The sequence below is a fragment of the Gobius niger genome, assembly GCF_951799975.1.
Source record: "Gobius niger genome assembly, chromosome: 4".
Taxonomy (NCBI): Eukaryota; Metazoa; Chordata; class Actinopteri; order Gobiiformes; family Gobiidae; genus Gobius; species Gobius niger.
Genome location: NC_136855.1, coordinates 18,144,652 through 18,369,137, shown reverse-complemented (window position 1 = coordinate 18,369,137; position 224,486 = coordinate 18,144,652). Strand labels below are relative to the sequence as shown.

Genomic DNA, 224,486 nt, shown 5'->3' with positions numbered 1-224,486 from the left:
CTGGAACAGTCTTCATGAGGATGTGAGACAGGCCTCAACTCTGACAATGTTCAAATCTAGACGGAAAACAGTTCTTTTTACCGATGCATATGACTGAAAGTATTTTATCTGCACTCTCGCCTTTTACTGTAATTGATTAATTTTATGTTGATGTTTTTATTGATTCTATTTGTTTTCTTGTATTTATGCAACTGTGAAGCACTTTGAATTGCCTTGTGCATGAATTGTGCTCTACAAATAAACTTGCCTTGCCTTGCCTATATTTTTCTTGTTTAAGCCAATAATGAAAGCAATACTGGTAAATTCAAAGGTCGGCTACTTCACTACCAATCTCACAATGACACTTAGAAAAAAGTGTTTTAAATGAATTGTTTAATTGTATTTCATAGCTGCTTCCTCATGTCTCCTGGGTCAACCGTAGGTAGCTTTAATTATTGATGCTGCTCACTGAACTGGACAACACGGAGGAGGAACATACAGATTCGAGAAAGCATCAAAATTTACCCGTTCACCCCGATCTTTGGGAAGTGATGGCTCATAAATCAGATCGGCGGGACCTCCTGGGAGTCTCTCAGTGTACATTACGGTTGAAACCAAGATTTCATTTCCCAAATCCCCCCATTCCATTGATCGGCTGAACTCTTGTCATCACTGTGATGTATGGCCTGGTTCTGGATCTGCCTGCCTGCCTGATTGCATTGATCATATGTGTTTCTCCTAATAAATTGCACACATTGTCTTGAAATTGCATCTCCCTACTTTCGATTGCAATCTCTTTGATGTCAATGCTTTTTGAAGAGCTGACTAGGTCTAACAGATACTAAAATGTCACTGCCGTTGTTCACATGAGACAGAATTGGAAATCCTTCACACGTGTTACTCAGGGGCAAAACCACAATATCCAAGCGCCATTCATCATGCCGTCACAGACAATCAGGGGTAAAGGGATTGAGGATAGATAACACAATTCAGTTTTCTTTTCTTCATTCATGTATCTACTTTTTTTTACATAACAATTGAATTGAACTGTGCATTGAGGATCATAAGCTTGTCCTACAAAATCCTGTTATGCTTCGATTTATGTTCAAATTAGCCTTGGCCAATAAAGTGTGACTGTACAGGTAGACCAGTGAGTGCACTGCCTTAAAATCCCCCATATCCCCATTATAACACTGGTATCTCCCACTACTGTGCATCCTGAGTGACCTTCTCTGAGTGCTGGTGCATTAACAAAAGGAAGGTATATCTTTGGGGGCCTGTTTCCAAAGGCTCTACCTTGAGTGGAGATGACAGGCGGAAGTCTTTCCTGCGGCATGTCCTGAGGCCCAGAGAGACACGCAGCTGATGGCAGGGGGGAGAGCACATTATGGGTCATTACAAGCAATGCAAGCAAATACTACACCTTCAACTTAATGTACAATGAAGTATGCTCGAAGAAGAGGAAGTACTTGGAGCTTAGCAGATGCAGGTAGTGCTCTTGTTTGTTCAAGAACATGTATTTGAGTAACTGGGATAATGTTGTTTTGAAGCAACAGTACTCTGACTTGGATAAAACACTGGGTATCATGAAAATTGATTTCATATTGTGTTTTCTTTCAATTGTCATGTTCTTATCTAAGTAAATATTTTGTCTCCTTTCTCTGGTGCTTATATGTTCTTTGAAAATATCCTACTGTGTGATCTGCTTCATTTAGACTTTTTTTTGTGGTATAACTTAAAATGTGTTTAGGGCAGCCATTCCAAGTCCACACCCTCCTGTTATAACACACCAGAGCCCTTTCAGCTGTAAGAATCCACTGTATTCATTAAAAAATGTTATGTTTTTACATTCAAATTATTTTTAATTTAGCTTTGAGAACAAAGGCTTTGTGATGTGGCAGTGATTTTGGCTTTATTCATAATTCTAAACAAAGAGATTCGATCGAACAACTTGCACCAGATTTAAACAGAGCAACACTTGCTCAGAGGAACCGCTATTGGAGCCAAAAAGATCCTCGTGAGCTCAAAATCATCTATTAGTGTTCACCTGTATTGGTGAATAATACACTTTTGTTGCTACGCCTCTCAGCCTTAAATTGAAATAATGACGTCACTGAACTAGACAAATGTACAGAGTGCTTTTATGTCATTGTGTTTCTGACTGGTTACATCATGAGGTGTGACGCCGATAAACAGCACTGTGTTATTTAGTTCATGTTCAATAATTAAAAAACTGGAACAGCAGGACCTGTGGAGGAATAGAGGGCTGGACTGTGTAGTGGATGTAATGAAATGAAATCACTTTGATTGATTATTTTTATTATTATATGTTACTTCAATTGATGAAAAAATGTATGTGAATGTGGCTATTGGTAGATAGGGCCGTCAATACAAAGTCAGTCATGAAGCATTACTATTATTTTGGTGATCCATTGTCATCATTCAACAGAAAAGTTGTGCTACATGTGTGCAACAATTATATCATTACTTGAACCTGCAACATTTGTTTCTCTGCTGTGAGTTTCTAATGACGCTGAAAGCTCTTTGTGAAGACACTGTTGACGATCACAGTTCATTGCTCTGTGATGGTGGAGTTTGTTTGACTAAACAACTTCCTGATCATGTTGGAGTCTCAAACACTGCCCTCTGTTGGTGCAGCAGGGACTTGAGCTTTCGTGTGACTGCAGTAACTACATTGTGACAGTGTGCCCCTGAGTGACAGGTCAGCCTCATGGGGAGCGGACCCTTAAAGCCTGGCTCTCAGACCCCTGGCTCTTCTCGGCACGAGGCTTTGTGCAGAAATAATGGTTCAGCTGCAGGCAGCTGCCACTGCACATGAGCTACAAACTCTCCCCTCACATGTCAACATGCAAGTGTGTGAGTGTCCTGAGTCAGAACAAGGGCTAAACAAGCACCAGTTTATCATGATATTCTCATGTGGAACACTTTCCACGATATACTTTGAGTATGTTGTGTCACAGTTTGTGCCACTACTTAGGAAATGTAGCTACAAGTCTCTTTCTAACACTATTGTTATATTGTCTATGAGGGTAACATTATTCTGAATAATACAGTTTCTGTGAAATTACACTTCCCTCTCCCGTATCAGTAAACGCAACAATCAAACAGGTTTGATGTTTTTTCTGTTCAATAATTTCTCATTATATTTTTCCGAGATTCAATTGTTTGATTTTTGAAGAGATAATACTGGTATGCAATAGACAGAATTTCATAAAACAATGACAAAATGTCATGTTTTTTTTTCTTTTCTTTTCTTTTTAGTTCTGTAGCAATGCACAAATGTTTGACCAAAGAAAAAAATATGATAAGAGTAAATCAGAGAAATGAGACTGTTACCTTCTTTGCGACTTGCTTGAATCATCTTTATCGGGGGGGGGGGGCTCCAAAAGCTGAAGCTTTTGTTACAATCCAATTAGTGATCTCCCAGCAGCTGACAAAGTAGCTCCGCGCTCCTGGCACTGCCCCTCTGTCCCTCTGTCCAAGCGCCTGCTCTCCTCAGCACATCCTCAGCACAGCAGCAAAGCCCTGAGTGATTCAGTGTCCGCCTCCTCTCCTCGCTGTGGTCCACTGAAACCCCCTCCTCCTCTCTGCCTCCGGTTGGTGATGCTGTCCCCTCCCCTGACTCACACACGCACTCCTATAGTCGCCGCAGAGCTTCAAGGTAAAATCTACAGCATAATTTTTTTTACTTTCTTACTTTTTGCTCCCATGTTCATCAGTGTTTCTTGCCCTCCCCCTAATCTCATCCTCTTGTTCTTTCACCCGTTCAGACATCTCTCACGCTCCTCACTCCTCTGCTCATTTCTTGAGGCTTTCTTCGTTCAAAGCCTCATTTTGTGTCTTTGTACAATCCCTCCTTTGATGCTCTTCTTCACATATGTGTGAACATTTATGAACACAAGGACTACGGTACAAGCTGTGCATACAAGATTGTGACCACAAAAAAAGGGACTTGGATATTATGTGGCTCGTCCATAATAACATGACAATTGTTTTGTCTTCAGACAAAAATCTCTACATGGGTGGAGCAGAACTTTAAAAACATTTTCATAAAAGTGGCTGAAGTAAAAATGGGGGTGACGTGTCTTACCCTGAGACACAACACACTCTTAACTAATGGTGTTTGTGTCTCTCCTAACCAATGTTAAAAAAGGTTTTGACCTGAAAAGTATGATGTATGTGTTTCAATATGTGTTATAGTGAACATGTCATTTATAACTGTGGCTTTTGGGCTCCTCAGCATTGATATGTCATGTTTTGTTTATGTTGTGCATGAAAAATCGACTTGCAACGTAAAAACTGCTCATTACAGATAGTAACAGGAGAAAAACACCTGTGCTAAAAGCATACTGAAGGTGTTGTGGTAGAGGTTTAAGAGCGACTCAGTCAGATCTGGTCTGGTTATGTAATAAAATCCAGGAAATACAGAGCTGTGCGCTTCAGCAGCAATAGGGTTACTGAAAATGTGCGAATTAGCAAAATACTTATTGAGGCGTGTATTCAATGAAGGAACATCGTTACAACATGCACACACACACACACACACACACACACACACACACACCCATACACGTGCACACACACGCGTACAATCTTGCACTACTATCTTAGTAAGGACACTCACAGACATGATGTATTACCCAGACCCTAACCCTGAACCCTAAGCCCCAAGCCCTAACCTTAATCCTAATCTTAGCGATAATCTTAACCCAATCCTAACCCTCAAACAGTCCTTCAAAGAAGTGAGGACCACCCAAAATGTCCTCAATTTCCAAAAATGTCACACACACACACGCACGCACGCACGCACGCACACACACACACACACACACACACATACACACACACACACACACACACACACACACACACACACACTCACACACGCTTTTCGTATAACTTGAAAATGTAAATATTTGGGGAAACAAAACAGAGTTACCTGCACCGGCACACCATTTTAAATGCATTCAATTTCAACAAAAAACAAGGCACAGTAATTCATCTTGCGATGTTCAAAACACAGTGTCATAGCTGTGGGTAACTGAGTCCTGATTCCAAAAATGCGTAAAACATAAATAAATAAATAAAACGAACTACCACATTTTTTAACATTAGTATTCATCCATTGACCTGATACAATCATAAAACGCTGAGGGCAAGAGGAAAGTCTCCAAAAATGTCCCACCTGAATAATTTATGTCATGGTCTGTGGGCAGATGATGTGGAGGCGCGCACAAACACAAATTAAACTGTAAATTTATTCTTCAGCAGTGAAGTATCTAAATGTTACAACCTCTCGGAAACACGATGCACTTCAGCTGGATGCACCAAACTTAATTGTTGGGAAGTTATTTAGAGAAATATTCTAGGACTTCCAACACTCAGTATACAATTCGTATGCTCTACTGTCAAAGTTCATTCACTCCACACTCAGCGTTGGGAAGCTGTTTTTGTAGCCACAGCTGCCCAGGGACACTGACGAAAGTGAGGCTCGCTCAACTTTCACACGAGAACACAACAACATCTCTATCATCTGAACCACTGTTGGTAAACAGCTGTCGGTGAAGTGTATGAAATGTGTGTTTTATGAGTTTTTCACTTCATGAAGTCAATGGAAAAGCCAATGCCAAATCCTTTACAATAACAAACAGAACAAACAACCGTGATGTCCCTGAGACCAATGTGACCCCATTCTACTTTCAGGAGCGCAAACATCACCCTCTGTTGAATAGCTCCATCTCCGCCAAATGCCGATATGTGCAGTGCTTTAATGTCAGGCCATGTCCAGTCCTTTGTGGTGTCCTGTCAGGGCTAAAAGCACAAGAGACACCTCCCGACACTCCCTTTGTAATCATTTCTACAACTATAGACATGTAGCTTCAGATGTGTTGCTCATTTGTTTCAAACAACCCAGACTGTGTCACAAGCACAAATCCACCGAACATGTACGTGGACTAAATCATGGCCTGCATTTACACCTCAAAGCGCTGATGAGGGAAGCCGATGTTAAATAAACAGTGAGATGTAATATCTCCCGCAAGGCTTTGGGAACAAGGTGTACAACCAAAGGACATACAAGTCACGTTGACTTGTCAGACCTAGTCACAGATCTGTGTGGATTTGCTGTTTCCCGGGTCACAGAGCCCAGGGTGGATTGAGTGACTGGTTATTCTTCGGCATGCTTGGCTAAACATTCTTATACCTGACTGCCAAACCAAATACCATAACCTCCGGAAAGAAAAACAGAATATAAATAGGTGCAATGCTGTCATAAAGAGATGCCTTCTTATCTGTGCCCACAAATTGGAGCTTCTTTTTTTTTTGTAAAGATGTCTTTCAGTGCAAAGTTAAATTTACTTTGTGTCATAACATTTGGATTTTCAATCTTACAGAAATCAATATTAAAAGGCTTGCGACAACTTGACTGATTGGTTTGGATGATTTGGCCGATCGTGAGGCAGTACTGATTCATACATTAAAGTTGTGCTCCCGTACTGTTTACTGTCTACAAGAAATACATACCGACTACATCAAATCTGTTTCATCTTCCTCTCTCTTCTTTATCTTTTTCACAAACCAACTCTATGTCCTCTTAATTCTTAATGCATCATTGTCTTCCTCTGGGTCTCCTCCCTGTCAGCTCTTGAAACAACTCAACAACCTTTTACAAATGCGTTCACGTTTTCAGCATCTCACACAACGTGATATTACAAGATAATGAATTCAACACATCCAAAAAGCAGTATTCCTGAAAGATTCTTATAAACATCCTTGACCTTCTTCAAAAGAGAATCTCACACAGCGACGCATTTTTGAGTTGAACAACAAAATTAAAAACTTGAAATAAGCTTTCAAAGGCAGACGTTGCGGGCCATTCTATATTTTAAGATGCATGAAATCTTCTTTTTATGATACCGTGAGCTTAAATTGATTAACTGGCGAAATTACGTCTTCAGACACCTTGAAATATGCTGATCCATTTCTTTGTCAAATTAACTAAATCTCATTAAGTGCATGGACTTGCATGTTATTGCTTTTTTTTGAACCTACAAGCCTTATACTGTGGAGAAGAAGAGATGAATACGTTGATCTTCAAACTGGGAAAATGACAATAAACAAAACCATGCATCAAACGGGTCCTCACTTTAGATGCTTTCTCAGAGATCTCGGAAGCCCAAACATCATTTGTAAGCAATTTGTTCACTCCTTGAAGAATAATTGAGCGTAGCAGTGTGTGATGGTTGCAGTGTAAACATTTTCTGACTAAACGGTGTCCTGTGCTCAGTTATCTCATCAGCACGGTGAATAGTGGAGTTTCAAATGAATGAAGAGGAGGTGCAGAACTGACAGAGAATGATTTACATTTTCAGTTGCCGCAAAGCAAGACGTTGGTAAGTGCTACAGCCTGATAGCTATGGTTACACAGTGCGATGCGATGTGAAAAAGATGTGTCCTTACGCTTGTGCTCTTGTATTGAATGAAAATAAAAGCTCTATGATCAGATTCGTCGGCTTGCTTTATTTGAACACCAACGCATTTTGAGATTGTTCAAGCAACCTGCAGTAACCTCACAAGAGCTCCCACAGTGGGCCCTTATACGCTTCAACTATACCACTAATGAAAGACAGGGAATAAGAGAGCTCCAAGGGCAGACGGTCTGAGGAGCACGGTTTAAGGCACAGGTGAAGCTAGTGTGGGTTGGTCACTGAGACAGGCTAATCAAAGAGGGCCAGGGCTGGAATTTAATGTCAGTGGCAACATGTACAGTAATCAGGGGAAAATATCCTCTTTTCATTGTGAGATTTGTGTGGCAGGAATCAAACCAAGGTCAAGGAACCATTGCAAAGAGGCATGTTTGTATAATATGTATATACTTTCTTTCTAAACTTATGCAATGTGCAACACAAATGTACTTGATTTTGATTCTGTGTGTGAGTGTAGAGTAAAGGGTAGGGGTGTAGGTGTGTGTATGTGTATTGTGATAACTGTATATATTGGGAGGGTTTGACGGGCGATTATGTTTTTCATGTCTTTTTAAATGTCAAGCACTTTGCGATGCACCTGTGTATGAAAATCGCTCTTTAAATAAAGATTGATTTTTTGTATCTTGCACGAGTTTTTATATCTTGCACAAGTTACAACCTTGCGCCTGTGCTTTCGCCGGTAACCTGAGGGCGTTGCTTAGGGAAACCAGTGGGTCGGCAGTAGCCTGGTTTTACCATGCCCTCGTACTCATTGCGTTTTGTACAAGGGTCTGGACCTTCTCAATTGAGCTCCGTTATCAGGTGGGAGGGGTGAACTCCTTTGAAATGATTGGATCTGACTTTCGCTAGCGTTTGGTCGTGACGTATGTAATGCGCCCGAGTGAGTTAAGCGAGCCATCATAACTCTTGGGGACATTCCTTGCACATTCCAAGGCTTCAATTTTAATTTCTGGATATTTGGGAGCCGAGCCAGGACGGATTGAAGAGCTTCCATTTCTTTTGTATCCGCCGCCATTGCCAAACTACAACCCGCAAATCGGCGCAAATGCTTGAGGTCACCGACAACACCCGCCTCCCCCGCTCGCTGGATGGTCGGTAGAAAGTCAACCGATGTAACGCAGCCACTGAGATCAAGCCCAGACGTACAGGGAAGTTATAATTGACCGGAGTTTACAGATGGCTAAGGCCAGGCTAGGTCAGCAGAGGTGTGTACTACAGTACAAGCAGCTTACACTTTCATGTCCATCCAAATCGTGTGGCATGGTTGCTCAATGCGCATGCGCACGGATACAAGCACCTGATATGAGCGGCTGTATTTGCTTCACTAAAAACGTGAGAAAAGACTGTATTTACAACATGTGTCAGTGCCACTGTGCTACGTGAATGAAGAGAGCACATCAGCGGTGGTCGTCGTACTAAGCCACGTGTTTCATTTTTGCATTGCTGCTCCTCCTGTACCGCTCAGTCCAAAACAGAAGGAGCAAACTTTTACCAATTCACTCCTACAAGAATCCTGCAACTGTAGTGCAGTACTGTTCCAATAAGATATAATTTCCTTGCAACAACTGCATAACTCTGCAACTTCTCCGCAGCCGATGTGATGAATTGATGTTTCTGATCAATGAAATCCTTTTCATTCGGTATATTTGCGCATTCGAGCGGTGTCCAGGGCTGCCGCCTCACACTCATCTTGGATCTGACTTTGGGTGAGTGGAGGGACAGCTTTATTTGCTTTATTTCTTTCAGCCTTATTAAACATTGCGCGCCGCATCGCGTATGTCATTAAAGGAACAGGCCACCGTTGTTCCATACTGAGATACCGTATGTTCTTACCTTAGTTTAGACAAGTTGATGTATACCTGTCTGGTCTTTACGCTGCCCTCAGTCACGTAAACAGAGCACAGACAGCATTAGCATTTAGTCTCTCCTCTTCTCATCTATTTTTGTTTAATTTTGTGTGACTATGCTTGGATCGTGTACAGGCTCATGTAAGGTATAAGGTATAGCTATAGGAAAATTGCTCTCATGCAATTTTCTTCGCATGAGGGCTCAATAATATAGTCAGTGGGTTTTCATTGCCAAACCACCTTTATTGCTCAGAGCTTCATGACTGATGCTAATCCTCCATTGAAAATCTACTGCCTTTTTGAGTCTCACAGTGCCGTTTCAAGAGCAGCCATAATGTTTTGAAAGACAGAAAGATCCATAACCCACAGAGATTTCCACCAGATTATAGCATATAGTAAATGGGGTGAGCAGATGCATCCACCATTCAACTTTTTTCAAATTGAGCAAAAACCTGGGACCAAGTGAAGATTCTCCTCTTCTCTTTGGGATTTGAATAATTGATTGCACTGACCGCGCCTGTTACCCTGTGTCAAACTGCCCTTTATAGAGATCTGAAGTGAAAAAAGCATGCCTGATGAACACTGAGAGATGATTTACATCCCGTCGCTCCACTCTGTGCATGTGCCAGCATAATTAAATGGGGGCAATTTGTCACAGGCCTGGGATCAAGACAGACACACTTACATGTTAAAGCGATGGGGGTGGTTGTGTTGCATCGGGAAATGGAAAGGAATCTGCCATGAATGATTTTCTCTATATAGGGAAAAGTCTCCAGTCATGACCGTATAGATTATAGAAGGAGTGCTGGAAGATGAATTGATACTTGCAATTACAAGCTTATCGTTTTGCTTTTTCTTGGAACAAAACTGTTTTATTATCGAGAGTAAAACCAGGCCAGCAAAACGAACAACAAGCGCCTCGATTAAATTAATGTACTCGCGCTTCCAGGTGAGAATGCAGATGAGCTGAGGGGAAATGACAAACTTCAGGTGTATTTTCAGTTCTGAGAGAGGAGCTGGCGCCACATCAGAAACCTGTAAATACTTCAAAACTATGTACTTGTCTGATATTGTCTCTAATAGCTGTCATAAGCCATGCGTCCTCACCAGATATGTGTCAACATTTTCTCTCTTTGTGCATGTCCCCTTCTCTGCTGTTATTGAGCACTTTGAGCCAGTCTCTTTCTTTCTTAAAGGAATAGGCCACCGTTTTTACATACTGAGATATGTTCTTACCTCACTTTAGTCGAGTTAATATATCCCCGTCTGGTCTTTGTCCGTGCGCTCTGTCACGCAAACGGAGCACATACGCAGCCTCTCCCACATGTCACATAGCTCCGAAAAAGCTCATGATAGAAGCTACCAAGCTCTTCCACGTGTTCCCTATTTAAATAAAGTTACGTGAAGTGTTTTCATGCGAAGTATATTTACACAGAAATGTAGCATGTCGATTTTATAAGCAAATAAAAAGGGGGACTATATTGTGAGGCGTAATGATACGAGGAGTAAAACGTCCGCGCAGTAACTCCTAAAGACTTCCCCCGCTCACTTCCGTCAATAACCTTTAGGAGTTACTGCGCGGACGTTTTGCTCCTCGTATCATTACGCCTCACAATATAGTCCCCCTTTTTATTTTCTTATAAAATCGACATGTTACATTTCTGTGTAAATATACTTCGCATGAAAACACTTCACGTAACTTTATTTAAATAGGGAACACGTGGAAGAGCTTGGTTGCTTCTATCATGAGCTTTTTCGGAGCTATGTGACATGTGGGAGAGGCTGCGTATGTGCTCCGTTTGCGTGACAGAGCGCGCGGACAAAGACCAGACGGGGATATATTAACTCGACTAAAGTGAGGTAAGAACATATTTTAGTATGTAAAAACGGTGGCCTATTCCTTTAAATGCTGGAGAAAGTCTTTGTGCAGCAATTCATAAACCTTTTAACTTTTCAGTCTGGCTTTAAAAAATGTCATGGTAACCTTCATGGAGACCAGTGTCCGTGGAACCAGCTGCCGCTAGGCCCAATCCTTAAAGTTCTTCCTTCTGTAATTTTGAATTTATTATTGAAAACTTACAATATATATTTTATGAAAGACATTTTATGTAATTAAAATCATAAATTTTTTCTCTACCTAGCCTTAAGGGAACTTTACATGTTTTCACAGTGTGTTGATCATCTGTGTGTGCACTGTATCATGGGCCAAAACACGGATTGCTTCTGTAACTCTTAAATAAGCACAGATGGGCTTTGGGTATCATCAAAATGCTTCCTAAGGCCCATAATGTTTCCCTTTACCTACCTATAAGATGCTATCAGGACACGACCGGATGAGACAGAATTAAACACAGCCTGGAAGTGCTGAGACTGCAGTCAGTGCATGCAAGAATCTCACCAGCAGTGTTGGGGAGAACACTTTGTGATTACAGAATACTGAATGATCTCCTTAAAATGTATTTTTGTAACGTATTCCGTAAGTTTGTCTGATCAGAGTATAGTATTTTGAATACTAAAAATACTTTCACGTTGATTTGCATTACATTTATGTATAAATATGGTGTATACGGTAATTACAAAAATATCTGTTACGCTTGTTGGAGCACCTTTTATAAACGCATGATGCACATGTGTGTTGTTTGTTTGATCGGTGGCATAAGGAGTTATAAATCTTTGTTTCATTTTAGGAGGAAAAACAGGTCCTCATTTAAAGTTCATCCTAGATGTCAATCAATTCGATTTTTCGGATGAAAATCTTTATTCATAGTGTAGGGCAATGTGTTGAGAACAAAATAACATAAGATTGATAAATGGAAATCAAATTCTCAGCCCCTGGAGGTCTGGATCCAAAATTATAGTCAAAATCAAAGTGACAAATCAGGTCACTGGTTGATCCAAATTCTGTAGAAATTCCTCAAAACGAGTCTGTATCATCCTCAGTAGTGTGTGTGGCCTCCACGTGCCTGAATGCACTCCCTACAACGCCTGGGCATGCTCCTGATGAGACCACGGATGTCCTCCTGAGGGATCTCCTCCCAGACCTGGATTAGAGCATCAGTCAGCTCCTGGACCGTCTCTGGTGCGACGTGGCGTTGATGGATGGACCGAGACATGATGTCCCAGATGTGCTCTATTGGATTTAAGTCTGGGGAACGGGCAGGCCAGTCCAGAACATCAATACCTTCATCATGCAGGACCTGCTGACACATTCTTGCCACATGTGGCCTGGCATTTTCAGGCATCAGAAGGAACCCAGGGCCCACAGCACCAGCATATGGTCTTACAATAGGTCTGAGGATCTCATCCCGGTCCCCAATGCCAGTCAGGGAACCTCTGGCTCGCACATGGAGGGCTGTGCGGCCCTCCAATGAAATGCCTCCCCAGACCTTCACTGACCCACCACCAAACCGGTCATGCTGGATGATGTTGCAGCAGCAGAACGTTCTCCAGGGCGTCTCCAGACTCTGTCACGTCTGTCACATTTGCTCAGGGTGAACCTGCTCTCATCCGTGAAGAGCACAGGGCACCATTGGCCAATCTGCCAATCGCTGTGTTCTCGGGCAAATGCCAATCGGGCTGCACGGTGTTGGGCAGTAAGCACCGGCCCAACTTGTGGACGTCGGGCCCTCATACCACCCTCATGGAGTCGGTTTCTGACGTTGACGTTTCCGTTTGAGTACCAACATGCACATTTGTGGCCCTCTGGAGGTCATTTTGTAGGGCTCGGGCAGTGCTTCTCCTGTTTCTCCGTGCACAAATGAGCAGATAGCGGTCCTGCTGCTGGGTTGTTGACCTCGGTCGCCCCCCCCCAGGTCTCCTGGTGTACTGGCCTGTCTCCTGGTATCTCCTCCAGGCTCTGGACACTGCGCTGGGAGACACAGCAAACCTTCTTGCCACAGCACGAATGGACGTGCCATTTTGGATGAGCATCACTCCCTGAGCAGCTTCTGTGGGTTGTAGATGCTCCTCATGATACCTCTAGTGGTGAGAACATTGGACAAATGCAAAAGTGTTCCAAAAATACGGTACAAAGGATGTAGACAGGGAAATGGTCTGTGGTCACCACCTGCAAAACCATTCCTGTTTTGGAGTGATCTTGCTAATTGCCTCTCATTTCCACCTGTTGTCTGTTTAATTTCCACAACACCAAGTGAAATTGATTCACAATAAGCGTGGCTTCCTAACTGGACAGTCTGATATCCCAGAAATTTGACTGACTTGGAGTTACATTGTGTTTTTTGAGTGTGCCCTAAGTGTTTGTGAGCAGTGTACATGTTTTTAGTTACTCCCCAACACTGCTCAGCCCTAATGCCCTAATGTGTGGATAGGTATATAACTATGCTGAAATACACTATTTTGGAAGCACTTTATTTTACACTACCTTGATACATTGTGCCTAAATAAGTTAATTCAGTACAATGTAATGTGCTCTGTAGCAATGTGTAATGACTTGTACCTATGGGTTTGGGTCTTATGTCTTATTACACTACCTCCAAAATACCAATACACATTATTCCATTGTGTATGTAGCCTGTAGGTACAAGTTATTACACAGTGTTACAGAGCATGTGGAAGGTACACTGTATCAAGAGTAGTGTAAAATAAAATCCCTTTCTCAAAAGCACAAGCACAAGTCTCCCTGCATTCAGGAGTCATTTAAAAGTGTGGCCGAGGGGCAAACAAACATGTGATCATTAGTTAATCATGGTAGTAAGTGCATTACAATTATCAGTGTAATACGAGAGAGTCAATAAGAGTCCGATAACAAGGGTTGGGCAATAGGGGTCAGGGGAATGCGGGTCAGTGCAATAAAGAATGGTGCAATATGGGTCAGTGCAATATCAGGTCTGTCAGGGCATGTGCAATATTGGGGTTTGCGCAATACAGTCGATGCATTTCCACTACTATTTTTTTATATCCTCCTTTGTTGTTTGTTTGTTGTTACCGTTTGTTTTAACAAGATGTGATCACTGCTCTCGTCCCTGTCTCTCTGTACATAGTCTGTATATAGTGTCTCTGTATGTTTTTCATAGTAAACTTAGACCTGCTGGTGCTTCAGATCAGAAAGAAAGTGCTCCTTGTTTAAGTAGAGCCAAAGGGAGACGCCTGGGAAAAGCATTGGCACTTTGAATATTCCACTCCTTAGGATTCAAAGATGACTCTCTCAAAACGCAAGTAATGTAGCATGGTAAAAAGCTCTACATTTGTTGTTTTTGTTTTAATAATTGATATATAGTCTCACTCACCATTTGCCTTTTGTGTAAGTGTCAGTGGTTCTGCAGTTTTATGTCATAGCATTTATGATGTTGAAAAATGTCAAATTTGTGTCCCTGTGGGAGGAAAAAGTGAGTACACCCTTTGGAATTTCTGACATTTGTTTGCTCTTATCTCGTCCCAATGCCGGTAAGAGCATTTGTGTCGGAGCCTCGTGGAGAACAAAAGGCGGAAATGAAGGTACAGAATCACTGAAGAGACACCTACAGTGGTGGCTAATTTCCCTTCATGGTTCAAAACCAAAAACACTTAGGTAGCACTGTGGCTGTGATAAAACCGATTTGCTCTTATAGACCAAGAAGTGCTGCTTGAGAAGGCTTTAACCTTGAAGAACGCATGTTATAAATAATGCAGGGTGTATTTTACCCTATCATGACAAACACATGCTTTTGAAGAGGAAGATTGTGCCAATTTAGTTCTATAGATGTGATAATTATTCACGAGGCAAGCACAAAAAAAGAAGCCCACGTTTGCATTCATGCACTTCAAAATAATATTGATTTAGAAGGGAAAAAAGAGTGGCTCATAATGGCACTTTCTACTTTGATGTAAAGAGCGAAATTTTAATTTATGAATCCAACAAAGAGGACGATATACAGAAGGCAATATAAATTATAGGGCTTCAGGGAGACAATGATATCTTTCATTTCATTCAGTAATTTAGGTTACATCGGTTTATGAGTATTAATTTAAAAAAAAGTAATTTCATTTGCTTTTGAGTTCAGTCACTTGACATCTCAACATCCATGACCAAACGTAGCAGCATGGGGATACAGAGGTTCCACTGTAACAGTATTGTTGCCGAAAGGAAACACTGGCGAGCAGCAACCCTCAGAGAAGGTACGTGTGTGTGTTGCTCTTGACAGTGTGCAAAGCAGTGGGTGAGCTGACAGAGAAATTATTTGTTACAATTATAAAACATTCTCACATTCATTCATGGAGTAATTGTTGAAGACCAGCAGGTGTTTGAAAAAGACCACAAGTGAAATGTGTGTTTCCAATTAAATTGTTTTTCGGAGCAGTGTAAGCAGTCCAAATTTTTTTAAGCAGCAAGAGGGTAGTTAAGAGAAGACAAAATAAAACACATCAACGATACCAAACATGTTTCAAACGATCAGTGAGACACATCCATCCATCCATTTTCTTCCACTTTATCCGGGGCTGGGTCGCGGGGGCAGCAGTCTCAGCAGAGATGCCCAAACTTCCCGATCCACACACACCTCCTCCAGCTGTTCTGGGGGGACCCCGAGGCGACACCAGGCCAGCTCGGAGACATAGTCCCACCACCGTGTCCTGGGCCTTCCACGAGGCCTTGTCCCACTAGGACATGCCTGGAACACCTCCCGCGGGAGGCGACCAGGAGGCATCCGGAACAGATGCCCGAGCCACCTCAGCTGGCTCCTTTCGACGTGAAGGAGCAGCGACTCTACTCCGAGCTCCTCCCGGGTAACTGAGCTCCTCACCCGATCTCGGAGAGTGCGCCCAGCCACCCTGCGAAGGAAACTCATTTCGGCCGCTTGTATTCGCGATCTTGTCCTTTCGGTCATGACCCAAATCTCATGACCACAGGTGAAGGTGGGAACATAGATCGATTGGTAAATCGAGAGCTTTGCCCTCCGACTCAGCTCCCTCTTCACCACGACAGACCGATACAGCGACCGCATCACTGCTGACGCCGCACCGATCCGTCTGTCAATCTCACGCTCCATCCGTCCCTCACTCGTGAACAAGATCCCAAGATACTTGAACTCCTCCACTTGAGGCAAGGACTCCCCACCGACCTGAAGAGGGGAAGCCACCTTTTTCCGGTGGAGAACCATGGCCTCAGATTTGGAGGTGCTGATCCTCATCCCGGCCGCTACACACTCGGCTGCAAACCGCCCCAGTGCGTGCTGAAGGTCCTGGTTCGTTGAAGCCATCAGAACAACATCATCCTTATCATCATCAGTGAGACACAGATCATGCTATTTTTCAATGTTCTCAAACTAACGCACTTGAACGAAGACCTACATATGCACCACCTGCAGTGGAACCAAACCAACAACGTCTCATGGAGAAGTACTAGTGATGTCCTGCTCTTTTATTGGTATCTTTCACCAATAAAAACACCCATGATGAAAGAAATGTTTGGTTATTATTAAACTTTTAACCGTGGCTTTAAGTTGCAGTACCATTTTTGTATATTAGTTTTATATGTGCTTTAAGCTTGTTTTTTTGTAAATGGATCATCTGACTGTGTGAGCCCTTTTTATTTATTTATATGTTTATTTGATAGGGACAGAACAAGAAGCATTGTTACAATAACCGATGCCATGCTCATAGGCCGTATAGCTAAAAGCTAGTTCGCAGACCTGGTCCCTAAGACATAAAATATGTCTTTGATTGGTGGATTGCCCTGGTCCCGGTGGTCTGCTGCCTTCTGCCCAGTGATTGATGTGGCAGCGCAGTGATTGACCAACCCTGTGTGTCCACCTTTAATGGCCACACCTCTTTCAGGACACACCTGTCCACATGTTTGGGGCTGCTGGCCTGTGTGGCCAGTAGGCCATCTTGTCTGTGTTCCTTTGTGTCTGTGAAGGAACACTACTTCGATATCTACTTTTTATAGTAAATTTGTATCTTTTTCTACCATTTAACAATTTGCAAACTTCTTGTCTATTTTGCACTCATCTTGAGAGCTGAATGTAACAAGTGAATTTCTCCATTGTGAGATCAATAAAGGATTATCTTATCTTACCTTATCTTATCTTAGTTAAGTTCATTTAGACTGTGTTTCATTTTGTTTTCTGTGACTTGTTCTGGAGACACCCACTAGTGTTGGCTAACCTTTGTACATATTGTAAATAACTTTGGTTATTTTTTTACCCCTTTGTTAAGTTTACTCTTTTACATTCCTTTTATTAAATTAAAGTTTGTTTATCCATTCTTACAACATCTTGTTTTTTGTTACTTCCCCTTTACCTAGCTGAGCTGGGTTGTTGTAAAACATAATAATTGTGAGCTATACTATTCTAATTAGGTGTAAATCTGTTTTTGGCTCTTTTTTTTTTAAATTGCTGCTTCATTGAAATATGACTAGGACTACAGATGTTTTACATAATTCATAACTACAAAAGGATTAAAACCTGCTATATGTACTACTTTGTTACTGACCACCTCTGGTGGTAATGTGTTTAGAGCATTTTATCAAATAATAAATAGCAAGCCAATTATTATCTCTATCAAATAAAGCTTAGCTTGTTTCGGTTTCCAACCAATATTTACCTTTTGGGCCCCGCTCCAAATGAGTGTGTCACCCCTGCTTTATAATAAGTCCGTATAAACCTATTTCCTGTGTGTGTTATGTTCACCCTAGTGGTGTGTTGGTGCAGAGGTGAGTGAGTTGACCGCCTGTGCGTGTTCACTCGGGAGAGTCCAGCTGCTCGTGCTTGTACACAGAGCAGGAAATGACAGAGCTGGGGAGATTAAATGTCATGCAAATGCCACACTTGTCACACCTTTACAACACCAGCCAAGAGTGCAGTTCAAAGACTCTTCGACAGTGCAGAGACACAAGGCAAAATCGGTCAAACTTCCATGAAGACATGAAGAGGACAGTTGTTAAAGAATAGCCATCTGTCTTATTAATAGTCCTCAATCAATCGTGTCATTTTCACAAATATTTTAAAGAGACTAGACAGAGTTTAAAAATGTTAAATACATGTATCTTCTACCCCCTGCTTGCTCCGGCAATGTCCTAATGTGTAAAATGAGCACAACTGCCACTCAAAAAGCTGTTACTTCGGGCTGGAAGTACCATCATGCACGAGCTTAATATAGAAACTACAGTTACGCGTAAGACCTGAGGTGGCAGTACCGAGTATAAAAATGACAACTTCCATTTAATCCCTTTAAAGTTCCATATATGCTGCTGTCTTTGGATGTGTCGTTGTTAAATTGACAATAACTGTAATGCTAGAAGGTCTGTGGTTGGATTGCCAGGATTAGGCTTGACATCAGCCTGACCTCTGTCCCTTCTCCGGCTGTCTCTGTGCCGAGGTGCTAAGACATTTCTCACTCTGCTCACAAGTGTCACAAGAAGGCAGTGAAAAGCCTCGATAAGACCTGTCTGTTCCAATCTTGGCCTATTTAGTCATGTAAAATATAGGTCAATTATTACAACACTTTGAGAGATACTAATGTTCTGATACTATATAAAATAGGCTGTCAAATGTGCAGACTATACAACAATTCAGAGTGTTTCTCTATTTTTGTTTTTTGATAAATCAACCAATTAAACTGTTTTGTACAGCTCAATATCACAAACGTCATTGCATTACAGGTCTTACCAAATATTCAACAGAAATGACAAATCACCCAATAAACATTTAGATGAAGACAATACAACAAGGTCTGTTTGTACAGTGTTTGCAACATGCTCTGGTGGCAAAAGCAAACAACAGTTACATCAGGTACCTCAGTTAAAGGGACTATACAGAGTTTAAAAATGTAAAAACTAAGTATTTTCCTCCCCCTACATGTTCCAGCCATGTCCTAATGTGTAGAATGAGCTCAGACCTGTTCACCACAACTGCCTCTATAATCCTGCACTGTCACTCAGAAAGGTGTTAATTCGGGTCCGAAGTGCGGTCATGCACGAGCTTAATATAGAAGCTGCAGTTACGCATAAGACCTGAGGCGGCAGTAGTGAGTATAAAATGACGAACTTGCATCTAGCTCCTTTAAAGGGTCATTTACCATGACAGGTGCAAAACAGCGAGTTTAAACTGGAAAATAGCATGGATATTTGTGGGCATGCTGTTTTGCCGCTGTAGGGCCCCAAATCTGAAAAGAGAGAATTCAGCGTGAATAGAAAATGGGTAAATGACTCACATTTGCACACGCTTGTTTTTGCACATGAGCAAACGCTTGGTAAATGACCCCCACAGTTTTTGCTTGTTACTGAAAATAACATGACGCACGTTGCTCCTCTTACAGAGCATGTTCTTCAAAAGGGCTAAAAGACGGGGCGGACGGGCTACAAGCTTCCACAGAGTATGTCAATCAAAGACAAGCTTAAACGTTTTAACTCTACTGAACAAAAACAAGCCTGGTGGGGATAAAAAGATTCCCAGCCCAATGTTGTCACATGGGTCAATGCATTTTTTTTTTTTAGATAAAAAAGGACATCTATGGAACCAGTCTTTTAAGCTGCGTTAGGAAGGTGCAACAACTCTGTTGGAATCTGTTTTACAAAGTGTCTTTTGGTGTTGCCCCTGGCCACCAGGGGGTGGTATTACACCATTGTCAGCTCCTAGCCATAAGGACCAAAAAGAAGCGCTTTCCTGGCCTCCTGGTCCAGACGGACGACATGGTATTGTTTTAAAAAACAGTTACATCAAACTATTTGCCATGATTTAGGCTAATCATTTATGCATTTTCATCACTATTACGTTACATAAAATAGAGCCGTGGTGACACCTTTAGAAAATACAATATAGTTCTTTCCGGGTCGAAAATCTAGGGGATATTGTTTACTGCCAGATTTGGCTGCAGATCCATAAGTAATCCACGACAGGGTAAGTAAATAAAATCTAATCAGATCAATTCATGACTTTGTTTTTAGCTTGGGTGCAATTGTTTTTCAAAAGAAAAAATAAGAGAAAGGTCTGTGTGCAAATGTGAGCCTGTAGTGTAGCTTTATGGATTGCCTGTACTATATTCAAGAAGTCAAATGCTAATCCAAGAGTCATCCCACCCCCATAAGAACAAGAGTGTATGGTACTGAATGACAATCATCTACTCTGAGCTTCAGGGCATCTTCAGAGTGACGTGCACGTTACATGGTGTGAGTGAGAATGGTTTGATATCGCACTTATCAGCTCTGAGCCTGTGTGGATTACAGGCTCATATCGACCCACACTGGGACCTCTTCTGCAGATGTCAGTGTTGAAGGCACTATCTACACGCATGTCATGCTGCAGCTTCACTCTCAAGCGCATCTCACCCGACCACTAGCAGGATATTGATTTCACATAACTATTTAAAGAACAGATTTGGTTGTTTTTTCATTCACAAATGCGGTTTAGGATTGCCAATGCATATTTTTGTATTTTTTATTGATTGTATATGCTCATCCAAACGATATCAATGCATTTCCACTGTCTTCCTTAGTCACAAAAACACTTTAAGTAATGCTGCCACTGGAACACACACCTTTTTTTCTCCCTCAATATCTATCCATACAGATCTTCCTTTGAGTCAACTTGAGCATTGTTCATCAGTAATCAGCTCCCACATGTCATTCATGTGGTCTATGTCAGTCCCTGTACTTATATAGGTGAAGGTGCTGATCGTGTATGGCGTGGAAACATCCTTTCATTTGTCGTCTTTATCAAGGCTGAACAACGGGCACTGACGCAGAGAAGCTTTCGGTACGGTTCTCAGACTGTGGTGTGGAAGCATGTTTTGTCCAGACATCCATGAGGCCAGCATGACCTTTTACACTCACAACAGTAGATATGGCGTCAAGTCATGAAGATAAGGGTCACTTGTGATATAAACTCACTATAATGTCAGAGTGTTTTGCTTTTGATTACAAACAATGAGAAAAGGAACATGTCCATACAACCACGGCAAAGTAAAGTAAAATTAGCCTGCTGGTTTACGAACCACTGAGGGATGTTGTACCCTAATGAGGGTCAACAAATTCAATTCAAAAGATCAACTAAATGATGTAGCTTTAGTGTTTTGTTTTCAGCAACTTGCTAATTATGAACTTGTTTTCTTGAAGACCGGGTTGACAATAAAAGCAGTGAACCTTAGTTAGAAGAACAATTACACATTAACACATTTATGTGGCAAAAAAGGCAGCTACTCTTCAACTTTTACAACAGCTTACACCTTAATGGGACTCAGAAAAAGGAGGAGCAACAAAGAGTAAGAGAGAATCAAGACCGTGACACTGGAACTGACAACTCTGGGGCAAATCTGCTCATTTTTTTTAATTTTTTATTCTAAACCTGTATAAGTTCTTTTGCAATTAAATAAGATTTGAACAAACTTTGGATATAGCGAGAATGGCGTCCAAGGATTTTGCGACTGTGTTTTTTGTTGTTTTGTTCGTAAAATGTTTCATGACCACAGTGCAAGAGGATCCACACCTGACGAGAGCATATCAGCTGATGTCTGAGACGCCGCTCATAGACGGGTGAGTGCCTACAAATATCACGCAAACTCAAGAAAACATTTTGAACTCAATTTGAGTCTACTGTAGGTAATTTTACACATGATCGTACTAGCAGATTCATAAGCATCCTTAAATCCACATCCTATGATTATACACTGGGGGGAAAAGGTCTGATGTGTTTTCTTTTTGACCTCACAGGCATAACGACCTTCCCTGGCAAATGAGGAAGCTATTTAACAACCAGCTCAGCAAAGTGGACCTAAACTTTTTAAATGAGACGCACACCAACATCCCCAAAATACAAGCTGGACGACTGGGAGCACAGGTATTACAATACAATACATGATCTGTGTTAACAGTAATGGCATAGCAACAGGATGGAAATAGCATGGTACCAAAACGTGTAATGATGTGAAAATAATGATGATCACCAGGAAATAGGGCACTATCTATTTTATGATATAATAATATGTCATAAAGACTAACCTTAACCCCATGATCAAGATTGCAAATTACCAGAAAGGGCTGTAAAAGGCATTATCCCATGTCACCCTAGTCCCATGTTTCTTCCATCCGATAACCATGTTGTTTCTTACTTTGCAATCAAGAAAAGTGCAATCAATAATCTTTATGACAAACATGAATAGTATGAGAACGTGTGATGCACTATACTGTAATAAAGAGGTGTTCCACAAGGTTTTGCACTAGCTCCCATAATATTTACACGAAAAGGGCATTGGAAGAGGTGCATGGCAGAGTGGACAATATCTCAGCCATTTGCAACAATTTTACTTACTTAGGTATTTTCTCATCTACTTGGATACTTGGTTGTCTTCTTCTGACTTTAGTGAATGAGAATTAGTGAATGATTGTGATTCCTTTTGCTTTACACCTGCATGTTTTAAGTTATATGAAGAAATAAGTCAAAGTGATACATTCAATTAGATCAATGAGTTAGATTTTTGCTGTTTGTTTTCCAGTTCTGGTCAGCTTATGTACCCTGCGACACTCAGTACAAAGACGCTGTGAGGCAGACTTTTGAGCAGATCGATGTAGTTCACAGGATGTGTCAGAAATACCCTGAGACATTCATGTTTGCCTACAGCAGCCAAGGTGAGGACTTTCTTATCTTTAAGTGTTGTGCAAGATGTAAATACACTGCTAAGTCTTGCTTGGTGTTTCCTGGGGCTGTGCAGACATATTGGATGCGTTCCGGCAGAATAAGACGGCCAGCCTGATCGGGGTGGAGGGCGGTCACTCCATAGACAGCAGCCTGGGCACTCTCCGTACCATGTACCAACTGGGAGTGCGCTACCTCACCCTCACACACTCCTGCAACACGCCATGGTACAGCACTAGTATTGCTTTCATGAAAAATAAATCTTATTCCGGGGATACTGGGAATACTCCGGGTTCTCCAGTTTCACATACCACTAAAAACATGTACAATAGGCCAGGTTGAGTGAGAGGAGGTTTGAGAGTGCGAGAGGGACAACAGGTGGCAACAATCTGGCGTGGCGTTTACATGCATGTGTTCCATGTGTTATCTCTATTTAAACAACTAATGAATGCTTTCCACTCCAGTGCACTTACACACAAAACTATTTCCCTTTAATTTCTCCTCACTTCACTCTGGCGATCTGATTTTCTGTAAACTCTTTACTAGCTAATGGTGCCATGTCAATAACTGAGACTTAATTAATTAAATGAAATCAAATGAATTACATTATATTCATTACGGCGTACAATAGTCTATACCTCTACCTCAGATTTGCATTAAGTAAGAGCAACCAGACTAATCCATCTGGGCCAATGGAAAAACTAGAAATCTACAGATCAAAGCAGATTTGTTACAGCGTACAGAAGCTACAATAACCACTTTAAGAAGGATGCTGTACTATTGATATAAAAATTGTCTCCTAACTTGTGCTTTGTGTGTAAAAAGTTGGATAACATCTGTTACAAAACAAGGTCAGGATGATAAAAAAGCAGACTATGCATCGAAAAACAAGATATGTAACTGCTGGGGTTTTTATTTGTTTCTTGTTCTGAAATTGTTTTGTTTTTTTCAGGGCCGACAATTGGCTTGTTGACACAGGGTCAGAGCCATCTCAACACAATGGTTTGTCCCCATTTGGCAAGGTAATCAAGTTAAAGATTTATCATTTTTATACCTATTGATCAGAGTTCAATTTTAGTATTTCATCAAACTTGAGTGATGACTACCCCCTCATCCCCATCAGTTAGTAATACAGGAGATGAATCGTTTGGGCATGCTGATCGACTTGGCCCATGTGACAGTGAAGGTGATGGAGCAGGTCTTAGAGATGTCCGAGGCTCCTGTCATTTTCAGCCACTCGTCGGCCTACGAAATCTGCAAACACAAGAGGAACGTCCCGGACGACATCCTCCGAAAAGTGGTGAGGAATGCTGAGCTATTAATCTACGTTATGCTGTGCCAAAAAACAAAATCAGTGATGTATTAAGCATATTGTCTGCAATAAAACAGTAAAAACATGACACCACGAACCACTGTAAAGCAACAGAGAGATAAGAAGCATGTGATAAAGAACAAGGAAGCTTTTCCGATGGTTAAAACTGAAGGTCAATACAGCTGTGCAGTTAATAAAACAGATAAATTATCTCTTCCACTGAAATAAGGTGGTTCAGTAAAACATCTCAGTCAATATAAGTACAAGGCAATAACAGTGGAAGAATGACTCAAAATCAATCCTTTAAAAATCACTTAAGTAAATGTAGTGTGACTTAACAAAATTTTTTAAAAGATTTTACTTTGGTGGAAAGAATTTAATACTACAGTGCTGTACATTAGTAGTGAAGTATAATGACTAAAGCTATAGTTTTCTCTCACATTTCCTATTCTCTTTCATTTTCAATTGTTTTGACCATAAACATATAGCTAGTTAATTCATGGTGACATTATGTGAACAACTGAGTGATGAAGTTCACTGAGATGCTACAGTTTCCTCACAAGTATTTACTCTTTTCCAGAAAGAAAAGAAAGGAATTGTGATGGTGAATTTTTACAATGATTATGTCACCTGTAGTCACACCGCCAAGCTCTCAGACGTTGCCAGTAAGCCTATTGTTACAGCTTCAGTCCTGCCGTAAAACTGGTTACACAACAACTTTTGTAACACTCTCTACTTGTTCTCAGATCATTTTGACCACATAAAGAAAATTGGTGGCGCTGAGATTGTTGGTTTTGGAGGAGACTACGACGGCGTTACGAGGTGTGTAAATTGTCCTCGGAGATCAATCAATCAATCAATCAAAAAAAAAAATGGACTCACTTTCCAACTTTAAAATGCATATATATACACTGCTTAAAAGTGGTACTTGGAGATACATCAAACCTTTTCGATCTGAGAAAGGAATGATACAACAAGAACAAGGCTAATTAAGAACCCAGTAGTGAAATATGTGCTTCCAATCCACCGCTCAAGTGAAATGTATAGTAGCAAGTGTAACCTCTCTAACGTGCTGTGCACAAGGGCGGGGCAACGAGCCCCCTGGTCTGCACTATGCTTGTATGTTAAGTTAGCAGAGGGTTTGCCTATGAAAATAGGCAGGTAGGTCTGGCACAAAAATGAGCAAAGTCAGAAGTAGTACAAAATTTATATCTCTTTATTTTACAATTATTAAAAATAGGTTATTTCTTTAAAATGTATTTTCAAGCACCCACACTCAAGAAAGTAAACATGGACTAGTTTAACAGAAATAAGAATAGAATAATAAACAAAACTGCAAATAAACCCAAACCAAAGGCAAAGCAACAAAAATGAAAAGCTAAATCCACATTCACAGCCTAAAGTGCTTGGTTTCAAAGTGCTAATGTTTACGTGGAAAAGTGCATTGCTATGTTAAGGGGCAGGGCTATGGTTAATCTCTAAGGCAACTTTGTTTCGGCGACCCGTCAGTAACCCACCCAGTAACTGACAAACTTCACGGACTCTACAAAAAACTGGAGAGCACAAATCTAAGAGCACCAATTTAGAGCATAAATTGAGCAACAGAGGCCAACTTGTATACACCAGACTATGGCCAAACCGGGGCTTCTGGCGCCTTTACAGGAGAGGCCAGTACCCGTAACCTCATGCGCCACTCAAACCCACGGCCCCGAGACTGAATGCTGCACGGCGTCCACAGCTTTAATGCATTACTAATCAGGGCAAGCGGAAGTAAACACGCACCTTGGATGGTGCGTTCACTGCAGCACCCCAGTTGGACAAACGACTGCCCCATACCTTTACCCACAGTGACCCGCTCACACAAGAGCAAGGCCACCAGTAATAATGTACCTGGATCTATTTATTGAGAACCCATTGAGGACTTTAAGCCGGACCTTGTTACCTCCTACCACTTACTTCAGCACCTATACACAAGGTCAACACCATACCCATGTCTGCAATGATCAGCTTACACTAAATAATCTCTCTGTAACAGCTTCGCCTATCGACTGCTGATTTGTTAGTGCAGCTTTGAAAATACATCATTGAAAAACATGTTTGCTTGCTACACTCTGAGTGCAGTCCGTATATATACCACATTCATTTAAAATGCAGTGGAAGCTATTGTGTTCAACAATTGATAAAGTCCTTGATGAAGAACCTCCATATACACACGGCTACATAGAGAGAGAATATGTTTATTTTGTAAGCAATTTCTCTCATTTCAGTCTTCCATATAATCAAACTGAACAACTTTAATCGTATCATATTCTCCTTCGACATGTTGTCATCATTATAAGCCTCTTTGTAAACTGCTTGTTTCACTACAGTTGCTGTTTTCAGATCCATAATTTCATATTTAAGAAGTAATAAGCAAATAATAAAGTGATTGAGTGCATGGTGCATTACGCTAGAGCAGCTGAGGATCTGACTCTTGTCAAGGACATGCCATCACTGTTTCACTATCGGGGATAAAATCGCTGATGACGCACGACGAATGCATGAGTCAGCCCAAGCATTCTCAACATTTTCTTTCCCACCACAATAGAACGATAATCTACTGAAAGGTAACTCTAATGAACACCCATGTGTGCTTTTCAGGCTGCCAGAGGGCCTGGAGGATGTGTCCAAAGTGCCGAACCTGGTGGCTGAGCTGCTGAGGAGGGGCTGGACAGATGAAGAGGTGAAAGCTGCACTGGGGGGGAACCTGCTCCGAGTGCTGCAGGAGACCGAGAAGGTGAGAGCACGAGTGGAATTTCAAACCAGGTTTCACCAGAATGGGATATTTGCTGCATTGTGTGGCAAGACAGAGGTACAGATAATTTAGTGGTATTAGAGAGTGTAGAATATAGGTTTGAAGGTCTATTGATCGAACCATAAAGCTTACACGGAATTGCACTTGACGCTGCAAACTAAAGTGATCTGAGGTAAGGATGTGATGGAAATTGCACAAAAGCTTTATTGGTCTCTTAACACTGGCAAGACAACACTACTCCATACAGTATTGGGATCGTGTGTTGGGATCAAATTGGTTCACATACTTTAAACTTTTATCCACATTATCTCAATTAAACCACATTATATCTGTTGATTATTATTGTTTGTCATTAAAGGCGGGGTGTTCAGCAAAATTGAGTTTTTAGAGCTTTTTGACATGTCACAATGTTGTTCTCTCATCAAAAACATAGCAGGAATTGAATTCCGAGCCACTTGCACACCTTTGAGTAATCTTTGAATTTTCACCAGTGGCTATTCTCAGCATCTCGGTGACAGCTTCCAAAAAAAAAATCACCTCCCGTTCCTAAAAAGCTCCTCCTGAGGACTTACTTATCGCAAAGTTAATGCACTCATCATACCTTCTCTTTATTGAAACAGATGTGTAGCGAAGGGGAGCAGGAGGCAAGGCCTTGCGGGAAAAGCAGGAAATTATACTACGGGACATTTTGTTTAAAGGGACTCTACAGAGTTTAAAAATGTTAAAAGAATGTATTTTCCTCTCCCTACATGTTCCAGCCATGTCCTAATGTGTAGAATGAGCCCAGACCTGTTCACCACAACTGTCTCTAAAATCATGTACTGTTACTCAAAAAGGTGTTAATTCGGATCCGAAGTGCCGTCATGCACGAGCTTAATATAGAAGGTGCAGTTACACATATGACCTGAGATGGCAGTAGTGAGTATAAGATGGCAAACTTGCATCTAGCCCCTTTAAGCTGTTTTAGATCAATATTGCGTTTTCTAACCAAGTGTAACATAGTGATAAAGATATGTTTGAGATTATTAGCACATAACTGCAAAAAGCATGATAACCCCTTCTTGAATTTCTGTGATCAAATATCAGCCGATGAGCCTAACATTTGCCGTAAACTCCCACTAATATAAAACACAATTTACTCCGTATTTTATTAACACATTGAACTGACATCTTGACAAATGTGTTAGTGTCCTCATACCATTTTTTTTACAATGCTCTCCTCTTGTATTAGGTGCGGGACCGTCACATTAACACCGATCCAATTGATGACCCTATCCCATATGAGCAGGTGGAAAACCCCTGTCGGACGAGCTATGGTTACGATGTCCCAAACCAGGCTGCGGTGCATCCTCTCACAGCAGCCACTCTCCTACTCACTGTCTCTTTGCTTTTTGCACATCAATAACTGTATGAAATGTGTACAGTGAGTTCAATTACAAAATCAGGCACACAATGTTCTGATTTATGATAAAACTCTGCTTAATTCATCATATTCTGTCATTGCTTTTTACTGGAATGTTGTTAAAATAAACATGTAATGTTTTTTTCTCTCTCTGAAGTCACACATTGTTATATTTTTTATTGTACTCTCGTTGCTAAGGAATTTGAGTTTGTATCATAAGGTAATCATAAATGTGTGTGAGGTGTTATGTATGTTTGTGAAATAAAATTCAGATAGATTGGCTTGTGGATGAGTAGAGCACTGTCCCGTGTTCAAGTTAAACTGAGGATTTGGGAGATTTAATTTAACGCTTCATGTATCATTTCAACATCCAGGATCCAAGTGCAATGTCCTAGAAAGACGCCCTCTAATCCACCAGTACCTTTTGAAAATGTTTATGTGCACACAACAATTAAGTGATTACAATTGCAATTACAAAATATTTCACAATAGGCTGGTCCTACCTTTAATCGTCCTTCATGAAAGACGATTGCTGTAAATTAAACTACAGATTTTCTCAAGTCAATTGTCACCAAACCATGCAGAATGTTCATCATTTCTGTATCAATGTCTACAATGAGTCCGTTTAGTTGGACATATCAAGCAGAATACAAAATAAAATTGGGGAAAAGGTGAAACTACTCAAATCAAGCACATTTTTTGTTATTTTGATTCGTCGAGTAAAATAAAATCAGTGTTTTACATTTAAAATAAAAAACAACAACATATTTTTCCCAGTAATATTATATTTATTATGTATATTACAATTATGTGCTAATATAAACTTTTGAGCAAATAATACCTTAGAGAGGTAAAGGAGATGAGAAGGTATGGGGTCCACTGACTTGTTAAACCTACCAAAAGAGCCTACAACGTTGTGGAGAATTCAAGGCGAGGTTGTTTACAGCTCCAATTGCTCTTTGTTGTCCGTCCCAGTAATGGTGGCACAGTCAGTACTTGTGAGGAAGGTTTCAATGTGTATGTTGCATGTTCTGTCTGTGTCTGCATATGTTTCCTCCACAACTATGAGCATGTAGCAACATTCTCCTCTGAAGAAGACTAATTCTAAAATCTCACTCTACTTTCCCTGAGATGAAGAAAATAATAGAATGAAATGTATATGGAGCTGCACATTTATAGAAAAGGAGAGAACATGGCAAAGTAGAGCACCTTTCTAGATTGTTTGATCTGGAAAACGACACCATTACGGCCTGCTTATATAATTTTTTAGGTGTATGAAATGGTTTAAATAAGGCTTAGGTAACACTCATGGAGTCATCCAGTGACAATAAAGCATATTTACTTGGATCACTTGTAAACTCATATCAAAGATTGAATGAGTATTTAGAATGTATTCAACACTCTCAGCAGATACTGTATGTCAACATTGTGGTCAAATATAAGAGGGCTCAGAGGACATCCCTGTCCCCCTGGCAAAAGCTCTCGTTTTCCTCAGTTATGTCAAAAATAGTTTTCTCTAGTGCTCCGGTTTCCCCCATCACTTTAAACATGTACAATAGGTCAGGGTGAATGAGAGTGGGTTTAGCATTTATTTATTATTATTTCTTGCTTATTATTTCCGCTAATTTAGATAATTATTTACGTTGTTGTTTATATGTCATTGTTGCTTTCGTCCATTTACATAAGTGAGTCAAGGTGGGAGGGACCTCAGGCTGCGAGGGCATATGTTTTTTTTTTTTACCAGCGACAGAGAGGCAGCAGAAATGTCTGTGAGCTTGCTATGCTATGTAAATAAACCTCCTCAAACGCATCTTTTGTACGGACATTGATTGATTTTGGTACCTCTTAACCTGCGTAAAGCCTAAGTCATGACGTAGCCTCAGTGGCCCTTTGAGAAGTTGGAATTTTTGTTTTGATGCAAGTTTATGGACAAATAGCCACTACAGTGGGATTAGGGGGGCAAGTAGGGACAATGAAAAGGAAATAGCCCCTGGCAACAATCTGGCGTGGCGTGTTTACATAGGTCTCATGTGTTCATTAACATGCCCCTGTTACAATCTAAACAAACAAGTTGATTCATAGATCAGTGTTTTTCAACCTTTTTTGAGCCAAGGCACATTTTCATTGAAATAATCACGAGGCACACCGCCAGCAGAAAATTTTCTCTGCAAGTGTCTTAACTAGGAACACCATAGTCTCGCTAGCCTCAATACATCACTAAATCTCTTGTCTCAAAGAAATTAACTACCTGATATGGAAGAGTATATTATGGGTACTCTGCCGATCACTAGACAGCATAGACACTCGAAAACGGTACATTATTTGTGGATAATAATGCATTTGTTTAAAAAAAAAAAAACTATGTGAAATTGGATAATTTCCCAAGGCACACCAGACAATTTCTTATGGCACACTGGTGTGACCAAACATAGCTTGTTTCATTTTGGCAATCTACTTATTTAATTATTAACAAAGAATCCTTCAAATACCATTTACAAACTCTACAATAAAAGTGATGAACTTTAGATTATCTCTCAAAAGAATCATTACACATTAACACAAGGACATGACTAAAATGTAGGCTATAAGCTATTATTCAACTTTTATGACTGTGCTGACTCTTAAGTGGGAACGAAAAATGGGAGGAGCAAAAAAACAAACATCTTATGAAAGATTAAATTCCAAAGAGGACAGTCAAAAGAGAACAACTTTTAGCCACATCTTTTGGTAACATTCTACAAAGCTTGGAAAGTCCCTTTAAGGTGTAAAAAATGGCGCCCAAAGACTTTACAAAAGTATTTTTTTTAATTCTGCTTATAAAATGCTTTGCAACCTCGGCACAGGATATATATATGGACAGAGCCCTGCAGCTCATGTCTGAGACGCCGCTGATAGATGGGTGAGTGCAAAGAAATGTTGCTCAAAAAATATTTTGTTCTGCTGCAAGATTTCTGTTACTTGCAATGATCTTTAAACAAACAGTTAAGGCTTTTGCATCAATACACAAATTGTTACTACACTGATACTGTTTTCTTTTTGGCCTTAAAGACATAACGACCTTCCCTGGCAAATGAGGGAACGATTTAACAACCAGCTCAGCAAAGTGGATCTAAACACTTTTAATGGGACGCACACCAACATCCCAAAAATTAAGGATGGACGACTAGGAGCACAGGTAAGTTTTCACATACTGTTTACTTGACAATAAACAGTAAATTTTGCTTTGTGGGTGACTTACGTCCACCAACAAGCACTTTACTGTATGTCTGAGACAGACAAAAAGTGTTCCTACGGAATGGCACATGCCCATTAAGCCTGTGCCTTTTATATTATATTGGGGCATCACCCATTAAAATCAATTAATAAATATAGAAGCTGGCGTGCTGTGCAGCTTTGGGCCAGTAACCCTTTGCTGTAGTTCTGCTATAATAATTCATCTTTCAGTCTTGAATGAATCGTATTTTTAAAAGGTGTTCACTGTTCATTTTCACCACAAAATGTATTTTATATAATGTTAAAGCTCTTCACATTTACATGTTTGAATGTATATCTATATTTAAAAAAAACATGAACGTTATGTTTTCCAGTTCTGGTCAGCCTATGTACCCTGCGACTCTCAGTACAAAGACGCTGTGAGGCAGACTTTTGAGCAGATCGATGTAGTTCACAGGATGTGTCAGAAATACCCTGAGACATTCATGTTTGCCTCCAGCAGCCAAGGTGAGGACTTATTCATCTTTTAGTGATATACAAGACGTACAAAAAAAGTAGTCCTAAGTCTTGCTTGGTGTTTCCTGTGGCTGTGCAGACATATTGGATGCGTTCCGGCAGAAAAAGACGGCCAGCCTGATCGGGGTGGAGGGCGGTCACTCCATAGACAGCAGCCTGGGCACTCTGCGTACCATGTACCAACTGGGAGTGCGCTACCTCACCCTCACACACTCCTGCAACACGCCATGGTACAGCACTAGTATTGCTTTCCTTCGGGATCAGCCACATAACTTTTTCCTGCTATACTGAAGACATTTTCAAGACTTTTCACTTGAGACCAATAGCATTTGGTTAGTGTTGTTGAGGAAGGGCATTCAAGGAGGTCCAGAGCAAGGAAAGATGGCAACATGTACAGCATTCTAAAATATAGAATTTTTTTAAAAGCGTACCATTGTCTCCATAAACTCTATGCAAATATGGTTATGAAATATAAATCTTGAACATCAGATACAACCACTCATTTTAATCATTTTTACATGTTTTTTTTAAGGGCAGACAATTGGCTTGTTGACACAGAATCAGAAACATCGCAACACAATGGTTTGTCCCCATTTGGCAAGGTAATCATGCACAGGATTTGCTGACAAAGTTTATAGTATTTCAAAGTTGTTAGATATTTAGTCAGTATAATCGGATTTAATCATCACAGTTTTCAAAGGATTTTTCAATCTTTTTCTATAGCAAGTGATAAAGGAGTTGAATCGTTTGGGCATGCTGATCGACTTGGCCCATGTGCCAGTGAAGGTGATGGAGCAGGTCTTAGAGATGTCCCAGGCTCCTGTCATCTTCAGCCACTCGTCGGCCTACGAAATCTGCAAACACAAGAGGAACGTCCCGGATGACATCCTCCGAAAAGTGGTGAGGAAAACTAATAATTTTACAGTGATGAAATATGTACAGATACCTTAAAGTAATTCTGCCAACCATTTACAGAACAGAGAAAATAAGTTTTGCCTTGTGCGCATCAATGTTATCTGCAATAAAATAATAGAAGATAACAGGATCCTCCACTGAAAACAACAAACAGCTAAAAAGATAAGATAAGATAAACTTTATTGTCCGTCCCCAAAGGCGACAGGCTCAAAACATGCACACACACTTCCATAAAAGCCCAAGGAACATTTAAAATCAACTTAACATTAATGAACATATGATTCACAAGGTAGACACTTTTCCATGACAAACTTGTGGTTACAACAACAACACTGAGAGCGTTTTCTTTTTACAACCCTTTGGCCAATTGTGATAACCCTGACTGAGAGGCTACTGTTCCTTTTTCTTCCACAGAAAGAAAAGCAGGGAATTGTGATGGTGAACTTTGCCAATGATTATGTCACCTGCAGTTACACCGCCAATGTCGCAGATGTTGCCAGTAAGCTTCTGTTTTAATTATAGTCCTGGTGAAAAACTAAACAAAGCATTTTCCCACCACTTTTCCTTCACTTTTTTTCACTGTTGTTCTCAGATCACTTTGACCACATAAAGAAAATTGGTGGTGCTGACATCGTTGGTTTTGGTGGAGACTATGACGGAGTTCCAAGGTGCGTAAAGGCATCAACTTACACTTAATTCGTAGTTGATTGTTTTAAGAAAGCAGAGCTCAGAAAAGGTTCCATATTTTCTTTCAACATACCAGTGCTGTATAATAGATAAATCGAAGCTCTGTAATCAACTTTGATCACTGAACTGTTAAAACACTCGTTTGGCTTCTGTTCCATGCTGTTGCCATGATGTGACATACGTGTGTAATTTGTGCTCGTCAGGCTGCCAGAGGGCCTGGAGGATGTGTCCAAAGTGCCAAACCTGGTGGCAGAGCTGCTGAGGAGGAATTGGTCAGACGCAGAGGTGAAGGCAGCACTGGGAGGGAACCTGCTCCGAGTGCTGAAGGAGACTGAAAGGGTGAGGGCCAAGTGGTATTGGAGTTGTGTATTGGGAGCGATCCCAATGCTGGACAACTACTAATTTAGAACTGACTAGTTTGTTTGATCCATGAGTAAGTTACATCAAAACTATTGTTCACTGTTTTCAGGTAGTTTCTATGTTTTACAAAATTCTGAGCATCCTATTTTGTATTAGGTGCGGGACAGGCTGATCGGCACCGATCCGGATGATGACCCTATCCCATATGCGCAGGTGGAAAACCCCTGTCGGACGAGCTATGGCTACGATGTCCCAAACCAGGCTGCGCTACATCCTCTCACAGCAGCCACACTCCTGCTCACTGTCTCTTCACAGGTTTTTATAACATTATCACATGAATGAGACGTATGATAATCACTGCCCATTATGGTTTATAGTAAGTAAGTAAGTAAGTGCTTTAATTGTCATTGTACAAGCGTACAATGAAAATGGGGTTCAGGTGTACTATGCACAGTTTGACTGTGACCACAAGGCGACCATTATCAAAGGATACACTTGAAATAGACTAAAGCTTTAGACACATAACACACACTTCAATAATGTTACCAATTACATCCTGATTACTATGAAGACAAGACCAACAGGTTTAAAACATGTTAAACTGGACTAAACTTGAAGAAATCATCGTTACCTCTCGTTCGCCCGATGCTTTTGCTGTTAGCAGTGGATAAACGCCTGAACCAACAACACATTTTTGTTTTTTTATCTCTAAAAATCCAATCTTTGAAAAAATCCTGATGCATTGGTGTAAAATTAACGTTTGACTTTTTGTTTGTCCTTATATTCCACCTCCACATGCATTGAAAATAACATTCAGGTTCCTGATGCTTACGGTATTCAGTTAAGTGTGTCCAAGGCAAATATGTTGTCAACCATTTTTTCATTCATGCAACTATTCAGCCCTGGAAGCGGTCTTTCTGCTCTGAGATATTTGAAGGTTAACTGATATTTAATTATACTTCTTTTGTACAAATGATTGAATAAGCTATAGCAGGGATCCCCAAACAGCAGTTTTGGAGTTAGCAGTAGCTCTCCGAGTCTTTCTAGGGCGCTTGTCAAAGGCTTTCTACATTTCTTCATGCGCTTGGTCACATTGACACATAAGCCAATTTGCAAATCCATTAGGTGGATAAAAGGAACAGGCCACCGTTTTTCCATTCTGAGATATGTTCTCACCTTGGATGAGTTGATACGTACCTGTCTGGTCCTTATGCGAGCCCGTGGAAGAGCGTGGTCGCTTTTAACTTCACCCCCGTTTGGGTCCATAGGAATCTGCTGGGAGAGGCCAAATGCAAACATTTTGGTCTTTTTGTGTGACTGAGCACATGCACAAAAAACATACAGTTACGCATCAACTCGTCTAAGTCCAGGTATATCTCAGTATGGAAAAACGTTGGCCTGTACCTAATTCGCACAAGTGAAATAAGCATAAGGATCTGTCTGATGGTTTAGTCATGCAAAAGTATCATACAAAAAAGCATTTTTGAAAACATACAGATGGAAAAAAATACTCTGAGTTGAAACATTTGAAAATGCATACAGTGTGCAGCAAGTGCAGGGCCAATAACTTTATGTAAATGTATTTCCTGTGCCTGAACTTGTCAAAATATCATTTTTGTATTGATGCAGATGAAAGTTGTACTTCACATTTTGAACCCAGTCATTAAATAAATGAAGAACCAAGACACTCTTCCTGCAAGAAAATGTTTGTTTTTTTAGTTTTTGCTCCCAAAACACCAACACAGGATAAAAAAGTTATTTGAAAATACCAAAACTCTAAACTATTCCACAAAGTACAGTTATGTTACTTTCAAAAGTAACACTTATAAGTAAAAGTAACAGTTATACTCTCTCTTGGAGATCTCCCAAAAAACATTAAAATATACAGAATTTGACAGCAAAAATAAAATCACTAACTTATTTATTTTTTGATCCAGTATGATTGTGTACCAAGGCGGGTACATTCGTTCCAAATTTAAACATATTAAAAGAGCAGCGCCATCTAGTGGTGACCAGAAGTAAAGACGGGGCATCACAAAAGTCATATTTTCTTGTTTTATTAAAAAAGAAAATAAGACAAAAGTTGAAAAAGCAAATCACATTTGTCCAGTTACAAAGCAGGACAGTTTTGTTGCATGTTGAAAGCAACAAAGTCAAGCTTACAGAAATATGAAATTCACAGGCAGATGGCTCTTCAGCACATTGGATATTAATGAGGAATGGGCAGAAGGTATACGGCTGGTTTAAGGCCGTCATGGGGGAACTGCATAGAAAAGAAGCCAAGCTACAGCTACTGTCTTGAGAATCTGTGCAAAAGATATGGACAGAAATTATAACTTAAAATAAAACAATACACAAATCAATCCTAGTTATTCACGTAGGCTGATAAAATAGAATACTAAAAAAAACAAAAAAAAATCAAATCAAATCTGACTGAAGGCATAAACAACAACAAAACACACTCACATGAAAATGAATACGCTGAACAACAACCAATTAACCTACTTGGCTTCCAGTGTTTTCAGAAAGGACGGGCTACCAGCATTAATTTTATCCAGTGTCAAGAGCGTCATACAGCGCCCTCTAGTGCTCAATACGAGTGGCTCCTCTCCGCTCTGTGACACTGCTGAATGAGACTTAATGAAAAGTGCGTGAGCGGCATGTCGCTGCTGTTCACATGATGCACAGCGATCACATGTCTAAAGCAGCAGCTCTGTCATGAAGGTTTTCATTAGTTCCCCAAAAAGAAAGACTGACGACATTGTGCCACATCAGTTGATTAAAATAGGATAGAAAGTGAAGCTATTTTTGTGGTTCAGTAACAAATGTTTATATTGTTATATTATCTTGTGACATAGCAATAAATAACTATTGTGTCTTTTGTCTATTTTAATTTCACATTCATAGTAGTAAAAGTGAATTGCTAGCATGTTCAACCATTGTTTCATAAATTTCAAATGGATCAAAATGCGCCTGAGCAACATTGTAACATTACTTACCAAAATAAAATAAAAACTAACACAGCAATGTGATGATGTAAAAATGAGAAGTTTGAGACACCTGGATCTAAAGTGCGCTGCATCCTCCCAATCAAGACACTTCATGGTCCTCTGAGGTAAAGTATGTCCACAGTAAGAACAAGTCTGTAACATCTGGGTTCGTAGGGCTAGGACACCACCTCTCCCAGTGTCTCATTGTCCTGTTGCTGGCCATCACTGTCCAGCAGTAGAGGGGAGTGACCCGGTACTGCGATCCTATAGGGCAAATTATCTTTAGTCAACATTTTTCTTGTGGCAGAAACGAGACGAGAATAATTGTCGGGGTTGTATTCAGAGAGGGGCGTGCGGGTGCGTAGCAGAGGCAGATTGTCCCGGTCAGGATGGGACAGGAACAGGGGGGGTCTGCGCTGGCTCTCCCCCTCTTTGATCGAGTCCGGGAGAGGCTTGCGCTTGGTTTCGGGTAGGAGCATGATGCAGAGGACGGACAGGACGGCGAAGGAGGCGAAGATGACGTGGTGAAGGAAGTAGCCGCCATTATTTTGCAGCTCCATTAGAGACGAGGCCGCCATCCCGACACAGCCAGCAGCCAGCACCAGGCCCAGGCACCCGCCTCTGAAACACAAGCATACAGTGGGTTCGGAAAGTTGTCCTAAAGTTCAATGTCCGTTTCTTGTTGATTTCCCTCACTATTCTTGTTTTCAATAATCAAGTCCTGTGAATGTTGTTGTGATATTGGGTTAATTTAAAAAAAAAGAACAAGAAAAACGATTAATACGTTTTCCCAACCATTAAAGGGGCTAGATGCAAGTTAGCCATTTTATACTCACCCCTGCCACCTCAGGTTATATATGTAACTGCACCTTTTATATTAAGCTCGTGCATGACGGCACTTCGGACCGAATTAACACATTTTGAGTGACAGTGCAGGATTTTAGAGGCAGTTGTGGTATATGTGTCTGGGCTCATTCTACATATTAGGACATTGTTGAAACATGTAAGGGGAAGAAAATACTTAATTTTTAATTTTTAATTTTTAAACTCCGTATAGTCCCTTTAAGAAATACGATAAATCAAATCAAACAAAATACAATGTTATTATTTTGTCCAGCAGGTCAGACTACAGTAACGGTCTGCTCACTGGCCTTTCTAAATAAACTTTAAAAAGGGACCATACGGAGTGTAAAATGTTAAAATTATGTATTTTCCTCCCCCTACATGTTCCAGCAATGTACTATGGTGTAGAATGAGCCCAGACCTGTTCACCACAACTGCTTCTAAAATCCTGCACTGTCACTCAAAAAGTTGTTACTTCGGGTCCGAAGTGCCGTCACGCACAAGCTTAATATATAAGGTGCAGTTACACGAATGACCTGAGGCGGCAGTAGTGAGTATAAAATGGCCAACTTGCATCTAGCCCCTTTAATACAGCTGCAGTATATCCATAACACTACTGTGCGAGACCAGAACCAGGAAATACGAACATATTAGTCCAGTGCTCTGTCGCTCAGACAATGGAATTTAAAACAGCTCTGCTTGTGTACAAGTCTTTTCATGGTTTAGTAACACAGTACATCTCTGACACGTTAGAGTCATATGAACCATCTCGGGCCCTGAGAACTTCAGGGAGGGTCTCCTGGTGGTTTAGAGTCAATAATAAACAGGGCAGGGCTGCATTGACAGGCTGAAAACAGTTTTTAGCTGTGCCAAATGACACTGAATTATCTGCACTCTTTATTGTTAATGTAAATTAATTAATTAATTAATTATTATATTGATGTTTGATTTGATCTTCCTTCTTGTAATTTTATGCAACTGTGAATTTCCTTGTATAGGAATTGTGCTCCATACAGTATATATTTAGGGAAAAGGTGGAACAGATTGGTAACTTCTAACTTCGCCCCAGTTTGGAGAACGCAAAAACTGGCCTATTCTTTTAAGAAAAATGGGAGAAAAAGCTGTTTTGAGTAATATGAAGGAAAATGAAGAGAAAAATAAGAAGGGGTAGAAAATACGGGGAAAATGGGAGGAGAAAGGGAAAAGAACAAGGGAAGAGAGAGGAAAAAAAAAAAGATCAGTGGTTGAATTTTTTGAGCTCTTTATTTGTAATGTGTGGTTGTTTCCTTTCCTGTTTTAGTTATGAGTGGTTATTTTTACTTTTTTTTACTTTCGTCCAGCTATCAAAGGACTTAAAGCTGGTACTGACAATTAAGTGGTGTATTTGCAAGATGTACCATCTATCTACAAAATAACAATAATAACTAGAAATGCAATGGCTGCGCCATTGCGATTGACTGCGGAATTGCGGGAAGCGAATGCAGAAATTGCATAAACCGTTCAAATTGCACAAATTGCTTAATTTGCATAATCTAATTTGCATAAACTGGTAAAATGCATAAAATGTCATGTTGCATAAACTGTATAAACTGCATAAAGTGGTCAAATGCACGAATGGGTTAATTTGCATAAATTATGTAAATTGCATAAACACTTTAAAATTCATAAATCCTAAATGGCATAAACTCTTAAGTTGCATAAACGCTTTAAAATGCATAAAGTGGTTAATTTGCATAAATTATTAATATTGCATAAACTTTTTATATTCCATAAACTGGTCAAACTGTTGAAATGGCCTCAGTGCTTGATTGGCAGAAGCTGCACAAATGGCTGAAAGTCCTGGAGTCTCCTGATTGGCTGGATTCCCCCATACACACCAATGCAAAAATTTCAAACTCTCGTATACAAAAACTGGAAATCTGCAGAAGGACAATTTTTTCTCAACACCCACAAGTTGCAGAAGCTGAACATGCACAAAGTGCAGAAATTGCATAAAATGCAGAAAAAAGTGCAGAAAAGCATGGATTTGGGGCAGCCCCATTATAAGTCAATGGGAAAAATCTCCGACATTTTGGCTGATTGCGGAAAAACCGTAAGTTGCAGAAGTCCCAAAAGTAATAGCACCCTTCTCCTCAACATGCGGAACATTTTGATGCATAACTTGCATAAATTGCACAAAGCATGAAGGTGCTGAAAGCTCTAGAAAATCGGGAAAAAGATGGAAGAGGAATAATAATAAAGAACATGAAAACCAATAATTGACTGCGGAAGAATTCCGCAGTCAATCAATAATAATTAAAAAAAAAAATCAACTAGAAATGCAATGGCTGTGCCATTGCGATTGACTGCGGAATTGCGGGAAGCGAATGCAGAAATTGCATAAACTGTTCAAATTGCACAAATTGCTTAATTTGCATGATAATCTAATTTGCATAAATTATGTAAATTGCATCTCTTTAAAATTCATAAATCCTAAATGGCATAAACTCATAAGTTGCATAAACTCTTTAAAATGCATTAACTGGTTAAATCCCATAAAGTGGTTGATTTGCATAAATTGTTAATATTGCATAAACTTTTATATTCCATAAACTGGTCAAACTGTTGAAATGGCCTCAGTGCTTGATTGGCAGAAGCTGCACAAATGGCTGAAAGGCCTGGAGTCTCCCCATTGGCTGGATTCGCACATACACACCAATGCAAAAATTTCAAACTCTCGTATAAAAAAACTGGAAAACTGCAGAAGGACAATTTTTTCTCAAAACCCACAAGTTGCAGAAGCTGAACATGCACAAAGTGCAGAAATTGTATAAAATGCAGAAAAAGTGCAGAAAAGCATGGATTTGCGGCAGCCCCATTATAAGTCAGTGGGAAAAATCTCCGACATTTTGGCCGATTGCGGAAAAAACGTAAGTTGCAGAAGTCCCAAAAGTAATAGCACCCTTCTCCTCAACATGCGGAACATTTTGATGCATAACTTGCATAAATTGCACAAAGCATGAAGGTGCTGAAAGCTCTAGAAAATCGGGAAAAAGATGGAAGAGGAATAATAATAAAGAACATGAAAACCAATAATTGACTGCGGAAGAATTCCGCAGTCAATCAATAATAATTTAAAAAAAAAAAAAGGTCTTTGCAAAAATTCCATTTATTATCAATGATCCAGAAAGATCTAGCCTTTATACTGAGAGTAGATCAAAAGAAAGCTAAAAAGCAACAGCTAAATGGAGAGGTTCACTGCCTGACAAAAAAAAAAGTAATCACAAACAATGTCTAATATTTCGTTGGACCGTCATTAGCCTTGATTACAGCACACGTTCACTGTGGAATTGTAAATGTCAATACAAAACTGGTTCAATCCATGTCTTTAAGATGGTAGAAAAATAAAAGGACAATGGAAAGACAGAAAAAAGGAGAGCTTTTCTTTTTGCAGTAAAATTTTTTGATGAATTATTAGATTTCAAAAGTGCATATAATCACCGACAAATAAATGTAGTAATATTACCTGACAACAGTGGGCAGGACCTCACTAGCAAAGAAGGTACTGAGCATCGCCAACGCCTGAGAGAAGATCAGCCCCACCACAGAGAGGACCAGCACCAGCCCTCCACGCAGATCTGAGACAAGACAAAAACTGAGTCAACTGCGCCACAAATTCAGTGTGAGTTAAAAATATGTACAAAATCAAGGAACATATTGAGCGATATATGCTGTATAACAAAACAATTCTTGTCGTCAAAAGTCAACTTAATTAGCTGTGTTCATTTGATGTCCTAATATAAATAAATGCATGAATAAAAAATCTGGACAGGTGAGTTTTCTACAGTTGAATTTGCATTTAACAGTTGCAGATGTTCTGACCTGGTTTAAAGTTGAATTATTAATTAAATCAAACGTTGTATGTTGCAAATATCAAAAAGTTGAAATCTGTGCGTGTTTGACCTTGTAGTGACCAGCGGCTGTATGAGTGGTCAGCATAGCGCCTTTACTTTCCATCACAGTGGTTTCAAAGATGCTCCAGGATCAATTGTTTGGAAGATTTTCTCTGCTGACGGACCCCCTCATCAGAAAACCTACAAAACAATAGATCCTGGAGCGTTGTAGAGACCACTGTGACCAAAACTAAAGGCACCATGCTGACCACTCATACAGCCGCTGGTCACTACAAGGTCAAACACGCACAGATTTCAACTTTTTTTTCACACATTAAAAGTTGCATAATGCACCTTTAAGGTGAAACAATAACTGGCCTAAGGTTCAATAAATACAAAATATTTCCTCTGTATTAATAAAAGGTGGAATTGAATCATACAGAACAATTGTGTCAAATTTCCATGGGAAAGAATCGTAAGCCCAAAATTGATTTGGCAAATTTATTCAGAAACTACTGACAAACTTCTGGGGATTTTGAACAGGCCTAATAGACATAACAGGCCGCTGCCCTCCATCTGAAATGTTAGACCATAAAGTTGACCAAATGTATTTAAAGTAAAGGATACATTTTATTTTACTACAGTGAGGCATATCACTAATAACGGATCCGTTTCTATACATATTTGGTTGACTGAAAGTAACATACATGGAGTAAGAGCCAGCAGCAGAAGTGAGGACAGTCCCGTTATAATGGCTGACAACAGGAGCATGCCTCGCCGCCCAAAGTGATCCACAGACAAACAGATGAAGATACACGCCAGCGCCCCCGTCAGGACACGAATGAAATAGGTGAAGTAGAAGTTGGTGTTGAAGCTGTGGACATTTCTGGTGAAGCAGTACTGGATGCCAGTCCCAATAAACCTGCAAGTAGTAAATACAAATGTCAAATTGTTAAGATTGTGGTGGGTTAAAGTCTAAGATCAAACCATCGTCAGGCGCTACAACTACTTTAAATACATTATCCGTGATATTTTTTTTAATCTAGAGACGCAAGCAGCAATACAGACCCTCGCCCCGGAAACTGTAATATATGTTTATGTAGAATCTGTGCGAGTGCACAATCGCATGTCATTTTCAGCAACCCTGATCACTCAATCTGCGAGTTTTTGTGCACAGGAAGGCGCTCAAAAGGGGGAAAAAATAACAAGAACAAATGATGAGAACAAAAATCCCGTGCAGAGGAGGGTAGTGTTGAGTTACATTTACTCATGTGCTTGAGTAACTTTTAGAAAAAATGTTACTTCTTAAAGTAGGTTTATAATACGGTACTTTTTACTTGAGTTACTATTAAAATTATAATGAAGTATCTGTACTCTTACTTGAGTAAAAATAATCGCTACTTTTTCCACTGAGTATTAAAGCGGCAATTGGTTCATTAAAGTAGATGTAGTTTCTCTAGTGCACCTTATTCTTTAGAATTATTTTGTTTTTCGATATGTTCATGTCATTTTCTTTGTAAATATGACAATTTCAACATTATTTTATGTTCTGTTTCTACTAATAAAATGTTTGATTATTTTATCAGATGGTTTACATGGTTTTGTATTATACATTGTTATTGAATCGAAATCAAGATACGAACATTCAAGATATTAATATCGAACAAGCAACGATATATTGTAATCGTATTGATATCGATTTGATAACATTAAAATAGAAAAAAGCAAGATATAAACAATGTACATTTTCATTAATAAAACTGCACTCTTTATTATAATGCTTTTATTTTTCTGGAAGATGCTTAACCCATAATTATATCGTATCGCATCGATATCGAGATATCTGGCATGAATGTCGAGATATGAAATTTTGTCCTTATCGTTCAGCCCTAATACACAGTAGGCGTGTGTGCGTGATCACCATTATTCATTATCTAAGACTAATGCATTATTATCATGATGACTTATACAGTATATGAACATCAGCATTTTCCTTGCATAAATATACACACAAATGGAAATGGTAAAATGTGAGCAGTAAATAGAAGTGCTTTTCCACCGAATAAAATGATAAATCAACTTACAAAGTGAAGCTGAGGATGAGGCAGTTTTTCCAAATGACACGAGTTTGACGCAGTTCCAACAGCGTGCGGTAGCTTGGCTGGCAATCTTCCCCAAACGCTGAGTCAATGTCTGCAATCAATCAATCAATCAATCAAAATGTATTTGTATAGCATTTTACGACAACAAGTGCTTCACAGAACGATAAAAACGATTTAAAAACACAAAGTTATTGCACCCTAGACATAATTCAGTGTGTTCTAAGTATTAAAAGCTGTGTCTTTAATCTGGACTTAAAAAGTGCCAGATCTGTGAGAACACGCAGACTGAGGGTTCCAATGTTTAGGTGCAGCAACCACGGAGGAACGGTCGCCCCACTGTTTGCACCGGGATGTGGGCACGTCCAGAACCATATGATCGGAGGACCAGAGAGCTCTGCTGGGGCGATGTACGGTCAACGACTCCGTTAAATATAGCGGAGCAAGACCATGAAGAGCTTTGAAAACATTAACATTTTAAAATCAATCTATCATTTTAAAATCAAAAGGCGCAGCTGGAAAAAGCTGGCTTTGACAACAGCATTTATTTGTTGCTGAAAGTTCAGTTCTCGTTCAAAGACAACTTCTAAACAAGCTCAATATAATTTATTAAGTAATTTAAAGCATTGATCAGATAAAGTTGCTAAGGAGTTTAAAGGAGGGTTTGCGTACAAAGCTAGACAAATTCTTCTTGGGGAAAAAAAGGTTTGTTCATAGTGAAAGGTTTGTTATGGGGCGGTAACGATGACTCTTATGGGTGTAAAAAAATGCAGAAATTACTCAGCAAATGACACCCTTGGTGCTCTGTGTACTTCTGATACTTATTCCGCAAAAAAATTGTACACGTTAAAGCCACACTGCGAAACATTTCAGATAATATGTTGCAACATCACATGGGAAAAGTCTGAAATAAACACTGTTACGGTACCAAACATGCTCCTTTTAATCAGTTACACACAATGCTTTTTTGCAATGTGTTTTCAAGAGGATGTAAAACAGTATATTTAAACCTCATGCTTCATTATTACACTCTCTAAAGTGAAACATTTTAGGTTAATTTCTTCTATTTTTGGGTGAATTTCTACGCAGTGTGGCTTTGGTCAACAACAATGAACCTCCAAAACATTTGCATGGATTGTATAAACAGTACTAGAATTTTGGAAAGGACCTGTTCATTGTGGGAGTGGGTTCAGCTTACCTGTCTGTGCCATTTGTCCGGGATAAACCTCTTCATGCAGACATGTGCCGTTCCTGGAGCTAAAGTCCTGCAGGCTTTTCTTGGCGGTCGGGATCTGTAGAGTGGCCAGGAGCCAACGAGGAGACTCGGGGAACACAGACCCAAAGCTGAGGAGGGACAGGTTGTTATCATCCACGCACACAGGGAGAATTTACATGTCATATCAGACAGTAGTAGACAGAGACCGAGCATGTCACATTACAGAGAGATGAGAAGCACTTTTGCATATTAGTCTCCAGCAACGTAATAGATAAAATCACCAACTGGAGCAGGGCTGTTTTGCTCCCAAGTGATTCCTTATTGCAAAACCACAATGGAGTGATTCCTAAAGCCTCAATTCCTTAAGCCTGTTAAGCATAGAAGCAAATAGAAAATAAATACAAACAGAGTCATTCTTATGTCAACTACCTGAGTAAACTTGTTGTGGATGTTCATAGTTTGCTTAAAGTAAGATTTTACTTTCTGCCCAGTAACTACCTGTCGTGTGTTCTGAACATTTAATAATAGATTAAATTTACATTGTACGTACATGGCAGCTCGTAAAGTTTTGAAATATCTTCAATTTAGCCTTTTATCTTTGACCAGAATGACTCACTGCACAACTCCTTCCACTTTAGTGAAACAAATAGATGTTAGCCATTTTTAGTGTTTCAAACTTTTTTGTTTTTATATTGCATCACTTTAACTGAACCAGTGTTTTGAACCATTATAGCAAGAATTAATGACTGGTTTCTTGATTCAATCGTAAGTATACATGGATGCTATAGACATTTTCTGGCCAGACACTATATACACCTATACAGCTATGTAATTCTTGTTTTTGTGCTCTGCTCTTTTAAGTGTAGGGTCCCTGGACGGTGACCTGAGGCGTGTTCGGGCCTGTTGACTCAGGTGTGGCTTTAACAGGTGTTTTCACAAAGTTTTATGTATATTTTACAAATCAAACACAAGAAGACAAATAACAGTCACCAAAGTAACTACAGTTCTACAAGTGTGTGCATTTTAAAAACAAAAAGTTCATAAACACAAAATAAAGGCTCCTTTACATACACTGCGTTCCAAATTATTATGCAAATGGCATTTTTCTAAGATTTTCTAAATTGTCAACTCAAATGAGAGTCAGCATAATTTTCAAGTCTTTACCTGGTAGAGGATCATTTAAATATGGTGGAAAAAATTTCCTAGTGATAACGGAATTTTTTTCCAAAATAAATATAGTAAAAACCTCAAAATCCACTGTTCCAAGTTATTATGCAACTCATCGTTTCAATACATTTTAAAGCTTGTAATTAACTGAAAATGGTCATTTGTTGAATTTGTAGCATTAGGAGGTCATATTTACTGAAATCAAAAGCTATATCAATCAAAAAAATATAAACAGGTCAAGTTATATTTTAACATAGGAGCCCTTGTGTGAAAATTCTTAAATCCATTAAAATTGTAAGTTTTTGGACAGTTTCTGCTTGGATTTCTTTGCAGGATGTTAGAATAGCCTGCCAGAGCTGCTGTTTGGATGAAAACTGCCTCCCACCCTCATAGAAGTGTTTTTTGTTGAGGCTCCAAATGTTCTCAACAGGGTTGAGGTCAGGGGAGGAGGGGGTCCACATCATGAGTTTCTCTCCTTTTATGCCCATAGCAGCCAGTGATGCAGAGGTATTCTTTGCAGCAGGACATGGTGCATGAAGAGGATCTTGCTGGGGAAAGCACGGCTCTTCTTTTTGTAGCATAGAAGACAGTGGTCAGTCAGAAACTCCACATATTTTTCAAAGGTCATTTTCACACCTTCAGGGAGCCTAAAAGGGCCTAAAGGGGCCGACCAGCTCTCTCACCATGATTCTGGCCCAAAACATGACTCCGCCACCTCCTTACTGACGTCACAGCCTTGTTGGGACATTGTGGCCATTCACCAACCATCCACTACTCCATTGAGTTGACCATCCAGGGTTACACGGCCTCATCAGTGAACAAGACTGTTTGAAAACGAGTCCTCATGTATTTCTGAGCCACTGCAGCCGTTTCTGTTCATCATCTTCAATTAACAGTTTAGGGGAGGCCCGGATAGAAGTTTTATGCACAACTGCAGCCTCTGGAGGGTCCTACACCTTGATGTTCGGGAGACTCCAGAGGCACCAGCAGCTTCAAATACCTGTATGCTGCTTTGTAGCATCTGTTCTCTTAATCTGATGTGTTTGTCTGGCAGAAACCGTCCATATTGTGCCTTTATCTGAACAAACCCGAGTGTGCTCTGAATTATCCACAAATCTCTTATCAGTATGATGATTATGCTTAATCTTTCATGAAATATCGAAGGTTTTCATACCTAGATCAAGGCATTCAACTTTTTCACGCTTTTCATCAGCAGAGAGATCCTTTTTCTTTCCCATATTGCTTGAAAATGATGATCTGCTTAATAAAGTGGAACACCCTTTTTCAGTAGTTTTTTCCTTAACTGGGCTTAACCTGAAAACTAATCATCCCAGGTCTCTGAGATTAATGTCAGTGATTCATAGAGCCCTGAGACACGATAACATCCATGAGTTTCATTATTATTGTTTTTTTTTTACCTTTTTGACACAAAAATCCAATTTGCATAATAATTTGGAACGTAGTGTACAGGTGAAACTCGGAAAATTAGAATATCGTTCAAAAGTTTATTTGTTTCTGTAATTCAACTTAAAATGTGAAACAAGTATATGATATAGACTCATTACATGCAAAGTGACATGTCTGAACTAGACAAATTAAACTCTGGAGTGAGGAGTGAGACACCACACTGACTCAAGCCCTTTAGTTTAAATTTGATGCTAGAATCATCTAATAGACTCAGCATTACTATCAGACTCAACAAACAATGTTCTTACAATTCATGTTATTATTATTGTCTCTCGGCGACTGACGACATTGAGACAAGTATCTCCACTCACCACCAGTATCCGAGCAACAGGATGAGCGGCAGCGTGGTCACCGCCTGAAGGATCGGCCAATCACGGCACAGCGCGGCGAGACCCGGCAACAGCAGCTCCGCGAAGACACCAAAGAATCCGCTTACCATCGCCACCATGAGTCGATGAGGAGGATCACACAGCTCCAGCCCTAGAGGAAGGAAAATCACCACAAATCAGTTTCATAACAAACCCAGGCAAAACCAATCTGTTGATCTAATGCATTTTCTATCACGAAACAAACAAGTCTTGAGTTTGTGGGTCACAGCAGAGATAAAAGCTTTCTGATCAGATGCAATAACAATCATTTCTCGGTTTTATCCATGTAGATTATTCATGAGCTGCTGAACAAAAAAGAAATCCGTCTTGTTTGTCCTATCGCCAATCCCATCAGTAGTTTTGATGGGTGACCAAGAGGTAAAATGCCTTCATGTGTGCTGGAGATGTAACCAAGTTCGTTCCACGTTTCCCTCGACTTCTTCCACATCCTGAAAGTTGTGGGAGGAGCATTTCTGGCTTACTTCCTATTACTACTTCCACACTATTGTTCTCCTCCCTCAACACCATCAACAAGTCACTTTTTGTTTACATATTCTGTCCTCTGAATATGTACTCTACCCTAGGGAATTTCAGATGATCCATGATAAAACTTCTATAGCAGTTAACTGCCCAAAACTGCCCACTTCATTGATCTGACAATGGATACAACAGCTCTCACTGCAAAAATGAGTGAGTGAGTGAGTTATTTGTCATTGTACAAACATACAACAAACTAGTGTTCAGGTGTTAGTCCTGAGCCGCTGCGACTGAGCCACGCCGCCACTGTGGGTCAACCTGACCAGCATGTTTTTGGAGATAGAGGAAACTGTAGCACCTGGAGGAAACCTGGCTTCAATCCGAAACCATCAAATTGTAGCCTCTAAGCACTAACACTAGCAACTAACTCCTTAACCTTTCATGGGGTCGACTGTTAGATCTATGCAGTTAGTGAACAAGAGCTTCAGCAGCATTTGAACAATCCGTCCGTCCTTAAACAGGGGAAAGGGAAGTGACATCACCAACAGCTGCTTTTCTTCTTCTTTAAAGTTACTGGTGAAGTGCAGGCCAAACAAAAGTGCATGTCGCCCCCTAGTGTACAGTGTCCAACAACAACATAGTGTCCAAACAAAGACATTTAAGACATTTATTTCCCTTTAGTGTTATTTTATTTCAACAGCTGTTTCATAAAGCTACATTATGCAAATGATACATGTGGCTTAAGTTTCTACTAAATGAAAACAAAAGCATTTAATCTGTTTCCTGAGTTTACTCTTTAACACTGACATGTGACTGAGCTGTGGAGACGACAACATGGATTTTGTCATTTTTATAAAGTTTGGCTTGTGCAAAATCTTACTTTTTAATTATTATTATTTTTATTATTAAATGTGCTCCTGTCAATCAACAGTGGTTGCGCATGAATCACTCGAGGGTGGGGGCGAGGGGGGTGGGGGGTTTGGCGCAGTGGCTTGTGGGATGGCACATAGCTCCTAATCACTGGTTAGTTAGCATCAGAGGTCCCTATGCTAAAGTGGCTATGATAGTTAGCATCAGAGGTCCCTATGCTAAAGTGGCTATGATAGTTAGCATCAGAGGTCCCTATGCTAAAGTGGCTATGATAGTTAGCATCAGAGGTCCCTATGTTAAAGTGGCTATGATAGTTAGCATCAGAGGTCCCTATGCTAAAGTGGCTATGATAGTTAGCATCAAGGCTCCTTTTCCTAACTACTTCCTAACTGACTTACCAATTCGGAAGCAACTTGCCATGGCGGACGCTGACCGCTGATCCGGTTTGGCGTAAGAGCTCTTAGCAATCTGATGGTTTCGGAAGGAGCCCTGGCTTCAGTCCTCCTTTGATCCTCAAACGGTGCAGCGCCTCCTTGGGTCTGTCCCTGTTTCAGAGCGTGGTGTCCTGCACTGGTCAGCTCCACCTCCTCCTTCCTCCTGCAGCTACCTCCACTCCACAACAGTCTTTCCCCATCTTCTGATGATCTTCATGTTCTGTAATGTTTTTTTATTTCCACGTTTCTTTTTCTTATGTATTTTTCTACTGGGCATGTTTGTATTGTCCAGAGTCTTGTTTTTTATGTGTCGGTGAGCCAAAGATGAAATTCTACCTCGGTAGACAATAAAATTCTACACCATTCCATTCTCCTTTGTAATAAAGTTAACTTATACACACTGAATAAAACAATTCATAGGGGGCAAAAATATATAAATAAAAAATGAAGAGAATATAAAATTAATGAAAATATAAAAAATGTTAGCGTTTGCAGTCATAGTGCAGGTGATAGTGATTATCAAAGTGAAAAAATAGAAGCAACGCACACCAGAAGTACTCTCAGAGGTGCAGATGTTGAGGAAAATCTTCATAAAAAAAACAAAACAGCATTGCACACTCAAGTAGCCGATGTCCAATTTTTAATCAGGATGATAACGTTTCCGCATAGCCTTCATCAGATCATTCTTAGAACCACAGTGTGTGATTGTTAAAGTGACACTGATACGGAAGTTATTGCATGTGATTTTGCATATAAGTTATTGTGCATAAATTAGAAAGAAACAGGATAGATTTCTTAGAGACGGATAAACATAATATTTTGAACATTTTAAGTATTAAACTTCAACAAAATAACACAATTACCAACACTGGATGTGAATACTACCTGAATTGTACACAGGCTATAAAAAAAGAAGAAGAAAAAAAATGAAAGCCGCAAGCGGCGTCGTGCGGCCCTCGCCCCTGGCATTCCCCCCCTTGCAATTGCCCCTGCTCGCTGTCGCCCCATGCGAGCCCCCCAATTGCTATGCTCTTTGTGAGCCCTTCTGATCGATCTTGCCCCTGGCGGCCTCCCCCCTTGCGAATTCCCACATTCGCTGTCACCCAAACCTGCTTTAGCCTCTGTCTCACACCCAAACCACTCTCTTACGCCTGCTAACCCATCCCACTCTCGCCTGAGCCTTTGTCACACACCGGCCTCACTCTTGTCCCAAGTAGCTTTGGTGCCGGCCCACTGTTGCCTCAGCCTGAAGGCCCCCTGTCCTCAGCCTGGGCTGCTGTTCCAGATATGAAGCTTGTAACACAAGCCTATAAGTAATGTAAGTCTATCAAAGATAACAAACGGAAACAGGAGAATCAGAAAAAGACGTTGCAAACTTTTCATACTTGTTGTAGGAAGACACGTTGTACTGTAATGTGGAACGAACCAGAGGGGTGTATAAATGGAACACCTCTCTGCAATGGGCTGCACGAGTGAAGAGGGGGAAGGGAATACACAATTGTGTCACATTACTTGGTTCTCATTGTGTACTTTTATCAGGCTCGAAAATATGTGAATCATGTGAAAAAACAAAGAATTGGAAAATTTTCATGGCAGTGTTTGAACTGGCAACCTCCTATACCAGAGACCAGCACACTATCACTGAGCTATAACAACATACTATCGTTGGCCTGATGTGGGCAATTATACTCTAGAATAACGCTCCAAAATTAGGTCCCAGCACCTGAGGAGAGGTCATTTTTGGTCAATTTTCCCCCTCCATTTTCTTGATTGTTTTCGACATAGTCCCTGGTGTTGCCTCAATAGTTGCCCTACTATCCTGCCATGTCTTTAGTTATGCAAATTCTGTAAGCGTTGTTCCCACTTTTGTCATGAGGGTGGGACCATAGGTGCTGAATTATGTCATTTCCAGTAGGTGCCGAGGAAAAAAAAAATAGAAAAAAATAGTAAAGGTCAGAATCGAACCAGCAGCCTCAGGATTATGAACCCAATGCTCTACCTATGACACTATACAGGCACAGTTAAAACACTAGCTGAACAAAGGAATGTCTTATGAAACTCCCCGTGCATTAGAAATGTTAGGACTAGCTACCTCCTTCACCTAAGACGACCTTTTACCACTGAGATATAAGTCCATACAAACATGGGCCTGATGAGGGCAAGGCTTCTCTAAATTTCTGGGCCGAAATTAGGGGACAGCACCCCACTGGAGGAGAGGGAACATTTCCCAATTTTTCATGAGGGCGGGACCATAGGCGGTAAATCATGTTCTTCCCAGAAAGGGCCAAAAAAAAGAAAGAAGGAAAGAAAAAAAAAAAAAAACTTTTGAAGGTCAGAATTGATCCAGGGGCCTCTTGGTTATAAACCCAATGCTCTGCCCATGACACTATACAGGCACAGACAATGTTTTAGTCGAACAAAAAATATCTTATGAAACACACGCACTCATGGTCTTAGGCTGAGACAATGTGTACAGTGGTCCATGTAAAATGAGAAAGCATAAGAAAAGTGTGAAGGCTGTGTTAGGACTAGCTCATTCACTGAAGAAAACCTTGCTACTACTGAGATATAAGTCCATACAAACATGGGCCTGATGAGGGTGAGGGTTCTCTCAATTCTCAGGCCAAAATTAGGTGACAGCACCCCACTGGAGGAGAGGGATCATTTCCCATTTTTCATGAGGGTGGGACCAGAAAGTACCGAGTCCAAAAAAAAAAAAAAAAAAGGTGATGGCTGTGATCGATCCATCAACCTAAAGTATAAGAACCCGGCACTCTACCAATGGCGCTTCACAAGCTTAGTGAATACTACAGCCAATTTAACATTAATGTTATGAAAGACTGCACTTGTGTATTTGCAGAAAATGGAAATTACAGCTTAAGCATGAATATATTTCATTCTTTTTAATGAGGGTAAATTCCTCTAACTGCCCAAAGATTTGATGAGAGGGTGCACCAGCCCAGCAGCACCCTCCATATAAAAAATATTTCGTTGAGAGCGAAATAGTACGAGGAACACACAGAGGGACGGACAGGAAACGGGTAAACTAAACTTCCTGTCACTATAAACTTTAGAAAAAGTTGATTATGGAGTCAAAAACATAAAAATTGAAGCATCTTTCTGTGACAGAGGGGTAGTATAAACATGTACGAGTCTAAAACTGTAGCCGTTGTGAATAAAGGAGGAAATTTGGAAAATTGACGAATTTCAGAGAAAACTCTTAGAGAGGCCACCATGCTGCCTGGCTAAGACCTCTGGCCATTTCCACGGAGGATGGGTGGGACCACTTAGAACCACTTAAAACCCACTTAAGGCCCAAAGGCGCGAGTGTGTGTCCAAGTTGGTGGAGGCTCTCCGTCACTGAATTATTTTTTTCAAATTTGCAGGTGGCGCTGTTGTGCCTTTTTGCACGTCCCACATTGGACACTCACATTTTCGTAAATTTTTCACCAGACCGGATTTTTCGGTGATTTTTAATTGAGTTTTCGCGCACGTTCAGGGGGTGAAAATCCAGTTTTAAGAGGCGGAAAGAAAGAAAGAAAGAAAGAAAGAAAGAAAAATAATCGTTTTTTGCCAAAAAAACCTAAGCCGTTGCCGTTACCACCACATGCTGTACACCGTTGGAAAGCTCTGGCTAAGGCGCACAAAAAAGTTGTGGGTCATTTTTTTCTGGCGTGTACGTGGAGCGCGCGGTTGGCCGCTGAAGCCCCCGGGAGGGCTTTTCTGCAAAAGCAAAAACAATATAGGCGTTTTTCCATTGTAGCTGTTTTTACACATTAGACATTTTCGGAAAGCTCTGGCCGAGTCCTATGCGTCTGTCGTGGTCGGAGGTCGCTGTGGTCCCTGTCGTGTCCGTTGTGCACTCTGTACGCCATCGAAGCGCACCCTGGTGCCCCCCTGCGTTGCAGAAGCAATAGTCCCTATCGCCATGTATGGCGCTCGGGCCTAACAAGGGTTCCCGTTGCTCGAAATACCATATATTATACATTTTCGGAAAGCTCTGACCAAGGCGCATGCAACTGTCAGGGTCATGACTCTCTGGTACGTACCCAGTGAATGAGTGATGACATTAACATGCATTTTATAGGGGGCGCTGTTGGGTCCACTGCCACCAAACCTCATGTCATGTATGCGGGGGTGAAGGGGCAACATGTGTATGAGTTTTGGTAATAATCTGAGCTAGTTTGTGCGAACGGGGGCCATTATTGAGGTCTCAGAAATCGCCAAAATAAAGGTCAACGTTGGGGCTCCACTGGACGAAGACCGCAAAACGTAGCAAAATTCTTTGGATAACTTTTGATCCCCAACATGTGTAGATGAGTTAGAAGCGATCAGAAGCTCATTCGGACAAACGCCCACGGAGGAGTTCGTTCAAATGCGACATCAGCGTGGAGGCAATTTGACTTTTCCTCATTTTTCCACTCAAAATAGGGGACTTCCTGTTTGTCAGGGGGCGGGGTCATAATAATGTTTTTTGCTGGTCACGACCTGGACAATGTCTGTGCCCAAAGGCGCGAGTGTGTGTCCAAGTTGGTGGAGGCTCTCCGTCACTGAATTATTTTTTTCAAATTTGCAGGTGGCGCTGTTGTGCCTTTTTGCACGTCCCACATTGGACACTCACATTTTCGTAAATTTTTCACCAGACCGGATTTTTCGGTGATTTTTAATTGAGTTTTCGCGCACGTTCAGGGGGTGAAAATCCAGTTTTAAGAGGCGGAAAGAAAGAAAGAAAGAAAGAAAGAAAGAAAAATAATCGTTTTTTGCCAAAAAAACCTAAGCCGTTGCCGTTACCACCACATGCTGTACACCGTTGGAAAGCTCTGGCTAAGGCGCACAAAAAAGTTGTGGGTCATTTTTTTCTGGCGTGTACGTGGAGCGCGCGGTTGGCCGCTGAAGCCCCCGGGAAGGCTTTTCTGCAAAAGCAAAAACAATATAGGCGTTTTTCCATTGTAGCTGTTTTTACACATTAGACATTTTCGGAAAGCTCTGGCCGAGTCCTATGCGTCTGTCGTGGTCGGAGGTCGCTGTGGTCCCTGTCGTGTCCGTTGTGCACTCTGTACGCCATCGAAGCGCACCCTGGTGCCCCCCTGCGTTGCAGAAGCAATAGTCCCTATCGCCATGTATGGCGCTCGGGCCTAACAAGGGTTCCCGTTGCTCGAAATACCATATATTATACATTTTCGGAAAGCTCTGACCAAGGCGCATGCAACTGTCAGGGTCATGACTCTCTGGTACGTACCCAGTGAATGAGTGATGACATTAACATGCATTTTATAGGGGGCGCTGTTGGGTCCACTGCCACCAAACCTCATGTCATGTATGCGGGGGTGAAGGGGCAACATGTGTATGAGTTTTGGTAATAATCTGAGCTAGTTTGTGCGAACGGGGGCCATTATTGAGGTCTCAGAAATCGCCAAAATAAAGGTCAACGTTGGGGCTCCACTGGACGAAGACCGCAAAACGTAGCAAAATTCTTTGGATAACTTTTGATCCCCAACATGTGTAGATGAGTTAGAAGCGATCAGAAGCTCATTCGGACAAACGCCCACGGAGGAGTTCGTTCAAATGCGACATCAGCGTGGAGGCAATTTGACTTTTCCTCATTTTTCCACTCAAAATAGGGGACTTCCTGTTTGTCAGGGGGCGGGGTCATAATAATGTTTTTTGCTGGTCACGACCTGGACAATGTCTGTGCCCAAAGGCGCGAGTGTGTGTCCAAGTTGGTGGAGGCTCTCCGTCACTGAATTATTTTTTTCAAATTTGCAGGTGGCGCTGTTGTGCCTTTTTGCACGTCCCACATTGGACACTCACATTTTCGTAAATTTTTCACCAGACCGGATTTTTCGGTGATTTTTAATTGAGTTTTCGCGCACGTTCAGGGGGTGAAAATCCAGTTTTAAGAGGCGGAAAGAAAGAAAGAAAGAAAGAAAGAAAGAAAAATAATCGTTTTTTGCCAAAAAAACCTAAGCCGTTGCCGTTACCACCACATGCTGTACACCGTTGGAAAGCTCTGGCTAAGGCGCACAAAAAAGTTGTGGGTCATTTTTTTCTGGCGTGTACGTGGAGCGCGCGGTTGGCCGCTGAAGCCCCCGGGAAGGCTTTTCTGCAAAAGCAAAAACAATATAGGCGTTTTTCCATTGTAGCTGTTTTTACACATTAGACATTTTCGGAAAGCTCTGGCCGAGTCCTATGCGTCTGTCGTGGTCGGAGGTCGCTGTGGTCCCTGTCGTGTCCGTTGTGCACTCTGTACGCCATCGAAGCGCACCCTGGTGCCCCCCTGCGTTGCAGAAGCAATAGTCCCTATCGCCATGTATGGCGCTCGGGCCTAACAAGGGTTCCCGTTGCTCGAAATACCATATATTATACATTTTCGGAAAGCTCTGACCAAGGCGCATGCAACTGTCAGGGTCATGACTCTCTGGTACGTACCCAGTGAATGAGTGATGACATTAACATGCATTTTATAGGGGGCGCTGTTGGGTCCACTGCCACCAAACCTCATGTCATGTATGCGGGGGTGAAGGGGCAACATGTGTATGAGTTTTGGTAATAATCTGAGCTAGTTTGTGCGAACGGGGGCCATTATTGAGGTCTCAGAAATCGCCAAAATAAAGGTCAACTTTGGGGCTCCACTGGACGAAGACCGCAAAACGTAGCAAAATTCTTTGGATAACTTTTGATCCCCAACATGTGTAGATGAGTTAGAAGCGATCAGAAGCTCATTCGGACAAACGCCCACGGAGGAGTTCGTTCAAATGCGACATCAGCGTGGAGGCAATTTGACTTTTCCTCATTTTTCCACTCAAAATAGGGGACTTCCTGTTTGTCAGGGGGCGGGGTCATAATAATGTTTTTTGCTGGTCACGACCTGGACAATGTCTGTGCCCAAAGGCGCGAGTGTGTGTCCAAGTTGGTGGAGGCTCTCCGTCACTGAATTATTTTTTTCAAATTTGCAGGTGGCGCTGTTGTGCCTTTTTGCACGTCCCACATTGGACACTCACATTTTCGTAAATTTTTCACCAGACCGGATTTTTCGGTGATTTTTAATTGAGTTTTCGCGCACGTTCAGGGGGTGAAAATCCAGTTTTAAGAGGCGGAAAGAAAGAAAGAAAGAAAGAAAGAAAGAAAAATAATCGTTTTTTGCCAAAAAAACCTAAGCCGTTGCCGTTACCACCACATGCTGTACACCGTTGGAAAGCTCTGGCTAAGGCGCACAAAAAAGTTGTGGGTCATTTTTTTCTGGCGTGTACGTGGAGCGCGCGGTTGGCCGCTGAAGCCCCCGGGAAGGCTTTTCTGCAAAAGCAAAAACAATATAGGCGTTTTTCCATTGTAGCTGTTTTTACACATTAGACATTTTCGGAAAGCTCTGGCCGAGTCCTATGCGTCTGTCGTGGTCGGAGGTCGCTGTGGTCCCTGTCGTGTCCGTTGTGCACTCTGTACGCCATCGAAGCGCACCCTGGTGCCCCCCTGCGTTGCAGAAGCAATAGTCCCTATCGCCATGTATGGCGCTCGGGCCTAATGAAATATTTCACAAACTCCACGCCCCTGGTCCAACCCAATCTGCAGCTTCAAGAAAAAACAAACAACAAAAGTCAATCTGGACCTAATCTAGTCCTGACCTCTGAGGAATGTGGAGGGGCAAGTCAAAAAACCAGAGGGTAGCAGTGATCCCCTTGAAAACACCAATACACTATCACTAAATAACATTCCTGCGATGCTTCATGTTGGTTACACAACAACTGCCCTGAGTGAATCTGTGCCGGGCAGAGCCCTCTCCACACAGACATCACACACACAACGTGTAAACTGAGATGGTCAAAGTGAAGGGAGTAAACCTCACAGCTGCTGCTACTGTCAGTCAGAAATGTGGCCATCCCTGCCATTTGTCAGACCACAAAATGACTTGAATTATTCTTTTATTTCATTCATTGTCCTCTTGTTTAATGGTCTAAAAGGTTATTTTAGAAAGACAATGTAGGTATAGCAAAAAAAAAAAAAAGCAAAAATAGCTAAATAGGTATTTAAACAAATATTTTTGTTATACTTATGTCTTTCTAAAATAACTTTTTAGACAATAACTTGTATTATGATTTGGGAACTTGATTGTCCATCTAATTACACATTTCATTTATACGTGTTCTTTTACAAGGGACTATTGACATTTTTTGCCTCATTGTGAACCAGTGGCTCATCAGCATTATTGAATGAATATTAATGAACAATGGCCCCGCACCCGTGACAGAGTGTCTTCTGAGTACTACCTTCATGGAGGAGTATACGGGCCAGGTCCAGCCAGCTGAAGAGTGGCTTCATCTACTAGGCTGTCAGGAAGCTGAACTCTCTCCCTTTCCCACCCTGTCTCCCTCTAATTCTACATACAATCACAAACTGTGGGCCACTTCAGCCCCTTCCGAGCCACAAAACTCTATTGAAACTTCTACTTTAGTGAATTTGTGCACACACGTCCACAAGTGTTCTACTCACCCATCACAAGACAATTACAGTTTTGGCAACAAGACAGCAGTGTGATCCACATTCAGAATCACAAGAGGTTTGGTAACACACTGGCCTTACTTTGAGATGGTTTCCAGAAAATATATTTTAAAAAGTAGTTTAAAAACAAAATGCTTTAACTTGTGCTTGAGTAATATTGATTTTGAAGTAGCAGTAACAGAGTAAATATTTCAGATACTCTAAACATAATACATTTTTGTATTCATAATTTGTTTTACATTATGTTATGCTTTGTCTTTTGAATAGCATCGACTTTACTGCTCAGTTTTCAGTATTTGAGAAGTACTTTTACCAAATACTCATTATTTACTTGAGTGGACTTATTTGAAAGTCCCCTCTACTCTCACTGGAGTACATATTCGGGTTACTCTACCGTCCTCTTCATGTTTCATTCTTTAGTTGAGTGGAAAGTTATTTTTAATCAGCCTAGTTACTCTACAAATGCATGACATGTGCACAGATGCAGTGTCAGTGATGACTAAAGGCGACGGGAAAGTACTTCCAAGAATAAACAGCAGAAGGCTGATGATTAACTTTGCAGTGCCATGGTAAGCTGAGATGGAAAATAGACAACAGATCTCATCAGTCCATAAAACCTTGTAGTACAGCCGTTTAAACCATACTCACTGTTGATGTAGGAGGACACAAAGACGCCGGCGAGCATGCAGCCCTGAGCCAGCCGCAGCAACAGAAAGACCACGGCGCTGCTGGACAGGCACAGGCACACCCCCAACACACTGGACAGACTGAGGGACAACAGGAAGCTCTTCCGCCGACCAAACCTGCAAAACAAAAACAACTGCAACATTCAACTTTCTATAGAACATGAAAATTATTGCACTGAACATGGAACTATCTGTACTACTTACCGCTGCAAACCTAGATTAATTCAGCAGTTTGTGTGTATTGTTTTATACCCAGATATATACCCCTGATTGTGTCGTCTCATGAATTACTGCATACAAAAAGATCTTGATTAAAGTAGGAGCATAGTGCATTGAGCAATTAACCAGTATTAACCAGAAGCCTTTTATTGTAATGTTGAAAACCAGTTTGTTGATAATGAAGGCCTACCTTTTCTGGCGTCAACACATAACCGGTAAAAAAAAAAGAAGTCAAAGTGCTTGATTTATTAGTTAAATATTACTCTAATAAAAGTTAAAGTTGCTCATGCAAACTTTTACGTAGACTGATTAACCACAACTGCTGCTAAAATCCTGCAAATCCTTTGAATATAGAAACTGCAGTTACACATAAGAGCTGAGGTGGCAGGAGCAAGTATAAAAAAAATGACAATTTCCATCCAGCCCCTTTAAGTACTCAAAGCATGACAAAAGTAAGAAACAATTTAAATAGGTGCTAGGACAAATAGCTTTGCACTTTCAAAAACACAAACATCGAAACCAAATTCTCCTTTTGTCGGGCAACAAGATGGGGACAAACCTTCTTTCTTGTCCTGAAACCAAGGCATTGACAATACATCCAACATCGCCACCTATTGATTTGCAGTGTGCATTTTAAGGCTTTTAAAATAAACAAAACACATGGCCAAATTAACTTTTATACTTTAGAGCCCGATATGGAAAAAGTAAAAAAATCCTCAAACTTTACTGAAGTTCAGTACATAAATAAATAAATTACTTCATTACTGACCGACTGCCTGTAGCTCACCTGTCACACAGTGTACCCAGGAAGATGTATCCCAGAATCCACCCCATCATGAAGCAGATGTGTTGCAAAGGGATTTTCCAATAGTCACTGCAAACCAAGTCCCACTGTAGAAACAAATGTTACAAATAAAACATAAATATTATATAGCTCACATCTTCAGCGCTTCCTGTCATTTCGGTGCATGACGCAACACAGCAGACATTGAGTGAGCTGGGAGGAATGTCCCTGTAACCGAGTTAAGATGCCTGCTGAGGCCTTATTACATTAGACTCACTCAAAGTTGAACCAACTCCTTACATAAGGCCATTTCCATTCACGTCGCTACCACACTGTATCTCTACAAGCACTGGGCGTCTTTCAATAGTAGCAATACTGGACTGAACAGAGCGCTTAGGGGTGTTACCAAAACCTTAACCCAAAGGGGGCAACCTGGGGCCCAGTTTGTTTTCAGTTTGCTTTGTCCAGCTAGTAAAAAGTATACAGTATTTATATGGGTATATTCAACAAACAATAGATTATTAATTTTGGTAATGGTCATCTTCAGATACTATAACGTGTGTTGTCTATAGCTCATATGTAGGGCATTAACAGTATTCCAGTACAGATAAGGCATTCAAATATGTCGAAAACCCCCCAAATCAAACCGAAACCATTAAAAAAAAAAAAAACATTTGGCAATTAGAAGTGGGAGATATAATCGTCAACCTGGAGACACTGTTAATTAGTACAAAAATAATGTCTTTGCTTGTGCTGCTCGTCTGTTATTCCTGACCAACACCTAGTCGATGGTGCATGGAAAGAACAATGTAACAATAGAGTCCTAGTGGAGTTGTAAAGTCCGGACAACATGATGACTTTTTTGTCTCAAACATGTCGCTGCAGTGGAAAAAGACAAAATGAAAGAGGAAATGACATCTATAATTTTTCAAAGCTGTGACACTTGGGATAATCTGTTTCTATTGTCCTTACAGCCTCAGTTAACTGTGTAAGTTTCTTTTTAGCATTGATTTTGAGAGTTGTTTAGCCTTATTTTTTTTTAACCTAAATGTATGCCTTGCTGTTTCCTTCTTATATAATTGTCCTTTTATTCTTATTCTTCTCTTTGATTTCATTTGCATGCACCTTGCTATAAGAATAGATAAAAAAAAAAGATTTCCGCCAGTGTGTCTCTTTATTTATACATGAAAAGGAAAGCTGCAAGGCTAGTGATCAAAAGTCTGAGGTGTATAGGACTGCACACATTGTGGACAGGGGTATTGTATTGGCCCACTACTTGTACCGAAAGCCCATAATTTTGTTCTACATCCCGAAATTTTGGGAAGCTCTTTTCCATGCCAAGTGCGTGACCGCTTTGCCCCCATGACCTCAACTTGTTACTTTGACCATCATCTGTAACATCTGTGTAAATACAATGATGAGCTCAACCACATCCAGCCATGTTTTCTCTGGCCCATGTTCAAGGCAGTGAAGCTCACTGATCTATCTACGTAGAACACCAGAGGAAACTGCAGCAGTGACCGGGGTGTGGGGGTCTCTGAAAGGAACAGGACATGGTTCATAATGAAAAAGAAAGTCGGACCCGTTCTTTGAAGACATTGCAGCATGGTAAGTTACCCGTGATAGCGCTGAACGATTTTGGGGGAAATAGCGGATCGTTTTTAACAAGTTTTGCAACTGTGATTAATATTGTAATTTGTGAATTCTTTTGCAGCACATCCGGGTGCATTAATAGCTGAAAGAAACTGAATATCAACTGCTAACTAACACAAGAATCACCTGCATTTCAGAAAAGAAGTTTAATCGAAAGGCTTATGTTGTCTTGTATGACACCGCATGGAGACATAATGTTTTGAATGCAGACTTTGTACATTTCATTTGAGTATAATCTTGCTGTCTTAACCCATAATGTCTCAAAATCATACCTAAATGGAAAGGCACAAAATGTAAAGAAACTCATCAGACTTGCTCAAAAAAGAAAAAAAAGAAAATGCACAGCCGTGTACATGCTTTAGGGGGGGAAAAAAAGTTGTATAGTTTTGAAAAAAATGTTCATTAATGAAAATATGCAAGAACCTGCATTATCCACAGCTGTCACTTGTAGATGAGCAAAGTGAGACTGGGAACATTCTGTGCCAAAGTGAAAATCCCACACACACATAGAGCACACCATTGACAGGAGAACAGCCATCTTCACACGGCTCAGAAAAAGAGCAGAAAGTGGAACAAATCCCATTTAGTGCCACTGCGTTACAGCTAAGCCTGATACTGGTCAGGACGGAGGTGAGGTTGGTGTCAAGCTTTGGAAACAAACTTCACATTTGAGTAACACAGGACATGCAAATTCTGAGCGTGTAGAGTTAACCGGCAAAAGTAAAGGGAATACTTAGGGATCAACATACAGCATCAGAGTATTGTTGTCACATGGTTAGGTTACATTAGATCACAGCATCCCAGAGAGAAGAGCAGGATTCCAAAGTGAATTAGTTAAACATTTCAAGTTTGTAATTGTATATAATGCCATAAATCTAAGCCTGGTAAACCACTGATTACACTAATTTAAACCTTAATTTCTCAAGCATCTCCATCATGCCCCACTAAACTTCACAGCTGGTGCCACTTTTTCTGCTTTTCACACCACATATTACTGCAAAAATATCTGACTTACAAGACCCATCAGGACAAGATCAGATCAGGACTACACAAAGTCTCAAATGGACCTCATGTTGTAAATTAGGCTACGTCAAAACTATGTGTAACTATATTTACGGTGTGAAGTTGTGAGCCCAAAAAACAGTGGAAAAACATACATTTGCCTACTAAATTGAAAGTCTAAAATGGCAGGTGACTCCGAGTTCCACCACTCTGTGAATTGGATGACTTGAATTAGGCCAACCTCACATGCTACTCCTTTACAAAAATAAATACAATAAAACATGCAAATAACCTACTTCAGTGACAAAGTTGCTCTGAAGCCCCGCCGCCTGATAGTACTCCCAGCCGCGGGTGCAGGACACTCTTTCCCGGGGCGCGTTGTCTGAAAAGTCCGATGAGTTTGGGGGGTACTTGAACAGCTCGCAGTGGCTGAAGCCGCCCGCCTCGTCCACCCACGGGATGGTGAGGTTGAGGTAGCCCTGTCTGGAGAAGTTGCTGAGCTGCATGAAGGCGGAGGGCAGCAGCTGCGAGTCAGGCTTGCAGTGGTACTTCTCCGGGATGTGCGTGAAGAACACGTCGGTGAACAAGTTGAGCATGACCGCAAAGTTTGGGAACCAGCTGAAGACGACCACGATGCGGTTGTAGCGTCCGTATCCTCCAGTGAGGGGAAACACCTTTCCTTCGAAGTCCATTTGAGCACACCGGTTCGTGGTGGTGGCGCCAGACGGGGCACCGACTCCTCCACCGCTGCTGGCCATGGCACAGTGTCTTCTGCCGCCTTGAGCAGCAGGGCAGGCGCGGCAGCGGGGGCGGGGGAGGAGCCACACCTGCTCCGGCTGCGGTGACTCAGATGTGGGAAAACCTCAGGGGGGACCCGCGGGGAGCAGCTCTGACACAGCCCCGACGAAGGTTCTCGTGTTTCAGCTTATTTTTGGATATGAGACATGGGGCCACCTGACGAAGGTAGCTTATGTCGACCTACTTTTATGTTTTTACACGAATTATTCAGTTAATTGGCGTTTACCTATATTTGTTTGCAAACTGAGTTGTTTAGACTAATCAGGAAAATCCACAGTTACCATGGAGATCCGCCATCTCTGGAATCGCCCATACATGGTCATTTTTGAAAACAGTTAAATTTTGAAAAAATGTATATTTTCTCTAATTATTCAAAAAACACTGTAACAAATGCTGAAATATGAACAGTTTCTACTAAATAATGATACAAAGACATGGGGAGGAGCAAAGTGGTTCAACAGCCCATAAATACATAAATAACGGAGAATGCTAACTTGATGCTACATGTTAGCATCGGGCTAATGCTAACGGTTAGCTCGCGCTAGCTACAACTGCCGTTTTTTTCCACTTCTACTGAACAATCTGCTGTGAGAAAATATCCACATGGGCCCGATTTACACTTAACTTTATTTGTATGTGATAAATAAGTTGATATTCCACCAGAAAATGGCTAAAAAGAGTGAAAAATTGTGTTTCTCTAAAGATTCTATTTTCCCCCTCGGCGAAGCCACGCCCCCTTCTATGACGAGATGCTGTCTGTATCTTGCAGCTGTTAGCATACATTTCTATAGACAAACATTAGCTAAACACAGTATTAAAAAAAAAAGTCGTGGTACAACTCCAGTAGCTGCTGAGTTACTGCTGGCTACATCTAACTCACTGTAGTGTTTTAATGTCAACAATAACTCCAGTGTTTTAACGTTTAAAATCTCCATTAGTTTATAATTGCTGTTAATCCCATGATTCTTAGCGATATAACATCACATTGTTTTTGTAGGCTCATATCACAATATGATATGGGGGCAGACTCAGTAGGGCAGTAGTTTGCACCAGCTCTGACTGGTGCAAACTGTCATTGTGCCCATGGGCAAGACACTTGACTCACCTTGCCAATGTGGTGTGGCTGTGGGAGTGAGTAGTTGGTTGGTGATCGGAGGGGCACATGGCACAGAAAAAGTATTATCTTAGAGCTTCACTTCCATATAGTAAGTCTGTCCCAGGGCTGCTGTATGTGGCTAAGCTTACCCCCAGCATGGAGCGAATGAATAATCACTAGTAATACTTTGAGAAACTTGTAAAGTGCAATATTAGTGGGCCCCTGCCCTGCCATACAATATTTTCAAAGAAATGTAAGATCATTCGAGTCTGCTGTGAGCTACTTTTCGCTTCAAGTGCCCTACAAAGAATAAGCAGTTTGTTTTGTTTGAGGTGTTCTAACAGCAGTACATTTTGCCTCAGGGCAAAGTTGAGTGACATCATGTGCATGAGGCGGCCGTGACTCAGATACAGGTTTAACAACACAAGCTCAAGCACACAGCTTTGATGTAACTTCTGTACATGTGCTTTCACTCTTGCTGTTTACTGGAAGCAGGCTTTTAAATATAGTAAGATTACGTTCCTGTGGCGCATTATAGATGACCTTACTTCTTTACTTTGGCTTAAATAAACTCTTTTCAACACAAAGTATCAAAATGTGTCAAAGTTAAGAGAAACAGGCCTACTGAATTATACTGTCAAAATACCCATAAAGGTAAATTCATCATGAAATACATCAAGCCTAAGTAAACAAATAGAGGGTTAATTTACTTTCATTTATTGCACAAAACCCAAGAATCATAGGACGACTGGTAATATTTCAAAGTTTTATTAACGAACATAATCTCTGAGGAACAACAGCAGTTCTCGCGCTCTCTGTACATGCAACTGTAGAAAATAACAATTTAGATATTTACTTTTCAGTTTGAGTTTTTTCCCCATCCATCCTCATTTTCTCGCATTTCTCCCGTGTTTTTTTTTTGTGTGGAAGATTTTCCATTTTGATGGGTTTTTTTTGCAGGAAATCAACAACAGCTAGAGGTGAAAGTACTGGATTCGTTACAGCACTGACGATAGCATCAACGACCACCCCTCCCCCGTAACCCGCCCCCTTTAGCTGCTCCGACAATATGTACATAAATAAACTACATTGTACAAATAAAAAAATGTTACATTGGTACATCGTAATCAGCCCGTACTCAGCTGTTATTAACCCCACATTCTACGCAATTTTTCAGACTAGTACAAAGAGGAGGGTGCAAAAACGTCCTGGGAGATTTTATTATTTACAAAGCTATGTACAGTATGTCTCGTTCACGCATTAACAAGAAGGAAAATTTACACAGCGGAGACCAACTTCAGTTCAAAAACATACCACAGGTGTCAGAAAAAAAAACTAAACAAAAAAATTATAATAAATAGGCTATTTCTCATCATTTTAAAGAGTAGTTCGCCATGCTTTGTCTTCTAAAAAAATATAAGGAAAGAAACAAAAAACAGCTACAGTTTGGGTTTCATAAAAAAAAAAAAAAAAAAAATCAAAGAAAACTAGAAAAAAAAAAGGCTTGAAATCGTGATTCTAATATTATGAAAAAATATCACTTAAACACAAGTAAATCTAAGCTAGTGAATGTAAGAGCGTAGAGGTAATATGTTGCTGACTGTATTTTCACCATGGCCTAGTGCTGCTCGTCTGTACATCAGTCTATCAAATATCGTAAAATATGGCCTAAAATATACTGTTTTGACTAGATATCTATGAACAGGATATTGCTTTTGGGGGTTGGGTAAAAAGTAACTTGGGAGCAGCCATCCCCATCACCATTTCAAGCCTTTGTTGGGTTTGAATAAATGAAGTTAAATCAAAGGCAGGGCATAATTACACTGTTAAAATTATGCAAAAATACATGTTATTGTTATGTCTTGTAAACAATAGTGAGGGTGTGGTCGTTCAGGGCATTTAGTAAAATGGGATACATTCAGCTTGATAAGCAATGTGATTGACATGCCACTGGTGTATGTTTTACTACTATACAGGAACAAAATTAACCCCTAAATAAGAATGAACACACAAACACAAGTATTTAGCTAAAAAACAAAACAGTCGTCATCCCCAAAAAACGGTAAATGAAATGAAAAGAAAAAACATGAACAAGGGGGCGGATAAAAGCTAATAGTATGGATGTCTGAGTGATATCTAGCCACCTCAACAGCACGGTAACCACTGACTAGACATACCATACACAGCTGTGCTCACTGACACTTACTGAGTGAATTATGGGAAATATTGCCATCTGAAAACACACAAGCAACTCTCACAAAGACTGGCAGCCAATTTGATGACAGGGCAAAGAAAGTTTTATGTACTAAAAGTCGTACAAATCAACATCGTTTAAGTAAAGACGATAAAACGGATCTATATTGAGCATTACTAGACACTGGCGGAGATTTGTGTTATGTCCTTTTTGGTACATACTGAGAGAAGAAACAAGTCTCTTAACTGCTTGGGCCTGAACAAACCATGGTGAAATACACAACATGAGGAAGTAACTAACTTTAAAAATCGGTGACAACTTTGAAGCTTAAAAGGAGAAGGAAGATTGTGAGCCCATGTAAATAAATTTAAAGATAAAAAACCAAAACAAAAACCAAAAAAACAAACAAACGCCCATCCATGGTAAAGGCCACAGGTCTCTCACATTACGTTTTGGCTGTGATGAACAGAACTACTGGCGCCATCAAGTGAGCAAACGTTGAATTACGAGAATGATCAAGGGGCAGACAAATTAAACATGGAATGACAATTGACAGCTTAAAGAACAGGAATAAGATGAGACCCGTGTCTTGTTAGTTTGAGACAATGACTGATTTAGTAAAATAAAAACAATTAACATGACACTTTGTTGATGAATGACATAACTTTCATCTCACCCATAAATATCTATGACTTTGCCCAACAATGAGTACATTTTTCACTGAAAAAGGCATTTTCTTGGCTCAAAAAATTTCAGATATAATTGTGTAGTAAAGCAATGAATAATAATCCTCTGTCTATTCTTTAAATAAATCCTTGATAACTATTTTGCTACATTAGAGGGACTATGTGGAGGTTGGCTGTGGGTTAGGCCTGTTTTATCAGAATACTGTGTGTGTTCAACTGTGCACTAGAGTCACACACGTTTGGCCCATGGATATGAAGGGGAAAGTGCTGCCCAAAGTGAATTGTACATAAAAAGATAATTTTTATTTCTTTTACGTTTTTTCTTTACACTTAACTGAGTGATATTACAGTACATAGGTTATTTACAACTGTGCAGTAATGTGTGGCAAAATAAATTATCTAGAAGGCAGCAAGAATACATTGGTTAACGAATATAAAAACTGTACATAATTTACGGAATACAACTTTTTTCTGTTTTCTTTTGTTTTTTTTTCCATTAAACTAATATTGGCTCTGTAGTGTTTCAAGTCACTTCCTCAGAAACAATGAAATGCCCAAGTAAAGAAAGAGACAAAAACAATATTTCTCTTCTTCCGCCCAACCACAAACTCTCAATAGTCTTTTTGAATTGTAACATTCGTTATGGTTGTATTTTCTGGTTGTCCTGTGGTGTTTTTGCAGTCTATGGCGCTCTCGTGTTTGTGGGAAAAGGCGTGGAGGAGAGGACACTCCAGTCTGCCCTCAGGTCCAGCCTTGTCCCGGTGTGAGCCGGGGGTAGGTTCAGTCTGTCCTCCGCTCCTGGCGCTCACTCTCGCGCAAACATGTGTACAGTCTCTTCCAGCTGCCAACACAGCAGCACAGATCTGATGAAGCTCCAGCAACATCCAGTGGGCCAGCTCTGCTTCTCCTGGTTCATGGGAGCTTCTTGTCAGTCCTTCCGCGGGACAGGCACCATTCTGGAGGAACAGCCCCTCTCTGGTGCCCTCAGAGGCAGGTCTGCTGAAGCCAGGACCAGAAACAAACTCAGAAAACGGATTTCTGTCCTGTAACTCCCTTAACCGAGTGTTAAGAGTTGTGGCCCGATGTCAGAATATCAAAGCAAACACTGTTTTTGCTTCTTCAACTCTGATCAAAGAAAAGCATAAAAACTTTGAGGATGAAAGTGCAAGTTGTGTTCTGTCTCTTTCCCCAGTAAAAACGCAGTTCCTTCTTCACGAAAGGGAATCGAGAGCAAGTTTTTGATTTCTTTTCAATATAATATAGTCTTTTTCACTCTGAAGTCTTTTCTTAAACTTGCTAGCCCTTTCCATTCGTTCTTAGTAACGAAGTCTCTTTGAGAACATGGTTCAGTCTGAGTGAGGCGACGCTGTCATGCGGGCAGCAGGACAAAATCGTCGTTTACGTCGACCATTGGCACGTAGAAGGACGGCACCTCGTTGACACACAAAGACTTGTGCCCTGCTGGGTCCAGCTCTTGCACCTTCAGCTGCCACTCCATCCTCTGCACCGCATTGAGCGCTGCTGCTTCATGCTGTTGCCGCATTAATAAGCATGTCTGGATAGAGGAAAAACCCAACGGTTAACTATTGTTCATGTTTAGCACATACATCTCTAGAAATGTGACAAAACCTGACCTTCATGCGGTCGTATTTGTCATCGACATCCTGGATCCATGAAATGAACTGCCGAGCATTAAAGCGATCTCTCACAGACTTGTTTTCATCGCCCTAAAACAAAAACGTTTGTGAACTCATTGTAATAACACGATTATTTTATAATCCATCTCTGGTTGCCGTCCTACCTGGCTCTCTGATGGCATATTGTAGACTTCTGAGTCTAAAAGCATGGTGCAGGCGCTGAACGGCACGGCCTGATTGGCTATTGTTCTGGCCGCTCTGCAGTGGACCCTCAACACTTCCTGCTCACATGACACAATCAACTTTTCCTGTAAACACAGACAAGAAGCAGAATGAACATCTGAGAAAAGCATTACTAACAGCTATAATTACAAGAAGCAGGGTTACTCAACACTACCAACGCTAAATATCAAGAATGGGTTTTAACAGCTTGAATTGAGAATAATAATCTTGTTTTGTGTGGTTTTCACTCATAGATACTTTTTCAAGTTTACGTTGCTAGTCTGAGGATATTTCTGTTCTGAGGTCATTTAGAAAGTAAAATTGCCAATGGGACAAGTGCAACTTTTTTACCCTATTGGCAAATAAAGACAAAATGTACTGAAACAAGTCTGAAACATTCTTTTCTATTCTACATGCGAAATAATCTAGGTCAAATGCCTAACAAAATCTTAAATAATCAAAACAACTCAAATTTTAATTATGATGCTCAATTTGAGACATTTAACATAATCTACATATTACATACCCGCTCAATGCTATGCTGCAGTCGAAGCTTCCCTCTCACTGCCTCCTGCTGCCGAAAAAGCTCTTTCAAAGGCTCCGACAGCGATGGAGGTGGAGCAATCTGTCAAAGCATAATCAACATAAATAAAGCTTTCTTCACTTTCACAGCTTACAAAACATTCCAATACATAAACTTCCCCTTACCACAGGGATGTGAAGCTTGCTGAGAGGCTTGCCATCCAGCAGGTAGGAGCCTGTGTAGGTGACATACTCAGCATAACACTGTGGAGCCTGTGGTGTAATGTAGCACAGGATTTTCCGCTTTTCCTCTATCTTCTTCCTGATTTGGAGGTACTCAAAGTAAGGATTGGAGCGGTCACTGTGGTACGGCTCAATGTCGTCCAGCTTAATGGCATTGACGACTACAGCTAAAGTCTGCTGGATCATCTCCCTGGTTTGCTTCATGGCTGTATTCATGAGCTGGACTTGAACCTGCTGTCCCGCTGGCCTTGCAAACTTTCTCTTGCGCGGGTGCTGTGTTTGGGTGTCCTCGTCCTCCGCCGGAATGGGACGGCCTTTCGTGGTTTTACTGAGTACCACTGTTGGGGAGGTGGTTACAGTGGAGGCGACGCTAAGCACAGAGTCTTTGTCTTTCTTTAGAGAGAAGGAAGACGCTGATGTGGGGGTCGGGGTCCTCGTAGGTAAGTGGTTGATGCTCACGACTGGATTGGCAGTTATGGAGGTGAGAGAGGTGGATGAGGTCAGTACGCTGGAGGTAGGAGGGGCAACAGCAGAGGGATTGTTCTTGGCGCGATTGCGGGTCATTCTCTGAGGGATTTCGTCCTTTTTGGGGATATCTACAGGCGTGGACAGAGGGGTGAGACTTACAGCTGGCAGCTTGGGCATGGTGTCCTGAGTGCTTGGGGGGTCCACAGGGCTGGGGAGGGTTACTGGAGGAGGCAGAGGGGTGCATGTAGTGAGTGGTTCGACAATTGGCTCAGGCTTCTCCTCCACACAGCTCTCTGGTTTTAATACAGAGAGTGGCTCCAGTGGGATGTGCAAAGACTGGAGAGCGTGGATCTGAACATGAGGTTGTTGAACAGAGTCTGTTTTCACTGAAGAGAACAAAATGTTTGTTTCTGAGGCCTCAGGAGGACTGTACGGCACGCTTTGAGGCTCAGGCTCCAGCTCAGGTTGGAAGCTGGCATGTGGTGATGGGACAACCAAGTCTTGTCCCATAGGCTCCCGTAAACCCAGCTCCCCTGTGGGACACAAGGGCTTGGTCAGGCCTAAAGGATCCACCTCCATCACGTCTGGCTCATCTGAGTCTGTGATGTGTCTGATCTGAGATGAGACCGACTTGTGTTCAGAAAGTTCAGCTTCTCGAGCATTAACTTCCTCCGCTTTGTCTGGGAGCGGGAGGTCTGGTAGAGAGAAGGGCCCCAGGTCGTCCAGCTCATCTGTGTCGGCAGAGAATGGATCAGCCCATGGGACAACAGGCTCAGGAGCCACGACAGGTGCAGGGTGCATGTGCTCCTCTGTAGTCTCGTAAATGTGAGTAGACTGCCTGCTCTCAGGCTCTATGCATGCCGCCTCCTCGGTGTCCATCTGGTGCTCCTCAAGACCCGACTTGTTGCAGTCCTGGAAGAAAGACTCCAGCCGATTTGAGGATGAGGAGGTGTTTAAATAATGAGTCTCATCGTCCATCCCAGAGTCTGGTCTTTCTGGTGACGGAATTTCTGCCACAGCTTCTTTCTGCTCATCAAAGTCCTGGTCTTCTTTATGCCACCTGTTCCACGTGTTATAGGGAGAGCTGATCACAGGGTGACCTGCTATATGCTGCATCTCATTATCAGAATGAGAATAAGGGCTGGTTATTTTGGAAACTGCTGCCTCAATCTCTCCATAATTTCGATGAGGAGATTTTAGGTCCATATCAGCATTCCAACCCATGTTGTGATCGTAGCAGCTCTCGTCATGGTCATTGGTGGGCTGTGCGGGGGAGATGGGCTGCACCTCTGGCTCATGGTGAATGGGCGACTCTGCAGACCAGTCTTTCCTCAGAGGGTCCATGTTCAGGGAGTAGGTGCAGGGCGGTCCGGGCAGCTGGGCTTCCTCTATCGCACAGTGGTCTGTATCAGCTGTATCAGCTCTGTCCTCTTCCTCCTCCTCTTCCTCCTCCTCCTCCTCTTCCTCCTCCTCCTCCTCTTCTTCTTCCTCCTCCTCCTCTTCCTCATGCACCGGGTCAGTGGCAGGCGGCAAGTCTGACAGCACCATGTTGGGCTCACTGTGGTGCGGCTCGGAGATATCATCTATATCCAGAGGTAAAGCTGCCGGGGCAGGAGTGGGGGGAGCAGCAATGTCAAAGCAGGGCTCTTGTGGATCTGGCCTGTGCACTGGGGTGGAGGGTTTGGGCAGGAAGCTACTGTACACACTATCAGCTAAGTGGTCAGTGCTCTCTGCTCCAGCCAGTCCTGGGGCCACCACATCAGGCATGGAATGGACAGGCTCTCTCCGGGGCGACAGCAGCCTCATGGGGGAGAAGTATGGTGGGGACACACACTCAAGACGGTCCACAGAGCCAGCCTTGTCCTCCAGAGTCTGAGAGACAGGGTCATAGTCACCCGCTGTATCGCTTTGCCGGAGGAACTTTTCTGCTTCCGCTTTAAACTCCTCCTCTAAAGGCCGCCGCACGTCTGACACCTCGGAGCGGCTCACGAGGGGCAGTTGTAGGTTTTTAGCAGGAGTTGGACAGGTACCCTCTGGGAAACTCTGTGAGTTTGCATATCTGCAGGAAGAGAAGAAAGGAAAAATTAGAAAGACTGTACCAAACAAATAATAATACATTATTTTTCCACCTCCTCCTACTATTGCTTCAACAACTACACCTACTACTACTGCTGCTATTGCTATGAAACCAACTACAACTAATGCTATAGCAACTTCAAGCACTACTACAAATAATAATGGCGCCCCTTACCTTTCAAAGAAGGTTGGTGAGCATGCGTTCATAGACATTGTCGCTGATGAGTTGTGGCACTCCAGCCCATCCAGCATGATGTCAGGGTAGTCTTCTGCACTGCATGATGGGGTCCGAGGAGTCTGCATGACCTCTTCGTAGCTGGGACAAGAGATGACAGAGGTGGGAGTAGGAACGCCAGTGGGCCGGTTCTGGTCGGGCCGGGGAGACGCAGGGAGGTTCTCCTTCATTTGGTGTCCCGTAAGCCAGTCCTTAGAGTTCTGACTGTCGGGCTGGAACTTCCTTCCCGGAGACATCATCTGTGCTGGCATGCTGACGTCTTTCAATTTCTTCTCTTTTAGTCCAGTCTCCAGGCTGTTGGATTTCTTGGGCGGCTCCGTGCGATTTTTCCTAACCTCCTCTGTGGACTTGGTTTTGTCCTTTAGTTTGGGCTCTCCCGTTTTGGGCCTGAGCCTCTCCATTTGCTTCATCCTCTCTTTATGCCTCTTGTGGCGCTCCTCAATCTCCTGATCTTTCAGACTCAACATCTGTCCAAAGCTTGTGATTTGATGATCACCATCCACAAGCAGTTTTTCACGTGGTCTGTTGTCTTTGCGAGACAGGGTGTCTTTGGACTGGGCCAGCTTTTCATTCTCCTCTTTAGACTTGGACTTAGTGTGGTCTTTGTCCAAAGTCTCTCGGTTTCTGTCCTTTTTCACATCATATTTGGGGCTATCCTCCTTTGTCCTCTCTTTCAGAACAGTGAGTTGTGGGCTGTCTTTCAACCCCGATTTGATATCCTCTTTGGAGTGTTTAAACGACCCAAACCCATCAATGTATTTATTTTTCTCCTCCTTCATTTTCTCCTTGTGCTTCTCCTTCTTCTTCTTGTCTTTGATGCGATCGTTGATGATTGAGGACTTTTCCTTATCTTTTTTGGACATCTCCTTTTCAAATTCTAGAGTTTTATCAAAATCATCCTCCCCGTCACCTTTCCCCCCATATGGAAATGTATATGGATCAGCCTCCAGTGGCAAAGTCTCTTTCTCAAATGGCAAGCTTTCTCTTCGACTGTACGATTCGCGGATCTCCTCAGTCTTGTCCCGCTTGTCCCCTTTGTCCTTTTTGACCTTTTCTTTGTCCTTGTCATGACTTTTCTTGGAGGAGGACGAGGAAGAGTGTCTGTGCCTTTCTTTCTCCCTGAATTTGTCCTGTGGTGTGGACAGAGATAGGGAATCTCTGCGCTCATCCGACACTTCATTCAGGCCTAGAGAGTCGTAATAACTTGCCAGGATTGGCTCGTGACCGCGGTCTGTAAAGCTATCAGAGGAGATCTCGCTGTTCTTATCGTTCGAGTCATCTTTGTAGTCATTCATAGCTTCCTCCTCCAGTTTCTCTAATAGAGACTTCTCATTTTCACCACTGCCTTTCGATGGTTTCCTCTCCTTGGAATGCTCAAGCTTGTCCTTATATTTGCTTTTTGTCTTCTCCTCACTCGTGTCCCTTTTATCCAATAATTTCTGCTTATTTTTCTTGTCCTGGTTGGAGTCGACTGATGTGCGGTCTTTCCTGTCTTTGTGTTTGACATCGACAGTGTCTTTTTTATCTTTATTATGTTTCTCCAAGGAGCCCTTTCTTTCCTTACCCGTATCGAATGTACCCTTTTCCTTCTTCTTGTCTTTGTGGTCTTTCGTTTTGTCAGCGTTATGTTTAACATCTGAAGATTTCCTGATTTTCTCAGACATAAAGTGATCCATTTCGTCGTGATCGGGCGTAGAATCTTTTCTCTCCAGCGCACCCCCTCCACTGTAACTGTCCTCATCGTCGTCGCTCTCATCTGTGAAAATGTCTGCGATTTTATACCACGTTTTGCTTTTCTCCTGCTTGCGCTCCTCCTTTTTGACCTCCAGGAAATCTTTATCCCGTTCGGTATGTTTTTCCTGGGGCACCTTCTCCTTCTTGACCTGCTCCGATGACAATTTGCGATCCTTGCCGTGCGACTCTTTATGTTTGTCTTTAGCCGCCTCCTTCTTGTCTTTGGTGACCCGTTCTCCATCCTTCTCCTTTGCCCCTTTTTCTACAACGCTTTTCTCAGATTTATCCTTTTCCTGGTCTTTTGCTTTGTGCTTGTCAGCCTTCTTCTCCCGCTTCTCCACGATGTCACTCTTTTTGTCCTTCTCCTTCCCAGAATGATTGCGTTCTCTGATGTCGCATGGCTTACTGACAGCGTCCAGGTCCTTAAAGAAAGCATCATTGCTGTAGTCGTGGCTTTCCTGTTTTATTTTGACATCCTTCCGCTCCTTCATAAACTCGTATGAATCTTTGCGCTCTCTGTTATTATCCGATGACTCCTTTTTGACTATATCCGTCGACTCCTTTCTTTTCTTCTCCTTTTCAGAGTGACTTGAGTTTAGCTTTTGTTTATCACTCCAATCCTTTTTCTTCTCATTTGTCTTTTCCGGGTCTTTTTCTTTCTTTTTGGACATCGCTTTCTCCTCTGACCGCTTCTCAATGTGGTCAGACTTCTTATCCTTGACTTTATTATCTTTCCTCCGGGTCTCCTCTTTCACCGTCTCCACTATGAGCTTGACTGAGTTGTTAGCCTTATACTCCTTGTACTCTTTCACGGGAGCGTCCCAGCTGTCTTCGTAGAGGGAGGAGTCAGAGGACATTTCGGAGCCCCATCGGTCATGGTGTTCATCAGAAGCGCTGAGTTTCGAATCGTCCATGTTGAGGAAGCGGTTGTTGACGTCGTAGCCCTCGTAATCTGGCTCATCTTTTGTTGGTTTGTCCTTTTTAGATTTTTCCTCCTTGCTGGGTTTCTCTTTGTCCACTTTGATGTGTTTCTCCTCTTTCTGCTCACTCTTCCGTTCCGCTTTTGAGGATGATTTCTCTTTAGATTTCTTCTTTTTATCCTCCTTATGAGCCTTTTGTTTGTCCTCTTTCGGTTTCTCTTTCTCCCTGGCATTTCTCTCTTTTTCAGATTTTATCGTTTTGTCCTCCTTAATTGTCTTTTCCTTGGCCGTGTCCTTTGTCTTCTTGTTTTTCTCCTCTTTTATCGTTCGATGGACATCTTTACCAGTTGTCCAGTCTTTATCCTCGGACTTGCTTTTTGATAATCTATCTTCTTTTTTCGAATGGTCTTTTTCATGTTTTAACTTGATTTTTCCCTCTGTTGCAGATTCAGAGTCCCCAACTGAATTTTTTCTTGCGTCTTCAAAATCAAACGAATAGCTTTTCACAAATTTTTCATTCATGTCTTGATTTAGCACTACGCTCTGGGCTTTCTCTTTCTCCTTGGCTTTGTGCTTGTGTTTAACTTTATGCTTTTTCACAACTTTTCCATCCCCGTCCGTTTTGGAAACCGTGCTGTCTGCATTTTTGTAGAGGTCGGAATTTTTCTTGTCTACTGCGTTACTGTGCGCGTTGTTTTTCTTTTTGTTTTCTTGCGCTTTCCTCTTGGGGTGTTTCATGGACTCAACACTGGAGTCTGCCGAGGAATAGTCCGATTCGCTGGATAATCTCGTTCTGACCGAATCCGAGAGAGAACTGACGTCCGACCACGTTGGAGAAGATACCGTCTTCCAACCGTCTGTCCGCCACTGCTTCGGATGCTGTTCTGCTAACGACTGAGTTTGCTTTTGCGAGTTTACATGCGAGGAGGAGGACACGTTGAAGCCTGTGGAGTCTTTTGTCGTCGAAGAGTCTTTAATACTGTTCGAGCCCTTGTCATCTTCACTCTCCATGTCTCCACAGTCTGAATCCGAAGTGCAGAATTTGTCATTGACTTTACCAAATCTGACTTCTTTACTGGCATTATTTTTGCTCTCCTTCTTTCGCTTCTTTTTGACTTTATTCTTGTCTTTTTGTTGTTTTGAGCTCAAACTACTAGAGTCTCTGGTCTTAGTATTTGTTTGCTGGGTCTGTTGCCGTGGCGTGGGCGTTGATGTGAAACACAACGTCCTGTCATCCTCATCTGAGCTGTTACTGTCAGAGATGATCCGCCTTACTGTTTTCTTTGGTGTGAGAGAATTGCTTTTGGAATAGGTTTTGACCTCCATTTTGGGTATGGAAGTGACGCTGTTTGCCTTGGTGACCGGTTCCTTACGGAAATCCTTTTTCAACAAGTGTTTGTCGTCAACAGGCGGGACTCGTTCCTCCTCATCATCCTCATCAAATTCGTATTCATCTTTGATGGGGGTGACGGCAGATTTAGGAGGGTCAGCGGTTTTGCCCTTTAACTTTAGGCCTTTCTCAAACTCTGAGTCTGTGTTGTTGCCGTCCACAGAGCTGGAGGGGGCGAACGAAGGAGCGTCTTCCTCTTCTTCTGAAGATTCTGTAGATTAAAAATTCAGAACAAGATTACTGGTTAGTTAGATTACTAGAAATGCTGCGAGTATTAGAACAGTGATTGTACAGAAGATTGTGGCTAAGGCTTTATTTTCTTTTTTTGAAGGTGGTTCCGAAAAGGTAATAAGAAAAAAATAAACAAATCAAACAATACTGCAACTCAACTAATAACAGTAAATGGACAAATTAAGTGAAATAAAGACAGAGGAGAAAAGATTGTTTGTGTATTTGCAAGTTTTACATACCAGATGAACTTTCTTCACTTGAAGTGTACGTGCCTTTGCCCAGCAACAGGTTCAACATTGTTGGAGAGTTAGCAACCTTGAGGGCCGTTTCGCCTCTCCTGTTGCTCTGTCGCGGGTCTGCCCCATATCTTAGAAGTAGCTTCACCACCTAAATATAAAACATTAGTCTACATTAGTGGACTTTTTTCCACAAAATGTAGAGTAAATAATGTACCTTGAAATGTAATAATGTACCTTGAAATGTCCATTGTTGGATGCATCATGTAGAGGCGTGTCATCATCCAGTCCCTTGGTGTTGACCTCTGCCCCGGCTGCCAGCAGCTGCTTAGCCACATCATAGTAGCCCCTGTTACATGCTTCATGCAATGCAGTCCAGCCTGTGCACAAAAACATATGTGACATTATAGTAAGTACTTTATTATTACGGAGGGGTGACTGTACTATGTTACATGTTGAGATGAAGAGTATCTCACCTGCAAAGTCTTTTACATTCACATCAGCGCCTTCACTGATGAGCTCCTTTATGCGCCGTGCCTCCCCTCGTATCGCCGCTCGATGCAGCCTGGTCTCTCCTCTCTCATTTCGTTTATTTACTTTGTCTTTGGTTTTAGAAGCAGAGTTTGGCGTTCCCTTTTGACCCAGACTGGACTGTGACTGGTGCTTTGGTGTTGTGTCTAAAAAACAGCAGACATGTTTGTCAATGCAAGAGTGAAAACTCTTCATGCTAGTTTTATTAGTAGGAAAAAAGAAAAGGAAAAATTGGTAAGATGCAGAGATATGCTGTTAGAAACTGCTATGACTGCCTTCAGAAAAGTCCATAGCTTTTTTTGGTATTGATGAGTGTGTGTAATTTTTAAAAGAACCGCGAGTCCGATATGATGATGAATTGAGTTGAATTATGCTTCACGTTTTTAAAATCCGACTGACAGTAACATGTTAAGTGTCTTTTAGCCACATGGTGGCAGTATCACTCTATTAGTTAGCTTTAGGCCAAGACACTTGAGCTCATGTCATCCAATTTATAAGATTAACTCCAAGCTGTAATCACATCTGCATCATTGAGTCTGAGAGTTATTGTACCCAATTATATTTGAAAATCATGCACTTATGATAGTGGTATTTCTAAACTTATTTGCACAGATAAATAGCCTCAAGTTGGCATTAATGAAGATTAGCAAAAATAAACAATTTCTAAAAAGTTAAGTTACAATACAGTAGTGCTTACGTGGACAAGTGTGCCATTTGTAAAGGAAATCATTATCTGTGAAAATATGACCAGTGTTATATTGTATGCGAGTAGTGATAAATACAAATTATGTAGGACCTATAGCTTCATTAACATGAGGAAAATACACCATGAATCCAGAAAATACCTTAACTTTATTGGTTTTGCAAGCTACACTTTAATGAAATGGCTTCCTCCCTTTCACAGGCCGACATAAACTCTCTCTCATGCCCCTATCCTCTGAAGACGTGGCTGGGGTGATAAGCACGCACCTGGGCTGTTGACGGACTCCTCAGCTGTCATTTGCATGAGCAGGGCCACCTGCTGCCGCTCCGAGAGGGGGTAACCCACCCGCATCCCTGGCATCCCCATTCCAAACGGCAGACCCGCCTTCCGGGTGTTGGGCTCCTTTTTAATGCGCTTCCGCTCAGGACCTGGTTTCTCTGTAAAAACACAGGACACACAGATAAGATTTCTTCTTTCAAGCACCCATGGTTTGTTGTATATGAAGCCTTTCTCCCTTAAAACTCACAACTATAGAATATATGTTTTTCTATTAGAAAAGAAAATATAATGGGAGGAGTACTAATATCTTCATCTGGGCCAGTCGGTGCAGTTGAAGGGAAAGAAGGTGTGACTTGGCAGGGCAGCAGTTATTGCGAAACAGTCGGTGTACATTTCATTTCAACATGGTCTAACCAAGGTCACCACATGCCTGAATGCCAGGCTGTGTGGAGACACGGGGCTACTGGACAAAAGCAGCTGCTCCACAAGGACACACCCGGCAATTATTTTCAGTGGCAACATACCATCTGATGACCCTTAGAGGGTAAAGCTACACAACTGTGCTGTTAGCCACAAGTGTAGCAGTGGGGCACAGCCACAGACGCTCTGCGACTGGAGACAGAAACGCAGGATGCACCGCTGAAGGCCAGAGACACAGTAAACACAGAGAGACAGAAAGATGGCGGACAAAGCTTCCGGTGGGTAAAGGTTTTCCAGGAAAAGATTTTTTCAGACCCAAGTAGAGAAGCTGAGAACTGATGAACTTTGAGTAACATCTGTGAACACTTACAGCTAATGTACCCCCACCCCTCTTAGATACATTCTCACGTTCTCCACAGCATTTGCCATTTAGACACATTCCTGCTGCTAAAACTTTAACAGCAGGAACCACAGAAACAGTCCAAACATGTTTTTGAAGCCCAGAACCCAGAATGTGCTACGCTAGCTCCTCCAGTGTGTTTACAATATCAGAGACCAAATACTATTATTTCTGTAATCATTGCTCACAGAGGAAAGCCGTGACTAACTTGCACACAAGGCAGTGACCACAGAGATGAAGATTGGGCAACAGCCAAAAGACAGTGGAGCTCTGACATTAAGTCAAAAGGTCAGGTATTTTAAGGCACATTAAAGTGAAAAGGTGATTTGGAAAACAAAATTGATGTTATGACAACGGTCTACTACAATAGATAACTAGAAATAATATACTAAAAAGATTCAAATGACATTATAATAAACATCAGCACAGAATTTCAACTGTGAGCGTGCTTGATCCACATTGTTTTAAAGCCAGTCTATTTTGAACTGGCAGCTACCGCCTTTGTGTCTAGTAAAATGATATTACACAGCTTACACAACGGGGCTGAAACCTTACTCGTCTAAATGCTTGAACCACGACAAAGATGAAATAATAAAGAGAGTTGAGCTAGCCAGGAATAGCCCCTTTATGAAAAGACTGTCATGGGAGTGGACCACATCAAACATCAACGTCAACATACAATACAACTGCCTTTCAAATGGCACAGACAATACTACCGGGTTAGCCACCTCCGAAACAAAGAGTCTGGATCGGTTGGCAAAAGCCTCCCCAGAAGAACCGGCCAAACCAGCCTGTGCAGGTAACACGGCCGTAACAGATTGGATTGAACAATATTGTCTATTATGAAAGAGCATAAACAGGAAGCTGCGGCAGAACTCACAGGAAGTGGCCAACAGGATGTTCTGTCAGGGCTCGAAAAAAGCAACATAAACGAGATGAACGGAGCAGACAAGAGCGGCCTGTGAAAATCTCTGTAAAAGGTGGGAGCAGGACAGTGGACAGTGGATAAGTAGGTCAGTGGGATACGTCGTTTGCGCAGAGTCACTGATGGCTAAATATTTACAGTTGGGTGATATGGCCATAGAAAATGATATCTTAATTGGACATTTACCGCTTTCATTTTACAACCTGTAGTACTTTATTTACTTGAAACAAAAAGCTTTTCCCTCCCCTCCAAACAATCAATCAGCCGTTAAACACCCTGTATTTAGTTTTCCCATTTTTAAAACCAGCTGTGAACATCTGAGTTTTCTTCATGGGGGACACATGTATTAGCAGGTGTCACAGTTTTCAGGGAGCAGAGTGACCCGGTAATGTTTACAATATCAGGGTGCACAACGCGTCGCTTATTGTTGTTAGCATCTGTGCTACCGCGAGTTAGCAAATCAATCACAGTGGACTCTTTTGAACAAATGTCGACAAAGCCATTGTACTGTACTCGGCGCATTGAGCTGCCTTGTGTACGGAATGCAGGGCTGTGTGTGACGGCTCTTCGGACCCGAATCAACAACTTTTTAAAGGCAGTTGTGGTGAATAGGTCTGGGCTCATGCTACACATTAGGACATGGCTGGAACATGTAGGGGGAGGAAAATACTTAATTTTAACATTTTTAAACTCCGTATAGTCCCTTTAAGTAGACATGGGGGAGAGAGCTCGATTTTACAATTCAGTGTTTTTTCAGGAAATTCCACACAAACACAAGAGTTGCAAGCACTGTTAAAATAGGTCCAACTATCTTTCTCAAAATGAAACTGCTTGTGTGTAGTACTTGAATGAGTAAGACGTGACCTGCAGTATAAGCTGCAGACAATTGACAAAAAAATATAAATCAACTTTTTCTTTTAGGGTAAACAGATTCTGGGCAGACTAAAATTCTGAGCGGATTTGTTACAAATTGTAAAATAGCCAATTGAGCTCCATTATCAGGTGAACTCCTCTGAAACAATTGGATCTGATTTTCGCTAGTGTTTGGTTGTGACGTATGTAATGCGCCCGAGTGAGGTAAGCGAGAAATCATAACTCTTGGGGACATTCCTTGCACATTCCAAGGCTTCAATTTTAATTCCTGGATATTTGGGAGCCGAGCCAGGACGGATAGAAGAACTTCCATTTCTTTTGTATCCGCCGCCATTGCCAAACTACAACCCGCAAATCGGCGCAAATGCTTGACGTCACCGACAACACCCGCCTCCCCCGCTCGCTGAACGCAGTCACTGAGATCAAGCCCAGACATACATGCAGGGTAAATATAATTTACCAGAGTTTACAGATGGCTCAGGCCAGGCTAGGTTAGGCCCAGCACTTGGTTCAAATTACGATGTTAATTGGCTAAATGTGTGTGATTGTGCAAAACTAAAAATGGCCTTACACACTTTTATTGGGTTAGTATCAATTAAACTAAAACCAGAGCTCCAACAAATAGCCTGGGTCTGGGTTATTAGCATTGTAATGCCGGTCCCATTGTTGCTGACATGTAAGTTCACACCATCTACAGGAGCGAGGGGGATGGGACTGACCACATGGTTTAGGGGTATGCAACCCAAAGATCAATGATCATTCATTCAGCTACAAACAACACAAAAGTACAATAATTCAAAACTACATGCGACACTCTCAAGGCCACCAACATAATATCCCGTAACACTGATGGAAGGTACAAATCATTATATATTCTACAAGCATCACAAATAAACTCATTCCTAAATGCTGAACTCGTAGCTCGACAACCGTTTACATTCCAGACACGATACGACATGCACAAAAAGTCATTTAAACTTTAAATTGAATTTTGAATGGACATTTTGCAGATACTCATAAGCTCTCAGTTCAAGTTGAATCAGCGATAGAATAAACAAAACATTAGGACTTTTTGGTTAAAGAAAAAAAATGAAAACAACTTCTCACCAAATCCAGGCCCATTGAGTCCCATATCTTAGACTTAATCCATCATTACGACAACCATCTAGAGACATCGCCCTGGGGTCTGTCATTCGCAGCACACAGCTAGCCTGAAACCATGTGAAAACCTACTAGCTTCAACGCTCCACCCCTTTTAGGCACGACACACAGGCTACTTCCTGTTCTCCACCTCTGTTCTAAACATTTACATTTCCCGCAGTTTTGCCTTACCTGTATCTGAATCTTTTTGGTCTCCATTTGCTCCTGTTGTGAAGGGTAGCTTCCTTTTAGGGGCCTTCTCTTTCATCTCTTTGACCACATCGCTGCGATCCAATTTGGGAGTCTTGTTTGACAACACTTTATCCTGCAGAAGAGACAAATCACAAAGAGACCATGAGCACACAGCAGAGATCATGTACTCTTCTTTATTCAGGCTTGGTTGAGTCTTTGTATTTCTTGTGGTATAACTTAGAAAGTACCTATCACCGTTTTTAGAGAACAACAAAAACAATGGTGGCAAGTAGGGCTGCAAGGGTATGTTTATTGTGAGGAAACTCTGTAGTATAGTTAAATGTTCAAAAAAGTCAAGTGAGCCTAAATCAAATAGGTTGAGTAATTAATAAAAAGCCCTTTAGTGAATAGTCAAACGTTGCCAGAGCCAGAGATTATTAGCTCATTATCATGTGACCACCTCCTGTGCTTGGGGCGGCTGTCTTTAAAAGTGCTTTTGTTATTATGGGCTTTGCGGAGGAAACTTTTTCCACACAGTTCCTCCTGGATTCCTGACGCCGGTTTGACTCTGTGGTCTACAGCTGCTGGAAACAATCACCAGTCCGTCGGCGAAACAACAGATGTGAATACTTGAGCGTTTGAGATCCTTCTGTTGGAGCTCACAGTTCGAAGGACTTACTCAACAACGTGTGTTATGTAACCGGTCAACACACCGTGGCATGATCATTGGTTAATCAGAACACTGCAGCGAAGCACTTTTAATCCTAATAGCCAGTAGAAGTAAAGCGGTACATTTAATCCATCTTGCTACATCATCTGAAAGCTGTAGCCTCACCGCATTATTGATATTTTGCTATATTTTTGGGGCAATATAGTTTACATATTGAGACACATCTGAACGATACTCAAGATTTCTTTCTGTTGATGGGATGATTGGGGGGGTCTTTCATCTCCCCCTGGTGTCTCTGGCCAGAAAACCACACTTGCAGCTTTCCCTGCACCGTGTTGGAGGCGCAATACACACTAATGGAATCACGAAGAAAAAGCTAGCCGGCTAACGGGCAAAGCTAACTGCAGGGTAGTGCCACTTAAACAGTATTTACAGCCAAGTTTGAGTATTTCCATTGTGTAATTGGATGTACAATATCCCTCTCTCCCTTTGTCAGCACCTGCAGTGGTGCTTATAGCCTCTAGAGTTATGAGATACTTAATTCTGCTTTAAGTTATATGAAGAATGAATAGCATGTGGTTAATGGTAAAAATAAAGCATAAATGAAGCAATCACAGCCCTCTATTCTTCCTACTATGTTGTTAAGTTATTATGTTCCTTTTTTTCCCCTTCAAAACGTGTGCTTAGATTTTATATATAGGCTCAAACTCTCAGTATCATGGGGATAAATGGAATCCGTCATCAATGTTGATTTTCATGAATGTTTAACAGCGCAACAATAATCAAGCAATGTAAGTAAATGTATCTGCAGCTGTGTATTTTTTTATTGTAGGGTAATGAGTAATCACTGTGTGAACTGTTACAAATAAGAAGGAATATGATTTCAGTATCGGCAAAAAATAATAAAAAGAAAAAAGATTAACATCGGCCTGACAACTCTCTAAACCCATTGTAACAAACGGCTCTGCGTGCAGTGAAGGTATGTAATAATATCACTTTTGTGCTGGTGTGTGTCTTGTGACCTCTCCTCCTTCTGTGTGTCCTGCTGCGGGGAGCTGCTCCTCCATTATGTGTGTGGACTCTGTCAACTCCTCCTCCTGCCCTGCCCCAGTCATAAGACCATGATGTCATCGTACAGTAGACCCAACACTGCCTGCTACACGTCTCTCTTCCTGCATGTGAAATCCAGCTCAGCTCCGCTCAAACAAGCTAGTCATCAATGAAAGGGCATGAAGAGTGTAAGCCGGCCAAAACAACTGTAATGGTGTTTGGGATTTGAACAGAGCTAAATCACATTAGCAAATTGGTCACGAGTCTCTGAAGTCAGTGCAGAGCTGAATTTATAGAAAGCAATCACACTCTCCTTGCAAAAAGTCAATCCGGTGGTCTCCTAGCAATGCCTGCTCTTTTCGACTCCCTCGGTTTTCCACCCACTCCCGAGCTCCTCTCTCCCTCTCTCGCTTTCTCCCTAACTCCCTCCCTCCCTCTCTCTCGCCCTCCGAGTCTGATGCAATCCTGTGCACAGAGCTGTAAATCCAGGCCTGTATAAACCGTACTTCTGCTCCCTTCGCCTCATGGTGCTGCCGCCAGCGCCGTTAGCAAACACGTGACATCATCAAGCAGCGCCGACGCTACGCTCCACTGTAATCTACAAGACTGTACCTGTGGAGATATAAAGGGCACCTGCACCAGCCATCAACTCAGCCAGTGTTTAATATGGCCACAAAGGCTAGAAAAAATTTATTCTGTTATCTTCTACAATTTAACTGAGCATCTAGTTACTAACAAGGGTTCATTTCACAATAGAAGAGTTAAGAGTACTGTCAAGTTAGTATCAAAATGTATGCTTTTCAACTAGTTGCTACATAAATATCAGAATACATTTCTGTATATCTTGACCCAGTTTTTTGGTTTACTTTGATCCTTTGGGAGTCCAGTGTCCAGAGGGTTGTTCAGGCACAAAAGCACTTAAGTGAACATGTCTTACCTTCTTCCCACCCTGCTTCTCCACCATGTCGGAGCCGAGTGGGAAGTGGTCCAGTTGTGGGGTTTTAGAACCCCCACCTTTGGGCATCGTTCAGCTCTCCCCACGCCAAGCTTCATTCACGCTGCCATTGCATCATCATCAACCGTCTGCAGAGACAAAAGAGAAAGAAGGATGAGATGGAGGTCAGCACCTGGCCACAGCGTTTCTTTGAAAACACATTACACAGAGCCAGACAATGAGGCCATTAGTGGTACATCAAGCTCCCTATTCTCCACCATTACACGCTGATACAGACACAGTGTAGCGAGAGCTGGCTCTGGGTTTCCGACAGACCCTGAGCTTGTACAGTCTGGCCAAACACTTAATAGCGCTTGTTAATCTTTCAGTGACAAAGCAGTGGGCCACATGTTTTGAATCAACTATGCGTTCATCACAGAGGTAGTGCGCTGGTATGAAGCTGATGACAGGACGCACCGTGCTTCAGATTGCGCAATATGTAGTGTTGTGGAGCATGAGAATGCGGGCAGCTCAAGAATGTCTGCAGGAATGTGACTGGCACGCCTCGACAACACACATGAACGCTATGGCTTTAATAGTGGAGCTTATCAAATGATGAATATGGAGTTCCCAGTGACTTATTTCTATAAATGTTATGCCAGAATGAGTGAACAAAGGACTCAAAAAGCCAGGCCATATTTTTTATGGTAAAGCATAGGGCACAGAAAATATACCAATATAGTCAATATGGTGGGTAGCGATGCTATGTTTGTCTTGCATTAGTTCAGATAATATTGAGTGTGAGAAGGTTTCTGAGGTTCGAAGGACTTTGCTTATGAGGATTTATGAGATAGGCTTTTCCAAATACCTTTGCGTAAACAACAAATGAATGCTTTCCACTTCAGTAACATTTAGCACAAAATAGTTTCCATTTCATTCTTCCAAAGTCCTAACTCCACTCCAAACAATGAGCCATTACTGTCCCAGAACTGGCTAGTAAACTCTATGACCTTTGTGTTGAGCGTGTTAGCTAATCCTACCACCACAACCCAAAGCATGTTCACACTGAAGACGCTAAAGCTTAGTAGCCCAGTGATCTCCTATGAAATAGACTTGTAGCGGCTTCCTAGTCCCAGTGTTTTTGCTTTGTCCTCTGTACACAACACTCCATCATCAAGAGGGGCCTTCTGCATCGGCAAGCCATGAATTAATCATGACACTGCTCCTCTAGTTCTTCCACAATGTTCCTCCCCTCTCAGCGTGCCATTTTGAAACAGACTACATCGTTTATTTTGATTTCTCCTTCTTTTTCCTCATCACTGGGCGCTGCGATCTCCTCTGCCGCCAATTCTATCACCCCGCACCCTTCCTCTGCCTCCTTCTGCAGTTATCCTATTCAAACGGCAGCTATTTATATCCTCCAGTCAAGTCAGTCATGTCAAGACAGCCGAGGCAGCCAACCGGAGAGGAGCAGCCACTACGCAGGATTGTTTTTTTTTTTCTACTGGCCTATGGGAACATTAGCAGCCCCCCTCCCCGCCTCCACCTCCAACGCTATAGCCTGTTAGCTTCACACTTAAAACCACAGTTAACCTCCCACCTTGCTCCGCAACAGACAAAGCGGCAGGAAGGTCGACCACTCACAGAAATAAACAATGTTGCAGCGAGAGATACACAAGCGCCTCAAAGTGGGTCAGCTCGGTATTCGGAAATTCAGAACAATAATAACAAGTTGGACAGGCGGCCATTCGCTGAAGCCAATAGCTGATTTTGGGGCCATAGGGGTCAATTTGAATGAAATGACGAAATGACATACCAACTCAACTATTCGTGTCTCCGGAGTCATGGCGTAATGATACGAACTAAGAAAACGTGCCAAGATTACGGTCAGCATTCTCTGAGAAACACATGACTTTCTAGACTAGAGAATATGCATTTAGTATTTCATTCGAGTCTCTATTTATTCCGTGGACACTGTGTTTTGCTGCTGCCTTACGGTCAAGAGCGAAAGGTGGGAAATAAAAGGCTCTTTACGCTGTCTGTTCTAGTGAAGATCAATACACTCCAGGTCTCAGAGTCACTCACTGTATGATCACAAGAAACACGGTGGCACAGGCTAAACAATCAGACACGAGCCAGAACGTTAACACAAAGAGGCCAAAACATACAAGGCACTGTATAATGCGAGCGTTAACAACACCCACGCGCAAGGTCTGAACTTCAAGGTAACAGCTTTTACCTTTTTCTGTTTGCAAAGAATATAGTTGGAGGTGATGCGATTTCGATTGTGACCAGCTGCGCAGCCCGACAGAACGTGGTTACTGTCAGGAGTCATTCCTAGAGTCCCCGGGTGTTTGGTCAGACGCGAGACCGGCCCCTCAGCTCTCGGCAAACTACAGTTCACACTCTGCACTTTGACACGCGCCCAACCAACAATTACACTGCAATATCATAATGCTCGCTTTACCTTTAAGTGGAGTCAAATACTAGGATCCGCACAGAAGATGGCGATTTCCTCAACTCAGAGCTTGTCCTTTCTTGTGAGGATTTGCGCAATAAAAAAGATGCAACAGAAAGGTTTATCACAACCCCCAGACTACAAGAGCTTATGGCAATAATGTTTAACAGGAATGTAATCCGCTCTTATGGATATAGAGGATAATTATGAGATTGACTGAACTTAATCTTTCAAGTTTTGTAATTTGGGTTGGCACAAAATTCACTCGGGCTTTTTGAAACACTGAAACATTTAACAGATATCTCACAATATTCAAAAAGAAGCAAGAAGAGTAAGAAAGCAGGAAAAAGTAACTGGAAAATTAGATGACAGGGTTGGGGCACCATAGTCTCTGCAATATACGGGAAAAAGCTGTAGCGACTTGTAGCACTCTGAGTTTTCACGTGTAAATTATTATAAAGTATTACTATTATTATAAGCCCCCAAACCGTATGGCTCATTATGCTTGGTAAACAAAGTCCATGCTGTCCATCACCCTGTTGCAATCTCCCAAAGTTCTTGTTCCACAATAAAGTGTAAGTAGTGAAGGCATTAAAGTGATAAATGAAAGACTTTCTCAGTGAGCTTTAATATCAGGAGAGCATCCACTGTCAGTATTTAAGCTGCACAGGGGGTTAGCATAACATTACCCACGTTGCAGGAAATCGTGCATTATTTAGAAAAATATTGCACGGTCCATCAGATTGGGCACTCGCCAAATAAAGATGTGACAAAATCAGTTTTAGCAGTAACAACACTGAAGACACTCTTCAAAGAGCGATATGGGATAAGCCCTTTTAATCAATCATGAGCAATCTTCAATGTTCACTGCTGAAAGTCTTTCGATACCGGCTAAAGCGGCTCCGAACGCTCAAAGTGGCTGAACCGCACGCCGCGGAAGAAAACACTGCGAGCACAGCGGATAGAAGAGAGAAGGAGAATGAGTGAGGACTATCGGAGTGAACAACACAGATAATATCCAAGTTGTGACAAAAAATAAGCGGCTACGAAGCAACAATTGGTGGAGTCTAAAATTCCCGAAAGAGTCAAGACCGCTATGGTGAGGCCAACGAACAAAAGAAAACACTCAGACACTTTTAATGAACGTGGAAAGGACTGAAAAAAACGGAGCTGTGAGCAAATGATTTAGAAAATACCTCAGAAAGCAGCTCGCCTTTTTTAGTACATCCTGAAATGGGACTAGTTTAAAACCTGCCAAAGTCACCTTGCTGTTTGTGTACAAAATCCTGAAGTCATTACTGCTGCTAAGCACACTGTGGTATACTGTTAATGCTAGAGGCCTGAGGTGTTATTTTCACAAAGCACTACAGTATTTGCTTGTCATATACACAGAGTTTAATGTGAATCCAATTTAAAAAAAAGAGTAAACAGTATTTCTACTAAAGTAATAAACAACAGGTCGACAGACAGCACAGACTCTACAAAATCAACGAATAGTATTTTCAACATTGTTATGTTCAGGAACATTTTACTTTACTTAGTGGATTTACAGGGCATTACTTTAGGTGAATGAGGAATTTCGCAAAAATATCGCACAGCTGTACTGCATGGTCGTCAGTCAGGAATCAGGATCTTAAAGATGAAATAATGCCGACCTGACTCCAAGGCTCCATTTAAACGGCAGATTTGTAGCAAAACCAAACTAAATACCTCTCTGATGGAGGCTGTGCTTGCTGTGACACAAGCTGATCATTAAGTCCATGGAGTGAGTTTATCCATCGCTTTCAGTTAAAGTAATAAAAATATGAGATATGGATCATTTCTGTCATTGAGTTGCATCATAATTATGCACACCATTTATTGCAAAAATACATGATATTTTCGGATGTATTCCCATAAAGCTAAAATCCTGTCGTTTAACTTGCATAAATATTCAGGTATGAGCTTTCATAATATATAGGATGGACAAAGACAGCTGCTGAAAATTACAGCTTACAACCAAATAATTCAGTCCGCAGAGTAAAAGGGGGAGACGCATCTGCATATATGACCAAACAAGCGGAGTCTGACTCTGCAGGTGTGTGAATACAGCAGTTGTAGCTTGCAGCGGGGCCACTCCTTGCTCTCAGCGTGGACACAAACACACCTCGGTAACAGAGGCTGACAGCTGAGAGCAGCAGCTGCACACAGGGATGGGCAGCTCCGCTCTCACTGTCTGCGCTCGCCGCTTACAGTCTGATACAAAACCAAGTCTCTACTCCCAGCAGCCAGTCAGACGATATCCTCGAGTCAGGGGACACGCCGGGGCATTAAAATAGCAACAGAAATGGTGAAATACACACGAGTCAAACAGACTGAGAGCACCTATGTAACAGAATAGGCCTTAAATTCAAACATTTCTGAAACACACTATCCTCCGGGCCAGGTCTGTCCTTGACATTACAATACAATACTGAGTGAAACATGAGTTGCAGCTCTGTTCATATTCTCAAAGACATGTGCAGTGGACAGTGTGGTTTTGCAGCGCTGTATATAGAGGAGGATCATTTGCATTTGCTCCATAACATTCGCTCCATGTAAATTGTTTTCAAGGGTGGGGTTGGAAGGACAGCTATCTGCAGTATTCTCTCCAAGGAGCTTTCAAGTTCAAAGCACAAAATAGAGCCAGAAAGTGGAAAACAATCAACAGTACTATTCCTTTGTCGATGGGTTACAAATGCATTGTTGATTTAAATATGAACATAACATAAAAAAGAAAGAAAGCCCGAGCTTCAATAACATGCACATCAACCGAAACGGTTTATAATTAATAAGGGCTGAGATAATATTTCATATATAGTATAGGTAGACAATAATGTCACTTATTGCAACAAAGAATGAAAACAAGGCACAATTCATAAATGGGATAATTGCTCACGCAGATGATCAGCAAAAACTTGCTTTATGATAGGCGGCTCTAATTTCAATACCAATAATGCTGGCATCTTTTTTCCCTGTAGACCAGGGCTAGGCAATGTCAGGCTCGGACACACACCTTGTCGCTCACAACATTGTCACAAATACTGCTGTACTGATATAAAGTGCCTCCAAATTCCTTCTTTTAGGTCCGTATAACATAAATGTGGTCAATTTGGGGAGGCGCGGCTCTCCATTGTTTGACTAGGAATAAAATCAGCACACCTCAGCTGTATGTGTAAATTTAAGCGTTGCAAATGGCGAGAAAAGAAATGATTACAATAATCAGACACAACAAATATTGAGCGCATTGTAAAATATAGTGCATCACATCAAAGTTTGATGGGATTACTGTGAGCAGCTGGTTGAGAGTGTGTCTGCACAGTCTATTGACATGCCATAGAGAGAGTCTATAGGAGGAGCACAGCACTATCTGTCCTGTTTGGTGTGCAAATAAAGGCAGCCGCGCTCAGCTGCTGTCTCCTGGCAACCACAGCCAGCTTGGTGCTCAGTCCCTGACCTGGGCCCATTCACTTCATTATGAACCTGTTTGAAAAAACAGAAAGCAACACATGAGCGCACACGCTGGCTAAGACACACACATAACACACACTCTCGCACATTTAGAGCTGAGAGCAGGAGAATTATGCTGCAGCCTAACAGGGCTATAGCTCTTCAGAGGAGCGCGCCTCGGAGTGTCACAGATGTAATTATCTGGACCAAGATACAGGTTTGAGATAGAAGTTTGGAGCTGCGCTTCAAAAGCCCTCAAAAGTGGGTTAAGGAGGGCTTCCCTTCCTGGGTATAATGTTGTTATGGAAGCAGCTGCTACAAAATAGATGCAAACAAATGTGCAGTTAGTGCTGTCTTTCATCAAACAATGTTACGCCTAAAGCCAACTCCTGACACACACCAAGGCCCTGGAGATGAAACACAAGGGCGAATGAAGATGACAAAATGTTTGGAGTTGTGAGTGAGTGGGAGTGGTCCTATTATCTGGAAGGCTCGGGGAGTGTTTGGAGCCGGAGTGAGTGAGATGTGGGGAGGAATCCAATCACAGCTTCACATTTTCTATTCTGAGCACGTCCACTCTCCTACACCTCTGCTCCTCCAATAAGAGCCCAGAGCTGGAGCCGCTGCCAGTCTGGTAAATCATGCTGTCTGTGCCATTGAGCAGCGTGTGCCACGGAGCAGGCGTGTGCCGCAGAGCCCATCTCGGCATTTTGGCCATGTTCTGTCCCTTCATCAGCCTCTGACTCATCCTCTAGTACTGCTCTATTCTCCACATCGCCACAGCAACGTGTGAGCACACACATCACACGCACCAGAGCCTGTTGCCTAGCAACGCAGGGATGAGACAGATGCGGACCAATCAGAAGAGCCGGAGGAAGAGGCATGAACAAGAGGGGAACCTATTGACAGAACAGTGCTTCTGCAAATCAACCACAAGCAACAAGGATTTACAAAGAACTTTTGATAGCTACATACACTTCTCCCACGTTATCATTGGCACAGCCTGGACAATATACGTGTGCACGTACACGTGTAGCTCCATGTGCATAGTAACACACAGAAAATCAAATAACATCTTCACCGAATACTGAACCAGTGGCAACAGTGATACACCAGCCATTGATTATTCCAGTGCTCCACTAGCTTTGGCCTTATTCTCACAGCCCCCGAAAACTGGACTGCCATTATCAAAACCAGCGTTATCGACACAAACATTAGCATCACACACTTCAACCACCAAGGCAACTTGGAAGAATTGCTTCACTGATTATATAATAAATAAAAATACTCTAATGATGACAGGCCGTTGGCTTCAAAAGAGGAAAGGCAGGCTGCACTGTAGTTCTGCAGAAACGCAACACAAAACCACGTCTACCTTCAGTTCTGCAACAGCCGCACAAAGAAGCCTCTAAATGGACTATTGGTCAACACATAGTTTTGTCCATGAGCGTCCTCTCTAGCGCATTATCGCCGTGTAGCCGCCAAAGTGCACCACTGGCTCTGGTGTCTTCTGGTGTTTACAGAGTGTGACCTCTGTTTTCTGTAAGTGGGGTAATGAGAGCAGCAGGTGCTGCACCTGTGAGGAGGACCAGTCTTTTGACCGCATTACAGGAATTCATGGAGAGAATTTCCCTTGGGAATCGAAGTATTTCTGACATTTTTCTGAAAAGGACATTTGAGATGTATATCTGAGTATTGGGCCCATTATTTCTATATAAAGACTAACTTGTGTGACCGAGTAGCATCGTGCACAGGTCTTACACATTTGGCTCACTTAACAAACGGGCCATTTGATTGACCAATTATTGTAAAGTGAGCAACAAAGAGGGGGCTGTGATCTAAATCATTACAGTGAGTGTCACGGAAGATAAATGAAGGTGGTGCGCTGTCCCTGCCTCACAGCACTCACACTGAACATGAATGAACAGCATGTGTGATTGCTGCGTGCCATGCACGCCTGCAAACTGCAGCTCTGTGACTGGAGCTCCATTAATTTAGGATCATGTGAGGAGGTAAAAATACATGGCGGCACAGGAAAAAGCCTATGGATAATGAACAGAGGGAAGCAGGCTTGATGTGACCTTTCAACAGATGAGCTTCATAATGTCTTCCAACAGACGAACTGCAATCAGCCCTTCACGGCTGTTCCAAAGACACAAAGCACATCTGTGAAAACACCAGGCACGGAAGGAAAAAAGTCATCATTTAATGAGAAAATATGGGTCACAGTGGGTGCTCTTTTACTGTAAAATATAGTTTCTTTTGCGCGTAAAAATGCAACGAGACAGTGTTGCAAATGTTTACAAACGTACAAAGACAAACAAATGACTGGATTACTTTCTTTAAACTGCAGGTAAATCGACTAACAAGGAGGTCATTATACAAATGTCTCAAAGCGGACTGAACCACAACACTCCCAGACAACACGCCTCTTACTCGGTACAGCTGCATACAGAATACTTCCACAACGCACAATCACAGTCAAATCAAAATTTCAACCTTAATGGTTGCAGTTATCGAGTTACAAAGGCTGCCATTAATTAATCCCTATAGGTCTATTCTTTAAAACTTATTACCTCGACTTCAGGCATCTACAAACATGTTCCGAAATGCTGGCAATTCTAGTAATAATAACTATATCAGTCTTGTCTCAAATATTAAAGCTCCTGGACAGCGGCAATTTCAAATGTCGACTGAATCTTGATATTAAAATAGATCAGAAAATCGCTAAAGTGGAATAATGCACAGCTCTATTAGGATATGTAGTCAGAGAGAGAGGTGTTGAGAGGCCTCACATTCTCCACCAGCAAAGACAAACATGGCCATCCCAGCACGTTTCATTGTTTTGATCCACTCTAAACTCTGGATGCCACTGAACACCTCAGTCTCTGTTCTCAACAATTCGGCTTTCTAAATGGCCTGAAGCCTGAGACAAGACCACTTCTCTGTGTCAGATATAAATGGACTACAAGAATAGTCGGAGTCCTCTACCTGCAAATATATTTGGACTGCCAGTTTTGAAAAAAATGTTGAATTGCTATATTTCCGACAAGTAATGTTTGTGTTTAATGTGATAATGACGCAATATTTATTCACATATTAATCATTTAAACCCGAATCATAAACATTTAACATGCAAACTGAAAAATACATACAAGAAGCCCATGCATTTCAGAACTAAATTGTCGTGAAAAGGGAAGGAATAATCTCATGGAGAACAGCTCCTCAAAGCGAGGCTGCCAATCTGCGCCATCGGCCCCTCTGACCACCACCAACCACTCACACACATTGTGGCCTATTCTACGCAGACACGGGGAGAACATTTAAGCTCTACACAGAAAGGCCCCGTCCGGCCCGGGGATCACTAACCGCTGTGCCACCCAAATACAATGCTATGGAACTATTCCATTCAGACACAACAAACATATCAGGTGAAACGCGGAAAATGAGAATATTGTACAAAAGTTCATTTATTACCGCAATTAAACTTAAAATGTGAAACTAATATATGATATAGACTCATTACATGCAAAGTGTTATAATTTTGATGATTATGGCTTACAATCCACTTTCAAAATATTCTAATTTTATGATTTTGATGGGTTTTTACAAGCTGAGCCATAATAACAAATAAAGGCCATACATATCTCACTTTAGGGATGGTCCGATATGAAAATTTTCTGCCGATATCGATACCCGATATTTGCCTCGCTGCTGTGGCCGATATCCGATATTTGCCGATATTTATTTCAACGTTAAAAATCAATAGAAAGGCTTACTGAAATGTGGTAAAGTTTGCAAATTGTTCCATTATTGGAATGTCTTATGCTTATGCCTGGGACACATCTCACACACCAGGATGAAACAAACAAACAAACCTTTTTATTAGAAAAATATTAAAAAGACCAAATGCAATGTTGGAGTGAATGTCATTTTGTTTTTGGCTAAATATTTACTCAGACCTACTTATACTTTCACCCATGTCCTCTATTAATGGGAAACAGTGACACTGGGAATATGCTAGGCTACTATTGATTGTATTTTTTATTTAAACATGTAGCCTACCATGTTGTATAAACTTCTCTGAGGACACACAGCTCTGTGTGAAGCTTTGGAATTGCAAAAAATAGCATCATGTCATTTTAACAGCACCTTTAGCATGAGCTTTGGAATGCATTGTTTTCAATGGTAAATGGGCTAACGATCGCAAATGAGTCTAATTAAATATGCGCGAAATTGCGACATAACGCCTCGTTTTCACGGGTCATGACAGAAGTGGGCAGAGCAAACGTGAATACAGACATTATCATCTCTGTAGTTAGACCTACATGACAGAAAGCTCATGTTTACGTGTGGTATTCTTTAGCCTGTTAGAAGCTATGCTAGCGCTAACAAACAAAATTATAAATGTGGCGTCAGGACGGAGAAACTTTTGCAAAACTCACCTCAGATGTAGCGACAAATAATCCATCAGAAAATGATTCATGTTAATCCTGACTCCATATAATGTCCATGGGGCAGTTTTAGTCCAGTTTGTTACAGCAGCAACTTGTGGCTCTGTATCTGTGGTGTCCAAGTGTCCGCTCCACTTTGTTTAAACTTAGTAAAAACATACTTTCTTTTGGTGGTTTATGCTGGAGGTTCTTTATTTTTAGGAGCCACTGTTTACTTTAGATAATTTGAATAAACTGTTGCCCCAGTCAGGTCAGTTTAGCCCGCATACACTGCTGCTGCATTCAGGTGCGCTACAACATTACGGTGCAGTAAATAATTACTTTGCATGTTATCGTATAGTTTCACAATTTAAGTTGAACAGAAATGAATGCACTTTTTTAACAATATTGTAATTTTCAGAGTTTCACCTGGATGAGACACTCGATACATGAACTGGTTTCTTAAAAAACAGGACTCAAAATATTGTACTCGAGAAACAATGGCAGGTTTTGTGATCTGCAAAGTGCAGCCATTCAAAGTGCAATTTCAGAGAGTGATGCAGCCCTGTAGTACTGTTATTCCCTCTGCAAAATTTAGATTTAATTCAATCGACAGATGAGCAAGTATTCTACTAAGTTGGCAGAAATGACATTGCTAACAACATTTTGTCATATCACTGTAAAGCTCCACTAAACCATTCTACTGAAAAAAAGCACAGTGCCTAAAATGACTGAACATGTGCGTAAACAACAGTTCTTGTGTTCATAAGTCTAAGAATCTGCTGGGTCTGCACTGGGGCATGGTGCAACATATAAACTTAAGATGATTGTGAATGCAGTGCAAACAACTGTCTCATAACTAATGTGCTCTCACGGAGGGTGGGACAGGCAGCTGACTGGGCACAAACACAAAAACAAGAGGAGAAGAGACAGCCGGAAAACAGACCCATCCTGCAATTTGCACAGGGCGAGATTACAACAACAACAACCAGCACCCAGGCTCACGAATCCCGCCTCACGTGGGTGCTGCGTAGCTGGGGACCAAACAGAATGTTAATGTGGAGCTGGTGCAGAGGGGCAGAGGAGGGAGAGGCAGAATCCCAGATGAATTATAAATCAGTGGGCCGGGCCGGATGGAGGGATAGAGGGATGAAGGGAGCGAGGGATGAAAGGCCCGATGCTGCAGCTGAGGGCTGGGGCGGTGCCGACTTAAAGAGGGGCACATCACCAGCCAGGCACCGATCGCAGACATGGGCATATTCTCACACTATTCGGTTCACACTGTGGACGCTGGAAGAAGTCGAGCTGCAGCGACCGATGGGATCAATCAAGACGCAACTGTTAAAAGTCAACAATAGTGAGGCACGATTTACCAGATTATCATAATAGTAGCTGCCGCCAATATCCATATGGCAGAAAGCAGCAACACTGTAATAAAACTGAGACAGATTCACTTGTTTGAACTGAAGTTTCGGGATACTTCAAAAATATAGCCACTGTTTTCATTTCTTTCTCATTTTGACATGATTTGGACCTTTATTTGATCTTTTTCAGTCAGATCCATTGGTAGTAGCAGCCTAAAGCTACAGGATTTGATAGACCTAAGAGTTGTTGTTTTCTAATAGGCTTTACTGGACAGAACAGAAGGTGGTGAAGAGTATCCATGTATGTTTTATACATGGGGATATCAGTCTGGGCAGGACGTCCTCGTTCTGCCCATTCTGCCAAACTCAAATGGATCCCTGCAACCAGATTTGTTTATGTGCGGTCACGTGTTATTCGCAAATAGCATCACTCTTGAAACGAGGAGGTCTCCTCAATATCAATCTACGGTTGGTGCACGAGAGCGATTTTTTTTTCTTCAGAATTGCTAATAACCCCGCAACAACAACATAGTGTGCCTTTTGCTGATTGGTTTACTCCACTCCTGTTTGCCTGTGTATGTTCTGCTCTAGAAATGTAGTTGATGCCGACACCGACACAATCGCTGGTTCAGTGGTGAGTCTGGACTTTTCCCATCAAGGTGAAGAGTAGGGCTGGGTACCGTTTGTTTTTTTCCGATAGCACCGCTTAAACGTACCTGCTTTTCGGCACTGGTGCCTTAACGGTACTTATTATACGGCTCTTCACAACGTAAGTAGAACGCTCCGTTGATTTGAATGGGATTTCCCAACGTTCTACCGGTCATTATTTTCTGATAAAGGACCTCTGAGAAAAATAATGACCGCTGCCAATGGCAACGGAGTTCGTGCTTTCATATCACTCCGCGCGTACGTAGTAGCGACACTATCTCTGTCCCCTTCAGGGCGAAACAAGACCCCGACGCGAACGGTTCGCCCTGTCGGTGCTTATTTTCCCGATAATGACCAGGGTTCTATACATTATCCCTTACTTATTTCGATACCTATGTTATTTTAATTCAATTAAAATAATGTGTATAAAAAAGCATTGTTTAGGAGAAAATCCTAAAGCAGCACAACAGAAAGAACACAGGCCGCAGCAGCGTCACCTGTAACTTCATTTTTTGAGCAGAATTCCCACTTAAGCAGCGATAACAAGAGAGCAAGAACGTTGTTATTAATAGTGCATTCTGGACGTCGTTTCCATGTACCTCATCGGAAAACAAATCGTTTATCCAACTCTTTTGTCCACTCTGTCACTGAACTGTTCATAAAGTGACCCTGACCTTTTTGAAATGTGTCCTTTTCCCCCCTTTTTTTTATCACCCATTATCTGTATTGTTGGAAGTGATACACAGTGAGTGTTCCTGTTTCTTTCTGAGGTTGCAGCAAATCAATGGCCCTTTGAGGGATCAATAAAGTTTTCTGAATCTGAATCTGAATTACTACCTCCTGAGCTGTCGGGACAGACCAGATCCACGTCAGGCCACAGCTTTCTTTCAGCTAAACTTTTCTAAACACACTGCACTGTTCGTCAAAGTGAAAGCACATCCTACGTCAAAGATCTGTTACATAGTGAGAGCGCTCACTCTGTCCCTAATAATTCACCAAAACTGTTCCACAAATGGCTGAGGCAGAGTGAGCGCTCACTTTATCCACAAACAATATTTGATCTCATTCGCCTGTGCAGCCATTTGGTGCAGCATGGAGTTTAGTAACAACAGCACGTAACTTCAGGCTCTGCGGGGCTTTCACTAAAGGTAAATAGCCTTTTTCTAAGAACTCTAGTTTCTTATTCAGTCCTGGTTTTTAACCAGTTTAGTGATTTAGTCCTGGCTCAGACCGTGGCTCTGTCATCTCGAATAATGACTAAAGTGTTAGAAAGTAATATCTTTGCTTCACTTAAAGAAAACATCTGCATTTGCGCTGAAGTTGCTCATGCACTGCAGATCATTTATTGACGTCTGGAGAGAAAAATGAAATAAAAACCCACAAAAAACACAGTAACTTTACAAGAACTGAACTCACCCATGTGGATTTTCACACACAATCATCTGATTATAGATAATAAAGCAGCATGGTGAATGTTGACCCAGTTTTGATAAGGGCAAAGTGAGACCATTTCCGCTTAAATTTGAATGAATGAATGAATTCATGTATTTAAAGAATGAAGACCGTCGCACTGTTCCAACAGTAATAATCAGAGTTATCACAGTAGTGGCTGCTCTGACTGTGGCTGTTTGTTAAAATGGCCCATGACTTTGCCCTGTGCACAGTTTCCATGAACACTCGTTCTGGACATAAATGAAAGCTCTTTGAGTATAAGAGTTAGTTGTCATCAGTGTTGTCATGAATGTTTTATTAGAAGACAAAAAGGGAGGATGTACATATCTTTGTTTAGCTGAAGCAGACAGAGGGAGTTAACCGTCTGAATATTTTATCTTTAAGAGTCATGAGACTGATAAAGCAAAAGCATCACATGGACAAAAAGGATTATTTGTGCCGTCTAAAATATTATATTCTCAACACTGCATTCTTCTTCTATGTTGAGAGACTGAGGAGCAACTTGGTGTATTTTGCGAGTGAATGTTGCATCTGTTTTGGTCTAAGCATGCCTTTATAATCGTGCCTGAGCGAATGCACTCAGTTCTCGGTCTGAAATGGAAAATGTAATAATTGAAACCCTGAGGGAAGGTTCTTCCGGTGCTATGAGGTATCACTCCTTCACATCTGAGACGGAGCGCCGAAACAACAGCTATCAACATATGTATGCAATTTAGCCAATTAAAGCTGTAAGCCGTAACCTGACGCAGCCCTACCGCAGAGGTAACACAAACCACTTATGAGGCATCAACAGAGGAAGAAAGGTACTTTATGTCTTCACCAAAGAGAAGCTTTTCTGGCTATTTAAGTCTACTCTTTGAACCACAGTTACTCTCAATACAGGAAATGAATAATAAAAAGTAGCATGGGTTGTATCAAGACTAACATTTCAAACTTCATTACGATACTGAAAATAAAGTCGATTTTCGATACTGATTTTGATACCATGGTAAAAACAAATCCCCTTTAAATATACACTATATTTGCTGTAGGAAACTTTTTCTTTCCATCAGCACTGTATAATCTTTAGCTCCATTCCAGAACACTTAATTGTAATAAAAGCTCTTGTTCTCTTTAATGATATTATATGCCATATACACAATATTCATAGTCAAATGCTGTACTTTGTGATTTAACCTACAGCATGAACGACGTGCTGACTGTATTTGGCCCATGACCATCTTGTTAAATGCCTAAATGAAAAGCTAGTCACTGCTGTCACATTTAGGGGCAGAACAGTGCATTCATTTAAAGCACAAACAATGTTAACACTGGCCTTTAAAATTCCTCCAAATATATCCTATAGTCAAGTACAGATAGGAAACATCTTACTACACAGTTGACATTAGTATACTTTCATTTTGTTGAGAATTTTGAGTAGAAAAAACAGCCTAATAGCCAATGCTAACTGACACATGTAAACCAATGGATGCCGCTAGGCTAATGTTAGCCACAATCACAAATTCTACAGTTTCTATAAAGAGGCCTGCTCCTTTCCACCTGGATCTGCAGCAGTAATCAGATCCTACATTTCGACAATGGATTTTTCTAAGCAAAATAGCTTTAAATAAATTCTTTGTCTAGAAGAAATGAAAATACCTGAATTGAATTTGTACTTAAATTCAATAGATTACATTGCAACTGTAGCCAGCCCTATCCATTTTCTGCTCAAAGGCCGCGTGTTGTGCACAGGTGTGATGTTAAAGTTAAACCAATCAGACACATTCATTTTTAGCACATCTCTGAGGAAAAAATCTAAACGCCAAATTATCTTTGGCTGTTTCAGCGGAAACCAACTTCTCTCACCTCTGATGAAGTATGTAATGCTTCACCAGTTGATCCTGCAGAAGTCTGGTGGGTATCACACAGCACAGACGCCATGTTTGTTGTGATTGCCGCATGCGTTTCTCTGCTTGGCAAATCAACCTCAAACCATTACAACTTGGGGTTGTTGCTAGGTTTCAAACCATAAAAAAAACAAAGCCACAAAGCGATGACTAGAGTTTGTTATTGATTGATTTATTTGACGTGGACAATGTGATCCGACAAGAGTGACAGGGGCTGCAGCTGGTGTGATGGAGCTCTTGTAGTGGAGCCGAATATTGCCATACAATGTACAAGTGACAAAGCATGGATAGAACAAAAAACAATGCCCCAAAAATGAAGCATAAACAACGGACTAAATAGGTGTCTGATATGTTAACGTCACAAAGAGTTCAGATAACTATAGCATAAAGAACATCTACATCCTTATGTGACTTCTGAACAATCGCCTTGGCAACTACCTGGGCACGGAGGCGTAACTCCACCCTTGACAAACCTCTTTATTAGACATATTAGACTTACTTATTTGTAAAAAAAAACATGCTACGACACCTGGAATGAGTTATTTAGTTCTGTTTTAAAATAATGAGAAAATAACAAAGGAAGGGATAGGGACAATAAAGGGAAAAAAGCCAACAAAGAGGGTCAAAGCAGTAACATCAGAAAGGACATAAATAATAATAATGATATTGAGGGGAAAGCAATAGGTTGCATTTACGTGACATCCCATTCCAGAAAGCATTTGGTCAAAAACCGTGGTGGAGGGCAGGTAAAAATTCCATTCTGGCAATCATGGCAACTGTCACAAAGCAGATATCCCGCTTTAGTCAACTGCTAGTTTCTCTGCAATTCCGGGGGCAAATCACATGAAACAGAAACTGTCCCCAAGTTCAAAGCCGTCTCCCGCAGCACAGACAACATGAGCTATGGTCTAGTTACCTCCTCATAAAAGTGTCCACAACACCAAAAAACTTGTGCATGACCCGGCGAGTAGAAGCAACCCGCGGCAACAAAAATATGGCAGGTTTGCAAACCCATTCATTGCCAAAACAATAACAAGGGAAGATTTTGGACATTCTCTTTTTGGAAATATGCCCTGTGGTAATGTACTGTGGGTAATATCATGTGACTGACCTCACCCAATCAGAAACCCCCATGTGCAATTCTGCGATGGGATTTTTCATTAGTTCCCAGAGGAAAATGTATTTGTCCTTGTGTTCATTTGTTATTTAGTGAAGTATTCTTTTTACAGCCACAAAAGGTTTGTTAACAGCGTTGTTACAATGGGGATGCAAGTCTCAGTCATGATGTGATGGTGTTTTTCTTTTCACACCAGTCAACATTGCATTGAGGGAACAGTTAGCATTACCCAATCAACAGTGATTGTATTATGTGTATGTCAAGACAGATGCATGAGATGAGAACGCTGCTCAAAACACAACAAAAGGATGTTACACTGACGGACTATTGGATCAAAGTTGTTCCCAGATCTCAGTTTAAAAATGCATCAGCCATTGCCATGTGCCTGCTCACCGTGCTCCCTTCCACATAGCCTATTGGTCAGTGTCTCAGGATTGCTACAACACTATGAGCTCAACTTCAGGAAGATAGCCCTCTTAAAAATGTGGTAATCCAATTTTTGTAACAAATTGCTTGTTATTTAATAAAACATAAACATCAACAAATGGTAATTGCTTCTCATAACATTGTTTTCACTTACTCAAAAATGTATTTTAAAAATCCTGACAAGTCACGGATGCCAAAGCATATCCGAAAATTCAGACCATTTGATAAAACTATGTAGCAACAGAGTCGTGTTTGGGTCATAAATTTGCTGCCTCAGGGCCTGGACAATGTGCCATCATCAAAAGAAAAATGAATTCACAAGTTTACATGAGATTTTGCAGAAAAACTTGAGGCCATCTGTCTAACAGCTGAAGCTCAAAAGAGGATGGGTGCTACAACAAGAACATGACCCAAAGCACATAAGTAAATCCACTTCAGAATGGTTTAAGAAGAATAAAATGCACGTTCTGGAATGGCCCGGTCAAAGGCCTGACCTAAACCTCATTGAGATTCTGTGGCATGACCTCAAGAAAGACACTCACACCAGACATCCCAGGAATCTCACAAAACTGCAGCAGCTTTGTAAAGAGGAATGATCCCAGATTCATCGTGATCATCGTGAGCGTCTAATCTGCAACTCCAGAAAACGCCTGGTTGAAGTTATTGCTGCCAAAGGAGGGTCAACCAGCAATTGAATCCAAGGGTTCACTTATTTATTTCACGCTGTCTTGTGAATGCTTACAAGTTATGGCCAGTAAAAATATGATAATATGCAATTGTTTGGGTGGTATTATTTAAAGCAGACACTGTTTACTCATTCTTGTGATTTTAATAAAGATCAACACATTTTATGACCAATTTAATTGAGAGAAAAATAAAAATTCCAAAGGGTGTACTTAATTTTTCTTCCCACTGTTTTATCCTAAGACCTCACACATGATGCCTGTGATTGACAGCTGTCTCCTTTGAGACTCACAGGGGAGGTAAGAGGGCGGAGTTGAGCACGGTGCTGCTCTTGGAGAAGAGCGATTGATGATTTGGGGCAGAAAAATAAGCGCTGGTTGTAGCAAATGAAAACTACATCGCAAGCTCCGACAAAACAACACACGGCTTCTGTAAAGGAGCAGAGGATCGCCCGAAAGTTGCCAGGTCATCAGCTGGTGTTATTTCCGTAAACAGTCTCAACGGAGCGATCTGAAAAGCTGCTGAGTTGACTGTGTGGGGCACATGAGGTGGACGTGGTTTGAGTGACCTGCACCCAGGGGGATCGGACAGAGGGCCACACTCAGTGCACTACGGAAACCCAGAAGGAAGGGCTGAGAAATGCATTACTATTGTATAGGGCTGGACGATATGGCAAAACATGTATCCCCCTTTTTTTCCTCATACTGATCAATTTTGATTTGACTTTTTCATTTAAAAAAAAATATTGCTGATTCATGAACTTAGGCATAGCTTTTATCCAACCCTCAGCTCAAACAAAAACAAATGTTTTCCACCAGTATCATTTAACTCACAGAAATCTCCCATTGTCTCATCCAAACTCCAAAACTAGGTGCTTCTGCAAAGAAATGGTTACAAACCTGACGATTACCGAGACTGACCAAAGTAGAGATTCTGACTTCATTAAATTTCGATCAATTAACGAGCCCAACAATCTTAACTCATCATCGGTAAAACAAACCTGTCTCACGGTACCCATTAGAGGGTCAAAAAGCGACTATGAACCCTTGGCCAGTTATTCCTGCGGTCAGTTTTCTGACACCTCCTGCTTAAAACCCCAACAATCAGAAGGACCTAGGGATGCAACAATTCTCAATATTACATGAAATCATTTAAACTCCCTCTTCAACTCAGTACGTAAATATGCTCAATATCAATCGATTGTAGACGTGCCGCTACCCTTTTCAAAGGTCCACAGAGCTGAGCACTTGAATCCTTTGCACTTGAATGTACTTTGACACAGTACAGCAGATTGTGCAATTCTGTTGTTATTTTTGCTTGTTAGCAAATTAAAAATGTGCTGAAAAAAAAAGGAACTTGTATTTGTCGTATCATTGAATCGTATTGAAATGGTGACCTTCACATGGAAATGAATGAATTGTGACTTCAGTCAATCGTTGCATCCCTAATTTGACCAACAAACTATGTTTAAATCCAATAGATTTTTTTTTGTCCAATTAGACAATATTTTGTAAACAGTAGCAATATCAGTGGCACAGTACAAACATACGGTGTAGGAGAGCTGACTCAGACTAGTTGTGACGGCTGGTTTGTTGACAGGAAGTAAAAGTGCACCTCAGAACACAGGGACGGGATGTGGTGCAGCTGTTCGGAACCTCCATCTAATGACAATAGCAACAAAATTGAATATAGACACTGAATATGATACTGTAAAGCAAACCATGCCTGGACAAACTCTTGCACACACTGCTTAGGTCTGAGACCTTTGGGTGCTCCTATAACGCTGCCAAACCCACCCTGCTCTCCGTCATGTCTCTAGTGTCCTCAGCCCCCGAGCTCCAAAGGCTCCAAAGGATGGAATTTCCTGTTGATGGCCTGATGCTAACGCCTACTCTCCATTGGGATTGCCTCTTTGAAAATGAGCAACACGGACACAAGAAACTATTAAAACAGGCCTGTCATCAAAGTGCCTTGGGGCTACATGTGAGAAGTTAACAGTCAACCAGCCCACTCTCAGATTTACTTCAATGAGGGCCATAGTTCAGGATCCACCAAGACATTCAAACAGTCTTAAGAGCACTGTACGCCAAACACAAGGACTTTTAAAAGAGAAATCTCATCCATAACATGGTTCCATAACTTTTTTAAAGTTTTGTCGCATAATTTATCTGAATTGCCTTTTTAATGCCAAAACTCATAGGAGTCGCCTGGTGTACAGAAAAAAAGACAAAACGGTTCTGGGGATAAGGAGGAAGGAATTTATTTGTACCAAGGGCTTTACGATGAGACAATTTTCACACTCACTCCAAAGACCAGGGGCGCCCAAAGTACGGCCCTCAGGTCAAATTTTGGTGGTCCTCTAGCTTCTTGTTGAATTGGCACACATTGCCAGAGATGGTACTTTTCATTGCACATTTAATTATAGCCTCAAAAACTAACACTGTCAGACGGAGCTGCATCAAGCTGCCAAGAATAAATGACGGTGTCAGGCACAGTTGAAACTTAAATGTATCCAGTTGAATGTTTCACTGATCTGTGGAGCTCAACGACGTATAACTTCAATATAAAGCCCTCAATGAAAAAGGTTTGGACACCCCTGCCATAGACGGTGGGTGCCAAGTATGTAACCACGGCTTTTACTTTTTTTTTTTTTTACCTAAAAAAGCAAAAGTTGATTCTTGTTTCATGTCAGACAGTGAGAAAAAAAATGTATATATGTGTCTTTTTATATAGTGTATGTAAACATATGGTTCCCACCGTAAATGGTAAAAATAATCACTTACAGTCGTGGACGTAGGTGTTGGCACCCGTGAATTTTTTCCGCTAAATCTCAGTGAAACGTCAACGGATAGTTCGCACCGATACCGATGTACCGCGAGCCTGAGGGAATTTCTGTACAAGTTGTTTGAGGCTGCGTATCCACCATCCAGACTAGACCGAATGGAAAAATTGATAGTCATCCATTTTTGTCTTCTGTCTACGTCCAGGGAGGTTCGCTGTAGTGCCATGGGTTGTAAACTACTTAACTATGTTCTGCACTGTGGACAAAGGAACATTACGATCTCTGGAGGGAGACTTGTAACCTTGATGATGCTGATGCTTTTCCACGATTTGGGTTCTCAAGTCCACAAACAGTTCTCTGCCTCTCCCTCTGTTCTCCATGTTTAGTATGGCAGGCACAGACACACAATCCTCTCCTTTCTGATCTGATAACAGGTGTGTGTGTGTTTTTTTTTTTTACATTGCCCACGCCTATTACTATCACCGTCACTGGTAAATTTCTGGGAGAAACATTTTAGGCCTGCCAACACTTTCATCTATGACTGTATGACTGAAAAAGGACAACATATATTCTAAATATCATGAATAATGTGTTGTCCAATGCATACATGTAATCTAAATGTATAGGCTGTTGTAGGTCTGGCACAACTTTCATTGAGCTGCCTTGGGGACCTGAGTTGCTGAAAGGTTGGGTTTGATCAAGTCTAGGCTCTTCGCCGGTCTATAAAGCGGCAGCAGACTGCAGAAAGGGGTCCACTGTGGTGGGCCTGCGCTCGAGCACAAGGCTCGCATTGATACTGGCGAAGGGGATAGATGATACATTCGTGTGAATGTACAGCCGCAAAACACAGCCTACTCAGGTTTCCTCCACAAAGCCTCCATTTTGCCCCATCACACCCACCTACACCCCTTATAGTATGTCCCGCGCACACATCCAAACTCTTGACCAACACAATCTGATCCCAGCATGATTCTCTCTGTTATGGCAAAGTGCAGCGTGTAACCGTTTGTTGGGAGGGGCAGCGTACACACTAGAGATGCTGGGTAATTCTCTGTAATTGTGACGTAATGGGGGTGTTTAGGAGGTGGGGGCAAGGCGCTCAGGACGAGGGTCATTGTATTTTTTTCTTGGGACCTCCTTCGCTTTCTATTCGGTTCAGTGACTCATCAAAAAAGGCCCTGTTCGCCCTGAGCTCCCTTTTTGAGGTCTGGCCCCAATGAAAGGAGTCCTGGAGAGAGAGGGACAAAAGGACGCACATGTGACAGGCTAAGGTCTTCGGGATGTGGGTCAGGATAGCGAACTAGCTCTCTATATAGACCGCTGACAGTAGATCTGTCTACAAACATTTAATTTAAAAACAACTGTAACAATAAAAATGATAAACAACAACATTGATTACATAACCTCAGTAGGCGAGAGTGGGGTGGGTCATATTGGACATTTCGTAACTTTACTGCCAAGGCTTTCAACATTTTGCCAAAATACTAAGTATGCACACTCTAGTAGACACCTCTGAATCATGATATTAAAATTCAATAGGAACTGAATAATACCCCATGACCGGGGAGGGTTGGGTAACCATTATCAAGGGTAGACACGAACATTTATATATGACAGGACGGCATCTCATTTCATTGGTCACTTTCTTATTAACAATAAGTTAGCTACATGAAATACAATCAATCCGTGACCAAATTTAAAGCAGTAGTAAGTAACTCATGCCCCTAGAGGCCATAAGCGCCACTGCAGGAGTCGAAACATGTTTACTCATTAATTGTCCCTGAGAGTAAATACTACGCTGACAGAAAAGACAAAAAGGGAGAGAGGGATATTGTAGCTAGCTTTGCCCGTCAGCCTGTTAGCTTATTCTTCTTAATTCTATTAGTGTGTATTGGAGGCTCCCACCCAGTGCAGAAGTTGCAATTGTGATTTTCTGGCCAGAGACACCAGGAGGAAATGAAGGACCTCACAATCATCCCATTAACACTTGTATTACCCCCAGAAGGACAACGAAAAGTGCTGTGGACACTGAAAATACCTGATTATGATGTGTGTTTACATCCATCACAATAAATCATTTTGACATGCACAGAATTGTCTACCATACCAGTAACAGTAGAAGAAGAAGAAGCACCAGTGACTCTTGTTGTAAACAAACATGGCCGTGCACATTTCTGCTTGTAACTATATTTCACTCTTTTCAAACTCCTCCTGTTTGCACTGTTTTGCAGTCGTTCAACAATTTTAAGTTCTTTAATGTTTCTAGCATGTGGAGCCTGCCATGTCTTTCGTACAGTAGGCCGACGTCGTGCGTATAGCTAACAGATATGCCGCGGTACGGAGAAGTGTTAATGCAAACCAATCAGAATGCCACTCAGCATAAACCACCCTTCTCAATCGGAGGGAAATGTGATCGGGTTAAAATATTCCTAATTTACATGAACAATTTTGATTCCAGTCAGGCTTTCAATGACTATTGTCTGCACTGAACAAACAGGAGTAGCATATTAGGAATTGTCAAAGATGAAATAGTAGAGGACAACATTCAAATGAAGAGTGTTTGTGTGCACTGCAGCCTGGCAGTGGTCACACAGAAAAGGAGAATGTAGCCAAATGCTTTAGAGAGGCTATGTACAGGCTGATAAGCAAAGCTAATGTGTCAACAGGTGGAGAGCAGGACAAGGGACCCAGGGCTCACCAGCAGATGTGCAGTGGCCTGGATTTGAACCATGAGGATTGTTCATATTGTCACGCGATAAGTCTGGGCTTAAAACACAGAGCTAAACGCATCAGAGCCACTACTTCTCCAAACATAATCACAAGAAGATGTTTATATGAAAAACAAGTTCTTGTAAGCGTTAGATCTAGTATAATGTATAAAGAGCCATGATGCAAAACAATCCATCATTGTTCTGATTACAATCGTAATCTCAGCCACAACTCTGGAAATAGTCCTTGCATTTCATTTCTGACGCAACGCTAAATCTGCTTTCTGCAGCTGATGGATTCAGCATCTAGGTCAGAGTGGAGGCACGGCACAGGCCTGTGAGAGACAGGCACGCCGGGTTGTTTTGATATGCAAGGCTTTCCCTTTGACACAAGACAGAGGAGATTTAGAAACAAACGAAGCACAAAAAATGATTAGAAATAATACAATGTTCTATCTGTTGAAGGAACAACGTCCTCCACATTTTCAGAAAATAATGTTGTGTGGTCAGTGGCTCTTCACTGGGAATAATCTCTGTCAAACACACTTCTCTTACACAGGGTTGAACGTGAGAGGGCTCAAGATCGAGCCGCGGAGATGAGGCTTTTGAAGCATAAAGGAGTGAGTCATGATGACCTACATAGGCCACAGCAGCAGCAGAGAGGAGAGAGAGTGCCAGAGAACAGAGGCTGCACGCTGGGGGAGGGGGAGGGGAGAGATTCCTTCCGCATATCAAAGTGTTTACTTGGCTCTGCATGTGCTCTCAGGGAGGGAAGGGAAACAGAGGCAGGAGGAGGCAGATAACATTGGGATGGCAACTCAATTCAGAGCTCAGGAAGGAAGGAGTTAAATAATACAATGCTGCAGATTCTCCTCATGTCTCTGCTACAAGACTTTATATCGTAAAAGACCCCGCAACACTGACCGTAAAGAGGATCCTGGTTACAGCAAGGACTCCACTGTATTTTGACTAACTGTGATATTAATTTGCACAACATTAATACTGCATAATGCATATACAAATATTTAACGCAATTGATGATGACTGTTTTCAAATAAACACAGGAACTAAATGTTGCAAGCTTTTTGCTGTTATTTGGCATCTTGATCACAATCTTAGACAGTGTTAGTTAGATAACGCTACATCAAAAACAGTGTATTTAAATTCTGTTATGCATCCAGGGTAAACAAGCAACACATCCCTAATCCCCTGTTTTGGGTGACGCACCAAACTCGAAATGCATCTTTGACATAAAATAGCATGAAAGTCAATTCAAGCAATATTTCCCTTGTTCCATAGCGTTTGGCAAACCAAGTGTGTACAATGCAGAGAGCTGCATTTATGCACTTCCAGGACAGAACTCTCGCCATTAGTGGAAAACAATTATATTCTGGCAGAATTCTGGCGACACTAGTGGAGAACAGGAGCCTTATAAATGTGTATGATGATGATAAAGTATTGTGATACAGTATGTAGCAGCGGTATAAATATTGGCACTAATCGCGACAAACAGGGCACAACTAATGGACTGTAACATTACTAATCGGGATCACTGCTTCTGAAGAGAGCTGCCACAATAACAGGGCTCGACAGCACATGGCTATGTAAACAAAGTGTGCACTCGCTGCACCAGCTCCGACAGCATGCTTCTGCACAAGTTCTGCTTCCACTCTACTTCCACAAATCATTTCTCTGTGATTGGTAGAGTTTGCAAGTATTGTGTGCAGTGCCTGCACAGTCTGTATTTTTGCTGCTTGGGATGTTAGCTTGTAGCTGCTACATGCTAGCTTCCACACAGTAAACAGCTGCAGCCTGCATCTCGGGGCCTTTTTGAAAAGTACGGTGAAGTTGTAGCTGAGCTCTTACCTCAGCCTTTTGTCCAAAACTAGCTGTTTTGAAAATATTACAGAAGCTGAATACACGCGTCTCCAGCCTAAGCTTCAGTCCCTCTTCAACTCTTTTCCCAGTGACACGAATGATAGTTTCAGGTATAATTTATAGACGTCTTTTATTATTATTATTATGTACCAAATGAGTCATGAGCAATGGACACATTGAACCCTAATCTTTAGAGATTTAGTTAAATATATCTAGTAAGCAACAATGTAGGAAAAAAAATCATCAAGAAATCGTCAAATGATAATTATCATGATATTGTTAATTGTTAAAGAACTGTGAGACAAAATGTCAATATCGTCCCATGCCTAACGGTGTGTGTCCAATATCACGACAAAGACACATTGTGATTTATTGCAAAACTATTCAAGATTCCTGAGTGAGGAGACGGAGTTCCACAGTGACCAATAAGCACTTCCAGGCCAACATTGTAAATAAGAATTTGTTCTTAATGTTTTGCCTGATGAAATAAAGGAAATAAATAAATAAAATAAATGAATACTCGCTGCAGAAAGATCCCACTGCCTTTGAAGAGCTTGAGACTTGGATCTGGTTTCCTAATCACCTCCACACTGCTCCCTGCTCTGAGCCGCCCACACTTTTTCCCATACAAAGAAGTACTTTCCGCACCACATGCTAGCCTATTGTAGTCTGTTATGGACAAGGTTTCAAGCAAATGATAACAGAGAAGACAACACAGAAAACGGACAAGTGTGTAAGGCATTATGGTCAAAAAAGGACAATCGGGATTAGGGCTGCTCGATTATAGAAAAAATAATAATCACGATTATTTTAGTAATAATTGAAATCACGATTATTCAAACGATTATTTGTTGCCTTAAAAAAAATCTTTATTTTATTTATTCATTTTTATTATTATTTTAAAAAACAACTATGGACTACATTTTCTTTGGACAGCAAAAACCTTTTTTAATTTATTTTTTATATGTTCACTTCCTAAACTCATCATATAGGGATACCTGCCCCCTGCTGGCCAGCCCTCACACCTGTCCAACAGAGCCGCCTGATGACATCATCACACAGTGCTAATGTTTTTATGTCAGACCAAAGCATGAGCCTTTAGCACGTGAAATGCGAAGGGAACAGAAACAATCATCTCAGCAGCATGAAGTAATAAGAGTTTGTTTGAGCTCCGATGAGATCTGCTCCTGAAGAAGAGTTTTAGACTTTTCTACTAAACAAAACCAGTGCCTGAGCAAAGGATGTCGAGGCTTCTAAACAGCTGTTCTCCTTTCAGCACAAGGCGAGCTCTTGGTGGCGTTATCTCAAGAGTTAGGTGTAAAAAATACTAGTACGATATTATTTACAGTTCTGTCTCGCTGCGCTGGTGTTTCAGCTGATCAGACGCGTCACACAAACCGCGCATGACGGACTTTTTGCGCTTAGGATGGACGAGCGAGAGGGCATCCTTAATAATCGTTTTTTTCTCGATTATGCTATTTTTGTGATCGTCTAGTGTAATAAGCGAAATCGTAATCTAATTTCGATTAATTGCACAGCCCTAATCGTGATTAAAAATTGCTCACAGAGGTGCAACTGGAGATGCTTCACAAACGATCAACTATACGATTTCAGAAAGATTACGAACCCAGATAGTTGTTCCCAACACTTTTGGTTTGCGTGTTAACAACTCAATATTATATCTCTTCAGGAATTTATTCTGACCACACGTAGGCTTAGCTCTTAAAGGACCCTCCATGTTCTTTGGTTTTCTTTTATTGTGCTAAAATGCTAACACAAACCAAACTTGTTTATGATTTACACGTATATTTATTCAGCCGCTGCGCTATAAAAACAACAACACTTTATATTTCCAGCATGTTTCAAAGATGACCAGATTACCCCACAATTACAAGATTAGAAAATTAAACAAAACAAAACTAAATAATTAAAGCCCAGATTGGGGAGTGAAAGGCCCCAAATGTGCCTCTTTCTCTTTTGTGCTGCATCACCATTAACGCAGCCATGGGAGCTCTGCCAAAGTGCTGCACAGGCTGCCATCCGCCAACCAAAACAACAGACCACGTCATCCCTTTAAATGTCTAACTACCCCCAATCCCCCCCCCCCCTTCCCCGTCACTGAAAGTGATTGTGTGGAAGTCAGGGGAAGGAGAAAAAGATGTAAGACGCCAATGACAAGGATGACCAATGGCTCAACACAAGAATAGCATGAGCTGTGAGACAGAGCTGAACTGAGCAGCACTGAGGGCAGCCCCATACGGGACAAAAACAAAAAAACACACACCACTGTTTAGAGCAGGGGTCTCAAACCTTTTTCACTCACTGAGCTAATTTTACGTAACAAAAAGTGGCAAAGAGCTGCTTTACTGTATTTACCTAAAGGTTTGCAGTCAATATGTTCAGAACATGAAGAAAACTTTTTTTAATGTGACTCATCAAGCAAATGTAGAAATCCTTTGGGGAACCACTTGGAAAGGGCTGAGGAGCTGCTGGTTGGAGATCCCTAGTTTAGAGAATAGTGCACTCAAAATCCAATCTATGATTAAATGAACAAGGAAATTCAATTGAATTGTTACCTCATAGTCAAAACTAGGACTCAACTGATGTATTGGGCCGATATAAGGGAATTTTGCAATACGATATCGGCCGATAAAAATGCTGAAACTGATCAAAGCTCAGTCAAAGCTTTAAAATGAGCCCAATTCCCTAGGCCTCTGGGGAGCAGAGAGACATTTTGGTGAAAATCGGTCACAAGTTTGTACCAATTGTACCAAACGAGTACTTAGATTTAAGTACTTGCTGATACCGAATAACGATACGAGTACAAGGCATTTTCTTCAACGTACCTACTTTTTCACAGCAGATTGGTTTGTAATTAGTAAATTTACCAATTTACATTTCTTTAAGTAAAGTAGACTACAGTTTTAAGAGAAGTTATGTCAAAATTGTACAGATGCCATTTTTTTTTTTTCATTCAATATATTCTTATTTTTTTATTGCACTGCCCATCATATACAGAACAGCTCATGCCTGTGCTTTATACACTTATTATAAACAAGACAGTTTCCAAAAATATCAGCAGTGCATATCAAAATCCCCAACAATCGGCATCGGCCTTAGAAAAGTCGACCTCTGCTTGATATATTTCTATATATTTCTATGACTGAAACCTTTGCTATATCAATAAATGTGTAGCTATTTGAGAGATTTAAAAAACAAAACAAAAAAACACATCAACATTAAATAAATTACTGAAGATATCGGCCTTCTACAAAGAGCAGCTCTCAGAAGACGATCAGTCCAGACTAACATTTTGAGTAGGTTGCACTCGTGTGCCAGTGTCTACTTTTAGGTGCATCTTTTTTAGACGTTCACTGCTATTACTTCAACAATACATCGAGCCGTTTGCTCTTTCAAGTCATCTTAAGTCACATTTTACATGATAGCAAAAACAACTTTGTGAGTGACAGTTCATGATTTTAGAGACAGTTGTGGTGAACAGGTCTGGGCTCATTCTACACATTAGGACATGGCTGGAACATGTAGGGGGAGGAAAATACATAGATAAACTCTGTATAGTCCCTTTAAGATCAATGTATTAAGATTACTACAAGTTTATAGAGAAGCACAAAACATGTTTCACACATGTTACAAAACATAGAAGATATTTCCATCTTCTCTCTAACGTGAATGTTTGAATTTCGTCTCAATCAATATCAGCAACTTGTCACAAAAGAATTGTAATTTGGAATTAAACTGGGCAGCCCGAGTGAAGTTCATTATACAACCTAAATATTTGTAAGTTTTGCTGTTGAATAATTGCAACCACTGCAATTTCAATTTCATTGAGATGAATCTAGCACTGTTTGGCCACAGACACGTTACTTCCAGACAACTGGGGGGACATGCACACTCAAAGCCAACCGGCCTCCATAATGCCACGGGTGACAGTTTACTGTGCCAATTGCAGGCCTGAATTAATCAAGACAAAGCGTTCTTTACCACAAATTCAGCATACAACATTCATAGTCACACTGTATAAAATTGCGTCAATTTGGCGGCGTACTTGGGAAGAGGAGGGATGTTTACTGACGAATGTGTTTGGGAGGAGGGAGAGCACAGAGGAGCAGATGGATGAGGGGATACGCACTAAAAGGACTGGTACATTATTGATGAAAGCCGCCGACTGGTCCAGTCCTAATGCACACGCACAACTGAAGGTGTCCATAGGCACTCGCGCGCATTAAGATCGTGCACAGATATTGTTACACATTACATCAGCCTCTTCTCTGCAGCCATCACCTCAACCTCAGCCTCAATTTAGCCTGTCTGCGTCCTGTCTGTAGTGGACCGCTCCAAAGTCATGCCACCGGCTGCCCTGCTACACATGCACAGGCTCTCTCTTCAAAAAAGGAGCATAAGATCTTTTCTGGCACAAACTCATCATCAACACAAAATAGAACTGGAAACACAGCTCTGAGGCCTTAACCAAACACAGAAAGCACAACAGAACGCTAGTGCCTCAGTGAAGAAGCAGAAGGATAAAGCCTTTAAAAGTCATGGAATTGGAAACTTGGCTTGACCGGGGAAAGCCACAAGAATTTTATGGCTCCATTGGGCACAGAGATTAGAAAATTGTATGTCGTAACTCAATGAAATGTACTGTATGAAAAAAACAACAAAAAAACAACAGCTTCGCACTCTCAAGCAGCCAATGTCCAAAAGTGAATTTATTCAAGATAGCGTTTCAGCATTGCCCTCTTCAGATCACTCTTTCTTTTTTCTTTTTTGAACAACAGTGCATGTAAGTATCAAAATATAAAATATCTTCAACTATGTTTTCTATAGTGTTGTCACAATACTAAAATTTAAACTCAATTTTGAAAAAACTCAAATGCTTAAAACTGTAGTAATAAGACAATATATACACTGGATTTGGCCCATGATCATCATGTTAAAACACAGTCCGTTTCTGCCGCTGTTGCATGTAGGTGCACTCATTCAAAGCACCAAACAATGTTTATAATTGACATTTCAAAATGCTGCCAAGTATATTCATGAGTCTAGTAGAAATAGTAAACGTAACTATACAGCTAACATCTAGCTGTGAGAATTGTAAGAGAAAACATCTTAATCCTGATACATGTAATTGAATGGAAGCGGCTAGCTAGGCAAAGCTACGCTGAGGAATGAATGGGCCGATAAGATAACGCTAGCGACACCGATCAATTCTACAGTTTCAATCAAAACACCTGCTGCTTTCAGCATGCCATGGCATCAATAGTTATATCCTACATTTCGATAATGGATGTATTAAGATTCAGAACCTTATCCAGGGATTCATTAACAACCAGAGAGTTATTTACAAAAAAGGTTTGCAATGTTCAGTGCGCTGCGGGTGTCAGAGCGGAGCTGAAAAAGAAGGAGCTGCTTTGTGCTCAACATGCAGCCAGAGGAGATGACAGAAAGTATTGATACCTGCTCAAATTAATATGTAGCTAATTTTAGTATCGATTTAGTATTGAGGACTTGTTTTTGACAACCATAAATATTATAAGCTACAGCAGTAAAAGTTAACAGCTAGCTTGTTAGCAAAACTAATTTCTTCTCCTGAGACACTGAAGAGGCACCAAGAGCCCACCACACCTGGAGCACAGTGGAGGCGTCACAAGAGGAGCTAAAGGAAACAAGGAAGGGACAAACAAGGAGGTATCCGGACAAGACTCACAGCTATATAAGCCACACATGCCTTCTATTGTTCGGCCTATGGATGTTCACTGGAGAATAAAACAGATTAAGTGCAAAGCTCTTCCCAGAAGATGGTGAAAGACTGTTGTAGAGCAGAGGAAGCTGCTTAGGAGGAAGGAGCTTACCAGTGCAGGACACCACGCTCTGAAACACGGACAAACCCAGGAGGCGCTGCGCTGTTTCAGAGGATCAGAGGAGACTGAAGGCAGCCAGCCAGGTTTCCTCCGGGTGTTACGGTTTCCCCGACCTCCAAAAACATGCTGGTCAGGCTGACACACAGTGGCGGCGTGGTTCAGTCGCAGCGGCTCAGGACTAACATCTGACCACTATTTCATTGTATGGTTGCACAATGACAAATAAAGCACTTACTTAAATTTTGCCAAAAGTCCTTTTCCTACTGCTAAAAATAAATAGTCTAGTTGTTTGTTTGTACTTAACAGGTAGTCCACTATATTGTACACAATTTCACAATATTGTCGTGGTCTATGGTCTCTGGGCAATAATAAAGGTTTTCATCAGCTTTAGCACAACAAAGGCATAGTTCTCCAGACCATCATCCTTTGCAGCACAGTCAGTCAGAGCGCACACTGCCACACTCACATGTTACACAAACAGGGAGGATAGAGCAGCGGGACCTGTGCACGTCCCGACTGTAGTTTGATGTGTGGAAGCATTTTGTTTTTTGGAAAAAGGAGAGAAAGGACACTATGCAAGCACTGTGCTGCCATAATAAAGTGTGCTACTCTTTGGGAAATACAGTACAAGCAAAATGAGGAGTCATTCAACAACTCGCTACCCGGGAAAGTTTCACGAATCCATAAAAAATAAAGTCCAGTGCAGTTTAAAACAAACAAAAAACCCTCCACATTGGTGTGCTTATTTGTTTTCTGGTTGGGACAGTGCATGTTAATGAACCCACATGGGACACATGTATGTAAACACGCCTTCCCGGATTGTAGCCATGGGCTAATTTCCATCCGTTGTCCTACACTCACACTTTCAAATACTGTACACTCTCATATAGCGCGCTAAAAGATCAGGACGGGAACTCAACAAAACAGATCAGAGTGTTCCTGAGCAGAATGTGTCTTAAGTATCCCTATCTATTCAATTAAACCATTCGAGTCCACAGACAGCACGGAGATTGAACAGCAGAATGAATAGCCTTCCAGTTCATTATCACCATCATGGTAGCCATCATCTACTCTAGTGTGCAAAAGCAAAGTAAAACGTGTGCGTGCCTCTGCTGCTGCAGTGGATCGCCAATTCAGGAAGATAAATGTTTCAGTTACTGTTGAGTTACTGGGAAAGGGCTGAAGAGAAGCTCTAAACCTAAATTACAGGTTGGAGACCCCAGTAATACACTGCTGTTTGTCTCAAAACATCTAGTCTTGGATGAAAAGATGGAGGTAAGAGGGGTGAGTGATATGGCAAAAATACAATATTACAATTTCTTTTTATAACAAAATCACAATTTCGATTTTAATCACGATTTTTTATATATGAATTATATACTGTAACCTAAATTTCACACTGAATGAATATAGTCTAACAATTTATTCAACTTTGTGATAATCAACAGAGCAATAATATACTTAGACCTACCGCAAACTTACTAGATTAATAACACAATAAACCTCCAGACAATAAAAGGCAAACAGGAAACTAGTTAGAATAGGCAACTTTAGTTTGGCAGCACTGCAAGGACGAAGGGCACACTCGCTCCTACACACATGTGCCAGGTAAATAAAAACATTTTGGGATACACGCACATAGCAGCTGTGGCGGTGGGGGGGGGGCGGCACTGACATAAGTACCGCTGGGTTAAAAAAGTATACGCACTAGAGAGGAACAGCTCGCTGCCAAATGAGTACATTAGTGCCCGACATGCGTAGCAAAAAGTTTGGGGCTTGGGTTTCCTTCACCGACAGTCGCAGGAAAAGAGTCAACTGTGCAGAAGTTCTTTGGATCGTAATATAATTATCCCACAAAAATGACAGATCGTCCGCTCCGGAGATGGCAAGTCAGCCAGCCCCCCATATCGCACACCCCAAGCTACAAGCAATGCAAAACAAGGTGAAAAAGATAGGCCAAAACACGCTCACTGCATTAATTTGATTTTACGGTTTAGTAAACCTATCGAGAATCAAAACTGAAGTGAATGGAAAATTTGAGCAGCAGCACTTTGGAGGCAATCGACCTGTGCGTCTGTCCGGCGGGGCTCTCCTCTCTCTCCCCTCCACAGTTAATGGACACTGGCGGACAGTGATAAACATTTGTTTGATGTGCCTCATTGCAGCTACACAAACCATCAGAAGAGGGTTCATGCAGAGGCCAAGAGTCCCGCTGCCTCTCTCCCGCAACAACAGTGTGCAGGCCAAGCTGAGCAGGCGGACAATACCATTCCGAAAATTTCACAGGGGCACGGAAATAAACACAGCAGCCAAACCTGAGCTAAAAGCGAGCGTGTGTGCGAACAAGGGTGAGAAGATGATGATGATGTGTTATGAGGCGGATAGGAAAGCTCTGACGTTCGAGGAGGCACAGGACTGCGGGTCTTCAGGTCAGGCAGGCAAGACTTTCAACTAGAAGTCAAAAGGCGGCCGTTCCCCTTTTGCTTTTAGAAAGGAACAAGATGAGCTAGCGTCAACTTGAATGCTAGTGTTGTCAGCCTAAACAACAAACACCTTTGGGTATATTCAGTACCTGCACACTTTGTCATGCCAAAGTTAAGTCTTTTATTGCATTACTTACAGAACTGCCGAGTCACTACCGGTAAGCACATCTAAGTTCAAATGTCTTCATGTGAACAATAAGTACTCTTTAAACTCTTAAGGGAAAAGTCTGCTGCAAATCTCGTGATGCTTTACGGTAGGACATCACGATCCCAAACTTTACCCTGTGCGTGTGAGGTCAGAATATAAACTGGCTTGGTGCCAGGTTATAGCATGAATGCCAATTTACACCTGTAGTCCCTGGGCAGGTGGATGATAAAAAAAACTAAAATATTAACAGCTGTAGGGGAGAGCCAGGTGGGTTGGGTCACACAAGACATTACTTGGTTTTACTGCCAAGGCTTTCAACATTTTGCCAAGATACTATGCAAGTATGCACACTCTCCAGAGCAAGTAAATACGTCTAAATTATGTAAGGGAAAATAAGCACCGACAGGGCGAACCTGTTTCGCCCTGTCGGTGCTTATTTTACCGATAATGACCAGCGTTCTATACATTATCCCGCTTATTATACGGCCATTTGCCAACTGAACACACACAACATAAACTTCGTACACTTTTATGAAGGTTGAAAGGTTTATTTAATGACTTCCGCGACAAATAGTTCCCAAAAGTTTGCGCGTTGCTCGGCAACGTTTTGCTAGGCTAGAAGCAGCAAGGCTAGCAGCTAGCCTAGCTACTTAGTTGAAGGCGCAGTTGGAGGAATGGTGGCGAATCTCTGGGTAAGTTGAAAGTCAGACTCACGCTAACTTCACGAGCAATTCCCCCAACTTCTCTCGCAGTGACGGGGACAGAGAGAGTGTCGCTACTACGTATGTGCGAAGTGATATGAAAGCACGAATGATTATTTTTTTCAGAGGTCCTTTATCAGAAAATAATGACCGGTAGAACGTTGGGAAATCCCATTCAAATCAACGGAGCGTTCTACTTACGTTGTGAAGAGCCGTATAATAAGAGGCTTTAATATTCAATAAAAACAGTATCATACCAATTATAATTATTGCAATCATTTTATTTGTAAATCGTCTTTGAGTTTCTTGAAAAGTGCTATATAAAACTATGTATTATTATTATTGATTTATTATATGGGTTAGTCCATGGGTTTCGAGTTGGGTCACTATTCTACATCGTCTTCAAACAACAGTAAATCATAGTGTTCGTAAATATTGAACTTGATAACCACAAAGATCTACAGGAAACAATAGATGGAGCAGTACCTCCTACAGATAAAGGGGAACAACGTGAGAACAACAGTCTCTAGATTCATAAGTTCTAATAAGGCCTTCCTTGTCTGGGTTTGCAAACAAAACAGAAGATCCACAACAACAGACCATCCACTTCTTCAGTCACTGGCTCAATACAGCTTTAGTCGAACCATCCAGCTTGACCCTTCAGGCACATTTGCATGACAATCCCCCAATCAAATTTCCTGGGTTTACATGGGTTTTGGAAATCCTGTCAAAATCGGACTCATCACTCATGAAATAGCAGTGACTTACAGACACACAAGCCACGCAACCCCCAATACTCTTGTGTAATAACTTTAAAGGCTAGTCGCACAATGTGGATGTAGTCAACCCAATGCAAGCTTGTGCCGTGGTAACCTCAGCCTGCCTGTCATGCGTTTGATTTGAATGTGCATCCTGATCTGTGGCATTGCTAACCGTGGTTAAGGAAATCTGCCGCATCCAAGCTCTGCACACCAGACCTTCACTCCCTGGACTGGGTATCTCTTCAATCTTCAACATGAAAAATGCACATTATTAATTGGTATACATGATGTGAGGAGTTGCTCTCAAAAACATACGGTTCCAATTGAAGCCCTAAACCTACATTAACTTTAATTTAATTGTACAAAATAAAGTTTAAGACTTTTCCAACCCTGCAGAAATCATGTAAAAGCATAGAGGCACATTGCAACTGTGTTTTTCACCTGTATTATTACAATGAACTCACTTACTCATTGACCAACTACACAACTGAATGTCCATAAAGAAACCTAAAACCTTTCTAATAATTTACCAAGACCAAATTGTACGCATGTAACACTGGAGGCTGGACTGTGAACATGTGGCTTAAAAATAGGGTAGTAAACATGAAAGATGAAGTCAGTGGTGTCCATTAGAAGGTTATTTGGTTGTGTTTTAAAAGTGTTGTGCCTCATGTCAAGGGCTCCCAAAACAACCAGATGTTACGGCAGAGAGTAGAGATGCGTGGTGCTCAGTGCTCTCCAGATTTTGGCCTGTGCTGTTCTGTAGTGATGAGAGCAGAGTGAGTGGCGACTTTGGCTGCATGTTGTTTTTGCCTGTAAAGCTGTGGTGTGCCCTTCCCCCAACTCACTGGTACTGTGAGCTTCCCCTCCCCCTGACTGCGGCAGGCAGCAGGCAGCAGGGCAGATGGTATCCTAGCAAGTAGAATGACCCTGGTGTTCCCGGCCCTTGTTTTGATCCCGATTGTCCAGGCCTAATCCTACACTAGCCACAGTGGCTGGACCAGAGCCAGGCTCTTATTAAGCACACAAAGGCTTTTCATTGGAGCTCGGTGTGAGCGAGCTCATCAGAACTCTGTAACACTGGCCAGTGCTGTCTGTGCTGCCGTTTCCTCTCTGCCCACATGTCCACAGGCTTGATAAGCCCCCACTTCTGAGTGCAGGACCAGAGGAGTCAAACTACGAATGTTTGATGATTGATCAAAATGTAAACACTTGAACAACTGCACGGGTTCCAGTACAAATCTAATGTGACCAACTGCTGTGGTTGCAAAGTTGTTTAACAACAATACAATGGGAAAAAAAACACACAATTCGAGAAATATTGAGCCAAAACACAAACAACATGAAAGACTATCTCTGCAATGGCGGCCTAGAAACAAACACATAAGACCTGCAGTAACTGCATCACATCAAAATCATGCAGCACAGTGGAGGCGTCATAAGAGGCGCCACAGGAAACACGGAAGGGACAAAGGAGAAGGTATCCGGGCAAGACTCGCAGCTAAGCCACAAATGCCTTCTGTCCCTACTATTGTTCTGCCTAATGGACATTCACTGGAGAATTAAACTGATTAACTGCTAAGCTCTTCCCAGAAGATGGTGAAAGACTGCTGCGGAGCGGAGGGAGCTGCACAGGAACAAGAGGAAGGAGGAGGTGTGGCTGACCAGTGCAGGACACCACGCTCTGAAACAGGGACAAACACAGAAGGCAGTCAGCCAGGTTTCCTCCGGGTGCTACAGTTCCTCGACCTCCAAAAACATGCTTGTCAGGTTGGCTCAGTGGCAGCGGCTCAGGACTAACACCTCAACACTATTTTGCTGTGCGCTTGTACAATGACAAATAAACCACTTACTTGAAGCTCCACATAACAAGGAATCTAGAGACTGACGATTTAAAAATCAAGATTCAGGTCAGTGTGCAGATTCCTATTTGAGAGAAGACTGAAATATAAGCTAGATGTCGACCGATAGTACATCACCCGGCCAATATATTGAGGCAGTGTTTGGCTATTTTACAATATTGGCTGATATAATGCTGTTAAAAGGCCAATATATTTATTCAGGCATGTTTTTGCCCCCTGAGCTGCAGAAACCCACAGCCCTGACAAGAGCAGAGCCTCTATTCACATCAGGAACATTTTGATTCCCTTTCTGAAATGCTGCATGTGTAAGCGCTGTAGTTTAACTTTTTAGTTTAACAATGTATTTTGGGAAGTAATGTAAGACTTATTTACACTTTAGCACAGGGTATTTGCTTTTATCATTACTTTGGCTGCAGTCCACATGTATTTCTTGAGCGTCTTTGATTTTCACTGCCAGTCATTAAAATGGTCTAAAACAAAGAGCGTGACAGTAATCACGGAGAGAGCTCAAACTTCATTTGCTGCAATTATTATTTCGTTTTTACACATATTTATTTGTAAATAAATGTGTATATGTATTTAAACAGGAAGTTTTAGCTACTGATAGACGTGGTTAGTGGTAGCTGCGGTTAGTGTTAGGCCCTCTGCCAGAAATAAATCACAGTCACAGTCATTGACGAACACATTTTAGAGTTTAGAAGCCTGATAATCCACTGGTTTATAAAAAGGTAATTTTGGGGAAAAAAATGTGCGGTGGATATTAAGGCAAAAAATATCGTATCGCGATATTAGGTGATGCAATATCCGTATCGCAAGACGCCACAATATATCGCATCATCACCACAGCTTTCATCTGACTGAGATTGACACATTTTTTGCAAACTCGGCCAAAAACAATGTATTGAACTTATACATGTGTAAAAGTTTTAGTTTTAGTTAAATATTTACCAATTTGCTTTGACAAAATTTGCTAAAAACAAGTGATTTGTGTTTAATTAGAATGGAATTGTCTTGAAATGGTTAATATCACAATAATATCGTTGTCGCGGTTTTGCACAGCCCTATCGCATATTGCAAGTTACTTCAATATCGTTCAGCCCTAGTGGATATCATTTCTTGTTCATTGATATTCATTTTCATTGTTCATATCTCGATATTGATACGATAACGATACATCTTTCAGCCAACATTTTTCCGATATCAATATCTTCAACGTTCATATCAATCAATCAATGGTTTTGTATAGCCCAATATCACAACAGGAGTTGCCTCGCAGGGCTGCACTGGACATTAAGGCAATAAAACAGCAATAAATATGAAAATGAAGTTCAGGCGAATGAAGTATCCAGGCAAACATAATGTTCAAATAAGCGTCAGCATCAGGTGGCAACGATACATGGGTGTCCCATGTCCTTAGACTCTCCATATCGATACAATACATCTTTCAGCCCGAGTGCCAGATCTACCGGGCCACCTGGAATGATGAGCTCCAGCATTAACGGTAGGACTGGGAACTGAGAACTTCTTTGCGCAAAACATCGGAATCATACATCTCTGTCATTAATTCCTTATCGATTCGTACCTTTGCTGCCTATTTCAACCTATAAATATGCACACCAGAGCCACAGCAGATTGACAACATATTCATGAGTCAGCCCAGACCTCCATGCACCATAACAAACAAGAGTCTGCACTGTTGTAAACCTACAATCTGCGCTGTATAGCGACAAGTCCATGTGGATCTTTCCTCTATACGCTTAGACATCTGGACAGCGGACGCCAGAAAACTAAAAGATAAGATAAGATAATCCTTTATTGATCTCACAACGGAGAAATTCACTTGTTAACAACATGCACATGGTCATTACATGAGCTTCTGCACAGTCACCAAAGCAAAGAGCTGAGTGAGATAGAGGTGAGGTTAAAATGCATCTCCCTTGTTCACAATTAAGCTACATGTGGACAGAGATGGGTAACAACAAAACTTAAATTCGAGGGAAGCCCTTCTTTTGCGCGTCAGACAGTTGCAGATAGACATATACCCATCCATCTTTTTTGCTTACCAACACCGACACTGGGGGCTTAAGTATTAACCAATACCAAGAGACTTTCTCAAAGTGCAAAAGTGAATGCTCCTCTTTTCTCCAGATTCAGATCAAAGGTCTTATGTTTTCTTGCAAACGACATGTTACATAAGGAATTATATCTATGAATAAACTAAAGGAAAAACAATACGTAATGATCACTGGAATTTTCAACACTAAACATCCTTAGGTATAAGGTTGCGTTAAAATAAACAACTCACAAAAAGTGATCTGATCATTACAACTTGTGCATTAGAAATATGTTAGATCAGTTATTTCATAAACTACACTTGGCCACTCCAGCAGTGGCCATTTTATTTGATTAGGTGGTCCAATCGTAGTTTTTATCCCAGCTTTGATTAGTTGACGCATTAGCATGCTGCTGCTAGCATTAGCATGCTGCCGCTAGCATTAGCAAACTGTTGCTAGCCTCGGCATTTTGCACAGCGATTACAAATATGTTAGCGGAAGTTACCACCAACTCAGCGAATTCTCCAGGTTCTCAGATTCAAAATTACCTACAGCATGTCCAAACTTAATTCACTTCAATTTAGTTGGTGAAAGTTGTGTTTTTAAAATGTTGAGAGCCAAAACTACAGCTTCAGGCTGGTCACAACAATTACAAATGACACAACACAACAAGTTTGAGCCACAACACAAGTTTGAGCCACAACACAACACGGGACTCTGCACGTTGATGCTGATGACCATCATCAGCCGTGCGTCCTGATGCACAGCTCCACCAGAGCAGGTTACACCGATTAGACCCATTTAGTCTCATGAATTCAGCTTAGCCGACAGTCAAATATATAAACAACGCGTGAAAATGTATCCAGAGGCAGTGTGTTAGGCTTCAAAGCAGGCTGAATGTAGTCAAAGAGAAGACAGCGTCGTAATAGTCTGATTAAATGAATAACATGTAAGTTTGAAGTCTTCTGTTGAATATACTTTAAATGATTAAAACTGGCTCTTGGGCGTTGTTTGTGATCACAAACTATGTAAATACATGTCTGTGGGTTGTACATTTAAATACAATTACACAATTAAAATAAAGTGCATCGGGTGCATGGTTTAAGTGATTAGCTGATAATAACTACATGACTTTCCCTCCTGGAATCTCTCGTTGGAGCAGTGAGAATGTAAAACATGAAACAGTGCTTTTAGCTGCCAATCATTTCTTGCTCCTATTAATTAATATTCTTCAGTTTTCTCCGGTCACTCCCGATGTGGCTCTAGCTAAGTCGTTGTGTTGTGGTGTTTGGCATTTGTTGTGATCTTTCTCGGCCACCGCACAAAACGGGTATCGGTTCAGTATCGGATATTTGTAGCCGATATTCGATATTGTATTTTTTTCAGTATAGGCTCTGTAATCCGATACCAGTATCAGATCGATGCATCCCTGGTTGCCAAGCTTTTTTTTAATTAATTTTTTAAAGAGAAGTATGTGCTTTCCTGCTCATCTGAAATTAAACAACTTCCCCCTCTCTCAGTGCGGTTGCATTTATTGCCTTTTTCTGCGAACTGCATTTGTGGTTTCTGTGTTCCACATTGCTTCAGTCGATACTTTTGTATGTTTTTGTGGGGTTTGTGGATTTTTTTGCAGTGAAGAGTCCATTATGGTCCTGTAGAAAGCAGCTTTTTAAAAGTAAACAAAGCGAGTTTACTAGTGCAGGACACCACGCTTTGAAACAGAGCTAAACCCAGGACACGGTGCATCGTCTCAGAGGATCAGAGGAGACTGCTTCCTAGAGACGGTTTCCTCTTCCTCCAAGAACATGCGTGTCAGCGACCCACAATGGCAGCACGACTCAGTGGCAGCGGCTCAGGACTAACACCTGAACACAATTTTGTTGTATGCTTGTGACAAATGACAATGACATATAAAGCACTTACTTAACCTTTAAGCATTCTTAAAATGCTTAAAGTTTTAAGAGGTTTAGTCAGAATGTAGCTTATTCTTCAGTCCAAGAAAAAGTATCAGTGCTGCTCAAATATCAAAATATTAATCAGTAATGGATAAGAGAATCCATAAATAACTGAACCATTAACAGTAATTGACTATGGCACTGGTATTGATAAAATCGTATCAATTCCCATCCAAACTTCTCGGTCATGTTAACAGGACTGCACTAGTTGTGCTACTGTCTCGCATAGATCCCTCCTCTGCCTTGAGAGCATAATGTTGGATCATCTCTGCACCGCGCTCTCCTCCCTCTCCAGCCGAGTGTGCGGCTCTGAGCAGAGGGGCAGCAACCGGTGCGCTGTTGACATGGTCTGTATTTTCCTACAAAGCGCTGAAATGCAAGGAAAAGACTTACAGTATACGACAGTGTGCTTTGTCTAATCAGACGCTCGAGCAACCGCTGCTGCTTGAAGCCTCGAGGCTTTAGAAACAAACAGAAAAGAGCATATACTCCTTGTGTGGTAAGGACAAGCTCCATGGTGCTGTCCACGCTGTACGCTCTGAGCTTCATTAATATTAACCAAAAACAGTTCAGGATGAGTCCGTTTCTATTCGTTTAGTGTCTACACACCTCACCTCACCATACACTGACTGCACTTACTGTAAATAGCACATTTCAGTCAGTGGTGGAGTTGTGTGCAATGGCGCAAAAGCTTTATTTTAAATTTCCTTTTGGCTAATGTGGTGTCCTCCCACCCTGCAGCCTGATTTGTCTTATAAGCTCTGATCACAGTTTGGTTTATATTCTACCTGCCACTGTATGCGCTAAACTTAATTTGGCAATAAATCATGTAACATAAATCATGTACAGCAAAGCAGAAATAGTAGGGAAAAAGAAATACTGTATATACATCCTTAGATACCCATCATTATGACCAACATCAATCAAACTCATTAAGCAATGTAAAGCATATAAATCAGAAATCTTGAATTCTGAGATATTTCTGGTTCCTGCTCCACTTTAGCTTTTCTCTTGTTGCTAAAATCAAAGATTACGGCTGAGAACCCACTGCATGTTGCTTAGCAACCTGCAGTAGAAAACTCTCTCTATCAGATCACATGAGGGACATGTGCGCGGCGAGCACACCCACACATATTAAATATCGGCTATATGCTTCCCTGAAGACAAAGTCAGAAAAACACACTCTGGATATAGCCTGCTCTTCTATTTTCAAACAGAGGACAAACAGAAGACAAATCCATTTAAATAGCAGCTCCACAGTGTTCAAGGCTGAGCCAGAAAACTTTGCCTATGGCTTACTACTGTCATGTCAGGCATGTTGCTAGGTGACATTCACCAAATGAACAAATGGAGGTGAAGTGAAAGCAGCAAGAAAGACATAATGAGCAGACTGTCCACTGAGCAGAGCGGGGCCATAAAGACAGACAGTTTTACACTTTTACAGCCACGTGCTTAACGGAACAAAAGGTTTAGGACATAGTCCAGTGTAGCGTTGCTCAGCTCAACCAGATGCTATTTACTTTAAGGCCCTACAAACAGAGCCTTTGTCCAGGCCGCTCCTGGAGATGTACAGAGCTTCTCTGGAGGCGCAGGGCTAAACAGGGTGACACCAGGTAGATGATGTAAGATGGCCTCAACAAGGCCCGCCAACACTCTGTAATTAAGAATCCATCAGGCTTTACCAATCAATACCAACCGACAGCGCTTTGAGTTGCAGCTGCCGCATTGCAATTAAAGGTTCTCGGTCTGACCTAGCAACACAGACACACACTGCTCTGAACTGGCCCATAATATTACACTGATCTCAGTGCAGTCACGTGACATGCAGTGTCCAATAGTCCTACTGGACCTCTAAAGCAGCTTGTTGAACCTCTGGTGTAACACGTTACCAGAGCAGAGTGTATTCTGTCAGGTGTGTCTGTTTAAGACTTTAGCGACTTCAGTAAACATAGGCTTGGTTAACACATTCAGACCTCCACAAAGCACTCTACTTGCTTTCCATATGCATAAAGAACATAAAAACATTTAATAAATAGACATTTCTTTTGTTATTACAAATGAAAAGTAAAATCTCTTGCCATACAACATTTGCAAACATTTAATTGTTGATTCTCACGGTATCTGTGAGTTTACAAACACACGAGACCGTTCAGAACAGAACCAAAAACTGGTTCTGGCAAAAGACACTAATTAATAACAGGTCCATCGTGAAAAAACACGAGATATGCTGCAACACATAACACAAACACACATAACCTTTTTCAAAACTAAAACATTGAATGGATTTGTGGTGTTCTTGGTCAAATCAGCATCAAATGTGCGACCTCTCCCCGAATGATTCAAGCCGGTGCAGTCCCAGACTGAAGTCAGAGCAAATGCTACAGCCACTGTAATATCAATCTGGCTCTTGCCAGGTTGTTTAATCGATGTCTATTTCAGGTAAAGAACTGAGGACTCTTTGAAGTCAAAGTTACAAATGAATGCTACTTTTAAACCACACATGTTTACATTTCTTTGACTAAAAAACAAAGGCTCGGCCATCTCGACTGCTGCCTCACAGCTTTACATTCCCCCATTTCGTCTGTTTGCCTGGCTCTCCTCGGCTCGTGACGACATCAGCGCTCCAAAAGCTGCTCTATATTTAGCTGCTCACACCCCTGCTGGGTCTCACTACTCTGTCAATGCCTTGGCTCAGCCCAGGCTCCCTCCCCTTCACCAGAATACAGCTCATCGCTGAGCTTCTGAAGAGGGGTGCGAGAGCTAGCTGACAACGATACACTTACATGACATGTTTTCTTCCTTTTAGCTCTCAAAATGCAGATGTTTTGACTTGGTTTATGGTTCATATCTCTTTGTTAAGTGGGCAGTGTACAATCACAAATGCGTCGTTCAGTTAGTTGAAAGGACTCAAAAGGTTTGTGGACCTAGTCACAAACTAGGGATGTCCCAGTCCCAACCAAGCATTTTGAAAGTATGGGATTAGATCAGGTCTGGTCGGGAGCAACCAAAAAGTGCTCAAAAAACAGTTGTGGGTCTGGTGTGGTGAATTTGCAGTGACAGTCTGCAGAACTTATTCACTTATTCACTTGCTGCTCAGTAGCTGCAAAAAGCATAATAGCTGCAGAGAAAAGAATATTTTCAGTACTTTAATTTCACCTTTATAGTCCTGGTTCTGGCAAAATAAATCCAGCAGCTCTGATGAGAGAGCTCGGTTAAATTACCACTTGAGTTCATGCATTATAATTAGTAGGGGTGTAACAGTTCAGCTATCTCACGCTTTGGTTCGGTTCATGGTGCAGGACCCACAGTTCGGTGCATCACGGTGTAATATACAAAAATAATGCATTGGTTTTGAAATAAAAGAGCCTAAACGTCATCATTAGACAGTACATTCTAGAGTACAAAATGCTCAGTTTTCGCTGGGTCTGAGGAACCACAAGCAGAGCTTGATCTGTGGACCTGGGAGGACGTGCCGGGGAGTATGACACTAACAGGCCATTAAGGCATTTAAAACAAGTTAAAGATTTTTTAAACCAATTCTGTACTGGAGCAATACAAGGTTTCATATAGTTATGAAGTTATCGAAACAAATATTCCTTTTCTCAAAATGGTGTCCATAACCGGATATAGGTATGTGACTGAAACCCATGGATTGGCACGAGGAAGATACTCTAAGGATTTTAGTAGGATGGGCTGGAGATCACCATAACGCTGTGAGTGTAAAGGCCATAAAGTCTTTGAGAAAAGGCTCACGTGTTGCCCGTTACGCCACACCAGCTCACTCTGACAAACAGAAAAATAAGCCCAACACAGCTCTGCAATACTACAGTGCACTGTTCCACCGCTGCTCCTGCTGTAAGGCAGCGTGGAGGGGGAGGGGAGCGCAGAGTTTGTGACTGGCATTTCAAACATCCTCCCTGCACAAAATAACATCCTGGGAAGATAATCTGCGAGCGTGTGACAATTTATTCAGGCTCACGTCTGGGCCCAGTGTGAAAGCCAGCGAGCAACGGAGAAAAGGGAAGTACTGGAGACCAAAGAGAAGCAACAAGGTCTACCACACCAAGGACACCACTACACAGGCCACCAAGTCATCGGACTGGACTACAAGTTTTGATATGGTTGGAACAAGGGCTACACAAATAATCAAAGGGGTTTTATGTGAAAACCTGAAAGCCGTGTACTTCAGGCCTCCATAAACATGCTCAGAAGTGAATATGCTTGTTACACATCAAGTGTGCACTATAGGTCACTTCTCTTAATTGTAAAACATAAATCAAACTAATTACAATGTTAACATACAACATACAAGACATTATGTTTTTCCAAAAATCAAGGATAACTATTATTCTGGAAATAGATTTGTGTTGGAAGTTGAGAAGGAGTCCAAGCCAAAGCCAACACGACTGACTGCATGCAGATAATATCAAATGACAAAAGCGCTATTCACCTTATTCCGGAAGTTCGCGTGGGCGGCATGAATTGTGCCCGTCCCTTTTCTCCTGTCTGTTAACATGGGACTGGAGAAGTCCACATAAAATCAGTAACTACACGAAAACAAAGCCGTTTTTCGGCCGCACTGAGAAACGGTGCAGTGTTGTCATGTTGGTGCAAATGAACATTGAACATTTTACACAAATCAATCCACTAAACATCAGATTTGAGCGGAGAATATTTTCCCTCTTTCTCCGTTTAAATGAACGGGCTTTGCGCTCGACCGTGTCTGTACAACGGAAGTGCCGAGACAAAGCAAAAAGTGGCAAAAGTGGGCGGGGCGGAAAAAGGTGGAAAAAAAACAATGCATTATTATTGTTATTAATAACAAATGTGGGAGCCTAGCATTTTTCATGACAAAAAAGGCAGAACAAATTTGCATTTTGCAAGTAAAAAACTAAACTTACTAACAGCAATTTCTGAGAAAAATCACAGTGTTTGTTGTGTGTCAACCCTTTTACCACTGTTATGATCATCTTCATTTACAGCCAAGCATTACTATTGTGCATTTACAATAACAATTGTACCTCGGTTTGCCGACACGCAGACACGGCACGCTCACCATAAGTGCTGTTCAGCTGCAGTGATTAGCTGTTAAGCTTTAATCTGGAGTTAACCGCAGTTTCGAGATAATTCTAGAACCATTCCTTAGAAAAACAACAGAGCTTTCAGGCTGGAGTTTTACATTCGCATGTGCTGTGCATTTAGGATAAGAACAGATCCACACTTTGTTGTTTTCAATGACGGCACTTCTATGACCCTACATAAATCCACAATAAAGAATGGTTGTGACAGCCATGTGATCCATGTCCAGTAAAAAGCTATGGGAGCGTCACTGACCTCCTAAAAGAGCAGCTGATTAACAGACAACATCTGCAGTCAGTAATAACAATTTCTACTATGATCAATTTCAACTGACCATTTAAAGCTGCTATATTGAAAGTGCACCTATTTAAGTTCTTGGAAAGTCATTTTGCACACACATTCACGTAATAGAAGTGACAGTATAGGATTCCAATGTATTTATAACTAAAATGTGCCGTATTGGAACAGACAGTGCTGCTAAAGATGAAACTGTTTTCATGCGAGTTTCATATTTGAACAATCATTTATGTTCTCTGATCTGATCTTTGTCAGAATGCAACCCACTGGAATAATCTTAGCATGGGACAGTATTTCAGTGATTAGATTCACATTACCTTTTCTGATTCAATTTAGAAACAAACAATGCATCAAAGCATGCACTACGTCCTGAGGACAAACTGTTGTAAAGTCCTTCCACCGAATCACTTCCCCTGCTTTTTTAATGTGGCGCTTTTATTTGGTGCAGGTGGTGGTGGTAGTCAGTTGGCCTAAGAGCTGATGGTTGTTTGTACGTAGCTCTAAAGTAACGCAAATTTGATGCAATTCCAAGGGTGCTAGCCAGAACAGTAACAATAGTTTATCAATTTGGGCCAAACTTATGCAAAGGACAGCAATACTTTTTTTTTTTTTTGAAAGACCTGTAACTAGCAGCAAGGGGGTTAGCGCTCTTGCATCAGAGTAATAAGGTGGTCACGGGACTGTGCAGGCCTTTCTACAAAATGGTTGCATGTTCTCTCTGTGTCTGAATGGGTTTCCATGGGGTGCTCTGTTTTCCCGCATCAACCAAAACCTGCACACTAGGTGAATCCTCCAGCCAGGAGGCTGCCAATCTGCACCATCCACCTCCAACCAACAACTACCACGCAAGGACAAGACGACAGGAAGGGCAGCGGTTAGCACTCGTGCTTCACTAGTACAATAGGGCAGGATGAATGTCAGAGTGTGTTTGAGAGTGCGAGTGTGGGACGACAGATGGAAATTAGTCCATGGCCACAATCCCCACCAAATAAACCAATAAATAAACAGTCTGCACCTGCACCAACCTCTAGGTCTCGCCACTGCCGCTCCAAGTGCTCCTAACGTGTTGCCCCAGCGGCATCAAAGGATGGATCAAATGCAGACACATTTCCCTAACCCTTAACCTTAATAAGGCTGCTGCACGATGGTGGAATAGTTTTTCTGGCCAAGCATTTTTGATTGTAAATAAATTGGCAATTTATGTATTAAAGAAAATAATTCTTCACATGCAGTTTACACAAGTTCAGGGGGATCAACACTTACAGAAAAAAAAATGAAATCAGAACAGATAATCTAATCAGAAGAACAAATTAGTGAGCTTAAACCAATGGAGACACATTATCTTTGGTGTTCAGAGAACATTATATTACCTAAAATAATTGCAGCTTTTGCAATTTGCATTTCTATTATCAAATTCCAAATTTGATTGGACTGCAATTAATTGAGCAGTCCTACAACTAAAGAGCTGCGCACACCTGATTTCATATAACACAGGCCTGAAGCTCAGTTCACACCATCCTCTCCTTTACTATCGCCGGGTGGCTTACATTTGTGCAGCCACACTCCTGTAGCAAGGGGGAAGTGATTGAAGTGGGACTGAGGGGCCGCACTAACAGGTGGGCACACATGCTGCCGGCGAGATTCATCAGATTATCCGGGCTGCGCTCCCAACAGTTTGTGTGTGTGTGTATCCCAGCTCTGTACAGGACAGGTGAGGAGCAGATCTGCCTCATCTCATTCCCGATCACGTACGGCCCCAACTCTATTAGGCCACGGCTCCCCGAATGCCATCCTCCAACACACACACACGCACACACACACACACACACACACACACGCACACGCACACACACACGCACGCACACACACACACACACACACACACACGCTGCCTGTGTACCTGATATTCCCCAGCAACAAGAGCTCCTGCAAAGGTTTCTTTCCACTTCCTGTTTTGACTACAAGAGGGACCACACCTTTGTCGCTTAATCACTCACATCTAGGACTATAGTAAAGGAAGAATGTAGTAGTAAAAATGCTTGCTGTGTGCAGGCCTCAAATAGACTTGGGTTATAAGAAAAACACGTTTTACTCAGTATCGACTACAAGCTTGTGACTGTTGAAATGATATTGCGATGGTCAAGGAAGTGTCTGATTATTATGCTTATGAAAACATTTTGAATGAACTTATGTCATGACCTTTTCCAAAATGATTCAAATTCTACCAAGAGAAAAAAAGTGAAATGTCATCACATCAGAGATGACAAAAGTCCACGATTTAAGTGAATCCGACAAATTCGAGTTTTACTTCCAACTGAAAATAACATGGACCAAACCACCACAGAGGTATGCAAATCCATGTGCAACTGTTTTGAACTGTTACATCGAGCCAAACTGTTTTCCCGTGAGCAGCTAGTCACAACTTGCTGCGGTCGAGGTCAGTCAGTGCTACACAGAGTACACAGATGGGCGTCCCGCTGTAAATGGTTGTTAGACAGGAGTCTGCATTTATCAGGGACCACCTCTGCCCATTATATTTGCCAAGACCTTTTTAGAGCAACATTTGCAGGATGTTAGCCAAAACCAAACACATTTGTCTCATAGGAAAACTGTTGCTTGTGTATCACATTGTACTGTGAGCAAATAAAAGTCAAATGACGCTCCTGCCAGTTATTATACATGACGGCTGCAGGATAAAACATGCAGATTTTTCGTGGACATGGACCTGAACTTTTCAAAACAGAGGGGCTTGTTGCAGCAAATACCAGCACCATAACAGAACTCTGTGACCGACTGGATGGGCATAAACGGTGCAGGGAAGGGCAGACACGTCAATAATCAGGAGCTAGCATCGGTTTAGAGTCCTTGGATAAAGCTTATTGCTAAACCACAACCGTGTAAGACAGGTCACAGACGGAAGCGACATCTCCATTTGAAAACATGTCTTTGCAGAGCAACTTTAATCAAACTGCCAAAACTAACCATTGGGTACATGCATGGATCCTTTGTTGGAACAGAACGTGAGACACATTCCAGTGCTGCTTAGCAAGTAGAGCCAAGTCCTGCCAACATCCTTATAATACAATGTGCATCCTGATACAAAGCCCAGACCACCAAGAAAAATGTAAAAAAATAAAATAAAACATAACAAAATGTAAAGTTTGATATATTGAGGCAGGAAAACATCTTGAGTTGCAATTAACATGAAAGGCTCTGAAATGCAGCTCACTTTTGTGTAATTGTTCAAATGTTACAAGAAAATATCTAAATAAAAGGTACTGAAGATAAATACTGAGCCCAAAAATGTAGTGTTTGTCATTTATAGAACGATAGGACAATATAATTATTGTGACAGGCCTCACGGTTCGGTTCACGGTGCAGGACCCACGGTTTCACAGCATCACGGTGCAAGTACAATAGAAAAAAAATATACGTCTTGAAATAATATGTTCATCGTTAAAGGGACTATATGGAGTTTAAAAATATCAAAATTATGTACGTGTTCCAACAATGTCCTAATGTGTAGAATGAGCTCAGACCTGTTCACAATTGCCTCTAAATAAAATCCTGCTCAAAAAGGTGTTAAATCAGGTCCGAAGTGCCGCCATGCATGAGCTTAATATAGAAGATGCAGATACAAGTATGACCTGAGGTGGCAGTAGTGAGTATCAAATGGCTAACTTTCATCTAGCCCCTTTAGGCTTTGTATATCAGGATTATAACCAAGATTGGATCTTAAGCACTTTTTTTTGCGCACTAGACAGCCTGGTCATCTGCAGGAGAAACCTTTACAAAGTCACGCAGATTTCATGTGTTCTTGGAGGATGTAACTTTGCTGGTGTCTACAGTCTGCAGTTTAGCGGTAAGAGATGATGGCATTCGCATGCACTCTGTTTGGGAGCACATACACACGCATGACACGTGCCATGCAGCTTAAATATTAAGAAATATAGACTAAAACTTGCACCGTCACTATGGTACGGTGCACATCATCAGATTGGTGAACTGCGGTGCATTGTTACACCCCAACTATTCGTTTTATTCCGCCCCGCCCACTTTTGCCTCTTTTTTTTTGTCTGTTGTAATGACATTTCCGGCACGGCTGCTTTCTGAGGAGGTAGGGCTGATTCATTCAGGATATTCAGGTTTAGTATGTACTTCAGACGCTCTCGTGAAAAACAAAAATCAGGAGATACCAAAACAAAAAAACAGTCGTCAAAAGTCTGCAACAAAAAATACATAAAATATGATCCGAGCCTCCGAGGCTCTTATGAGCGATTTTCACTGCAATGTTTCTCAGCTCTCACCTCTGAAGGCCAGCGTACACCAGAACGCAGCGCACCGCGGCACGTCAACACACACTGAAGCGCATCGCGTCACGGCACTTCAGAGCTTTAAACACGTGATTTATCACTTTATCACAAATAAAATAAGACGTGTAGGTCAGTGTTGTAAGAGAGAGTTTTGCAGGTTAATATTGAGTTGGCGACAGACACGAGTTCATCTGCTCAGACTCTTGCAGGAGTTCAGACGATGCTTTCTCTTTTTCCACTGCTCCTCTCGCTTCTCCCAAAGTTTACAGTGGTCACTCTGTGTCACAGGCCACAGACCTGTCTGTTCCTTTGCAGATGGGTAAAAAGCATGTGTTTTACGCGTCTGAATTCAGCAGATCCAAATCGTGGCGTGGGGTTGAGCGTCGTTGCACGTCACTGCAACCTCAGTGTGCGTTCTTTCATAGAAAATAATAGAAGCTGCTTTGTTGCCGCACATCTAAGTGTCTTGGTGTACATTGGCCTTGAGGCGTAAGAAGGTGTAGGAGGGCTCATTTCAGGGCTCTGACTGAGCTCTGTCACTCTCTATCACTGTCGGTTGTGGAGATATCAGCATTTTATTGGCATTATAAATGTATTGGCTAGGGATGCACTGATACCACTTTTTCTCAAACCGATACGAGTACTTGCATTTAAGTACTCACCAATACCGATACGAGTACAAGGCATTTTCTTCAACATTCTTACTTTTTTCACAGCAGATTGGTTTGTAATTAGTCAATTTACTCATGTACATTTCCTTAAGTAAAGTAGACTACACATTCAAGAGCAGTTATATTAGAATTGTGCTGATGCCATTTATTTATTTATTTTTATTTTCATTCAATATAATTTTTTTGCACGTCCATGTCCAAAAGCTCCCCAATGCCTGTGCTTTATTAATTTATGTATTTTTATTTAACAATAGTATTGAGATGTTACTTAAATGGTCTCTTTTCGTCTTTACTTCAACTCCGTGTAGATTTTCTCGTGTGTTTTGTAGCAACTTAGCGAGAAGCTACAGCGTTTTCATTGTTCTGCTGCAGCTCATTTTTGCTCAATATAAACATGCTGTATGTCTTTAATTTGGATTTTCTAAGGACTTTTTAGTCGCTGGGTTAGTTTTTCAGATGAATAAACCCCTGGGCATAAAACGGCGTCAGAATGGCCAAAACTGCGCTAGCCGCGAGTTAGCATCGTTAGCCTGTATGTTGTAAACACTGCAGACGCTGCAGCACTAACAACATTAAGCTCTGGTTAAATCCAGCTCAGACTCTGGTTTAGAGAGCGCAGTCTGTAATAAAGTCAGCTCTATGTGGAATATTGTATTTGCACTAAAGAATTCTCCAGTTTGTTGCTTCTTCTCTCCTCAGCTGAGAGGTGCGCCTCGTAGCTGCGCTGGCCGCACGTCAAATGGTATCGGTTTATGGTATCGGGACCTCATGAATGAGTACGAGTATGAGTACAAGCATGTGGTATTGGCCGGATATCCGATACTGGTATCGGTATCGGTGCATTCCTAGTATTGGCTGATAGCTGATACTGTAAATACCCATATTGACCCCATATATCAGTTGACCATGACAACTTTTGTTGAGGCCAGTGCTCAAGCAGTATCCAAATTTTGTTTCCAAAAAGTGTCTCCTTCTTACTGGACCACGATCACTAAGAGTAACACACCATAAAAACAACAACATGCACTGCCAAACCACATTTCCCTTTGACTTAATAACTTGACAGTGACAGACGTCGGTTGTGTGTTCAGTAGAACCAGACAGAGCACGTTTTAAGCGACTCTCTGTATCTTTGATACACGATGCTCTTGCGTCTCTGAACCAGACAATTCTTGCAGATAAAAATATTGCAAACTGACCACTGGTGGGAATTAAAATAAAATAAAATCATCATTCAAGGTGTAGCTCAACTATCAATCATCAGTAATAATCTAATAGAACACAGACAAATAAACAATGGCTATTGCCCGAAAGTTGACTGGGTGTTTTCAGCGATGGCCTGGGGGCAGCATATAGAGGTGCAGGACAGAAAATAGACAGCCTCCACACCTCTGATGTCTTATCTAAACACATCACTGGCGCACAAACAAGCCACTTACAGCACACACACACACACTGGCAGACTAGATGTGAGGGCGGCACAGTGACTCACCCTCCATTCTGGACATGGGAAAGGTAACACCGAGCACAAACACCATTAACATGGCCCAATTGGACAAGAGGTACGAGCTAAGTTAAACCCAGAATGCCTTGGTCTGATCAGAATCATTGCAGCCTACCCTCCTATCTTCACTGTAAGCGTAAAGGCTGACCTTTACTGGATAAATGATCGTGTTACACATATCTACGGCAGAAGGTAGTAACAGAGTTTCACACAAAAGGTAATTACATACACTATGACACATGAGCAGGGACACGTAGGCAGTAACACAATAGTATGTTTACTCTGTAGGCAAATTAGCCATGTGCACGTACAGACTTTGACCTGCTTTCATTAGATTGGGGGTCTACATTGGTTTGAGTCCAGTAAAGTGAAGGGTTCAGCGAGTTTAGGCTGACAAATGCAGTGATAATACAGAAATCCCATTGAGCAGGCTCAGAGTGGAAGACCTGTGCAAGCTAAACTTTCAAAAGCATTCCCCTCTATTTGGCCAACTATCTGCAATCGGACCTCTTTCCCACACAACTATGTCAAACTTTGATATGATCTTTGGAGCTGATGTATCTGAAATTGCAGTCCTGCGGCAGAGCAGAGCGGTGGCAGAGAAACCTTTACAAGCACATTTCACATGTGCTCCAGTTCTGACAGACGGACTCCCAAAAAGAGTAACTCAAACGCCGTGTAACCTGCCAACACAGCAATCAGTAAACTTGTTCAGCAATTAGGTTGGAGCGCGTGTCACAGTCAGTGCTCATAACTCCTGACGGTTCCTTCAAATAATCATTAGGTAAGATTCTCAACACAAGGAGAATGTATAAAACAAATCAAAATAGAGAAAAGCATGTCAACAAAAAACAGCTTCTTCATAAATTATGCTTAATCTAACCTTTGTTTGCAATTCAGCTGCATGGAAGAGACAACTGACAATACATTTAGCCCATTAGAGCACAGAGCGTTTAGTATTTGGGAACCATCCTAAAGGCATTGTAAGAAGACAGATAATGTCTTTAAAAGGTCTTTATGTTCAAAACAACAAGACTCTGCAGGGGACCCTTTATCTATATGCTTCCCAAACCCGCTAACGTTTAATTTTAGATGCTGTTCAAACGTGAACCCAATGAATGAAGGAGGGCATGCTCAACTGGGACAAAATTGCCCTAAAAATACTCCCAGACCAACAACATGAACACAATCAGAAGAGCCCAGCCCCCATCGCTAATCCACAACACACCCACGCACACATCAGACTTGACACTTGTCCTAAACAAAAGTCTCTCCGAGGTCAAACCAAACCCAGCTTTATTTCACTCCACTGTGGCTGCTCCACTCTCCTCCTGTTCCGATTATCTACATCTCTCCAACAATACAGCTGCGCCAGAGGATCCAAGAGAGAGGGCCGCAGATGTCTGTCCATTCAGAGCCCACTGCTGTTGTGGAGGGGGAGGGGGAGGAACGGTCATCCCGGATTGGTCAGGGCAGGGGTGCTCTGGGTGGAGGGGGATAGTCGTTGTGGGGGGAGAGAGGGGTCTTAAAGCTATTGTTACCAGCAGGAAATAAATATCTCAGCAACTCTCTGCTTGCGTCAAACATGTGTTACATTACTCTCAGCAGAGCGAGTAAAAGGTCAAAGGGAAGAGCATTGTGTCTGAAAATAAGACGCAGAAAAAATATGTCATTAATTACAATAAGAAAAGCATTGCGAGTGTACTACCATCCAATGCGAGAAAGGCTGGTCCATTATAGTCCATTTTCTCAGACGTCAACAAGACGACTGTCAGTGGTATAGTTTCAATAAATAATAATTTCACACCTGGCTTCACATAGCGTGACGGTGACTGGTCCTCAGCAAATGCAATACAAACTGACATCCTGCTTGTGGGCCACATAGACGCGCTGTGTGCCGGGAGGTGGGAACTAACCTTAGGCCAGTAGTTCTCCAACATTTCACACCAGGTACCACCTCATTAAATATTTGGCTTTTCAAGTAACACCAAAGCTAGACCAACAATTGACCATATCCAGGGCTTAACTGTGTATAAACCATCATAAGCCACGCATTACGCATGACTGAATACATAAATAATGAGTCTGAGTCCACCAGAAGAAGCCTAAATAAATACCACTAGTGCCGCACATACCATAGTTTGAGAAACACCAGACGGTAAGTGTGTGACAATACATCGATAGAGGCCAACAATGATCAAGAATTCAGTGAGGACAGCATGGGCAGCACTACAATTTTAAGCACTTGGACCAAACACTGTCACATAAATCGATATATTGCATAAACATACCTTACAATGTATCGTGGGTTATGTTTGTGCAATAGATCGATTATCGCAGTATCGGCGTATCGTGAGATAACCATTATTGTAAGCCATGTAAGCCAGGTTCCCACCCCTATTGGACGGTCTACACGTGAGTGTCGTCATCTCAGAGCTGGTACTGGTTTTTCCTCTGGGTTTCTTTTCTATTTTTACTCCACTGGTTCACATGGAAAGCAAACAGTAGCTTTGCGAAACATACCCGAACACTGTCACCGCGTTGACTTCAACACCACTGCCATTTTTATCATGATCATTTTCAATTGTCTCACAGATTTGATCACATATTCAATGCCTGTTGTACACCACAGACTCACACCACAGATAATGGAGCTGGACTGCAGTTTTATCCTCAGAGACAGAATTATACCATTGCTGCCGCACCACTTGACTAAACAAAAGCCTATTTCTACAATCAATTAAACATGGCATCACATTTCACAGCTCTAAAGGCAAGACATTTGTCGCTGTAGATATTTTACCCGCACATTAGAAACTAGCAAACAGAACTTGACAATGACAAAAGCATTTAACAAACTCATCATTCACTTAGGCAGGACAACTATATGTCGCCATGTTCAGAGACAATGGATTAGTAAGAATGCAAATGAGTGAGGGACATACAAAAGGAAAGCAATTTGACTGTGTAGTAAACAATGACGTTGGACAGTACACTAATCTCGCAAAAAGCCTATGTGGCAGGTGAAGCGCGAGTGGAGAGAGAGAGACTTGAACAACAGAGAGTGGCTCAATGAGTTGGCCGTCAGCCAGCAGCACATCTCACGGGGCGTGGTGGTTGTACGTCTCAAAAAAAGGCAAGACATTCCCAGGACAAACTAGCAAAGTGCTGGTTTGGCTGAGACAGCAGACTGCAGAGTGGAAGCGGGGGAGGGGCAGCGAGCAGAGAGAGGAAACTGAGCGCACCATGAATTTCAAGTCAATACTTTCAAAGACAATCACCAAGACGTACAAGGATAGTGCATCCTCCATATTTTGATGTATTTAGGAGATACAGTTGTGGACATTTGTGTCTTTCATACAGACACATGCCCATTAGGGCTGAACAATAAGTATCACAGTTAGATTTGCATCATATATTTGCTATACAGGTTTAGTAAACGTGGACATTTTAAACATGGCATGGCAAGAATCAGTCTGAACATTTGAGAGAAGAGCTGCAAACCTAAAAGAATCACTTTGCATTCCAGAACAGTTTGTAGCATTCCTGGGAAGCGGATTTTACACATAAGATCCTGTGTGATGGGATATTATTTTGCTTACAGGGGACTTGAAGCCTTTTGCAATTTCATGTTTCCAAATTGATTTGATTACAATTCCAACTCATAGTCTTGATGCTACAACTCTGCTTCCGGTCTGATGCCGATGTGGTGGCGTGGGAAGGGTTAAGTTCACACAGCTCCATCTGCTTCCTTGTCTGTCCTGCTGGCTGGCAGCCTGCTGCCTGATGCAGAGCAAGAACACAAACATGCTACTGGGCTATAGTCTCCAATGACAACTGGTCAACTTTAAGCACTTCACTCCTTTGACTTGGCTCATACTTTCTCTCACTCCGCCATCTCAAATGCAAACCATTGAAAAAGCTTTTGCATTATTGTCAAGAAAATATAACACCATACTAATACTAGTGATGTTTTTTAGTATCACTTGAATGGAGAAACCATAGCCATGCACTGTAAACAAAGCCTGTGTAACAATGAGGTTTTTTACCTGACAACTCAACAACTCAAGAGAAACAGAACAATTGAATCGTTGAATAAACTGCCTGTTTTGCAGTATTACAGTATAAAACATGAGTGTGGCTAAATGACAAATACAAACAGAAGTTATATATCAAAATAACCAGTCTGCTATGAATTTCTATTAAAAAATAATCTTGTGTCTCAGGCTTATGTCTGATCCCGAAAGACCTCAGGCTTCTGAGGGAAGCAGGGAAGGGCCTGGCTGCACTTGGATGGGAGACCGTTTGGGAAACACCAGGAACACCTGGGTGAATGTAGTGAGTGAGTGAGTGGTTGGAGGTGGTCAGAGGGGCCGATAGCACAGATTGGCAGCCTCACATCTGTCAGTATACTCCGGGGCAGCTGCGGCTACAATAGTAAGTGATTTTTTATGTTCATATAGTCCTTAATTGTTGTAATATATATATTGTAATATTCAACACAGTTAACGTGTCTTGCTAGTGATAGACACAAAAAAAAACTGCATCAAGAAGCAAACTGAAACGGTTTGATTTTATGAAATGGATAACAAGCCCAGGCCAATCCCAAACAGCGAGGGACCGACAGCTGCTGATAATCAAAGGCGAGCGCTCCAGTCTGTTGTACAGTCGCATAAAGACAGTAGCTCAGATGATGGGACACCTGTTTGGGGAGACGTCCAAACCTGCACAGACCAATGTTTAGAAATTACACACAGAACGACGAGAGACTGAGCTACGACAAAGACGGCAGCAGCAAACTGTTGAGGTGAGTGTGAGAGACTTACAGTGTGTCAGACAACAAGGTCGGCCCATCCCGGGAGAGGTGTTGGCTTTCTACCCGAGCACAGCTACTTGAAACCAAGGTCACTGCTGTGTGCACTCGGACAGGGGAGGGGCGGCCCGGGACTGCTCCTGTGCTACATGGAGTGCAGCCTCCATACGTGAAGCTACACATTATTAACACTACTGATTACACAGTTAAACAATAAGAATAAAGATAAAGTCAGTCAATTTTAACAACAACCTAGAACACCATTTAAAGTACGACTACCCAACCAGGAAACACAATACTTCAACATGTAACTAAACAGGAGGGCACTGCGTCCCGGTAAAAATGTTATATTTTTTATTTTTGTGTATTCAAGACAATATTGTAATAAACAATCATGTTGCAATAAACAGAGAAACCAAGAGCAACCATCTCACAATGACGTTACTCAGATTTTAACTGCAAAATAAATAAATAACACTGCCCCACACCCACTGGGGGCAGAATTTCCTGAAACCAGATGCCACTCTGACATAAACAGATCGGGACAGAGGCCATTATCACAGCCATTATGGCTGGAAAGTGTAGAGCCGGGATCTTAACCGCTCTGTGGTCATTCAGACCTTTAAGAGCTCCTGCTCAGCTGCCTTCCTCCAACAAGAGGCTAGCTTTCCACACGATAGAGCAATAAAGCCAAGCCCAGTTTCCAAAAGTAATTGGAGATCCTTAAACATGGTTAACATTAGAACACTGACCAAACACTGATGTAGGCTAATGCATGTAGGCTAATGTGAAGCTTCAATCATATATAAAGGCAAGTAGTTAACTCATCTTACATTGACAGGTCAATAAAACAAGCTTATAGCACATCGTAATATTAGCGTCTGATTTTAGAGTTTCAGTAAAAATGTAAAGGTTTAGATTTAATTTAACCCAGTTTCATAGAAATGGAAAGAGTTGGAAATGTTTGCCTTGTTTTCTTTTTTCTTTTTGTGCAAGGGGATGATAAAATAACAACAAAAGACATACTAAAAAGTCCTCTGATGCCGGACAGGAGTAATGTTATTGTGGCAAACTGAAACAACAAGAAGGCGAAAGGGTAACTTCAACATTATCTTATCCTTCTCCACATTGGGCAGGGGCCTGGCGGGTCTAAAATTAGTGGTCCAATCTCAACAGTGCTTTGTTGCAGGAGCTGCTCTTGGACGGACTTGGCTCATGATACAAGAAAGCACACACCTTTTTTGCCAAATCCAACGACAAATCAGTACGTTACACAAACATGGAGAAACCAGGCCAGTTATGATTACAATACCAACTTATAGTTCAGTAAACAATGAACTAGCTGGTCAGGGGGCCTGAATAGAGCGCTGTTATGGCACAGACCACCAACATTATGAAGCGGTAGTGTGTTTAAATCAGTTTAAGCATCAGGTAGAGATCCTGTTTGTGCGCGCGTGTTTTAACATGTACTTAAGCTGCTGGATAATAGAGCCTGCACAGCTCCATGACCTCCCAGTGAGCACAAAACGACACGACGAAAGCATGCCAACATCCACATTAGATACACGGTTTAAAGAGCTTTTAAAATCTATCGTATTGTCAAAAGCAGTGCAACAAAACACCCCAAAAAACAAATGGCATAATATGAACAATTAGGAATTAGGAGAACACTATGGAGATGGTTTGAGACTCTGGAAATAGAGTTTGGAATTTCAGCATCAGGACAACACAACAAAACACTACAAAGGCAAAGGAATTCTGTCTGTGCATCCAACATAGGAATAATAATGTGGGTTTATTAACATTGAGGGCAATGTGCCACTGACTCAGAGCGGCACTGTACGAGCGGCTGTTTATCCTTTTCACTCCAGCACCTACAACTGACTTGAGCGCACAGCATGCCGGTGTGATTTATTACAAAAAGTCACCTCCCACTGCATCCTGCACCCTCCGTTCCAACCTACCCGCTGCATCCAGCAAAAAAGAAATCCTGGTGCATCCGACCAACTCTCTTGAAGCAACCGAACCTACCGTCTCCCGATACATCCTGCACTCCCACTGCATCCTGACGGGGCTGACAATACCGAGGGCAGCTGCAAACAGACTCCAGAATAAACCAGTCTGGAGTAAGATGGGACTTTATTGATCTCACAATGGAGAAATTCACTTGTTACGCATTGAGTCGATCACATTGGAGGCGACTGACATGGCTTTGTTGTGCTGTGTGATCAATCCACAGCTGATGGGGACACTACTTCCTGTTTATCGCCAACTGTTAGCGTTATATCACCTCTTTGCCCCACTCGACAACATATCAACAACTTCACTGTATTGGATTTAACTCGTAGTAGATGCTTTCTACATGCATCGCTTTTTATCGTTTAAGCAAGTGCTTAAAGTGCTAGATTTTTTAGCTCAACATTAACTTGCCATCCTCACTGAATACAATGCCGATCGCCAAAACATGTTGAATATTACAAATTCGGTTTATTTCTGCTTTAAGGTTTGTTGTAATTTGCTCTAGTGTGCGTTCTCCGAAACATTCTCCATGCAATCCTGCGAAGCTACATATTCACCTTATTCTGGACGTTCGTGTGGGCACCGCCATGAATTGTGCCCACCCTTTTCTCCTATCTGTTAACATGGGACTGGAGTAGTCCACATAATATCAGTTACAACACGAAAAAAAAAGCAGTTTTTCGGCCTTTATCAAACCGCTTTCATGCAAACCACACTTGACCCCACGGTAGAGATGTTCCCAGGTTGGAGCTAGGCCTGCCACGATAACAAATTTGAAGTTCAATATATTGAGGCAGGAAAGTAATAATAAACGATAAACGATATTAATGAATCTAACGATACTAGATGCTTTCAACTCTCAGGCATAAAAAATATATCATTTATCTGATATTTTATCTGTTATTTATTGAACGATAAGTCGCTATAGTAATTATCGTGACAGCCCTAGTTGGAGCAGTTAAAAAAATCCTTTATTGGCACAGAATGGTAACGTTTAGGCTGTGGAAACACCCTCCAAACCGCTCCATCTTGACCAGAACCACTCGTATGGAAAGTTAGTACGACTGTGACTCTGAAAACAGGTCTTTGTAGCCTGTAGCCATTTCACACATGATATTTTTTTTTTTTCACCCTTGCGTGAACTTTGACCTTTGGTGAAACTGTTTGGGTCCCGTCGACATGAAGTAAAGCTCACTGCGGTGTTCCTCCGATGAAAGCAGACAACCTCAGAGAGGCCTCAAATTCCTGTGCCTCAGATGTGCGCTCTCTGTCATTCAGCATGCTATAAGCGTGTTTCTCTGCACTCGCTCCACAGTGGCGGGCCTGTTTGCTGCACACAGGCTCCTTCTATACGCCGTGAGTGCGCAGCCAGCTCAAGGAGGGCCTGAGGAAGAAGGGCAGGCATGGAAAACAAAGCCCCTATAGTGGTTTCTGCAGCCGGGGAAGGGAAGAGCAACACTAGCGGGGGCCAGTTATGTAATGGGACTGGCAGGGCCCACTTCCCTAAAGCCTGAGAGGAAGAAAGCAGCACAGGAGACTCTCACCACGACAGAGGGAAACGGAGGGCAGGTGTGACGACTAGGAACAAGTCTTTCATCCACGACACCAACATGAGCGAAACTTCAAATGCAAAGTCATAACCACAACACTCATCAAGCTACAAGCAACTCTCCTACTCAGGTAGCCTTGCTAACGCCAGACTTAAATCAAAAGTTATATTTAGTTGGGGCCTACCAATTCCTTTTCTCGTAGGAGAGGTGTGGTTTATGATCGTCCATAGCCGTTTATTGGGCCCTACAAAAGTCTATTATGCGTCTGCACGTAGCCGTAGCCAATCGTATCATCGTATCCGATGATGTATGACGTACCCGCTGTAAACGTTTGAGCTAAACTATTTAGAACATGCTATAAAGCTTGAAACAAAACCAACTACAAGCTACTATTACTTCCGCATGTCAAATAGCTCATCATCGTCTTGCTGTCCCTCCTCGAATATTTCAACCATGGTGCCCAGGCTGCTGTGAAGTTCTAAATGATTTGAGCGCACACAGCAGTCTGGCGTTAGCCGGGCTAGAACTTAGGAGCAAAAGACTCACAGGCCAGTGCACCCGTTTTTGTGTCAAATCCACGTCAAATCCAGCACGTTTAGAAAAATCCGGCAAATTGGCTCTACCTGTCGTTGTCCAACAGTTGATGTTTTGAGAGTGATGAAGCAGCAAATTACTGACGTCTCCAACCTGTCGCTTTAGAGACACTCTTCAGCACTTTTCCAAGTAGTGCCACAAAAACGTTCTCCAAACGTCACATTTATTTCATCTTTGTGCATCAGATGGAGTTATTGACACGTTGAACATTTAGGTAAATATTGTATAGTGGGGCTTAATCAAAAACAGGAAATGCATTTCACCAAAAGAAATCATTAAATAATTGTGGAAATAATATTCATCACAAAAATGTGTCCGATAACAGTTGATGTATACAGGTAGGTGTGATTTCCTGCTTGGCATTACTGCCTGTCGCACCTCCTCCGGTGCCCATGGGTCAGCTGTATTGTACTACGCCTAGTGCAAGCATAGGTGTTTGTATGAAGTAAAGTTAACTAAACACAAAAGTCCTGTCACCACATCACAACAGACTTTACATCACGGGGTTATTCTGTAGGCCATACGATGAGATTAGTGTACCCTTCCTCACAAACACTTTAAGACATGGAATTGCAAAATGTAAGACCACGAGCAGCTAAAGATAAAGTTAAATCGAATTTATATTGTGAAATTCAAAAACAGAGCAAGAAACTATTTGATTTGCATTGACATCATTCGAATGTGAATCCTTCTGATCTCCTGACTGAAAGACAGCCTCTGACAGTTTTAAAAGTGATGAGGTGATGCTAATCATGGCTAACAGCGCTCGCTGCTCTGTAAACAAGCACTACAGACCAGGCCGTCAGACCCTCGCCTCGTTATGAACCAAACTTGTATTAAATTATAACAAATTTGTTAAAAGAGCTGGTCTTAAAAACACACACTTGACGGTCATTTCAACTGAGCACTGAGTTTTACCATACTAGTTTTACTTTCACAGGTTTCATCTTCATCTTTGAATAACAACAAAGAGGAGTTCTTTTGGATTTCTTTTACACAGCAGGGCCTAAAAGGTAAACTCCCCAAAGGCTTATCCCAAAGTCCGGTCAGATGGGGGTGAATGAAGCATTTGTGACTTTACCAAAAATCCCCAGTCACATAAGAGAAAATAGCAGCTCTCTGAGTAGTGCCCAGCCAGCGCAGCAGCCAGGTGGAGGATTTAGAGCTGTTAAAAATAAAAGTCTGATTGTGATTTACTGAGCTGCTTGCCTGGAAGCCATGTGACTGGCATCACATGAGGAGAGGGAGGCGGAGGCGGGCAGAGGCCTGTGTCCATGTGTGTATGGACAGAGCGCCTTTTCCGATGCTCTATAACAGGCTGTGATCAGGTTCCTTGGTTTCCTCTGACAAAAAGCAGATAAAAGCAGCTACAGAGGCACTGGCGCCATTTCTGCACAAACAGAACCAACCATTGCTGTAAAAAATACTATAAGGCAGCAGCCTAGAGTGTGCGGCGTGCGCTGATATGAGACAATTAAACATGTACTGGCCTATATGTGTGTTTGTGGGCCTATGACGACACCCACTTAACATTAGTATATATTTTTTCAAGTAAATTGCTGAAGATAAATTACGGCAAAGTCTTGGTACAAAATGTTGAAATTCGCAACATACGATCGTGATGTCGTCACATCCGGGGGCCGTGGTATGCATTTTATGTTAGAAAAAATTGATAAGAATCCTATGATTGGCAGAAAACAAACAGGGCACTGCTTCTCTTGCGCTGTAACAGATCTATCATTTTATAAAATCGTGTTAGAGGCCTGGATGCATCAGCTGTTGCCTACCATTCACCACAACATCCGGCGAAAATTGCGGAAGTAAACAATAACAGCGATCGCTCGTATTGCTGATTAAAAACATGTTAAAAAGTCCAAGCCAAGACTATCGTTTTCTTTCTTCTGCAATTCAATCATTTTCTTAACAAACATTTTACATTCCCTGCTTTTACAATGTGAATTACTATACTTGCAGGCTAAAAATCGAAGCTGGCATTGAATGGCTCTTTGGTGAAGTACTCGCAGCAGCAGCAACAATATCAGGTGCTCTCCATGTTTGTGACTCCACATGCAGCAGGCAGACAGAGAATGGCTAATAAGGGCACTTTGTTGGACACATGCTCGCTGCAGTGCTGAGGTTGTGACCTACTTTACTCTGTCTCAATCAGACAACCACACAGGCTTCCAACAAAGGGACGGGACGGCAGAGGAGAGGCATGCTCTCTAAAGCCCTGTTTGTAGCACATGCATTCCACGGCATCAGACTCAATGAGGCAGCACTCCCAAACTGCCTGTCTCTACAAGCAGCATCTAAACTCTCCTGCACCATTCAAAGACCTACAGAAGCAAATGTGTTTATTGTAAGTAATGCAACAGCCCGGTAAGACGATATGACTTAGTGTATGAAGAATAGACTGTTTAATTTCACAATAGCACCATACAGGCTAAAGGTCACACTAATGCTTTACTTGTTATGATGGGTCAGTAGTTACATAATCACGGCACACAAACGTATTCTTTCAGTTTAAATCCAACAATAAAACACTCAAGCAGATGCTCGTATGAGAATGATGAGCTCCACACCATCAGCTCCACAATAAGGGAAAGTTTCTTCTGTCCAACAATGTCACTAGTCCAAAGAGCAGAAACTCGAAGGGCTTCAACGTCAACAACAACATGAAGTGCCCAGCAAAGCCTCATGATACCAACATTATTCAAAATGAAAGAAACAGCAGCGATACTCAAAGGATGGATTTCAACTTACCGATTCCATGGTGTTGGGACAAGCAGTGGGTTAAAATCCAAACGGGAAAAACGCACCCGCCGACTCCAGACACCCCTGAAAAAACAGGAGAAAAGGATTAATTCCCAGCGCAACACAAGGCGCAGCACATACTTTGACCTTTTGCCAAATGATAATTGAAAATGCCTCACAAAACATTTCTCAAAGTTGGCAGGAGTAAAAATGTCACTACGTATTTTTGCATTCGACAAGAATATTGACCGTTTCACAACTCATGAAAGCTGAATAAAACTAAAAAGTATAAAACATAACTAAGTGAAATCTATTGACAAAATGGTTTGTGTTGAAGTGGGATGTAATATCATGCGTTTGTTTTGAGTGTTAGCCTGGGAAAGCAAAATATTTCCATATCTCTGGCGCATAGAGAGCAGCCAAAACACTGGCGCTAGAGCCGGTCCTGGCTGACCCTTCCCTCCTGAGGACAAGGGTTTATCAGGAATTAGGAGGTGGGACATTGTAACAGAGGCCCAGTGTTTGGCTGTGCTGCTGACACCCTCTCCCCAGTCAGGCCCACATTTGTTCCATCAACCTGGTTTTAAGTTATCAGACGGAGACAGGGGGCCAACAGTCGGCCACAGGCAGCCAACTGTCAGTTTTAGCACTTCTCAGAAAACGCAGCATTCACACCACCACATCAAAATGTCCCTGCAAATCTACAAATGCATACACAAATGTGTTCGTTTTATCACATGCAAGTCATTTGTGTGGCAGTTGCAGCATGGCAACAGCCCTGTGCTACATGCGGTGGTAATGGAGGGCGAAGGTGCAGATTGCAGCAGACGGAGCCGAGTGGGGCAGGTGGGTGGTGGGACAGGATTAAGGCCAGACCTCTCTTATATCCTCAGTGCTAGAGCAATGCTGTTACATACACTTTTATCTTTGTATTGGAGTGGAACCTGTGGGGCTTTCCCAGCGGGAAACAAAGGATTGAGGGATTGTAATAATCCAACAGGAAGCCCAACGCAGCCATCAACAAGAGCTGAGCGCACCATAACCAACACAATCCCACGTGATCCGCTTCAAGACCCCACAAGCTTAATCAAAAACCCCAATTCTAACATCGCTGTACACCAATAATTCCACATAAAGGATGTCAGCAAAACATGATCTACACAATATGAAACGTACGCAAAATGCAAGTGAGAAAGTACATGACCCCTTATTCACAAAATGACAACAAACTCTCAATGTGCCTTCAGAGAGCCCTGATCTTTAGACACCAAAATGTCCCACAAACCGGTGAGGGCCGACATGCTTGGATCATTTTGAAGGGCTGAAATTTGACCTATTTTTACCCAATTGATATAATATGAAATACTGTCATCTGTTGCTAATACAGAGTGCTGCTTTGCATTAGAGAAATATAGTTAAGAAAAAACACAATGTATCACAAAAGATTTTTCGACGTCAACAACACCCCAAAATGACAAATGTTACCCACTGCCCGTCATTAATGTGCGCTATACAGCCCTTCGATAAAAAAGGGAGAGTCTAGAAGTGCATCATTATAGACCCAATGTTTTAAAATATTGTAGTATGACGAACATCACAGTGTGCACTCCTCTACATGTCCAGGACATTTAAGGACATTTGATTGATCTTGATGTGTTCAATGTGATGATCAGAAAAGACAATTCAACTCTCAGGCTCTTTATTTAGCACTGGTTACTTGAGCGCAATTTGCTGGCTGAGTAATTAGTTGGCAAAACAAAACAAAAAATAACAACGTGAGAAGTATGTCAAATGTGAAATCACAGCGAATCAGCAGGTTGAGGCTAGTTTTTAATGTGAGCGCGTCCTCTATGCTGAAAACAAACATGTAATGAATCATCTAATTAGCCAAAAAACCTGGACTCACAATTCAAAGCCCTCACACTCCTTACTGTCATGTGTCACGGTCACTTTCACACTAAAGAGCTTGACTTTCATTCCTCGTAATTCCCGGGATGAATAGTAATAATCTAAAGACTAAGAAAGTAATTATTTGCTGACTAAATGACGAGTGTATTTTGACTGGAGGTGAAAACATTTTTTTTTTTAAATAGCTGACTGGGGAGTATTTTGTGGGGAGGGTTGGGTCACACAGAAGACATTGACGTCCTTTCATCCTTGACACCTGGTATACATGTTTTGATAAAGTCCCCAACTCTGAGGAGTGACTGAAGAAGTGGTGGATGGTCTGTTATTGTGGATCTTCTGCTTTGTTTGCAAACCTGGACAAGGAAGATGTTATTAGAACTTATGAATCTAGAGACTGTTGTTCTCATGCTGTTCCCCTTTATCTGTAGGAGGTACTGCTCCATCTATTATGTTTCCTGTAGATCTTAGTAGTTGTCAAGTTCCGTAATGACAAACACTATTTTTGTTATTTTAACAGTTTTTTGTTAAAAAATTAAGGACCTGTTTCATGCTTCAATATTCTAATTTTTACCAAATAAACAATAACAATTCTATAAGCCGTCATCCTATCAGAAAGAAATGTTAGAGTCTCTTCAGAATGTTCGCCAACCCTTCCCAGTCATGAGGAGGGTTGGTTAATGTCTTTGCAATAATAAAAATTGGCATTATACTGATACTATTGAATATTAAAGCCTCGTGATTGAGAGGTATTTACCCATTGTTCTGGAGAGTGTGCATACTTAGTATCTTGGTGAAAATGTTGAAAGCCTTGGAAGTAAAACTAAGAAATGTCTTAAATGACCCACCCCATCACACTCTGCCCAACATCACATGTCATGCAAAGCTTTGACTCAGAGAAAAAGACAAAACCGCCATGTCCGTAGTAAAAGACACCAGTGAGCAGCCACTCAGTCTAGCTTTTATTACAGCACTATTTTGGTCCAAACGTTTTCCCGCCAGTGTGGCAGATAGGCTTCCAGCCTGTGTCGTACTCATTTCTAAGTCTGGATCCTGGCATACAAAAATAATATGTTGGCAATAAGTTCTATAAACAAGAGGAGAGGACACACGATGCTTGCATGAGCGTAAAAAGTGGGAGAAGGCCCGGGGGAGCAGTGGATAAAGGACACTTTGGTGCTGGCTTAAGAACACAGACATCTGCTGTCCTGTTTATCTGCCTCGACTGTAATTACAGTCACTGCCTCCATTGGTACAAAGCTGCCTCTGTCGGCAACAGCAGGAGGTAGACACCAGTGAAACCCAAACACAGTGGACAGACCCTCAGGCTGCACCAGGTGACTGCACCTCCATCAGAGGCATGACAGAACTATAACACCCAGACACACAGCTCAGCAGCTCAGCCGCTCACACACAGGGACAGTTCATACCGGATGCAACATTAGCATATGTCAGTGTTGTCCAGAGACTTCTTGCATCATAGAAGAAAACCTCTGACCAAGTCTGTCTGATCTGTCATCTAATAGTTGTGCAATGAACGGTTACTGGCATGGTCAAAGCCCCCACGAACATGCTCTGGCTTTAAGAGGAGTAGGAGATGGAACTTCAACTCTGCATGGTTCTTTGTCAAAAACTAGAAGATCTTAACTTCAGACCATGACCAAAACCCAAGTGAAACTACAGATTACTGCTTATTAAACCCCCCAAAAACAGCACAACAGCAACAGCAGAAGAACAGTAGAAAATGATGACAGTGTGCATTTTCACGACTCACTGTTTACTATCGCCATGGAGAAAGGGTTAAGTGCTGATGAGTTATGAGTCTCTTAAAACAGCTGTAGCTCCACAAACTGCTTGCACACAGATGCAGTCTACTGATCCCAACAGAGCACACACAAATCTATGTCCTGCTTATTTATTTTTCTTGTTGAGGGGACCAGTATAGATGGAAAAAATCAACAGTAAATGTTCGGGGTGTAGCGGTTCAGCTATGTCACGGTTCGGTTCGGTTCACAGTGCAAGTACAATATAAAAAAGAATACGTTGGCTTTGAAATAAAATAGCCTAAATGTTCATTATTAGTCAGTATTTGGAATCTGATCTCAGCATAAAATTTGCAATGCTTTCTATTTTTTCAAAGCTGCTTCGTAATAAATTGTGCCTCTGAGCTCACAATACAAAACAAAAAACAAAACCTTAGTGCTCTAAGGTTAAAAAAAAAAGGCAGCGCAGTGTAGGAAAAGTGCTCAAAGTAGTTTAGAAGTCTGCACTGCTCTATCCAATAATTATTTATTTAGCGTACATTTTCAAGTTAAACGGCAAAATAAAATAAACCTTAACTTGGAAAACATTGGAAGCGAAAATTGCAGGTTGTTACCTTGCTCATTTATTAATTTATTAATAAAAAAACTGCAAAATACTAAGTACATGGGAAAATAATTATTGATTATAATGACAACAAAATATCATATATATTGTGTATATCGTATATATAGACCTAAATGTGTGCATTGTCACACCCCTAATAACCACGCGCACAAAACAACAACCTTTACAGCAGCAATTCTGCAGGCACCTAATAATATCCTTTCATACTTCATGTCATGACACTTGTGTGATGTCCAGTTCTGGCCGAGTTTATAGTGTCACACACTATATTTGATTTAAATAACTCTGACTTATAACCCTTACACTTCTTCATTCTTTTTCTCATGTTCTTGCTGTAATATATAATTATCTTATATACATATTTAGATATTTATATGTCACAGTGTATTGCCTTTGCTTGTTCTGTTTCTATAAAATAAAAATAAAAACAAATAGGTCTGGAGAAGACAAACAGAGAGCCCTGCCCTCATAATAATATTTATATTGTTACTTACTGCTACTACTAGAATGGCTTCTTTTTTTATTAGTCTTACTACAACTCCCGTGTGGATTTCACTGTGTGTTTGCCTATAGCTACTTAAGTACAGCATTTTGATTATTTTCGCTGCCGCAGCTAAATGTAATGTATTCTGAGTACTTTGTAGTCACCCTACAGGGATGAATAAAGTATAGCATGAACTTATAAAGAGACATCTTAAAAAGAAAAAAAATGAGAGATTGAGAAAGTTGGGATGTAACGATGCACTTAAGCCCTGATACGATTTCAAGTTCCCTTTTTTTATTTTACAAAATGAATGTGTGTTTTTTGTTTCTTTTATTTTAACATCTACATTTTTGTCCTTGTAACAAACTGTAACTGTTGTCTCAGTAAGAGAACTTTACATTCGAAAAAAAAAAGTTACAAGACATAGTCGTACCTCAGCTTTTTGGGAGCTGCTGCCGTCTTGCTATGAAAAGCCACTGTTGAGGCGGCTCGAAACACATGCATGTCTGTGATGAGAGAACAAGCCCAAAACTTTCCTGCAACTACTCAAATAATCAATCAATTCAAATAAACAATTCCTTAACTGCACAACTTACCAACAATACAAGGAGCCAAAACCTACATCAGCACAATATTACCTCACTTACTCACAAGCCAATAAATCCACAATCAAACCTTTAGAATCACTTTATAAGCAAGCACTTAGGATTCTAGATAGGAAATATAAAATGCTCAACTTTGAATATATAATTAAGTCAGTCAATCTGAAGTTATTATTCAAGATTAACAATAATGTGGCACCTCCGCCACTGAAAAGGTTTGTCCAATTAACCTCTGATCAGATGGTCGGAACAGTCAATGGCCAATGAACCAAACCAAAACAAAAAACAGCATTAGGACAATCAGCATTTTCATTTAAAACGATCTCAGGATGGAACAAACTTCCAAATGCACTAAACTATGCATGGACTTAACAATATTTTGCCTGTATGTTAAACAGCATTTTCTGGGAACTCAAAAAATGTCAGCGTTAAAGATAACGAACAAAAAACAACAACTAAACTTTATATCTCAGAAGGGTAGGAGGTGGGTATATACTAGAGGAACACGTTTTATCATTGATGAAATGTATGTTTTCTAAAATGGATAATAGCACTGTTTGTGAATATTATGAACTATTGTTTTGTTTTTTGTACATTGTTTTGTAATTCTCTGTCGCGAGGACTGCAGATGGAAATTAGCTCCAAGAGCTAAAATCTGGTACAAAGCATCTTTTCATATGCTGATTAATTCTCCTTTACATGGTCCCTGTCAAATAAATCACATAAATAAATCCCCACAAATAAAGTGACTATTTCACTGGTGGCCCAGCGGGGTTAAGTTATTCAGACTAAAATGGGGCTTGACGAGGACTGTTGCATCTGCTCCCTGCCTTGTAGGAACCTTTAACGTCATGCACTTGTCGGTGGAGGGACACGAACTGGCATCATAAGATGATTTGCCTTATAATCTGGGCTACTGTTGTAGGAAAAAGCATGTAAGAAGTTACCGGAAGTGAAAAAATAAAACAGTAAAATAAAATAAAAAATTGAAAAACCCACCAAATAATAAGTGTAATAATGCAATAACCAGACAATAAGGGAATAATTAGTACATTATCGGCCAGTAACTCTTATTAGGTAATTACTATTAGAAATATATATAAATATATCTAATAGAGGTCGACCGATAATGTTTGTTTCTCAGGCTGATGCAGATTATTGAGGATAATAATTGGCCAATACTGAAATGTTCTGCTGATATTTTTGGAAAATGTCAGGTCAATAATCCTGTATATGAAGCTTCTAAACGTGTCAGTGTTGAACTGTGACAGCAGGGGGCAAAACAAATAAATGCTGTGTGCCTTGAGATCGCCTCTTTTCCCCGTGTGATGCAGTGGCGTTGGTGTGAAGTGCTTTCTTTGCTGTGCGAACTTTAGCAATGTTGTCTCGTTCAGGGCTGTTTTATAAGAGTTGTGTGGACTCAAGAGTCTGGCGCTCACATCGTCGGGGCCCGTTTGTTTCACATACATTATTTTGTGTTCTGGACCCCCTTGAAAAGGAGATCGTTCATCTCAACAGGGCTATCCTTGAAATAAATCAAATCAAACATACACAGCTGAGTGGAAGATAGGGAACACACACGGCTCTGTTTTATACATGATACAACTATTTAAAATATTTATTCTATTTTGGTATTCCCAAGACTCTGATTAAAACCGCTGTAAAATAGGGCTGGGCAATTAATTGAAATTCGATTACAATTTCAATTATGACACTAAACGATTACAAAATTAGCATAATCGGGGGGAAAAAAGTGTTATTTTTTTTCAATTTTTATTTTATTTTATTTTTTTGCAAAGCAGACTTGCATTATTTCATGGCGCTGGGATTATTTTCCCTTCGCATTTCACGTGCCATGGCTCATGCTTTTGCCTGACATAAAAACAAACAGTGCTGTGTGATGATGTCATCCGGCCGCACTGCTCAGTTTACTTGCGCAGGTGTGAGGGCTGACCAGCAGGGGGCAGGTGTGAAACAGAGACCTCTCTTTAATCGAGGCATACTTGAAATCATTTGTACTTTTATGACTGTTCAGAAAACAGAAAATATGCAGCATAGCTTTTTTTTAAATTGATAAATCTAAAAATAAAATACAGACTTTTTTTAAAGGCAACAAATATTCGTTTGAATAATCGTGATTTCAATTATGACTAAAACAATCGTGATTATTATTTTTTCAATAATTGAGCAGCCCTACTGTAAAATGCAAAGAAATGTTTGATCATAATGCAAAGAATATATTGATTTAGCAGAAAAATAATTGCAACTTTTCATTGCAACTTTTGGAAAAATGGCCCGAAATCAGGCATTTCGCTCGCAACAATGACAAAAATTGTCTGCAAAACCCTGGAGGGTCTGATTAACACAGAGCGTGCCGCACTCTTTTTGGGATTAAGCTGTAGAGTGCCAACAATCCGGACCACTTTCCATGATATTTGTAGCACCAAAGCATATTCTGTGTTATATCTATGGACACATGCTATGTCTCGTTTGAAAGGGGAGACTCTAAGCTCTCCTTAAGTGAAAACGGTTAAATTCTAAACTAAACTGAGGCTAGTTTTGATCAAAATTAGATTTTTTTTTTTTCTACAAATGGAGATATTGCGTGTTTTATGAAACACTCTCCTTTCTGATTAACTCCTCTCTCCAACTCTCTCCTCCTCTCTCCTCTCTGGACAGACACTAACGTTATGGGAAGATGCAATTGCCTAAATATCTCAGTATCAAGTCAATTTTCAACGACAAAATTGTTAACATGTTTGGAAACACCGCGTTGTTATCCATCGCTTTTTATCGCGCCTGCATTTAAACAGCCTGGTTCTCATATTGAAGACTTTATCAGGATGTTTCTCAGTCATTTTGGCATAAACGCATGGGAGCGAATATTGAGAATGGTAAAAACAATGACAGTGATCAATTTGCGTGCCCCTAAAGCTCAATATCACTCATGGCAGTAATGTTAAACCTATGGCAGAGAAACAATAGGAAGCAGCTCAATAAGACAGGGCGGTCCGGCCTGCAGCATGGGAGGGCATCAGGTATCAGGGCTTATTGTAATATGTGCACTAATTAGACACAGTCATCTGCTGGTGAATGTGAAAACACAGAGGGGAAACCTGAGGCTGGAGGGTGTGGGGAGCGGGCTGAGGGAGGAGATATGCACTGACCACACCTACTCTACTCAAAAACATCTACATTATTGATAATGCCGAGCTTCTGCAGAGAAAGGGCACAGCACACAGTATATCAGGCAGGAAACCAGAGGCAGTGCAGGTAAGAAGCACACAAAGTTAAAAAACAATATGTAATCACAGGTAAAGATATTATAGTGGGGATTGTGCAGTTTGTCTGCAGCTAGGTTCAAAACTGTAAATAGCTCATCACGCAAACATTTTTGGGTGGTTTCAAGTTTTTTTCAACTTGGACGTCATCATTTCAGTGCACCACTTTAGAAATGCTTGAAAACCTTTACTACCAACACTTACAACACAACAATATATTCAATAATTGCTTTGTTCTTTCAATTCCTCTTCCTCAATCAAACGTTTTAAGTAGCAATGACAATTATACTCTATTTTAAAATGTCACAGCTCTAGGAAAGGAAAGTTATGAGAACTGTTCAAATTGTTCATACAGCAGGGACATTAAACCCCGGATCCAGCTCAAGGCGCCCTATCAAGAAAGGAACGCAAGTGTCTGCCTTATGTCATTGCTGCTGTGATCTTTAAGTGGTTATTTAAAGCCACGGTGTGGAACATTCCAGACTATGTAGCAATGTCAAAGGAGCAATCAAACTGTTGTAAACCTCAAAACATAAATATGCCAGTAATACAAATATGATCAGCGAGACCCCAACAATACTATATATTTTTGCAGCGTGGAAACAAAGCATTTGATGTTTCGCTACCTGTTGTTAAAGCCGACCAGTCACATCTTCATGGAGATGAACTGGTGACATCCCACTCCCAACAAAGTCAGATCTGAGAAAACACAACCCAGTTCACACTATAGACCCAAGTTTTTAATGAAATGTTTACAAATAAAATCACCTGTAGGCTCATTAAAAAAATGCTTGAAGTCTATTCTATACAATGATCCAAATGTTGTGCAGTGAGGCTTTCGGTGAATTATCCAACCCGCTGCTGCATACTTCCTTATTAGGGCTTATATGCCCACGTAGTACGCCAAGTTCTACCAAACACTGTTTGGTACGGATGGTTTAACACATGGAGCATTTCCATCGTTAAAGGACCACAGTGGTTATGGCCGGCGCTCCCACAGAAGCACACGCTAGAATACACATTACTGAAGAAATAACAGTTCGGCGATTAAAGGTTTTGAATGAGAACAATGTGGACAAATAATGCCTTTTGGTGGGGTTTATGGAATTATTCAGAGGTGCCAAAGCAAATACTAGATGAAAGAAGCAACTAAAGGTGAACCATGAAGGTAAGCTACATGCAGACGTTATGCTAACACCAGCTAAAGTTGCGCTAAACAAACAGGCCAGCAATGCCAAGCAGGTTCCAGATGCTGAAATTGGCCACACAGCCACTCCTACTTCTACCTTGTGTCCACCTTCACCGCTAGCAAGGCACATCTACCTTTGTATTGTTGCATTTCAGGCATGTTTGACCAAGGCCAACCAGGGCTCAGTCTTGAGCCGTATTCCCCTGGGCCAAAGTGAGTCGAGCTATGACTAAGCATAAGACTGCTGGAGGTCTGCGGAAGAGAGAACATACAGCCCTCGAAATCTGCTATTCTACATAGCGCGACTTGACCGCGCACGCCACGATCTGCGTGCACACATTTCTGTTTCCACCACACACACACCCGAATTTGTCGTGTGTGACGCCACAGAGGCGCACGCTGTACAGATTGTCATTATAACTTTTGAAAACGGCGATGAGAACAAATGTGGACAAATGCTGGGGTTTATGGAATCATTCAGAGGTGCCAAGCTGTAATAAAACAGAAAAGAAAGCGCTAAATATGAACTATGAAGGTAAGCTACATACAAATGTTATGCTAACACCAGCTAAAGTTGCGCTAACAACTGCTAAATGCTAATATCGGCAAATTCCCCATTTAGAACAGCAGTATGAAAAGAGACATATGTGGGATTTAATATTGTACAAGCATAACAAGGTAGTAACTTAAGAGGTGATTTTCACAGACTACTGACTGCTAGCATTAGACACTGCTAGCATAACATTAACAACCCTATCTTACCCTTACAGTTCTTCTTTCCTCTAGTTTTCAGGTAAGCACTTATAAATGACGACATGAACAACATCAAAAGTACACCTTAACCACAATCTAAATGGCAGTATGTGATTGTATCCACAGTGTTCACCTCAACAAACTTTTCTGGCTTAATTTTTGCTGCCTCCATATTGTATTGCATGTTGAAACATATTATTTAACAGTTAAGTAAAATATTACAACTATATTGTTTTGCAATATTGAACACCTGTATTGCATATCAAAAGATTTGTTTTATATCATGCTAAATGTAGTGCCATTTTATCATTTAGTAAGCGTCAAATTAACATTGTAGCCTTTAGCTTCCAGACTAAAACACTTATTTACAGTGGGAGGAAAAAGTGAGTATATTTTTAATGGCTATAACATGTAAACATTCACACTACAGGGAGGAATAAGTGAGTACACCCTCCAAGGATAAGGATCCTCCAAGAGCTAATAAGACAAGTTTATGCAGCCATTTAGAGTCAGTTGTGAGCAAACCTGAAGTCCAATCACTGAGGTGTGGCGTAAAGCTGCTCTTGCCACTGAAAAACACTCACTAGTTAAGAATTGTCTCTTATTGAAAAGCATTGTCTGATGTGGACCATGCCTTGCCCAAAAGAGAAATTGGTATAAAGCTGGAAAGGGTTACAGAACCATCTCTAAATGTATTGATGTTTCTAAATCCACGGTTAGAAAAATAGTCTATAAATGGAGCCAGTTTGACACCGTGGCTTCACTTCCAAGGAGTGACCAACCTGTAACGATGAATCCAAGGGAACAGCACAGAATATTCAATGAGGTAAAAAAAAACCTAGAGTGTCTGCTAAGACTTACAGAAATCACTGGCACATGCCAACACCTCTGTTGACACGTCTACAATACGTAAAACATTAAACAACGACGGGAGAACGCCATGGAGAAAGCCACTGCTGTCTAAAAAAACATTTTTGCAAGTTTGAAGTTTGCGAAAGAGCTCTTGGATGCGCCACAGCACTACTGGCAAAACATTACGTGAACTGATGAAACCAAAGTTTGGGAGGAACACACGTCATGTGTGGAGTAAAAATGGAACAGCACACCAACATCAAATCCTTATACCCACGGCAGGAAGCATCAGGGTGTGGGGGTGCTTTGCTGCCTCAGGGCCTGGACAACGCGCTATCATCAATGGAAAAAAGAATTCACAAGTTTATTAAGATATTTTTCAGAAAAACTTGAGGCCAACTGTTTGACAGCTGAAGACAATAACCCACAGCACAAAACTAAATTAGCTTCAGAATGGTTTCAGAAGAATAAAATACATGTTCTGGAATGGCTCAGTCAAAGTCCTGACCTAAACCCGATTGATATGCTGTGGCATGACCTCAAGAAAGCCATTTACACCAGACATCCCAGGAATCTTGCTGAACTGCAGTAGTTTTGTAAAAAGAAATGAGGGATTCATCCTGATCGTTGTGCACCACATCCAATCTGTAACTAAAGGAAACATCTGGTTGAAGTTATTGCTGCCAGAGGAGGGTCAACCAGCAATTGAATCCAAGGGTGTACTCACTTATTCCTCTCTGTCCTGTAAATATTTACGCTATGGCCAATAAAAATGTGATATTATGTAATTGCTTGGGTGGTATTTGTTTAAGCAGACACTGTTTACTCATTCTTGTGATTTTAATAAAGATCAGACCACATTTTATGACCAATATAGTGGGGATGGTCCGATATGAAAATTTGCTGCCGATATCGATATCCGAAATTTACCTCGCCGCTGTGGCCGATATCCGATATTTGCCGATATTTATTTCAACGTTAAAATTCAATAGAAAGGCTCAAATGTGGTAAAGTTTGCAAATTGCTCCATTATTGGAATGTCTTATGCCTGGGACACATCTCACACACCAGGATGAAACAAACAATCCTTTTTATTAGAAAAATATTAAAAAGACCAAATGCAATGTTGGAGTGAAATGTCATTTGGATTTTGGCTAAATATTTACTCAGACCTACTTATTATTATACTTTCCCCATGTCCTCTATTAATGGGAAAAAGTGACACTGGGAATATGCTAGGCTTCTATTGATTGTATTTTTTATTCAAACATGTAGCCTGCCATGTTGTATAAGCTACATGTTTTAACTTTAAACAAATCTGATAAACTTCTCTGTGGACACACAGCTCTGTATGAAGCCTTGGAATTGCAAAAAATATCATCATGTCACTTTAACAGCACCTTATACTGAACTAATGAGGCCAGACTGAAGATTTAGAGTTGGTTTAGAGCTGGTAAAAGGCAAACAGTAGATCTACCAGATTAGCATGAGCTTTGAACTGCATTGTTTTCAATGATAAATGCGCTAACGATGCAAATGCGTCTAATTAAATATGCGCGAAAATGGACATAGCACCTCGTTTTCAGGGTCATTAACATGACAGAAGTGGGCAGAGCAAACGTGAATACAGACATTATCATCTCTGTAGTTAGACCTACATGACAGAAAGCTCATGTTTACATGTGGTATTCTTTAGCCTGTTAGAAGCTATGCTAGCGCTAACAAACAAAGTTATAAATCTGGCGTCAGGACGGAGAAACTTTTGCAACACTCAGATGTAGCGACAAATAATCCATCAGAAAATGATTCATGTTAATCCTGACTCAGAATAATGTCCATGGGGCAGTTTTAGTCCAGTTTGTTACAGCAGCAACTTGTGGCTCTGTATCTCTGTGGTGTCCAAGTGTCTGCTCCACTTTGTTTAAACTTAGTAAAAACATATCTTCTTTTGGAGACGTGTGAATTTATGCTGGAGGTTCTTTATTTTTAGGAGCCACTGTTTATTTTAGATGATTTGAATAAACTGTTGCCCCAGTCAGGTCAGTTTAGCCCGTCTACACTGCTGCTGCATTCAGGTGCGCTACGACATTACGGTGCAGTAAATAATTAAAAGAAAAAAGAAAATATCGGCCGATATTTCCCAATATCCGACCGATGCCGATATGTGAAAAATGACAAATATCCCTACAATATAGGCAGAAACTTAAGGAATTCCAAAGGGTGCGCTCACTTTTTCCTCCCACTGTATAAACACAGAAGCCTGCTCCAGTTAAGAATTTGTATCCTTCTTAAAGTTTTTAATATATTGACAGTGAATATCGACAATCTGCATGTTTTCTAGAACATACTGATAGCATTTTGGTGAGACATGGCCAACTCCCATAGAATAAAAACAAGGACAGGAAGCAGTTGTCATCCTCAGAAGTTAGCATCACGTTGCTATGCAACATTACAATCTCACCGACCAGCCAACAGCCAGACACCAACAATGCAATGTAGGCAGACCTAATGATTTCAATCTTATGTGTAGTCAACCTATCATCTGCATCAAGACAATCCGGACAATGCATTTGGAGTTGCAGACATTTAGCACTACTGGAATCATATAAACCATATTTAAATGGAAGCCGTGTCATTCTTCTCCCCTCCACACAAGATGGAAACATATTGCTGCTGGCACATAAGTCAATTAATGTATATGAAACCATTCAGAAAATCAGATATCCAGATGAACATAGTGAAAACTGAAGGGTTATATATGAAGCCAGATAAGTGAGGTGGAGGCTGCAATGAGAAAGCAGCAGCAGCACTCGTGACACAGTTAGCGACAGAGCTTGTTTGTTCAGAGCAGCAGCGAGCACCGATCTCTTCTCACACGCTCTCCCTCTATCTCTCTCACTTTCTCATCCTCTGTTGTCAAGGTAACTAGCTCTGAGGACCAAAAAAAAGAATCCTCACGTTTCAAAGATATGGCATTTCAAATCCTCCAACTCAAATGAAAATGCTACTTTTTCAAATCTATATAATGTACAATGTGTGCAATGGACAGTTGAAAGGACTGTTGACCAGGTGATAACGAGTGTCAGCAGGATGACGTTTCCAAATGATAGGTGTAAATGCACTTGAGTTGTAAAGGTATCGGGAGCAAACGGCATTGAAAACAGATACTTGGTTCATAGATAGTTGGAACATTTTTACTACAATAAATTACTGCAGTATCTACCAAAAACCAAATATATCTCCCAACGAGAAGTTGGCTTCAAATTGTTTGTACTTTCTAATACTGCATTTGGAAAAATGACATTCAGGATTGCTCGATAATTTCTTACTATTTTGACATAGTAAGCACAGCAGAGTCCCTGTCCATCCTGTTACAGCATCTAATGTGCATATTGCATTTATTGATGATAACAAATGTAACATATCTCCAAGCACCCTCTGCACTCGCTAGATGGGCTCAGCCAATTATGTTGGTCGCAGCACCCAATACGAGCGATCGCGATGTCGTCACATCCGTTGGCCGTGGTAGGCATTTTACAAATTGATAAACATTTTATTAAAATCCTATGATCAGCAAAAACAATGTCCATAAACAGGGCATTGCTTCTCTTGCGCTGTAACAGATCTATCATTTTATAAAACCGAGTTAGAGGCCTGTATGCATCAGCTGTTGCCTACTATTCACCAAAACATCCGGCGAAAATTGCGGAAGTAAACAATAACAGCGACCGCTCATATACAAGCCTCTTGTGCTTCCTCCTCTCTTGATGGGGCACACTGGACTGTGTTGGTGACTTGGTTGAATTGATTGTGGACATATTTATTAGTGACAAACAAATGGTAAACTAAAACTACATCCACTGCTGAGCTACTTGTTGAAGATAGGCTGGAAAGGTGCATATTTTCATTGAGGATTTCATCAATTTTGCGATTGACACTAAAAGCTTTCTGAAGTGGACCATGACTCATGCACAATAAGGCTATATGTGCTAGAATTACCCCGGATATAGTTCAGCATAAAAACCTGGAGAAATAGCAGACAAATTTAGGCAATGTCTATTTGAAAGTTTTCTGTCAAGTAGGCCTACATGTAGTAGGTAGTTAAATGATATCAACTGAAAAGCTCCGGAAATACTACTATAAAAATATTTTGGGTACTTTTCTCTCCAGACGTCAATATGTGATCCGTAAATGCAGCCGTTTTCTTAAAGCAAAGCAAGGCTATAACTAAGATGGCAGAGCAGGTCTGCGGCAGGTTTGAGCCAGGACTGAAATAGAAACTAGAGTTCTTAAGGTGCCTTCACACCAAACGCGTATCGCACGGCAGGTGCGGTTCATTACTGAGTATTGTCAATGCACGGGTGATGGGTGTGTGGAGGCAGGTGCGAAAGAGCGGCAGCAATGTGCGTCAGCTGTTCAGAGCAGCGTGAACGCGGTTTGAGGAGACAGGAGGGCAAAACACATATTCAAGAATAATTTATAGATCTGAATTTGGAATAACACAACCACCTCTACCTCATCATAAATATACAAGTTAAACAGAGACACTGTCTGAAAAGAGGAAATCTTCATTATGACAAGCGGGCAGCTGTGGTTTGAAATGCCTTTCCCGAGCCCAGGCATTCGGATCAGAGGAATCTCCGCTTCAATAAACCTATGAAAACATGGACACGGGCGCAATAAAGGACGCACTGAATTTTTTCATGACATGAGGCTGGACAGACAGGTACTACACACTCCACACATATTGAAATAATATCCGGGAGAGAGAAAAGTGCCGAGATTTGCCTCAAGTGTCAGAGAAATGTAGGCTAGTAAAACTATTCCACTGTCATCAAAGTACAAGCAAAGAATCAGGAAACAGTTTTCATTCACATCTTATCATTTTTTTTTTTGTAAGAATTGCGCAGTGGCTCCGCCTGTAGTGAACACAGGCGAGCGTCTGATTGCAAGCCTTTCAAGCATCTAAACAGAAGCAACAGTGCGATCCGTGCGGTTAGGTGTGTAGGCACCTTTAGACAAAGAGAAAAGCACAGCATACCATAGCAGTGAAAACAAGAAAGACATTTTTGTACAAAAAAGTACAGTTAAGGCACCGGTACTGAAAAGCAGTTATTGCATCCAGCCCTACATACATGCCTTCTACATTCATACCGTTACTGTATTTAATTGGGATAAAAACTGTCTGTTACGCTCAGACCATGGATCTCCTCGGCTCAGAGAGCGCGGAGAGAGAGAGGGAGAGAGAGAGAGAGAGAGAGAGAGAGAGAGAGAGAGAGAGAGAGAGCGAGAGAGAGCGAGAGAGAGCGAGAGAGAGGGAGAGAGAGGGAGAGAGAGAGAGAGAGGAGAGAGGGAGCGAGAGAGAGCGAGAGAGAGGGAGAGAGAGGGAGAGAGAGAGAGAGAGGAGAGAGGGAGATAGAAGAGAGAGAGAGAGAGGGAGATAGAGAGAGAGGGAGAGAGGAGAGAGGGAGAGAGGGGGAGAGAGAGAGAGGGAGAGAGGGAGATAGAAGAGAGAGAGAGAGAGAGAGGGAGATAGAGAGAGAGGGAGATAGAGAGAGAGAGAGAGAGAGAGGGAGATAGAGAGAGAGGGAGAGAGGGAGAGAGAGTGCGCTCAAGCCCTGGTTGCAAACCTGGACAAACCATTTTGTAATATTTTCATCTTGTCAACGGAAACTCATAGCTCATCATGTTTTAGTTCCAAAAGAGCTATTTTTCGCGATTAAATATTGGCCATATTAGCAAAATTTTGACCTATGGCCGATCGGCCGAGCCTAATTTTATACATAAGACCATTTGGGACAGGATTTCTAATTTCGCAGTGGCCATTATATTGTATGGTTAAAGTTTGTTTGGTTAATACTAGGGCTGCACAATACAATATTGCACAGCGGGTGTGCAATATTGCGATATTGATTTTCAATATTCAATCAATCAATCAATGGTTTGCCCTCCCTCTCACCCCTCATCCCCCTCCCCCCGCTCCACAATCAAGGATGAGAGAAATATAATTTCAAACCATTCACATGGTTTGACAAAAAAAATCTCGAATCTCAAATAAAACAAAATAGTAAATAAGACAATGTAAAGTTCAGGCAAACGAAGTATTCAGTATATTGCAATATTTCTCATTCACCTAAAGAAATGCCCTGCACATCCACTAAGTGAAATATGTTCCTTAACATAATAAGAATGTTGAATGAAGTACTTTTATTTGTTGATTAGGCAGAGACAGTGCTGTCTGTTGACCCAGTTAGCTATAACTTAAGTAAAGGACTGATGCTTTTACCATAGATCTTTGGACAGTGGACACTAAAACATAAATGCAAAAATTGCCATTTTATTAAAATGAAACAATGCGTATATGACAAGTTAAGTTTGTGAAATAACAAAAATGCCTTCAATATCTCCAACATAACGCTTTACCTCCTCAACAAGCTCTTGTTTTGTTGGTTTGGTAAATAAATACTGCAGAGTGAAAATATTAACATCTCTATTTTCTAACGTTAACAATAAGGATAGGAATGAAACGTTTTAGAAGAAACGGTTTTCTTGAGTAATCCATCGGAATCGTATGTTTCACTCATTAACAATTCCTCTTATCGATACCGCTTTGCTTTTATTATTAATTAATAAACCGGCAGGCCGGAGCCGATGCAGAGCCACACACTACTTTCACTTCATCACAAACTTAAGTCCAGTAAAATATTCAGAATCCTCTAGGAGGGAAGATATTACTGCACTCCTAAGGTGTACGACGCCTTACAATGTTTAAGCATGCTTAATTTTGTGTACTAAACTGAGAGGGAGGGCCTTATAAGTTAAAACTAACTTCTTCCTTCTCCCTTTGAGCAGCACTAATACCTCTTGTTGTGAATCATTTCTGTATGTTATATGTATACTATACCTGTATACCATTGCTCAAATAAACTAAACTAACTATACTTGGATCTTGTAACTACTCACGTGACCGTATTTAATGAAGGAAAACGTGGAAAAGCTTGGTCGCCTCTAACTTCACCCCCGTTTGGGTCCATAGGAATATGCTGGGAGAGGCTAAATGCTAACAACATCTTTGGTATTTTTGCATGATTGAGCGCAGGCACAAAGACCACACTGATATGCATCAACTCGTGGAAACCCAGGTAAGAACATATCTCATTATGGAAAATTGGTGGCCTGTTCCTTTAATACTAATATTCTGGTCCTTAGATATTGTATAAGCAACCTACATTGTTATGCTGAGTTTCATCATGTCAACAACAAAAACACATAATTGTAAACCCATTGTGTGCCCATTCTTAAAAATAAAACTGCAAATGGGTTCTTACCTTTTATTGCCTTATTCAGAAAATGGAGGCCATTCAAGTCTATTCACTGACACAGTATTCATGCACCTTTCAGCATGAAACACAACCTGAGCATTTTCACAGTTCTGCCATTTGTCGTTTCTGTTGCCATGGCTGCAGTGAAAGACAGGGCTGGATGAACGTTGGAAATGGAGGAGGTAGCACATGGAACATTTATCCACACAAACACCCGCACACGCTGCTGCCCTGCACAACAAGTGGACCATGTTGGTTTTGTGTATTGCCTGCGGCCGCATCCTCACCCACTCAACATTCGGAGCTCCAAATTGAGCATTTAATAAATTCTTGGCTAACACACATAGTTCCCACACATTTAGAAATTATTACTCTTACTTAAAACATTGGACGGCATCAAACTAACAGGTCTCAATTACAGTACGTATGCAACATAAGATTCTGAGACAAATACCTACATAATGTTACATCTCCATGTAAGAGATTTGTTGATTTTCGCAGGTAAAGCTTGTTTTTTTATTCACAGACAAAAGAACAAACAAGGGCTTATGGTGTTTTGACGTCACAGATTAAACTCCCGCGCCACATTCAGCGATGACAACTGCTCCACAAACAGTAAGGCAGCACAAGCAGCACAAGGGTATGGGTAACTACAGAAAATACCTACTTTGCCCTTTTGTCAAATACTTCATTGACTAACAAATGAAAAATATATCAACCAACAGCTTGAGTGGCATGTGCCCATTCACCAATTTTTAGATTGAGCAGGAAACAAGGCAAACAGTTTGGTACAACGCCCTGAGCTTCCTGAGGAACTAGTGCTGCTGCAGAGAGAGGTGGGAGGAGTCTGATGATGAGCTGAGGATGCAGCAGAGAGTGAGGTTGCACTCTGAAAAAATATAGGTGATTTCAAGAGAGGGTATAATGCTTCTTGCAGGTGTTTGGTAATAATCTCACACACATTTTCATCACCATCTTACACTTTGTTGTTATGTACGTTGCGCTTGAGTCTGACTAAGATTAATGTATTCCAAGTTGGTATGCCCCCTTGTCCTGGTTTCTGGTCTAATAGGGTTCACGATACTGAAATTTCAGACTCGATACTGATACCAAATACAACCCTCGAGACAGATTCTGATTCCAAATGTTGAGTCTAAATATCATTGCTTTAGTAAACCTTTGTCTCTTTTACCATCTCCACATCTGCACTGTATTATCTACACTTATATTACCATGTTCTTCAAAATCATAATAATAACGTTTGAATTGTTTCCTCTAATTATCCCAACCCCAACACTGGACAAATACTGCCTTTGGGTGGGGTTTGTGGAATTATTTAGAGGTGCCAAGGCAAAAACTACAAGAAAGAAGCAGCTAAAAAAACACTATGAGGGTAAACTAAGTGCAGCAGATGCTATACCTATATAACACCAGCCTAAGTTGTGCCAACATCACTGATGCAATAAAATCTCATAAGACATGCCTGTTTCAGCGTGGGCTGTTCTGGCAAATCAGAGTCTGTTCACGTCAGTTCAGCGCACTTTGGCCCAGGCTTAAGCTCAGCCCCAAAACTTGTACCTGGTTGACCCTGCTGGAAACCCTTGACTACACAGGTAGACCTGGCACTGAGCTGGATAGAAAGTGCCAGTGGAAAAGCACTTAATCTCCCTGCGCTCCAGGCATTTGCAGGAGCGGAGGGAAGGGCTGCACTGTGCCTGTCGAACAGGCAAAGAGAGTACAGACAGCATCGATACCAGCTCAAATTAATAATGTGTGCAGTCGATATTACTTAGTATTGATTTAATATTGAAGAATCGATACTTCTGACCGTTCTACAGTCTGGTCAAAGAAGTTGACTGCAGATGGCTTCCAGTAGGAAGGAAGGAAGTTCAAATCAGCTAACCAGACGAGTCAGCAAAACAACACATGACCTTCAGAGGAAGACTGTAGAATCCAGCCAAACCATGTGTGTGCCCCTTTATGATCTATGAAATAAATCAATCTTAAAAAATTATCGACCTCGTCATCATCTGAGCATGAGTCATTCAGGTCCTATGACTTTACAGTTGAACACTTGTCACTTGAACGTGCCTGTCCAGTCGCGGTGTTGCAGCACTTGATACAAGCTGTTGGATCATTCCCAGTCAGTAGGGTGTGGAACATAGGGCAGGGCGATATGGCCTAAAATCTATATCACGATATAAAAAATAATAAGTAAAAATAAATATCATGATGAAAATATATTTGAATTTGGAAGATTAATTTGGAAGATTTACGGCATACTAAATACCTCACAAATATGATCTACTCAAGCAGCTTACATCCAACATTTCATTTTACTTTTTAAGCACCTGCCCCCATGTTCTACAGTTCTACCATATAAAAAATTACAATGATATTATAAAATGATATCAAAAAATGGTCTTAATTTAAAAAAATAAAACAGCAGCAATTATAAAAAGCAGTTTAAGCTACCAACATTCCTAAGTACTTTTTGCTTTCTTTCTGTTTTTATCATTAGTAGATGACTATTTCCACAATGATGTCCTACAAGATCCCAAAATGGAAAGTACAGAACCACTGTGCAGGAACTTCTTGCTGCTTTCGGCCCTGTTTTTGACATGTAACCCTTCCAAACACAATAAAGAGTAAAATTGGGAACAATTTGTAGCACGCTCACATTATACAAAGTTAAACTCAACAACACAAATTTAACTGGGCAAAAGCAGAAATAAACTGAAATAACTGCACATGAAGAGCCTCAGTCCATAACAAATAATCAAAATTCTTGGTTGCAACAATAGGATGTTATTTGAAAAAGTCAATGAGGAAGTTTCCAAACACAAACTCCACACTGACATTTAGAGGGAACACGTGGCTTGTCAAAATCAAATTTACATGGTGCGCTCTGGAACATGGAAAGGTCTTGGACTCGCGCCTGTCTGAGGAATGGCACTTGCAGAGGAATATGCAGAGATTGTGGGTGAGAAGTGGCTTTGAATAAGTAATGAGCAGAAATAAAAGGCTGTCCTACATCCACACCAGAGATTACACTGCTGCTGCCACAGCTGCTATAAAAAGCTCCACTGCAGGGAGTGAGTGACATAGGCCCCAACGCCACACTGACTCACTCAACACTGCATTTGTGGCAATAGGTTACGTTATCTGGAGACTCACCATTGTTTACACCAGCCACAACACTGCATTTATGCACAGCAGACAAAAAGAGTTCGGTGTAGCCAAATAATAGTTGCTCACAGTGTGCGTGATGTTATGGGATTATATATGGATATTACGTATTTTCTAGGTACTGCAATAAGCAAGTGTAAACACCCATTCACCAATCCAAAGCTGCATGTTCTTATGTTTTACTGTGTGTAGCGAGCAATTGCCAACACCAACCCCCAAAACACAAAACTCGACAAGACACAATTTTAATTTGAGTTAGTGGAATTTAAGTCACATCACATTATGGCACCATGATGGACTTAATAAAGCAGACAAACAATAGTGCTACAATAGTGCTGCATTTTTCTTTTCTATTCTGCTTCATTTTCATTTCCTTCCAAATAGACATTTTAATATTAAACTACAGCAATTGCATGAGCAGTCTGTGAAATAAAAAATATACCAGGTGTTTGTACAATAATAATAATAAAGTCGACAACCATTTCAGCGATCCTAAAAAAGCTCCTGCTGCCATAGTTCAATAGTAACATTTTTACACACATGACTACAGTAAAATGTATTGCTCATAAAAAGTAGCTGCTACTACTTCTATTGACCTGAAAAAAGTGGCAGTATTTAATGGCCATGAGCTGATCTGCCTCTGGTACGCACTGCGCAGGGCGGAGGTATGTAAGCGAAGCACAAACCTGTCAGGCCTGAAGCAGCACTGGCCTGTGGCTTTAAGAGCTGCTCTGCTGCGGCCACAGATTCAGAGGGAAAGTCCCTGATCCACCAGCACAGGATGATTTTCCACTGCTGCCCACCTCTCCTTATCAGCGCTCTAAAACTGCCCAGAGGTGGGACACCAAATTAGGTGTTGAAAAAAAAATATATATATATATATACATTTTAATGTTGCTGGGTAGTCAGAGATCAATGTCTGACTAATTCATCACACTGGAAGTAGAATTATTTCAACAACACAACATTGAAAAAATCATCATGACAAGCAATCACAATACTAATACTTTATTACACTGCCTGCACTACACCACAAAAAGTTAAATGATCTAAGCCTTGATGTGGGGCTGGTCCAGTATTGTCAAGTGTCTAGAGCGTTCAGCAGGGCTGTCCAAACATATTTCCTCGAGGACGGCATATTGAAGTTATACGCCGCTGAGGGCCACAGATCAGTGTTCAGAGAAACATTCAGTATTTCAGAGAGATTTTAACTGTGTCCCACACCTTTATTCATAATTGTCTCTGTCTCACAGTGGAAACTTAGCTTTTAAGGATATCATTATATTTGCAGTGAAAAAGTACCGTCTCTGGCAATGTGTGCCTATTCAACAAAAAGATAGCCACCAAAAATTGGTCCGGAGGCTGTACTTTGGACTGTGTTCCACAAGTTTATACAGAGTTGTTGAGCTATGACTGGTATTTTAGCTACACGGTGTTGAGATGAACATATAATCATTGACAATTGTTTTAAACGCGGAAAACATTGAATTTGAAAACGACAAGTCTTTACAATAGACCGAGTAATGTTGGAGAATTCATGGGCCAGATCTTGTGGCGGCGCACGGGGCGGCGCAGGCTCTTGGCGAATTATTTTCCGAGTGGCGGCGCTATATGTGCCATTCGCCTCCGCCACCTGTGAGGGGGCGTCACAAGAGGAGGTGACTGCACTGATGGAAACACGGCTGACATTCACTTCCTCGTTTACATTGTGCTGTCTTGCGTTCTTTCTTAAGCCTTAGGCTCTCACAGGTCAAACTAAAAACTTTATTTACCCCATCGTGAGCTAAACCATGTTCACGTCTCGAGAGAAAAAGAGCTACAGCGTCCGCTGTGGCGCGGATCGGCTCGCGCTTAGCGTGAACGCGAAGCAAAACAAAAGCACATGTTCACCCTCCACTCCCACACAACCATTGTCCTGGACGTGGAGTCGATCTGGTTGGAGGAAAATTTGTGTCTCCACCCACTTAAATGTGCTAAGTCTGGAGTGGCAAGATCACAAAGTGCGCTCCTACTGAGCGCAAAATGTCACGATATCGTCTCCGTTTTGATGCACAAGATCGGGCCCCATAAGTCTTGCCCTCTTCGAACGTTATTTAGTCAATTAAACCCTCGCTGAATGGCTGAAGTGCCAGGCGACCGACAAAAATGCAACTTTTCTGAACTTTCTTGTATCGCATCGCACGTCTACGTGGACGAGCGTGAAATTTCACAAGCACGAATGTCGCCTGTCGCGTAGCAGAGGGAGGGAGTTGAAGAGGAGCGACATTGCCTCCCGTGTGTCGAGCCCATTACAGACAGGGATCGACAATATATCAGCGCTGCCAATATATTTGTTACATATTTTAAAAAATGGGGAAAAAAGTCAGCATTTATGTTTTCTTTTAATCATTTACTGCGCTGTGATGTCGCACACTTGAATGTATGCAGCAGTGTAGATGGGTTGAACGATCTGGCTGGGGCAATGCTTTATTCAAATTTGCTGAAATAAACAGTGGCTCCTAAAAATACAGAAACTCCAGCAGAGATTCACAAGAAAATATCTCCAAAAGAAAGTAGGTTTTTATTCAGTTAAAACAAAGTGGAGCAGACAGTGGGACACCACAGAAATGCACGAGCCACATATTGCTGCTGTAACAAACCGGACTAAACTGCCTCCATGGACACAACTTTGAGTCAAGATTAACAGGAATCTTTTTCTGATGGATTGTCAATACATCCGAGTGGTGAGTGTTGCAAAAGTCTCTCTGTCCTGACGCCGGATTTATAACTTTTGATTTGTTAGCAATAGCATAGCGTCTAACAGGCTAAAGTTAAAACATTCAACTTTACCTTAAACAAAATGGTAGGCTACATGTTTATGCTCTTTTTCTAAAAAAGGATTGTTTGATTTATCAGTCTCAAAAGAAATCTGTGTAAGACCGTGTGTCCCTGACAAAAGCATTGTATCGTTTACTTTCCAATAATGGAACATTAATTTACAAACGGTACAACATTTGAGTGATCCTTTCTGATTTTAAACGTTGACATGAATATCGGTAAATATCGAATAGCCACAGCAGCAAGGCAAATATCGGCAGAAAGTCTTCATATTGCCACAAACTATCATTGCCACAGAGCTATGTCTTTGTCTTTCCGTGGTGGTCTCATAAAAGTGAGTGGGCAAAAAGTTAAGTTGAGTTATACTGTAGTAATCTCTGTAGAGAAATTTGCTCTCTGCATTTCACCCATCCTCTATGTCGCTGGGCCACCTGTAGGAGCAGTGAGCTGCCAGTATGGGCTGGTGCTCAGGGACCAATCTCCATGATGTGGAGCCAGGAGCCAGGAGCCAGCCTGTTGCACACGTTTTTAGGACTAACCTACGCAGACACGGGGAGAACATGAAAACTCCACAGAAAGGCCCCGTCTAGGTGGGGATCGAACCCGGGACCTTCAAGGCACGAGCGCTAACCGCTGCTGCTGAAACAAATTCATCATGACAGGACAGCAACAACCTTAAAAACACTTTGCATGTTCTCCCCATGTTTGAGTAGGTTTCCTTCAGGTGCTCCGGAATCCCCTACCACTAAAAACATGTACAATCCAGCTTGGCCCGTTTACATGCATGAGTCCCATGTGAGTTCATTAACATGCACTGTCCTAACCAAATAAACAAATAAATAAACAATAAGTTGGATTCACACCTACACAATGCACTGTCGCCGTTTAGGGGCAGGACAAATATTTGTCTGCTCATGATTAGAGTTCGATCCAACACTTTTTTTTGGACAATCCAAGAGTCTTTTTGTATTCTTTTTATTGTATAACACAGTGGTTCTCAACCTTTTGGAGCTGCGAACCCCATTCTAACTGGTAAAGAGGTTCGTGACCCCCGCCCGGGTCACACCGTGAGGAATAGGAACATTAGCCTACATAATTCTTAAAAAACAAAGAAAAAAAATGGCTGAAATAAAATTCATCAAACTACGAACAAATAATGGTAAAATAGCAAATACATGCTATAATAAAACATTACATTATATGCTAATGAAAATATCTATATTTTATCTAAATGATCTGGTGACCCCCCAAATTTGTTTGGGGGCGGGTTTTCAGATGCCACACGAATCAGGACCAGGAATGAGCAGCCAACCAGAACCGAGCTTGAAAACAGTCCTCCAATCGCAGGCCAGAGCTCTGACAGCCAGATTTCCATGGGGGAAAGGACAGGTTTAGGCCACACAAACAAATATACAAAAATGAGGGAGCCTGGAGGCCTGGGGCCGTAACAATTCCCAAACATGAGCCTCCAAAAGTGAGCTGCAAAGGACTCTTTACTCTTAACAAGCAGCACAGGCTCTCCTTCATATCTGTGGAGGCAGAGACGTGTGAATCCGGAGGAGAGTTTCTGTGATCAGTGCATCAGAGGGATTAGCGCTGCAGCTAACACAATGCTAACGGAGGAAAAAGCAATAGTCCTTTGCGGTGGCTGCATTATAAATGCTGATATTTTTTTTACAGTACATCCATGATCTACCGCGCACCTTAAGTAGACTGAGAAGTAAACAAAAGCTCACGGTGGAGTGTGGAGCGGACGTCAGTGGCGTCTCTCACTGCCACATTCATTTCTATGGGCAGCGGCCATCAGATGCATGGGCCGAAAAAACGTGCCTCTGCAATTTCAAAATTGCGTTGTGTAATATCATGATAAAATTGCAAATGCGATTTATCGTTCAGCCCTAATTGCAGCATTTGAATCCCCTTCATAAAACAGCAGATATGGTTTCAGCTCTATCTGCTTCTAAAGGCCATTCAGGTCTATTGCATTATGTGCAGGGCCTGTAAAAGACGTAAAAACTACGAGGATCACATGGCTCATTATTATGCATAAAGTGCGTACCTACGGGAGCACACTCCTCACCGCTGTTCGATTGGATTCTCTGTAAATGCCGAATGACAGCATTACAAAGGAAACAAGGAACTTTTCTCTGCCATTATTATGATTTTAGCATCTGCAAAGCGATACTGTAAAACCTGCAGGCCCGAGCCGCTGCAGATTCAGGACCACAGATTTAAGACCGTGGATTCACAGCCTGATCCAGTCATTAAATCTGATCCAATCCGATACTCTCAGAAGATCTGGATCAGCAACCGATACCAACACTGACTATTGGATCATCCCTAAATGCTATGGCTTTCTGTCGAGCAGTAAGTTGTAAACAAAATGCATTTGTCTCCGTTGAAACGCTGTGTGGTGGAAGTCTTTGTGTGTGAATTGCTTTCTTTATTTAATTCCGTCTTCCGCCAAAATGAGCAAGTTCAATATCCAGCTGACTCGCTGACCAGCTGGTCAGGGCCGGCCCTAGCCAATTTGATGCTCTAGGCAAGATTGAACATTTGCAAAGACCGCAAGTCTCTAATCACTTTCGATTTCAAAGTTATGTCCAAAAATCGGCAATGTTGTAGATGGCGGAAGTATGGGGTTAAAAAATTCAAGCACAATTTGACAAATGCAGTCGTCAAAAACTGGCTTCCCCGACCTCCACAGATCAAACCACATACGCATGTCCAGCCGTTGGCCACAACCTGCTCGACCGCTCCCGAATGGAGATTATTGCGTTGGTGAAAGGGCTCTTAAAGGTGCACTACAACACAAAATCTTTCAAACTCTGACACACTGGCCTCATTTGTGTCTCTGGAGTCTTCTGCCTTTGGCCAATGGCAGTTTACCATAAAACAAAACCAAAAAATCTATATATATCTATACTGCAATTTTCTGACAACAACAGTTCGGCTTGTCATGTATTTCTTTATATATCAATTTAGCTCCCAATGCACATTTTAAACATGTGCAGGTGGAGTAACCTTTGAGGACAACAGTGAGCTACACTGTCATCAGTACACTTTTAATACAGCTGTGAAATTGTTCCCAGACATCATGACAAACCCAAAGCCCCAGTCACAACAGTATCAAGGGCTGCTCTGACAGCGAGAGAGAGAGAGTGGAGCAAAGCCTAATACAAGCAGCCAGTACAGAAAAAGCTGAGTGGTGAAAACGAGGATCTCTCCTTTGTGTCATGAGCCGGGACAAAACAAAAAAGTCTAGCTGCCGGTGCGGGTTAGATGGCTGTGGGCCTGTCTGCTGCTGACCCTCCTCTCTGAGGTATTCGGGCATAAAAGCCCGTGCTTTTCATTCATATCCCAGCAGCCCCGGCACCCAGGCCCCTCACCCCTTCCTGTTGTTGCATTTCAATGTAAATGGTAAATAATTGGCTGAATGGCTGCATCTGGCCCATCAAAAGGCAGTGACGATGCAGCAGGACACATTATCTCACCCCTCCCCCACCATCAACTGGACCTCTCTGGCAGACCGTGCTGGACTAAAGTGAAGAGGGGACTCGTCAAAGCCAGACAGGACACGCACTTCTCAGAAAGCAACCTACTGACTTCACAGTCTGCGATTTCTCTACCCATCAAGGCGAGGTCGACCAATATATTGGATGGCTGATATATCAGGCCGAATTCAAACTGATGTTGACGGGCCGTGGTTTGTTTTTTGTATGTTTTGTATGTATACTGCAAATGAATTTCCCCACGGGGACAATAAATTTCTACTACTACTATTTGGGTATTTTACAACGTTGGTCAATATCGGCTATCAGCCGATAAAAGGCAGATATCTCCGGAACCGAAAGTGATAAGAGTCTTGCTGTTTTTGCATTGGAAAGAGCACAGTCAGAGCTTTAGAATGAGCCCTTAGGCTTCAGAGGAGCTGAGAAACATTGAGGTGAAAATCGGTCATAAGTTTATAGTTTTACATTTTATATAGCTTTGTGTATGCATGTGTATGTGTACATGCACAAACTGTGTTTTGCTTTATATAAAATATTTTAAAACTATTAATAAAAAACAACAACATAACTTTTTTAAACCTAAATCGATTGAAGTGGTGGGATAAATGGGAAAGTTTTACATAAGGATTATTTCTATCATTCTAATTGGTTAAATTCATCAGTCTCTAACTCAGATCAATATTGTAAACCAGAGGTCACTAAACGGTCTGAACCTGGACTAAACCTGGACCACACCTGGACTACACCTGGATTACACCTGGACTACACCTGGACTACACCTGGACTACACCTGGACTAAACCTGGACTACACCTGGACTACACCTGGACTACACCTGGACTACACCTGGACTACACCTGGACTACACCTGGACTAAGCAGGGCTCAGTGTGTTGAACTGAGCAAACAGGAGAAACACATCACTGACACATTGTGTACTGTGAAATAATCCCGTATGTTCCGGACCTCTGCTTGACAATTTTTTTTCATTTTAGACCATAGTGAAATTTAATCCATGACCTCGGCTGTAAACTATATAAAAAAACAACAATCTCCACAGACTAACACATGGCAACATAATATTGTAATACTGCACAGTGCACTGGTGGATATGGATGGATACAAACACTGAATAAGTCTTTTCCATTTCCTAAAGCCTGTCTTTGTGTTGAACACACACCTAACCCTGTCCTCTTCAAACCCTGCTGCTCACACGGCGATGATGATTTAATTTAGACTTTTGAGATCTCTCCTGTGATGGAGAGATTTGTATGACTATCAAATCAGATTATATCGGTCTGTAAAGAGGCAACCTTCAGTTGTGTTCATTCCGTCTAGTCCCATTAATTCCACTATATTTCAGTTAATTCCTGTTCATTCCCATGGACATTTTACGTCCTGGAAAATTCATTGGAGTTTTGCAACCCTTGGTATAGGGCCCTTCACACGACTTATTACAAGACAAAAATGTACAAGGTCGATCCAATGCAGAACTTGAGATCACAGAGCAGTCAGTGCCACAGCCGGAGCAAACCTGGCCGAGTGACCTCAGGACATTTCCCAGAATGCATCACTCAGCACAGCCTCCTGCGCCGCTCACATCCACAACACCAACTGTTGTGTCATAATCAGCTCAGTCTGTTCACGGACAATCAGCTACATTTACCCAACTAAGGAAAAACAAACACTCCATTTACTTCACATTCTCTTGGTTTTACAGATATTAGAAAAAAACAATCATAAAAGACAGTGATCTTAGTGTACAATATGTTCTCTGTTATTCTTGTTTCTACCACTTTTATTGCAGAATAAGGATAATACAGTAGGTATTTGGCGGCTGCCCGAACAAGCAAATTAAAATGTGTCTTTGACAGGGTTTCTACAGGTGGCAGCAAGTCAAATTTAATGCGTATTAATGCCATGTTTATGCCACAAATGTTGCAAAAATTCCTTCAAACAGAGGAAAAAGGGTACATTTTGTTATTCAAACGCAAATTAGATGCAACAGGAAACTGTGGAGTAAAACATTACGTAGGATTTCAGCCAAGCCTGCAGCTGAATGTGTTTTTGGACATCATTTTTTATCATTTTATTTAACTTGTACAGTAAAAATGGTTGAACATTTAATTAGATGCCAGTGTGAATCGAATTGAACGCTTGACATTTAAGGCCTTAATTCTGGCACAAATAGAAGAACTTTTAATGCTATCATTGTAAATGCCCTGCAGAAACCCTGTTAAAGCTCCAGCAATAGCCAAAGGCTAAGAGTCCAGAAATGTAAATTGGGCTAAACATGTATCTACAAACAGATAGTTTTATGCAACTCTGTCTGCAAACTGTCACAAACAAAACAATAAAGAGGACATAAAAGCCAAAGGACTAAACATAAAAATAGATGTCGGAAGTAAAAGATTGCTCATACATATTGGTTCAAGGCTCACATTGAAGTAGAGCTTAGATCGGGCCCAAAAAATCCAGCCTGATCCAAATCCGGGCTTGCGCGTATGAAGCCCAAACCAACCCGAGCTCCAACAATTAACTCTAATTGTAGACACGAGCCCGAAACAAACCCCACGTGAATCATGACTTTAGTCAAGCCCGGTTCTTTCTGCAGGCAGCAGCATGGAGGGGTCACGTAATACACTTTACCAGGGCCTTTGGTCAAAAGGGGTAAAATCCTGGCCCTTAAAAGTTCACTGCTGAACAAGCTTCTGCCTCACAAAAACAAGGAAAACACAGTAACAAACAGCCAAGTGAAAGAGGAAGGACTGCACTAAAGGAGAACTGTCCCAACGCAATGGCACAAACAGGCATCCAACAAGTCCAGCTCCTTTTGGGTCAAGCAACAACTACCTTATTTTTATATGACGCAGAATGTTATCAATCCTGAGATGAGAGTGATCAAAAAGCTCAGCACGGGTGATGTAAAAAATGTATCAAAGCAACTTACTGTCATTTGTTTGGTGTTTCTTGGTTTGCCCTGAAGCCACAAGTATAACAAAACCTCTACTGATTTGTCTCCGTTGTATGTAATCATAAATGTAGTATTTAATATATCAAAATATGTTATATTATTGCTGAAACTAGAAACACAAGCATCTCCTAACTTCTAGGAATCTCAAAACAAAAACAAATGAGAGTGTGCTGCAAAGCATGGCCAATATGCACGACTGGCCGAGCTAACGTGCAGCAGCACCAACCATTAGGACCCTCCAAAGCCCAAAATGAGGCTATATGGTCCCTGAGGGGAACAGCAGGACTGGGGCCCCGCCATTTTGTTCCATTTGGAGCATAGAGGAAGGGGGAAAGGACTAGGCAGAATATCAAAGAGCATCAGATGCCATTTGAGTCTCCACTGAGATTGTGTGGCTATAAAAGATTTACTAAACTGGAAATGGGTGGAGGAAGGGGACGGCTGAGACAGAAACTGAGCCGAGCAGAGGCAAGAAACAGGAGTAGCCATGCTTGTTTACCTAAAAGGACCACACCATCGGCCCATGTGGGGGAGGGGAGAGCGCTGACAGAAGGCAGGCTGGAGAATGAGAAGTACAGCTCCAGGCTCCTCTCTGCACAGTCTGAGAGAATACGACTCCCTTCTCCATTCGAACATAAAACGAAGCGCCTTCAGCCATATTCTGGAAAGAGACCATCGAACTGTCAGCCGCCCACACACCCTGCACCTCACAACAGCAACAAACCACTCCAGTCTCTCTGCACTCATTGACCATCATTTGTAAACAAACCACCATGTTGGAGAGCAGAGGAGCGGGCCTTGATGAGCCCTTTGAGGAAAGTGAAGGAAAATGCGCCTTCACATTCAACAGGTATAGAAGCCAATACGGCGCAAAAAGACGGCTTCGGCACAATATGCACGCATTCAATCATTCCTGAAACTCACGGTTCAATGTTTGGCGAAACTGAAAGAAATTCTACAATCACAATACTGGACGAAAGGTTTCCGATTGATATGAAATGATATTCTGATTTACCCAATTATATTACCATAAAAGCAAACTTTGGGGGTTTTATGAAATGTGTATCAGAGCCACTTAACTAGAAGCAACAGTAAAGGCAATAGTATGTCTTGACAAGTAGCAGCAGTTTGCTTTTGTGGAGGGAGAGTGTTTCCTTTTTGTAACGGTGCTAAACTCTGCCAAGACTTAATAATTCACTGATGCAGGCCTCAGACACAGCTTACAGGAAAAACAGAGCAATAACTGCCTAAGAATCAAGACTGAAGACTAAGACGGCTGATACTGTTAAAGGTCCTATATCATGCAAAATCGACTTTTTGGAGCTTTTAGCCATGTTGTTATGCTATTTCCTTATCAAAAACACCCCCAGAGTGGTTTGTGGCTTCATTCACGCAGCTCTCTGTAATCCTCCTGAATCCTGCTCTCTGAGGCTCCTCCCTCTCCTGGTGAACGGCTGGGTGTTCAGTTGTGTCGTAACAACGGAACGGAAGTGCTCGACGTCTGTAATGTAATGTCTTAATTCTATGCTTACGGCCTGATTTTAATTTGTAAAACAGCTTTTTCATTATTTCTGTCGTAAGAGAGAAACAAAGAGTAAAAAATAGAAAAAAAAATAAAAAAAATAAAAAAAAGGATGTGCCCGAAGTGCTTCCAGGTCAGCTGTGGCCAAAACAAACACATCGCGTCTGAACAGATCAGTCATGTTTGCGCTGCAGCTGTGAAGATGGAGCTCGTTACCTACTCTGGACACCTGTTCTTTATTCTTAACTAACGATAATGTCACGGACGGAGAAAAAGAAGCGCGTTTGGCTACGAGGACGAGGAGTTTATATTCAACCCTTTTCAGGAAGAGGCCACCCAGCTGTTTTTTTCTCCGGGATTCAGCGACTATCACCAAAATATTGTTTTTCTGTGACTGTCACTGATGGATGTTTGGGGAACCTTCGCCAGAATCAAAGTGGATTAACTTTTATAACCAACGCGAATCCCACAATGTAAACAGCGATGGAGCAGAGCGGTGAGTCAATCCAAACGCGGGTTAGCTTGTGTGTTAGCATATTAGCATGTGTGTTAGCCATTTATGAAGCTGTGTTGCAGATGTCAACTCCATATAACTGCATCGTGAAGTAACTTCACTTATTGTTGTTTATTTATATTACGGTAAAGTATGTGCGGAGAGAGGGGGCGGAGTTAACTGGATCGAAGCGTTGTGTCTTCCGGGTTTGAAAAATACCTCCAGAAAACACTTATATTTATCACAAAAATGAGTGCTCCATAATGGTAGAGGTACAATATATCATATAAATGCCTATACTTAACTTTGGAATGGCTAAAATAGCATGATATAGCTCCTTTAAGAAAGCAAAATGAGTATGGTAGGTAATATAATGGCAACCACAATTAATTAAAGGTCCTATATCATGCAAAATCGACTTTTTAGAGCTTTTAGCCATGTTGTTGCTATTTCCTTATCAAAAACACCCCCAGAGTGGTTTGTGGCTTCATTCACGCAGCTCTCAGTAATCCTCCTGAATCCTGCTCTCTGAGGCTCCGCCCTCTCCTGGTGAACGACTGAGTGTTCAGTTGTGTCGTAACAGCGGAACGGAAGTGCTCAGCGTCTGTAATGTAATGTCTTAATTCTATGCTTACGGACGGATTTTAATTTGTAAACCACCCTTTTCATTATTTCTGTCGTAAGAGAGATGCAAAAAAAAAAAGGATGTGCCCGAGGTGCTTCCAGGTCAGCTGTGGCCAAAACAAACACATCCCTGAGCGTCTGAACAGATCAGTCATGTTTGTGCTGCAGCTGAAGATGGAGCTCGTTGCAACTTATTCTGGTTGTTTTTCTGTGACTGTCACTGATGGATGTTTGGGGAACCTTCGCCTGAATCAAAGTGGATTAACTTTTATAACCAACGCAAGTCCCATAATGTAAACAGCGATGGACCAGAGCGGTGAGTCAGTCTAAACACGGGTTAGCATATTAGCTTGTGTGTGTTAGCCATTTATGAAGCTGTGTTGCAGATGTCAACTCCTTATAACTGCATTGTGAAGTATCTTCACTTATTGCTGTTGATTTATATTACGGTAAAGTATGTGCGGAGAGAGGGGGCGGAGTTAACTGAATCGAAGCGTTGTGTCTTCCGGGTTTGAAAAATACCTCCAGAAAACACTTAAATTTATCACAAAAATGAGTGCTCAATAGCGGTAGAGGTACAATCATTCATATAAATGCCTATACTTAACTTTGGAATGGCTACAATAGCATGATATAGATCCTTTAAATTAGAATTATTCTTAGAAGCAATCAAAAACTTATATCATACTGCATAATATAACAGTATTAAGTTACAAGGGGTGTGCACCTAAAGTGCAGACAGTGTGGGCTCTGCTCAGACCATCTACATATGTTTGGCCTTATATCCAACACAAGTCAAGCAAAACATGATATTACTCTTATGAAAACAGACACGAAAAGGGGAAATGAAGAGAACAGATGTCGAACAATACGGTTATAAATAACTAGTTTATTTTCAATGTGTGTACTGGATTTAATGTATGATGAATAAGACTCATCTCATCTTAAAGAGATAGTAAATCTTGTAGCTGCAAATATAATTTGCAGAGTCATGACAGATGATGTGTAATGTGCCTGTGCTGCAGTGCTCTGCATCAGTGGCTTTTAATCTGACCCTAGTGTCCATCAGCATCGCTCTTCCAGACTTTTTTCCCTCTTACATCTACTGTCTGTTGTTCCTGTTACACTTGAGATGAGCTGAACAGTGTTTGGCAGATTACATTGTTATAGGTAATTCTTTAATGCTGAAAGAGCATCATCATAATTTAAACTGTTATAAAACAGTGTCTCTCCATCAGCAACAAGCACAGGTGTAATGTATTCAGGTATAATGAACAATACATGGTCAATCACTCACACAAGTCTAGAACATGAAACTTGTTCAACATTACAAAGAGGTTGGATAGAGAAGAATGAGCTTAACAGACTCAGAGAGTCCCAGTTGTGCATCAGTGCTCTGCAGTGTGGTCAACATGAACGCCCAACAAGCTCAAACATACTGAGTCTTAGAAGAAACACCACCAGCGGCACTGCAGTGTTTTTTCAGCATCTCTACTGCACCAAAGTACAGAGCATCTCCTCCAATTTCTATTTCTGCCACATCCCCTTCCTCCATGTTGTGCTCCAGTGCACAGATAAATACTACCTCTCAAATAAGCAGACGGAGAAAATCTACGCTTGGGGACAAGACTTCAAATAAATTAGGCCTATATATTACACTAGTATTTCAAAATCAACTCACAAAACCATTACAAAGACTGGCTTCCGACTGTGATAGTCAGAAATGGGTCAATTTCTGTTTGCAATGGAAGCCTGTAGGAGTCTACATGTGTGATCCACATCAAAACGTGCCACTACCGAGAGTTATCAGCAATTACACAAATGCAACCCCTAAATCAATATTTACCCCAGCGTATGACAGCGATTATCAGCCTAAGCATTTTATTAAACTGCACACTGAAGCTCGATTAGTGAAAAGACTACGTGCGTGACTTTGATAGAAACCACCGCCAGTGACACTGCAGCGTGAAACGGACCAAAACATAACCACTTCCAAAGGTTTTGCTACCAGCGTAATGCAGGGGATGTATATATATACCGCTACCTTTAAAACATAATAATAAACGCAGTGCAGCACAATACTTTAATCTAATATTAAGCATGCAAAACACTTAGAGAAACAAACCTGGTTCAATTGACCTTTGGCGCAACATATTAGCGCCTTGGCTCACCCAACCAGTGGTATTAGTTTGTTGTTAGCTTTGCAAAACCATATTTAGCTTACCTTTTTAGTGCCCCCACGATAAAAGACAAAAAAACAAATAGGTTAGTCTCTGCCACGATGTTTTCGGCCAATGCTGGATGTTCCCATTTGTTGCCTTCGGTTCAACATAGACTTCCTAGAGACATCCGCATAAAGTCGACCATCGCGGCTCCAAAGCAGCTCGCTGCTGCAAAAGAGGCTAGCGCACCAAAGAGACGACCGAGAGAAAACACTAAAATATCCACAGAAAACACGCTTTAGATGAACAAATGCATTATCACCAGCAAGTAAAAGTCTTTAAAAGTCCATTCGACCAACAGTAGGCTTGCGTGGTTGAGTGCATTTCGTCAAAATATATTGTTCAGTTTCGATGTAATCCTCTCCGCCACCTCATTCGAGCGGTTTCCCAGCGGCCTTTGGCTTCGTGTGTGGACGCAGTGACGAAAGCATTGCTAGGGAAAAACGAATGTTGTGATTGGCTAAGATTCTTTGGGTGGTTCCGGTTTTGTTGGGGTAGGAAACTGACGCCATTTTGGGTCTACACACCAGCCCACTCTCATTCTATCTTGCCATACAAGAGACCCAACGTGGATGACCCAGGGATTCAGTTTCAAATTCACCAACCAATACTCCATTATGTTGTTGGAGGACAAGGCAAAGGAAATGGAGCACATCCTTAGTGCTATCGGGTTATATGGTAAAAACAACAACAACAACAACAACAACAACAACAACAACAACAACAACAACAACAACAACAATAACAACAACAACAACACCTCTACTTTGTTCTCGTTTTGATATCATGGATATTGTGAGGGTGTAAAACACCCACATCAAATATTTTGTCATTCAAGTAACGCACTCAAGTCACATTAGAGAGCATCCATGATCTTTTATCAACAAAAAACATACCATCATGTGACTATAATTATGTTTAATATAAACAGTAACACGTGGTAAATTATAAACAAACGACAACATTTGAATCAGGCCTATGATAAACTGATTTGAATATTAACCTAAGCATTTAGCGCCATCTTTCGAAATTTTCTGACGGTCGCATTTTAAATGGGGGTTCAGTATTATTATTTTGTTTGCAATTATAATTAGGCTATCATTTCTAATATTTTCTTCTTAAATATGACAATAAAAACCTACCTACTTCTATTTATTTACACAAAAATAAATACATAAATGATGTCCCTTGAATGTTGAGTTGTTGTGTTTCTCACTCCTGAGCAGAAGGGGGCGGTAATGCTCCTCAATGTCCTTTGTTCAGCTCTGTAAAAATATAAGAAACAAAGAAGAGCAATTTGTTTTGAAACGCTGAAGCTCACCACTTATGAAATTAATGACAGTTGCCCAATCTTTGTGACGATGGATACGATTTCTTTCAAATACAAGACTGTCTAACAATTCTGTGCGAACAGAACCGTGAGTAAAGATGAATCAGCGGTTTGTTTAACTTCAAAGTTACACATTGATTCGCTTTTTTCAGTGAGCTAGCTAACAACAACCTCTGCTGCCACCTTAGCCTTAATATTATCAGCCATGCCTGTACAATCTAGGAGGTAAATGCTAGATGAGAAAATTATTATGGCAGCTTTACTGCAGGGTTGCGCTGGACTTCACAGAAATTACAGTAGATGCTGCTTGTGGACTTTACCTGGACGAAACTTCCACCGAGCACTGAAAAATAAATTATCAAGCAACAATGTTAAAAACGTGTCACCTTGGTGCCAAAATCAACCCAGAAAGACTCTACTATCAAAGACAGAGTGGCTGCTATCAAGTCGGAACCATCGCTTTATTGAGGTAAAACTAATGCTGTAAATATCTGAATATCAAGTAAAAACGATTTCATATAAGTCATAAGTCAAATCGTACTCTAATTGAGTTAATTGTTTTTAAATTACAAACATTTAATATTAATGGATTGGAAAAGTCGTGTTGGATTGTTAATAGATTTTTAAAGTCCTTTAGGATTCTAATAGAATACTAATTGGATTTTAGAAATCCCATAAGCTTTTGTAACATATTTTGTTTTGTATTCAGAAGCAGCGAAAACAGTTTGTTGCAATACTAATCATAATTTTCATTTCCAATATGTTAGAATCTTCTTTTTCGACCCCTGAGTCCTAGAATGACTGGAATTGGTACAGACCTAATAAACCGGCATCTGCTACGGAACCCAATTGGTTTGATTAATATCTTAGGTAAATAAATATATATATTTTTTGTCTCTCAACTGAATTACTTTGAGATCACTATTACGTCATTATTTGTTACAGGTTCTACACAATTTTTCAGTAAATCCCAGTCAAGACAAGAGAAGGAAAAGACTTCCAAAGATGGTCCAAAGGGTCGAACCCCAGAAGAGGATGAGGGTATGCATTAACAAAACGTTTGTATCAATGAAGGTAATTTTGCATGTCATACATTTTCTACATGATTTTGTGTTTAGAGGAGAAGAAACGTCGAGAGCAAGAAGATCAGATGTACAGAGAACGTCTTCGAACACTCATCATTATTGCATGCATCATGTTCTTGCTGAACTCCATAAATACCAGTGGAGGCAACATCTCATGGAACGACTTTGTCAATGAGATGCTGGCCAAGGGGGAAGTATCACGTGCACAAGTTGTTCCCGAAAGTGACATTGTTGAAATATATCTCCACCCTGGAGCTGTAATCTTTGGAAGGCCTGTAAGTTCAAGAGAAGCCTGCTTGCAGATTCAAAAAGAAGCAATTTCCTAATAACTTTATATTTAAGCAGAGGCTCGCGCTGATGTATAGGATGCAAGTCGGCAACATTGACAAATTTGAAGAGAAACTGAGAGCCACTGAGGAAGAGTTGAATATTGACGCCAAAGATAGGATTCCAGTCTCCTATAAACGCACTGGGTTCTTTGGAAAGTAAGAATTTGTGTCTTTTGGTAGTTACAAACAGCATATGCTACTAGCGCTGAATGATTTGGGAATTTTCTGATAATCATTACTATTGCGCTTTACACGTGATTGAAATATGAGCTGTGAAACTAAAGCAAGAATTGCATGCATTACATCTTTGTAGAGGGGTAAACTACCAGGTTTGAAAGCTTTCTATGGTAAATCCCGTATTGAGACCGATAATATTGTTTTCAGAAGACAATTCATCCAATGTGTTACTTGGTTTGCAGCGCCATCTATGCTCTTGGCATGGCTGCCATTGGTGTGGCAATTCTCTGGTACATCTTCCGCCTGGCTGGAATGGGTGGCCGAGAGGGAGGATTTAGTGCATTTGTGAGTACCTATTGCCACATTAATGCATTATTTTGTGTGTGTTTTCATTTTCTTACTCTATATTTTTATCCGACAGAATCAACTGAAGATGGCCAAGTTCACTATTGTGGATGGTAAATCAGGAAAAGGTGTGAAATTTAAGGATGTAGCTGGGATGTACGAAGCCAAGATGGAAGTGAAGGAATTTGTTGACTACCTCAAAGTAAGATAATTTAGGTAATGTAACATTTGTAGCATTTTGACTGTCTTTAGTTTACTGTAAACTCTAACCTGTGTTTTCAGAGCCCTGATCGATACCTACAGCTTGGAGCGAAGGTGCCCAAGGGTGCCCTACTTCTGGGACCCCCCGGCTGTGGTAAAACTCTTCTGGCGAAAGCTGTTGCTACTGAGGCTCAGGTTCCTTTCCTGGCTATGGCTGGCTCTGAGTTTGTCGAGGTCATTGGAGGTCAGTGAAGTTTATTATTTATTAAGTTATTTAACAACAATTCCAATGTTTTCAAACTGAACACTTCTTGGTGTTGCAGGTCTGGGTGCTGCCAGAGTCAGGAGCTTGTTTAAAGAGGCCCGTGCTAGAGCACCATGCATTGTGTACATTGATGAAATTGATGCTGTGGGGAAAAAGCGCTCTACCAACATGTCAGGCTTCTCCAACACTGAGGAGGAACAAACTCTCAACCAGCTTCTTGTAGAAATGGATGGTATTTTACTAAATATTCAATTTATTTCTCCTGAGTCCGACCTCCACTCCAAACAATGAGCTTGATTAAAAATGTTATTAATTTCACAGCCATAAAACAACATGACATTTCCCATTTAATTTAAAATATTCTTGCAGGAATGGGAACAACAGATCATGTGATTGTCTTGGCCTCCACTAACAGAGCAGATATCTTAGACAATGCCCTGATGAGACCAGGCCGATTGGACCGGCACATTTTTATTGATCTGCCGACTCTACAGGTAGATTTATTGCAGATTAATATTGATGTTATATTTAAAACTGCAGTTGATTGTCGTACCTTTCAAACAGTTTTATTTGGTGTTTATTATATGGCATTTATTTTTCTTTTGTCAGGAAAGAAAGGAAATATATGAGCAGCATTTGAAATTTCTAAAACTAAACCAGCCAGCCGGTTTCTATTCTCTGCGCTTGGCTGAACTCACACCAGGCTTTAGTGGTATGTTCATATATTTCTCTCTATTGTCATAAACAAGTAGCAATACTTTACTGGCTTTCTCCTTTTGCAGGTGCCGACATTGCTAATATCTGCAATGAAGCAGCTTTGCATGCTGCCAGAGAAGGTCATAAGTACATTGATACAATGAACTTTGAATATGCCGTGGAAAGAGTAATAGCAGGTACAGTAGGAAAAACAGTTTCTTCCCTAAGCCGTTACTTTGTTTACATCTGTGCTTTCTTTGTCTGTTCGTAGGAAGTATTAAGAAGAGCAAGATCCTTTCAAAAGAGGAACAAAGAGTAGTTGCTTTCCATGAGTCAGGACACGCTTTAGTTGGCTGGTTGCTCGAGCACACAGAGGCTGTCATGAAGGTAACAGTCTGTTTAAGTTGCACAAACTGTATTTACTGTAAGCTTGGATAAAATTTAATTCCACGTGTGTTAGGTGTCTATTGCTCCTCGGACAAATGCAGCTCTGGGATTTGCTCAGATCCTGCCTCGTGAACAGTTTCTCTTCACAAAGGAGCAGCTGTTTGAGCGCATGTGCATGGCTCTGGGAGGACGAGCTTCTGAGGCCATCACCTTTAATAAAGTTACCACAGGTATTAATTATGTGCAGGTTCTAATGAATGTTTATGTATCTTTGAACCCTCATGAACCATAAAGAATTAACAGCAGAACCTTTTCAGGAGCTCAGGATGACTTGCGTAAAGTTACCCGTGTGGCTTACGCCATGGTGAAGCAGTATGGCATGTGTGACAGCGTTGGTCAAGTGTCTTTCCCAGAGACAGAGGAGCAAGGTGCCGTTGGACGTCGCCCTTTTAGCCAAGGACTGCAGCATCAGATGGATCATGTGTGTAGCCGATCTCACGACACAATACGCATGCTGGATTATGAATTTGTTTTACACACACACACGAATATAACAGCAAAATTGTAGAAAATCCTTAAATAGCAGCTGTAGTTTCATGTTTTCGCAGGGGTGGTGCGAGAAAGAAAGTGTAATTTCCTAGTTAACCAGACTGTGTTTTTGATTTTTGGATATATATATATATATATATATATATTGTAATTCATGCAGTCCTTATATTTGAAGAGTTTAGTGGTGCCAGGCTTGTGCTAGTTTAGTGCATGTCTACGGTAACTAGTAGCCTACATTAAAAACAGTCTGACCCAAGCCCAGTGCACCTGAGGTTTTTAATGCAGGCTACCAGTTACCATAGACATGCGCTAGCCTAGCACTAGCCAGCAATACTAAACTATTCAAATACAAGGACTATATCCAGTAAAAAAAAATCTCCAGAAATCAACAACACTCTGGATAACTAGGATTTGAGGCCCTATGTCAAAAATCCTGAAATATCCCGTTAATATAATCAAACTCGTTGAAAACATGTGTTGTACCTGTCTTCAGGAGGCGAAGTTGCTGATAGCCCGTGCTTACAGACAAACAGAGAAGCTGTTGCTTGACAACCGGGACAAACTTACTCTGGTAAATTTAAGTGATCTCATCATTGCCCCGCGCAATGAAGGGAGAGAGCATTCAATTGTGTGTGTGTTTCAGCTGGCTAATGCACTTTTGGAGCGTGAGGTGGTGAACTACGATGACATTGAAGCCCTCCTGGGTCCACACCCTCACGGACCGAAGAAGATGATCGTCCCGCAGAGCTGGGTGGAGGCAGAGAGAGACAAACAGGACACTGGGGAGGACGAACCCCCTCCACCTCCTCGCAAGCAGACGGAGGACGATGTCAATCCACAGCTGGTCTGAACTACAAGTTAATGCAAAGGCTGCTGTACTATCGTGAATTGTGTCTCTTATTTTTCAATCATCTATAATGTTTGTGCGCTTATCGCCAAAAACTATTATCCTCAATGATAAACATTTAGTTTGGGCGGCACCTCTGAACATGGCATCAATGAAGTGGTTGATAGCATGGGTTTGTGTGCGGCTGGTAGAATGTTAAGCTATTTTGAAGAAGTTTGGAAAACATTAAGTACAAATGTATAACTTGTGGCAGAAGCAAAATTATTCAAGTAAAATGTTTTACATATTGTGTGTCAACTGTAACATCTGTTCAAAATAAAACATGATTGAGTTTGCAAAAATGCACATTTATTCTGTGGCTTCAGTAAAAGCAGAATTAAAATACAAACAAAAAAATAGATTCCTCCGGAAAAAATTAATGATACAGAACTGTGAATCATTATTGATGTTTTGTTCAACAATTTTACAGAATAAAGAAACATAACTGGAATGGAGGATTTACAATAAAAACAAAATCAAACCACATAATCACCTTATAAAACCAATTATATATATAAAAAAATACATTAAAAAGATGTGATGTCTCAGACTAAATGCTTCACCACCAAGTCTGAGCAAACACAGAATAAACATTCAACACATGGGTGCCATCCGCTGCTGTTTAAATCTCCTGAGCTATTCACAAAGTCTCCCAACAAACCAGCGGAGTAGTGACAGTCCAAATCCTTCATAAGAAACAATAAGCACATTATTTTCAAGTCCTGTTTTTTGGCATAAACTGTTCTGTGTCTCTTTCTATTTCAGATCTGTTATCACATCATCTTCAAATGTTCCCATAGAAACATGCGTGCCATACTGTAAATACATTTGTTAAGTGCATCTTTCTCAGTGTTTTTTCCATCTCAGCGTGGGTCATATAGGTTGGCCAGTTTCTGAAACCGCGGCCCCCAGTCATTGAGGTAGTCGTAGTCCTGGTCTCCATCTGAGCTGCCTGAGGCGATGGAGCTGAGGCTTCCAGCCAGAGAACCCTCTCCCTCGAAGTCGTAGATCAGGGCTGTGTCGTAAGGGGGCACATTCGGATCATTGTCCGCTGCTTCCAGGCCCTGACAAAAAAGAAAACATTAAAGATATTAGTGTCCAATCATAATGGCAGTAAATGTGTTTTGAAGGCTATGAAACAACAAATAGTAAGATTCCAAAGTATCTTGTATGTATTGAAAATCTAGAGAATCAGCACAAAAAATAAAAACTAACTGTACCTCAAGCAAAGACAGCAGAAAAAAACATAAGTTATACTACATCAAACTTTGTACAGTGTTGTAGTGAATAGGTCTGGTAAATAAGAGTTTCTTCTCTACATCATTGATATAGTCCTCGATGTCAGTGGGATCAGCAGGCGGCCTCCGGGGGTAAATGGGTGAAGGCAGGTTGTGTGGGGCGTCTTTCCTCAGAGGCTGCTTCCCTCTTGGGACTGGGCAGTACGAGCCAGGCGTAGAGGGAGCGTCATGGGGGTTCCACAACATATCAATGTTAAAGGCATTCTGTAAATTGAAAGAAATATGATAAAGCTGCCCATAGAGTCCATCACTAAAGGCTCTGAAAAACACACCTCGTCCTCTTCACCACCTCCTTGTTCGTCGTAATTGAGGACATTATCTCGTATGTCGTCCTCTGAGTCCCCGACCAGAAGGCCTGCTTTCTTCTTTATGTGATGCCGTCTTCCACAAGAGGTAATGGCCACAGCCAGGAGGAGCAGCACTGTACACAATACCAAAGTCATTTATGCATGCTAAAGAACTTGTAGTAGGATTAGTGATAGCAGTATATAGTTTTTGGCAGAGTTTTCAAAGATTTTTTTGAGAGACACCATTTTTGTAGCTAGAACATTAAAGGTGCATTATGTAACTTTTTATGTGATGAAAGTTGATATTTGTGTGTATTTTACCTTGTAGTGACCAAGCAGCTGTATGAGTGATCAGCACGGCGCCCTTACTCTCGATCACGCTGACCACTCATACAGCCGCTGGGTCACTACAAGGTCAAATACACACAAATATCAACTTTTTTTCTCAAATAAAAAGTTGCATAATGCACCTTTAAATACAATCAGCATTAGATATTTGGTCATGTTATTTATTGGATTCAAAATAAGTGTAAGTGCTTCATACATTTATAGTTAAACAAGTTTAATCATTGACATAAAAAGCCCCAAGGCCAAGAAATGCAAAAATCTCAGTGAAATACAACTCATAGAAATGAAACTTACACAGCAGAAATGCGATGCAGGCCATGATTATGAGGAGAGCAATGAAGTTTATCCCCACAGTGGATCCAAAGATGGCTCCTGCCTCTGATTTACAGTCTCCAAAGGAATCGCAGATGCACACAGTGACATTGACCTGGGCTATGGAACTGAGCACCGGACTGCCAGAGTCTGACACCAGCACTGTCACAGCGTACTCTCCTGTCTCCAAGTCCACAAGCGGCTGAAGCCGAGCATGAGTACCTAAGAAAGATATAAAAAATAGTCACAAGATTGGCTTTGAAAGTTGTTTACATGTTTTTCTGGGAGAATTTGTTACCATTTATCTCAATAACGGTCCAGTTGTGTGACATATCTTCGAGCAATTCAAAGATGAAAGGTGCAGTGTGTGGAGCGAGGTCTTGGTCTGTAGCGGTCAGAATCAGGCCTGAGTGTTTCTTGCGGGCGTCCTTACACACAGTGCCGCTCTGGGGGTAGAGCTCGGGTGCAAAGTCATTGGTCTCCTTCAAAGTTATGGCCAATGTCGCTGTCGTGGACACACCGCCAGCATCTGCAGGGACACAAAGTAATAACGATTCAAAAACATGATGAAGAATAAGCATTAAAGTGTATTTGTGATTCAAAAGTGTTATGACAAAGCACACATAGGAGTATAATGATCCGAAATTAAGCATTGTGTGTTATAAAGAAAGAAGAAGAAAAAAAATCATTACTATTATTCATTATGTCCTATGAAACGTGATAAGTTGAGCTATTTTTGCAAGCAACTACAATTGTACTTTGATCATTCTGAAGCACATTATTGATCGCTGTACATGAGTTCTCTATGTCTCTGCAGACTGACCTGTGACCTTCACGGCAGCGGTGTACATGCTGTTTTTCACATGTGGAGACCTCATGTTGAATGTTCTCTTCACCCTGATGTCTCCTGTGACTGCATCAATGTCCAACCACTGCTCTGGGTCTCGGCTGATCTCATACCTGCACCACAAAGAGCACCAAACATTGTAAAACAGGCATACTCATCATACCCACAATGTTGTTGTTTTTTTTCTGCTTTTTCGCCACCTTAGCTCTGAGTTATCAGGGTCATAAGCAATGTTGGTTTTCAGTAATGTTCCGGGGGCCACGGACTCCGGTACAACGATCTGAATGGGATCTTCTTTGAAATTGGGCGCCTCGTTTTCATTCACGACGGTCACCATGACTGTAGCCGAGCTCACGGGGAGGTTAGGAGCCTTGTTACTCAGAGGGTTGAAGTTCTCCACAGTCAAAATCAAAGTGTGCTCATGTTGTGCTTCAAAATCCAAGGCCTGGAAAACACATTCAAAAACAGATCTCTATATTTTTTACTTGTTACTGCCTACTTTGATATTTATTTACATAGCCTACTGTTGAAAATAATATGTATTTCATTTCATTTCCTCATGTCATATACTCATAATATGCAATGTAATATGCTATATAGTGTAAATTTTACAACTAAAAAAGGCAGACTATAAATCAAAGCCAATCACTGTACACAAACACTTCCCCATTAAAGAAAATAAATAAATAAACTAAAACAGATTTTAATGACACCAGTGCGCATTTATTGGTGCCATAAATCGCAAATATTTAAGAGGTATTTTAAATCACAGCCACTAGATGGAGCTGCTTGGATGCGTTTACAGGATTTGGACGTCCCTGAAGTTACTTTTCCACAACTATGAAAAATAGTCGGTTCCAGACCCCAGGACCGATGACCATACCGACCAGAGCTACCCTCAGGCCTAAACCTCTTTGTTTACACGCAGGAGACATTCCCCATCCGTCTCCATCAGCGCGCGCTCAGTACCTTGACCACGGTGAGTATCCCCTGGTTGGTGGCGGGGTCCGTGCTGATGGAAAAGCTTCTGTGTGGGTCGTTGTAAATGGAGTATTTGACCTCCCAGTTTCCTGTTCCTCTGTCGTCTCTGTCTGTTACATTGACACGACCAACCTCGACGTCCTGTCTGTTTTCCACCGCCAGCATGTTGTACTGTGTGTGTGGGGGGGAAGAAAAAATATATTGAAAAAATAAAAATGAAAACGTGAATAATGAAGCAAGGGGCAGAAAAATAATAATAATTAAAACAATCTAGATGCTTTTTTTCTCCAGTATGGCTTTACCCAAATCTAAAAGCTTCTCACCTGGAAAGTTTACAGCCTTTAAAAGCTAAGATCAAACTGATCATACCTGTTGTCACGTTGTCGCTTTCTGTTGTGTTTTCATAGTTTTTTTGTTGTGTTTTCGTCACGTTTTTGTTGTGTTTTCTTTATGTGTTTTCATAGTTTTTTTGTTGTGTTTTCGTCACGTTTTTGTTGTGTTTTTTGATGTGTTTTCATAGTTTTTTTGTTGTGTTTTCGTCACGTTTTTGTTGTGTTTTTTGATGTGTTTTCATAGTTTTTTTGTTGTGTTTTTGTCACGTTTTTGTTGTGTTTTTTGATGTGTTTTCATAGTTTTTTTGTTGTCTTTTCGCAGATTTTTTTTTTACATGTTTTGTCGTGTTTTTATTGTAATTTCGTTGCTTTTTGTTGTGTTTTTGTAGTTTTTTTTGTTCATGTTTTCATTGTTTTTGGTTGTTTTTTGTCATGTTTTCGTAGTTTTATTTTTGACGTGTTTTTGACGTTTCTAGTTGTGTTTTTGTAGTCGTGTTTTCCTAGTTTTTTTGTTGTGTTTTCTTAGTCTTTTGTCGTGTTTTTGTAGGTTTTTTTTTGTTATGTTTTCATAGTTTTTGGTTGTGTTTTTTGTCATGTTTTCGTAGTTGTTCTGTTTTTGCCAGTTTTTTCATTGTTGCTTTTTTGTCTTGGTTTCACCACATTCTTGTCACGTTTTTGTCACTCTTTTGTTTCTTCTTTGTTGCAGCTTTTGTCACTTGTTTGTGGCTTTTGTTTTATTGCTTTTCGGCACATTTTCGTCACATTTTTGTTGCTTTATTGACGCTTTGTTCAAGAAGCGTTTAGATTTGGGTAATGCCAAACTGGAGGAAATGCTCCGTTCAGGCGGGGGTTATGAGGTTAAGCTGCAACTGAAAGACTGTTTGCTGAACTGCATTCATTCACATTCATAGGAATTTTGATCAGGGGTGCCTAAACTTTTGCACCCTACTCTACCCAAGTGTCTAATCTAATGGTGGTCATGGTTTATTTTTTGTAAATATGTCTAAAAATGGCATCATGTTTTAACAGTTGATGTATGTTGAAATAACAGTGCTTAAGTGAATATTCTGCCTACTCTACCCACCTTCCTCTATACGTGGTGTGAATGAGTATTATATTTTTGTCAGTCTGTCTCTCACCTTGACGGGGCTGAATTGAGGGGCATGGTTGTTGATATCAGATACGTGTATGACTGCCACACCTTCACTTGTCAACCCCATGCCTCCCATATCAGCCACCTGCAGCTTCAGCTTGAAACTCTTGACAACCTAAGACAGAAAGCATTTTGTAATTAAACCAGCGGGCAGGATAATATGTTAATATTACAGTGTTGGGGAAAAATGCAAATGTGCCATGTTTATTAATGTGCCAGCATCATATCATTGGCAAAATAACCTCCAGTTGTGTTCACGAGACCACCTAAGAAAGTCAAAATGTGGGAAAAGTTGTGTGACTTGGGAAACTAAAACTGATACAGATAAATAACGGCGTAGCATTTCATTTTCTGTTTAAGCCCAAAAGCACACACAGGGATACCAAATTAAAGGAATATTTCAGGATTTTTCAATTCCTAGTTATCCAGAGTGTTGCTGATTTCTGGAGATTTTTTTTTTTTGTAATTCATGCAGTTCTTATATTTAAAGAGTTTCGTGGTGCTAGGCTAGTGCAAGGCTAGCACATTTCTACGATATCAGCTAGCCTGCATTAAAAACAGTCTGACCCGCTCCACAGTGCACCTGAGGCAAATCACTTATAACGCCAGACGAACAATATAAATGTCTGTGTCGATAGAGTAATGTTAACAATTTTGCATTTAAAATACCTTATATTTTAGCAGCATCTGTTTCGTGGTTGTATAAGCTACGCTGCGGCGGAGTGATCTGCTAGAAAATAGTCCCTCAAAATGCGATCATTCATGTGCTGCAAGGTCGGTTATATTCGAAAAATTATTCTATCGACACAAACATTTATATGGTTAGTCTGACGTTATAAGTGATTTGCCTCAGGTGCACTGTGGGGCAGCACAGCGGGTCAGACTGTTTTTAATGCAGGCTAGCTGATACCATAGATATACGCTAGCCTTGCACTAGCCTAGCGCTACGTAACTCTTCAAATATAAGAACTGCATGAATTACAAAAAAAAATATCTTCAGAAATCAGCAACACTCTGGATAACTAGGAAATGAGGCCCTATGTCAAAAATCCTGAAATATCCCTTTAATATAGCTATTGATTTATTAACTATTGAACTGGCCAACATTGAAAAAGTGGCACATAGTTTAAATAGGTGGGATGTTATGACAAAGGCATAAATGGCTATGTAGCGTTGACTTGACCTTTCAGAGATCACAAAAGCCCATTTTCTGCTCTTTATTTAGTCCTAAATGTAGTCCTACTCAAATTAAATCTCAAAGATGTATCCACTTTTAGACATTTCAAGGCTCACTACTTTCTTGTACACTCTTTACATTCTTCTTGTAGAAAATGTTTTTATTTTGCATACATGTTTTATAATTCCTCTTCATGCAATAGAGAGACCCCAAAAGTTACAATACCTCTCTGTCGAGCCCCACGTCTCTAGTGTAGATGGCTCCAGTCTCGTTGTTGATTCCGAACATTGTCTTGGTCACGGCGTTGGCAGGGATGCTCTCTTGGGCCAGAATGGAGTAGCTCAGCATTGCATTTTCTGTCATGGGGTCATCTGCATCATTGGCCACCACGGACATCACTGAAGTCCCTGTAAACATTTTTGGGACACAACTAATTAATATTCATAAAATAGCAGTTTATAGACAGTGAATTTAAGAAAAACAAGCCGAAATGGAGGCAGCGAATGTCGAATGTCGAATACTAAAAAAATGTAAACAGTACTGTAAAAGAGTTGATTGGACAAAGGATGGATCGTAGTGACCTCTTTAACAGTGATTTACAACAGTAATGACCGACCTACCTGGTATTGAGAACTCTGGGACAGACCCTTCAAATTGTTTTTTGGTGAACGCCGGTCTGTTGTCGTTCTGATCCAAAACCATAATTTCTATAGTTGTGGGATTTTCAAGCCTCTCTCCACTCGGGGATAGCGCGAATGCTTTGAGCTGCAAAACACAAGAGACACATGCTTCTCATTTAAAAGCACTTCAACAAGACCGAAGTGGTTGTTTTTTGTGTTTTCTTTGGGATAAATTATGTGCTGAACAGTGAGCAAGTAGCCGACAGGTTGCCCCCTTATTTGCAGACAGAGTGTGTAACGTGTGGGAAACTGCGTGAGAAAACACATGCAGGTTTGTTAGGTTGTGTTCGTTATGTTTAGAACTGGATGTCATGATTTCAGATGGAGGAATAAGGACCTTAAGGACTCTGATTCAAAGTCATTGAACAGATTATCCATATACTTTGCACATTATTATTCTGTTTAGGGATTATAGCCCCATTAACGATTTTGAACAAAGCCATCATTTTTTTCAATGATAGATGAAAACTTTATCAAATCAAATCAAATAAAAATATACCAAAGGTATCACAAAGTGCTTTACAGATTACAACATTTGCAACAATGCGCCTGGCATGCACTCCCATCCCCCCGAATATATGCAAACGTTATACACACACACTCAAACATTTACCCCACCGTCTACGCACACACCCTCACTCACTAACTCACTCACACAGAATGAAATAAATAGATATATAAGGCTGGGTAAGGATGGATCGATTGAACTCTTTAGTTCAATCGATCTTACACGTTGGTACATCATCTACGTTGGTACATCATTGCATCTATATGCTAAATCATATAGATGCAATTTTATATGCTTTAGCAACCTGTTAAAACATGCTCTTGACCAGGTCTATTTTAGCCCTGTTTTGTCTTAAGTGTCAGGAGTGTCTTTGTGGTTCTTCATTTGAAAGTTTGAAAACCTCTGAAGACATTCAACCTTATGTCAGTTCATGTTTCATGTGGACAGGCCCGATCAACTACCCAGATATTAACCATAAACCAAGTCTTGACACCTGCATGTAAGACTCATTTCTACCTAAATATTTATCCATAATGTTGCATGTTTAAACCGGTAGATAGCATGTCGCCCCCTATTTGCAGACAGAGTGTGTGGGAAATTTCGTGAGGAAAAACGTGCAGGATGTTCGCGAGTTACATCACGAGTCATCTGGTTTGAGACATCCTGAAGTTTCTCCCTGGATGCCCATTAAAGCCTGCGGAGTCTGACCTCTGGCTGTTTGTAAACCCCTGTCCGAGACACTGATGTATGTTCAGAGGCTCGAAACACATCACACTGCTTTGAAACACATGTATAGGCCCATTCAAGGCATTCTTGCTTTACAGTGCTTACTTCACCTATATGCACGTCAAAAACAAGACACAAACTATGTCCCACCGTGAAGCTCCTGTGTTTCTCTCTGTCCAGTGGTCGCTTGCACCTGATAATCCCCGTCTGGTCGTCAATCTCGAAAAAGTTCTTGGGTTCTTGATCCACTCCAGGTCCCTCCAACTTGTAGATCACCTCACCAGTGAAGATTTTGTCCGATTTGATCTGAAAACAGTGGAGTGAAAGGTTGCTGGACATCCAAGCTACTTGGGAAGAAGCAATGAGAACCATATGTTGTAGCACCAGATGTGAGTGTTGACAGTTTGGGACTTTGGGACTAGAGTCGAAGCCTATAGAGGCCATGACTTAAGACAGGAAATGACAATCTAAACTAACTCATAATCTTAAAAACTAAATTTATGCATTTTACAGTCCCTGGCCTTGACATACTGCCTCAGGTGTATACGTGAACCACTACTGTAACAAAACTGAAACACGCACAATGCACAGGTCAAACTGTCAGTAGAGAATTTACAAGAGAATAAATCTTACATGCTTATAAGCCCTTTAACCAGTTCAGCATATTTTTACAAGGGCCGTATTTCACTACAGACCATTACTTTGAACTAAACATATATACATATACAAATAATAGTAGTAAACAGTGATCAGAGAATAATATATCATGCATTCACATTTATAATAATGATCTTTGACTTTTTTAGTTTTTTTTGTTTACCTGGACTAGGTCTTCGGGAATCTGCTTGCTGTTTTCCAACACTCTGATTGGAGGGATGATCCAGTCTCTTTTTACTCTGCCACTGAGGTGTTTTCTCCAGGGGTGCATTGTGTGAAGCTCTGAGTGTTTTTGGCGAGTCTGTGATGAGGTCCATGCCTGAGGGAAAGGACATGAGTGAATATAGGTCCAGGAAATACACAGCATAATTAAGTGTGTAGGATAAGTGACAGGTACTGCATTGCACTCATCAGATTATGCTCAGTGAGGCAGGTGACAAGAAAGATACAAATGATGTCATTAAACAATAGTGCAGCTGTTGAAAGCCCTGTCAGGAGTCATGGCTGCAGCGTTTACTGGGTGCATATAGGAGCACTTTAAGCCTCGGTCTGCCTCTAATGTGGAATCTTTGGGATTGTCTGGGGAAGGGTGGGCACACAGGTTCCCTCCGCCTCAGGTTTCACTCACTGATGCAAGTCTTTGTCGGCTCCTTTTGAACCAAGGGGGGATTAATCTCAAGACAGGGAAACACAAACAGCCACGGTCACTTCACAGCTCTGCTCCCAAACACACCCACACACACACAGACTCACATGTGAGAAATGCGCTCTGCAGCAGCTGTCGTTCATGGATTTAGATGCTGTGCTTTCCCACCCGCATTCCCCCGCACCAATACAAATTCCCCCTTATGTTCGGCCCTGCACCTGACCGGGACTTTGGGGTCACCTTACGGCTTCGCAAGGCTGCAGGAATTCCATTGGTACATGCAGCTCTCACACACTCATTTGGACTGACATCTTCAACATGCTGGACATTAAACACCCACACATATTTATAAGTTACTGTATATGCACTACATTAAGATCCTTCCTTCTGATGCCTCTACTGGGAATGAAATGGATTCTGCACATTTTCTCAAAGGTTTTCGCTGCTAAAGAGATCCATTAAACCACAGAGAGGAAGTGTTCACTTGCCAAAAAGCTCTGTCTATATTTGTCACACTTACATAGACTGCCGTACAGTGCTGATGAATGAACTGTTTTATTATGTGGGACACGGCACTGGGTCTAAAAGAGGGACTACGGCAGTATTTTCCACACAATCCAAATGTCACTTCATGTGCAGCCCAACATACTGTAAGTTAGTTCCCAGCTCTTGTTTGTAGCCCCCAGAATCTTCTCATCTGATGACTCAGGTGTAAGGCGGGGCATGTTGATCACAATAAAGCCTATGGTTATTTAAAGGCCCGTGTTGCTGACTTTTTCAGCACTTCCCATGTTATGATATCCCTTCCCTCAATCAAAAAAGCACACCTTGAACTGTGTTTAGTTTCCTTCATGATGAATGCTTGCCCTTCCCCTGGTAAGCCAGTCCTGTCAAGATTTGGCACTCCTGTTTTGTGTTGTTTTTCAGATATTTTCACAAACTCACTGATAATTTCAATCTAAATGTTTTCCTCGCTACCCATCAATTCTTGCTAATAACTTTTTTCACTCCCCCCCGTTTCGTGCACATGATATTAGTATACAGGTATTGGACATGCATAATATAAACATAATTTGAAATTTGAAATGTCAATGCTAGGTGTACAAATTAATGTGTTTTTAAGGCTAGAAAAGTAAACAGGATTGAAAAAAAAAAGTCTGAGCAAAACATGATTTACATAACTCTGCCCCCCAAGTCCGAAGGTTATTTTTAGTCTACGCTGTTCGTGTCACATGTCACAACCCCGAATTCGGGAAAAATCTACCCCGATATCTAGTTCCTCAGACCACTATGCACCGGGCCAATCATGTGATGCATAGTCAAAATGGTTTAGATTCTACAGACAATAGTATGTTAACGTATCCTGTGTTTATATTTTGTTGTACAATTTATTAGATATTGGTCTTGAACAAAGGATTGGCTAAAGTACACAGTAGAGATCACACTCAGGGCACAACTGAACTCTTTGCATGGACATCTCAATAAGATACTTTCTGTACAGTAACTAATGTTTGATCAAGACGTTTGATCATTGTTGCATCAGCACAATTGCTTAAATAGAGAAACAGGCAATGAAAGCCACGTTGAGATAACCTGAGCAAGTAGTAGATATACTATAAATTGTTGATTTTGTTACAGATCTGAGAGAAGTCCTGCCCAGTCCCTGGGTGTGAGTGCTGCTGATACTTCCCTTTGGCACGCTGCTGGATGGTTCAGGAAGAATGGCAACTACGGCAGGCATCTGCAGCCGAGTCAGAGGGTAGGCTAATCTTAGACCAGCCTTATATTATCTCTGTTGCCTTTTAACTTCTGAAGCCATCATCATTTATACACTCTAAAATGTTGACACACATTACAAGGAGAGGTGCTGAGAGTATGCAAACATTATATCCTACTTGAGTATTATTTAAAGTAATTCACAGTCAAGTGACTAAGTCACAGCAGAGGCCACTTGCAAGTGATGACTTGGACTCGAGTCAAACTAACATAGTATTTGTGGACTTGAGACGTCACTTGATAAAATGGACAATATTTGGGACTCGACTTGGACTCGAGCCATGTGACTTTTTATACTTCTTACTCTATAAACAATGTCTTTTCCTCACTTCATAGTAGCAAGCACTGTAAAGTAAATGCTACCTGCACCATCAACTAAAGCTGTAGCGTTATCAACACAGCAAGGAGCTCAATCTGATTGCATTCGAGTAGTTTTTGATCAGACTTGAAATTCAAAGCACAGTACTCAGGGCTTGGACCTGACTTGAGACTTGCACAACTTTTACCAAAAAGTAAAGCAAAAAGTAAAAAAGGCCATAAAACCTAAATCACAAAGCCTAAAGCACACCGACAAAATTAAAGTTGCGGCCTTTTTACAACATAATATTCACTGAACAGAGAGTATGAGAACTGCAGGCCTAGATGATTGGATGAAGTGACTAGGATGAGGGATATGTATCTTTTCACATAATATCCTGCTTTTACCACCTGGCCTGGACAAGTAGTGGTAAAACTAAAGTCAAACGTATACCTACTCAAACGGTACAATAAAATTACTATAAAGTAGGCACATTTCCTATATAATTTCGAACTATTGCAGTAAATGTATTGTACTATTACACTCTCATTAGTTCAGCTGTTACGTCATGTACACACGGATCCCTCCTCAAAGCCAACATATTTTTTTAAGTCAACAAAAACACATCTGTACTCTTAAGTCACAAATCAATTAACACACACAAGTTTCCAAACGTAACACTTTCTACTTTTGCCTGAGTTAAGCACATTTTGCCCACCTGACCGCCATATTTCAAAAACACCCCCTTTTCCCTCACCTTCCACTGTCCTGAAGCAATATCAGAAATGACCTGAAAAGTGGAAAGTACCAGGAAATAAGCTCTATTTCGTAACTTCACAGCTTTATCTATGCCTCAGTTGTCGACACCTCACAGACACAAGTTACGGCACGGCTCCGCCTAATGCTTACAGATCCACTATAATGTTTTTACCAGGCCCCGGATGCAGTAACACTAGTAAAGTATCGAGTTACCAATTAGATCGATGAGCGGGGTCTTTGACAGCCTGTGGAGACGCCACACACGGATTTGGCTGTTGGGCTTTTCTCAGATCGCTTTACAACATTTCACCTTTAACCCCAGACCCTCACAGCCTACAGACAGCTTGTTTGAGGATGATATGCTCCAACAGAACGCACTCTTCTTGAGCCAACAACTGTTTACCTATTTTGAGAAGACTGGACTGTTGTGTGTCTTAAGTATGTCAAAAACATAATACGGGATAAAGCTGTTTTGAGGCCATGCTGTGGCGTATACTACACATGTGTTGGACATACATTTCTAGCAACACAGGACTGTCTGGTTTTGCACTTCATTTTCTTGGTTTATGGCACTCCATGAGCTCAGACAATAATGGGAGCAATCAATGATTACAGCATTTCCTGACATCTGTGTCTTGGCAAAGCACAGTAGTGTCTGTGAAACAGGCTGCAGCTACGTGTTTAAAACTAGTGGCTTTCTTGCGAACTGGAGGTCAGGCGAGCAGTCTCTGCTGCCTTTGGGCCAGAGGTCACACAGGTGTCCCCTGAACACTGCTGCTCGTAGTCAGACACTCAGCAACACCACACCATGGACTCTGCTTAGTCATTCAAAGTCATGGAGTTTATTTTTAATGTCGTGACTGGTGAACAGTGTGTCTATTATACTATCAGCAATCTAAAGAAAATGAACTCTGTTTATTGTGTAAAAGACCCAAAATATTAAAATTCAAACAAACCTTACATTTGTTAAGAACAGGTCAAAAGCTATTTTCTTGTTATAAACAGATTGTTCACAAGAGACACCAACTGGCCAGAGCCATATCCACCAACTGACCCACTTATTATAGCATTGCTAGTACCACATTGCAGCTCATGAATGCTAACAACAACTGTCGCCACTCGCTCTTCCACATGGGAGTCTACAAAAATAATAACATGAATAAGGGAGAAGAGAGACTTGTTAAAGTGGTTCTTCATGATGTGATCATATAGTTCACTCTTGAGTCTCTTTGCCACAAAGAGACTTGTGGCTCTAAATCCTTTGACTGATTGTTTCCGATGAGTGAGACCTCAGCACCAGCTGGCGGCTGCAACACTCCTGTGATTTGTGCCCGATTTCATGGTCCAGGAGCGTCCACTCCTCTCTCTGCAATGGGGATTACAGAGCGGGACAAATGGCATCACGTATGCATCTGGGAACAGCTGTGTCTGCTGCCCACTGCCTCCACACAGCAGGACTGAGCTCCGGACGCTCCGAACAACAAGAACAGATCCTCATAATTAAAAGAGCGTAATGAAGCTCGACTGAGAGCCAACAGGTGCCAGCTGCTTATGGATCCTGTCATATATTTTACTACTTAAAAGATGCAGACAATGTAGCATTGCTTGGTGAATGTTTCTTCCACTAAATGTCATCAATTTGCTCTTGTTGTTGTGTCAAAAGTCTGAGAAGACTTTCACATTAGATACCTGGACCTATTCACTTTGATGCCTGAAATCATGTAAATCAGAACACCCATGTGCCCAAATCTCTGTAATTCAAGCATTATGAATCCAGAGACAGAATGATGTAAGGGACAGTAAAAGTTTTTGCAAATACTCAAATCACTTTCTCTTGTATCATAAAGCAAATCCCCGTCTTCCTCTGAAGGTTCCTGGCTGCTGTCTCACTCATCATCCCTGACCTGGACTCCTTTTGTTTCTCCAAACAGAGTGAAAGATGGATGGACCTAGAAAGTGCTGTGGCTAACCTGTCAGTTTACATTGCCATCCTATGCAGGTCTCACAGTGGCGCCCACTGACAGAGGCTACTAATGATGGCCCTTTGTGCACATCTGGAGTCTGGTAGTCCTCAAAACACTTCATCACCGCTACATCCACGCAGGACCGTAATGTTTGGATCAGAAGAGAGCGCTGATTGCAGTGAGCCAGTTTATGTGCTTCTGTTAATAACCAAGATCACTCCATCAGGGCTTCACTCAGGTACAAACATAAATTGTATATTGGAGGAGATGAGTGGGGAAAGGTCACTTGCTAACTTACAGCAGATGGGACAGGAAGCGAGGATCAAAATATTGGCCAAGATGCATTTTGGATCTGATCTGGCATTTAAGGGAAATCACCGTTTGGACCAAGTGAAATGAATCGGAAATAATGATGATACAAACTTTTAGACTAGCAATTGGTTGTCTTGTGTTAAAGGTTTTGACCCTTGCTGTTGCATGTATTATTTGGTGAAGTGGTGCAAACATGTAACATAGATGTACAATATTTATAAAAATAGTAAGTGCATATACAGTATATATGCTTGGCTTGAAAACAGACTAAGAACTAAATCTGCAAAATATACAAGTACTAAATCAAATATAGAAGCAATTATAATTGTAGAAGTAGTTTTAGTAGCAGCAGTGACGATCATGATTAGACTATTATTAGCCAAGTCTTACAAATCAATCACTATTATCTGCTAAACTGGAATGAACACATTAAATATGAGTATACATTCATTCACTACAAATTCTGTCTCCTTATTGTATATTGTATATTATATCTCAAATATTCACCTGATGAGAGCTCTTGCAGTCTATATTAGCTTGCATATGCTAATATTGTTGTTGTTGTTGTTGTTGTTGTTGTTGTTGTTTGCTAATGCTACAGTGCTATACATGAATGCTGTAAGCAGCATAGTCAAAGCCTTATTTTAAATCTGCCACTTTCTCTTGTGTGTTTTCCTCTTGAGAAAAAAAAAGGTGAGTGTGGGCAAAGCTGAGTTGTCATGTTGTAACGAGAAGTGCCACTTTGTAATTGATAGCAGAAACTAAAACAACTTTTCCAGCAAGACTTTGACAGACACTTTACAAAAACACAAATTAACGCTTGCATCAATCAATCATAACACAATATTTAGCTACTTTCACTCAATTTCATGTTTTCTTACCTGACTAATTAGACTCCCCAGCACCACCAGCATCAACATCCGCCCCTCCATCCTCAACAACAGCCTCTGATGACAATCCCGTGCTCCAAAACTTTTCTTTCAAGCGCAAAGCTCTCCTTCTCCCTTCTCTCTCTCTTTCACTCTTCACTGATGCCGTCTGTGGAGCTGTCCCGGGCTCCGGCTCTCAGCTCCTCCCTGACCATTGCTGGGCCATGTCTCAGAGTCAAACAGGGGGCTTAAATTTCAGCAGTCGCCCTCCCCTGGACCCCACGCACATGTGCTGTCACTCACCCTGCAGTGAACGGGGCAGAGCGGGGTGTAGGATGAAGAGAGAAGCCAGGCAGCTGTTGGGGGTGCAGACATTAGACAATGTCCACACCACCAGCTCCATGAGTAAACTTTATTTGTGGAGCATTTAGCAGTTCTTAAAGAAATGGGGGGAAATATGTGGTGTGGACGTAACAGGACTGCAGTTGTTGTTAATGATAATGATAATGATAATGATAATAATAATGATAATAATAATAATAATAAATAATAATAAATAATAAATAATAAATAATAAATAATAAATAATAAATAATAAATAATAAATAATAAATAATAAATAATAAATAATGAATAATAAATAATAATAATAATAATAATAATAATAATAAATGATAATAATAATAATAATAATAATAATAATAATAATAATAATAATACCTCCGGCCACCATCATGTTATTTATTACAACTTTTAAGTAGAAACGTCATGCCCAAAGGCAGTGAGGTAGCTGGGATTGAACTGAGAACCTTTCGGATTTTTGCGTACTACTGTTGTGTCTTTGGGCAAGACACTTCGCTTACCCTTACGCATAGTTTCTGAGCTGGCAAGGTACTGCAGCAGCTCATAGACACAGAGAATATGAGTTAGGCACTTCTCTTGGTGATGTAGAGGGTTGAGTGACCACAAACCATTGAAAACACTTGAGTTCTGACGCTAGAGTTTTGTGACATCATGGGTAAAGCATTTTCTTAAAGATCTTGTTGTAAATTATTTCTCTTTGGCGACACAGTATTTGGTCTTAACGTCTCAGAAGCAGTTAAATATGAAGAGCTATTTTGTAAGGGCCCACTGTCCTGTCTCTTGAACAGTTCATGAAGTCATTACTCATGGATTTTGGGACTGAGCGGATCTAAATTCTCCGCCATGATACTCTGGCAATGAGCAGCTGAGGCCTCCTCCTTTGTACAGTCAATAAGAGGGGCCTTTATAACCAGTCACTTTGAGAAGCCGCTACGCGTCTTTGGCACGCACATCCGCCACTTAAAATGTAAATCAACAACTTTCCTAAAACTTTAAATATCTTCTGAGCTTTTGACCTTTTGTCTTCCACGATCACTTTAGTAAATCGTGCGTTCGTGGTGTGTAAATCTCACATTTTATTGGCATTATGTCAGATGCCGCTCCGGATGCAACCCCGACAAGTAGATCGGCTTGTGAGTCTCACTGCTATAGTGCTATACGTGAAATAAAGGCTAACATCTGTGTTTTGCAAGATGGGATTTTGTTGTTTCCAAAATGTAGGATTGAAATATACTGTGGCAAGTCAGTCAAATTTACAGCTTCCCCCTTTACACATCTATCTGTTCAAAGATCTCTGGATATGCGATCTCTGCACAGTAAAAGGCCTATAACAATAAAAGCTGTATTTATAGCATATTACCACATGAAGCGAGTGCAGAGCTGAGCGTATGTTGCAGACAGCTCCTCTGAAGGGTTTTTTAAATGTTTTCATCTGTAAAGCACTTTGTGACACACCTGTGCACGAAAAGCGCTTCATAGATAAAGTTTGATGATGCGTGAATAAAAGTGCAACAAATGCCACATTTACAGCTTCTGACCAGCATGACATCCCCTGCTCCTAAAATGAGTCTGTGGCTTTGCGGTGCTTGTGTCCTGTGATCGCTAATGTTCAGATGACCCATGAGGTTTCAGGGGTTTTAAGGGTTTGCATTGGTAACCTCCGCTGTCCAGCCCAGAGCCCGGGCGCATTCACAACATTCACATGCTGCGCTTTGATCTCCCGCTATTTCAGACAGTCTGTCAGAGCGGTGGATGAAGATCTATGGCTCCTCTATGGGCGATGTCAAAACACAGGTATTCCTATGAGAGGGGCGCCTAGACATTGACGAGAGAGACTGTGGAGGTGAAATTTAGCTTGTATCATCTATCCTGCTTTAGGGAAAACTGTGCATATCCTTTGTCAAAACTAAGATGTGACATTTGTTTTTTAGATTTTGGGCAAGGCAGTGAAGTGAAACGGGTTTTAGAGTTGAGGAAGACATGCAGCAAATCGTCAGGACCAGGAATCGATCTCACAACGCTGAGGCTGACACAGAGACCAAACCCTACCACACCATCGTGCTACACTATGTAACATGATCAGTAGTCTGATTTTTCTCTCCAAAATACAATAGGTTTTGTTCATTGTTACTGTCTAAGATATTGGTGCACAAAGATAAAGTAAAGTGATACTTGAATAAGAATACATTTACACTAATGATTTTGATAATAGTTACACTAACTTAAAAATAGCCTAATGCTTTGACATGACTCCAATTGCAACTAGAGTCTTTCCACTCAAGGCCACATTATCTGTCTCCTTTTCACAAACCAAAATTGTAGACAGAAATACATTGGCAGCCTCAGCGTCTGCGTTTGACTCTCGGCACCGACGATTTGCCAAATCATGACGCCCTTTCACACCGAACTGTCATGTCTAACAAAACCTGTGGGACAAAAACAAAAGCAAAAAAAGAATAATACATCCACACATGCAATAGCTTGATTGAAAAACAAATCTTTCTTCTCATCAAATCAGTCGTGCCCTAGTATTACTGTTGTAACTTGTGTGATTGCAAAATATACAGCAGTTTTTACTAATTCAAGATCCGTGATGAATTTTGAATAGATTTGTTGGCTGATTCTTGAGGCGTTGTCTTATTCCTTCTCAAACAGGTCCACATGTTGAACACGAGAGAAGATTAGAGTGAGGACACTTGCACTTATTTTGTCAACGCTGCTCTCCAGTGGAATCAACACCCTCTCAGGACTGGGGTCACAGGTCGATACAGATCTTTAGAAAGTAAACGGCTCACTTTGAGGGACACAGAAATACTGTTGTAACAAAATGTGTACAACAAAAGCAGCTGTGTAATATAATAGAGAGATCATTTAGATGTTGATTACAAGAACAGATCAATTGGTTGAGGATAGTTGAGAGTAGTTCTGCAGGATATGAGAAGAAAATATGATATTGGATAACGGTCTTGAGTATTTTGATATTGCAACATTTCACAAAATATTTTAAGCCTCGTTTTTTTCTTCATGAAAATGAAGAAAATGAATTTTGTATTATTCTAAAGATAATACAAAATCAGGATTAAAACAAGACCAAAGTTATGACTAAAACTGAACTTTTGCAGAATGTTAAGGTGCCCTCTACTTTGTTTTTGGTTGTGTTAGAAAGAAGTCAGACGACCTGATTTGTTCTGTGTTTTATTGTGGCTTGTGATATTATTGCAAGCGATACTTTGCTGATATGTGGTGCAACCCTAGTTGAGAACATTGTGGAAATGGTTGAAAACTACAGCCGCATAGGTTTGATATGTTCATGGTTTGGGGCAGGAGTTATGTGGCTTATGTGCGCACAGAGACTGGGGTGAGGGTGTTAGAGGCTGGATCTGCAGCACCTGTCTCTGTCATTTCAATCTAAGGCATTTGGCCACAGCCGCGGTGATGTTTGTCTTCCTGTTGCAGCTCCACACTTCCGTAAAGATTATTTTTCCCCCCCCTTTCAGTTTATTGTTAAAGCAGGCATTTGTTGAAAAAAGACATTGTGAATTGGGCTTATAAACACATTCCTGTAAAAAAATTAGGATGTTGCTGAAAAGCGTTAGGAATGAGTTTCTACCACAACTTAAAGTTTTTTTTACTACTTTATTTAGAAAACACATCCTTTGCACAACAAGTTCTTCCTAACCAGGTCGGGGTCTCCATTTGGTCTTTGGACGTTCTTCCTGAGTTTGTTTCCGTTTGGTGGACAAAAAAATATATTATTACATTGGAACCATGCTATAAGCGCCAGGTATTGATGAAACAATGAATGAAAGAAATTCTCAATTCATAATTAGCCCATTTACAGGATGAGATGTGTGTAATAATTTTTTTTTTTAAAAAGCTTGAATCTGTGAATCCACCAGACCTTGCACTTGTTCCCACTGAGGCGATAATAACATGAAGGGACTGTTGCTGCAGTCAACTCATTGTACCATTTTCCATAGAACCCAGGTGTTTACAGACCCTTCCCCTCAGGACTCCAGTGACAACACTAATGATGACCATTGGTGTGGAGCACAGGGCTGAAAGTCTAAATTGTATTGCAAATATTAGGAATTCAAAATTATCAGCATACTATGTTAATGTACATGTGCACTGTTTCAATAAGCGTCAGCAATGTCAAAAGATCCAGTGTTGCATTCATTTTTCACCAAGATCTTGTATTGATGATGGGGGAGTGTGACCACTGCGCAAAGCCTTCTCCAGCACATGCTGAAGATTCTCAAAGCGTTCAAGATGCAGTGCATTAACAAAGGACAGGATATGCCGTAAATATTCTTTAGCTCAGTGGCACTATGATCTAAAAATGAGTGCCAATAAGCAGTTATAATTAGTTTACTCAAACAATATTTTACTAACTCTGACCAGACAAAGCTCCAAGCTCACCCTCGAATCCTTGTTCCCAGATTGTGAACTACTGCGAGCATGATTCCTACAAGACGAGCAGTCCAAATATATGGCCCACACAACACAAAAATTATAGCCAATAAACATTAAAAATGCAGTTTCAGTGTTTCTGTATCCTCCCTCATTTCCCAATAAAATCTGTTTTTTTTAAATCAAAGAATTGAAGATTAAGATTGCACATCATCCTAATCTTTCGGAACACATTGATTTGCATGAATCGAACTGAACTGTATTGTAGTTTTGTATTGCCCAATGACATTTTTATTTGCAGTTGTTTTAGCTTCCTGCAGAGGGCAGTGTTGACCCATCCAAGTATTCAATTTGAAATATGTGGCATCCTGCTTTCTAAGAAACCCTAGTGAAGAGCACACACTAACACAATACACATATACAGACCTGAAAATAACAAGACCTAATTATAATGGGACTGTCTGACGATGCAGTTTGCTAATTTTTTTTTTACAATGTTTTAAATACAAATACACTAAACAATTCACTCACAAAAAACAAAACAAATTCTCTCTGAGTGGCTATCTTTATAACTCTGCGTATATGTGGCTCGTCCTTGCCTGCTGTAATTTCTTTGTCAGCTCATGCAGAAAAACAACAGTGACTCGGGAAGAAGGCAGCCCTCCCACACACCACCATCCCAGCAGCACAATGTAACATTTCCAAAGGCGTTGCTTGAAGGGTCGAGAGTGAGAGCGGGAGGTGGCTGGGGCACTGCAGCCTACTCTACGGGTGGGTTGCCAATTAGAGGCACAACACATATGACACACTTGACTCGCCGCTTGAACCATGGCTGGAGATAATAGGCCTCTTCCCGCCGCTCAATCGATGACACACTGTCCCAGGGAGGATGTCTGCCTGCCTCGCTGTACTGGCAACGCACACACACGCACACACACACACACACACACGCACAGCTCTACCTCTTTCTTTCTCTGCACACTAAATCTTATCTTGTCAAGGAGTAAAATGTCAGCTTTCTGTTTCCGGGCTATACAATCAACAGAAAATAGCTTACTGTGCTATTTTGTGTTTCCAACTATTTTCACATCACTATGCTAGTTGGCAAAGGGCTGTATAAACCAGACAATGAAATAAACAGCATAGTGCGGAAACCCCAGACAGGTTTTCAAAAAAGAACAAGGAAAGATTGAGAGTTTGAGTATAGGACAATGGATAGAAATTTGCCCATGGCTACAATCTGTGCTTACATGTATGTGTGCCATGTGTCTCAAATAAAAAGTGCATTTGACATTTAACATATTTTGATTGAGTTTGACCAGCCACAGATAAACGTTGACGCACATCTGCTCTAAACAGTAACTACTACTAGACCTTTAACAACGCTTTTCAGCAAAGTTTTTCACAGTTGCCGACTTCAGTGGCTTCAATCCAACAGGAAAAGCACCTGAGTAGTTTGATAAGGATACACATTACAGTAATGGATGTAGTGCTGTGTAAGGTATAGGCAGATAACTATAAAAACTCCTGTGAGGACTGAGCATTTGGACCAGCATACTGATGCTGTTGTTTGGCTGCTTCAATTGAAATGAGAAAGCCTTGTTTGATGCAAACTACAGTCCTCCATCCTTTGGCTGTATCATATCCAAACAAATGTTTATGAAAAGTGTGTGTGGCTTTTTTTTTGGGGTATAGGACAAAAAGAGAGAGTGGTGAAAAGTCAGATAGTGTCTACCAAAGATTCTAGTGCTATAATTCTTCCCATATAGACTAGATTTGTTTACCCCGATTGAAGGACTAAAAGGAAATAACTGTGTTTGCCAAAATACAAGCAAAGTCTAATTAACATGATCTGTGTTATGTTCTTTCAGTGTGATCATTTTGGAAAGTCTCCAAGGCCAAGCCAAAACAGTCGCTAAGAATTTCCAGTTGCAATTTAAATGAACCTTTAAGAGGAAGATTAGGCGTGCCTGGCAAACAAAAAGAACTGGATAATATTTACTGAATACCACACAGCACTCTACACAATGGTAAAGTAACACCCAAAGCAGGGCCAAAACGTTCAGTCTGGTGTAAGGTCTTTATTTAGTTACAACTCCCTGTGCTTACCAAATGTGTTTTCTGTTCCTCTGCTGACTCCTTGTGGCTGGTGGTGATCGTACTGTTTATTGCCAAATAACACAGATCACTGTTGCGGCGTTACTGTTACCATTCCAGACAAAACAACCAATCGTTCATGATTGAGTTGCTCCATGGCCTTTTCTCCACTTTTCACATTGTTTTTAGCTGATATTATGAACACTGCTTGCTTGCACCCTTAAACCTAGTGCATATCCAAAGTTTCAGTGAATTTATGACTTTCCATGTCAAACTTTACAGACTCTTTACATTGTTATGGTGCCACATGAACACGACGTATTACAATTTGATTAACAGCACAGCCCCTGTTGTCTTCACAAGCAGTTTAAAGAACACAAGCACTATAGAGAAGTTGGTGATGAGCCGTCATCACTGTATTTTGAAAGGGGTTGGACGGTTTTGGTATGGCCCAGTGCATGTGTGGGGGTGCAGACTGACAGCCGTGTGCATGCATGAGCCTAATGTGCCTCCATCAGCTGTCAGACTCAGAGATGTCAAGAGCACACAGCCCCCCTTTCGTCTTCTCTCTCTCTCTCTCTCTCTCTCTCTCTCTGTCCCTCCCTCTCTTTCTCTTCACTGGCAATGTCATGTTGTCAGCCCACATATGCTTGTCTGCAGCGATGGGGGCGGGGTGATGTTGGAGAAGATTTTTTTTTGACTAACGGGCCGCAGCCTCCGTCTTTTCCCCGTCCGCTGTTGGCACTTGTCTCATTTCCTGCATGACCCACCTCCCGGCTACTATCTATGGGCTTGAGGCAGTACAACTCGGACCTTGGACAGTTAGTCACGAGGGCCAACAAATACAGGGAAGTATAATGACACATCGATTCAATGAGCTGTAAAGATTCACAAAGCATGTGTTGGGTAAACTGAAAAAGCCTGTAAGCGACGCATGGATGTTTGGTAGTGTCGCCTGTTTGCTCTTCACAGCGTTATTAAGGATTTTAATTTGAATTGAAAAGTCAAAGTTTTCTTTTCAATTGAAAAGTGTAATTGTTTTTTCTAGTAAATAACAAAACTTGCTTCTTAACAGGGCTGCACTTTAATACCATTGCTATTACATTTACTCTTTATGTCGAGGTCTAGAGCTAATAGCTTTCATACTGTGCAGCCTAAATCCGAGACTTTTTGCTTTCTGGCAACATTTATCTTAACATATTTTATATAATTGCACTCATCATTATTTAAAGTTGACCAGGTCAGCCTCTTCATATTCTTGTAAAATCCATACCGCAGCCGAGGGCGTACGCTGAGATGCTCTTGAACGTCTGGATAAACTGGGAGTAAATGCGCGGCTGGACACAGCTTTACCCTGTGTGGCCCTTTACTTTGTGTCTACTGCCCCTGTCTGCTCACTTAACAGCACAAAGGAGGCGGCGTAGGCTTCTTAATTTGAGCAGCGGGGAGTTGTATCGAGCTAAAGGATTGTCCCGAGCCCTGTGATGTTGACCTCCAGGAGCCCAGGAGTGTGTGGCTCAGTACAGTGAAACCACAAATTCAATACCACATATATAAGCGGTATGTTCACAGCCACCCACAGCTATTGAGCCACAGTGAGAGATCTGAAAAAGGGCTGCACATAAGAAGAAATGTGTCTTATTGAGTAAAATCGAGGTAGATGGACTATAACTGATCAATTTTTGTTTAGTTCAAATACTGAAACAGAATAACCCTATTGGCAATGATTACCAATGATTGGGTGATAAAAATAAAGTTTCATTTAAAGGGGAACACAAAAAACTCTTTGTTGAAATACCAACATATGCTAAAACAAACGTCATTTCAAAAATGTTCTCATAGTGAGCCTGTTTCAGCAGCTGTTTTCAATTGTATAAATGTATTTTACTCCCATTCATTTGTGAGTTATAATGGTACATTGTTGACACATTTTGATGCACATACAGTTGTTGTCATTCACTCAAGATCGGCTTGATTACTCTGATCCATTAAACTAAAACTAAAGTCTCAAGTTAGAGACTGAAAGTAGAGGTTTTATTTGGTTAATTGCCAAGCATTAAGGGAAAGAAGTGTAAATCTCTGTCAGACGGAAGACCTCAGCGATATTGCAAGATTGATGCTTGGAATACGAATACTGTGTAATTGTGTGATTTAATATTGTGTGATTTAATATGAATGACTTTGGCAATATGATTTTAACTATATGTACAGTAAAGGTATGTGGCGTTCTGTTTTTAGCTGAGATGAATTATAAACTGTGGCATTTCTAGCCTGAGCAAACACTCTATTCATCGTATACAAATCAAATGATTTCTCCGGCACTGAGGAATGCTCTCTGTTGAACATAAACAAATGCTGGCGTCACGTTGCGTCTCTCCTGCAGCCCATATGTGTGAGACATCAGTCAAGTGTTTTCCTGTGGCTAACGGTGCCTTCGCCTCAACGACCTGCCCCAGGCTCCTACCAATGGGACACAGTCAGGGCCTGTCAGTCAAAGCCCTGACTGTGGGGACTCCCCTCCTGTGTGTACCACCAGCCCCCCCCCCATATTTTGATGCAAGACTTGACTAATTTACTGCATCCCAGCCCCCTCCACAAATTTGATATCAGACTACACAGCCGTTGGAGCGCACAGGCTCTCTGTCTCAGCATGCAGCACGAATGTTAACCACAAACCCGGTGTACTCACTGTGCGTCTGCATAGATGAGTGGTTCTGCCGTTGAGGTGGATCTGTAAGCAACAAACTACCATGCTTTAAAAGTTCTATATGCATCTTTCACAATCTTGCATACAGACACCTATTCCTACAACTATGTGCTTATGGTGGACTTAAGTTCAGCAGCTAGTTGGCATTTAATAATTTATGACATTAGCCTTTTTCAGGTCTTGAATTCAACTTATTACGTCCATTCTGAAAGATTTTACAGCCCCCTGGGCCTGTATAATAAATGATATGCACTATTTCAAATGAAACCGGTCTGTCGGCCAGTGCACATTTACAAGAACAAAAATTGAATAGCCAGTCCATTGTAATTAATAGTGATATTTAGCCTGAGCAGTAATATGTATGATTCATAAGTGTGATCAATGACATTACGTTTTCACGAGCAAGTACATTAAATTTTCTCATCAGCACCATAAAATAAACCTGAAGAATAACAAGAAAACTGAAATACGCTCAATAAAAGTGTTTGTCACAAATACTGGCTGCCACTCCTGGCTGAGAGTGCCCTTGTTTGGAGAGCTCCTCTCTGCAGGCTCCATCTCCGATCGTCTGAGTGCTTTATGTTTTGAACATAGTCGTCACTGTCAGAGCCATTGATTCACAACTACATAGTGGTACACAGCACACGTATAATGGGCAGTTGTAAGGACAGGCCTTGTCTGGACAGGTGCAGAGGTATAAAATCATAACCCAGGGTTTAGGGTTGTCAAATAATCAATCTATCAGAGTGGAGTAGTTGCAAATATTTGGAGACACTCAGTATGTGATTGTGTTCTATGACCAGGCTTGTGACATCATGTTGTTGCAGCTTACTATTTAGGAAAACACTCAAATGTGGGGGATCAAACTAGACTAAAGTTTCAAGTCCTTTTGTTGTAGCCCGTGATGATTTTCCTATTTTTTTTACGAGGATCAGAAAGTAGGATTGGCTGACTGCTGTCTATGTTGTTATATTATCTAATTTCTTATATGTGCAAGAGTGACTGGGGACTGACTGATGTACATTGCTTTACTGTACAAAGCTGCAGAGCACAGTTTTAAGAGCAATAGCCATCTTTAAAAGCCGAGTGTGATCTACAAAGAGTAAATCCAAAAATGAACAGTAGTTGCTTGAGTGAAATTATTTACTTACTTCCAGTAAGAGTCTGTTGGTTTTCTGTCTTCTCTGTGACTTCCTGTCTCTCTTCACTCACCTTGACTCCCAGCAGTTTGAAAACAATAAGAGAAGAGCCATGTGTCTTGCTCAGATACTAAATAGCTGTCTGCTTGTGTCTCCTGAGGTGGCTGCACTCGAGTGGCTGGTCCATCTATCAGCGCAATGCATGACCCCCAAACTGCAGGTATAAAGATGATGAATACTCCTCTTCACTAAAAGGGCACTGTGAAAGATGGATGGGGAAACAGACAGATATCGAAATGATGCGATTGAGAGTTGGGCCTGTTGATAGATTGAAACGTATTTGGTGGAAAGTAGACCTAAATATCCTCAGTGTGCGCTTGTCAAAGTGCCTCAGCTTTTTTGACTGCATACTTTAACTGGGCGCACCATTGACCATAGCCTACAACTTTTCATTCAATAAGTTGTGCTACTATGACATTTTACATTCTAAACATTCTATAGATGTGTTTCAGTCACATGACTTTTTCCTCTTAGATGAAATATTAATTGCCCGGCCCAAGCACCTCCTATATACGTCAGAAACCTTCTGGAAAGATGTTGTAATTAGACCTGGTTTAATATATGTGTATACGGCGAGTCACTGAATGACTTCAACAATAAATACGTTTTAAAAGAAGAAAATAAATGCACTTAACACTACCTTATGTTAATATAAAACTTCACTTTGTGCACTGTATTGATTTCCTTCATTGTTCAGCTTTTTACAAATTATTGGACTATACAGTTCAGCATGAAACAGGGCAACGAGCAGGGAATTTGTAAATCCGTCAGAGCCGGGACTCGAGGTTAAAAACATAGTCCAGTGTTTGTGTGCTGACGCCTTATCCACTCAGTCAGGGTTAGGGTTAGGATTCTTTGCAGTCAGGCCCGTCTGATATGGATTTTTGGAGTTCAATAAGTAATTTAATTTGATCTCTCAAATAGCCTATGGTTAAAGTGCATATATATGACCGGTTTTGCATGCTTTTGAAAATATTACTTATTTAGACAGATAACATCAGTTGCAAGTTCATCAGTTTCATAGTGACCATTTTATTTCAGTGAAGCAGCAATTTTAATGAAGAAATGTTGGGGATAAAAGTTATTTTTGTTTGAATTTTCAAGCTGCTGACAGGAAGAAACATAGATAAAGGTAAAGTTCTATAGCAGTTTGACTCATTTTCCATTCACTTCACATGGTTGGCACGGCAACTGTTTAAAATTGTTTGACTTCATCTATGTCACTTCCTGTCTGTGCCCAATAAGGAATTGAAACAAACAGGGCATAACAGAGAATGTAGGAACCAGGACGTCCACTGGAGCAAGGATACTGTCCTCTCCAGCGGGTTCAGCTGGTTGGTGATTGTTGGTGAGGTCACAACAGTCTGGACACTCAGCGGAAGAAGCAATGAAATCAATTAAATCGTTCCAATTCCTACAGCTGGGTCAACAGTAGCCATACTGATCATCACAGTTCATATATTTCCTTTTACAGCTGACCTCTTTCCTTGATGATTGTCTTTTCGTACAGTGTCCACATCACTTGTGTCCGTTGTTGGTGGACTTTGTTTTCCCTTCCTCCAGTGGAGTTTGAACTATACTGCAGACATCTTGAGAAGTAGTGGGGTTGGTTTGTCCAACAGGGGCTGGACATCAGCCAACAGCTCCTGCAGTTCAAGCAAGCTGGGCATTCAGCTCCACTTCTGGAGGCTCATCATTAGCCTTAACCTGGGATGTAGTAACTTCAACGCCGCCTCAAGTGACTGTTGATCTGCAACGGTCATTTCTGTGTCGTCCAGAGGAACCATGTCGACTAATAATGAATCCTCCAGATGAACCTCCTCCAATGGTCGCGATGTGTCACTTTGGTCAGTTGGGGATGTGTGGTCCTGAGGAGCCACTGGGGCTGGACCTCCTTCTGCTCGGATCCAGAACCGTCCTTGAACAGGAGAGTCCTGAACAGGAACATCCTGAAGAGGAGCATCCCTGAACAGGAGCGTCCTGAACATTAGCGTCCTGAACAGGAGCGTCCTGAATAGGAGCGTCCTGAACAGGAGCGTCCTGAACAGGAGCATTCCTGAACAAGAGCTTCCGGAACAGGAGCATCCTGAACAGGAGCGTTCCTGAAGAGCGTCCTTAACAAGAGCTTCCTTAACAGGAGCTTCCTGAACAGGAGCTTCTTGAACAGGAGCGTTCCTGAACAGGAGCTTTCTGCACAGGAGAGTCCTTAACAAGAACTTCTTAAACAGGAGCTTCCTGAACGGGAGTGTCCTTCACAGGAGTTTCCAGAACAGGAGTAGAGTTTACTTTTGTCATAAGAAGAAGGTCTTCCTTTTTGTTTTCTGGCTCGACAGATAATGTTTGCGTTTTGTTTGGCATCTTTCTTTGAGTGTCCTGCTCCCACCACAGTTTCTTCTGCCTCAGTGGAACATAGAAAACCAATGCTTTGTCCACGTTGGCTACACTGTACTCGGCGGTCTTCCTTTGGTGACTAATTCATGCAAGCCCACTATGAGGTTAGCGGTTGGCTGAAAAGTAAGTAGATCTCTCCAGAGCTTGGTCTCTTTTAGGGAGATTCTGCCCAGCGTTTTACCAGGGAGGGGGATACGGTAAAGTTCGGGCTGAATCTGCTGTGCGGCCAGTGTTTTCGCAATGATTTTGGTTGGGCCCTGAGCCTCTGTCGTTAACCTTCCCACCGTTAAACGGAGCGTGAAGGTTTTGTTGTGGATTGGACCGGCTTTTTTCCGCTAAAAAAACCCCATCCTGGTGCTGTTTTGCTGCAAGCTCAAATATCTCACAGACTTCATGCTTGTAGCTGACGTCGACCTTTTTCTGTAAGGCCATTGTGATTCCTTTTGTATTCTTCATATCAATAGGAAAATATGGTATAACAAGTGATATATAATATTAAAATAATGGTGCTTTAATAGCATTAAAGTGAAAGAGATACAGGTGTGAATTATCCATCCATTAATTTTCTTCCGCTTTATCCGGGGCCGGGTCGCGGGGACAACAGTCTCAGCAGAGATGCCCAAACTTCCCGATCCACACACACCTCCTCCAGCTGTTCTGGGGGGACCCCGAGGCGACACCAGGCCAGCTCGGAGACATAGTCCCACCACCGTGTCCTGGGTCTTCCGCGAGGTCTTGTCCCACTAGCACATGCCTGGAACACCTCCCGCGGGAGGCGACCAGGAGGCATCCGGAACAGATGCCCTCGCCACCTCAGCTGGCTCCTTTCAATGTGAAGGAGCAGCGACTCTACTCCGAGCTCCTCCCGAGTAACTAAGCTCCTCACCCGATCTCGAAGGGTGCGCCCAGCCACCCTGCGAAGGAAACTCATTTCGACCGCTTGTATTCGCGATCTTGTCCTTTCGGTCATTACCCAAATCTCATGACCATAGGTGAGAGTGGGAAAGTGGGAACTTTGCCCCCCGACTCAGCTCCCTCTTCACCACGACAGTCGAATACAGCGACCGCATCACTGCTGACCCCGCACCGATCCATCTACCGATCTCACGCTCCATCCGTCTCTCACTCGGGAACAAGACCCCGAGATACTTGAACTCCTCCACTTGAGGTAAGGACTCCCCACCGACCTGTAGAGGGAAAGCCACCTTTTTCCGGTGGAGAACCATGGCCTGTGGCATGGCATGTGAATTATCCCAAAATATATTTCTCTGATGCCAGAGGGTTTTTGCACTTTTTGCCATTTACTAAAAGCATTTTGTTTTCATTTGTATTCATTTTTATCAATTAGGACCCATCAATAGTTTTACATTTGTTTTAAATGGAAGAAATAAAAAATACAGTTTTTACCTGGTTTTGTTATTTCAAGGCCTATCATCATGAAACAAAAACTGGCATAAAGTTCAGTATCGTAGTATACTTGAGTATTTAGTCACAAAGGTGCCATTATTGTCAAATGAAAGAACTTAAAGCCCGAAGGTTAATATGAAAATGGTGTGGAACCCAATCTTTAAACAACTGGACTTTCCTGAACAGAGATTCACCTGCATAAGCCTCTGCCCTTCATCTGAAATTGTCATATCTTAAAATGTCGTGATCGCAATCTACTGGTACGTGTTTAGATTGACCTATGGAAGTGATGTGCGCTCTGGCTGTGGTCACGGCGAGAACAACACTTAGCTGAGAGTCAAGACTGGAAATGCTTCAGTAGGCGCATGTGAAGACAAATGCAAAGTGAATATTTGAACACTGTGCAGAATTGTGCAAACAGTCCTTAAAGAATATACTGTTAGAAACTGCGAGTCAAGTCTGCATTGCAAAGCCACATGAGATTCGATAAATGTTATATTATGTAAAACTGCCATAGTGGAGGTGATTGAAATGAAAATGAAGAGATTTAAATACTGAAAAAGCATGTGGAAAAGTTGAACAGAAGCGTCCTCTGTGTGCACCTGCTAAAGTCCCTTGGTTTTTCCCCGCTGTTTGATTTACCTCCTCTATATTGTGCCTTATCGGAGCTGGTGCTGCATGAAGGAGTTATCTGTGGAGGCTGGCACATTCTGATAGCAGTCCACTTAGCCTGGGTAAATAGGACTGAACTCAACTGAGACTATTTAAACACTCTAAATGTAATGAGATTAAAGGTGGCCAAACAGATGCTGAGCAAGGGCCGGTGTGGGCACTTTTTGTTCTGCCTAAATAATGAGGGAAATGACAGAATATATTTACTGGTTTAGTTTGTGTAGAGTGAGATGTGGTGTTTCTTTGCTTAATTACAATATTAGTTTTACAGTAAAGTTTACCGCCATATATAGAAGTTATGTAGATTATATGTATTGTATAGAAAGAATAATCCAATGTACAGCATCATGTTTACCTGACAAAAACAACTATAGGAGCCATTCTCTATATTTAAAACCTCCCGCCATATGAACAACTTTTCCCCTTCAGATCAGACTCATAAACAGTAAATAACTGTTTTAATTTGCACTGTATATACTGCATTGTTATTCACCTCACCATCTGCTGCTTTTTGTACATTTGTTTTCATGTGATCTGTCCGGTCTAAAATACATTATCCCAATAAGGATATCCAATGTTAATGCAATGAATGGTACATTTTCAGGCATTTACACAATGTGTGTGCTGTGATGGTGGCATTCTTGGTTTA

At 41.4% G+C, this 224,486-nt stretch overlaps 6 protein-coding genes across 6 annotated transcripts; 3 read left to right on the top strand and 3 right to left on the bottom strand.

Moving 5' to 3' along the window:
- Positions 1-21,000: 21,000 nt before the first annotated feature.
- LOC306962241 (dipeptidase 1-like) lies at positions 21,001-28,435 on the top strand. The gene is made up of 11 exons (XM_079555333.1): positions 21,001-21,037; positions 21,731-21,794; positions 21,972-22,098; positions 22,754-22,886; positions 22,970-23,120; positions 23,846-23,915; positions 24,017-24,193; positions 24,786-24,870; positions 24,952-25,027; positions 26,846-26,981; positions 28,231-28,435. The coding sequence occupies exons 2-11, from the start codon at positions 21,769-21,771 to the stop codon at positions 28,402-28,404; spliced, it is 1,155 nt and encodes a 384-aa protein (XP_079411459.1). The 5' UTR covers positions 21,001-21,037; positions 21,731-21,768; the 3' UTR covers positions 28,405-28,435.
- A 2,818-nt stretch (positions 28,436-31,253) lies between these two features.
- Positions 31,254-34,434, top strand: LOC306962415 (dipeptidase 1-like; the record flags this gene model as incomplete). The annotated part of the gene is made up of 10 exons (XM_079555536.1): positions 31,254-31,300; positions 31,450-31,576; positions 31,989-32,121; positions 32,210-32,360; positions 32,663-32,732; positions 32,854-33,030; positions 33,460-33,544; positions 33,638-33,713; positions 33,936-34,071; positions 34,249-34,434. The coding sequence occupies 10 exons, from the start codon at positions 31,254-31,256 to the stop codon at positions 34,432-34,434; spliced, it is 1,188 nt and encodes a 395-aa protein (XP_079411662.1).
- A 2,119-nt stretch (positions 34,435-36,553) lies between these two features.
- Positions 36,554-63,602, bottom strand: slc22a31 (solute carrier family 22 member 31). Its single transcript, XM_079555280.1, has 9 exons — positions 63,029-63,602; positions 60,081-60,184; positions 59,037-59,191; positions 48,058-48,226; positions 45,095-45,240; positions 43,882-43,990; positions 42,505-42,719; positions 41,431-41,542; positions 36,554-37,703 (listed from the first exon to the last, which is right to left on the bottom strand). The coding sequence occupies exons 1-9, from the start codon at positions 63,488-63,490 to the stop codon at positions 37,259-37,261; spliced, it is 1,917 nt and encodes a 638-aa protein (XP_079411406.1). The 5' UTR covers positions 63,491-63,602; the 3' UTR covers positions 36,554-37,258.
- Positions 63,603-65,385: 1,783 nt separating this feature from the next.
- On the bottom strand, positions 65,386-186,798 carry ankrd11 (ankyrin repeat domain 11). Its single transcript, XM_079555322.1, has 14 exons — positions 186,411-186,798; positions 150,291-150,365; positions 85,541-85,686; positions 82,884-83,016; positions 78,921-79,091; positions 77,897-78,097; positions 77,658-77,800; positions 77,424-77,571; positions 72,850-77,164; positions 70,074-72,657; positions 69,892-69,990; positions 69,308-69,451; positions 69,141-69,233; positions 65,386-69,061 (listed from the first exon to the last, which is right to left on the bottom strand). Exons 3-14 carry the CDS (start codon positions 85,625-85,627, stop codon positions 68,876-68,878), a joined length of 8,304 nt encoding a protein of 2,767 aa, XP_079411448.1. The 5' UTR covers positions 85,628-85,686; positions 150,291-150,365; positions 186,411-186,798; the 3' UTR covers positions 65,386-68,875.
- Positions 186,799-187,690: 892 nt separating this feature from the next.
- spg7 (SPG7 matrix AAA peptidase subunit, paraplegin) lies at positions 187,691-192,745 on the top strand. Its single transcript, XM_079555420.1, has 17 exons — positions 187,691-188,207; positions 188,506-188,608; positions 188,684-188,779; positions 188,857-189,098; positions 189,169-189,308; positions 189,572-189,674; positions 189,751-189,876; positions 189,957-190,119; positions 190,199-190,372; positions 190,510-190,634; positions 190,750-190,852; positions 190,923-191,033; positions 191,108-191,223; positions 191,297-191,453; positions 191,541-191,704; positions 192,266-192,343; positions 192,416-192,745. The coding sequence occupies exons 1-17, from the start codon at positions 187,968-187,970 to the stop codon at positions 192,620-192,622; spliced, it is 2,448 nt and encodes an 815-aa protein (XP_079411546.1). The 5' UTR covers positions 187,691-187,967; the 3' UTR covers positions 192,623-192,745.
- Positions 192,746-193,521: 776 nt separating this feature from the next.
- Positions 193,522-208,651, bottom strand: cdh15 (cadherin 15, type 1, M-cadherin (myotubule); the record flags this gene model as incomplete). The annotated part of the gene is made up of 14 exons (XM_079555325.1): positions 193,522-193,722; positions 193,978-194,160; positions 194,229-194,377; positions 194,886-195,125; positions 195,202-195,432; positions 195,727-195,863; positions 195,951-196,195; positions 196,720-196,902; positions 198,203-198,331; positions 199,619-199,800; positions 200,014-200,158; positions 201,458-201,613; positions 202,128-202,283; positions 208,601-208,651. 14 exons carry the CDS (start codon positions 208,649-208,651, stop codon positions 193,522-193,524), a joined length of 2,388 nt encoding a protein of 795 aa, XP_079411451.1.
- Positions 208,652-224,486: the final 15,835 nt, after the last annotated feature.

Excerpts from the sequence above, each read along its gene's own strand:
- LOC306962241 (XM_079555333.1), top strand. The coding sequence starts at position 21,769 with ATGTCTGAGACGCCGCTCATAGACGG. Across the intron at positions 24,194-24,785 it reads ACGACATCCTCCGAAAAGTG|AAAGAAAAGAAAGGAATTGT; the intron begins GTGAGGAATGCT and ends ACTCTTTTCCAG. Across the intron at positions 25,028-26,845 it reads GACTACGACGGCGTTACGAG|GCTGCCAGAGGGCCTGGAGG; the intron begins GTGTGTAAATTG and ends TGTGCTTTTCAG.
- ankrd11 (XM_079555322.1), bottom strand. The coding sequence starts at position 85,627 with ATGCCCAAAGGTGGGGGTTCTAAAACCCCACAACTGGACCACTTCCCA. Across the intron at positions 77,572-77,657 it reads CCAACAATGGACATTTCAAG|GTGGTGAAGCTACTTCTAAG; the intron begins GTACATTATTAC and ends TTTTATATTTAG. Across the intron at positions 69,452-69,891 it reads TGCAGCATAGCATTGAGCGG|GAAAAGTTGATTGTGTCATG; the intron begins GTATGTAATATG and ends CTGTGTTTACAG.
- slc22a31 (XM_079555280.1), bottom strand. The coding sequence starts at position 63,490 with ATGGCCAGCAGCGGTGGAGGAGTCGGTGCCCCGTCTGGCGCCACCACC. Across the intron at positions 60,185-63,028 it reads AGAGCAACTTTGTCACTGAA|TGGGACTTGGTTTGCAGTGA; the intron begins GTAGGTTATTTG and ends TTGTTTCTACAG. Across the intron at positions 59,192-60,080 it reads CTGGGTACACTGTGTGACAG|GTTTGGTCGGCGGAAGAGCT; the intron begins GTGAGCTACAGG and ends TTTGTTTTGCAG.
- spg7 (XM_079555420.1), top strand. The coding sequence starts at position 187,968 with ATGCTAGATGAGAAAATTATTATGGCAGCTTTACTGCAGGGTTGCGCT. Across the intron at positions 188,208-188,505 it reads GGAACCATCGCTTTATTGAG|AATCTTCTTTTTCGACCCCT; the intron begins GTAAAACTAATG and ends CCAATATGTTAG. Across the intron at positions 191,705-192,265 it reads TGCAGCATCAGATGGATCAT|GAGGCGAAGTTGCTGATAGC; the intron begins GTGTGTAGCCGA and ends ACCTGTCTTCAG.